The sequence below is a fragment of the Schistocerca cancellata genome, chromosome 1 (assembly GCF_023864275.1).
Source record: "Schistocerca cancellata isolate TAMUIC-IGC-003103 chromosome 1, iqSchCanc2.1, whole genome shotgun sequence".
NCBI lineage: Eukaryota > Metazoa > Arthropoda > Insecta > Orthoptera > Acrididae > Schistocerca > Schistocerca cancellata.
The window spans coordinates 26,879,560-27,167,917 of NC_064626.1; the positions used below are offsets into that span (position 1 = coordinate 26,879,560).

General features: G+C 43.4%; 1 protein-coding gene across 1 annotated transcript; it reads left to right on the top strand.

The window, feature by feature from the left end:
* The first annotated feature begins 185,992 nt into the window (after positions 1–185,992).
* Positions 185,993–186,736, top strand: LOC126189700 (uncharacterized). The gene has a single exon (XM_049930963.1). It carries the CDS (start codon positions 185,993–185,995, stop codon positions 186,734–186,736), a length of 744 nt encoding a protein of 247 aa, XP_049786920.1.
* The last annotated feature ends 101,622 nt before the right edge of the window (positions 186,737–288,358 follow it).

Here is a 288,358-nt window from a genome sequence, read left to right on the forward strand (position 1 = left end):
TCGTTGTTGCTGTTGTTTCGAGTTTTGCTGTTGTTTTGAGAGAAGTTTTGTTGTCACTGTTGTTTTTTGAGTGGAGAAAGAGAGAGAGGGAGGAGATTTTTGAGTGGAGAGGGAGGAGATTTTTGAGTGGAGAGGGAGGAGACTTTTGAGTGGAGAGGGAGGAGACTTTTGAGTGGAGAGGGAGGAGACTTTTGAGTGGAGAGGGAGGAGACTTTTGAGTGGAGAGGGAGGAGGCTTTTGAGTGGAGAGAGAGTGTGTTTTTTGGAGTGGAGAGAGAGTGTGTTTTTTGGAGTGGAGAGAGAGTGTGTTTTTTGGAGTGGAGAGAGAGTGTGTTTTTTGGAGTGGAGAGAGAGTGTGTTTTTTGGAGTGGAGAGAGAGTGTGTGTTTTTTGGAGTGGAGAGAGAGTGTGTGTTTTTTGGAGTGGAGAGAGAGTGTGTGTTTTTTGGAGTGGAGAGAGAGTGTGTGTTTTTTGGAGTGGAGAGAGAGTGTGTGTTTTTTGGAGTGGAGAGAGTGTGTGTGTTTTTTGGAGTGGAGAGAGTGTGTGTGTTTTTTGGAGTGGAGAGAGTGTGTGTGTTTTTTGGAGTGGAGAGAGTGTGTGTGTTTTTTGGAGTGGAGAGAGTGTGTGTGTTTTTTGGAGTGGAGAGAGTGTGTGTGTTTTTTGGAGTGGAGAGAGTGTGTGTGTTTTTTGGAGTGGAGAGAGTGTGTGTGTTTTTTGGAGTGGAGAGAGTGTGTGTGTTTTTTGGAGTGGAGAGAGTGTGTGTGTTTTTTGGAGTGGAGAGAGTGTGTGTGTTTTTTGGAGTGGAGAGAGTGTGTGTGTTTTTTGGAGTGGAGAGAGTGTGTGTGTTTTTTGGAGTGGAGAGAGAGTGTGTGTTTTTTGGAGTGGAGAGAGAGTGTGTGTTTTTTGGAGTGGAGAGAGAGTGTGTGTTTTTTGGAGTGGAGAGAGAGTGTGTGTTTTTTGGAGTGGAGAGAGAGTGTGTGTTTTTTGGAGTGGAGAGAGAGTGTGTGTTTTTTGGAGTGGAGAGAGAGTGTGTGTTTTTTGGAGTGGAGAGAGAGTGTGTGTTTTTTGGAGTGGAGAGAGAGTGTGTGTTTTTTGGAGTGGAGAGAGAGTGTGTGTTTTTTGGAGTGGAGAGAGAGTGTGTGTTTTTTGGAGTGGAGAGAGAGTGTGTGTTTTTTGGAGTGGAGAGAGAGTGTGTGTTTTTTGGAGTGGAGAGAGAGTGTGTGTTTTTTGGAGTGGAGAGAGAGTGTGTGTTTTTTGGAGTGGAGAGAGAGTGTGTGTTTTTTGGAGTGGAGAGAGAGTGTGTGTTTTTTGGAGTGGAGAGAGAGTGTGTGTTTTTTGGAGTGGAGAGAGAGTGTGTGTTTTTTGGAGTGGAGAGAGAGTGTGTGTTTTTTGGAGTGGAGAGAGAGTGTGTGTGTTTTGGAGTGGAGAGAGAGTGTGTGTGTTTTGGAGTGGAGAGAGAGTGTGTGTGTTTTGGAGTGGAGAGAGAGTGTGTGTGTTTTGGAGTGGAGAGAGAGTGTGTGTGTTTTGGAGTGGAGAGAGAGTGTGTGTGTTTTGGAGTGGAGAGAGAGTGTGTGTGTTTTGGAGTGGAGAGAGAGTGTGTGTGTTTTGGAGTGGAGAGAGAGTGTGTGTGTTTTTTGGAGTGGAGAGAGAGTGTGTTTTTTGGAGTGGAGAGCGAGGTTTTCGAGTGGCGAGAGGAGTATTTCATCAAGTTAACAGCCATGGTAAGTGAACTCTGATATTTCTCTTAAATTGTATTTTGTAGGGATGTTAAGTTTTAAGAAAATGAGTGTGTTCCTGTTTTGGTTGATGTTCTTGTAAACATTTTATGCATGTAAAATTAAAATGGCCGATGTTCAGATATCTTCCACTCAATAAAACTTCCCTCTGATACAACTTTTATAATAGCTTGCTCATTACGAATATTTTTTTACAGTAAACATCCGACATTTCACATTATTGTTTTGCCTGTTTAGACTCGATAGATGGTTGATTTTTTTTTCTTTTCAGCAGTGGCTGCGCTGTTAATTTTTGCATTAGAGGTTTTCCTTCCGTCATCTGACTTTAGATTTCGTATCCATCCATCTCGAAAAGCTCTGGGTGGAGGGTGTGAGAATAAAAGTTTGGAATCCCACCAAACCTCGCATAATACGTTTCAGATTTTTCAGGAAGATGACAGGGAATGCAAATAAAATTCGTTGTCTGTGTTAAGGAAATGTACGAGCAGGTCATTGCTTCCTGCAGTGGGAGAAGTTGTCTGTGATAATTTTCCAGCAACTATTTCGACCAATAACGGACGATTCTTTCCATTAATTTAGGGTGTTTTCTTGTTAGTATTTGGCGGATGTTAGGTAGTGGTTGGTAGGTGTCGTCGACATCGGTTTACCATTGTTGGTCATTTTTTTGTACTATGTCTGGAGAGTTTTCGTTTTACTGTGACCTTCTTGTTAGATATGGTAAGTGAAGGTTTACGCGACGGGTTTTTACGATTTCAGTATGTTTGTTTTTGTCACTGTTGGCTTTTTTTCTGTCATAATTGCCAAGTGAAATATGCGGTATCGGTTTACGGAGAAGTGTGTGGGTATCTGGTATCGAGGGTTTCGTTCAATCAATACAGGTCAAGTGAAGTTACAATGCCACTGATTTTGGTTTTGCGTATTTGGATTGTGCTTACTGTGCAGAATTTCGTGTGCTAGATTTTTGGGTTAATAAATATTGGTCTGGAAAGGTGTTATTCTTACAGTCTTTTGTTCCCACCGAGAATTTCTACTTCTCGTGGTTGGCCCGTTAATTTGAGCTTTTAGTAGTCGTTATTGCGCATGTTACTTCAGTTTGTTCGCGGATGCAATGAGTGGCACTATGAGGGACATATTCTTTATGCTTGAAATCCAGATTGCCGGTATTTTCATATCATGAGTCAAAGCAGACAGGTGGGATCGCAACCTTTCGGTAATCCCGTAAACAGTGCTATGCATTTTGTCACCTACTGAACTCACTCTGTGTTGTAACTCAATGAATTGCATCTATTCGGAATCCGTTATAATGAACAGTAAAACTATACTGGTACATGACAGAACATGTTTACATCTTGTTACTTTAAGTAAAAGGTTTGCAATTGTAGTTTAGGGATTATACGCTCTCGTGTTTTATAACTTGCAAGTAATAGGTAGGAGTGAATGTAACGGTTGCTGCTCTACTAGACGAAAGATATGTTCTGGACGTTCAAGAAAACGGAGGAGGGATTGAAGCGGCTGTCGATTTACTTCGATACACAGCTCTCAAGGGACTTGTTCAAAGAGTTCATAATGAGTAGAAAGATAGTGCAAATCAGAAATTTTTTCCTTTCATTGGAACTTTGAAGGAAGGATCTGTCTCGGGAAAAACGTGAACCTAAAAGGGAAAAATTAACACCTCACGGCACACCAAATAAAATTCTTAGAACCTTAGCAATGTGCTAGAATGCCTCACATGAAGTGAAAGAAACCCAGTATATTGTTCTAATGTATAGTGTCAAAAGGCTTTTCGAAAACTGAGAAAATAGTCATTCGGTGCTATTTAGGTGTTAACGTATACGAAACGTTCCTAGTCTTCGAACCTGCAAAAACTTGGTCGCTTATTCTTCGTCGGCCTACATTAAGAAAAAACTACCAACCGTAATTTAAATTTCTGTTGCACAATCACATGACGCAGCTGCGCCTACGAGTGATTTTTATGCACGTATTCAAGCTATTTCAAGCAAAGAAATCTCACAAGCCACCTACACGCACTATCATCATCCTTTGAAGGATGAGGCTGTTGCCTGTTACGACCTCTCGAACAAAATCATACCCACCATTTTCCAGGCCTTCAAATATCTCCTATTCTGCTTGTAGTTCACGATCGTCTGAGGAACTGTGACCTGAATATCTCATGAGGCGTTTGCTTCCAATCTACACGTAATTTTTTTTAACTTTTTCATTCATGCTGAAAATATTTCTCTTCTAATTCTTCGTATCTTCTTGTGCAGCCCTTTGTCTTCCTTAGGAACCCCATCTCTATTGTTTGGTTACTACAAAAAATAAATAAAAATAAAACTCAAACTTCCGATTGTGTACGATAACACCGGAACCGCCGTTACTTTAGAGAATGTCATGGTGGTTTCTTTTTGTGCTTTATAGCCCAGTATTATGCTAGTGGTGCCACAGAGAGCTTGAAATTTCTGTATTTTATTTTCAATATCAGGGTCCGAATCAAAACTTACAACACAGCCTAAATAAGAATTGAGACACTTGTTCTAAAACTGAATTGTCCAAAACCATTTTTGACTTGACTTGAGATTTTCCTCTGAATGCCACAATTTTTGTTTTGATACTAGAAATTCTAAAGATGTACTTCCGTTCAGCTGGTATATTGATCTTTGTTAGCTGGTACACTGATCTTCGGAGATCAGTCTGAAGTACATTCAGATATTCCTCATTCGATATGTTAATTCCTTTGCTTACTTTGGACATTTGCATTTGCGATAATCTAATTGTAGTATTAAAAAGGGTAGGTGATAGTCCACATTCTTATCTAACGCTTTGGTTAATAATTATTTCTTCTAACAGATTCCTACCTGGGTTTATTGCAATGCAGGTGCTATTATAAAGACTTCCCACTACCTTTGTTAGGTGGTACGTGTATCAATGTTCCGATATAATCTTCCGTAGGCTATCACGGCTCACACGTTCAAAGGGTTTCTGGAGATCGACAAGGCCATATGGGTTGCTACATTAAATTCTGTGTTTTTCCTGTGATGTCTTCAATTACAACCACAATGACTGTGCACAAACGACCTAAAACCATTATGTTCTTCAGAAGTAATAGTTTCTGTAATATTCTGCATCCGTTATTGATCTATCTGTATAGTTTGTAGCCAGTGTTTGGAAGACTTACGCCGCGATAGCTTCTACAATCATTGTGTTTCCCTTTCCTGGAAATTGAGCACTTCGGCTATATACCAATGGTCTGGTGAACTTATTCGATCAACATTTATTTATTAATTGTAAAGTCTTATTTAGTGGTAACCTATGTTTAATTAGCTCTGCATGTATTCCATCTATTCTGTTCCTATATTTCATGCCTTTCAAAGCGTCTTATAATTCGTCCGTAGTAATTGCATCTACTGATTGATTGTACATACTTTCTCGAGTGTCATTTTCGGCCTTCAGTGTACACCACAGATCTGTATAATTTATCCATTGCTTATAATGTTTAGTGAGGCAGCGTCTTTTTCTCCCTTGTTGAGGGCTTTCATGATCTCGTACGCACATTGCTGTCTGCCTTGTACATCGTGTTCTAAGACGCTTATGAATGGATCCCATGACTGTTGGTGTGCTTTGCACAGTAATTGTTTGGCAGCATTCTGCTTTATTTTGTACGTCTGAAAACTTTCTGACGTTTTCATCTGTAGAAACTTCTGACAATCTGTGTTGTTGTTTAATCGCTTCTTTAATTTCTGTGTTCCACATTGAGTAGTTCTCCCCATCTGTTTTCTTCCTTCTACCAAGTGCTTCTAGGGCTTCTTCAATGATGCCGGTTTTGATATTCCATTCTATATCGATGTGTTTACTGACTGGTAATAAAGCAAGCTTTCTTTGGAGTCAGTACTGATGAACTTTCCTAATACTGTATTCCGACAGAAGATGTATTTTGAACAACTCTTGGTTTGGTTTCTTTACGAGTTTGTCTCCTTCCATTTTGGCGGTAGCCTCATCTTACTACGTAGAAGGAAGTGGTCACTACCTATGTCTCGTCCTCTATAAACATGTATACGATTCCTGAATGAGATTTTCACTCTGCAGCGGAGTGTGCGCTGATATGAAACTTCCTGGCAGATTAAAACTGTGTGCCCGACCGAGACTCGAACTCGGGACCTTTGCCTTTCGCGGGCAAGTGCTCTACCAACTGAGCTACCGAAGCACGACTCACGCCCGGTACTCACAGCTTTACTTCTGCCAGTACCTCATCTCCTACCTTCCAAACTTAACAGAAGCTCTTCTGCGAACCTTGCAGAACTAGCACTCCTCAAAGAAAGGATATTGCGGAGATATGGCTTAGCCACAGCCTGGGGGATGTTTCCAGAATGAGATTTTCACTCTGCAGCGGAGTGTGCGCTGATATGAAATCTCATTCTGGAAACATCCCCCAGGCTGTGGCTAAGCCATATCTCCGCAATATCCTTTCTTTCAGGAGTGCTAGTTCTGCAAGGTTCGCAGAAGAGCTTCTGTTAAGTTTGGAAGGTAGGAGACGAGGTACTGGCAGAAGTAAAGCTGTGAGTACCGGGCGTGAGTCGTGCTTCGGTAGCTCAGTTGGTAGAGCACTTGCCCGCGAAAGGCAAAGGTCCCGAGTTCGAGTCTCGGTCGGGCACACAGTTTTAATCTGCCAGGAAGTTTCATATATAAGATTCTTCATTTTATAATTAATGAGTGTGTAGTCAATCACAGACATTAATCTTCGTGCACTCCATGTAAACTTGTTACTATCTTTGTGAAATGTGGTAGTAATTTTAAAATTGTTGGAGACAACTGTGCGTAGTTCATTTCCATTATTGTCAAGGGTCTTTCCTCCAAATAAGCCTGGTATTACTGGTATAGGTAGATTTCCAACTCTTGCATTAAAATAACCAGTGATGAAAACCTGGTCCGTCTTGTTGATTTTTATTCACTTTCTGAGGATCATCCTTTCCTTCTCTGGGCTGTAGACAGCTTTTACTGTTAGACGATCTCTTGGAATTTGAAATCTGTCATTATTCTTTATTTATGAGGTTGAATTCACGAATCTGCCCTCCCCATTTATCATTGACTGAAATTGCCGCTCCAGCACTGGCTCGTTTCCTTTGTGGGACGCCACTGTAAGCTGTCGTGTAGTCCGTCAGATCTTTTGTTTCTCTTAGTTTTTTCATAGTTTTGTTGTTGCAGTGTATACTTCCCTCTCCTTGCGTACTTGGTCTAACTCGCTTTCTGTGTTGGTTAGTCGTCTAACATTCCACACTGCCAAAGACACACAATCTGCGCACGTTAAGTCACGTGATGGGCCTGCCACCTCTTGCTTCATTTTCTGTCGGGGTTGTCTCGCTTGGGAAGCTGGGTGCACAGCGCCTCTAGACCCCTCCCTGCCCTATGTATGAACCATAATTTAGTCTCGGTATGGTGACATGAAGACGGATCAAGTCGGCCATAGATATTTTCGTCACTGCAGTACTGTTTTTGTGAGTGATTCGGCAGCACATTTAATTTTGGATCCACAAATTAGAATGAAGATTTCTGAAAGAGAATTTAATGGTTCAAATGGCTCTGAGCACTATGGGACTTAACATCTGTCATCAGTCCCCTAGAACTTAGAACTACTCAAACCGAACTAACCTAAGGACATCACATACATCCATGCCCGAGGCAGGATTCGAACCTGCGACCGTAACGGTCACGCGGTTCCAGACTGAAGCGCTTAGAACCGCACGGCCACATCGGCCGGCTAAATAGAATTTAAAAAGTGACACTAAATAGATCTGTCAGTATGGTTCACGAATGGCTTTGAAGTTGGCAGTTGAACTCCGCTGAACATTCAGGCAGAAAATTCGGAACGAGCTGCAGAAGCATCAACATTTAGTGCACAATTTTTCATTTGTCTGTTCACAAGTTTTCTAGAAAAGAGTGAGTTACAATTAGATTCCCTTCAGGGGCTCGACGTTTACAGTGTTGCTATAATCTTATTAGTGGGAGTAAATGAGATTATTTTTAACCAAATGTGTGGATCCGACTCAGGTTTCACTTATGAATGGAAAGGAAATGGTGGGTAGATGTGGCAACAAAATAGGTGCTGATATTCCCACACTTGGTGTTTTTTTGAAGGGTTCGGAAGTTGGCAAAACGTCTTGGAGAATATGTAGGTGAAATGGCGAAGAAAAATCACATTTCAAGATTTCTCTGTCAGTAGGGTGTGTGCATGGATACCACAATGCACGGCAGGAATCACGAGGTGTGTTCACAGTAGCGAGCAGCACCGCCGGCGTCCAAGTGGACCCTACCAGCCCTCAGCAGCCCGGGACTGCCATCATGGTCTGTGTTGTAATTGCGTTTTCGAACGAAAACAAGGTTGCTTCGTCAATGTGAATTTTTATTAGTGACTGGTGATTGAATACAGAGCTACGGCGTAATTATCGGCGTGTTGAGGAATTTTTAGAGTAAGTTCTTAAGTGAAAAATAATGGTTTGCTACGCGCACTACCCCCCTACGGGTTCGGGGCTTAGAATAGGCCCGCGGTATTCCTGCCTGTCGTAAGAGGCGACTAAGAGGAATCTCAAACGTTTCTGCCTATATGTGATGGTCCCCTCTCGGGTTTGACCTCCATATTTTCAAATTCTTCTGAAGAGCGAGACAATTGGGGGAGGGCGCCTTACATGGTGCATTGCCTGGATGCGATTTCCACCATGCACTGTGCAGTGTTGCTTTTTGCGGAGACGGCGACCGTGGACTTCCTTGCACCTAATATCCAGCACGGTAGCCAGTCCGTTGTGGTCGGGCCGCCGTGTACCCTGTTGGTTGTAGCCCCTGACAACACAGGGATCGCTCTGCTGATGCCTGCGCCAACTCCCCACGTATGCCAAGGAGTAGATGCCCGTCTCCCTGGGGCTCCGGGACTGCCAGCAATGGCCATCCTGCCAGGTGGCCCGTGCTGAGGCTGCGTGGCGCTCGTGGGGAGGGCCCTTGGTCGGAGTGGGTGGCACCAGGGCAGATGACCCCCAGTGAAGCGTGGTACGTCATCTCTCGCTGGTGGCCAGCCGCCAGCAGTCTCTAAGCATTCTCCGACTCAATTCAACGCTCAGAAATACGATCGTAAATCGTTCCCCTCCCTGGCCACACCGTGCGAGGAGCGTAAGGCTGAGTATAGCAGTAACACTTATTCGCCCCGGTTCCTAGTTTGTACGAGAGCTGATGGGGAGTCATTCATGTCGACAAAGCCTCAATTCTTCGTAGAGCATTTAGAGGACAAGTTTGGGGAAAACACAAGAAGGGATTCAGTCACACAGGGAGCAGGCTGAACACAGGAAGAATGTAGATAAAGGAACCATTGATGTAACAGTTGTAAATTGTCGTAGCTGTGTTGGGAAAGTACCAGAGCTCCAAGCGCTAGTAGAAACCACTGATGAAATCGTTATAGGCACTGAAAGCTGGCTAAAGCCGGACGTAAGCTCAGCCGAAATTTTTGCGAAGAACCTAACGGTGTTCCGAAAGGATAGGCTAAACATGGTTGGCGATGGCGTGTTTGTTGCTGTCAGAAGTAGTTTAACTTGTCGCGAAATTGAGGTAGATGCTTCCTGTGAGTTAGTATGAGCAGAGGTCATTGTTGGCAACCGGAACAAAATAATAATTGGATCCTTTTACCGACCTCCCAATTCAGATGACACAGTTGCTGAAAGGTTCAAAGAAAACTTGAGTTTGATTTCGAACACGTACCCAAATCATACGATAATAGTTGGTGGTGATTTTAATTCACCCACGGTATGTTGGCGGAAATAAATGTTTAATTCCGGAGGTACGCATAAAATATGATCCGAAATTGTGCTAAACGCATTCTCTGAAAATTATTTCGAGCAGTTAGTTCATGAGCCCTCGCGAATAGTTAATGGTGTTGTGAAAACAAACTTGACGTCTTAGCAACAAATAATCCTAAGTTAATAACAAGCATCAAAACAGATTCAGGGATTAGTGAACACAGGGTTGTCGTAGCGAGATTGGATATCGTAATATCCAAATCCCCGAAAAAAAGCGAAAAATATACCTATTCAAAAAAGCAGATAAAAATTTACTTGACGCCTTCCCGAGGGACAATCTCCACTCACTCCACATTAATATTAAGTGTACACCAGATGTGGCTGAAATTCAAAGAAATAGTATCGGCAGCAATTGAGAGATTTATACCAAATAAATTAACGACGGAGCTGATCCTCCTTGGTACACAAAACGGGTTTAGAACACTATTGCAGAAACAACGAAACAAATATGCCATATTTAAACAGACGCAAAATCCCAAAGAATGGCCATCTTTTACAAAAGCTTGAAATTTAGCGCGGACTTCAATGCGAGATGCCTAAAACAGTTTCTACAACGAAACGTTCTCACGAAACCTGGCAGAAAATCCAGAGATTTTGGTCGTATGTGAAGTATGTTAGCGCCAAGAAACAATCAATGCCTTCTCTGCGCTATAGCAATGGAGATATTATCGAAGACAGTGCTGCAAAAGCAGAGTTACTAAACACTGCCTTCCGTAATGCCTTCACAAAAGACGACGAAGTAAATATTCCAGAATTCGAATCAAGAACAGCTCCCAACATGAGTAACGTAGAAGTAAATATCCTCGGAGTAGTGAAGCAACTCAAATCACTTAATAAAGGCAAGTCTTCTGGTCCAGACTGTATAATAATTAGATTCCTTTCGGAGTAAGTATATTAGCTCCAAACTTAACAACCATATACAACGGATCGCTCGACGAAAGATCCGTACCCGAAGACTGGAAAGTTGCACAGGTCACACCAATATTCAAGAAAGGTAGTATGAGTAAGCCACTAAATTACAGGCCCATATCGTTATGTGTAACAGCATTTTAGAACATATATTGTTCGAACATTATGAATTACCTCGAAGAAAACTGTCTATTGACACACAGTCAACATGGATTTAAAAAACATCGCTCCTGTGAAATACAACTAGCTCTTCATTCACATGAAGTATTGAGTGCTATTGACAACGGGTTTCAGACCAATTCCGTATTTCTGGATTTCCGGAAGGCTTTTGGCACTGTACCACACAAGCTGCTTGTAGTGAAATTGCTTGCTTATGGAATATCGTCTCAGTTATGTGATTGGATTTGTGATTTCCTGTCAGAGGTCACAGTTCGTAGTAACTGATGGAAAGTCATAGAGTAAAACAGAAATGATTGCTGGCGTTCCCCCAAGCAGTGTTACAGGCCCTTTGCTGTTCCTAATCTATATAAACGATTTGGGAGACAATCTGAGCAGCCGTCTTCGGTTGTTTGCAGATGACTCTGTAGTTTATCGACTAATGAAGTCATCAGAAGATCAAAACTGCAAAACGATATAGGAAAAAGTATCTGAATGGTCCGAAAAGTGGCAGTTGACCCTGAATAACGAAAAGTGTGAGGTCATCCACATGAGTGCTAAAAGGAACTCGCTAAACTTCGGTTACTCGATAAATCAGTCTAATGTAACAGTCGTAAATTCAACTAAACAACTAGGTATTACTATTACGAACAACTTAAATTGGAAGGAACACACAGAAAATGATGTGGGGAAGGCTAACCAAAGACTGCGTTTTATTGACAGGACACTTATAAAATGTAACAGACCTACTAAGGAGACTGCCTACACTACGCTTGTCCGTCCTCTTTTAGAATACTGCTGCGCGGTATGGGCTCCTGACCAGATAGGACTGACGGAGTAAATCTAAAAAATTCAAAGAAAGGCAGCACGTTTTGTATTATCGCGAAATATGGGGGAAGAGTGTCACAGAAATGATAAAGGATTAGGGCTGTAAATTGTTAAAAGAAGGGCGTTTTTCGTTGCGACTGAATCTTCTCACGAAATTCCAATCACCAGCTTTCTCCACAGAATGCGAAAATATTTTGTTGACACCGACCCACATAGGGAGCAACGATCACCACGATAAAATAAGGGAAATCAGAACTCGTTCGGAAAGCTATAGCTGTTCATTCTGTCAGCGCGCTATATGAGATTGGAATAGTTGAGAATTGTGAAGGTGGTTCGATGAACCCTCTGCCAGGCACTTGAATATGATTTGCAGAATATCCATGTAGATGGAGATGTAGATGGGGAGGTGGAGGGCTTGTCCAAAATGGTCTCTGTGTCAGTATTGATAAAAACGGCATCCTCTGCCCAGTCACGAAGGTTACTTGTTCGTGATTAGTTGGGGGATGTTTCAGTTACCGTCACACCCCATAAGAGTTTAAATATGGTCCAGGGTATTATTTTCCATAGGAACCTTCGTATGCAGTCTGATGACGCGCTGTGCCAATTTAGAGCGTCGAGGTGTTCATTTCTTCAGACGCGTTCATCGGAGTGATAATCAGATTGCTACTGGTGCCTTCATCTTGGTCTTAGAGGGTGATACATTACCGGAGAAGGTCAAAGTGATGGTCTACCGTTGTGACGTCAAGCCCTATATCCCATCCCCCGATGCGGTGCTTTAAGTGTGGGAAGTTCGGCCATATGACTTCCCGCTGTACTTCCAGCCTCACATGTCGATATTGCAGACGCCCATCGCATCGCAATACACCATGTGACCCGCCTCCCATCTGTGTCAACTGCAGAGAGCATCATTCACCTTGCTCGCCAGACTACTGGATCTTACAGAAAGAGCGGAAAATCGTGGAATCTAAGACACTGGACCGACTGACCTATACTGAGGCTAAGAGGAAATATTAACGACTCCATCCTGTGCGAATGACTTCGTCATATGTTGCCGCTACGACAACCGTGAGAGCCCTATCAGTTCAGCGATTTCCAGTCGGCTCACTGAGCCGTAAAACTCCACATGACCCCTTGCCCATGGGGGGCACTACCCACCCCATTGCTCTTGCACCACCTATCTCGGGAGCAACACCCCCCACCACCCCCCAACCCCACCCATTGGGAACGTCCGTCCCCGCTTATAGGCCTGAGAAGCGTCTAACTTCAAGAGCTCTTCTCGTTCGCAAGGGGTCCCTTGCATCCCTCCCATCCCAGCTTTCCACAAGTGGGAAGGACGACGCCTGGCAGTGGCATTAAGTGTCGTCAAGCAACTGGTCATAGGGCTTCACGATCCTCCTCCGTCTCGGAGCAGCAAGAAAAGTCCGAGAAGAAGACTTGAAGGAACTTGCGGTGCCACTCACCCCACCGCAACCTACAAGCTCTGCATCTGAGGGCGAGATAGAGATTCTAGCGTCCACTGAGGACCTAGATCTCAGATACAATGGATGTCACTCACACAGGTACTCAATTGGTGGCAGCAAGTGACCCAGTGGCGTAATCTGCCTCCTCAGTCCCTTCACGCCGTTATCGGCCATGTACAATGTCATCCTCCAGTGGAACTGCAGCGGTTTCTTCCAACATCTTGCTGAGCTGTGACAACTTCTCAGGCTTCACCCTCTCTTCTGCATTGCTCTTCAGGAAACTTGGTTTCCGGCGATGCGAACCCCCACCCTTTGTGGCTATCGGAGTTATTATAGGAACTGGGCAGCTTATGAGAGGGTATCTGGTGGCCTCTGCATCTACGTCTTTCACTCCCTTTACAGCGAGTTTGTCCCTCTACAAATGCCTTTAGAGGCTGTTGCTTTTCGGGCGTGGAGGACGCCTCAGGCTGTTACTGCCTGCTGTCTCTATCTTCCACCGGCTGGTGATGGCCCACAGCATGTCCTGGCTGCACTGATAGCCCAGTTGCCGCCACCTTTTCTGTTACTGGGCGACTGAAACGCCCATAACCCTCTGCGGGGTGGATCGGTGGCAACAGGCCGAGGCAGCATCGTTGAGCAAGTATTGGCACAGCCTGACCTTTATCTTTTAAATAATGGTGCCTTCACACATTTCAGTTTGGCACGTGGCACGTACTCAAACATCGACCTTTCGATCTACAGTCCTAGCCTCTTACGTACTGTCCAATGGAGTGTGCATGACGACTTGTGCGGTAGTGACCACTTTCCGATCTTTCTGACACTGCCACAGCATCACTCTTCTGGGCGTCCCTGCAGATGTGCAGTGAATAAGGCTGCCTCTCACTTGTTCACCTCCATTACCACTATTGAGCCTCTTTCCAATGACACTATTGATGTGATGGTTCACTTGGTCACCACCAGGATCGTTACTGCCGCAGAATCTGACATTCCCTGTTCTTTTGGGTACCCTCGGCGGAGGACTGTGCCTTGATGGTTGCCCGAGATCCCGGAGGCGATTAAGGATCGCAGGTGGACACTCCAGAATCACAAACGGCATCCCTCATTGGAACACCTCATCGCATTTAAATGGCTCCGAGCGCGAGCCCGCCCCCTCATTCGCCAATGCAAGCAGGAGTGCTGGGAAAGGTATGTCTCCACCATTGGCCTCTGTACCTCTCTATCGCAGGATTGGACCAAGATTAGGCGACTCTATGGCTATCAGACCCCCGTCAGCGTACCTGCGCTTTCGCTGAATGGACTGACTCAGACACAATTGCAAACCGCTTATCGGACCATTTTTCTCAGAGTTCCGCTTCTACAAATTACCCACTGGCCTTCCACTCCCTGAAAAAGCGGTTGGAACATCGAAACCTTAAATTTCACACGCGCCATCCTGAATCGTACAATGCTCCATTCAGTGAGTGGGAATTCCAAAGTACCCTAACCGCGTACCCTGATACGGCTCCTGGGCCAGATCGCATCCGCTGTCAAATGCTCAAACACCTCTCGGTGGACTGCCAGCGATGCCTCAGAGACCTTATCAACTGCATCTGGGTTGAGAGTGAGCTCCCGTCGCAATGGCGGGAAGGTGTAATAATCCTCGTTTTGAAACCAAGCAAAAACCCACTGGAGGTGGATAGATTCCGCCCCATTAGCCTCACGACCGTTCTCTGCAAGTTACTCGAATGCATGGTGAGCCGGAGGTTGAGTTTGCTACTTTGACTCTCAGGACCTTCTGGCTCCGTCTCAGGGTGGGTTCCATCAGGGCCGCTCTGCCGCCGATAATCTGGTGTGCCTGGACTCTGTCTTCCGTACGGCCTTTACCTGCCGTCAGCATCTGGTCGCCGTCTTTTTTGACATGCGGAAGGCATACGATACGACATGGCGACATCACATCCTCTCTACGCTTCATGGTTGGGGTCTTTGGGTTCCGCTCCCGATTTTCATACAAAATTTTGTGAAATACAAATAGTTGAAATTAATTGTTTAGATTAAAATGGTTCAAATGGCTCTGAGCACTATGGGACTTAACATGTATGGTCATCAGTCCCCTAGAACTTAGAACTACTTAAACCTAACTAACCTAAGGACACCACACAACACCCAGTCATTTAAAGGTGACCCCCCCTCACAGAAAAGCAGAAGCGTCGGTTTGTCGATAGGCACACACGAAAGGGGGAAAACTTGCTAGCTTCAGGATTTTATCCTTTGACAAGCTAGAGCAATAGAAGTAAAACAGAGTAAATAAAATCCGAAAGTTAGCAACTTTTCCGCCTTTTGTGTGTGCCTAGCAACAAGTAAACACTTTCGCTCTTCAGGGAGTGGTTTCCTTTCATCTTAAAGTATTTGCAATCTTAACTTTCAAGTACGCAAACTCCAACATGCAACTGGAAGACAATTACTCCAACTTGAAATAAGGTGACAGTCGCTAAACACACTCCTCGGAAGGCGAGTGACGTCAGCGGCGAGCTGCGGTTGGCCGCTGCCACAAGCTGTTTCTGCATGTATTCGCTGGAAGGTGAAGCGACAGGCGAAAGTATGGAATGGAGTGGAGTGAACTCTAAACTCCATATCCACATTGGGCGACGCTTACCACTTTTTTCTACCGGCGATGGGAGCGGAATCTGGATTTTATTGTTTCCATTTCTAAACCATTTGCATGTTTCGACACTTCCTACTTTTTTAAACAGGTGGGGACCCAGTGGGTAGGAGGCCTGGCCACAGTGTCCCCTTTGCCTGACAAAATAAGGGAGAGGGAGCAGGAAGGAAACTTCTAGCTTTATTAAATTTCTTACTTTAATTATATCCCAGCAAAGAGGTCAGATACGAAAAATAAAAAGGAATGTAGGGCCGAAGTGACGTCCTTGTCACTCCACTGGGAGTATCTCACCGCATGGTCGGTCGTGCAACATGGTGCCTAGGAAGTACGCGAAGAACATCTTGCAGGAAGAGTGGTGTCGGGCGGTGTCGGTAGACACGGCCTGGAACTACTGCCCAATGTCGCGGTAATAGAAAGATCGTGCAGAAGCCGAGATTTCGCGAACTGCGTTTGTCACTTATTTATCCTCTGTGCCCCTTGTACTTACTCGGAACTCTCAAGGCCTGCAGAAGACCTTACCCGTGATTCTACATGTTTTCACGTGAGTGATGAACGCACAGTGTCGTTAAAACAGTTTCAGGCGTTTGTTCAAGTTGCACCTCACAAACGGTCGTATCCTGTGCTTGCACCGGGCACGTGCTATCTCGTGTACTGGAAATACTAGCTCGAAGCTTTGTTTCACGCTTGTGCAGCCAGTTGAGATATTTGCAGGTTCGGAAATAATACATCAAAAGCTAAATAACCCTTGGAACCGGTTGTACTTCTGATTTCCAGATTTTCTCTTACCAGTATTCAACAACCGATTTAAGCAAATGCAGAGATGAAAACCACTCCTAGATACGTCACGTAATAAAGGAACGATGTGAAGCAGCAAAATCCGTTGCAGACTGTTACGTGAAACAAGACACATTTCACTAAGTAGGAGAAAGTAAATTTTACTCTAAAAATCCCAGACACTTTCAACCGTTAGAAACCATGTATTTCGCTGTGATAAACTGTAGTTACGATTTTCGCTTTATTTCCACTGATAAGGGCGAAGGAGGGCCATGGTTCATTTCTCTTGCTGTGCCATTCGGAATCTTATTTTCTCTTAAACCGGTTCACGTTGACTTCTTTCACTACAACGGGTTCAGCAACGGTACCCAAGCAAACCGGGAGACTTCAAGCGTCCCTAGCGCGCTGAACATGTTTCTTTCACTCGTTCACTGTGTGTCTAGCTGAAGTGTGCCACACAGCTGTAATAGTTGTATTGTAAAGGAGGAAGGAAAAAAAGGTTTAAAGTCCCGTCGGCATAGAGATCATCAGAGACCGGAGCACAGGCTCGGATTGTGTCAAGGATGGGGAACGACATTGGCTGTGCCCTTTCAAAAGAACCGTCCCGATCTAGGAAAATCATGGGAAACCTGAAACTGGATGGCCGGACGCGGCTTTGAACCGTTGTTCTCCTGAATGGGAGTCCAGTGCGCTAACCACTGCGCCACCTCGCTCGTTGTAGTACTTTCGTAAACTCTGATTACGTAACGTAACTTGTTTGGACAACTGTGTGAACTTTGTTTGCATAACGCGACTTGTCTGGACATGGAAGTATCGAGGGGAGCCGTAATATTATGCTGCTGTTGATCATCGCCCTCTTAACCCGAATTATGCAGTGATAGCAAAACGTCACAATCTTGAGTAGATACTGTTTGCCCGTAGTTGAATCTGGGACGCAGACTTTTTATTGAGCACAGAATTCAGCTCAGAATTATGTTGCCCATGAATGCAGTCTGATATTAGTTAGTAATTCCCATCCCCTACACCACAAACACCATCAGCAACATTAGCGCCTTGCTAAACGAATTTTCTTTGAATAATTTTATGTTTAAAATCACGTAAGCTAAATTCTATTGTATTTCATTTTTGTGAATGTTTTATTAAACTAATAACTACCAGCATCATGTCACTTGCTAGTATTTGGAAAATTAAATGTTGGAACTACTCAGTATTAGAATCTTGCTGTATTTATGATGATGATGATGATGATGATGATGATGATGATGATGATGATGATGATGATAGTAATAGTAGTAATAATAATAGTAATAGTAGTAATAATAGTAATAATAATAATAATAGTAATAGTAGTAATAATAGTAATAATAATAATAATAGTAGTAGTAGTAGTAATAATAATAATAATAATAATAATAATAATAATAATAATAATAATAATAATAGTAGTAGTAGTAGTAGTAGTAGTAGTAGTAGTAGTAGTAGTAGTAGTAATCACTTCTACAACCCTTTAGCTCACATATCAACAGATACGAAGAAAGTAAATTGGAAAAAGAAAACACTACATGGCAGGCACCCGTATCATCTAACACAGCCACACATCAATCAAGACGCATCCAACACATGGCTAAGAAAAGGCAATATATATAGTGAGACGGAAGGATTCATGATTGCAATACAGGATCAAACAATAAACACCAGATATTACAGCAAGCATATTATTAAAGATCCCAATACCACAACAGATAAATGCAGACTTTGCAAACAACAAATAGAAACAGTAGATCACATCACAAGCGGATGTACAGTACTAGCAAATACAGAATACCCCAGAAGACATGACAGTGTAGCAAAAATAATGGATCAACAGCTTGCCTTATAACATAAACTAATAAAACATGTTCCCGCATACAAGTGTGCACCACAAAATGTACTGGACAATGATGAATACAAATTATACTGGAACAGAACCATTATAACAGATAAAACCGCACCACATAACAAACCTGACATCATACTCACCAATAAAAAGAAGAAATTAACACAACTAATCCAAATATCCATACCCAATACAACAAATATACAAAAGAAAACAGGAGAAAAAATTGAAAAATACAACCAACTGGCTGAGGAAGTCAAGGACATGTGGCATCAGGATAAAGTTCACATTATACCAATTGTACTATCAACTACAGGAGTCATACCACACAACATCCACCAGTACATCAATGCAATACAGCTACATCCAAACTTATATATACAACAACAGAAATCCATGATTATTGATACATGTTCAATTACCCGAAAGTTCCTAAATGCAGTATAACATATACCGTACAGTTAAAAGGAAGTCACGCTTGATCAAGGTCCACGTCACTTCCCATTTTTGACCAGACATAACGTCTGAGAAAAGAAAGAAATAATGATAATGATGATGATAATAATAGTAATAATAGTAATAATAGTAATAATAGTAATAATAGTAATAATAGTAATAATAGTAATAATAGTAATAATAGTAATAATAATTTAGAAATATTTCGTGACTTAGATTCCTTAGAAACTTTTTGTTCTCTACTGGTCAAATAATTTAAACTTACGCCTGAGAGGGTAATTACAATTATATTTGGAACGTCTTTACTACAACCTAGTTTTAGCATTGTCGTCCGTGATGGGAAATCTTATGGCTTCAACAGTGACTAAATAATTCGGATTTATTTAAGCCTCTCAAACACAAACAGTGAATCAGTGCTAAACATCAGTGAGAATTCTGTAATGCCTCTCCCGTGACCGTTACTCCCGCTTGAGGACGCGTATCATATTGCGGGGTACGCAGGATGTAAACAGTAGCTGTTCACAACGTACCAGAGTGGTGGAGGGCAAGTCGAGACGAACAATTCCATAGAAGACTTCTGGTGCACCGAGCACGTAAATTGCCCCCATTACCGGTAAACGTTACATATTTCCACCTGTTACATTTGTCAGTATGGCGCGGATAAAAAACATGAGACTTCGCTACTGGTGAATTTGTTACCAAAACCTGTATTTGCCATTCACATTCGGTGACTTCGACAACTCTCAACCAAATTGTGACTTTCGAATCTAACATTGAGCTCGGGTTGTGCAACGGATCAATCTATTACCACACATAAAAAGGGGCGGAGAGAGAGAGAGAGAGAGAGAGAGAGAGAGAGAGAGAGAGAGAGAGAGAGGGGGGGGAGGGGGGGATGTGGAGGCAATACCACGCTTTAACCTCAGTCAGTTTGACCTACACGAAACTCCAAAGCTACAGGGCGTGCGCGTCTTGCGAGATTTTAAATATTCTCGAGCTCTCTTCGCACCAACTAAAACTAAATGAGTTCTTATGTCTTCCTAAATTTCTGTGACGCATTTAATGTTGCTCTTACTATTCCACAACTTTTCTATTACTTTTGTAATAATTCTTTTCTCTGGTGTTCTCATGAGATGTCTAAAGAACGATACGCGATTCTTCCTGACGGTGTTCGTTATTAGGTGTGTTTTCTTGTGTATTGTTTACTTTGGAGTTATTATCGAATGATTTTATCTATGTCTATGTATATTATCCGATGCCCATTTACTGAGATATTGTTGGTCTCCTAATTCTTCTTTGTCTTTGGTCCATTTCTGCTGTAGTAGTTTTGAAGATTTTTGAGCTGCATATGTTACTTCTGGTCGTGTAACTGTTTCATAGTTTTTTAATTTAGCATCTATAGACACGCGTTTTTGGTTCCTTAATAATGTATTCTTCTTTCTTCAATTGTTGTATTTTGCCATTTTCGGTTTTCATTTAGATTGTTTGTTGCGATTTCACCTAAATATTCATATTTATTAACAGTTTTGTGTAAAAGTTGCGTATTGGACAGCCCCCCCCCCCCAACCGTTTTTCAATATAGCGCAGATGTAGATACTAGTCTTCGTTACTAGTTAGTTTGCTACCTCGACCATATTTTCTACTGTCACGTTAGTTGGCTTCGCCACCTAGTAACATAACCTAGACAAAGGGCTGTCCTACGGATCTTTGACGCCACGGCCAGGGGGGGAGGGGGGAGGTGTCTAATACGTAACTGTTTCGATTCCTTGTTATTTTGTAATTTAATTTGTACGTCAGATAAGACAACGTAATCTAGTTTTCCAACTGATATTTTAAGTCCAATTTCCTGTGCTGTTTCTTGCAGCGATTTAACCTGTATTATGTCTAGAGTATTGTTGGTTAGGTGAGCAAGAGCATCAGCAAATCCCAAGAAGTTGAAAATTCATTTCTTGCACACCCAATTCTTATTTTCTTTTCATTACCTTCTTACCATTCGCTCATTACATATTCCAGTGCACAGTTGAAGAGCAGTACTGATAAGCTGTCACTTTGTCTGAAGCCAGTTTTTATATGGAGTGCTTCAGAAGTCACCCCTGTGAACTACTTTCGATGTGGTGTTGGGTAGAGTAAGTTCTGTTACCGTCATTAAGCTGGTCACTTTTCATGCATTAATTGAGTAATCAGTTAATATAAATAATACATACAGTAGTGATGGATAATACTTTCATCTTTGTATATTACATATTGCAATAGAGGGCCTTCGGCTTGCAATTCATTTAGTAAAACACGTATTTACTAGGAAAGCTAACCCCCTGTTTCACAAATTTTTAAAGTATGTGCAGCTTGTTGAACCATATGTTCTCTGGTGTTGTTGTAGTCTTCAGTCCTGAGACTGGTTTGATGCAGCTCAGTCCTGAGACTGGTTTGATGCAGCTCTCCATGTTACTATATCCTGTGCAAGCTTCTTCATCTCCCAGTACTTACAGCAACCTACGTCCTTCTGAATCTGCTTAGTGTATTCATCTCTTGGTCTCCCTCTATGATTTTTACCCTCCCCACTGCCCTCCAACGCTAAATTTATGATCCCTTGATGCCACAGAACATGTCCTACCAACCAGTCCCTTCTTCTTGTCAAGTTGTGCCAAAAACTCCTCTTCTCCCCAATGCTATTCAATACCTCCACATTAGTTATGTGATATACCCATCTAATCTTCAGCATTCTTCTGTAGCACCACATTTCGAAAGCTTCTATTCTCTTCTTGTCCTAACTATTAATCGTCCGTGTTTCACTTCCATACATGGCTACACTCCATACAAATGCTTTCAGGAACGACTCCCTGACACTTAAATCTATACTCGATGTTAACAAATTTCTCTTCTTCAGAAACGCTTTCCTTGCCATTGCCAGTCTACATCCTCTCTACTTCGACCATCAATAGCAAAACTCCTTTACTACTTTAAGTGTCTCATTTCCTAATGTAATACCCTAAGCACCACCCGACTTGATTCGACTACATTCCATTATCCTCGTTTTGCTTTTGTTGATGTTCATCTTGTATCCTCCTTTCGAGACACTGACCATTCCGTTCAACTGCTCTTCCAAGTCCTTTGCTGTCTCTGACAGAATTACAATTTCATCGGCGAACCTCAATGTTTTTATTTCTTCTCCATGGATTTTAATACCTACTCGGAATTTTTCTTTTGTTTCCTTCGCTGCTTGCTCAATATACAGATTGAATAACATCGGGGAGAGGCTACAACCCTGTCTCACTCCCTTCCCAACCGCTGCTTCCCTTTCATGCCCCTCGACTCTTATAACTGCCATCTGGTTTTTGTACAAATTGTAAATACCCTTTCGCTCCCTGTATTTTACCCCTGCCACCTTTAGAATTTGAAAGAGAGTATTCCAGTCAACATTGTCAAAAGCTTTCTGTAAGTCAAGAATGCTAGAAACGTAGGTTTGCCTTTCCTTACTCTTTCTTCCAAGATAAGTCGTAGTGTCAGTATTGCCTCACGTGTTCCAGTATTTCTACGGAATCCAAACTGATCTTCCCCAAGGTTGGCTTCTCCTAGTTCTTCCTTTCGTCTGTAAAGAATTCGCGCTAGTACGAGGGCAATTCAATAAGTTTTCTCGGCCAATTTTGGTTGAAAAAACCGGAAATTTCTTGTGGAATATTTTAAAACATTCCCGCTTCGTCTCGTATAGTTTCATTGACTTCCGACAGGTGGCAGCGCTGTACGGAGCTGTTAAAATGGCGTCTGTAACGGATGTGCGTTGCAAACAACGGGCAGTGATCGAGTTTCTTTTGGCGGAAAACCAGGGCATCTCAGATATTCATAGGCGCTTGCAGAATGTCTACGGTGATCTGGCAGTGGACAAAAGCACGGTGAGTCGTTGGGCAAAGCGTGTGTCATCATCGCCGCAAGGTCAAGCAAGACTGTCTGGTCTCACGCGTGCGGGCCGGCCGTGCACAGCTGTGACTCCTGCAATGGCGGAGCGTGCGAACACACTCGTTCGAGATGATCGACGGATCACCATCAAACAACTCAGTGCTCAACTTGACATCTCTGTTGGTAGTGCTGTCACAATTGTTCACCAGTTGGGATATTCAAAGGTTTGTTCCCGCTGGGTCCCTCGTTGTATAACCGAACACCATAAAGAGCAAAGGAGAACCATCTGTGTGGAATTGCTTGCTCGTCATGTGGCTGAGGGTGACAATTTCTTGTCAAAGATTGTTACAGGTGATGAAACATGGGTTCATCACTTCGTACCTGAAACAAAACGGCAATCAATGGAGAGGCGCCACACCCACTCCCCTACCAAGAAAATGTTTAAAGCCATACCATCAGCCGGTAAAGTCATGGTTACAGTCTTCGGGGACGCTGAAGGGGTTATTCTGTTCGATGTCCTTCCCCATGGTCAAACGATCAACTCTCAAGTGTATTGTGCTACTCTTCAGAAATTCAAGAAACGACTTCAGCGTGTTCGTAGGCACAAAAATCTGAACGAACTTCTCCTTCTTCATGACAACGCAAGACCTCACACAAGTCTTCGCACCCGAGAGGAGCTCACAAAACTTAAGTCCACTGTTCTTCCTCATGCACCCTACAGCCCCGATCTCACACAGTCGGATTTCCATATGTTTGGCCCAATGAAGGACGAAATCCGTGGGAGGCACTACGCGGATGATGAAGTTATTGATGCAGTACGACGTTGGCTCCGACATCGACCAGTGGAATGGTACCGTGCAGGCATACAGGCCCTCATTTCAAGGTGGCGTAAGGCCGTAGCGTTGAATGGAGATTACGTTGAAAAATAGTGTTGTGTAGCTAAAAGATTGTTGAATAACCTGGTGTATTTCAATGCTGAATAAAACAACCCCTGTTTCAGAAAAATAATGTGTTGCATTACTTATTGAACTGCCCTCGTATTTTGCAGCTGTGGCTTATTAAACTGATTGTCCGGTAATTTTCACATCTGTCAACACCTTCTTTCTTTGGGATTGGAATTATTATATCCTTCTTGAAGTCTGAGGGTATTTTGCCTGTCTCATACATCTTGCTCACCAGAAGGTAGAGTTTTGTCAGGACTGGCTCTCCCAAGGCCGTCAGTAGTTCTGATGGAATGTTGTCGACTCCTGGGGCCTTGTTTCGACTCAGGTCTTTCAATGCTCTGTCAAACTCTTCACGCAATATTTTATCTCCCATTTCGTCTTCATCTACGTCCTCTTCCATTTCCAGAGTATTGTCCTCAAGTATGTCGCCCTTGTATAGACCCTCTATTTACTCCTTCCACCTTTCTGCTTTCCCTTCTTTGCTTAGAACTGGATTTCCATCGGAGCTCCTGATATTCATACAAGTGGTTCTGTTTTCTCCAAAGGTCTCTTTAATTTTCCTGTAGCCAGTATCTATCTTACCCCTAGTGAGATAAGTCTCTAGATCCTTACATTTGCCCTCTAGCCATCCCTGCTTAGCCATTTTGCACTTTCTGTCGATCTCATTTTTGAGACGTTTGTATTCCTTTTTGCCTGCCTAATTTACTGCATTTTTATATTTCCTCCTTTCATCAATTAAATTCAATATTTCTTCAGTTACCTAATGATTTCTACTAGCCCTCGTCTGTTAACCTACTTGGTCCTCTACTGCCTTCACTACATCATCCCTCAGAGCTACTCATTCTTCTTCTACTGTATTTCTTTCCCCCATTTGTGACAATTGTTCCCTTATGCTCTCCCTGAAACTCTGTACAACCTCTGGTTTAATCCGTTTGTCCAGATCCCATCTCCTTAAATTCCCACCTTTTGCAGTTTATTCAGTTTTAATCTACAGCTCATAACCAATAGATTGTGGTCAGAGTCCACATCTGCCCCTGGAAATGTCTTACAATTTAAAACCTGGTTCCTAAATCTGTCTTACCATTATATAATCTATCTGATAATGTCTAGTATTTCCAGGATTCTTCCATGTGTACAACCTTCTTTTATGATTATTGAACCAAGTGTTCGCTATGATTAAGTTACGCTCTGTGCAAAAATCTACCAGACGGTTTCCTCTTTCATTTCTTTCGCCCAATCCATATTCACCTACTATGTTTCCTTCTCTTCCTTTTCCTGCTCTCGAATTCCAGTCACCCATGACTAATAAATTTCCGTCTTCCTTCACTACCTAAATTATTTCTTTTATCTCATCATACATTTCATCAATTTCTTCATCTGCGGAGCTAGTTGGCATAAAAACTTGTACTGTTGTAGTAGGTGTGGGCCTCGTGTCTATCTTGGCCACAATAATGCGTTCGCTATGCTGTTTGTAGTAGCTTACCCGCACTCCTATTTTTTTATTCCTTATTAAACCTACTCCTGCATTACCCCTATTTGATTTTGTATTTATAACCCTGTATTTGCCTGACGAAAAGTCTTGTTCCTCCTGCCACCGAACTTCACTAATTCCCACTATATCTAACTTTAACCTATCCATTTCCCTGTTTAAATTTTCTAACCTACCTGCCCGATTAAGGGATCTGACATTCCACGCTCCGATCCGTAGAACGCCAGTTTTCTTTCTCCTGATAAAGACGTCCTCTCGAGTAGTCCCCGCCCGGAGATCCGAATGGGGGACTATTTTACTTTCGGAATATTTTACCCAAGAGGACACCATCATCATTAACCATACAGTAAAGCTGCATGCCCTCGGGAAAAATTACGGCTGTAGTTTCCCCTTGCTTTCAACCGTTCGCAGTACCAGCACAGCAAGGCGTTTTGGTCAGTGTTAAAAGGCCAGTTCAGTCAATCATCCAGACTGTTGCCCCTGCAAGTACTGAAAAGGCTGCTGCTCATATATGCCTATTAAAATATGGACTATTCTTATATTTAATTTTGTCCTCTGCATGATGTTGTTTCCCACTTCTAGTGTCATAATTGTGTGTATCACACTTGCTTGCTTTGTTTTTACTGTTCACAAAAAACTATAGTAAGGTAATACAAATATAAGGAATATATTGTTAAATATGTCAGACGAGGACTCTCCGGACCTTAGCCTGTGCATTAACCTCATTGCCCTTGTCTACAATACCAACAGTGTATTGAGGTGTAGGCCTGCCACGCGGCCGCACACTTCGGTATCGTGATTAACGAATTATCCCACGTTTGAGGATTGAGCTGGAACTGTTTTTGCCACTTCAGTTATCAGGTGGAACCTACTACTTACTTTCTCGCACACAGAATATACGTGACGAAAATTTTTGTCCAGAAGAACTCAATGAAATTTTTCACCTATTTCTTCCTTTGTAATATCACATATTTTATCTTCACGAGAGCAAGTTGTTTTAATGTTAGTAATACATTTACTGACTTCAGGATTTAGGCCTCAATGTAGGAAAACACGTGGTTACTTCTGTCACTCCTTCAGTTTCAAATTACTCCAATTCCTCAGCTTTGCTGGTAAAATAAACGGGTGGTGTCTTCAGCATAGCTTACCAGATGAAAGTGGAAGAACTGTCACGTAGTAGTAGTAGTAGTAGTACGGTGCACTGCTTGCTATTTAATTATGCTAACAGTGACTGCATAGACAAGTCTTTGATGTTCGATGCCTTAAATTTCATTAGCTATCAACGGCTTACTATATCAGAGGCTTTGGAAAGATGTAATACTGTGCCTGTTGTTCTCATTCCTTCATTCAGGAGGGAGTACAGTCTTTCCTAAAGCCATACTTCATTTATTTATTTAGTCAAATGAGCGGAAAGCCTATAAAGAATAACCATTTCCAAAACCATACTAAAGCTAGGGAACAATGATACTGAGCTGTAGTTTGAAGCCTCTATTGTAGGTTACTTCGCTTCTTAACACTGGTTTAACAGTGTTTATTTTTAGACTACTAAGATGTTTTCCTTAGTACTACAGATTGAGGCAAGTTGTGGTTCCTTCTATGCACTTTCTTCAGAGCTCGACGTAACAGCTGAGTATTTGTTCCTTAATGTTAGGATTACCTTGCTTGTTTCGTTTCCCTTAACCTTTTCAGGTTGATACTTCACAGTTGTGAGTGGTATGATATGGTGTCACATGGTAGATGCCCATAACAAGTATTGTATTTTCTGCTGGTTATACGAAATTCTTATCAAAAAGAATACGTACTGCTCTTGATATTTTTACTATATTACCGTACTGTACTATGCATAATGGCTTGCTGACTCTAGATGCCTCAATCTGTTTTCAGAAGGATTTGCTTACGTTAAGAGATTGCAATATTTCGGTACTGCTGATGTTGTTTTTCCAAGGTTAGGAAGTTCTTCTTTAAGCGTTTTGTACTGTTACACTTTTATTAGAAAATACGCATTTTTGTTTTGTACAAGACACCTAGGTCGCGAAAGAGATACCGTAGGCTGCCGCACGAAACACATGAAAAATGCTAATTGTTATTGGAACGCAGTACATTTAAATGGATGGTTTCTGTGAAATAAAATTATTTTAAGGTAAGGTTGTCCCAGCTCTTGCACTGAAGCGGAAGGCAACAATCACTGTGGTGCAATCTTACTGCTCGTCTCACTTTTGTCCCGTTACAAACGGAGTCTACAACAAACCGCACCTCTCCGCTCGTCAATCGGAAAAATGTCCCGGCTTCGTGCTCATCCTCAGTCCGTAATTCCCGAACTAACGTATGGGCTGCGCCCTGTCCTCTTCATCCAGTTTCACTCACAATCTTTCACGTGTGCCGTGATGAGAAATATGAATCGTCTATGTACACGTTAGTATCATTTCTAACTCTGACTAAAAAATATACGTATACGTATTCAGTAAATTAACACGTCACAAAACCTTTTGCATCACCCCGGTTCCCAGAACTCCTGAAGACAGACGTTGAATGTGGATATTGTATCACAGACACAGTCCTTTGACTATTCAGCGATGTCACTAAACCCACCCAGAGATGTAAACAACCATTCATGAGCAGCGCCTATTAAACGAGGGGGTCCGACAGTCGATCAGTTCCAGTCATTCCACCAGGAAGCAGGTACAGGGCTTGTGTTTTATGTAGTTGAACCACGCCTACACGGTCAATACTGGGGTGCCATCGCGTCAGCATTGTTACTTTATGCCAGGAAGGGCTCTCAACAAGGAAGTGTCCAGAGAGACAGGAACTGCCGATGGCACGCACCGCCCAGCCCCCCCCCCCACCCCCACCCCCAAGGGTTAGTACTGCAGTGGATGACGGCTACCTACGGATTGTGGCTCGGAGGAACCCTGACAGCAACGCCACCATGTTGAATAATGCTTTTGTGCAGCCACAGGACGTCGTGTTACGACTCAAACTGTGCCCAATAGGCTGCATAATGCGCAACTTCACTCCCGACGTCCATGGCGAGGTCCATCTTTCCAACCACGTCACCATGCAGCGTGGTACAAATGGGTCCAACAACATGCCGAATGTACCGCTCAGGATTGGCATCACGTTCTCTTCACCGATGGGTGTCGCATATACCTTAGAGACATTCGTTGGAGACACACTGTCCAGGGAGTGCAGCAAGGTAGAGGTCCCCAGCTGTTTTGGGGTGGCATTATGTGGGGCCGACGTACACCGCTGGTGGTGATGGAAGGCGCCATAACGGCTGTACGATACGTGAATGCCATCCACCGACCGATAGTGCAACCATATCGGCAGCGTATTGGCAAAGCATTTGTCTTCATGGAAGACGATTCGCGCCCCAATCGAGCACATCTAGTGAATGGCTTCCTTCGGGATAACGTCACTGGACTAATGGCCAGCTCCTCGAGAGAAGAACCCTATCGAACATGCCAGGGATAGTTTGAAAAGGGTTGTTTATGGACGACACCCACCAACTACTTTGAGGGATCTGCGCCGAATCGCCTTTGAGGAGTGGAACAATCTGGACCAATAGTGAATTGCTGAACTTGTGGATAGTACGCCACGAGGAATACAGCCATGCATCGATGCATGAGGACTGCTACTGGGTTTTAGAGGTACCAGCAATCTGGATGACCACCAGTGAAGATCTCGCTGTATGGTGGTACAACATGAAATGTGTGGTTTTCATGAGCAATATAAAGGGCGGAAAAGATGTTTAGGTTGACCTCTGTTCCAATTTTCTGTACAGGTTGCGGTGATGCAAAACTTTCTTTGGTGTGTGTATTTCTCTTGTGCGCATATGACAATTGTTGTTTATTTTATACTTCCCGTTTAATCCCAGTTACATCCAGTTTCTTGTAACATTTGCCGATTTCTGTAGTGCGAATGAGCACGACGTTGCAGACGTGTGATTGTCGTGATACGTTGTATCAGGATAATCCCTGGGCAGCGTTTGGTATTCAAAGGACGTTTACATGGCCTATATATCACGACAGTGTGTGTCCGAAGTCTTGTTCCCTTTAAGAGTGCAGCAGTGTGGATGCAACACGTGGCACTTTTGCGGTATGGCTCCGCAACATTTCTGTGTGAAGGCGATGATACAGGCAGTTTCGAAGGTGTTACCGCTATCACCCAACAACGGTGGAGAATACCTGTTGTGGCCGGGCACACGGAGACAGCGCTGCAATGCCAGGCCACGCAATCTGAGAGCTGGCACAGGTGTTATTTCGTGTCAGGTAGAAAACAATGGGCCGTGTTGTAGACACACTCGATTTGTTTACGTACAGGTACGTAGAAGAGGGCATACGAGAGAGATCCACGAATTTCATAAATGTGGTAGGTACATTTGCGTCCAGACACAGAAAGTATTACACCTAAAGACTTCAGTCTGAGAAACGACAGTCCCGCTGCTACAACTGCTACTTATCTGCAGCAGTGAGCCGTAAATGTATTTTGCATAGGTTCTTTAGATTTCTGAACTTTCCTGAAGTTTCCTCAGATGTTTCCTTCTTCATATACACCAGCTTGCCAATTGTTCCTTTATTCCGGGCTTTTTATAAATTACTTTCCACGTCCTACAAATCTTGTAGACGAATTGCATTTATGAAGTTATAATTCGCTCACTCTGCTTGTGAACCGCAGTAAAGTATCTACATAAAGATTTAATTGGTATTTAAAATTAAAGAATTGCACGAGCACTTGCACAATTGTTGCAGGAGTTACGCACCTAGAGGTATAATTTATCGTTGACCAGAGGTGTGTCAAACTTCTGTATGAATCTTGTGTAGCCAAGCCCCGATGGATGATCAGTAACCCAGTTGTGAACTGGTACAGTCATGTCTTAGTACTGGTATCGCCAGTCCTCGTACCAGCTGCTTTGACGATTAATTTTAAACTGCTTTTCTATTCCCTTAACTACAATATTCGTGTTCCACAGTCTTTAATGTAAAAGGTGTCCTCAGTGAGTGTTTCCTGAAAAATATGATCTTCATTTAAAGGAATGTTTATCAGCCGTTAGTGGGTGCGTTGGACATAACTGGATAGAGATTGATAGGTGGGACTCAGGTGGTCGCTCTTGGGTTTCCAGACACTCTGTGGTCAGGCTGCTCTCGCATTGTGTGCCACCCTTATACCTGCATTACACCATCAATTTGCCCAAGATCTTTTGTAAAGGTCATGTTGTACGAAGCTGACTGAAATGACACCCTTAAAAGTCCAATAAAATTCCTAAACGTTGGATTTGGCGGGTGCTATCCTTCGTTCAGGAATGACCAGCAGAGCAGTGGAAGTGTTAGGCCTGTGGAAGTGCATTGCCGAATGATAGCACATTACCTTCCCTGCAGCAAGTGTATGAATATAACAGAAAGTATAATTATTTTTTGTAATTTCTTGGCTTTCGGAACGTGCACATACAGCCAACCAAACACAGGAAATATTACAATTGGTTTCGATAGTTCATGCAAGACATTTTTTGAATTAGTGTGCTGGTATAATGTAAATGTAACATAGGATTAAGAAAGGTCGGATCCGACATAAAACAAGATTTACAGTCAGAGTACACGAAAACGAGTGAATAGGACGAAAATGGAACCCAAGATACACAGTGCTAGTATACTATAAAAATTCTACTGGTAACACAACAAGAAATAACTCGCCGTTGGTACACATTTGGGATATTCCCAGGTCAGTCCCCGTTAATGACTATATATATCTAAATTAACAATAAAATGTTCTTTGTATGTTCTCTGAGAATTGTTTCAAAAGCTCGTACAGGTCTAAAAGTTCCATCTACACAGAACAGCAGAACAGTTAACAAGACCTAAAGTCGTGCATTACAGCTACACGCATAGATACACCAGTACACAGGCAAGTACACAGCACATAAATTTAGAAGCTGAGCGCTCCACATCCGGCAAAGTAGCAGATACAGTCAATTGAGCTTTGGTCTTCCTCTGGCATTCTAAGTACATTAAGCAGTAATTAGCAACTTGGAGCTATGTCCTGATGTTGGCACGGTCGTCCAATTCGTACGGTGGCTTATATGTTGCTACAGCGTTCGGTGTCAACAAGCGTCGGAGGCTGCTTGGGAACGCACGACAAAGAGCCCGAAGATTACTGGTAAGGACGTTGATGTGATATGTGCCCCGAGGACATAGTAGAAATATGTGGTTGGATGGCGCTTATGTCGAGTCGATAAAAGTGTTTGCTGAACTTCCGATGGTTAAATTTCAGCCATACTGTAATCGTCGTGAAGCTCATTGATGTTTGTTTCGTATGATACCGTGGAATTCTCGGATGAAATAACGTGTAGTGATCGCCTTCGATTTTAGATGTCTGCGACAATTCCTCTTACCAGTCCAAAGACAACTGCTTCGTGAGCATGGGTATCATATCTTTGACAGGGAGCTTATCATATATATATATATATATATATATATATATATATATATATATATATATATATATATATATATATATATATATATACTAGCTCCATTAGCTGCATGTAGAGATATTTGCTTTACACGGCCGTCTACTTGTTCAATTCCAGGTACCCAAGAGTGACCTTTCATTGATACGATCACGATGTTGTGACAGCTCCTCTGCACCCGAAACACAACGTCTGCAACTGCTGTAACTATAATGATCGTCTCAAATCAGCGATACAGACTATGTTTGCTGTCTACGTCTGTGTGAATAGTAGGGCTTCCAATACGGCATTCAGCTCCGCTGCCATAATCGTGTAGTGTGGATTCAGCTTGTGTAGGCTGTGTTGTTTGCTTAGGGGTACCAAATAAGCACTAGCAGCGCCTTCATTAGACTTGGACCGCCGGCCGGTGTGACGGAGCAGTTCTAGGCGCTTCAGTCTGGAACCGCGCGACCGCTACGGTCGCAGGTTCGGATCCTGCCTCGGGCATTGGTGTGTGTGATGTCCTTAGGTTAGTTACGTTTAAGTAGTTCTAAGTTCTAGGGGACTGATGAGCTTAGCTTTTAAGTCCCATAGTGTTCAAAGCCATATGAACCATTTTTAGACGTGGTCCCATTCTGCATAAAGCACGCGCGCGCCGTGGTAATGAGACAGGAATTCCATTGACGTTGCATTGGGTGGGTTCTGGTTTTGACACGTTAAGCTGGCCCTGACGTCAATCTGCAGAGTCGACGTTCCGTATGGCCTGTTGTGCTGTAGAAGACAACTTTCCCACGCCTGGTACCTTAATCTGCGTAAATTCAGCCGCGACCGTTGGAGGCTGCGATTTATCCAACACCACACACACACACACACACACAGACAGACAGACAGACAGACAGACACAGAGAGAGAGAGAGAGAGAGAGAGAGAGAGAGAGAGAGAGAGAGAGATGCTCATTCGTGGCATCAAATCAAACTGTGTCCTTAGTAGGGACCGGTATAGATACAGGGTGTTTCAAAAATGACCGGTATATTTGAAACGGCAATAAAAACTAAACGAGCAGCGATAGAAATACACCGTTTGTTGCAATATGCTTGGGACAACAGTACATTTTCAGGCAGACAAACTTTCGAAATTACAGTAGTTACAATTTTCAACAACAGATGGCGCTGCGGTCTGGGAAACTCTATAGTACGATATTTTTCACATATCCACCATGCGTAGCAATAATATGGCGTAGTCTCTGAATGAAATTACCCGAAACCTTTGACAACGTGTCTGGCGGAATGGCTTCACATGCAGATGAGATGTACTGCTTCAGTTGTTCAATTGTTTCTGGATTCTGGCGGTACACCTGGTCTTTCAAGTGTCCCCACAGAAAGAAGTCACAGGGGTTCATGTCTGGCGAATAGGGAGGCCAATCCACGCCGCCTCCTGTATGTTTCGGATAGCCCAAAGCAATCACACGATCATCGAAATATTCATTCATGAAATTAAAGACGTCGGCCGTGCGATGTGGCCGGGCACCATCTTGCATAAACCACGAGGTGTTCGCAGTGTCGTCTAAGGCAGTTTGTACCGCCACAAATTCACGAAGAATGTCCAGATAGCATGATGCAGTAATCGTTTCGGATCTGAAAAATGGGCCAATGATTCCTTTGGAAGAAATGGCGGCCCAGACCAGTACTTTTTGAGGATGCAGGGACGATGGGACTGCAACATGGGGCTTTTCGGTTCCCCATATGCGCTAGTTCTGTTTATTGACGAAGCCATCCAGGTAAAAATAAGCTTCGTCAGTAAACCAAATGCTGCCCACATGCATATCGCCATCATCAATCCTGTGCACTATATCGTTAGCGAATGTCTCTCGTGCAGCAATGGTAGCGGCGCTGAGGGGTTGCCGTGTTTGGATTTTGTATGGATAGAGGTGTAAACTCTGGCGCATGAGACGATACGTGGACGTTGGCGTCATTTGGACCACCTGCGGCACTAGCTGCGCGTTGCCCCTCTGTGGTTGCCGTACGCGGTCGCCCTACCTTTCCAGCACGTTCATCCGTCACGTTCCCAGTCCGTTGAAATTTTTCAAACAGATCCTTTATTGAATCGCTTTTCGGTCCTTTGGTTACATTAAACCTCCGTTGAAAACTTCGTCTTGTTGCAACAACACTGTTCTAGGCGGTGGAATTCCAACACCAGAAAAATCCTCTGTTCTAAGGAATAAACCATGTTGTCTACAGCACACTTGCACGTTGTGAACAGCACACGCTTACAGCAGAAAGACGACGTACAGAATGGCGCACCCACGGACTGCGTTGTCGTCTATATCTTTCACATCACTTGCAGCGCCATCTGTTGAAAATTGTAACTACTGTAATTTCGAAAGTTTGTCCGCCTGAAAATGTACTGCTGTCCCAAGCATATTGCAACAAACGGTGTATTTCTACCGCTGCTCGTTTAGTTTTTATTGCCGTTTCAAATATACCGGTCATTTTTGAAACACCCTGTACGTTCCTCTCCACCGATCACAGCCCCACCATACCCCAGTTGTAGGCGTCTTCACATGTGGTAATTTCATGTCAGACACGAAGAGGCCATATAAGCTTATCAACAAAAATCATCCCAAGTTGTTTTCGTTGCTGGAAAAGTGTTTCGTCGCTGTTGCATCGTTAGGGAAAGTGGAATCCTATGTCGAGTAAAAATCGAAAGAGACGACTATCGAAAGAGAGGACTTGCTATCAGATTCCGAAGCCACTTCCTACACTTCACTCATGCAGACGTACTACCACGGCGTGCATTTTCAGATGTGAGGAATGAAGTAGAGTAATGGCTTCAAAATATATGCATACGTCATCTGCGTACTGTAATATTGTACGTCACTGGCAAAGAGGTCATGAAGGTCTGCAGTATAGAGACAGAATAAAAAGATGAGCCAAGACTCATCCTTGTGGGGAGTCCTCTGCTAGGTTTTTGGATCCCAGAGTAATTCCGTGTTGCAGAATAATTGCCTTCCTATTGCTCAGGAAGCATACAACGTTACGCACAAGTGGTTTTGAAATCTGGAGTTTCTTCTGTTTTTTCGCAAAGATTGACTAGAACACGTTGTATGTTCTAATGAAATCTATGAATGCAACTATCATATAATTCGACAGACAGAAATTTAGCTGTATGCCAATAACCAACAGTGAAAGGGTGTCAGTTGTCTCTTTTGCTTTTCAAAATCAAAGTAGTTTTTCCGGTAATAGCTTGTTTTTACACCGCCATTCTAAGCGCCGTATTAATCCTTTCCATCACCTTCGCCGAACACAGTAGTGTGCTGAAAAGTCGATATCACTCACGTTTATCAGACCTTTTTCCCGACTTGTGGATGGCGACGGCACGACGTGTTTTCAGCGAGTCGATTTTGATGTTTTGTGTCCATAAACAATTGCAAAATTTGAGTAACAGCAGTTTCCCCTTTTGTTGGATGTGACGTAGCCTGAGTAGTCAGTATAATCCGTATCAGGAGCAGTACCCTTCCCTTGGGAGAGCGCAGTCTGGAATTCCTCCAGCGAAAATGGTTGTGTAATGCCACTTCTCCTCTCTTCTTTCCGCCTCGCCCCCTATCTGTTACGCCAGGCGGAGCTATCATACACAAGACCGATTCTAAAAGTCTGATGTCTCTGATCGGTTTTAATGTTGTGTATTAAATTCCAGATCCAGGTTAATCCAGTTTCTTCGCGGAATGGAGTGCAGAAATTGTCAAGATTTTTCGTTTTTTGTGCGTGAATATTTTCTTGGCTGCAGCTTGTGCTTTCTCAATGGCAAGAAAGCTTGTCATTAGAGATACTTCTGTATTTTCTTAATGTCTCCTTGCGTTCCTAGAGGACTGCGTCACATTCTGAACCCCACAATCAGGGTGACTAGCGAGTAGTTTTCCGCATATGTCGCTTTTCAGGTGTTGAGACTGCCGCTGCTTCATCGATAAGCGACACAAAGACGTCATAGTCTCTTTCATGATTCTCAGTATAGGCTATAAATTACAGTTTTTCTTCCAGTAGTATTTCGAATAGGTTCCAGTTCGCTTTGTTTGTATTAAATTTCCGTCTGATTGCGCGGTTGACAGTCTCCTAAAATGTGCGTTTTTCATCATTTGGCAATGGATCCGCACCGAAAGTATCCGCTATTACTTTCCATGTTCTGGTACAGAGTGCAGTTGATGCTATGCTAAAATCCACTGCCGTCATACCTTCTTTTGGTCGGTCTGGATGCGCCGTCATTTAGTACTGTAAGGTTTTCCCAATCTAGTACATCCACTAGCATTTTTCCCCCATTGTGTTGGCATTTCTGCAGCCCCACAGTGCGTGGTGGTCGTTAGTCTCCTAGGAGCAGAAGGCGTTTTTCGAGAGAGGCAGTGATTGTTGTTAACTGCTTTCTGGAAAGGCTTTCATTAGGTGCTTTGTGTACTGAGGCCAAATTCAGAGGGAGGTCGTTGATCCGCAGACGGATATCCATCGTTTGCAGTGGGTCATGTTGAGTGCCCATACTGACAGCGGAAAAGTGGCTGCCTTGTTTTACCAACAACGCTGCATCGTCCCTATCCTCTCTAATGGCAGAGTAGCTCTGGCGTGCGAACGATTCGTTCTGTTTTAACCGTGTTTCGGTGATGGCTCAAATGTCTACTAGAGTGTCGTACAGAAAATGTCGAAGGCTATGTTTGTTTTCCTTGAGCGATCTTGCGAGACGAAATTTACATCAACGTCTCTTGTACATTTTGAAGTACACAACTAAGCCAGTGCAGAACAACCATACTGTCAATGAAGATAAAAAACATCGAAATTGGAAATTATTCGTGTAGCTGCAAATCTTTGTCCAGTGGTAGCACTTTGTGAAAGATTACACACGCCAACGAAAATTTTTTTTAAAAAGGTTTCTTACTTTGATAGCTGATCGTTATACGAGATTTTTATGAGCTGAATTCAAATCTAGCCTTAGTTTTTTGTGTCGGCCATAGTTTTCGAGCAGTATACTTTTTACTATGTAGTATAAAAATCGTATGCTATAGGGTAAACGGGGAAATTAATGAAACGCTTTGCTAGAACATAAGCATGGTTATATTTACAGTAAGCTACTTAAAACAATGATACGTGTTAATAGAGGTTTCACTCGTCAGCTGGAATTGGTTTGTATTTTCTTTCTCTTTTTTCGTTGAAGCTTCTTGTGTAGCTTTTTCTACGATGAGTCGCTTGCTGAACTTCTCGGTGAAGTGACACAGTAGTCCCTCATAATGTTGGTGTTTCAGCAGCCTTGGTAGCGATTTCCCATCACTTTAATGTCCTGGTGAAAACGCTATCGTTGCTCCTCACTAACATCTCCAATATTGTCAGAGAAGTATTAAAGGTGACTATTCAAAAAGTGAACTTTCAGGCTCATTAAACATCCTAAAGTTTTAAACTTCTTTAACATTGTAGCTATAATAGAAACATTCTGGATCTCTTTCGTGCCCTAAGAACTTTGTAACGACTTGTTTGAATGATACCTATGCTTCTTTCTCATTTAAGGTCATTGTGAATTCGAAGTTAACATCAGACATCAATTTTCCAATGTCAGGTCCGACAAAGACTTCTTCTTTTAGTTTAGCTTCTGAAAGGTTTGGAAACTTTTGGCAGAGATACTTGAAGCATGGTCCATCTTCAGGCAAAGCCTTTACAAACTTTATGTGTAAAGGTGGTAGGAGTACGTTCGAGCTATAAGGTTTTCGCGTAGAATGTCCTTCTCACCAGGTTTTAAAGACTCCCTCACAGGCCAGTTCTTTCTGCACCAGTTTTGATCCCTAACCCTACTGTCTCATTCACACAAGAAACATGTAAATTTGGTAAAGCCACGTTGCTGACTAAGGAGCATGCATGTTACGTTTAGATCGCCACATATCATCCAACCATGAGCAGAATAGCATATTTTATTTAGCACTATTTCTAGGTTTTCGTAGCTTTCTTTCATATGCACAGAATGTCCAACAGGTATACATGTTACCATTGTGTAATAAAACAGCCTTCAGTCTTCCTTTTTGTATTCAGTCCCAAACTCATTCATCACACTGGGAATGTCTGAGCAGTACACTAAATTACCTTCTTGTTGAAAAAAACCTTGGAAAATTGCTGCTCTTTCTATAAATGTTTATGCTGGTTCCATCTGCCAATAAGTTATTTTCTTTTAATTTAGAGCGAAACAATTCAGCTGTTTCTTTCGTTAAGACCAGATCCCTAATCAAATTGTTAAGCTCGGTCTGACTAAACAATTCGGGCTCTACACTTTCTGTATTACAATGGAATTAATCAGCATCTTAGTTGTAGAATTTTGGAATACGTATTATGTTAGAGTATAATGACTTTCCTGGAGACTAGAAATCTACTCTGTAAGAATCAGCATGGGTTTCGAAAAAGACGGTCGTGTGAAACCCAGCTCGCGCTATTCGTCCACGAGACTCAGAGGGCCATAGACACGGGTTCCCAGGTAGATGCCGTGTTTCTTGACTTCCGCAAGGCGTTCGATACAGTTCCCCACAGTCGTTTAATGAACAAAGTAAGAGCATATGGACTATCAGACCAATTGTGTGATTGGATTGAGGAGTTCCTAGATAACAGAACGCAGCATGTCATTCTCAATGGGGAGAAGTCTTCCGAAGTAAGAGTGATTTCAGGTGTGCCACAGGTGAGTGTCATAGGACCGTTGCTGTTCACAATATACATAAATGACCTGGTGGATGACATTGGAAGTTCACTGAGGCTTTTTGCAGATGATGCTGTGGTGTATCGAGAGGTTGTAACAATGGAAAATTGTACTGAAATGCAGGAGGATCTGCAGCGAATTGACACATGGTGCAGGGAATGGCAACTGAATCTCAGTGTAGACAAGTGTAATGTGCTGCGAATACATAGATAGATAGATCCCTTATCATTTAGCTACAAAATCGGTCAGCAACTGGAATCAGTTAATTCCATAAATTATCTGGGAGTGCGCATTAGGAGTGATTTAAAATGAAATGATCACATAAAGTTGATCGTCGGTAAAGCAGATGCCAGACTGAGATTCTTTGGAAGAATCCGAAGGAAATGCAATCCGAAAACAAAGGAAGTAGGTTACAGTACACTCGTTCGCCCACTGCTTGAATACTGCTCAGCGGTGTGGGATCCATACCTGATAGGGTTGATAGAAGAGTTAGAGAAGATCCAACGGAGAGCAGCGCGCTTCGTTACAGGATCATTTAGTAATCGCGAAAGCGTTACGGAGATGATAAACTCCAGTGGAAGACTGCAGGGGAGACGCTCAGTAGCTCGGTACAGGCTTTTGTTAAAGTTTCGAGAACATACCTTCACCGAAGAGTCCAGCAGTATATTGCTCCCTCCTACGTATATCTCGCGAAGAGACCATGAGGAGAAAAAAATCACAGAGCCCACACAGAAGCATACAGACAATCCTTCTTTCCACGAACAATACGAGACTGGAATAGAAGGGAGAACCGATAGAGGTACTCAAGGTACCCTGTGCCACACACCGTCAGGTGGCTTGCGGAGTATGGATGTAGATGTAGACCTGGTTCATGTAAATCAGATTGTACAACGGAAAATACTTCTGTTGGAATAGAATTTAAATCATCTGGTGGTCCAAGAACCGGCAAATGGACCCCATGCCCTACTGGTCGGATGGCGGACGGAAGGCTAGGGTAGCTAATAACCTTGTTTTTCGAATTATGACCAGTAATATGAACACTGCAAAAGTAGCAATCATCGGAATGATTTCTTGGCTCCCTCCAAATAATAGAAACAACAAATCTAAAGGCTTTTGTCTCCTTTTTAGACCATTTTCTCAGATCCACACACACACACACACACACACACACACACACACACACACACACACACACACACACCAAGATTTACCTTGAACACCAAGTTTAGATCCAAAGTACGATAGATAAACATTTTCACAAAGTCTGTAATGTGCCTTTGGTGTTTTCAAATCACAAATTCGCCACGAATATAATAAACTGTCGACAGAGTTTTTACAAGCACGATTAGACATTTACTGAGCACATGTGCAGGAAACGGGAAAGTAATGTTAGGTTGACAGTTAGCAAAACATCATCTGTTAACACACAACCGGAATCAACCCTTTTTTGTTAGCAAATGTTTTTCATCAGTGCTACCAACGTCATATACGACGTTTATTATGTTATTATAATATTATATTTATTATACCTCCTTTTAAAATTATTTTAACTATATAATAGCTGTTAAATTCTTTAAAAATAGCTTAAAATAATAAATTTGACAGAAAAATGTGATTATTCCTTGGGATTCACGAGAAACAGTGGCCAGACATGCACTCGCTCAGTTCAGACGTCTACAGTCTCAGCAATCTAAGGAATTTTAATTCGACTGTCTTGCATTAACGTATCGCGGATTTGTCAGCGGTTTACTCCGTGGTGACCTCAGTTTGCTGATTGAGTGCACTTCGTCTTCGGTACTTGTACGACCGCGTTTAAATTAATTAATCCAAAATAAATCGTTTTAAATGATAGTGGATGCATTCTTGAAATTCTTTGTACGGTTCTTGGAATAATAAAGCGTACCGACGGGGAAGGCGTAACAAAAATTTTCGCTTTATACTGTTTGCTAAATCTCAATTTTTGTTATTTTCTCGAAGGATTTATATTTTTTTCAGATGACGCAATCCGACGGTAATAAAATCTTATCAGGGGACCGCCCCCTACAGATTCCGTCCAAATTTATGGTATATACAGTGCTTAACAATGAAAGAAGGGAAGAGGAGCTCCCTATGGGCAAGCGTTTAGAAAAAGATTTGCAGTTATAGCGCAGGTCGGCTGATGCATGGGCCGTCTGTTAGCGTAGGTTGCATGCAACGATTGGTCAGAGGATCGCAGGGTCGAGTCTCTATGTGAAAACTATGTCTTCCTTTTCAGTGTTTGTTTACGTAACTAGCACTGCAAAGCAACCGGAATAATGCGCAATGTAGAACGTTTATTAATATTCTCATGGAAGGCATGAAAAGGAAAGTCAAAGGAAAATTTGATACTGCAAATAAATTTCCAAGAAAGGACTGTAATTGAAATGTACAGGACTTGGTATTCCATTATTTTCATTTTGGCATTTAACAGCGTTCAGCAGCTAAACGCAAACAATATGGTCCCAGTGAACTAAAATTGGCCAATCCAGAGTGAAAATGGAAATCATAGACCGAGAAGACATCATCAAAGTACATTTTCTTCAACAACACCGGCGCATATGACCTCAGTTGCTTCTGCGAGCTCTAACAAATCCAAAAACAAAATTCCATATCACCAACTATCCTCTTCAAAATTGGGCGAAATAATGGGTAGCACTTTGTTTGGAAACTGTGCGATGAATGTAAACAAAATTCGTTTCTCTATACAAAATTCAAGGCAACCATGTCGCACAAGTTGAAAAAATGTGGCGTGTACGATGCGTGCAAGGTCCCGAGACAATTACTGCATCCCTCTTTTCACTATGAATATTACCACAACACGTGTAAATAAACTATAAAATAATAAATGTATCCAATTGCATATTCCTTCCTGGAAATTTATTTCCTATTCCTAATTTTCCTTTACCCTTCCCTTTCATATCGTTATCAAAATATTAATACTCGCAAATATGACGTATTGAGCATTATTTCGGCCTATCTGCAAAATAAAAAAAAATAATGCTGCGAAGGGATTAGAGACAACCTTCGAACCACCGCTCTGTACTGCCTCGTAACTGAGCTAACATAAATGGTTAATGACTCTCCTGTCTCTTTTTTTTTTTTTTTTTTTTTTTTTTTTTTTTTTTTTTTTTTGTCATCAGTCTGACTGGTTCGATGCGGCCCGCCACGAATTCCTTTCCTGTGCTAACCTCATCTCAGAGTAACACTTGCAACCTACGTCCTCAATAATTTGCTTGGCGTATTCCAATCTCTGTCTTCCTCTACAGTATTTGCCCTCTACAGCTCCCTCTAGTACCATGGAAGTCATTCCCTCATGTCTTAGCAGATGCCCTATCATCCTGTCCCTTCTCCTTATCAGTGTTTTCCACATATTCCTTTCCTCTCTGATTCTGCATAGAACCTCCTCATTCCTTACCTTATCAGTCCACCTAATTTTCAACATTTGTCTATAGCACCACATCTCAAATACTTCGATTTTCTTCTGTTCCGGTTTTCCCACAGTCCATGTTTCACTACCATACAATGCTGTACTCCAGACGTATATCCTCAGAAATTTCTTCCTCAAATTAAGGTCGGTATTTGATATTAGTAGACTTCTCTTGGCCAGAAATGCCTTTTTTGCCATAGCGAGTCTGCTTTTGATGTGCTCCTTGCTCCGTCCGTCATTGGTTATTTTACTGCCTAGGTAGCAGAATTCCTTAACTTCATTGACTTCGTGACCATCAATCCTGATGTTAAGTTTCTCGCTGTTCTCATTTCTACTACTTCTCATTACCTTCGTCTTTCTCCGATTTAATCTCAAACCATACTGTGTACTCATTAGACTGTTCATTCCGTTCAGCAGATCATTTAATTCTTCTTCACTTTCACTCAGGATAGCGATGTCATCAGAGAATCGTATCATTGATATCCTTTCACCTTGTATTTTAATTCCACTCCTGAACCTTTCTTTTATTTTCATCATTGCTTCCTCGATGTACAGATTGAAGAGTAGGGGCGAAAGGCTACAGCCTTGTCTTACACTCTTCTTAATACGAGCACTTCGTTCTTGATCGTCTACTCTTATTATTCCCCCCCCCCCCCAGGGGGTCCACAACTCTTTTGTGGATACGTGCGTAGCGAGCACGGGACCCCGAGCTAATGTGGCTTTCCTTCCTTTCCGGGCTGCATACCTTCCCTTTCCGCATCCTTCCCCATCCCTATCTTCGACCCTCCTCCCCTCACCTCTGGCTCTTTCCTTCCCTTTCTCCCCATCTGGGAGTATGGTTTGTGCCTACGTCCGGAGACGGACGCTCGTAAATGTACTGCATTCTTCGCCTTCCTTGCTTTTATGTCTTCTTCCTTCCTTTGTCCTTCTCTTTTCCTTACCTCTTCTCTTTCCCTTTTCTCCGCTGCGGCGTTTGAGACCCCTCTTTTTTCCTTTCGCTTTCTCTTTCTTCCTCCCTGTGCGTGTCTGAAGGCTGACCCATGCCCTTCGTGCGTAGCCGGTGACGGGGTAACGCGTAATTCCCTGCCCCGGGTAGACAGGTAGGACACGTACGTACCCCCTGGTAACGGCCAGGCCCAGGGAGGGGTGATTACCCGAGCTGATACCTTCCGAAAATGCCGATTGGTCCCTCCGTCCGTTTGTCGGGAGGTGTGACCTGAGGTGTGAACAATCACCTAAGGCGGGAGTGCCCTCAGAGAGGGCCCCCACAAGGGAGGAGCGCGCCATCGGAGACGCCGGTAATCATGGGGGATTCTTCCGCAATGGTTTCCTTACCTTCCACTATGTCTAGTCACAAACGTAAGTATACTGAGTCTCAGCCACAGACGATTCTTCCATCGTTGCCACAGTTCCTTGTTGTTTCTCGGACTGATGAAGGTCACGACTTCTCCACGGTCAACCCTTTCATTATTCAGAAAGGTGTCGACGCAATTGCAGGTCCTGTAAAGTCTTGTTCCAGATTACGAAATGGCACCCTGTTGTTAGAAACACACAGTGCCCTCCAGGCACAAAAATTGCTGCGTACTTCTCTGCTCCACACCTTCCCTGTCCGGGTGGAACCGCACCGTACCTTAAATTCCTCGCGTGGAGTCTTTTATACACGCTCCCTCGATGGATTGTCTGACGAAGAAATTCAGCACTATCTGTCTGACCAGGGCGTAACGGCAGTTCATAGAGTAATGAAACGGGTTGACACGAACATCATTCCAACCCGCACTGTCTTCTTGACATTTGACAAAGTCCAACTCCCATCGAAAATCAAAGCGGGCTATGAGATAATTTCCGTTCGCCCTTACATCCCAAACCCTACGCGTTGCTATCGATGTCAGCGGTTCAATCACACCAGCCAGTCCTGTTCCAATCCGGCCAAATGTGTTACGTGTGGCAAGGATGCCCATGAGGGTGCTTGTCCACCCCCATCCCCTCGTTGCATCAACTGTATGGGTGACCACGCTGCTTCCTCTCGAGATTGCCCTGTTTTTAAGGACGAAAAAGTCATCCAGGAAATAAGAGTGAAGGAAAAGGTGTCGACCTTTGCTGCTCGAAAATTATTCGCCAGTCGCAACACCCAGTGTCTCAGACAGGAAAATACAGCACTGTCCTTGCTTCTCCTCGGCCAACGAAGGAGGTGTCCACGCAGACTTGCGACCTCACCTTTAGTGCCACGGTCGTCAGATCGGCCAGCGCAAAGATCGCTCGTTCAACCTCACCCCTTTCGCCTGGCCACTCTATGGCTCACCCTTCGTCGGGTTCTGCTAAATCTCGAGCCCAAAAGTCGGACGCCAAGTCTTCGAAAAAAGAGCATACTCGTGAAGAGTTTTTACGTACCGCAACTTCACAACCATCGGTTCCTCCTTCATCTAAACATCATTCTTCCAAGAAGGCTACAAAGAAACCCAGTTCCTCTCCTTCTCCGCCAAGGCGTGTCCCATCTACAGCACCACCTGGCGGAAATCGCCCTCGGCCGTCTTCTGTGTCGCCGAGGCGCACTGCTGGTGGCCGGTCAACCGGCCGATCGCTGGTGGCAGGGGCTGCTCCTGACCAACCAATGGATCAGTATCTTCTGCCTTCGGCTGAATGCCATTCCATGCTCTCGGTTGCTAGCTCCGAGCAGTCTTTGAGTTGACAGCAACTTTGGTCACATTCCTCCATTTTCTGTTCACCCCATGTCCATTATCCACTGGAATATCCGCGGCATTCGAGCCAATCGGGATGAATTGTCGGTCCTCTTACGATCCTACTCGCCGGTCATCTTCTGTCTTCAGGAAACAAAGCTGCTTCCCCATGACCGCTTTGTTCTCCCTCACTTTCAGTCAGTCCGCTACGACCTCCCCTCTGTTGAAGGCACTCCAGCCCATGGAGGACTCATGATTCTTCTGCATGATAGTCTCCATTATCACCCAATCCCCTTAAACACTTCCTTCCAAGCTGTCGCGGTCCGTCTTTCCCTTTCTGGATACATGTTCTCTCTTTGTACTGTATACATTCCATCATCCACACCAATGGCACGAGCTGATCTCCTTCATCTTCTTGGTCAGCTTCCACCCCCCTATTTGCTGGTTGGGGACTTCAATGCCCACCACCCGCTTTGGGGATCTCCACATCCTTGTCCACGTGGCTCTCTATTGCTAGACGTCTTCCACCAAGCGGATCTAGTTTGCCTCAACACTGGGGTACCCACATTTTTGTCTGCCTCCACGACAAATTTATCTCATTTGGACCTTGCGGTCGGTACCGTTCCGCTAGCTCGGCGCTTCGAATGGTTCGCCCTTGATGATACACACTCGAGTGACCACTTTCCATGTGTCCTTAGACTGCAGCCTCCACTGCCATATATGCGCTCGCGACGCTGGAAATTTGCCCAAGCCGATTGGACACTTTTTTCGTCTCTAGCGACATTTGATGACCGTCGCTTTCCCAGCGTCGACGATGAGGTCACACATTTTACCGACGTTATTCTTACAGCTGCGGAACGTTCAATACCACGCACCTCCGAATTGCCCCGGCGCCCCCCAGTTCCTTGGTGGAACGAGGCATGCCGTGACGCACTACGTGAGCGGCGACGTGCTCTTCGCATTTTCCGTCACCATCCTATTTGGCCAACTGTATCCGCTTTAAGCAGCTCCGTGCGCGATGCCGTCGCGTCATCCGCGATAGCAAGAAGGCAAGCTGGAAATTCTTTATTAGCTCATTTAACACCTTCACTCCCTCCTCGGAAGTTTGGAGTCGGCTTCGACGGTTCTCAGGCGCGCCTAGTTTCTCCCCGGTCTCTGGGCTCACTGTCGCGCATGATACCTTAGTGGACCCCGTCGCAATTTCTAACTCGTTGGGTCAGCACTTTGCCGAGATTTCGAGCTCTTCAAATTACCCGCCAGCGTTTCTCCCCAAGAAACGTGCAGCAGAAGTGCGACATCTTGCTTTCTCCTCTCAAAATCACGAAAGCTACAATACTGTTTTCTCCATGCGGGAACTCCAACATGCCCTCTCTTCTTCTCGCTCCTCCGCCCCAGGACCGGATGGTATCCATGTCCAAATGTTGCTGCATTTATCAACCCATAGTCTGCGTTACCTCCTTCGCCTTTATAATCGAATTTGGACCGACAGTACCTTTCCCAGACGGTGGCGGGAAGCTATTGTCGTTCCCGTTCCGAAACCTGGAAAGGACAAACATCTCCCCTCTAGCTATCGCCCCATTTCTCTCACGAGTAGTGTCTGTAAGGTTTTGGAGCGTATGGTGAATTACCGTTTAGCTTGGTGGCTGGAATCCCGCAGTCTTTTAACACCAGCCCAATGCGGATTTCGGAAGCATCGTTCTGCAGTTGACCATCTTGTCGCTCTCTCCACTTATATCATGAACAATTTTCTCCGGAAACGCCAAACGGTAGCAATATTTTTTGATCTGGAGAGAGCATACGATACCTGTTGGACGACAGGCATCCTCCGCACACTGTTCTCTTGGGGCTTTCGAGGCCGGCTGCCCCTTTTTCTTCGCGAATTTATGGCAGAGCGCACTTTTAGGGTGCGGGTGAACACTACTCTCTCCCGTACTTTCTCCCAAGAAAACGGGGTACCCCAGGGATCCGTGCTGAGTGTTGTACTGTTTGCCATCGCCATAAATCCAATTATGGATTGTCTCCCTCCTGATGTCTCGGGCTCCCTCTTTGTGGACGATTTTGCGATCTACTACAGCTCTCAACGGACCAGCCTTCTTGAACGACGTCTTCAAGGATGTCTCGATCGCCTCCACTCGTGGAGCATCGAAACTGGCTTCCGTTTCTCACCCAGTAAGACCGTTTGTGTCAATTTTTGGCGACGTAAGGAGTTTCTTCCGCCCTCCTTACATCTAGGTCCTGTCAACCTTCCGTTTTCAGATGTCGCTAAATTCTTGGGTCTTATGTTTGACAGAAAACTATGCTGGTCCTCCCACGTTTCCTATCTTTCGGCTCGCTGTCTGCGATCGCTTAACACCCTCCGTGTCCTGAATGGTACCTCCTGGGGAGCGGACCGAGTGGTCCTTCTCCGCCTCTATCGCGCCTTAGTGCGCTCGAAATTGGATTATGGAAGCATAGTCTACTCCTCTGCTCGGCCGTCTATTCTTCGGCGTCTCGACTCTATCCACCACCGTGGATTACGTTTAGTGTCTGGAGCTTTTTACACTAGCCCTGTGGAAAGCCTTTATGCTGAGACTGCTGAACCTCCGCTGTCCAATCGGCGAGCAGTCCTCCTGAGTCGTTATGCTAGCCATCTGTCTTCCATGCCTACCAGTCCAGCCCATGACCTTTTTTTTCGACGCCTCCTTTGATGTAGGGTATGCAGGCCGCTCCTCCTCCCTACTACCCCCGGGAGTCCGCTTCCGTCAACTGCTCCATTCTCTTTCCTTCCGCTTTCCTAAAACCTTCTGGACAACCTGGGGTACAGCACCGCCTTGGCTCCGTCCCCGGATCTGCCTGCTCCGTGACCTTTGTCAATTTCCCAAGGATGGTACCCCTTCACTTGTTTATCGTCGGGCATTTGCTGTTCTATGTGCAGAAATGACGGACGCCACATTTATTTACACCGACGGCTCGAAAACATCGTTAGGTGTAGGGAGTGCCTATATTGTTGGCGACACCCCAAATCGCTTTCGGCTTCCCGACCAGTGTTCGATTTATACTGCGGAGCTTGACGCTGTTCTCCAGGCTGTCCACTACATCCGCCGCCATCAGCGGATACAGTATGTTATCTGCTCAGATTCTCTCAGCTCTCTCCTCAGTCTCCAAGCTCTTTACCCTGTGCACCCTCTGGTCCACCGGATTCAGGACTGTCTGCGCTTGCTCCACCTGAGGGGCGTCTCGGTGGCGTTCCTCTGGCTCCCGGGACACGCTGGTATCTGTGGGAATGAGGCGGCCGATATAGCGGCCAAGGCCGCAGTCTCTCTTCCTCGGCCAGCTATTCAGTCGCTTCCCTTTACCGATCTACGGAGCGGTTTATGTCGCCAAGTTGCTCATTTATGGCATGCGCATTGGTCGGCACTTCCCTGTCATAAATTGCGGGAAGTGAAAGCCCTTCCTTGCGCTTGGACCTCTTCCTCCCGAACGCGTCGTCGGGAGGAGGTAATTTTAGCTAGATTCCGGATAGGGCACTGTCGTTTTAGCCATCGACATCTTTTAAGCGGCGATCCTCCCCCACTCTGTCCCCACTGCTCTCAGCTGTGGACGGTAAGACACCTTTTAATTGAATGCCCCTATTTTAATCCGTTACGCTCCCGTCTACAGCTATCGCCTGATCTATCGTCGATTTTAGCAGATGACACGCGCTCCGCCGACCGCGTTCTACAGTTTATTAGTGACAGTGAAATGACGTCAGTCATTTAAAGCTTTTTTTTTTGGGGACAACCACCCCCTTTCTGTAGTGGATTTTTAAGCATTCCTTTTATTTTTAGTTTCTCCAATTTTATGACTCCGTTCCCATTGCTGCTGGTTTTCAATTTCGGTTTTTTAGTGTCTTAAGTCACGGGCTGGGCGCTAATGACCATAGCAGTTTTGCGCCCTAAAACCACAAAAAAAGATCTTATTATTCCCTCTTGGTTGTTGTACATATTGTATATGACCCGTCTCTCCCTGTAGCTTACCCCTACTTATTTCCGAATCTCGAACAGCTTGCACCATTTTATATTGTCGAACGCTTTTTCCAGGTCGACAAATCCATGAAAGTGTCTTGATTTTTCTTTAGCCTTGCTTCCATTATTAGCTGTAACGTCAGAATTGCCTCTCTCGTCCCTTTACTTTTCCTAAAGCCAAACTGATCGTCACCTAGCGCATTCTCAATTTTCTTTTCCATTCTTCTGTATATTATTCTTGTAAGCAGCTTCGATGCATGAGCTGTTAAGCTGATTGTACGATAATTCTCGCACTTGTCAGCTCTTGCCGTCTTCGGAATTGTGTGGATGGTGCTTTTACGAAAGTCAGATGGTATGTCGCCAGACTCATATATTCTACACACCAACGTGACTAGTCGTTTTGTTGCCACTTCCCCAAATGATTTTAGAAATTCTGATGGAATGTTATCTCTCCCTTCTGCCTTATTTGACCGTAAGTCCTTCAAAGCTCTTTTAAATTCCGATTCTAATACTGGATCCCCTATCTCTTCTAAATCGACTCCTGTTTCTTCTTGTATCACATCAGACAAACCTTCACCCTCATAGAGGCTTTCAATGTATTCTTTCCACATATCTGCTCTCTCCTCTGCATGTAACAGTGGAATTCCCGTTGCACTCTTAATGTTACCACCGTTGCTTTTAATGTCACCAAAGGTTGTTTTGACTTTCCTGTATGCTGAGTCTGTCCTTCCGACAATCATATCTTTTTCGATGACTTCACATTTTTCCTGCAGCCATTTCGTCTTAGCTTCCCTGCACTTCCTATTTATTTCATTCCTCAGCGACTTGTATTTCTGTATTCCTGATTCTCCCGGAAGATGTTTGTACTTCCTGTCATCAATCAACTGAAGTATTTCTTCCGTTACCCATGGTTTCTTCGCAGCTACCTTCTTTGTACCTATGTTTTCCTTACCAACTTCTGTGATGGCCCTTTTTAGAGATGTCCATTCCTCTTCAACTGTACTGCCTACTGCGCTATTCCGTATTGCTGTATCTATAGCGTTAGAGAACTTCAAACGCATCTCGTCATTTCTTAGTACTTCCGTATCCCACTTCTTTGCGTGTTGATTCTTCCTGACTAATGTCTTGAACTTCAGCCTACTCTTCATCACTACTATATTGTGATCTGTGTCTATATCTGCTCCTGGGTACGCCTTCGTCCCCCATTACATACTGCATTACCCTTTCAATATCCTCATACACTTTCTCTATCTGTTCGTCTTCAGCTTGCGACGTCGGCATGTATACCTGAACTATCGTTGTCGGCGTTGGTCTGCTGTCGATTGTGATTAGAACAACCCGGTCACTGAACTGTTCACAGTAACACGCCCTCTGCCCTACCTTCCTATTCATAACGAATCCTACACCTGTTATACCATTTTCTGCTGCTGTTGATATTACCCGATACTCATCTGACCAGAAATCCTTGTTTTCCTTCCACTTCACTTCACTGACCCCTACTGTATCTAGATTGATCCTTTGCATTTCCCTTTTCAGATTTTCTAGTTTCCCTACCACGTTCAAGCTTCTGACATTCCACGCCCCGACTCGTAGAACGTTATCCTTTGGTTGATTATTCAATCTTTTTCTCATGGCAACCTCCCCCTTGGCAGTCCCCTGCCGGAGATCCGAATGGGGGACTATTCCGGAATCTTTTGCCAATGGAGAGATCATCATGACACTTCAATTACAGGCCACATGTCCTGTGGATACACGTTACGTGTCTTTAATGCAGTGGTTTCCATTGCCTTCTGCATCCTCATGTCGTTGATCATTGCTGATTCTTCCGCCCTTAGGGGCAATTTCCCACCCCTAGGACAAGAGAGTGCCCTGAACCTCTATCCGCTCCTCCGCCCTCTTTGACAAGGCCGTTGGCAGAATGAGGCTGACTTCTTATGCCGGAAGTCTTCGGCCGCCAATGCTGATTATTCATCAAAATTTAGGCAGTGGCGGGGATCGAACCCGGGACCGAAGACGTTTTGATTATGAATCAAAGACGCTACCCCTAGACCAGCGCCAAAATACTTTTTTTTCTAAGAGCATGGAAAACATTTATTCTTAAGCACTTAATGTTTAGAGAGTTGTGATAATGTATCTTCTACCTTCGAAGAACTAGACCCCTATATGAGGTTTGATAAGATAACGAACTTTGTAATTTCGCCGGCTTTATGCATTCGGTTTTCAAACTCTTTAATGTTGTTGTTACACATGCTCTTGATTTATGTCCGTATTTTCAGTTGTTTTGAATGTTTTGTTTGATGGCGATGAAAAAGGTTAAATATTGTAGAGTGCTGGGGAATTTTTACTTTTCAAGATGATGTATCAAAGAATTTGAATTAAATTTTGCTTGAAAAGAGGAATAACGTGCAGCACCGCATTTGAAATGTTGACTGCGGATCTTCTAGAAGTAAGACGAGTGTTTACGGGTGGTATAAGCATTTCAAAGGGCTTGGAGAAGACATTGAAAACGAATACAGCCCTGGACTACCTAGCACATAAATTAGACATGTGGAAGAAGCAAAGAAAACGGTTCTGGAAAACCGCCGAATTACCATCAGAGAGGTTTCTGACGACGACGGCATATCGTTCGGCTCACGCCAAGCATTATTGTTTCCGGATATTTTGGTCATGAAATGTCTAGCAGCAAAGATTTGTCCAATATTGTTGAACTTGCGCCGAAAGTAAGGTCGCTTAGACGTCGCTCAGGAATTGGTGAATGAAGTCAGCTATATAGAACTTCTAAAGATGGTTTAACAGGTGACAAAAGACGGGTATAGGAGCCAAACCGTCATGTTTTTTTTGCCAAAAACATCACGTATCCCTTACTGACCGTACGACTCACGATGCACTGCCCCACTGGAATCGAAGAAATCAGTGGAAACTGCCTGACGAGCACACACCGAAAAAATTAGACAATCGCGATCAGATGTGAGGGTTTTTCTCACTGATTTCTTCGATTACAGCGAGATAGGGCATCTTGAGTCATTCGGTCAGTAAGGAATACGTGATTTTTTTTGGCAAAAAAAGAGAACTTTTATGTGGCCCTAGCCAACGTTTTCGCCGATGCCCCCCCCCCCCCCGCCCCTCTGCCCGAGACTTCTATTCCGGAGGCCGGAGAGAAGCTTAAAACGACGTTTTGCCACCACTGATGAGATAAAATCAAGATCGATGAAGAAGTTGAACGGTATATCGAAAAGCGGGTTGCAGAAGTGCTTCCAAGATCGGTGAAAGGGCTGGCGCATGTGTATTCTGAAGGGGTGTACTCTGAAGGGCACAGGGTTGTGTTAACAGTTTTTTCAAGCGAACCAAAAATTACCGTTACTTTTTGACCACACGTCGTACAAGCGAATGGTACGATGTTCCGCAACTGCGAGATGCTAAGTCCTGGTTAGGTCGATCTTCCCGTGTTCACGATTCGTAGGAAATTCAGTAAATTATAGAAGAGACCTACAATCATTCACTTTTGAATTATAACGTAAAATGAGTTTATTATCGCCTCGGTAGTTTTTTAAGAGAATCTTGCCCGTGCGAGACTTTTTTACTGCAGATAGATCGAGGGAATTACGGAAAAATTTCGAAATTATCACTGGTTCAACATTATGGTAACCAAACATTCGGTCACTAAAATAACGAGAAATTCTGTGCCGAACCTGCGGGCTGCTTCAGCGATGTGCGCCCTGCCGGTAGTCGACTGACCTCCTTGACCTCAGCAGCCGTGACTGCCCGATTAGTGAGCAGCAGCGGGCGCCCACACAGCCCTCGCTCCTGTCTTCTGCGGCAGATCAGTGCGTCCAGCATTCTGAGACACTGCGGCGGCGGGAGGCAGTCTGCTTCCCTGTCACAACGTGGTAGGCTGCGAGCGCAGTCAAGATTCACCGTGCGCAGGTCAGCATCGCCACTCAGTAGGTCTTGGCCAGCCTTCGTGATCGCACGTGCTGTGAATGTTCTCCGTGTAAATTTGACGAGATTCAATATCAACGAGTGTTTGCGCCGGATAATTATGCCTCCCCTTCGTAAATTGACCGGTTGACTGCTTGTAATGCCATTTGGTTGAGACAACATAGCTATGTTTGTTGTGTGCATCTAGATGGTGAGAGACTGGTGGAAGACACATGTGCTGGTTCTCTAGTCACAAGTGTTAAAACCTTAGTTGACTTCGTAAACTGCAAAGATGATCTGGAATCTGTTAAATCATGGACATAGGTATTCGTTGAAAAATAAGACTAGAACTACCAGTTTACTCTAGTTTAGAGTTTACATGTAAAGATACTCGCAGATGAGGTAAGTTTATAGTTACTCAGTGGTTTGCAGCGCGTCCCACATAACGACCTTTGTTATGTTACGGTTTCTACAAATATAATTTCAACTCTCTATCTTAGATATTACACTGTGCAAGCGATCTGTAGCAAAGTGCTATGTGCTCGGTATCGAGAACACTCGCATAAATGGTATACTCTTGCAAACTTCGTGAAAATACATGACATTCCGGAAATTTATCGTATGCTTCTCCATGGTTTCAGCACAAAAGTGTCACAAGTACGTAGTTTTTTCTTTTTTGTGTAAAATCGTATGTTGTAGCTGATATCGGTTTCGAGATGGGTGAATTAATTCGGGATTGACGAAGCATTTCTCATCGACAGAAATTAAATGTTCTTGTGATCCGAGAGTTCAGAGATGATCGCACGCAACTCGTTCAGAAACCACAGCAGCAAGCCGGCCAGATCTGAAACAGTACCGTCAGCGGACGTCTTTGTGCCCGGGAAACCAGCCCTGCCTGTGTACCCCCCCTGCGGGTCCGGGGTAAGAATAGGCCCGAGGTATTCCTGCCTGTCGTACGAGGCGACTAAAAGGAGTTTCAACTGTTTCGGCCTTCCATGTGATGGTCCCCCTTGGGGTTTGACCTCCATTTTTCTAAATTTCTACAGAAGTACGAGCCTTTTGGGGAAGGACACCTTACGTGGTGTACCATTGGTCCTAAGTGCACTCAGACCTTGGCACTCAGCATTGCACCGGCGTTGTAACCATACCCACTATTACTCAAATTGGGCCTAAAGGCCTTTTGGGTTGTCCCAGTTACGCCCATAGTGCGTCTCCATCTGCACCAGCGATCATGATGGACTTTCCATGGCACCAGAAATCCAGCACGGTAGCCAGCCCGTTGTGGTGGGGTCGTCATGTACCCTCTAGGTTGTAGCCCCCTGACAACACAGGGATCGTACTGCCGATACCTGAGCTGCACCCTCCCCACGTCGGCCAAGGAGTAGATGCCCATCTCCTTGGGGCATCAGGACTCCCGGCAATGGTCATCCTGCCAGGTGGCCCTTGCTGCGGCTGGGTGGCGCCCGTGGGGAGAGCCCCTGGTCGGAGTGGGTGGTATCGGGGCGGACGTTTCGCAGATGAAACGTCACCACGTATCGGGTCGCTCTGCGGCCGAGTCTTTTAAAAGAAAAAGTACCGTTTCTGGTTCTGGTTCTCCTGCCCCTTCCCCCTTGGCCACTCCATGGGAGGAGGGACAGGCCCGCCGGCTTGGAGCAAAGTACTTCCCCCGCTATTTGGTCTGTTCTCGAACCGATGGGGGGACATTCGCCACCTCCAAGCCCATGTTCTTTGTTCAGCACATTGAGGACATCTTCGGGGAAATCGAGGCTCTCAGCAAGATGCGTTCAGGGTCCGTACTTATCAAGACCACGTCCGCCACACAGTCGGCGGCGCTCCAGGCGTGCGACCGCCTAGGGGACATCCCAGTCTCCATTGTCCCACATCTGGCACTCAATAGGACGCAGGGGGTTATTTTTCATCGTGACCTCCTGCTACAATCTGATGAGGAGCTCAGGGCCAACCTGGAGCGCCGAGGCGTGCATTTCGTCCGGCGAGTCCAGCGCGGCCCCAAAGACCGTCGCATCGACACTGGGGCCTTTATCCTCGCCTTCGAGGGGGACGTTCTCCCGGAGAAGGTAAAGGTAATGTGCTACCGGTGTGACGTGCGACCCTACGTTCCGCCTCCTATGCGCTGTTTTAGGTGTTTGCGCTTTGGGCACATGTCGTCACGGTGTGAGGCTGAGCCCCTCTGTGGCGATTGTGGCCGTCCTCTTCGTGAGGAACATACATGCACCCCACCACCTCGGTGCGTTAATTGTCCTGGCGTCCACTCGCCTAGATCCTCAGACTGCCCCGCATATCAGAAGGAGAAGAAGATACAAGAAATCAAAACTTTGGATCGGCTGTCTTATTCTGAGGCCAGGAAGAAGTACGACCGCCTCCATCCCGTGCCATTGACCACTTCATTTGCCTCAGTTGTGTCCACTCCTTCCGCGGTATCCTCACCCCTCTCCTGTCCCCATTCCGCCTCCTCCGCCCATCAGGGGGCTCTGCCTCCGCCTCCCAAATCCCTCCCTTCCAAATCCTCCTCCCCCGTGGCCCCACCCCCTCTGCCCCAGGGGCCATCCTTCCTCCTCATTCTCCCCACACGCCACCTGAGAAGCGATCCTCTTCTCAGGCGTCCATCGGGGACACGTTCCGGACCCCGGCTTCCGAGGTCCGGCGTTCTAAAACGGACCCCGCGCGTGAGGACCTTCTTCGGGTCCAGCCCACCATCCCTGTGCCTCCTCGGCCTTCCAAGAAGGCCTCCAAGAAGAAGTCTCTATCCCCCTCTCCACCCCGGCGCGTTTCGACTGACGCTCCATCCGTGAGTCGCCGCTCCCGGCCGTCCTCAGTTTCGCCGGGACGCTCTGCTGCCAGGCGCTCAGCTGGCCTTTCGTCGGCAACTGATGCTGCCCCTCCTACACAACCAGGGACAGCAGCCGCAGCTGGCGACCAGTCGATGGAACCGGATCCGCCTCCCGTCGGTTGTAGCGTTGTTCCCTCGCAATCTGGCCCTCCGCGGCCGTCGAGGTGACCAGCTCTTCCCCCGTCTCGTTCCCCCAACTTTTTGACTAGCGATGGCGTTGTTTCATTGGAACATAAGAGGTATTCGATCTCATCGGGAGGAATTACAACTGCTCCTCCGCCTGCACTGTCCGCTCGTCCTTGGACTCCAGGAAACCAAGTTGCGCCCGACTGACCGTATTGCCTTTACCCACTATACCTCAGAGCGGTATGACCTTACCCCTGTGGACGGTGTCCCAGCTCATGGTGGGGTCATGTTGCTCATTCGGGACGACGTCTATTACCATCCCCTCCCATTGACCACCCCACTCCAAGCAATAGCTGTCCGCATTACTCTTTCTGCTTTTACTTTTTCAGTTTGTACCATCTACACTCCACCGTCGTCTGCCGTTAGTCGGGCTGACATGATGCACCTGATCGTTCAGCTTCCCCCGCCGTTTTTATTGTTTGGCGACTTCAATGCCCATCATCCCCTTTGGGGCTCTCCCGCATCCTGTCCAAGAGGCTCACTCTTGGCAGATGTCTTCAACCATCTCAATCTTGTCTGCCTCAATACCGGCGCCCCGACTTTCCTCTCGGACTCCACTCATACCTACTCCCACTTGGACCTCTCGATATGTTCTATCACTCTTGCCCGTCGGTTCGAGTGGTATGTCCTTTCTGACACCTATTCGAGCGACCACTTCCCCTGTGTCGTTCGTCTCCTGCACCACACCCCATCCCCACGTCCTTCGAGCTGGAACATACTGAAAGCTGACTGGGGACTTTACTCATCCCTGGCGACCTTTCCGGACCATGATTTTCCCAGTTGTGACAGTCAGGTCGAATACCTCACGGCTGTTATCATCCATGCTGCCGAACGTTCCATTCCTCGTACTACTACTTCACGTCGCGTTTCCGTCCCCTGGTGGAACGAGGCTTGTAGGGACGCTATCCGTGCTCGACGACGTGCTTTACGCACCTTTCGCCGCCATCCTACGATGGCGAATTGTATTGAATACAAACGACTCCGAGCGCAATGCCGTAGAGTCATCAAAGACAGCAAAAAAGCTTGTTGGGCCTCTTTCACCGGCTCCTTTAACTGTTTTACTCCCTCTTCCGTCGTTTGGGGTAGCCTGCGCCGGCTGTCGGGCATTAAGGCCCACTCCTCGGTACCTGGCCTGACCTCAGGTAATGCGGTCCTTGTTGATCCGGTGGCTGTCTCCAACGCCTTTGGCCGCTTTTTCGAGGAGGTTTCAAGCTCCGCCCATTACCATCCTGCCTTCCTTCCCAGGAAAGAGGCAGAAGAGGCTCGGCGACCTTCCTTCCACTCGCTGAATCTGGAAACCTATAATGCCCCCTTTACTATGCGGGAACTCGAACGTGCGCTTGCACTGTCCCGGTCCTCTGCTCCGGGGCCGGATGCCATTCACGTTCAGATGCTGGCACACCTTTCTCCGGCGGGCAAAAGCTTCCTTCTCCGTACCTACAATCGCGTCTGGACCGAAGGTCAAGTCCCCATGCGTTGGCCTGACGCCGTTGTTGTTCCTATACCCAAACCTGGGAAGGATAGACACCTTCCTTCTAGTTACCGCCCCATTTCTCTTACAAGCTGTGTCTGTAAGGTGATGGAGCGCATGGTTAATGCTCGGTTAGTCTGGATTCTTGAATCTCGACGGCTACTTACTAATGTCCAATGCGGCTTTCGTCGCCGCCGCTCCTCTGTTGACCACCTCGTGACCTTGTCGACATTCATCATGAACAACTTTTTGCGAAGGCGCCAAACGGTAGCCGTGTTCTTCGACTTGGAGAAGGCTTATGACACCTGTTGGAGAGGAGGTATCCTCCGCACTATGCACAGGTGGGGCCTACGCGGTCGCCTGCCCCTTTTTATTGATTCCTTTTTAACGCATCGAAAGTTTAGGGTACGTGTGGGCTCCGTATTGTCCGACGTCTTCCTCCAGGAGAACGGAGTGCCTCAGGGCTCCGTCTTGAGCGTAGCCCTTTTTGCCATCGCGATCAATCCCATTATGGATTGCATTCCACCTAATGTCTCAGGCTCTCTCTTTGTCGATGACTTCGCGATCTACTGCAGTGCCCAGAGAACATGCCTCCTGGAGCGCTGCCTTCAGCGTTGTCTAGACAGCCTCTACTCATGGAGCGTGGCAAATGGCTTCCGGTTCTCTGAAGAAAAGACGGTTTGTATCAACTTTTGGCGATATAAGGCGTTCCTTCCGCCATCCTTACATCTCGGTCCCGTTGTTCTCCCATTCGTGGACACAACTAAGTTTCTAGGGCTCACGTTGGACAGGAAACTGTGTTGGTCTCCACACGTCTCTTATTTGGCGGCCCGTTGTACACGTTCCCTTAATGTCCTTAGAGTTCTTAGCGGTTCATCTTGGGGAGCGGATCGCACTGTCCTGCTTCGCTTGTATCGGTCCATAGTTCGATCGAAGCTGGATTATGGGAGCTTCGTCTACTCGTCCGCTCGGCCGTCCCTCTTACGCCGGCTCAACTCCATCCACCATCGGGGGTTACGTCTTGCGACCGGAGCCTTCTACACTAGTCCTGTCGAGAGTCTTTATGCTGAAGCTGCCGAGTTACCGTTGACCTACCGGCGCGACGTACTGCTGTGTCGGTATGCCTGCCGGCTGTCGTCTATGCCCGACCACCCCTCTTACAAGTCCTTCTTCGCCGATTCTCTCGACCGTCAGTACGGGTTGTATGTGTCTGCCCTGCTGCCCCCCGGAGTCCGCTTCCGTCGCCTGCTTCGACAATTGGATTTTGCCCTCCCTACCACCTTCAGAGAGGGTGAGAGCCCGACACCACCTTGGCTCCAGGCTCCGGTTCATATTTATCTCGACCTCAGCTCACTCCCGAAGGATGGTACTCCGGCTGCAATGTATTGCTCACGGTTTGCCGAACTTCGTGCTCGACTTACCGGTCACACCTTTATTTACACCGATGGCTCCAAAACTGACGATGGTGTCGGCTGTGCCTTTGTCGTCGGGGCCGCCACATTTAAATACAGGCTCCTCGACCAATGTTCCAGCTTTACGGCCGAGCTTTTTGCTCTCCATCAGGCCATTCAGTATGCCCGCCGCCACCACCATTCATCATATGTACTCTGCTCTGACTCACTCAGTGCTCTTCAGAGCCTTGGAGCTCCCTATCCGGTCCATCCCTTGATACAACGGATACAGCAGTCCCTCCATTCTTTGGCTGATACCGGTGGTTCTGTCAGCTTTCTGTGGGTTCCCGGACATGTGGGAGTGCCTGGGAATGAGGCTGCGGATGCTGCAGCCAAGGCTGCAGTCCTCCTGCCTCGGCCAGCCTCCCATTGTGTCCCGTCATCCGACGTTCGTGGGGATGTCTGTAAGAGGCTTGTGTCGTTGTGGTGGGATGCTTGGTCATCCCTCCAAGGAAACAAGCTCCGGGCAGTAAAACCGCTACCAACAGCTTGGACAACATCCTCCCGACCATCTCGGCGCGAGGAGGTCCTTCTGACCAGGTTGCGGATTGGGCATTGCCGGTTTAGCCACCGCTACCTGCTCTCCGGTGACCCAGCCCCGCAGTGCCCTTGTGGTCAGGCATTAACAGTGCGCCATGTTTTATTGTCGTGTCCCCGTTTTAGTCAATTTCGTGTTGTCCTGTCCCTGCCATCTACTTTACCGGATGTTTTAGCTGATGACGCTCGAGCAGCTGCTCGTATTCTGCGTTTTATAACTTTAACTGGCTTGTACAAGGACATTTAATCTTTTTACTTATTTTGTCTGCATCTTTGTCGGGTCCTTCTGGTGTCCCCTCCATCCCCTTGAGTTTTACCAGATTCCATGTGCTCAAACAACAGTGACTGGGCGCTAATGACCTCAGCAGTTGAGCGCCCTTAAACCCAAAAAAAAAAAAAAAAAAAAAAAAAAAAACTGCCTGTGTACACGATGTACACCTGTTCAGAGAGCGACCGCTGTCCGTGGAAGATGCTGGCATCAGGCCAGTGTGTGTGCGTGCGGCGGGGGGCTGGCGGTTGACTCGTGTTCATTGGCCGGCCGCTCCGCTGTGGACGACCGACCGACCTCGTGCTGAGACTACTAAATACGGTGCCTGTGGTTTTCTTCCGATCTGTCTTCGCGGTACGTGTGTGTCTGGTGGTAGATAGTTCTGTGCAGGACGCTCAAATGATGGTGTCTGGCGCAGGACACGATTTAATACAACGGTATGGTGTGGTGGTACAGTCGCTTGTGGTGATATAGCCTGGTTGCATCTACATCTACATCCATGCTCCGCAAGCCACCTGACAGCGTGTGGCGGTGGGTACCCTGAGTACCTCTATCGGTTGTCCCTTCTATTCCAGTCTCGTATTGTTCGTGGAAAGAAAGATTGTCGGTATGCCTCTGTGTGTGCTCTAATCTCTCTTATTTTATCCTCGTGGTCTCTTCGCGAGATATACGTAGGAGGGAGCAATATACTGCTTGACTCCTCGGTGAAGGTATGTTCTCGAAACTAAAACAAAACCCGTCTTCCACTGCAGTTTATCTATCATCTCTGTAACGCTTTCGCGATTACTAAATGATCCTGTAACGAAGCGCGTTGCTCTCCGTTCGATCTTCTCTCTTCTCTCTCTCTCTCTCTCTCTCTCTCTCTCTCTCTCTCTTCTGTCAACCCTGTCTTGAACGGAGCCCACACTGGTGAGCAATATTCGAGTAGTGGGCGAACAAGTGTACTGTAACCTACTTCCTTCGTTTACAGATTGCATTTCCTTAGGATTCTTCCAATGAACCTGTCTGGCATCTGCTTTGCCGACGATTAATTTCATATGGTCATTCCATTTTAAATCACTCCTAATGCCTACTCCCAGATGCGATTGGATGCAAACGACTCCAGTAATATACTATGCCACCCGATCAGAAAAAGTGCATTTGCGCTAGGTGTTGCAGGTGTTTCACATTTACAAGCAATTTTAGAAGTGATGTCATGATCGCATGGGTAGAATTGACATAAAATCGATAGAATTGCGAAAATGACGGAAAATACATATAAATTGAGGAAAAATACACTGAAATGTGGGGAAACTGACGAAGTACTTCCGTGTCTTTTGGCTGGTGCAGAACAATTCTTGTATGTAGGAACGAGTATGTGACAGCAAGAGGAATCGGAGATACGTTGACATGGAAGCACCAGGAACTAGGGAACAGTCACTTCTTTTTCTGTGGAGGCATCTTTCTAATGTATGTATACTGAAGTAACAGTGATACACCCGAGCTGACCGCTGTATTTGACGCTTTCCAAGAAAACACCATCTGCCTCTAAACTTACATGCATCTGCTTTAAGGGATAACAAAGTGGATGGGTGATTGAGATGGAGCTGTAACGAGGTATGATTTAACGGCTGACTGATGATGCATTCTAGAGGGGGGTGGGGGGGGGGGGGTAGAGATGCTGCTGCAGGTCAGTTGATCTTTTTTTTTCGTTGTTCTGTCAGGATGCATCAGTTGTGTGACGTAAGCACTGTCTACTTGCGATCGTTAACAGCAAACCTGTCTGTCACCAGAGGACTTCCATCTCAAGTATGATGAAACGTGACCACTCTGTTTCGACACTTCCCTATACACATACGAAGATTTACATGACACTCCATTCCCTTGTCGCATCTTGAGTGAAAAATCGAGACTTCAATTTCGTGACAAGAATGATTACAAGTTAGCAACAAGTGTTCGTAAGGCGCTGCAATCCTTTAACCATCTGCTTCACGAATGTCCTGTTTACAGAGTTAGTGGCGGCATGACGTGTAATTTCGTATGTCAGACACCGCTGCTATGCTTTTATCTGTTTCCTTGTAAGAGGTATTCTCCATTATTAATGATCATTCTACACAGGACTGATGCGAGCATAGTATAATATCGGAACCATGATCGGATGTGAACACAGGACGCTAAACGACTCTGGAAAGCTAGACTGTGCGTATATCACACAGAGCTGATGTTTTAAGGAAGTAGTGTTCCCATTTTACAGTTTACCATAGTTAATTGTAGAGAAACCTGCAGGTGTGCCATGTGCAGGAAATATATTTCTTACATTAGAATATTAACAGTGGTTCATTCCACCCAACTGATAGGTCGGAAACTCTAGCGATCTAACATTATAACCTACTTCAGGTGCAGAACCGTGTAGCCATAGGAGTGCATGTGTTCGTTCTCTCAAACGAATAACCTCCTGGTACTGACCACAGACACTAGGACAATACTTCAGAATTGATAGCACAGTTGATTTACGTAAAATGATTTACGTAAAATGCTTCAAACTCCATCTGTCTGGAGCTTGACCATGCATAATAACGGCCCGGTTCTTGTTCTTCTTAACCGTCTATTACATCACAACACTTTCAAATCTACTACTATATATCTATAAGGGGTGCTAACCACCTCGACATAGGGGGAATCTAGAGAAATCTTAGCACTTGGATGGGTGCGGACTTTGCAAACTCCATTGATCCACAAGATGCGGGATGTACTGTTCTACCCCTGGTCATTTGCAGGTTTAATCAGTAACGGTGCTGCAGGATGGGTTAGTCGAAGATAGTGCGAGGGATCTTTCAAACTTTATTCTAAGATTGCGAGAATGCCCTGTGACACCCATCCGCATAGACAGATCGTAAATTAGAAACTATGCTCAAAGTGCTAGAAATATGTAGATCGCTGTCTGGTATACATAGATGATGTATATGTTCGAGAATTAACAAAAGAATGAGGTACTGCAGTCATCTATCTACATTCGCAATGGTACCTGGAAAGTACAGAAGGGGCGGTTTAGCAGTGATACTGAAACTGCGAAGCATACTGTCCCAAAATTGGTAGGTGTCTAGATGACTGTAAAATTGTTCACACTATCTGTGATGCCTATTATTCCAGTGCATCGACGGTGTCTTTTCCATCCCACCCGTCCACCGGTAAACTGTTGATTGCCATATATTGATCGACTGATGTCCCTTGTTTGAGATGGAGCATGAGTCTTGGTGGAGGGGCGGCAGCTAGCACCGAAACAGTGATCACATACCTAACTGCAACATGAGGAATCAATCGAAACGGAACACAGTATCACCAGCTATCCCATCACTGTGACAGATGAGTTTAAATGTAGAGGTTGTCAGTCACCTTGGGACAGCGGTTTGGAAAGGCTCCACAACACTGTGAAACTCTACCAGTTTTCTTACTTTGTGACTGTCTTCTGTAGTAACAACATGACTTACACCAAGCGATGTCTAGTTTTCTGTGAGAGACAACGAATCAGAACATGTTAACGTCAGTTTAGAAACTGACACAGACCTCGAACTTGTGGCAGTAAAAACAGAATGTATGGCAGTGTACAAAGCCGGTTACAGTGGAAAAAGAACGTTTCAAACGACGACACAGGAAGCCTCTCTTGCGACTGACGGTATAGTCCGTGGGATATGGTTATCCTCCTGTAGTACGGGCGTTGACACTTCACACTGGTCTGTGGATCAATACCTGTGTTTTTTATAGGATCACCACGTGCACTCGATGGCATGACGCAGATGGTATTTGTTTCCGATATATGGGAAGAGAGATGTGGTAAAACTCTCATCGAGTTCTTAATCGGATGAAGTTAGCAGAGGTTTTACAGTTCCTAATTTTTCTCTGTTGGGTGGTACAGAACAACGATGATAAAATGCTGGGGTGATAGGCGTGAAAGGACCCTGAGGTACACGGATCTGCTTCAGAGCGCAGCACCTGTATGTAGTTTGGAGACGCACCACAATACAGTAGCAAAATCCTCGTCCTTCTCCCAGTTCCCATTCTATCTTTTATACAACATATTCCCGTCCCCATCAAAAGGTCAAAACACAATGCTGTTGCACTAACTCAGCTTAGCCTGTTTGTACATGGGCTGCAGAATGTTGTAGATATAGCTCTCTCCAACTTCTGCTAAGTTCTGACTTAAATTGGAACGATCACATGCACAAAGCTGCAGGGTGGCAGTGCAGAGTCTGATGGGGCAGTTGCAGGATGCATAGGGACAATCTAAAGTTTTACTGTAGCAGGTTCGAAAAGGTGACTCGTTTCGAGATATGAAAGTGCCAGAAATATGATTAAAAGACTCGTCCATAGGATGCAACGTAGGAATGTGATTGAATCGAATGACTTGACTCCAATTCATAGACAGCATTTCTACCGGAAAACGTAGCACTAGTGATCTGAAAAGCTAGTGTACATTTCTTACGACCTCAGTCAGCACACCATCTACTGTTTGTGATCCTTCGCAGTCAACCAACACTAGAACCCAGTGGATATATCGCAGAAACCCTGACGTGGCAATGAGACAGAATGCGTTACAAATACTGGCTGCATGGGCGATCAGCAAATATCGGGTTCATACGTCGTTCTTTAGCTGAATCGCTTTCAAAAATCGTCGTTTTTATTAAGAGCTTAAACCAATCGGCGACGTGTAACCACACTGTTGGTCTGGTAATATACACTCTGGCAATCACCGTCTATATTCAGTGTTGCGGTGTTTGTCTGGAAAAACCACATTATTCGGAGGTAATGCCATACCTCGATTTACACTCCTGGAAATGGAAAAAAGAACACATTGACACCGGTGTGTCAGACCCACCATACTTGCTCCGGACACTGCGAGAGGGCTGTACAAGCAATGATCACACGCACGGCACAGCGGACACACGATGAACCGCGGTGTTGGCCGTCGAATGGCGCTAGCTGCGCAGCATTTGTGCACCGCCGCCGTCAGTGTCAGCCAGTTTGCCGTGGCATACGGAGCTCCATCGCAGTCTTTCACACTGGTAGCATGCCGCAACAGCGTGGACGTGAACCGTATGTGCAGTTGACGGACTTTGAGCGAGGGCGTATAGTGGGCATGCGGGAGGCCGGGTGGACGTACCGCCGAATTGCTCAACACGTGGGGCGTGAGGTCTCCACAGTACATCGATGTTGTCGCCAGTGGTCGGCGGAAGGTGCACGTGCCCGTCGACCTGGGACCGGACCGCAGCGACGCACGGATGCACGCCAAGACCGTAGGATCCTACGCAGTGCCGTAGGGGACCGCACCGCCACTTCCCAGCAAATTAGGGACACTGTTGCTCCTGGGGTGTCGGCGAGGACCATTCGCAACCGTCTCCATGAAGCTGGGCTACGGTCCCGCACACCGTTAGGCCGTCTTCCGCTCACGCCCCAACATCGTGCAGCCCGCCTCCAGTGGTGTCGCGACAGGCGTGAATGGAGGGACGAATGGAGACGTGTCGTCTTCAGCGATGAGAGTCGCTTCTGCCTTGGTGCCAATGATGGTCGTATGCGTGTTTGGCGCCGTGCAGGTGAGCGCCACAATCAGGACTGCATACGACCGAGGCACACAGGGCCAACACCCGGCATCATGGTGTGGGGAGCGATCTCCTACACTGGCCGTACACCACTGGTGATCGTCGAGGGGACACTGAATAGTGCACGGTACATCCAAACCGTCATCGAACCCATCGTTCTACCATTCCTAGACCGGCAAGGGAACTTGCTGTTCCAACAGGACAATGCACGTCCGCATGTATCCCGTGCCACCCAACGTGCTCTAGAAGGTGTAAGTCAACTACCCTGGCCAGCAAGATCTCCGGATCTGTCCCCCATTGAGCATGTTTGGGACTGGATGAAGCGTCGTCTCACGCGGTATGCACGTCCAGCACGAACACTGGTCCAACTGAGGCGCCAGGTGGAAATGGCATGGCAAGCCGTTCCACAGGACTACATCCAGCATCTCTACGATTGTCTCCATGGGAGAATAGCAGCCTGCATTGCTGCGAAAGGTGGATATACACTGTACTAGTGCCGACATTGTGCATGCTCTGTTGCCTGTGTCTATGTGCCTGTGGTTCTGTCAGTGTGATCATGTGATGTATCTGACCCCAGGAATGTGTCTTTAAAGTTTCCCCTTCCTGGGACAATGAATCACGGTGTTCTTATTTCAATTTCCAGGAGTGTATAAGGCTTGTATAGTTTTTAACACAGATATCATTACCGATGCTTGTGCGCACCTGTAGAACCCCTTGTGACAGTAACATGGTCGTTGCGAAAGTGTTATTAACATCTGGCGGCTTGTAAGGCGATTACATCTCTCCTTTCAGTCCGGAACCGCGCGACTGCTACGGTCGCAGGTTCGAATCCTGCCTCGGGCATGGATGTGTGTGCTATCCTTAGGTTAGTTAGGTTTAAGTAGTTCTAAGTTCTAGGCGACTGATGACCACAGATGTTAAGTCCCCTAGTGCTTAGAGCCATTTGAACCATTTGAACATCTCTCCTTCTAAGACACAATGGTACCACTCACAAGAAAAACTTGTGATACATGTCCACTCATCGCTGACTTTCGGTCAGCATTATTTTGTGTCGGAAGCAATCAGTTAATTGACAGAGTATTGTACAGGGTATTTATCAATGAATATTGGGGTTTTAACGCTTTATAATATTTATTATATTAAACTTAGTTATAAATGATATGCCAAATGAAAGAGCAGCTCAGTTTCACCAAGAACTTGTCATGCAGCACACATCCAGCGCTCGTCTAGCGGATTGCAGCGGAAGCATTGCGCGCTGCGCATGCACACTGGTGCCAAACACAACTGTTTGAGTTGCTCTTTCATTTGACATGTCATTTATAACCGTAAGTTAAATATAGTAAATACTTTAAAGCGTTAAAACCCCAATATTTACTTATAAACGCCCTGTACGTAGTAGCAGGGAATGCATGATAGGTGAACTTTGAGCATCAGGCTTATAAAGAGAGGGCGCGCGTGCGCGCGCGCAAAGAAAATGAATATGACCTGTCGTAAGGGAAGGTATGGATTTGTAAGCCACAAAGGGAATGGAAGATTTTATTTTTTACTTGGAGAAGTACGTAAAGTCATCAGTGGTACAGGCATTTCTATTTCCATAGCCACAGCCGTCAGAAGGGGTATTTCTGATACTTCGCTCATTGTCGAATGTTGTCGTATTGAGACCATAATCGTAATATTTAATTCTAAATATAGTGATGAGATACGTACGAGTATGTGGTCGGTTTCCTGGGATGATTCTGTGCGGGGTGCGTGGCCTGTGGCGGGAATTACTCACATGTCCAGCAGACAGCAGGAGCCGTCCAAAGTGAGAGACCGGTTGGGGTACAGGAATGTAGTTGACCTGTCCGTATCGCCCTCTAGACGGCTAAATAGCGAACTAATACCATGTATATGTTGGGCAGCCTTCGTGATCACATGTTTCTTCGTGGAAATTAGATTATTTTATATGGACGTGTATTTGCGCCGGACCATTATTCACTCCCATGTAATTGTCCGGTAACTGCTTCTGCATATTTCCTATCTTTATTTTGTTGAGAAAACATCGATTGTGTTGTGTGCATCTAGCAGGTGAAAGACGGGTGGAAGACCCGTTTGCTGCTTCTTTAGATGTGAGGAACATCTTAGTTGACTTTGTAAATTATGAGGATGATTTGGAATCTGTTAGCTCAGCAACATTGGTATTCGGCAGTGGAAACATCAGTTTTCTCTCTCTCTTTTTTTTGTTTTTTTGTTTTTTTTTTAGTTCTCATGTAACGGTATTTGCAGATGGGATATGTTTAAAGTTACTCAGTTGCTTACAGTATGCTCCACCTTGCTAAAGTTTCAGGTTTCTAGAGAAACAATTTCCAGTCCATATCTTCGGAATTGTTGCGTGCAAGCGATCGGTAGAATACTGCTGTGCTTGATGTGGAGAATTATCGTGAAAATGGTATGATATTCTGGAAAACTATGGTCCTGTAATCCCAGAGTCTGGAGATGGGTATAGCAGGCAAGCAGGTAGGGGCCAGAAACAGTAACGCCTTTGTGCTGAGGGGAACCGACCCAGCCTTTGTACACCAGTTCAGAGTCCGAGAAAGCTTCCGGATTACGACGATTAGATTCAACATAACGAGCCATCCTATGCCACCTTCTTCGGTGACTCCTTTGATCGCCAGTAAGGGACACATCCCTCTTCTGTTGCCTCCTTGAGTCTGTTTTGGCTATTGCTCCGTCAACATAACTTCATGCCACTTGCTACTTTCCCAGTGGGTGTTAAGTATTCATCGCCTTGGCTTTGTGCAGTTGCCCGTGTTCAACTCGCAGTTCATTCTCTTCCAAAGGACACTACTCCAGACTCCCTGTACTCTCATAAGTAGGACACTACTCCAGACCCTCTATATTCTCAAAAGTTTCTCGTCACAGAACTTCGCCTTGGTACCTTTAAGTATACTGATGGTTCTCAGACTGACCCTTGTGTCGAGTGTGCCATCGTCACTGGCGCTGACGTTTTTCAGTATCGGCTTCTGGAACACTGCGCAGTATTTACAGTAGAGCTCTTCAGCCAGTATCAGTACATGCAGCGATGTAGGCTTTTGAATAACGTCATGTGCTCCTATCCTCCGTGGCCTACAGAGCCTCTATGTGCTGTACACCATCCATCCCTTAGTGCAATGAGTCCAGGAATGGTTTCACTTGATGGAGCCACTATGATGTTTATGTGGGTCCCTGGGTACATCGGTCTGATGGGAAACGAGGTGCTGACGCTGTTGTGCCACAGCTTCAGTCCTCATTCCTTGGCCTGCTAGTTCTTCCATTTCCTCATATGATCTTTTATCTATATCATACTCCACAAGCCATGTAATGGTGTGCGGTGGAGGGTACTTTCTGTACCACTATCTGATCCATACAGCCCTGTTCCACTCGCGAATAGTGTATGGTTCTAATTTCTCGAGTTTTCTCCTCATAATCCATACGAGACATGGATGTGGGGGCAGTGAAATGTTGTCTGACTTGTCCTGAAAAGTGCTGTCCCGAAATTTAAATAGTAACTCTATCCGTGATTCACAACGCCTCTCTTCTAACATCTGCCGGTGGAGTTTGTTTAGCATCTCCGCAATGCGCCCTCGCTATTTAAACGATCCGGTGACGAAACGTGCCGCTCTTCGTTGGATCTTCGCTATCTCCTCTATCATTCCTACCTGATAGGGATCCCAGATAGATGAACAATACTAAGGAATCGGGAGAAGAAGCGGCTTATAAGTCACTTCTTTCGGGGATCCGTTATATTTCATTAAGATTCTTCGGGTGAAACGGAGTCTGGTGTCTGATTTTTTTCCCCATGTCTTTTTTATGTGGTAATTCCACTTAACGTCCCTCTGGATAGTTACGACTAGTTATTTTACGGCAGATGCTGTCTCGTGCTGTTTGTCATCAGTAGTGTAGTTGTACAGCAGTGGATTCTTTTCCTATGTATGCGCAACATGTTACATTCATTTATGTTCAACTGTCAGAGCCTGCACCAATCATCAGTTCTCTGCAGGTCGTTGTGCAAATTCTTACCGTCCTCTGGCGTTGCTGTCTGTCTGCAGTTGGTGTCACTTTAGCATCTCCACTGGTCATGGGGAATTAAACATGCCCCAGCAGCTTGGACTTCCTCTCGGCTTTCTCGCCAGAAAGAGATCATCTTCCGTAAGTTGCGTATTGGGCACTACATTTTTAGCCATCGCAAATTAAGTGGGGATCCCACTACTGTGCTGATTGCCCTAAACCTTTGACGGTTCAACATTTCCTGATAGAATGCCTTTTTTTTAAAAAACTGCCAGCATTCTCATTTATATTTGCCGTCTGAGCTATCGGCCGTTTTAGCGAACGACTTATGGGTTGGCAACCGCGTTTTGTTTTTCTGTCGTAGATATATGGAGAAGAAAATTTAATCTTCAGTTCAGAAATTTAGTTCAGGACCTCCTTTGTCTCTAGGGCGTATTTTATGGACCTTTCTCGAAGTCCATGTTTATAGCTGTCTTTCCTTCCGTTGATTGGGATAACGTTTAGTCGTTTTTAACTCCTTTTTCGTCTTCGTGTTTTACAGTTCTGACACGGGCGCATATAATCCTAGGTGTTTTTCTTCCCTAAAACAAAACAAACGGAAACTGTGCCCACAAACACCACTACCGCCAGGTCCATCATCATCGTGGTACTAACTGGTGATACCAACTCGTTCGACAATGCAGCTGTACCCTGGACTGTCGCATTCCCTATCATTGACCTACACTGCATTGGACCTGGCTTCGACATTATTCTGTATGTAGCAACAGTTATACCCCTGCCCACCCTGTAACAGATTACCAAATACGCCCTGCAACTGCATTTAAATATTATGGTTGTTATCACTTCTGGGACAGAATTTCACAAAGGTTCATTGATAACTCGAATGTGGACTAATACCCTGCAACTTCCCACAATGCTTGTGAAGCCGTTGTGGAAAGGATGCTCTCTTAAATGGTAACTACATGTGCTATACTTCCATGAAGTGTAACACAGTTCTGAACTCTGCTCGAGCACCCTACAAAGGACAGTAGTGATGCTGAAGAGAAGACCATCAACCAAATTTGGGTGAGAAATGGCTGCCAAATAGCAGGCGGGTTTGGAAGTTTATCAAGAGTCATACTCAATCACTGTTTTCAGCGTTCAGGAAGGGGGGTTAGGTAATGCATTCAGCCATGTACACCTCGGTACATGCTTATATATCTCTGATCTACTTAATGGAGGTGAGGTCCAGTTTCATCCTCCTTCTGAAAGATATTGCCAGTAAAAGAAAAAGGACACATTAATGTCCAGACTCAAGATGAGAGGGATGAATATTACTTTCCAAGGTCACTTTTGGCTGGCAATAGAAATTACCCAACAAATGCAGTCCTTTGTAATAATTAAAATATGTCTAATGGCCATGGCCATTATAATTTCTAAGCCATTTCGTTCTTAATAAAACTCCAGGACATTTCAAATGCACACTGGACTCGCATTTACGACGACGATGCCGGGATGGGTCCTCTGAAAGGTCATGGCTGACTACCTTCCCTACTCCGATGAAACTGATGACCTCGCTGTCTAGTCTCCTCCCCCAAACAAACCAACCCCAATACTTCAAAATTCGTCAGGGAGTATACTTAACATTCGGTTTATACTTACAGACTTGGAGTTAATAGAAAGCCAGAAGATGACCATGAACACACATTGCAAAAATGTAGTAAAGCATAAAGTAGTTGGACCACTCTACTTTTCAATATTTGCTCCCTTGGCACCCCAAACATGTAGATTTCTTGCAACTATTAAATATTGGGAAGCAACACTGCTTGTGAATCAAAAGAATGTCGCTCCTGATTTATCAAAACATTTCGGTACAAGACATTTGTCACAGATGTGTCAAATCTTTCACAAAGAGATATTATCTAGAAGGACACCTCATAGTTTGCTCGAGCCAGGAACAGCCTTGTGTGGAATTGCCTGCTGTCCTTAAAGGTCAAGAACATCCACTACCAGATCCAATGTTCCTTCATTGCGTGTACAGACTAAGTTCCTCCTAGCTCCTGTGACACGGTTGTGATTATGACCCCACTGCCACCCATACAGTCGTCACAGAACATTTACCACCATACTCAGCAGAATATGAACTTGTATACTCGTATGACTCGTATCACCAGTTTGATTCACATGTCTGGAATAATCCTGTGAGACGGTGGTTGGCTTAGCTCGAGAACCTGGTATGGAAGTTGATGGGATTTATCGCAACAACATTTTCGTGACTGACTCGTAGAACAATGATGCCCTGTATGAGCAGGCAGCCGATCGTCGTGTTGGTGGGCTGCCATTGCATAGAGAAGACGAAAGTCCTTGTAGAGACCATAGTGATATATGGGGGATGTTCCACAGTGCATCTCACAACTAATGCAACTTAGAGCCAACTATCAAGCTCGTCTCCATCCTCTTTCACAATTTGAGTAGGCGTGATGCCCACTTACTCGTTCAACACTTGGTTGATTCTGGGTTGAAACGTGATAGGGTTACTCATTCCTGCTACCATTGGAAAGAATATTTCATCTTCCAAGAGAACCACATCAAATATATTGCTTTAATTCGTGGAACCGCTTTGCCTCGTGAACGTCTCTCTTCAGAGTCTTCGCCTCAGGAAGTCATGTATATCACCAGACTACATATTCCAATGATGCAAGGTTTCAGTTTGTCATAAAGAAGGGGGTCTGTCCACATGAAATCCTGGATTTGTTGGAGACACTCTATGAAACGGCATTGCCTGACATAACCACACTGTCCGGTATACTAATGGGCACTGCAATAATGGAAGTGGAGGATGAGCAAGATCGGAATCTTCGTGTGGAGTTTAGCGTCCATTGTTTAGGAGAATATGCTAGATTATAGACTAATAGCAATGTACGCTTCCTCACGTACATTTTAGAGTAGTTCTGCTTTCTATTTCTTCATGTCATGTCTTTCGTGGGATTCGGTACACGCAATATGTCAGCATTGAACGGAATATGTCAGCATTGAACAGTTGAATGGTGTTGACATCTTGCTCTTCTATGAACGCAGAATTCATGGAAAACTTTCCCAGTGACTGCACAGTACGCCAAGATGAGTAACTCATGGATGAGTGACGAGTAGTACAGGCGATATAATGATTTATCTAAAATCATTTACCTAGATGTAAACCACCTATGTGGGTTCGCCGCACAACAGAGCCAGCCATTTCCAGGGTCCCGATGAATGTGTGAAGGAGAAACTGCCAGACTAAAGGATAAGATCCGTGAACCAGGTGGGGATGCTGGTGAAAGAAAGATCTTGGCCTTAGAACTGGCCCATTTGCATGATGAAGTCAGGTGCCAATACATTAACTTTGGGATGGAGCCCTTTTGGGGAAGTGGGCTCTCTGGACACGGCCGGGGAACAAAGAGCGTTATACGAGGTGCATTCAAGTTCTAAGACCTCCGATTTTTTTTCCGATGAAACTGGCGTTACTTCTCGACGTAATCGCCCTGCAGACGTACACATTTTTCACAATGCTGACGCCATGATTCCATGGCATCGGCGAAGGCTTCTTTAGGAGTCTGTTTTGACCACTGGAAAATCGATGAGGCAATAGCAGCACGGCTGGTGAATGTGCGGCCATGGAGAGTGTCTTTCATTGTTGGAAAAAGCCAAAAGTCACTAGGAGCCAGGTCAGGTGAGTAGGGAGCATGAGGAATCACTTCAAAGTTATCACGAAGAAACTGTTGCGTAACGTTAGCTCGATGTGCGGGTGCGTTGTCTTGGTGAAACAGCACACGTGCAGCCCTTTCCGGACGTTTTTGTTGCAGTGCATGAAGGAATTTCTTCTTCAAAACATTTTCGTAGGATACACCTGTTACCGTAGTGCCCTTTGGAACGTAATGGGTAAGGATTACGCCCTCGCTGTCCCAGAACATGGACACCATCATTTTTTCAGCACTGGCGGTTACCCGAAATTTTTTTGGTGGCGGTGAATCTGTGTGCTTCCATTGAGCTGACTGGCGCTTTGTTTCTGGATTGAAAAATGGCATCCATGTCTCATCCATTGTCACAACCGACGAAAAGAAAGTCCCATTCATGCTGTCGTTGTGCGTCAACATTGCTTGGCAACATGCCACACGGGCAGCCATGTGGTCGTCCATCAGCATTCGTGGCACCCACCTGGATGACACTTTTCGCATTTTCAGGTCATCATGCAGGATTGTGTGCACAGAACCCACAGAAATGCCAACTCTGGAGGCGATCTGTTCAACAGTCACTCGGCGATCCCCCAAAACAATTCTCTCCACTTCTTGATCATGTCATCAGACCGGCTTGTGCGAGCCCAAGGTTGTTTTGGTTTGTTGTCACATGATGTTCTGCCTTCATTAAACTGTCGCACCCATGAACGCACTTTCGACACGTCCATAACTCCATCACCACATGGCTCCTTCAACTGTCGATGAATTTCAGTTGGTTTCATACCACCAAATTCTGAAAACGAATGATTGGACGCTGTTAAAGTAAGGAGAAGTCACCATTTTAAGTATTTAAAACAGTTCTCATTCTCGCCGCTGGCGATAAAATTCTATCTGCCGTACGGTGCTGCCATCTCTGGGAAGTATTGACAATGAACGCTGCCTCATTTTAAAACAATGCGCATGTTTCTATCTCTTTCCAGTCTGCAGAAAAAATCTTAGAACTTGAATGCACCTCGTATTCTGCCCTGTAGAAACATTAAGTAATGCCACAGATTTGGTATGGAATGTTAGAATCACGCGCAAAAACTACTCCGAGCAATGTTGTCATGGATTTCCATGTTAATGAAAGACTGTAGAGATGTCCTAGATTCCAATGCAGTCCATGAAGGCTGTCTAGATTGGAATGTGTGTTGTGGACCTCTCCAAACTCCACATGTACCGCTTTCAGTATGAGTTTGCGAAGCCAAACTTCGTCAATCCCAAGTTACATTGTATGGATGTAGTCAGTTTAATCTACTGGGTTAAAGGCAGGGATCCATGTGAAACAATTAGATACTCCTGAAGAACTGAAAACTTCCGGACACGCAGCTAATAATCCTTTTGAAATAATACCAGAAAACAAGTAGGTTGTTGGCGTAATCAATGATGAAGTGAATGGATCACAGAATGTGGAGTTTGTTGGCACTCATATCAAACATATGCGAGTACTGTGTAGATGCAGATGGCGCCCAGTGGCGGGCTAATGGTGTCCATAGTGTGGTCTCAAATGTTATCTCGATAGAGAATTAGTGTGCCTGCTTTATGGCATTGGTGCGGCTCCACAAACTGTCAGTATATAGAGATTTGATGAGGGCTGCTGCATCATAACATACGGTTCATCTGTGCAGATTAACAAATGACACTATGTGATCAAAAGTATCCAGACATCTGGCTGAAAGTCACGTGAAAGTTCTTGGCGCCCTCGATTGGCAATGCTGGAATTTAATATGGTGTTGGCCCACCCTTAGCCTTGATGAGAGCTTCTCCATTCAGGCGCTGGAAGGTTTCTTGGGAAATGGGAGCCCGTTATTCATGAAGTGCTGCACTGAGGAGAGGCATCGATGTCGATCGGTGAGGCCTGGCACGAGGTCGGCGATCCAAAATATCCCAAAGGTTTCTATAGGATTCAGGTCAGGACTCTGTGCAGAACAGTCCATTACAGGGACGTTGTTGTCGTGTAACCACTGTGCCACAGGCCGTGGCTTAGGAACAAGTGCTAGATCAAGTTGAAATACGCACTCACCATCCCCAAACTGCTCTTCAACAGTGGGAAGCAACAAGGTGCTTGAAACATCAATGTAGGCCTGTCCAGTGATAGTGGTACGCGAAACAAGGCGTGCACGCCCTCTCCATGAAATACACGACCACACCATAACAACACAGCCTCCGAATTTTACAGTTGGCATTAAACACGCTGGAAGATGACGTTCACTGGGCATTCGCCATACCCGCACCCTGCCATCGGATCGCCACATTGTGTACCGTGACTCATCACTCATCACATCGTTTTCCCACTGTTCAATCGTCCAATGTTTACTCTCTTTACACCAAGTGAGGTGTCGTTTGGCATTTACTGGCGTGATGTGTGGCTTATGAGCAGCTGCTCAACCATGAAATCCAAGTTTTCTCAACTCCTGTCTGTCATAGTACTTGCATTGGATCCTGATGCAGTTTGGAATTCTGGTGTGATGGTCTGGATAGATGTCTGCCTGTTACACATTACGACCCACTTCAATTGTTGGTGGTGTCTGTCAGTCAGGCGAGGTCGGCCTGTGCGCTTTTGTGCTGTACGTGTCCCTTCCCATTTCTACTTTACTGTTACATCGTAAACAGTGGACCTAGGGTTGTTTATGAGTCTGGAAATCTCGTGTACACACGTGGAACCTAATCGCCTGACCATGTTCGAAGTCCGTGAGTTCCGCGGAGCACCCCGTTCGAACCTAATCGCCTGACCATGTTCGAAGTCCGTGAGTTCCGCGGAGCGCCCCGTTCTGCTCTCTCACTATGTCTAATGGCTACTGAGATAGGTGATATGGCGTACCTGGCAGTAGGTTGCAGCACAACGCACCTAATATGAAAAAATAAGTTTCTGGGGTTGGCCGGATGCTTTTGATCACATAGTGTAGTAAAACGACGCATTGTGTGTACATCAAATATATACCATTGTAAATAAAAATGAAAAATATTAATAAGCAAAATACAGTAAAAATTTATTACAAAAACAAAATTGTTTATAATCTGTTGGTTAGTTTGTTGTAGGGACTATAATAGTTACATCCAAACCCTGCCGCTAGATAATTATTAGTTGCAGCAAACATGAGTTTCTTCCCAGTAATGCTCAGACTTCGAATGGAAAAGCCTACACAGTCGACTTAGTTATTAAGGGCTATAATGAGGGGGAGGGTGGGGGGGGGGGACGAAGGTGATCTCGGATCTTATTGGTCCACCTTGGTTTCCTACTATTTTATTGTGCTCCAATTGGCTGAGAGACGTGGAGTGGCTACATGCGAGTTTTAAGAATATATCAAATAACCTTCATCGAGTTACGTCATGATCTTGAATATAACTCGTAAAATTGCCTAAGGAGTGCGGTTAGTTCCCCTGGATGACCTTGATAAAATCCCAGTGGTTTCCTGTGAGAAGGGGAGTTATCTTGAATATAAACTGGCGAAGTGGGTAATCTGACGCTGGATGTTCAATAAGTGGTAAGATTATCTTCCCTGAAACATGCATTGCTATACTGTTGCCCTTTAAATCGCGTCCCCTTAGATCCTGTTCTCTGTAGATGCCTGTCCCTTTAAATCTGGAATATACGCTGCTATCCTGTCCCCAGACAAAGCTTATTTCACTCACATGTGACACTTTTTGGGGATAGAATTTTCAGTATCATTAGTGCATAAAATTTTTGTAATTAAATGATGACTCAAGGAACCAGATTCCTATGTATTGTAACATAATTTTTACATGTCAGTAAATAGTTCATTAATTGTAACAAAAGTTCCACCTCATTTTGCCACTGAAGTTATATTTTATGGTGGTTTTCGTTTTGAAATGAGTTTTCCTCCGGTATTAAGATGAGCAATAAAAGGAAATGCATATTAACATTTTGAGGACTGAGCAGCTAGGGTTTAGTTCAAACGACGGATCCTGTGATATTTCAGTTTCATGACTTTGTAAGAGGGCGCTTTGCCTGTGAAATCCTGCAAAGAAACAGACTTAGAATTAGAATTTGTTATATATGCCTTAATATGAAAAAATTTCAGACATTTTAGAAATGAAGTCCTGTTTTATTAGCACCAGGGATATTCTTAGTGTTGTGGTTAATTATGTTTGTGACATTACTAGTGAATTACATTATTACGTTGTACAATGTGTGCTCATTCATTTCTTACAGTCCCATACACACAAAAGGTCGAGAAGACAGACGATGTCGCCCTTGGAGTTAGCAGAGGAGGTAAGTGCTTTTGTAGATTATTCAGTCACTCTCGGGGGGGGGGGGGATATTTAACAACTAAAATATGCAGCATTGATATTGATCAATGAAACTAACTGAAAATGTAATTTTACATTGAAGATTGGTTACATTTACCTCATTGTGTAGAATTTCCAAAGGTTTTGGAAAATGAATCTGTATATCACAATCTTCAAAATGGTGCATGGCATCTTCTCTCGCATTTGTGGAACATGATTACTTTGTATTTAAGTTTTTAGTGAGTGTATTTCTTTTACATGCTTAATTTCTTGGAAAATGTACTTCTGTATTTTCTTCATAATTGCTAGGAAATCGTATCATATTGCTCAAAAGTGTAAGTTGTCTCACATGTTTTCACTTGACCTTCTTTGTCAATGAGTTACGTTGAAAAATGAAAAACATAGTGGTAGGGCACACAAATGTTAAAGGTATTTTCGGTGTCTTTTATGTATGGTCTGTTATCTACAATACTTATAAAAGCAAAAATACTTGACAGTATTTATAGGTTGCTAATATTTTATCTTATTGTCGATGTACAGACATAAAAAAGTTCTGCATCACCGCAGTTCCCAGAACTCCTGGAATTAGACGTTGACTGTGGATGTTGTATTACAGACAGTCTGACTGTTCAGGGATATCACTAAACCCACCCAAAGATGTAAAGAACCGTGCATGAGCAACACCTGTTACACAGAGGAGGCCTGACAACCTATCAATTCTAGTCATTCCACCAGGAAGGAGGTACATGTTGTGTGTAGGTCAACCATGTCCAGACAGTCAATACCGCGCTTTGGTCGCTTCCACATTGTTACTTTGTGCCAGGAAGGGCTCTCAACAAGCGAAGTGTCCAGGCGTCTCAGAATGAACCAAAACAATGTTGTTTGGGCATGGACGAGATGGAGAGAGAGAGAGAGAGAGAGAGAGAGAGAGAGAGAGAGAGAGAGAGAGAGAGAGACAAGAACTTTCGATGACATGCCTCGATCAGGCCGCCCAAGGGCAGAGGATGACCGCTACCTACGGATTATGGCTCGGAGGAACCCTGAGAGCAACGCCATGTTCAGTAATGCTTTTTGTGCAGCCACAGGACATCGTGTTAAGACTCAAACTGTGTCCAGTAGGTTGCATGATGCGCAACTTCACTCCCAAAGTCCATGGCTAGGTCCATCTATGCAACCACGACACCATGCAGTGCGGTACAGATGGGCCCACCAACATGCAGAATGGACTGCTCAGGATTGGCATCACGTTCTCTTCACTCATAAGTGTCCCATATGCCTTAGAGACAATCGTTGGAGACCTGTTTGTAGGCAACCCGGTCAGGCTGAACGCCTTAGACTCACTGCCAAGACAGTGCAGCAAGGTGGCGGCTCCCTGCTGTTTTGGGGTGGCGTTATGAGGGGCCAACGTACGCCGCTGGTGGTCATGGAAGGCACTGTAATGACTGTACAATACGTGAATGCCATCCTCCGACGGACAGTGCAACCATATCTGCAGCATACTGCCAAGGCGGTCGTCTTCATGGACGACAATGCGCGCCCCCATCGTGCACGTCTTGTGAATGACTTCCTCCAGGATAACGACATCGCTCGACTAGAGTGGCAGCATATTTTCCAGAAATGAACCCTATCTAACATGGCTGGGATAGATTCAAAAGGGCTGTTTATGGACGACGTGACCCACCAACCACTCTGAGGGATCTACGCCAAATCGCCATTGAGGAATGGGACAATCTGGACCAACAGTGCTGTGATGAAGTTGTGGATAGTATGACACGACGAATGCAGGCATGAATCAGTGCAAGAGGACGTGCTATTAGGTATTAGAGGTACCAGTGTGCACAGCAATCTGAACTACCACCTCTGAAGGTCTCGCTGTATGGTGGTACAACATGCTATGTGTAGTTTTCATGAGCAATAAAATGGGGGAATGATGTTTATGTTGATCTCTCTTCCAATTTTTTGTACATGTTCCGGAACTCTAGGAACCAAGGTGGTGCAAATCTATTTTGATGTGTGTACTTAGTTCTTGTTCATTAAACACGTTTTCCATATTTGGTCTCCCCCCCTCCCTGAGGCTTGGGGTTCTACCATAAGTTCATGCATGGCTTACACAGGACCCATAGTTATACCAGCCCTTTCTTCCTTACCGCTCTGCACTTATCCTCCTTTCCTCCCTGTCGTAACTCCTCCCTCTCTGGCCCCTCTGGCCCCCCCCCCTTAGTTTTCATACCTACAGTATGTTGACCATCTGGTTTTCTGTGTTCCTTCCAGTTTTGTTGCCATTGCTTTTTCTTTTTGATCCTTCCTTGTTTAGTGTTTCTGGTCCCTCTTTGGAGTTTGACCTCCACTTATAAATTTTCTCTCTGTAGCGTGAGATAAACCATTTGGGGAATAACTCCCTCCTAGTACCTATGGCGTCGATACCTCTCCCCCTTCCTTCCCTGGGGTAGCTCCACATGGCATTCTCTCGTTCAACTCTCCCATTGGGCGTCTTCCACCCTCTGCCATTTCGTATTGGCCATACTAGGTTGACCAGTAGTTTTTTACCCAGCAGTGAGCCTAACTCCCAATCCTCCTCACCTTGTAGTTGCGGGGCCCCCCACCACCGTGATCCATATTTTGCTGGATTGCCCCTGCGTTTCGGCCCTTCTTACTACATATCCCCTCCAACCTTCCTTGTCCTGCGTGTTAGCAGATGATCCTCATATGGTAACATCTTTCCTCGGTTTTCTTCGCGAAAATGGTCTCTTCCGGTGTTCAAATCATCGAATATTCGTCTGGAACTGGAGGCCATTAGTTAGCGTTCACATTGCTTATAGAGCCGTTGGCCTTGTCTCCACAGTGGCCGGGTTCTTCTCCCCTTTTGCCCCTGCATTTTGCCTGGTTTCTCTGCCATTTTGATTCCCCTTTTTTGATCTTCTCGTGGTGTTGCCCACATTGTCACGATCATGGTATTGCGCATGCTACGGTATTCTGTATGGTATGGTGTGGTGTATGATATGGTATGAATGGTGGAGCTGATGCCCCAAAGCACATTGCGTATGTGTGATGGTCCTGCTCTCTCTGTTTGCGCCCACCCCATCCTGATCTTTCCTCTCCCTGCTGCCCTTTCATACCTTTAACCTCTTTCTTTGCTCATTTCACCTTCCCCTTGACTGACTGACTGTCCTTTGTGTTGTCTCTCTCTGTTTCTGCCACCTTAGATCTCAGGACTGATGACGTTGCTTTTTGGTCCCCTCCTGCCACCCCAGCCCATCCCCAATCAACCAACGAAACAACCAACATTCTTGATCTGCCCTTTACACTCCTTGATGTCGCAGTTTCGCTGTTTTGGAACAAATATCTTCAGGTACTGTTTCCTTAAAATTGAGTAATTTACTGTTACTAACTTTATGGTTAAGGCTGTGAGATCTACGTTTTGTGAAAACTGCCTGCATGTTAATTCCACTACATAGGCTGACTAACAGCCACAGAATATGGAAGTGGAAAACTGATCTACTGTAGAAATACAGTAGATTCTGTACTACCGCATAGCAGTGTTACTTCCTATACCAGAAATGTGTCTGTATAAATGGCGCAAGTTGAATACTTATTTAGTTTTTCTTTCCTTTTCCATATTGATTTTATTACGTTTTTGTACTAGGAAAAAGCTTCAGCGTATCCCGTAAATACTTGTCTCTGAAGGTACAATAGCAAAAAATGTACGCTAGACTTTTATACTGTCAAACCCTATATTGGAACCTTTCTCCTAGATAAGTCAGTACTTATCATTAAGTTCCTTCTTTTCAAGAATTTACGTAACAACATTATAACAGAACTCGCTCTGTCCATTCTTCATTCAATTTTGATTCTGTTGCTTACTTTTCTAAAATCTTGTCTTGGCTGCAAACAAACACCTACACTAGTCACACACGTCAGTAAATATTGTATTTATATTACATGTGCCCAGTACTTTGCAACTTCCAAGGCGCTTGGAGTGGCTTGCAGGAAATCAATCTTCGTGCAGGATGTAGGGCACAAAAGGCACTGGAGCATGTGGCTTGTGGTTTGTTGTTGTCCACAATCACAGGACGTATCTTCTGTTATGAAGCCCCATCTCTTCAGGTTGTCTCTGGATCGTCTGACTCCTGACTGTAAACTTTTTAAAGATTTCCATACCAGCCAGCTCTTGTTGCGTCCAGATGGTAGTTCTTCAGCTTCTGGCGTCTGCAGGTGAGGCGTCGACTTCTTCCATAACTCCAGCTTTGCCTTCTCTGGTGAAATGGTGAGCTTCTCGGATATTCTCTGGAAGCTCTTTTCTCTGGAAGCTCTTTCTCGATCTCAGCCGCTGCTGTGGTGGATTATGTCCGTGCAGTGGATGGGCACTGTCCTCTTCCACTTTGTCTCTCCTTGTTAGCAACCACTGTTCTGTGTACCCATGGTGGCGCAATTCCAGCCAGGCAGTAGAGCATATCAGTTTAGGTAGGTCTTAAGCAACCTGTGATCAACCTGCAGGTTTCGTTGAGAGCAATGTCTACTTGTCTGGCATGAGATGACCTGTACCAGACTGGAGAAGCATATTCAGCAGTAGAACAGCACAGTGCCATTGCAGAACAGCGAATAGTTTGTGGATGTGATCCCCACTGTGTCCCCGCTAGTTTGCGAATTAGGTTGTTTCGAGCGGAGATTTTAATTTTAGTGTTCTTGCAGTGAGTTTTGAATGTCAGAGATCTATAGAGAGTGACTCCCAATTATTTAGGTAGATGATGATGATGATGATGATGATGATGATGATGTAGTTGGATGCCTGACCATGCAATATGTAGCTCACGATTAGCTTCCCTGTTCCTTAAATGAAAGGCACACACTTGTGTCTTCGAAGGGTTTGGTCTGAGTTGGTTCCGATTGTAATAGTTTCACAATGTTCTAAGTGCTGTTGTCAGGTTTCTTTCCACTCTTTCAAAGCATGAGCTCTGTGTAGCAAGGACTAGGTCATCTGCATATAAGAATCTCTTTGTGCCTGGGGTCAATGGCTGGTCGTCGGTATAAATGTTGAAGAGAAGTAGAGCCAAGACGCTTCCCTGAGGTAGACCATTTTTCTGCGCTCTCCAGCGACTGTGTTGTCCTTGAAATTCAACAAAAAAACCTACGGTTTTGGAGTAGGGTGCTGAGTAGTCTAACGAGGTGGGCGTTCTTGATCATATTGTATAATTTTGCATGGAGTAACCGATGATGGACAGTATCATACGCTGCTGTGAGATCCACGAAGACCACATCAGTTACTTGACGGGTCTCAAAGCCATTCCCTATAAACTGAGTGAGATTCAAAAGTTGCCCTGTGCAGCTTCTGTTTGGTCGAAATCCTCCTTGTTCAGGTATGAGAACAGGGTCTATTACTGGTAGGATTCTATTCAGAATCATACGTTCGAACAGTTTATAAGGGTGACACAAAAGGCTAACTGTTCTGAAATTCTTGGGATGATTTGCTTCCTTTCCACGTTTCAGAAAAGCTATCACCCTGCTCTTTCGCCAGATATTTGGTATATGGCACTGGTTCTTGCAGTTGTTGAAAAGCTGCAGGATTCACTTTCTTGTTTCTGGACCGAAAATCTTGAGCTGCTCCATACGGAAGTCATCTAGACAGGATGCTTTACCAGTTTTGCTCTCCTTAATAGCCTTGTTTAATTCAGAAATCTGGAATGGGAGAGTCAGATTCCTCGTTTGTTCTTGGGCCTCTTGCTGTACTTTTGGAACTTTGATTCTATGGCTTCCTTTCCCATTCATGAGCAGTTGGTTTGCTATCTGATCTGCAGTAATGCTGCAGTGTGATGTGGATCTGGTTGGGTCATTATTGAGGCGTCTCAATAATCTCCACGCTTTGACTGTTTCTGATGAGATCAAGTTCTTCCGTCGTTTTAACCCCAGAATTCCTTTTGGATTCTTTCAGAGATGCAATAAGTTTCTTCCCAGCCAGTAGCATTGTCTCGTCGAATGGATCTTCTTAGAATAGCACCTTATACTCTGTAAATTGGGCAGTGAGTTCTGAAGTTAGACCAGGAATGTATGATGTTCGACAACCCCGAGGAATTTCAATTCTGGAGCACCTCTTTACAGCCCTCACAAAAGTGTCATATGAGTCAGGTGAAGGTTCTGTATTGGGAATTGCAGCGTCCAGCGTTTCTGTAAACTTCGGCCAGTTGGCTTTCCTGAAGTACAACCTACTTCTGAACGGAACTGTCTGTGGTCTAACTGCTGCGTAGATTTCGCACATGATCGGTCTGTGCTGTGTATTTGGAATAGGATTGCAGACAGATTTTATGCACTGTTGTGAGATGTTCTCGCTGCAAAATATCAGATCAGGGTTGTATCTGCTTTTCCAACTGCCACTGATGAAAGATGCAGGTTGCTTAGGGTCATGTATAAGGCTCATATGGTTGCCTTCCGCCCATTATTGTAATACCATTCTCATCATCATGCTCATAGCCCCCACGTGGTGCTGTGACAGTTGAAGTCACCAGTCACTATTTGCGTGTGTTGACTAGAAAAGTTATCTGCTAGATTGATTTTGAGATCAACGTCCGGTGGTTTGTATACGGATGTGACTGTACAGCCTTTGATTTCCAAAGTTTCGACTACTTCTCATAGTGCCTGAAAATCTGAAATGTTTCCCACGTCTTCAACAGCAGCATTCCAATTCACACCCGACCTAAGCAGTATCGGCATCCTTCCCTATCTGAACACAACACCCTACTCCTTGCTACACATCACGTATCAGTAGAACATACATAGATGTGAGACCTGTCCCGTGTGTCCTACCACTGTCACCTATTTTTGTCTCATCGTGGGTATCTCCTACAGTGTCAGAGGCAGGGCCACCCGTGAACGTGGCCACACAGTCTACTGACTCGGCTCCAACCATTGTGCCGCACCCCCCAGTGGGGCTCGCCACTTTTTGGCGGGTTCGTGCTCGGCTACCGTGGGGCCCCAGCCTTTGCAGCATTTTCTCCCTTCTGTGCTGCATGTATGTCCTCTCGCTATTCTTTTTCCCCTCCCTTGCGGAACATGTCTGGGGTATTACTGGGAATGTTCCGCATTATCTGTTCTTTCCCTTTTCCTTTCTTTGTTTACCTTCTCCTCTCGTTCCTCCGCTTGGGTGTTCGAGGGTCCTCGTTTTCTTCTTCCTCACTGTGCACTCCCGAAGGCTGGCTCATGCGTCTGATATGTAACCGGTGAGTGGGTAACACGTAATTTTCAGCCCCGTGTCGGCAGGTAGAGTTGGCACGTACCCCATGGTACAGGCCAGGCCCAGAGAGGGATGATTGCCTGAGCTGCAACCTTCCCAAATTGCCGTATGATTCCTCCGTCAGGTGTTGGGGAGGTGCGAACAGTCACCTAGGGCAGGTGCCCCCATTTGTGAAGGAGCGTGCCACCGGAGATACTGGCAATCTTGGGGGATTTTCTCGCCGTGAACAAATCATCTTCACAGTCGACGTCTATGAAACGTAAACGGTATGAGGCTAACGATTCAAAATCCCTTCCAGCTGCACCACGGTTCCTCATGGTCTCTTATACTGAAGACTGTCAGTCCTTCGCCGTGGTAAATCCGTTTATTGTTCAGAAAGGTATTGATGCAATTTTGAGCCCTGCTGCTTCTGATTCTCAATCGCAACAACCGCTTACCACCTAACTTCTCCACAGAAACCCTGTTTGTGTCGAGGCCCTTGGACCTCTGAATTCTTCCTGTGGCTTTAATTAAACTAGGCTGCTTGACTGTTTAACTGAGGCTGAAATCCAATCTTATCTCTCTGATCAGTGTGTCATTTCCATCCATCGGGTTATAAAAATGGTAGACTCCTCTCTAATGCCCACCTGCACTATTTTTATCACTTTTGATATAGTGGTGCTTCTGTCCAAGATCAAAGCAGGCTATGAAATTATAACAGTTAGACAGTACACTTCGAACCTGATGTGCAGCTACCAGTGTCTTCGTTTTAACCACACTAGAACCTAATGTCGACACCCAGCCAAGTGTGTAATCTGTTGTAGGGATGTGTATGAGGGCAATCGTCTGCCTCCTTCTCTCCGCTGTATCAAGTGCAATGGCGGCCGTGCCGCCGCCTCTCTGTATTTTCCTGTGTTCCTTGATGCGTGGGCTGCCCAAGAGATCTGTGTAAGGGAAAAAGTACCTTACCCAGTCACTCGCAAGTTATTGATTAGTCGCAAATACTGTGTTCTCCCGTCTGGTACCTATAGTTCTGTTCTTAGTACGTCTAGATTCATGAAGGACATGCCCACACAGACATGCGACCTCAAATTCAGCTCTGAGGTTGTGAAATAGCCCAGCGTCACGGTAGCATCGCCATCCCCCCGTACAGATGTGCAACAAGACATCAAACTTCCAGCTCAAGGGGCGAAGCCACCAGTTGAACAACTGGTAGGCCAGAAAGGGCAGGAGTAGTACTCCCATGGAGACTTCCTACATCCCTCCAGCCAAACAACCCCCAACTGTCCCTTTGCTAACCAGAAAGGCTTGAAGCAGTCCACCAAAGGCAAACGATCTTCCACTCCGCCAACTCTGCGATCCTCTTCGACAGTATTGCTGTGTGACACCTTAGCCTGGCTGGCCTGAGTGTTGCCTGTGCGCACCACCAACCGTTTTTCTGCGTTGGACTCCATAGACCGACAGCACAAGCAATCCAATGCTTCTGTGCACCCCATGGAGCGGGATCCTCCTGCATTTGTGCCCTGAAGCAGTGACTCTTCGCAGGCTGACACTCGGCAGCAACCGAGATGAAACTCCGTCTCGTCCACATCGTGACTCTCCTCCACTCGAACGTTCGTGGCCTTCGGTCCCAAAAAGAGGATTTACGGCAGCTTTTAGCATCGCAGCATCCCCTTGTACGCTGCCTTCAGCAAACGAAATCGCAGTCTCGCGACCACTTGAAGCTTTGATATTCCTTCCTGAGTCGTTTTGACCTTCCCCCTGGGGTCGGCAATCCATCTCATTGGGCTGTCATGCTGCTCGTAGGGGATGACGTTCGTAGTCTACCCATCTTCAAGCTGTTGCAATTCCCCTTTATCTTCCTCACCTGACTTTTCCCCCCTGTAACGTTTACATCCCTTAGTCATTTGATGTCACCAGGGCAAACTTCCTTCAGCTTATTGGGCAACTACCTCCTACATTTCTGCCACTCGGCGACTTTAATGAACACCATCCCCTTTGTGGTTCTCCCAGAACCTGTCGGAGAGGTTCCCTCTTGACTGACCTTCTTAAGCAACTCTACCTCTTCTGCCTTAACAGTCGAGCACCCACATTCCTTTCTGACTCCTCCCACACATATTCTCTTATGGACCTATACTTCTGCACTTTCCAGCTCTCCCATCGTCTTGTGTGCTCCACTCTTTGTAACACCTACTTGAGCGTCCATTTCTCATGTGCTATCAGTCTGCTGACTCCTACCTGACCTGTGTGCACACCGAAATGGCATCTTACTAAGCCTGACTGGCGGCTTTACTCCTCCCTGGCGACCTCCAAAGAACAGTATTTCCCCAGCTGTGATGACCAGGTGGAATATCTCACAAATGTTATCCTTACTGCTGCAGAACATTCCATTCCTCGCAATTACTCTTCACCACGTCGTGTCCCAGTCCCTTAGTGGACTGAGGCATGCCGCGACGCAATTCGCGCACGGAGATGTTTTCTCCACGCTTTTACTGCCATCCTATGATGACAAACTGCATTCATTAAAATCAGATGCGTGCAAAGTGTCGTCGCGTTTCTCGGGGAAAGCAGAAAAGCTAGCTGGATTGCATTCATTAGTTCTTTTAACGGTTCCACCTCTTCTTCTGTCATGTGGGCCAACTTCAAACGACTGTCTGGGACCAAGATCCATTTGCCAATTTCTAGCTTGAAAGTAGCAGACGATATCATCGTGAACCCTATTGCTATCTCAAATACTTTGGGTCGCCATTTTGCCGACCTTTTGAGCTCTTACCACTATCACTTTGCCTTCCTCCACCAGAAATGAGCGAAGGAGGCTCTGGCGATACCTTTCCCTTCTCAGAATAGTGAGTGCTATAGTGCCGCCTTTACTATAAGGGAGCAAGATCGTGCTCTCAGCTCATCCCGATCCTCCGCCCCAGGGCCAGATGTTGTGCAAATTCAGATCTTGCAGCACCTCTCTCTTGTAGGCAGGCGTTTCCTACTTAACATGTACAACCGCATCTGGGCAGAGGGCACATTTCCTGGCCATTGCCATTAAGCCACTGTCACCCTCATACCTAAGACCAGTAAGGATAAAAAGCTTCCCTCTAGCTTACGCCCCATTTCTCCCACTGACAATATTTGCAAGGTGACGTATGAATCACGCCCGGCTCGAGTGTCATTATTTACTAACGACTGCTCAGTGTGGATTTAGAGTGTGGCGTTTTGCAGTTGACCATCTCGTTAGTTTGTCCATCCGTGTCATGAATGGTTTTCTGCGGAAATCCCAGACTTTGGTCGTGTTTTTCGATTTGGAGAAGGTCTACAACACCTGCTGGAGAACTCTTTACATGTGGGGCTTCCGTGGCTGCCTGCCCCGTTTCCTGCGGGAATTTTTAGAAGGCAGAGTTTTCAAGGTGCATGTGGGTTCTGCCTTGTAGGACACCTTTATCCAGGAAGACGGTGTGCCTCAGGGTTCTCTCCTGAGCATCATCCTATTAGCTATCGCCATTTACCCTATAATGGCCTGTCGCCCACCGGACATTTTCGGCTCCCTCTTTGCCTTCTATTCCAGTTCTCACGGACCTGTCACTGAGCGGCGTCATCGACGACGTCTCGATCGTCTGTACTCCTGGACCACTTACAATGGTTTTAGTTTTTCCACTGACAAACCCGTCGGTATGAATTTCTGGCGGCGCAAATGGTTTCTCCTACCATCTTTACATTTTGGGCATGTTGCCCTTCCGTTAGTTGAAACTACGAAATTCATGATGCTCATGCTTGCTAGGAAACTCTTGGTCCTCCCATGTGTCTTACTTGGCAGCCAGTCTTACGCGGTTCCTCAATGTCCTACGTGTCCTCAGTGGTACCTCCTGGCATGCTGATCGAACCTCCGGTTGTAGCGATCCATTTTCCATCCGAAACTCGACTGTGGGTGCTTTGTTTATGCATCTGCACGTCCAGCCTCTTACGCCATCTCAACACATCCGCCATCGTGTTATCCATTTGCCCACTGGCGCCTTTTACACTACCCCAAGTGAGAGCCTGTATGCTGAAGCTGCTGAACTACCACTGTCCTACCGTCATGACTTTCTCCTCAGGCATGCTGTTTGTCTGCCATGCGTGGCCACCCATGCTATGCCTCCTCGTTCGATGCTTACTTCGATCGCCAGTACGGGGCACATCCCTCTTCCCTGTTACCTCCTGGAGTCAGTTTCCGGCGCTTGCTTCGGCAGCTTAATTTCAAACTACCTGCAACTTCCCCAGTGGGTGTGAATGCTTCGCCAATTTCGCTTCGTGAAGTGGCCCTTGTTAACCTCGGCCTTCATTGACTTCGTAAGGACACTACTCCAGCCTTACTCTGTCGCCTTCAGTTTCGTTAGTTTCGCACAGAATTTCGCGGTAGTACATTTGTGTACACTGATGGCTCTGACTGACTGTAGGGTCAGATGTGCCTTCGTCATTGGCACTCACGTCTTTAATTGTCGGTTTCCGACACACTGCTCAGTATTTACAGCCGAGCTCTTCGCCTTGTATCAGGCCACAGAGCACATCTGGCGTCACAGACTATTAAATTGTCGTGCTCACACACACTAGGCGCCCTTCAAAGTCTCTGTGCGTTTTACACCGCCCATCCCTTAGTGCAACTTTATCACTCGTGTTGGAGCCACTGTGAATTTTGTGGATTCCTGGTCATGTCGGTCTGCCAGGAAACGACGCTGCTGCCAAGGCTGCAGTCCTCTTACCTCAGCCCACTAGTTTCTATATTCCCTCCAGTGATCACTGTGTTGCTGTCCATCAGGAGGTAGCGTCCCTTCGGCATCGCCATTGGTCCTTCCTTAAAGGAATAAGCTCAAGATTATTAAGCTTCTCCCAGTGGCATGGGCGACCTCCTCTCGGCTCTGCCGCCTGGAGGAAGTCATTTTAACTCGGTTGCGTATTGGGCACTGTCTTTTTAGCCATCGTCATTTTATAAGTGGCGCTCCCCCACTACTTGTTACACTGCGCCCAAATTTTAACTGTTCGCTTCCTCCCGGCTGAAAGTCCATTTCTTAACCTTTTATGTTCCCACTTGCCGTCTGATTTATCGACCGTTTTAGCAATTGACGCGTGGGCTGTGGACCGCGATTTAGTTTCTGTCCGTGAAAGCGATATGACGAAAGGCATTTAATTTTTAGTTTTGGACCTCCGTTTTGTATGGTGACTTTAGTAGCTCTTTCTCCACGTCCCTGTTTTTCACTGTCTTCTATTATGTCAATTGGGATTGACGTTTAGTCATTTTTAACACCTCTGTCTTCGTGTTCTATAGTTTTGACGTGTGCGCATATGACCCCGGTTGTTTTTGCGCCCAAAAACGAGACACTGTACCGCATTCTACGTGAGCATCTCCTCTGACGAGCAGTTTGTCACTGTGAATGGCCACTGCTAGACTGTGGCTGAGAGGCAGCTGGACCGCCCAGTTTCAGTTGGTTGCCTGACCTGATGTGCTAGACTTCGACTGCTTCGTGGTCTGCGCTGTAACTGTTCGGGCCTCATCTACACCTGCTTCTGTTCCAACGCCTGCTCCCATTCCAGCGCCCCCTGCGGGTTCGGGGGTTAGAATAGGCCCGCGGTATTCCTGCCTGTCGTAAGAGGCGACTAAAAGGAGTCTCACATGTTTCGGCCTTATGTGATGGTCCCCTCTCGGGTTTGACCTCCATCTTTCTAAATTATTCCGAAGAGCGAGCCAATTGGGGAAGGGCGCCTTACATGGTGCACTGTATCCGTCGTGCAATTAGACCTTTAGCCGTCTTTCTCGTCGTTGCAATGGTGTCCCGCTCGTTTTCGATCTCTTGGGCGATTACCACACTGCACTCTGCAGCGTTTCTTTTAACTGCGACGACGACCTTGGTCTTTTTTTGCACCTAAGATCCAGCACGGTAGCCAGTCCGTTGTGGTGGGGCCGCCATGTACCCTCTTGGTTGTAGCCCCCTGACAACACAGGGATCGCTCTACTGATGCCTGCGCCGTTAACTCCCCACGTATGCCAAGGAGTAGATGCCCATCGCCCCGGGGCATCGGGACTCCCGGCAATGGCCATCCTGCCAGGTGGCCTTTGCTGTGGCTGGGTGGCGCCCGTGGGGAGGGCCCTTGGTCGGAGTAGGTGGCATCAGGGCGGATGACCCGCAATGAAGCGTGGTACATCATCTCTCGCTGGTGGGCCACCACCAGCAGTCTCTAAGCGATCGAGGTCTAACCTCAACGGCAGGAAATACGATCCACGATCATTTCCCTCCCTGGCCACTCCATGGGAGGAACGTATGGCAAAAGAGGGTGGTGGAGACTATTCACCTCGGTTCCTTGTGTGTACGCGAGTTGATGGGGAATCGTTTATGTCAACCAAGCCCCAGTTTTTTGTGGAGCATTTAGAGGACAAGTTCGGGGAGGTGGAGGGCTTGTCCAAGATGCGCTCTGGTTCTGTGCTCATCAAAACGGCATCCTCTGCCCAGTCACGGAGGTTGCTCAATTGTGACAAGTTGGGGGATGTTTCAGTTAACATCACGCCGCATAAGAGTCTCAACATGGTCCAGGGTATAATATTCCACAGGGATCTTCTTCTGCAGTCCGACGATGAATTACGCGCCAACCTCGAACGACGAGGTGTTCACTTCGTCCGGCGCGTCCATCGGGGTCCGAGGGATAATCAGGTAGCCACCGGTGCCTTCATCTTGGCCTTTGAGGGTGATGTCTTACCCGAAAAGGTTAAGGTGATGGTTTACCGTTGTGATGTGAAGCCATATATCCCTCCTCCGATGCGGTGTTTTAAATGCTGGAAGTTCGGGCACATGTCATCTCGCTGTACTTCCAGCATCACGTGTCGGGATTGTGGACGTCCTTCGCATCCTGATACTCCATGTGCCCCGCCTCCTATCTGTGTTAACTGTGGAGAACACCATTCCCCCTGCTCGCCGGACTGTAGGATCTTCCAGAAAGAAAGGAAGATAATGGAATATAAGACCCTGGACCGCCTGTCCTACACCGAGGCAAGGCGGAAATTTGAGCGGCTACATCCTGTGCCAATGCCAACTAGTTATGCCGCTGCTGCAACACCAGTTCGATCTCAGCTCGGTCAGCATTCACCGGCCCCCTTGGTTGTGGGGGGCACTTCACTCCCTGTTGCTCCTGCTCCATCTACTTCAGGAGCAACACTACCCCAACCACCGGGGACATCTGTTCCCCCTTCACAGCCGGAGAAGCGTGAGCCTTCTTCGGCTCCTCTCGCTCGGAAGGGGTCCCTTGGGGCCCTCCCATCCCAGGCTTTGCCCAGTGCCAAAGTGGACACCCGCAAGGTTGTCAAACAACCACCGGTCGCTGGTCGTAGGGCGTCACGGTCGTCTTCAGTCCCAGAGACTGACCCAGTGAGGCCCTCCCAGCCAGAACCACCTAAGGCTCAGCGCGCAAAGCAGTCAAAGAAAAAGGCTCCCAAGCATCCTGAAATTGCGGTGGCACCTGTCCCACCGCAACCTTCTCCCTCTGCATCCGAGGATGAGGTGGAGATCCTGGCGTCCGCTGAGGACATGGATCTCGCCAGTCCCTCGGATGCAGTGGATAGCTGTTGTCCAGGTGGTGACTCAGTAGCAGCAGGGGCCCCGGAGGCGTAATCTGCCCCCCCAGTCCCTTCACGCCTTTCCCATCCATGGCTAATACCATCCTCCAGTGGAACTGCAGCGGTTTCTTCCACCATCTAGCTGAGCTCCGCCAACTTCTCAGCCGTCATCCTTTCCTTTGCATTGCTCTGCAGGAAACTTGGTTTCCAGCAATGCGAACCCCCGCCCTCCGTGGCTATCGGGGTTATTTTAAGAACCGAGCAGCTTATGAAAGGGTGTCTGGTGGCGTCTGCATCTATGTCCTTAACTCTCTTCACAGCGAGTTTGTACCTCTACAAACAGCTTTAGAGGCTGTCGCTGTTCGGGTGTGGACGCCACAGGCTATCACCGTCTGCAGTATTTACCTTCCACCTGATGGTGTTGTCGCACAGCATGTCCTGGCTGCTCTGATAGCCGAACTGCCGCCACCTTTTTTGCTGCTGGGTGATTTCAATGCCCACAACCCTCTATGGGGTGGGACTGTCTCCGATGTTCGCGGTCGGGCCGTGGAGCATGTGTTGGCTCAGCTCGACCTTAGCCTCTTGAACACCGGTGCTCCCACGCATTTCAGTGTGGCCCATGGCTCGTTCTCGGCCATCGATCTCTCTATTTGCAGCCCTGGCCTTGTCCCATCCCTCCACTGGAGAGTGCACCCTGACCTGTGTGGTAGTGACCATTTTCCCATCTATTTGTCACTGCCCCAGTGTCATTCTTCTGGGCGCTTGCCCCGCTGGGCTCTCCACAGGGCTGACTGGCCAGCTTTTACTTCCGCTGCAACCATTGAGTCTCCCCCACAGGGTGACATTGACGAGGTGGTTCGTGTTTTAACCACGTCCATCATTTCAGCGGCCGAGGCTTCCATCCCCCGTTCTTCTGGCCTCCCTCGGAGGAAGACTGTCCCCTGGTGGTCGCCGGAGATTGCTGAGGCTATTCGCGACCGTAGGCGGGCTCTCCAGCGTCATAGGCGGCACCCGTCTCTGGAGACCCTCATCGCCTTTAAGAGGCTCCGTGCCTTCGCCCGCCGTCTTATTGCACGGCGTAAGCAGGAGTGCTGGGAGAGGTACGTCTCCTCCCTGGGCTCCCGTGTCTCGTCCTCGCACGTGTGGTCCCGGATCCGGCGGATTTATGGCTCCCAGACCCCTATGGGTGTCCCTGGGCTCTCCTTGGACGGCGCTGTCTGCACGGACGCTGCCGCCATTGCTGAACGGCTAGCCGCGCACTTTGCTCAGAGCTCTGCGACTGCTTCCTATCCCCCCGCCTTTCGCTCTCTAAAGGAGCGAGCCGAGCGGACGCCGTTCTCATTCCACACGCGTCATTATGAAACATACAATGCTCCTTTCAGCGAGAGGGAATTCCTCGCTGCCCTCGCCGATTGCCCTGATACAGCACCAGGACCGGACTGCATCCACGCACAGATGCTGAAGCATCTCTCCAGGGACTGCCAGAGACACATTCTCGCGATATTTAATCGCATTTGGAGCGAAGGCGTGTTCCCGTCGCAATGGCGAGAGGGTGTTATTGTCCCCATCTTGAAGCCCGGTGCGGACCCACTGGCGGTGGACAGCTATCGTCCCATTACCCTCACCAACGTTTTGTGCAAATTGCTCGAACGTATGGTGGGGCGGCGTTTGTGTTGGGTCCTTGAGTCGCGCGATCTCCTCGCTCCATCCCAGGGTGGCTTCCGCCGGGGCCGGTCTGCAGTGGACAATTTGGTACGGCTGGAATCTGCTGTCCGTACGGCCTTTGCCCGACGTCAGCATCTCGTTGCCGTGTTTTTCGATCTGCGGAAGGCGTATGACACCACATGGAGGCATCACATCCTCGCCACATTGCATGAGTGGGGTCTTCGTGGTCGGCTCCCGGCTTTTCTTCAAAGCTTTTTATTGCACCGCTCTTTCCGGGTGCAAGTCGGTGCCACATCTAGTTCCTCTTACATACAGGAAAATGGGGTCCCGCAGGGCTCGGTGTTGAGCGTCTCCTTATTTTTAGTGGCCATTAATGGTCTGGCTGCAGCAGTGGGGTCGTCGGTGTCTCCTTCTTTGTATGCCGACGACTTCTGCATCTCATTTAGCTCCACGACTACGGGAGTCGCCGAACGCAGGCTGCAAGTCGCCGTTCGCAAGGCAGCATCATGGGCTCTGACTCACGGTTTTCAGTTCTCTGCACCCAAGACTCGAGTAATGCACTTCTGCAGGCGTCAGACGGTCCACCCTCATCCTGCACTTTACCTCGACGGCCACCTGCTTGAAGTGGTGGACACTTGCCGCTTCTTGGGACTCGTGTTTGATGCCCGGCTCACATGGGTTCCTCATGTTACTCAGCTGAAGCAAAAATGCTGGCGGCACCTCAACGCCCTCCGCTGCCTTAGCCACACGTCTTGGGGTGCAGATCGCTGCACGCTGCTGCGGTTGTACCGAGCCCTTGTGCAGTCCCGGCTTGATTATGGGAGCCTGACCTATGGGTCTGCGTCCCCCTCAGTGTTGAAGTTGTTAGACCCCATACACCACTGTGGGATTAGGCTTGCCACTGGCGCTTTTCGCACCAGCCCCGTGGATAGTCTACTGGTGGAGGCCGGGGTTCCCCCGCTGCGAATTCGCCGCCATCGTCTGCTCGTCGACTATGCTGTCCACGTTCATTGCTCGCCAGATCATCCCAATCGTCGCCTGCTTTTCCCTGCTATGGTCCTCCGTCTGCCCGAACGGCGACCTAGGTCTGGGCTTTCCGTCGCTGTCCGCGTTCAGTCCCTGCTGTCGGAATTGGGTTCATTCCCTCTTCCGCCTCCCTTCCGGGTCTGTGCACCTACGCCTCCCTGGTGTTTGTCCCGGCCATCCGTCCGTCTGGATTTGGCACAGGGACCTAAGGACTCGGTTCCGCCTATGGCCCTCCGTCGCCGTTTTCTTGCTCTCCTCGCCTCATTTTCGGACTGTGAGACTGTCTACACTGATGGTTCCCTGGTTGATGGTCGCACTGCCTACTCTTTTGCTCATGCTGCTCATGTTGAGCAGCGCTCCTTGCCGGCTGGCTGCAGTGTTTTTACTGCAGAGCTGGTGGCCATATTGCGCGCTCTTGAGCATATGCGTTTCTGCTCAGGTAGGTCCGTCGTCATCTGCAGTGACTCCCTGAGCAGCCTTCAGGCCATCGACCGCTGCTATCCCTCCTCTCCTCTGGTGTCCTCCATTCAGGAGACTGTTTCCGCCATTGCCCGTTCTGGTCGTTCGGTGGTCCTGGTTTGGACGCCCGGTCATGTTGGCATCCCAGGGAACGAACGTGTAGACAGGCTGGCCAAAGGGGCGATCGACGCCCCGGCTTTGGAGGTCGGCCTTACGGCTCGCGACCAGCAGATGGTGTTGCGCCGTAAGCTGATTGGGGTGTGGGCTGCTGAGTGGCGTGGCATGACAGCCCCGAATAAACTGCGGGCTGTCAAGGGGACGACCGATGTGTGGCGTTCCTCCCTGCGGGCTTCTCGCAGGGACTCGGTAGTCCTGTGTCGGCTGCGCATCGGCCATACATACCTGACGCACGGCCATCTGTTGCGTCAGGAGGATCCCCCCTTGTGTCGGTGTGGGTCCCGGCTGACGGTCGGCCACATTTTGCTGGAGTGTCCTCGACTGCGCACACTCCGGCAATCTTTTAATCTCCCGGGCACTTTGGCTTTGATTTTATCTGACGATGCCTCCATGGCTGATGCCGTTTTAAATTTTATCCGTGGTAGTCCGTTTTATGGTTCGATTTAGGGAGGTCCTGCACCTTTCCTTTTCTGTGTCTTTTGTCCTTGTGTCTGTTGCTGTTCTGGTGTGCCGTGAGATGGTTAACTCTTTCCCTTTTTTGTTCTCGTGGTCAGTCAACCAGTCTCCGGCCGTCTTCCTTTCTTCTGTTTCTTTCTGTCTGGTGTTCCTCTGTCCTGTTCTTGTCTGTAATGTTTGTTGCTCCATTTGTGTTCTTTTAGCGCCTGGGGGGACGTCTCCTCCCCCTTTGGTTTTTACCTGCTCCGTGGATTTTCCGCTCGCCTGATTTTGGAATGGGGGACTGATGACCTTCGCTGTTTAGTCCCCCTTAAACATCCCAACAACCACCACCACCCATTCCAGCTCTACACACGCCTACTGTCGCCCCCCCCCCCCAGTGCACCTGTACAGTTTTTTCACCTTTTATGCTACTCTCCCCAACCCTTCCCCCTTTCCCCATCCAACCGTCCTGTCACAACACTATATGTGCTTCCTCCCATAGGCAGCACTGCAGCATCCTACACCACCCTTTCCTCATACTGCCCTCCATCCCCATGACACATTTCGTGTGTACAGCCACATCAGCTGAGATAGCTGTTCTCCGCGTTTAGGCCTTACTACCCTCCCGTGTGTGTGCACGGTTTTTCTTTTTCATCATTTTATGGAGGATTAAGTTCTGTGTTCTTACAATGCGCTTGGTTGATGCTCAACATCTCTTCTATGTGGTGAGTTGTAATCTGTCCTATCTCATATTGTTGCCCCATCCGGGATTTTCTAAGGTGTAAATTACACATTTTCACATTCTCAGCATCCTTGCAGCAACACACCCTAACAGAATCTCAAAATATGTATCAAAGTAAATAATATTGTTTGATTGGAGAGTAATTCTGCTTCACCTACACTGTCCACATATTCTCGTAACTGTTGTTGCATGCACTATTTGACTAGTGCTGCTCGATTATTCTCACCTCACAGCACGATGGTGGAATGTGGTGTATCACAGGTAATGGGATCTTGGCTTGGCCACACACGTTGTGAGGATGGTGGAAACCTCTATAAATAGCGCCTCAGTCTTGTGGTGGGCTGTGTGCCAAAGAGATGGGCGGCTGTGGAGATGGAATAGTCGTTAGCGGGCAACCTCTGAGGGACCTGCTCTGTCTCAGTTGTATAAAGTCTACCTAGGCACACAGGGCTCTATCTAGAGACTTTTATTTAACTAGTTCTTCCTGGGACCGAGATGGAGCCTTCCAATTTTTCTCTTCCCCCTCCAGTGGCACGCGATGGGCCATTGGTAGGTACCAACACCCAGTCTAATAACAGGGTTCATCCAGCCAGTCCAACAGGCTCTGTTAACAGTAACAGAATGCATGCTGGTTGTCTGAATGTGTTTGCAATAGTTAAATGCAAAGAGTAGCTTTGATAAAGTTCCACTATTCTGCGTATAAAGATGTTTGGAGGGTTTTGCTGGAACTTAAAATCTGTCAAACGCTAACCAAATGGGACGCTGTTGGTAGAAACGTCTAGTTCCCAACAAGTGAACGACATCCAGCACAATGCCCTGTAGAGTATGCAATAGAAAATGAACTGCAGAGTGGGTGAGGCCAGGAAGGTATTGTTGGTGTGATAAACATAATTGAATGGGTGTGTGGTGATACAGTGCAATCACTCTTTTACACTTACTATCAACAGCACGAAACTTCCAGAGTATGTTAAGGCAGTATTCCTTAGTCTAGATGTGTGGATTTTTTTTCCCTTGAACACAATTCGCCGTTTTAAATACCAGTACTTGGGACTAACTACTGTTCCTGAAAGGGAGACGCCACTTGGGGCAAATGCTGTAAGACTGCCCTTAAATGAGTCTCTTGTTCATCTCTTCGGAAGTTTGTAAGTTTCTCTGGGGATCTCCCGGTCTGGAGTATGGATTGCAGTGTCTTCCTTGAAGAAAGGAAGATGCAGAAGATAAAAACATCCAAGTGCCTCCCATATGGTGGAGCCAAAAAGATCTATAAGGCTATGCAGCTGCCTCCTTTACTTCAGTTCTCAACATCCAAACCGGAAAACCGATGCTGCTACATGAATGAAGATCCCTATTGCTAATACTACTACTACCAGCTGTGTTTCTTAATGCACTTGGGTGCTGGAGTTACTTCGTAGCCCATACCTCCTCCCAGAACGCCAGACAAGGCAGCAGTTACCGATGTTGCAGAACTCCCTGAACCTCCAAAGGTTTGAACTGGCCCACCATCCAGCACTGCCTCTACCACCTTGGTGGTTGTGGCTCCGAAACCTACCCAATATAAACAAAAATAGACGTCAAAGAACTGGCCGCCAATGGAGACAGGAAGGAAATAGTCTGACTTTCATGTCGTCTAGACTAAGGAGGAGCAAGGAGAGGATGTTGTTTGGTGGCTGGTATACTCTTCCAATAACACAAACTGCACACACACACACACACACATTAAGTGGGTTTTTCATTCATAAGAATGGAAAGTTTACTTAACTCAATAGGTATTCGTTGTGGTACATGATCTTGAGTGTAGTCCTCAGCCTCACTGCTGCAGAAGTACAGTGTCTATGTTCACAATTAGGGTTGCTATGTGCTGCCTGGGTCTGTGATAGTGGCGGAGCTAACTGCTACTGTGCCTCCTGCAGGGCTGTGACATCATCTGGAGACATTTTTTCAGACAATGGCAGAGCAATTTGCGCTGACTAGTGCCACTGTCAGCCGGGATACAACATTCTGTCTTTACCGCTTCACCATGGTAAACGCTGAGTTGGACATAAGGTCTGATAATTATGTGGTCTAAAATTACCCACTCTGCGTGAGAGAGTTGGACTCTGCATTGTCAGCAGCTTGTGACACCGTGCCCAGTCACGACGAAACCCGTACAGCATGCTGCAAAACTTGCAACCAGCGTCAAAGAAAGTCCTCCGAAGTGGTCTAATTTGATAAGGCAGACAAGCAACTTTCCCAGCAAATGGAAGCAGGGAATTTTGGTGCCTCTTCTCAAACAGGGAAAGTACCAAACGTTTCCCAGTGGTTACTGGAGTGTCGCCTTAACGAGCTGTATAGGCAAGACCTTGGAGCGAATGGTTAACGGTAGTCTGGTCTGGGTGTTAGATACAAGGCAGCTCGTAAGTTGCTCTCAGTATCGATTCAGGAGATAGCTATCCATTGTCGGCAACGAGACCCTGCAAGAGACCGCTATACAGCAGGGTTTCCTGTGCAAATAGCCTCATTCTTTATCAGTAAAATATACGACACGTCTTGGAGACACCATATTGTAAGGCAGCCCCACCAATGGGGCTTCTGTGGTGATCTCCCTTCCTTTATGCGGTAGTTTTTATTGAAGCACTTTTTTTTCATTTCCAAGTCGTTGACATGTTGTCGAATAGTTTCGAGCAGGAGGATGTCGCTCAAGGCAGTGTTGTAATTGCTACCATCTTCGCCATATCCATAAACAGTATCATATGTATGGTAAGGAGTGCCATACAATGTTCGTTATTTGTGAATAATTTTGCAGTGTTCTGTTCCTCCTTCGGTATTGCAACAGCAAATCGTCAGTTGCAAGTGAAAGTAGAAAGGACTGATTGATTAGGAGCGGGCTGCAAACACCGCCTTTACATTTTCTGCAGAGAATAGTGTGTGTGTGTGTGTGTGTGTGTGTGTGTGTGTGTGTGTGTGTGTGTGTGTGTGTGTGTGTGTGTTCCATGTCGTATTTTTAATTTACTTGAACTGCATATGTGGAACACCATTCTCGCTTTTAAAGCCTGTACAGTTTCTATGGCTCATTTTTGACTCCACACTATTGTGGTTACCACACCTGAAGGCAAGTTCCCAGAAGACACTAAACATTTTAAAGTTTCTTTGCCACAGGTTTTGGGGAGCGTGTGAGATATGTCTGCTCCAGTTTTACAGGGTCTACATGCAGGCCTGACTGGACTTTCGGTGCCTAAACAGAGGGCCTCTTTTTGTTCCTCCGTTTTCCCACAGTTTGTCCTCTAAATTCGGTTGTCTCCAGAGTTCACTGTATTCGATGGCAAATTTCCATGATCCTTAGGGCATTGTGGGAAACGAAAGAGCGGCTGTAGCAGCCGAGGAGTCGTCGTGATGTAGTCCTTGGTTAGTTTCGTGTGTCATTCCCCTCGCATGCTATTGTCTCACTGCTGAGGTGAAGAGTCGTGCGTCGACGGAAAGAGAGGAGTGGTAGGAACTGACAGCTGACAAGCTGCTCATAGTGAAGACCACTATGTGCCCACAGTGTACCACCTTCCATCTACATAGGCGGGACGAGGTTCTCCTTACTTGCCTACACACAGGCCACACCTCTGTCGCATGAATTCTTGCTCAGGCGAGAGGACCCTCCGACATGAGCTGCTTGTGGCATACAGATCACCGTCCACCACATTTTATTAGACTGTGTTTTACTTTCGGAGGGGAGGGCAGCAGCGGATTTCTTGACAGACGTGCCCTCTATTTCAAGCAACATGCAAACGAATGTGGCAAGAGCTTTAAAGTTCAGAGATCTGTTCAACTTCTCTCCAAAAAATTTAGGGCGTTGTTCTTAACGTGTTACCTGGGCGATTGCCTCACCCACGATTTTTGTAACTGGTCAGCCAGACTCATTCCTCGTACCTTTCTTTCAGCTTCTGTGTGCTCCGCCAATCCGTTTTGTGTAAGATATTTTGACGACCGACCAGATCATTTTCATAGGGTTGTGTCGGGGTGGCGAGGACGTTACACGACTAAACTCGTGGCACTGGGAGGGGACGATCATGTCGGTCGTCGAAATATTGTGCACGAATTGGAAATGACTCATCTGAACACACGGAAGTGAACTGTCGATGGCTTGTGTGGAGGAAACCTGACAAATCGGGCAGTAGATTAATTCACATAAATGGATGGCACTGTGGAAGGCTCGAAACATGCTGTTTACATCTTTGTTTACTGCAAAGCGGTGATTTTGTGGGCTGGAGTAAGCAAGACTCGCTAGTGTGTAAGCAAGCTGCAAACGTCTGCGAAATCCAAAAATACATTTATGGTGTTTATTCGGAGACTTGACAAGAAAACAAGAGGATGAAAATTTAGGTGCTTGGTTACTTATAGTGAGGCAGTTCTGGTCGAGAACGCGAGTCATCCATAGTTCCCTTCAGTCATGTTCGCCATCTGTCTTAGATTTAGATGGGAACCTCCCCTTGTAAGCTTCTCGGCTCGTGTGTTGTGATATACACTCCTGGAAATGGAAAAAAGAACACATTGACACCGGTGTGTCAGACCCACCATACTTGCTCCGGACACTGCGAGAGGGCTGTACAAGCAATGATCACACGCACGGCACAGCGGACACACCAGGAACCGCGGTGTTGGCCGTCGAATGGCGCTAGCTCCGCAGCATTTGTGCACCGCCGCCGTCAGTGTCAGCCAGTTTGCCGTGGCATACGGAGCTCCATCGCAGTCTTTAACACTGGTAGCATGCCGCGACAGCGTGGACGTGAACCGTATGTGCAGTTGACGGACTTTGAGCGAGGGCGTATAATGGGCATGCGGGAGGCCGGGTGGACGTACCGCCGAATTGCTCAACACGTGGGGCGTGAGGTCTCCACAGTACATCGATGTTGTCGCCAGTGGTCGGCGGAAGGTGCACGTGCCCGTCGACCTGGGACCGGACCGCAGCGACGCACGGATGCACGCCAAGACCGTAGGATCTTACGCAGTGCCGTAGGGGACCGCACCGCCACTTCCCAGCAAATTAGGGACACTGTTGGTCCTGGGGTATCGGCGAGGACTATTCGCAACCGTCTCCATGAAGCTGGGCTACTGTCCCGCACACCGTTAGGCCGTCTTCCGCTCACGCCCCAACATCGTGCAGCCCGCCTCCAGTGGTGTCGCGACAGGCGTGAATGGAGGGACGAATGGAGACGTGTCCTCTTCAGCGATGAGAGTCGCTTCTGCCTTGGTGCCAATGATGGTCGTATGCGTGTTTGGCGCCGTGCAGGTGAGCGCCACAATCAGGACTGCATACGACCGAGGCACACAGGGCCAACACCCGGCATCATGGTGTGGGGAGCGATCTCCTACACTGGCCGTACACCACTGGTGATCGTCGAGGGGACACTGAATAGTGTGCGGTACATCCAAACCGTCATCGAACCCATCGTTCTACCATTCCTAGACCGGCAAGGGAACTTGCTGTTCCAACAGGACAATGCACGTCCGCATGTATCCCGTGCCACCCAACGTGATCTAGAAGGTGTAAGTCAACTACCCTGGCCAGCAAGATCTCCGGATCTGTCCCCCATTGAGCATGTTTGGGACTGGATGAAGCGTCGTCTCACGCGGTCTGCACGTCCAGCACGAACGCTGGTCCAACTGAAGCGCCAGGTGGAAATGGCATGGCAAGCCGTTCCACAGGACTACATCCAGCATCTCTACGATCGTCTCCATGGGAGAATAGCAGCCTGCATTGCTGCGAAAGGTGGATATACACTGTACTAGTGCCGACATTGTGCATGCTCTGTTGCCTGTGTCTATGTGCCTGTGGTTCTGTCAGTGTGATCATGTGATGTATCTGACCCCAGAAATGTGTCAATAAAGTTTCCCCCTTCCTGGGACAATGAATTCACGGTGTTCTTATTTCAATTTCCAGGAGTGTACATTTGTAAGATTTGCTAATTCATTCAGAGGAGGACTTTTCGTATGTCTGACGTCAATACAGGATTCTACAAACATTACTAATAGACTGTTAACGGTCAGAGCATGTGCAATAGGTTCCTAGGTATGCGAGTGGCACGAAGACTTTGTAAGTAAAAGAGCCCAGTACATTGTTCTCGACGGCGAGTGTTCATCAGAGACATGGTTAACGTCAGCAGTGCTCCAGGAAAGCAAAATAGGGCCGCTGTTGTTGTCTATACACAGAAATGATATGACGGACAGGGAGCAGCAATATACTGTTTGCTGCTGATGCTTTGGAGTATGGGAGGGTGTTGAGGATGACTGTATGATGATAGATGATGACTTGGCCAAAATTTCTAGTTGGTATGACGTAAGGCAGCTCGTTCTAAAGTAGGAAAGCCAGGGGATGCAAGTGTCTCGAGCTAGCCTGGTGGTGGTGGTGGTGGTGGTGGTGGTGGTGGTGGTGGTGGTGACTCGGCCCCTTAGGTGTTGGAATACGTGGTTGTCATTGTGTACCAAATCTGTTTCCAACTGCCACAACAGCTTCATGTGCAGGTAAATTTTCCTGTTAAGATGACTTCTTTCCGTTTGTAATCCAATCTTCTTCCCGCATGTTTGTCGCCACTGGGTTGGCAACCAAAACTTGCAGAGTATTTTTTCCCCATTGCAAGTTGAACTGTGAATAAAAATCATAATTTTTTTTCTTGCAGAGAAAAAAATCACAATGCTTTCGACGTAAAACTTTCAATCTCTTGTGCATGCCACCTGTGTACCAGTTACTATGATGCTACTGATTTCCTCGCACGAAACAATGTACCCTGTCATTGCAGCAAATTATCAAACAAAAACTCGGTTGAATTTTTTGATATGCTCCAAAATTTAGTGAACTACTTTTTGCACTTCATTTGAGTACTAAACGAACATGATGCACACCTTGAATAAGACTTACTCTTCATGACCAAAGTACGACGCCTCGTCATGATCAATGAACGTCTCTTGATAAAATTCCGGAACATTTTCCACAAAAGTTTCTGCGCTTACCTTTTACTAATTGTGCTTGGTCTCCTTCTAAATACTCTCTTGCACGATTGATACACCGCTCCAAATGCTGTTTCTACTTCCAGAAGCAGTCTTGGTATGCCTTTTGCTGGTTCGCGTGAAGTGTCGTCTTCGAATTTTCTTGCCTTGCCTATCATTGCAAATCTTCGTTGTTTTAACGTCTAATTATCATAAACGTAGATCCACGTCTCATCATCAGTTAAGATTATCTCAACGAACATCTGGTTCCCATTTGCGCCATACAAAAGCTCTTCACAGATTCAGAGGTGAAGGTCTTTCTGGTCTTGACTCCATAGCCGTGTGACCAACCTGGCGGCAACACGATGCAGTGTCGGGGTTTTGTGACATGATCCAACTGAAATATTACATTCTTCTGCAGTCTCTCGGACATTCTGTCTTAGATTGGCACGCACAGTTTCGTTGACGTTCCTGACATGAGCGTCATTGGTAGACGTCGAAGGGCGTCCTGAACGGGCGTCATCATAAACTTCCGTCTTCGCATATTTAAACCGCGTGATACACAGAATACGGCTTAGGCGCTCAACAACGTAGAATTTCTGCATCTTGTGCGTGTCTGTAAATGTTTTCTAGAGTTTCACACAAAATGTAACTCAACGTGTTGCTCCTCTAACTCTGCCATCTCGAAATTCACAAACTGTGCGACAAAACATTATACTCGGTGAAGCTCTGAGCAATAACTTACGGACCTACAGCAATGAAACTTTAGACAGTTACACATTAAATACAGGTGTGTACAAGGATGACACCACTTCGTTCCAACACACCACTAGCGCAATTACGAATGTTCACAAAATTTTGAAAAGACAATATTCTTTCTTATGATATTTCTATGGCATCTCCTATTTTCAACACCTTGAATTGTTAATTGTGTAGTAGATCACTCTGCACTTTGTCGATATGTTAATGAATGACTGCAACTTCGGAATCCCCTTCAATTGACCATTTCTCAACTGCTGTCAGTGTCGCAGTGGATATTTCGTAATCTTGCACCAGTTTCGGACGTATTTTCGTCAGTGTTAAACTGTTTTAAACTTTCTGGTGGTGTGATATTCAGAGTTATTGTTTGAGTGGAATGTATAGGACATGCCTGAGTAAAAAGAAGTGGTTAGATCTAATGTGTGGAACAATTGAAACCTATTTCACTGTGGAGCGTTACAACACTACCTCCATTCAGATCATTCATTGTCAGTTCTCTGCAAGGCCAGGAAATTTTCTTCCTGTAACCATAATGGGATCATTCCCCAGTCACAGTTTTTTATTTAGAGAGGACTATTCTTGGTTTTCATTCAGATGGCTTGCTGGTTCATTTAACGCAATGGGTAGCTAAATTGTTGTCTGATGACTTAGTTATGTAACAGTTTGTTCCACAAAAATCAGTTAAATACAGCAGCATACTCGGTTGGCAAGGCACTGTGAAGGACTGGTTATCTGACCCTCCAGGGGGTTCACAGAACTAGTGAATAATTGCACGGCTGTCATGGGTCCCCAGCCTTTGCAGCATTACTTCCTTTCCATGCTACAGGCTTGTACTTCCACTATTGCCCCTGTCTGCCTACCCATCAGATGGTTTTCTTGGTGCACACCTTGTTGGGATCTGTTTTATGGCAGGGAATCGAGTTTTCACTTCAGACATTTTCTGTAACTTCTCATTAAATAAAAACATAGACCCCATTCTTGGGTTTGACTAGCCACCTATTTCAAAAGTTCTCCGGAAGTGCATATCGTGCAGAGGTGGTCACCCAATGCAGTGGATGCTCCAAATTTTGTGCCTTTCCATCATTGCACCCTTCGCAATGCATTACTGGCCAGGTAGTTATTGGTGAGGCTTGGTGGCGTGTATGGGAAGAATTCCAATTCAGAGTGGTGTCACAACAACAGATGAGCTGCAAATGTAGTAGATGAAGTTATCTTCCACTGGCAGTCATACAGCCCAGCAGTCTCTATGGAAGGGAAGACCTCTCTTAATCCAGAGAGATACAACCTTAAAATGTTACTTCCTTGGCTATGCCATGGGAGAACCATAGGGTTAAGTGGCAAGCAGAGAAAGATGCTCTCCACAACATGGTTTGCATAAGGACTGATGGGGATTCCTTGTTGGCCGCAAAAAGAACTTACAAGACAAGTTTGTGGAAGTGGCAGTCATCTGTATAATGAAAAGTGGGTCAGTTTTGATCAAAACAGCATCCCCTGCCCAGTCACAGGTGCTGCTTGCTTACAACACGCTGGGTGACATACAGGTGACTGTCACTCCTCCATAACATTCTAAATATAATTCAGGGCATCATATGCCGCCAAGTTCTGCTCTTGCAATCTGATGAGCTGTGCACCAGTTTGGAGTGAGGGGTGTACACTGCATTCATCATGAACATGGGAGACCAACGGACAATGGGTTGCTATAGGTGCCTTCATCTTGGCCTGTGAGGGCAATTAATTGCCTGAAAAGGTCAAGGTGATTATATACCGATATGTGATGTGAAACTGTATGCCCCCCCTTCCACGATGCAGTGCTTAAAATGTCAACTGTGGAATGCACCATTCCCCCCTGCTCACCAGGATGCACCATTTTCCAGAGTGAAGATAAGAATATGAGACCCTGGATGATCTAACTTGTCAAGAGCCAAACAAGTATGAGTGGTTGCACCCAGCACATATAAATGTCATATGCTGCAGCTGTCATGACCTTGCCTGCTTTGGCAACAGTACTCTCACCAGCTACATCTCCAACAGTGGGGCTTCAGGGCTGCTTGACCAAGCCTCCCCCCCCCCCTCCCCATAGTTGGCAACTCTCCTCCTGCTACTTCCACCTCACCTACTTGAAAATCATGGACTTTCCACCCATCAGGGACATTGGTCCCCCACCTCGCAGCCAGACAAGTCATGTTCCTCTGGCTTGCCTAGCCAGAAAGAGGTCCCTTGGGACATGAGACACTTGCTTCCAGGGTTTCCACTTGTCTGCAAAGAAGAAGAAGAAGAAGAAGAAGAAGTAGTAGTAGTAGTAGTAGTAGTAGTAGTAGTAGTAGTAGTAGTAGTATCGAAAGTCCTCAAACAAGGAAATTCTGGTAGCCCCCACACCACCAAATCGCACCTGTTCCATTCCTGTGACCAAGGAAGAGATTCTGGTGTCCCATGAGGCCCAGTTGGTACCACGTAGTGGAACCCAGAACCTGTGTATATCGATGCTATGGCAGCACGTGACCCTAAGGCATAGCCACCTCCTTGGTCGCTTTACGGCCCCACAGTACTTCAACATTATTATTCTCCAGTGGACCTATAGCAGTTTTTTCCACCTCCAGGCTGAGCTATGACATCTTTCAAACACTTCCCCTGCCTTCCATATTGCCCTTCAGGAGGCTCGTTTTCCACCAATGCAGACCCTGGCCCTTCATTGATAGGGTGGGTATTATAAGACTTGTGCTACCTATGACATGGTGTCAGGCAGAGTTTGCACATATATTCAGGACACTCTTTGTAGTGAACTTGTGCCTCTTAATACACCTTAAGAGGTTGTGGCTGTTTGAGTAAGGGCATTTCAGAATATCACCTACTGCAGTGTTAACTTCCCACACCCCCAACGGTAAAGTGTGTCAGAATATACTGTAATCATTGGTTTCTCAGCTTCCCCCACCTTTTTGGGGATTTCAATGCCCATAACTTTTTTTGGGGTGGCACTACAATTATTGGCCATGGCAAAGACCATGAAAGTGTACAGCCACAACCTGACCCTTGCCTACTGATTTCTGGTAGCCCCACAAACTTCAGCTTGGTGCATGCAACTTTCTTGGTTATTGACCTTCGTATCTGCATTCCTTGTCTTCTCCCATCCATCCATCCATCCATCCATCCCCAAGAGAGTCCATGACACGTGGTTACCACTTCCTGATGTCTTCTCTGCCGAGATGGGCTCTCAGTGTTGACCAGGGTACTTTCACATCTCCTTTCACCCTTGGCTTCCTGCTGCATGGAGATATTGATAAGGCAGCTGAGAATATGAATGCACTCAATCTTTGGCAGCTGAATTGGAGATCCCCTGTCTGTGGACCTGCCCCAAAAGAAGACAGTACCTTGGTGGTCATAAAATGCTACAGAGGCCATTAGAGATTGTATGTTGGCTCTCCAATGCTTACTGAACGGGCGCTGAAGACCTTGCTGTCGTGCGCCCACAAAACCCTTCTACCTCTACCCCCTCTCCAATGCTCTAAGCAGCACTCACAAAGCACCTTATCACCTGTAAGCAGCTTCATGTTCGGGCCTGCCACCTAACAAAACAAAGGAAATAAGTTTGCTGGAAATGGAATCATTAAACCATAAGACTATGTACCTCTCCTGTCAGGTTTGGGCTAAGATCAGAGATCTCTATGGATACCAGACACCTACAGATGAGCCTCGTATTACCTTGAATGGCACTGTCTGCACCGACCCAGGTACCATTACTGAACATTCTGCTCTTCTTTATGCTCGGGCATCTGCATCTGAGCATTATCAACCTGCCATTTGTCTCCTGAAAGAGTGGATGGAAAAAAGCAATTATCTTTCACTACACACCACTGGAGCCATGTAATGCTCCATTGAGCAAGTGGGAATTTGTCGGTGTCTTAGTCCACTGCCCTGATACAGCCCTAACACGAGACCACATCCGCATCCAAGTGATTAAACATCTATCAGGGTACTGTTGGTGTCATAGCTTTACCATCTTTAACAGCATCAGGAGTGAGGGCAAGTTCATATCACAATGGCAAGAAAGTGTATTTGTACCAGTATTGAAACCGCGTAAGCACCTTCTAGAGATGGGCCATTATAGCCCAGTTAGTATCACCAATGCTCTCTGTAATTTTCATGAATGCAGGGTGAGCCAGCAGTTGTGTTGGCTCTTTGGGTCTCGGGATGTTCTTGCTTCGTTCCAGAGTGGAAGCAAATTTTGTGTAGAGGTTTATGAATTCTTATGCCAGATAGGTACCACTGAAGCAAAGTGAGGGAGATCTAGCAATGAAGTGGATCAAAAATCCAAGCAAAGAACAGTAGAGTACCAACAGCCCATGTGCCACCAAAGGATATAAGACTGGACCATGTCTGTCACTTGGAAGTAAGGCAGAGATGCAAATTTCCTGAATATAATGAATCTATGTGGGTTTATTGTGAAAAGTATGTAGTCCCATTGTGCAGTAACAAAAATGAAGTGCTTTAACACTAGAACTGCTGATACTTGGACGTACCTACAGTAGAACCACAGCTGGGTCACTAATGACCCGCGATCTTTTCCTTTATTTCCCCTATGTCAGTGGGTTATTGTTACTGCTAATCAATCTATTGTTAGAAGCACTATGATATTTAGAATGAAATTAACAAAAATAAACCATGTTTACACAAATTATAACTTAATATTTTAAAACTTACATGTATATGCTGAGTGTTTTTACTGGCTACCGTTACATAATGAACACAAATAATAGTCTTTTGATGTACATTTGTTGCACACAGTTTTCTTGCAGATGTGACACTTTACAAATGATTTGTTTCCTTCACAGTTAGACTTTACAAGGCAACGTTCACTTTTTTTGTCTGTCAGGAATATCTTCAGGTCTGACAGGGACGCTAGTTTTTCTAGTCGCTGCGTACTTCTCAGCAAGCTCCTCCACCAGCTGCAGGATGAAATCCCTGCATTTCAATTTTTTATCATTTAGAGAATTGAACAATGTCCACGCATTTATCCCAGCCAAATCCAGCAAGTTGTAAAATGTGTGAACAGGCCAATGTCTCGATGATGCTTTGACAGACTATTTGCGAGCCATTTGGTCAACCACGTCCACTCCATATTTAGAGCAGTTATAAAACGTAACAGTATCTGGCTTCTTTTTATACCATCCTCAATCGTCACATAAGGATGCATAGTGCTCAGAATCAGGACATTCTTGTTGCTCTTACAATGATAAACAGTCAAGTGTGGTATCATCTTTTTTTCAACAATACTGTGCTTTGTAACTGTTCTCTTGCCTTTTTGATATAGACTGGTATTTCCCTGCGAGATAGATTTATTGTTCCCACAAGACTCGTAGAATTAGCTTTCAGTGTGTCAGAGAGTGCTAAGGAGGTGAAAAAATTGTCACATGTGACATTTATTCCTTTTTTGAGGTAAGGTTGCATAATTTTTTTTTAGAACAAAGCCACCAAGACGCTCATCACTATGCGCTAATGACCATAGCAGTTTTGCGCCCTAAAACCACAACCAACGCTCATCACTCCGCCTAGTATCATCCTTTCCTATATAAGGGATAGCATTCACAATATATTTTAAGTCTTTATCTACCGCCATCCAATACTTTTGCCTGTATTTGTCCGGATTTGAGGCCATAAACTGCGTGAATCTGCAATGGCACTTTGAAGGAAAAAGCTGTTCATTGATTGTTATATATGGACCCGGTATGTAGCTAGACTGCGCATTCGCAATGAACTCTCTAGATTTCTGATAACAAAGCAAACTTGTCTTCTCTTAGTCGTTCTGATCATGTGGCTCTATTGTCAAATCTGAGATAATGCATTGTATCTCTCAATCTGTCACAAGCCGTTGTTGATTTCACAAAATTATTTCCCCACTTCACTGACCACTTGTGTCCAGTTCTAAGCTCTTAACTCCAATAGCACCATGGATGTACAATATAGCTATAAAAGCTTCCAGTTCTTTAATTTTTATAGTCCATTCATCTGAGCTCAGTACACGAGGTGCTTCAGTTTCTGTACATTTTAGAATATGTTTCAAAACTTTGTCCATTATCATTAGATGGTGTGCACTCTAACAGGTCTCACTCACATTTTGTTTTGCATGTGGAGATGGTCCTGTCCTATCTTTGAAAACATTCTGTTGTCAATATCTTCCAGATGAACAGTCCCCTAATACTCCAACTTTCCAGGTTGTTCCATCGGGTGCTACAATATCTCTACCTGAAGGAAACTGAAGTAGTCCAGAACCCTGGGCAGTTTGTTGTCCACACTGACCTTCAGGACATCCACTTCCTTGAGATGACTTAGTCTCTGTGGCAGCTGTTCCTGTAATAGTAGTTATACATATTAGAACGTCATTTAATATTGAATATATTGTGTAATATTAGAACAAAAAACACCTTCATAAATGTAACATATAACTTGAAAAATTTCAACAGGAAACAATGTATAAACATAAGTGTTGCAATTCAAATTACTGTATGCAACATATACATAAACAAAAATCATTATAAAACACACACATAAAAAAGCATACATTTCTCATCAGCATACAGTAGAACCTTCTCAGGAGCAAGATATGGAAATTCTTCCTCAGATAGAGACTCCAGTGGTTCACCCTCAGATTCATTATTTAAAATCTCATTTAGAGCATTTATAATGTCCGTTATGTGCATTGAAATATGGCCATAACATATTCGTAAGGTCAGACTTGTTTGAACCTGTCTTTCTCATCCCCTGCTGAAAACTGGAACATCAGCCAGAAGTGAAGTAAAAATGAGTTTCGCGATTATTGACCAAACACACTCTAACAACAGGCATGAAACTACATGAAAAATGAGATTGTTATAACGACTGCGCTGGGCGGGTCAGAACTGACCCATCCGCAGTTCTAGGTGAATCTTCAAATTTCTCTTTTATGTTATCACCATAAAATGTGAAATGAAGTATAATCACTAATTACATTATTTCATAAAAGTCACAGAAATGTAACACTCTAGGCAATAATACAAAAGAGTGACAAACAAAAAAATTATCAAGTGGGTCACTCGTGGTTCTAGTGTTACGGCATTTCATATGCAAGAGGACGAAATGGTTAGTACTGAAATAAGCTGAAAAATGTAGGATTAATTCTGTCTTGTATTTAAATAATTTTTCTTCATATAATCTCCTGAGACTTAAGTACTTTATTTTATTTTTCCTCTCTTCTAATATCAGTTAAGAAGTGTGTGTGTGTGTGCATAAATATTTGTGTTTACATAAATATTCCTCAAACTACTCTGAAGTGTATTTCAGAGGGTATTTTGGAAGGCACCATGTGTTAGGATTTCTCTTCATTGCAATTGCATATGGACTGAGTGAATAACGGATGATTAACTGCCTTTATGTATACAGAAAATAGCCTAATTTGGTCTTCAGAGTTTCTAAGAGAGCTAAATGCATGAGGCTGAAGAATATTTCTAGATTCTTCACTAATACTGGTTCTTGTATTCTCATAAGGTGACTTCTGTGGGATAATTTGTATCTGTTTTCTCAGGATTATTGTTCCCATCAGTCAAGCAAACCTGTAACCATCCGTGACATCCTCCTTTGTATACATTCAGTCAGTTGAACAAATGGTCTGATCCCTCACACTTTTAACAATTATCTAAATTTGGCCACACAGATGAATTGGAGTCATCCATCTGTTATGGACCTTGTAAAACTGTTCCATTTTGAATTCCTGAAAATTATTATTGTCTTAGTTTACTGTACAATTATTTTGAATCATTGATAATATAGTAAAAGTATGACATTTTTTTTTCATTTTGTGAAATCCAGAGTTTTACCTTTCTATGCATCAAATCAAGTTACCAATCTTTGCCCCACTTTGAATTTTTTTCATATATGATTCATTATTTCTGCAAATCTTTCCTGAAAATAATTCATTATTGGTAAGTATCATTTGTGAAAAGTCTGAGGTTGCTATTAGTACTGTTGGTCAGCTCATTAACATAAAATAAGAATGACTAGAATTCCAGCACTGTCCTCTGGTCCAAGTCAGAAGCTATTCTTACTTGGGTTGATGAGTCTCCATCCAAAATTTCATACTTCATTTATCTAGTGCGTCACTTTATCAAATGATTGAATGTTCATACAGTTTTTTCTTTTTTAAACTCATGGTCCTGAGTTCCACAGACATTATTGTGGAAGTGCCTCCCTTCCAACAGGCAGGTAATAAATTTCTTGGTTTCCCTTGTAGTGCTTGACCCAGGTTTGCTTGAACCAACAGTGCTGACCTATGGAATGTGGTGACACACACTTCCTATTTCCACATCTGTCAAAGGGTGTTAACCATCTCTCCCAACCAGTGTGAATGGTGTTGACAAAATGGAAATGGGGTGAGAGGATAGAGGCAAGTGAAAGAAGAGACTTTGTATACTGTCCAAACACTGTCTTTGGTTGCTCCACCACTAGTAAAGGATATAGTTTTTGCACATCTGCCTATTGTTTGACACTTTATCTCCATGGTAAAACTTCTTCTCCCATAATCCTACCAAATAGTATAGTGAGAGGAGCCCTCCTCTATTCTTATTACAGTGGTTTGCAGAGTATATATGTAGACATATTGCAGTCTTTGTAATAGTGATTTACACTCAAATTTTGTTGATTTACATTTATTTAAGTGCTGAACTTTATTTTCTTTCAGGAAAGAAAATCTGATGGTGATAGCGATTCACCAGTCTCTCCTAGAAAGCGAAGACGAAGTGATAATGCAGGTAAGCTGTTTACACGCTACTGCAATGTCTCTGTTATGAGAATTTTGTGAAATGTGATCTTCCATACTCAGCAAATGGGAAGTGATTCTCCATTACATAAGTGGCATTTGTCACCCACTTGATAATTCATATTCCTATCCCAGGAAAAAGCAAACAATGTTGTTCATGGTTCATTTTGGGAATTTCTCTTAGAGCTGTCTGCATTCCTGAAATCAGAGGTCATTAGAAGTGAAAATAAATTTCTGTATTTTCTAGAATGTAAAAATTCTCTTCCATGTTTGGCATTTATTCATTACTTCATTCACCTCAAGCCACCTGTGTTAGACTATATATTTGCTGGTGGTTACTTGACACCATGCTGTTTGTTGATCTGCCCATCTAATAACATTATCTACACTCTACGTCTACACTCTGCAAACAACTATACAGTTCATAACAGGGGGTACACCTCACTGCCCGTTATTAGGGTTTCTTCCCCTGTTCCATTCGTGTATGGGGTGAAAGAAGAATGATTGTTTTAATGGCTCCACGCAAGCTGTAATTAATCTAACCACCTCCTCAGAATTCCTGTGGAATTGGTATATACGAGGTTGTAATATGTTCTGAGTGGCATAATTTGAATCCAGTTCCTAATACTTAGTAAGCAGGCTTTCTTGGAATAATTCATGTCCATCTTAAAGAGTGTGCTAGCTCATTTTATTAGCAGTTCTGTGATACTCTCCCATGGATCAAACAAACCTGTGACGATTAGTGCCACCCTTCTCTGTATATGTTTAGTATCACCTGTTGGGTCCTATTTGATATGGGTCCCATACACTTCAGCAGTATTTTAGGATGGGTGATTTACAAGCAATCTCCTTTGTAGACTGACTGGATTTCCCTAGTATACTACCAATAAATTGAAGTCTGCTGCGAGCTTTACCCATGACAGAACTTCAACATATTTATATGATAATATTGTATTGCTAAGTTTTTCATTTTGTGAAGTGCACAGTTTTTAATTTCTCAACATTTAAAACAAGGTGCCATTCTTTGCTCCAGTTTTAAATCTCATCAGGCTGTAACTGAACATTGATGTCACTTGTCTCACACTGTACTTCTTTACTCTGAGGTGACGAAAGTTGTGGGGTAGCGATAAGCACACATAAAAATGGCATTAGTATTGCATATGCAAGGCATAAAAGGCCAGTACATTGGTGGAGCTGTCATTTGGACGAAGGTCATTCATGTTAAACAGTATCAAGCATGATTCTGGCAACATGATGGGAATTAAGACTTTGAACACGGGATGGTAGTTAGAATTAGATGTATGGAGCACCCATTTCTGAAATTGTTAAGGAATTAAATAGCCAGCAAACTCACACCAGGGAAGAACGGCATTCTTTTATTTGTTTTTTTGTGAAGATGTGAAACCTATTGAAATTCATCAATGAATGAAGGTCCAGTAAGGGGCTGCATGTTTGTCACAGCAGCAAGTCTTCGAATGTAGTAGGAAGTTCACAAATGGTGTGACTTCAGTGGAAGATGCTCCTCGTCTAGGTCAGGCAGGTACAATGATTTGTGACTCCGCCGAACATTGCAGCAGTTGAAGCCATAGTGAAGTGACACTAAATGACAATGCAGCATGTTTACAGATTAATGGGTCAGTACACCACATTATGCATGATGTTCTCCAGTTTCACAAAGTGTCTGCAAGATGGGTCCCATGGCAGCTGACTCCTGAAATGAGGGAATGACATGTTGATGCTTGTGAAGATCTTCTTGAGCCCTTTGAACGAGAAGGTGATGGCTTCCTTGCAAGAATCATTACTGGGGACAAAACCTGGGTTCACTTCCACCAATGGGAAACGAAGAAAGCCAGCAAGGAATGGTGCCATTCCTCATCACCAAGTGATTTCCATATGTTCGGACTACTCAAAGGCGCGATGGGAGGAAAGAAGTTCTGTTCTGATGAAGTGATGCACCATGCAGTGCATGAATGGGTTGCGTCGACTACCAAAGAATTTTTTTCTAAAGGAATTTATACACTTTGTAAGTGCTGGAGGACTTGCGTTGAGCGTGGGTGAGATTATATTGAAAAGTGATACAGCTTTGTACCATTTCTGCACAGTAAAAAAAAATAAAAAAAATATTTAAGGTTTTCATTTGACTCACCCTCAAACTTATTTTACTCATCTTTTCAGTGGTAAGCAGAGAGTGATTCTTTCCAGATGAAAGGCAAGGCCTTTCATAAAAATCAGTCATGTTGTATACCAGCTGTGCTGTAATTTCCATGTCACGTTTAACCTGAACGTGATCACCAAACAGCTGTTCAGAGACCATCTCAAATTGCCGCAAAGAGCAAAATTGACTACTCAGTTGCAGAATATGCTGCCAAGAAAGTGATACTCAGCTATTACCTCACTTCATAATCCATGGCATCAGAGTTCCCAAGCATTCTCGCCTCATCACTTCCCTCAGCTCCTATATCATATTCCCTGACATAAGTAGAGGGTTTTGCCTTGTCATTGCTTTCAGTCTCAGAATCCTCCATGTGTCAGTCTTCACTAGCTCCTGTCCCAGACACATGTCCACCTCTGCCCCTGTCCTGTGCCTTGTCTTTCTCTCTCTTCACTTTCAATTCCTCTCCAATGCAATACTTTTCTGTCCCGCACTTACTCCCATCACACTAAATTGCACACTACATGCAACTTCTTCTTCTCTGCCGATGGCTGGGCCATGTACAGGCTGTTACATTTGAATTTAGACTGCAGGAAGCATTGTTCTTTCTGTGGGAGTTCATTTTTATGTTGCCTAATGTGGACATGCATTAATATCTCCCACAAATGCACAACTGTGATAAGAAAGGACTTCCAGTCTCTTTAAGAGTCACAGTTGCTATAATTAAAAAACTGCCTGATTCTAAGACTTATCTTGGAATCCATTCAAAGTAAAATTCTCAAACACAGTTCAAAATGAAGGTAATGCCATATAGTTTTTTGTGGTAGTTTTGTGCCATTTTAAGGACTTACATATATCATAATTTTCATCATGATTAACATTTTTTCCAAAAACACAATTTTAAATGGAATAAAAAGTGTTTTATATAATTCAGCATTGATTTAAAAACAATGTTAGTAAACTTTCTATGGTACCTTCAATGAAGGGTTATAGACAAAATAAAAAGGAATCGAAATAGTGGCAAATGCTGCTGAGTGCACTATGGTGTATTACACAACCTCCATGAAGCATGATGACACCATCATTGACAGACTACTGTTCGTTTCACTGTGGGAGGATGCTGAGAAGTGGCACCTGAAGAAATGACCTTCTTTTTGTTCCCATGATCAATGACCAGATGGCATGAGAAGGAAAGAGGCTTTCCTTCTCATTCTGTCTGGTAAGCCTCCCATGATCTGGGGTTCAGGCTGACTTTTCTGAACTCTGCGTCTTTTCCTAAATCTCTCTCTAGTCCTTATCCTTCACAACACATCCTTCCCCTTGAACACTTCTGCCAGGAGGAGGAGCCACTGGCTCCAAAAACTAGCAAAAATAATACCTTTATTGAAACTTCCTGGCAGATTAAAACTGTGCGTTGGATCAAGACTCAAACTCGGGACCTTTGCCTTTCACTGAAAAGTGCTCTACCATCTGAGCTATGCAAGCATGACTGACACCCCGTTCTCACAGCTTTACTTCTGCCAGTATCTCGTCTCCAGTAAAGCTGTGAGGATGGGCTGGATCCCTGCCCTCCTCCCTCCCCTTTCCCCTACACGTTGTCTGGTTCTTTGTGCCATTTTGTTTCACCTTTCCACATGTCTTCTTCCACTGGTGTTGTCACAGTCATACTGTGGTGTGGGGACAGGGATGGGTTGGCAGCAGGGCTGGGGCATCATCATGTCTAGCACCTTAGAGATTCCACCTGCTGTCACCTTCTACAACATCCCTCATGTTCTTCAATTTCCCTATATTCTCATCATTTGTTTCATCTCTTTCTTTGCGTGTTTTCCTTTAGCATTTATTGCCCTGTGTCATTTGTGTTGTTTTTTGTAACCCAAACAGACCTTCCCTGAGGTTGGATTCAAACAGCTTTTCCATTCTTCTGCTAAGAATTAGTGTTAGTATTTTGCAGCCATGAAATACTCTCACTTGTCAGTACCTGCTTTCTTTGAAAATGGAATCATTACACTCTTCTTGTAGTCTCACGGTATTTCACCTGTCTCGTACACCTTGCTCATCAGATGGAATAGTTCTATTTTGTCAAGGCTGCTCTCCCAAGGCTATCAGTAATTCTGATTGGATGTTGTGTACTCCAGGGACCTTGGTTTGACCCGGGTCCTTCATTGCTCTGTCAAATTCCTCCTGCTGTATCATATCTCCCATACCATCTTCTGTCTACTGTTTCCATAAAGTTGCTTACAGCTTCACCTCCTATGTATAGACCCTCTATTATACTCCTTGCAGTAATACTTCTTTATTTAGTAGTTTCTGTCTATCTCAGTTCTTGATATTCATACAGCTGCTAATGTTACCTCCAAAGACCTCTTAAATTTTCCTGTTGGCAGTGCTTATCTCTCACCTTGTGATATATGCTTCTAAATCCTTAAATTTGAACTCTAGCCTTTCCTGCTTAGCAATTTTATACTGCCTGTCACTCCTTTGTAGATGTTTGTGTTCACTTTTATATGCTTCATTTGCTGCATTTTTATATTTCCTTTCTTTTATCAATTAAATTCTGTTCTCTTCTGTTGTCCAAAGATTTCTACTAAGCCTTGTCTTGTTACATAACTAATCTTCTGCTGCCTTCACAATTTCATATCCCATATTCATTTGGTCTGCTGCTGCAGGGATGGGCAATAACTTTGGTTTGGAGCCATTCTTATGTAGGCAGAGGTTAGCAGAAGGTCACACCTTTTAAAATGATGGCATGCAGTAGCCCACTTTGCAGTTCAGAAAAGTTACAAATTGTTGCAAAAAATTCTGCCTTGGGAGGCCAGACAAAAACCACTAGTGGGCCACTGTTTGTCCACACCTGTTCTGTGTTCCTTTCCCCTGTCCTATTGTGTTCCTTTCCTCTGTCCTAGTCAGTAATTGCCTAATGCTCCGTCCATAACTTACAATGACCTCTGGCTCTTTCAGCTTATTCACATACCATCTCCATAATTTCCTACCTTTTTGCCATTTCTTCAGTTACAATCCGCGGTATATAATCAGTATATTCTGGTCAATCTGCATGTGCACCTTGATATATCTTAAAATCTGGACCCATAATTCAGTCTCTCTCTCAAAATTATATAATCAATCTGAAACCTGCTGGTGTCTGCAACTCTTCAGTGTCTGTAACCTTCTTTCATGACTCTTAAACCAAGTTTTAGTGATGATTAAATTGTAGTCTGTGCAACAATCTACCAGGCAGCTTCCTCTTTCATTTCTTTCCCTAGTTCACATTTTCCTTCTATTTTTCCTACTGTTGTATTCCCATCCACCATCACAATTAAATTTCTGTATCAGTTAACTGTCCAAATAAGTTCGTTTGTTTCACCACACATTTCTTCAATTGCTCCATCTGCAGAGCTAGTGAGATTGTAAGCTTCGGATACAGCAATGGGTTTTGGCTTCATGTATCTTGTCTACAGTAATCTGTTAACAATGTTGTTCATAGTGGCTTGCTTGAATTGTTGTTTGTTGTTTTCTTATTCATTATTACATCTACTCCTACATTACTTTATTTGATTTATATTTCCAGCCCTGTATTCATCTGGCTAGAAGTCCTGTTCCTCTCGCCACTGAACTTCAATAATTCCCATTATATTCTAACTTTAAGCTATACATTTACTTCCTTAAATTTTCAGGCATCCCTCCCAGCTTAGGGACACAATTTAACATCCTCCAACATGTAGAATATCAGTTGTGTTTCTCCTGACAACATTCTCCAGAGCAGTCCCTACTTAGAAATCCACATGGGGGATCATTTACATGTGTGGGATGTTTTACTCAAGAAGATGCCATCGTTTAACTGTAGAGTAAAGTTGCATGGCCTAAGGACAAATTACGGCTGTAGTTTCCTCTTGCATGACGCTGTTCACTGTACCAGCACTGCAAGGCCATGTAAGTTGCACCCCTGCGGGTTCGGGGGTTAGAATAGGCCCGCGGTATTCCTGCCTGTTGTAAGAGGCGACTAAAAGGAGTCTCACATGTTTCGGCCTTATGTGATGGTCCCCTCTCGGGTTTGACCTCCATCTTTCTAAATTATTCCGAAGAGCGAGCCAATTGGGGAAGGGCGCCTTACGTGGTGCACTGTATCCGTCGTGCATTGAGACCTTTAGCCGGCTTTTTCGTCATTGCAATGGTGTCCCGCCCGTTTTCCATCTCTTGGGCGAGGATACGTCCCTGGGTGCGATTCCCCAGTTTTGCACCTAATATCCAGCACGGTAGCCAGTCCGTTGTGGTGGGGCCGCCATGTACCCTCTTGGTTGTAGCCCCCTGATAACACAGGGATCGCTCTACTGATGCCTGCACCGTTAACTCCCCACGTATGCCAAGGAGTAGATGCCCGTCTCCCTGGGGCATCAGGACTCCCGGCAATGGACATCCTGCCAGGTGGCTATTGCTGCGGCTGGGTGGCGCCCGTGGGGAGAGCCCTTGGTCGGAGTAGGTGGCATCAGGGCGGATGACCCGCAATGAAGCGTGGTACATCATCTCTCGCTGGCGGCCAGCCGCCAGCAGTCTCTAAGCGTTCTCGGGCTCAATTTAATGCTGAAAAGTACAATCCGAAAACGTTCCCCTCTCTGGCCACGCCGTGGGAGGAGCGTAAGTCTCAGGATGGAGGTAATAGTTATTCGCCCCGATTCTTAGTTTGTACGAGAGCTGATGGGGAGTCTTTTCTCTCCACAAAGCCTCAGTTCTTCGTCGAGCATTTAGAGGACAAGTTTGGGGAGGTGGAGGGCTTGTCAAAAATGCGCTCTGGATCGGTCCTGATCCAAACGGCATCCTCTGCCCAGTCACGACGGTTGCTTGCTTGTGACAAGTTGGGGGATGTTGCTGTTACGATCACGCCGCATAAGAGTTTAAATATGGTTCAGGGAGTTATTTACCATAAGGACCTTCTTTTGCAGTCTGATGACGAGCTGCGCACCAACTTAGAGCGCAGGGGTGTACATTTCGTCCGGCGCGTTCATCGGGGTCCGAAGGAAAATCAGATAGCTACCGGTGCCTTCATCTTGGCCTTCGAGGGTGATACGTTACCGGAAAAGGTCAAGGTGATGGTCTACCGATGTGACGTCAGGCCCTATATTCCTCCCCCGATGCGGTGCTTCAAGTGCTGGAAGTTCGGCCATATGTCTTCCCGCTGCACTTCCAGCCTCACATGTCGAGATTGCGGACGCCCGTCTCATCCCGATACTCCATGTGCCCCGCCTCCCATCTGTGTCAACTGCGGGGAGCACCATTCCCCTTGCTCGCCTGACTGCAAAGTCTTTCAGAAAGAGCGTAAAATTATGGAATATAAGACCCTGGACCGGCTGAGCTATACTGAGGCCAAAAGGAAATATGACAGACTCCATCCTGTGAGAATGACATCTTCTTATGCAGCTGCTACGACAACTGTGCTAGCCCCATCAGTTTCGAGACTTCCAGCCAGCTCGATAAGCAGTACGACTCCTCCTGCCCCCTTGCCTGTGGGGGGCTCTACCCAACCGGTTGCTCCTGCACCACCTACCTCAGGGGCAACCTCCTCCCACCCGTCGGGGACGTCCGTCCCCGCTTCTCAGCCGGAGAAGCGTCTAACTTCTTCGGCTACTCTCGCCCGTAAGAGTTCCCTTGGGACCCTCCCTTCCTAGGGTTCCACCAGCGGGAAGGATGACGGCCGCCAGTGGCATAAGTCCTCACCAGCGGCCGGGCGTAGGGCTTCTCGATCCTCCTCTGTCCCAGAGACTGAATCGGTGAAGCCTTCCCAGCCGGTGCAACCCAAGGTTCAGCGAGAGAAGTCCAAGAGAAAGACCTCTAAGGCCAAAGAACTTGCGGTGGCGCCAACCCCACCGCACCTTTCGCGCTCTGCGTCTGAGGATGCAGTCGAGATTCTAGCGTCCGCTGAGGACCTTGATCGCGCTGGTCCCTCAGACGCCATGGATGCCTCTCGTATGGGTACTGAATCAATGGCAGTGAGTGAACAAGCGGCGTAAATTGCCTTCCCAGTCCTTTCACGCCTTTCTCAGCCATGGACAATATCATCCTCCAGTGGAACTGCGGCGGTTTTTTCCACCATCTAGCTGAGCTCCAACAACTTATCAGCCGTCACCCTTTCTTCTGCATTGCTCTTCAGGAAACTTGGTTTCCAGCAATGCGAACCCCCGCCCTCCGTGGCTATCGGGGTTATTATAAGAACAGGGCAGCATATGAAAGGGTGTCGGGTGGCGTCTGCCTCTATGTCCTTCACACTCTGCACAGCGAGTCTGCCCCTCTCCACACACCTTTAGAGGCTGTCGCTGTTCGGGTGTGGACGCCACAGGCTGTTACTGTCTGCAGTCTTTACCTTCCACCGGATGGTGATGTCTCGCAGCATGTCCTGGCTGCGCTGATAGCACAATTGCCGCCACCTTTCTTGCTATTGGGCGACTTCAACGCCCATAACCCTCTGTGGGGTGGGTCAGTGGCAACAGGTCGAGGCGCCATCGTTGAGCATTTATTGTCGCAGTTCGATCTCTCGATTTTAAATGATGGTGCCTTCACACACTTCAGTGTGGCGCATGGCACATACTCCGCCATTGACCTTTCAATATGTAGCCCTAGCCTCTTACCGTCTCTCCAATGGAGTGTGCATGACGACCTGTGTGGTAGTGACCACTTTCCGATCTTTCTGTCACTACCACAGCGTCACTCTTCTGGGCGCCCTAGCAGATGGGCTATGAATAAGGCTGACTGGGACTTGTTCTCCTCCACTGCCGCTCTTGAGTCTCTCTCTAATGACGACATTGATGCGGTGGTTCAATCGGTCACCACCGGCATCGTTACTGCCGCTGAATCTGCCATTCCCCGTTCTTCTGGGTCCCCTCGGCGGAAGGCTGTGCCTTGGTGGTCGCCTGAGATCGCTGAAGCGATTAAAGATCGCCGGCGGGCGCTCCAGCGTCACAAGCGACATCCCTCCTTAGACCACCTTATCGCCTTCAAACGGCTGCGTGCGCGGGCCCGCCTCCTTATCCGCCAAGGCAAGGAGGAGTGCTGGGAGCGGTATGTGTCCACCATTGGCCTCCATGTCACTCCTTCGCAGGTCTGGGCCAAGATTCGACGAGTCTACGGCTATCGGACCCCTGCCAGCATCCCTGCGCTCTCACTGAATGGAGCAGTTTGTACTGACTCCGACGTCATTGCCAATCGCTTAGCAGAGCATTTTGCTATGAGTTCCGCTTCTGCAAATTACCCCCAGGCCTTCCGCTCCATTAAAGAGCGGATGGAACGTCGGAGCCTTTCGTTTCGCACCAACCACCCAGAATCTTACAATGCTCCATTCAGTGAGTGGGAATTTCGCAGTGCCCTAGCTGCTTGCCCTGATACCGCTCCTGGGCCAGATGGCATCCACTGTCAGATGCTGAAACACCTTTCAGTGGACTGCCAGCGGCGCCTTCTCGATCTTTACAACCGTCTTTGGGTCGAGGGGGTGTTTCCGCCGCAATGGCGGGAAGGCGTTGTCATCCCCGTTTTGAAACCTGGAAAGACCCCTCTGGAGGTGGACAGCTACCGCCCCATTAGCCTCACCAACGTTCTTTGTAAGCTTCTCGAACGGATGGTGAGCCGGCGCTTAAATTGGGTACTAGAGTCTCGGGGCCTTCTGGCTCCGTCTCAGGGTGGGTTCCGGAAAGGCCGCTCCGCCGCCGACAATCTGGTGAGCCTGGAGTCGGCCATCCGTACTGCCTTTGCCCGCCGTCAGCACCTGGTCGCTGTCTTTTTCGACATGCGGAAGGCGTACGATACGACATGGCGTCATCACATCCTTTCTACGCTTCATGGATGGGGTCTTCGGGGCCCTCCGCCGATCTTTATCCGCAATTTCCTGTCGTATCGTACCTTCCGCGTGCAATTCGCAGCCTCCTATAGTTCCACCCACGTCCAGGAGAACGGTGTGCCACAGGGTTCTGTTATAAGTGTCTGCCTGTTTTTAATAGCCATTAACGGGCTCGCTGCGGCCGTGGGAAATTCTGTCTCTGCTTCCCTGTATGCTGACGACTTCTGCCTTTATTACAGCTCTACTGGCATTGCAGCTGTTGAACGTCAGCTACAGGGCGCTATCCGTCAGGCGCAGTCTTGGGCTGTGGCGCATGGGTTTCAGTTTTCGGCAGCCAAGACCCGCGTTATACATTTCTGCCGGCGCCGAACAGTCCATCCTGAGCCGCGGCTTTATCTTGGCGACGAACTCCTTGCTGTGGTGGAAACCCACAGGTTTTTGGGGGTGGTTTTCGATGCCCGGTTGACTTGGCTGCCTCATATCCAGCAGCTTAAACAGACGTGTTGGCGGCATCTAAACGCTCTGAGATGCTTGAGCCACACCCGCTGGGGCGCCGACCGCTCTACCCTGTTGCGGCTCTACCAGGCGTTAATCCAGTCCCGTCTGGATTATGGGAGCCTGGCTTATGGCTCAGCATCCCCATCTGCGTTACGGGTGCTGGACCCAATTCTCCACAGTGGGATACGCCTTGCCACTGGTGCTTTGCGCACCAGCCCTGTGGACAGTGTACTAGTGGAGGCAGGTGTACCCCCACTGCGGTTCCGGCGCCAACGTTTGCTGGCCGCTTATGCTGCCCATGTTCTAAGCTTGCCCGGGCATCCAAATTATCGTGTCCTGTTCCCGCAGTCAGTCGTCCATCTGCCAGACCGTCGGCCCCGGTCGGGTTGTCCGATCGCCGTACGCGTCAAGGAGCTTCTCTGTGGGCTTGGGTTTTTCCCTGTTCCACCTCCTTTCCGGGCGCCTCTGAGTACACCCCCGTGGTGTGTTCCTCGCCCTTGCCTTCGGCTCGACTTGGCACAGGGCTCGAAGGACTCAGTCCCTCCAGAGGCCTTCCGCCGCCGCTTTTATTCCATCCTGGCCACGTATCAGGGCTCTGGAATTGTTTACACCGACGGTTCGATGGTTGCTGGTCGTGTCGGGTATGCGCTAACTCTAGGGGACCATTCTGAACAACGGTCCTTGGCGGCTGGCTGCAGCGTTTACACTGCTGAGCTAGTCGCCATCTTTCATGCCCTAGAGTATATCCGCTCCTGCTCAGGTGAGTCCTTCGTTATCTGTAGTGATTCCCTGAGCGGTTTACGAGCTCTCGACCAGTGTTTTCCTCGTTCTCGTCTGGTGATGGCTATCCATGAGTCCCTGCATACTCTTGCCCGTTGCGGCCGCTCTGTGGTCTTTGTGTGGACCCCCGGTCATGTCGGTATCCCAGGCAATGAACATGTCGACCGCCTGGCGAAAGAGGCCACGAGTAAACAGTCTCTGGACGTTGGCCTCCCAGAGACTGATTTGCGGGCAGTCCTCCGCCAAAAAGTTTTTGCGCTTTGGGACGCTGAATGGCGCAATCGGATCATGCCCAATAAACTATGTGCCATCAAGGAGACGACGACTGTGTGGCGGTCCTCCATGCGAGCCAACCGCAGGGACTCAGTCGTCCTTTGTCGGCTCCGCATTGGCCACTCCCAGCTAACACACAGTTATTTACTGCGCCGGGAGGACCCTCCTGTATGTCGCTGCGGGGCGGCTTTGACGGTGGCCCACATTATGTTGGCCTGCCCCCTTTTAGCTGTGGTCAGGCAGACATTTGCGCTGCCTGATACGCTCCCTGCCGTTTTATCCGATGACCCTGTTATGGCTGCCTTAGTTTTACGTTTTATTAGGGCAGGGAGTTTTTATTCTTTCATCTGAGTGTTTCTGTTTTATTTTATTTTTTGTTCTGATTCTGGCCTTTGGCCTATGATTTTAAACTGATCTTTTAATGTGTTTCTAAGTGGTTGGCTTTTCCTTTTTTATTTCTATGGTCGGCGAACCACTGTCACACTCTGTGTGGTTTTAGTTCGTTTTGTCTTGTCCTTGTCTCCGTTTCTCTTGTTCTGTATCGTCTGTGATCTATTCTGTTCCTCGTTTTTATTCTCAGTGGGTGTTCGTTGTCTTTGGAAAAAGGGACCGATGACCGTAGCAGTCTGGTCCCTTTCATCCCCCAACCCAACCAACCAACCATGTAAGTTGGTGTCACAAGGCCAGAACAGTCACTTGCCCAGACTGTTGCACCTTCAAATACCAAAAAGGGTGCTGCACACCCCTTCAGCAACCACACTTTTGTCTAATCTCTGAGCAAATACTCCTTCGTGGTTGCATCTATGGTACGGCTGTCTGATACCACTGAGGCATGCAAAATCCCAAAGAAAATGTACTTGGCGACTCTTAGAATGGATCATGTATGACACACACACACACACACACACACACACACACACACACACACACACACACACACACACACACTCTTATGTTCATTCAGGTGGACACAAGAAAGTCTTTTCATTGTGCCTGTCTGCAGCTCAACAAGTCATCTTTATGGTGGATAGCAATCCATCTTCTTCAGAATATTGTTAATATTCCAACTTGGGTTTTCTGCTGTTCAATTACTGCCATTTTATTCCATGATGAGACATACTTAGTTTGTCTTTTATTTGTCATATATTTGTGCCTAAATTTTGACAGTATCTCAAAATTGATCAGTTTTTTTCCCCGATGATCAGGAGCCCAACAACCAGCCAGAGAGGAGACTGGTGGTGAGAGAGGAGAGGAAGAAGAAAAAGAAGAATTAGGAGAAAAAGAAGCAGTAATGGTGAGTTTTGTCAGTAGCATATGGTTACCCCCACAATCATTCCTGTTTTCCTTTCAGGGCACTCAGTTTTCATGTGCATGGAGCTCCAAGCGATGACAATAGACCTTCCTTTTGTGTGCTGATATCCATTTCTCTAACTATTTTTTTCATCTGCGACTAAATGTCCTCCTGCAGAAGTGCATTATTTCTGGTAAGTCACAATTTATGTCATCAATTAATTTCCTTTCTACATACACCACCCACCTTCTGAACTAATAGTGGTGTTCAATATGTGTTTTTGTACACTGGTAACTACAAACTACAGTCCCTGCCAAATGTATGCAGCACATTTACTGTGGAGCCAACGGAACCAATGACAATTAGAAGTTCCTGTCTTGGTGCGGCTCATTGTGCTACCTCCAAGTTATTAGCCAGCACTACCCCATTGTGACATTTGCCTGCTTTATTTCTTCTTTGATAGTTCTTGGAGTCAAAGTATTGCGTTGTTATACTGGCTGAGAAATTGGGGATGGAAGTTCAACACTGAGTACTGTAAATGATGTAGCCTACAGTTGCACAGTTGCGTTTCACAGTGCACTGTTCACAACCCCCTAATATTACACAGTTCATATGTCCAGTCTGCTATTGGTTAACTTTTGATAAGCTTCATTAATAGTTTGCAGGCAGACATCAGCATACTGCTACAATAGTTCACCACTGAACATCTATGAGCAGTAAAAACCCAACCACACAGTTCATGCAGAATAATATGGTATGTGTGACACTATTGAACAGACACTGTCATTATTTTAACACATGCCTATTTGTGTTGCACTAATTTCATGGTTAAGATAATGCATTGTTGTTGATCTAACCAATATAAGTGTCTCGTTTAAAAATCGGCCATGGTCTGATTGTCTCGGGACTAAAGATCGGGTCTTTATATATCCTCACAATAATAGATACTATAAGTATACTTAGTTTGATGTTTGTTACAGAAATGACAATTAAAACCTAACTCATTCAATTAACTGAATCTATTCAAATATTCCACCTTTTTTAACAATTTCTTCTACCAGAAAGGTCAGGCCAAATTATTTTTTAAATAATGAAATTAACAGAAATAATTATAGAAACAATACTTTTGGCAAACCTGGTAATTGCTTGGGAAACAATTAAGGGCTGGCTTTGCTAATATGTTATCGAATGATGACTGAGACACATCAGTATACCAGGAATGAGTTCACTGACCAACTTACTGAGGAAATGGGTAAGAGTGAATTAATAGATGTCAGAATAGTTGGTACTGACTTAAGAAACAAGGAAGCTTGTAATTCTGAAGGCTTGGGATAGGGATTGCTAAACTTCTACTACCCCTAATAGTTTGAGAATGGATGCAAAAACCACTACCAACCTTTGTGGAAAATATGTTATCACTTTATGCAGATTGGAATGTCCACACTGGGTTTGCTCTTGATTTTATCTTACAGTGAGAGAACACTCCTCACTCTGGCTCATACATTGACAAGTTATTCTATTGTGTCTGACCCGAGGAGAGACACCACAATAGGGCCTTGTGGGTTCTCTGTCTGGAACTTCCCTACACAGCAGACACTCACAAACAGTATCCCAGTTTCATAAAAAATTAACTTTGGTTTAAGGAAAAATAAATCAAGAGAGCATGTTAAATATCAGGATATTTGTACCTACCTGATATTAGTCAATTAATGAATTACAGTAATTTTATTGTGCATGTTGTTACCTGAAGCAAATCTGAACAAGTCTCATGTAGGGATTATGTACTGTTTGATGTTCAGTGGTAGATTTGACCACTGTTTTCTTCCAAGATCTCAATTCTAGCTGTCCTCAGGCAGAGTGTCAGTCAACCTGTTGCCCACTCTCTATGGACCATGATTTCTCAGTCAGCATGTGAGCCCCATAGCCTTTGATTTGGGCACCACCTGAAACAGTATCCTCAACAACAGAGTTCTTCAAATAATCATTATTTCTTCTGTTGTAAGAAGAAAGTAACCCTGGCAAAGTTTTCCAGTTTTGTGGTAATTCTTCCTGTCTATTCTTCATTAATATAGAATGCCAAAGGAAAATGTTGAACCTCAGAAGAATGTTGTTATTACCAAGTTACTACTGTTTGTAATATTCCACAGATGCTGCAAATGCTCAGTTGTTTTAAATTGCATTTTCACTGTATTTACTTTTACTTCCATCAATGAAATCTGTGTATACACACTCAGCAATACTTCCATGAATGGCACTATCTACTAAAAGAAGTCCTTTGGTCAATATTTATCACATTAGAAACTTTTATCTCACATGGACATTATCTTTTACACTTGAAAATACTGGAAAATTACTTTTTAACAAATTAACCATGTACTGGTAACTAAGTTTTCACTCAACTGCAGTTATCATTGTCCAGTCCCCAAAACTGTTTCAGCTTAACTTCAGTTATTCTTTCATATTAAATGCTTTTTGAACACCAAAATTCTGATACTAATACTGCTGATTTTGAGGTGACAGGGAAATGTACAGTAAGAGAGAAAAAATGCAACAGCAATGGCAGGTTGCCCAGTTATGTTCAGAGATTTCTTTTAAATCACTGATTTTGTTTGTTGTGACCCATGAAGCAGTGTGTAAAAGTCAAGAAAACCAGTGGAGAAATGGCAGGTAAGCAGCTGTTAGTATATAACTTGACAATGAATTGACATTGCTTATTTCCCTTATGACGGTTGTAGAGGTATTACAGGCAAAGTTTAAACAGATTGCTAGTTGTGCTCTGGAGAAATGGGTGCCTATTAAGTGAATTAAGGTTGGGAAAGACCTACTGGGCTTTAATAACGAAATCAGGAAAATACTGAAGCAAAGATTAGTCGAAAGATTCATGTGTCTATGAAAAGATGTGTGTGTGAAGTGTGCAACTACTACCACAGTCACAATGTAGCAAAAAAGATGTCAGGGGATCTAAGAAAGTTCTGGTTCTATGTAAAATCAGTGTCTGGGGTTAAAGCTTCTTTGCAGTCATTCATTGACCAGTTTGGTGTGGCAGTGTAAGATAGCAAAATAAAAGCTGAAATTTTGAATTTTGTGTTGAAGAAAGCATTCATGCAGGAGAATTGTACAAACACACCATTGCTTGATCATGACACAATGTCCCATATGGATAACATAGTAGTAAGCATCCCAAGTGTAGAGAAACAACTGAAAGGGTTGAAAACAAAGAAGTCATCAGGTCGAGGTTGAATCCCAATTTGGTTTTACAAAGAGTATATTATGGAATTGGCACTTTGCTTAGCTTAGCTTTGATTTGTCATGAATTTTTCGCTTAGTTCAAAGTCCCAAGTGACTGGCAAACAGCACAGGTGACTCTTTTATATATACAGGGTGAAAGAATGGATCCACGAAATTACAGACTAATATCCTTATCAGTTTGATGCAGAATTCATGAACACATTCTCAATTCAAATATCATGAACTTTCTTGAGACTGAGAAGCTTATGTCCACAAATCAGCATGATATTTAGAAAGCATTGCTCATTTTAAATGTCACAGTATATTGTGTGAGAAAAGGGAACATGAACTATGGATGATGAAGGCCAGCAAACAGTTGACAAATTAATATTGTTCTTCTTAAAAATTTATGCTTTTAATTTCAACTCTCATTATTTACAGATGTAGCTCATGGAAGATACTTAATATAACAATGAACACAATTCATTTGTAAAGTTTGACACAAAAATGCTTTGTATGTTAACAGTGGAAACATTTTGACTCTGTAATTCAGTGTTGTAACATTATGACTGATCTTGATATCCACTCAAAATTCACATTGTGGCACTGCACTACTGACAATGCCAGTGTCATCAAACTTTTTATCTTCAATGAATTAATATCGTCTTCAATGATACTAAGCTCAAGTACCACTGATCCAGTCATAAGTGTTTCCTCCCTCACTGCACAAATTTATCTCTGATGATGCTAGAAAGTCAAAATGTGTAACATCACAACTGTTGGACGATGTGGTTGTTTGTTGTTGTGGTCTTCAGTCATGAGACTGGTTTGATGCAGCTCTCCATGCTACTCTGTCCTGTGCAAGCTGCTTCATCTCCCAGTACGTACTCCAGCAGCTTACATCCTTCTGAATCTGCTTAGTGTATTCATCTCTTGGTCTCCCTCTATGATTTTTACCCTCCATGCTGCCCTCCAATACTAAATTTGTGACGCCTTGATGCCTCAGAACATGTCCTACCTACTGATCCCTTCTTCTAGTAAAGTTGTGCCACAAGCTCCTCTTCTCCCCAATTCTATTCAATACCTCCTCATTAGTTATCTGATCTACCCATCTAATCTTCAGCATTCTTCTGTAGCACCACATTTCGAAAGCTTCTATTCTCTTCTTGTCCAAACTATTTACTGTCCATGTTTCACTTCCATACATGGCTACACTCCACATAAATACTTTCACAAATGACTTCCTGACACTTAAATCTATACTCGATGTTAACAAATTTCTCTTTTCAGAAACACTTTCCTTGCCATTGCCAGTCTACATTTTGTATCCTCTCTACTTTGACCATCATCAGTTATTTTGCTCCCCAAATAGCAAAACTCCTTTACTACTTTAAGTGTCTCATTTCCTAATCTAATTCCTTCAGCATCACCCGATTTCATTCGACTACATTCCATTATCCTCGATTTGCTTTTGTTGATGTTCATCTTATACCCTCCTTTCAGGACACTGTCCATTCCGTTCAACTGCTCTTCCATGTCCTTTGCTGTCTCTGACAGAATTACAATGTCATCAACGAACCTCATAGTTTTTATTTCTTCTCCACAGATTTTAATACCTACTCTTTTTTTAGTTTTCTTTAGTTTCCTTTACTGCTTGATCAATATATATAGATTTAATAACATTGGGGAGAGGCTACAACCCTGTCTCACTCCCTTCCCAACCACTGCTTCCCTTACGTGCCTCTCAACTCTCATAACTGCCACGTGGTTTCTGTACAAATTGTAAATAGCATTTTGCTCCCTGTACTTTACCCCTGCCACCTTTAGAATCTAATAACAGATATTTAATAACAATATTGTCACCAATAGAGAGGGGCTAAGTAATATTTTTAATGACTACTCATACACATTGCAGAATCTGACTTCTGTACTACAGATAAAGTAAATGGAAATCACACCGAGGCGAGGCCCACGAGAAAGAGGCCATGGCACTTACATCCCGAAGGTAGGCCAAGCTTGCTCAACTTGGCACACAAACTGCATTTATATACCTATTAACTAGTAACTAGACGTGTATGTATAAACAAGAATTGCATCTTCTACTGGAAGTAACTACTATGAAGTCTTACTGTTACTAGTCCTATAATGATAGTAAGTCCACAAGGTTACTGATAATGTGATATAATAAAATTAAAATCATGCCTAAATTATTATCTGTTGCATAAGGCTCTACATCTTGTATGAAATGAGGACTGTTAATCAGATGAGACTAAATGCTATGAACAAACCGTTTTGCTGTTTGTGATGAGAATTGATCTTCAATTTCACTGTATGACGAGTAATAAGTGAGACCTCATAATAGCAGATTCCAGTAGAAGATGCAATTCTCGTTAGTACACATACACCCAGTTGAGAGCTAACAGGTCTAAAAATACAGTTTGTCTGCTGAGTTGAGTGAGTGAGGGCACTCAGGCCTACATTAGTGATTTCTGTGCCGCGGCCTGTCTTTCTCATGGGCCTCGACTGAGGTCAACTCAGTTAGTTCTCTTTGCTGATGATACAAGTATAGTAATCACACTTGACAAACAAGAATTAACTGATGAAATTGTCAATAATGTCTTTCAGAAAATTACTAAGTGTTTCCTTGTAAACGGACTCTCACTGAATTTTGATAAGACACAGTACATACAGTTCCGTACAGTAAATGGTATGATGCCATTAATAAATATAGACCTTAATCAGAAGCATATAGCTAAGGTGGACTATTCAAAACTTTTAGGTGTGTCCATTGATGAGAGATTAAATTGGAAGAAACACATTGATGATCTGCTGAAACGTTTGAGTTCAGCTACTTGTGCAATAAGGGTCATTTCAAATTTTGGTGATAAACATCTTAGTAAATTAGCTTACTACACCTATTTTCACTTATTGCTTGAATATGGCATCATATTTTGGGGTAATTCATCACTGAGGAATAAAGTACTTATTGCACCAAAGCTTGTAATCAGAATAATAGCTGGAGTCCACCCAAGATCATCCTGCAGACATTTATTTAAGGATCTAGGGATATTCACAGTAGCTTCTCAGTATATTTACTCGTATGAAATTTGTTATTAACAACCAAACACAATTCAAAAGTAATAGCAGTGTGCATAACTACAATACTAGGAGAAAGGATTATCTTCACTATTCAAGATTAAATCAAACTTCGGCACAGAAAGGGGTGAATTATACTGCCACTAAAGTCTGTGGTCACTTACCAAATAGTATCAAAAGTCTGACAGATAACCAACAAGTATTTAAGAAGAAATTAAAAGAATTTCTGAATAACAACTCTTTCTACTTCATAGAGGAATTTTTAGATATAAATTAAGAAAAAAGAAAAAAAAAATTATAAAAAAATAAAAAAAATAATTAAGTTGTTATATTAACTTAATTATTTCATGTGTTGGAAAATCATTACAAAATATTGTATTCATGATTCATGGAACTAGTATTAATCTAATCTAATCTAAACCTGATCAACTCCCTGAACTTTAATTCGAGCACACTTTGTAGCTCATCAGAGAATGTAAAAACATAAAATCTGCTGGCTGGGATGAAATTTCTACATTTTTACTTACACAGTGCCAATATAATCTAGCATATCATTTGATGGCTCTAGTAAATAGCATCTTAAAAGGAGGCGTGGTCTGTGATAGACTAAAATCACCCATCATTAAACCTCCCTACAGAAAAGGTGATAAACAGTTAGTAGAAAATTAGACCACTCACTTCAACTTCTGTTTTTAGTAAGTCAATCAACAAAATCATTCTGAAATGTGTTAGAGTAGTATAATATGCACAAACTCCTGAGAGATTTTCAGCAGGACTTTGCAAGTGGTCGCAGGACCATGACGGCAGCACTATAATTTATGCTGAAATTTCTTGAGAAAATCAATGAAGGCATGCAAGGAGCTTGGGTTTTCTTAGATCTATCACAGACTTTTGATAGGGTTGATAAAGAGGTACTCTGGTCAAAACTGGCCAGAGATGGCATCAGTGGAAAACTTTTGCACCTTAATACGTCATATTAGAAAACAGAAGACAGTGTACCAAAATCCCACACAATAATGGAGAAACATTAAAAAGCTACACATCAAGGGCCAGGAATATTAAATTCTGTGATCATGAGGGATTGATAATTGATGCCCTCCTTTGTGTAAGATATGCCAGTGAGTTCCCAAATAAATTCAAAACTGGTATCTTCATTACAATGTATGCAGATGACAGTTCAGAATTTATTGGGGAAATTGTGTGTTTAATCTAGTCATGAAGGTAAAAAATTTTATAGATATGGCAAAGTCAGAGTTAGGAAATAAAATTATAGGTCAATTTACAAAAAAGAAGTATAATTTCCATCAATGTTGGGTACTTGCAAAATTGTACCAATTGTCAAGATATAATGTGTTAGGGAAAATCTGCAGTGAGTGTAAGTTTGTAGGTATATGTGTAGACAGAAAACGGTTATGGACACAAGAAGTTGGCAATGTGTGTTTGTTAGACTAATATCCAGCTTACATGTTTCAAGAAGAAGAACTCCATATGTCAACACCCAACAATGAGGGTAGGCCTAATGCATTTCAGTTTAATGCAGTGCTTTCTTCCAAATGCTTCAGTATTATTGGTTGGGGCTTCAATACCTCATTTGGGCAGAGTTTTTAAGCTGCACAAATGAGCTTTGAGAATATTAGGTAAGAAAGATGAAAGAACATCTTTCAGGGAATTAATAGATTTTAAAATGATGACTGTCTGTTCTATGTATGTATTGGAAGCAATAGTACTGGCTGTAGAAGACAAGAAATATACATGTCATAAAACAGAAATTCATGAACAAAACTCTGTACGAGTAGAATATTACCATGTGGCAGACAAAGACTGAAAAAGAATTGCAAATGGTACATACACTAAAGGAGCAAAATATTTCAATGCCCAGCTGTTAACTACTCAAAAATTCTAAATGCATTGAAAATCATAGCTCACTGAGCAATGCTACTAGAGCCTACCATAGACACTAAAATTTAATATATTATTATGTAAAATAATTTAGTGTATACTTCAGTACCTTTTATAACATAGATTGTATACTGCTGTGTTTGTTGTACTACCAAATGCAATGCATGTGATCAGATGTTTCACACAAATAAATTACAAATTTTCCAGCAATGGAACATCAGCTGTATTAAAATGTACTACATTTTTTCCCAGGCATATCAGTTTTATCTTCAACATCCACTGGTGCATCATCAAAGTTTTCAAAACCGCATCTCTTATCTTGCTACTGTGTCATCACTGAAATTATTTTCTACTGACATGATGATGAACTGATATATCTCATCTTACTTCATTTGAGAAAGTCAGAAGGATATTCGATGTCCCTTGCCCAACACTAACTCTGCCATCCATAAATGATACTTTTATCTTTAGTTTCACTTACTGTGATACACAGCAGTTCCCACATTATATACATTATGAATCACTTTGTCCCAAGAGGATTTAAACTTCTCCAAAGTTACAGTTTTCAATGTTTTGACATTGTCTGTGGTATGTAATTCTTCACTGTGTCCACATAATATTTGACTTTGTATGAAGATTGAACTTCAGATGTTTCAGTATGGTGAATGATTTTGTGTTTTAGTAATTTCTCCAAATTGCACGCAGAAACTCAATACCCTCAGATTTTTTAGCAGCACTACCTGGAGCCCCAACTGCACAGCTCTCCTACAATTTTGCAGAGCTTTGGTCTTATCCCACCTGATATATGAATGTTGCTTGTGAGTCACTACCACATGAATACTGAGTTTGTTAGACCCTATCCACTTCAATGGTGTGCAGTTGGCAGCTGGTGCTTTCCGTGAAGAGTCCAACACGCAAAATACTGCTGGAAGTTGGTATCCCACAATTGAGGGTCAAGTGCCAGCAACTCTTGGTGAAGAATTCAATCTAAATTTGCCACATGCCTAAACATCTATGTTAGTCAACTCTGTTTCACAACTACCTGTTCATACTCATTCTGAATCCTCCAAAAATGGTTAGGCTAGTTTAGATACGATTGAAAACAGTATGCGCGGACCGGGCCCCACTTGTCTGTGTATGTAATTCCTTCTCAGCATCTCCTGCAATATGCCTCCAGCCTTATGATTCAAGTGGATCTCTTTTGTGGCCATAAGAAAAATGCAGATCCACCACCCTCAGGTAACTGGTGTTCAGTTCCTCACAACTATCCTAATTCGACGAGCATGTACATGGACAGACTGAAAGTTAATGGCAGGTTTGGTTGTGCTTTTTCATATGCAAAATGTATTTTCTGCCTCACACGTACAGTGCACACACTGGAGAGTTGGTCATGGCCAGGCTCTGCAGTTTATTGAAAAAATCACCACAAAGGACAACTGGTTTTGTAGGGACTACGTGAACTGCTTACAAAGGACATATCACCCTGTGTACATTTCAGAAGTGAACATCCAAGGCTTAGTAGATGACCTACACAGCTACAGAGTACTAACATTCATCTGGACACAGGGCAATGTGGGTTTTCTGTGAAATGAACTGACAAATCGGCTAAAGAGGCAACCGCAAAAGGCAAGCTTGAATATGTGTACTGGAGAGAGAGAGAGAGACCTAAGATCTCAGCTGCAACATAACATTTTGAAAGCCTAGGATATGAATGGCAGGCCACAACAACCCTCAGCAAGCTGAGAATAACTGAAGGGACCGCTAATGTAGGGGATATGTCACTCCTGGCCACTCAGAAAGGTGCAATTTTACTGTTGACTGCATAGTGATCTCTACACAGTTTCCCACAGGTTCCTTATTAATAGAGGACACCCCTTGATGCAGCTGTGCTGATAATCTTATGCCAACTCATATTTCTGTAGAATCTGCCCTGCTAGTTGATGTGAGATGAGCCATCAACTTGTCTACCACACTACCCAAAATATGTGGGATGATGAGATAGTAGCTAAGCCAGCCATACATTTCCTGAAAGAAGGTGGATTTTACAGTACACACTTTACATATGATGTATATTGTAGACGCATTTCAAATTTTCATTATTTAATTATTTCCTTGTTGTGGGTGCCAGTGTACCCCCTAGTTCTCTGGTTGCCTCAGTCCAGTCATGCCCTGCTTACCATAGTGATTTGCCTGGACAAAATGTGAAGAAGCCTTAAAATTGTACAGAGAAACTGCTCTAGCAGCTTCCGTATTACATGCTTGAATGTGCCAACAATAGAGAATTCATCCATTGATGGTAGCTCTGTTGAGCTTCACTCTTACACATTAACTTTGAGCCCTCAGTTTTGATGTCATGTTTCCCTTTCTATATTCTGCAAACCACTATGAGGTGCACGGCAGAGGGTACACCCCATTTTACCCATTATTAAGGTATCTTCCTGTTCCATCCATGTATGGAATGTGAGAAGAAAGATTGTGTGAATGCCTCTGAGCATGTGATAATTGTCATCTTATCCGCACAATCCCTGTTTGAACAGAACATAGATGTTAGTAGTATATTCCTAGAGTAACCATTTAAAGCTGGTAATTGCAACTTCATTAATAGTCTATCTCAGGGTAGTTTGCTGTCTTCAAAAGTTTGCCATTTCGGTTCCTTCAGTATCTCTGACACTCCCTCATGAATTAAACAAACCTGTGACCATTTGTGCTGCTGTTCTCTGTATACTTTCAATATTCCCTGTTAGTCCCATCTGGTATAAGTCACACACACTTGAACAGTATTCTTGAATTGATTGCACGAGTGATTTGTAAGCAGTATGTTTTGTAGAGTGATTGCACGTCTCCAGTATTCTACCAATAAACTGAAGTCTACCACCTACTTCACCCTCTGATCATTCCATTTCATACCCCCAACAAAGTGTTACATGCAGGTATTTGTGTAAGTTGGCTGATTCTAGTTGTGACTCATTGATATTGTCATCCAAGAATACCATGTTTTCTCGTTTTGTAAAGTGCAAAATTGTACATTTGTGAACATTTAGAGCAAGTTGTCAATCTCTGCACCATGTTGAAAACTTGTCAGGATCTGACTGAATATTTCTGCAGCTTCTCTCAGATAGTGCTTCATTATAGATAACTGCATCTTATGTAAAAAGCCGGGTTTTACTATTAATGTTGCCTGTGAGGTCATTAATATACAGCAAGAACAGCCAGGGTCCCAACACACTACCCTGGGGCACACCCCAAGTTACTTCTACATCTGATGATGAGTCTCCACCCAAGGTAACATGCTGTGCCATTCCTACCAAAAAGTCCTCAATACAGTCACAAATTTCACTTTGTACCCCATATGATCATACTTTCGACAATAAGCATAGGTGAATCAAATGCTTCTTGAAAATCAAGAAACATGGCATCTAAATGATTGACTTGATCCAAAGCTTTCAGTACGGCACGTGGGCAAAGTGTGAGTTGGTTTACACATGGTCAGTGTTTCCGAAAACCGAGCTGGTTGGCATCGAGGAGGTCTTTCTGTTCAAGGTACATTATCATGTTTGAGGTCAGAGTATGTTCTAAGAGTCTACTTCAAATTAACATCAAGGATGTTGGATGGTAGTTCTGTGGGTCACGTCTACTACCCTTCTCATAGACAGGTGTGACCTGTGCCATTCTCCAATTAGTGGGCATGGTTTTTTGCTCGGGGCAGATATGGTAGTGTAGTGAGAATAGGGGCTAACTCAGCTGCAAATTCAGTATAGAATATGATGGGGATTCTGTGGTGTCACCACCAGACACCACACTTGCTAGGTGGTAGCCTTTAAATCGGCCGCGGTCCGTTTGTATAAGTCGGACCCGTGTGTCGCCACTGTCAGTGATTGCAGACCAAGCGCCGCCACACGGCAGGTCTAGAGACTTCTGAGCACTCGACACAGTTGTAAAGATGACTTTGATAGCGATGCTATACTGACAGACTATGCTCCCATTTGCCGAGATGATAGTTAGCATAGCCTTCAGCTACGTCATTTGCTACGACCTAGCAAGGCGCCTTTACCAGTTTATATTGAGATTGTAATTAATGTATCAACAAGAGCGATGTTATCCAATTATGGATTGAAGTTAAGTATTCCCGCAACTACATTCTTTTCTTACTAGACTCGACTACTTTACCTTGTTCCAGACCTCACGCCAGTCTGCGTGAGCTTAAACGCGTGCGTTTCGGCCTCCTCTAGCAACACGGTGTTGGCTCTTCTGCCAACACGTCAGATTCCTTCTGGCTTGAAGTACTGTTCATTTAATTCATCTTTTCAATGGTACAAGGACTAATTTGGGGCAATTCTCCTGGGTTTTGAAAATGGAGTTAAGCATTTCAGCTTTTGCTTTGCTACCATGAGTTTCAGATCCCGTCTCATTCTCTAGGGAATGGACCTGAACTTAAGTGCCACTTTCAGCCTTTACATATGAGCAGAATTACTTTGGATTTTTTAAATGTCATTTGACAATATGATGCTATGGTGGTCGTTGAAGGTAATATGCATTGCTCTCTTGACAGCCAAATATGTTCATTCAGCATATCTCTGTCTATACTCCAGCAACTTGAAAGGAGGCAAAAAATCAAAACGAGAATTGGTACCTGGAATGTCAGAACTCTGCTACAAGCAGGAAAACTAGAAAACCTTAAAAGAGAGATGGAAAAGAATCATATGGACCTCGTAGGAGTTGCTGAGGTAAGATGGAATGGACATGGAGAGTTGCAGTCAGATGAATATGTATTCTACTACTCAGGAGGAGAAGTAAAAGGAATTAATGGAGTAGGAATGATTATGACAAAGGAATTGGCTAAATGTGTGGAATATGTAGACTATGCAAATGACCAGGTTATTGGTGTAAGGCTGAAAGGAGCACAAAGAGATTTACTTGTTGTCCAGGTGAATATGTCAACTTCAGAACATGATGACCAAATTGTAGAGGAAACGTACAATGTAATGGAGAGAATAATGGACGAAAATAGAAAATGCTGCAAAATAGTATTGGGAGAATGGAACGCCATTGTGGGAGAAGGGAAAGAGGGAAACATAGTAGGCAGTCATGGTCTTGGAAAGAGAAGTGACAGAGGTGAATGGTTAATTGACTTCCGCAGGGAAAGGCAGCTGATAGCGACAAACACATGGTTCAAGAACCATAAGAGGAGGCTCTACGCTTGGAAATCACCAGGGGTAAATATAGAAACCAAATCGATTTTATACTGGTAGATGAAAGATACAGGAATGGAATCAACGAGGTGCACACATTACCAGGTGCAGGTATTAATAGTGACCACAACTTACTTATGGCAGAAATAGAAATAAGAATGAAAAAACTGAAAAAGGTGACAATGGTGAAGAAGTGAGATTTAGAGAAGATAAGGTCCAACAAAGAACAAATTACAGAAATGCTGTCTCGGGACTTTCTAAACACATTACGAGACAAAGAAGCACCTGATAATGCCAACGAGTACTGGAATATGCTGAAAGAAGGAATCATTAAAGCAGGGCAGCAAAATATAGGATATGTAAAAGGGAAAAGGTAAAAAAAACCATTGGTCACTCAAGAAATGATTTCCAAGATGGAGGAGAGAAGAAAATTGAAAAACAAGAACACTGAAGATGCAAGAAAGATATACCGAAGGTTAAATAACGAACTGCGAAGAGAAACAGAGCAGGCTAGGAAAAAATGGCTAAAAGAGGAATGTGATGAAATTGAAGAACTGGACAGGAAGGGAAGATATGACTTACTATACAACAGAGTAAAGACTATGACATGGGAACCAAACAGAGCAGGAAGTGCTACTATGGAAATTTTGAGTAAAGATGAAGAGGTAGTGTACAAAGATCATGACGATGTCCTCCAGAGATGGGAAGAATACATAAAAGAGCTATATGACACAAATAGCAAACCAGAAACTCTGGAACTTGAATCACACGACAGTGTAAGTGATGAAGAGAAAGGACCGACCATCATAATGGAAGAAGTAAAGTCTGCCATTGCTGCAATGAAAAATGGCAAAGCAGTAGGTACAGATACAATACCAGGAGAAATACTAAAATGTTTGAACCACAATGGAATAAGAGAAATATTGAGGTTATGTAATAAAATATGACAGTGGTGAATGGCCTGAGGACTTTTTGACAACAGTAATGATTCCATTACTGAAAAAACAAGGAACCAAGAAATGCAGTGAGCACAGAACAATCAGCCTCATTTCACATGCAGTCAAAGTGATGTTAAGAATAATTAATAAAAGACTTGAAAAAGCAATAGAGGAGAATCTTGGCAAGGAGCAGTTTGGCTTTAGATGGAATACAGGCACCAGAGATGCAATAGGGCTCCTACGAAATTTGGGAGAAAGGTTTATTGAAAAAGGAAGAGACCTATATATATGCTTCATCGATTTACAAAAGGCATTTGACAATGTGGTTTGGGACAAGCTGGCGACTATTATGAGGGAAAAGAGAGTGGACTGGAAAACCAGAAGACTTATAAACTCATTGTACCTTAATCAAAAAGTTTCAGTTAAAGTGAGAGGATAAAGTACAAACTGGATCAGACTAGAGAAAGGAGTAAGTCAAGGATGCTGTTTATCACCTACTCTTTTCAACCTGTACTTGGAAAATATGATTGACCAATGCTCATTAGATGGCAAAGGAGTAGAAATTGGAGGAAGAAGAGTAGGGTGCTTGAGATTTGCTGATGACATGGTCCTTCTAGACACAGGGGAAAAAGAATTACAGTATTTGGTGGACACCATTGCAACTAACGGAAAAAAATATGGAATGAAAATTAACACAAATAAAACAAAAGTATTGGCAATAGGAGGAAATAAGGAAATAAAAATTGTGCTGAATGGAGAAACACTAGAACAGGTGCAAAATTTTAAGTATCTTGGAAGCAGGATAGACACCGACTGGAAGTGCACCACAGAAATTAAAACAAGGATAGCAATGGCAAAACAGGTGTTTTATAAGAAAAGGAGAATCTTCTGCAGCGGTCTGGACAGAGAACTCAGAAAGAGACTCATAAAATGTCTCATGTGGAGTGTTCTTCTGTATGGCACTGAAACATGGACTATGAGGAAAAATAGACAGAGAAAGGCTGGAGGCTTTTGAGACCTGGACATGGCAGAAGATGGAAAGAATAAGTTGGATGGACAGAGTAAAAAATAAAGAGGTACTGAGAAGAGTGGGAGAGAAAAGACAGTTACTAGATGTAATAAAGAGAAGAAAAAGAAATTGGATTGGGCATATATTAAGAAAGAATGATGGACTGATAAAAACAGCTTTAGAAGGTTATGTAGAAGGGAAACGGAAGCAAGGAAGGAAGAGATTCCAGATACCGGATGACATGATGGACGGTACAACATACAGCAGCCTTAAGAAGGAAGCATTGGATCGCAGAAAATGGAGAGGCAAAGGACCTGCTAATATAGCAGATAACTGATGATGATGATGATGATGATGATGATCACTTTCATTGTAATCAGGAGAACAGGAGGAACCTTTGAGAAGGCCTTCCCTTTCTATATTCTCAAGGCATGGAAAGGTATTGCTTGGTCCCAAAAAAAGTCAAATAACTATGTAATGGAACACTTCTAGTTGAAACTGCTAATTCAACCCAGGTATCTAAGCTTCTGGGATCTAAGGCCTTAGATGAATACCCACTAGAGGCCTTAAATTTAGTGAGGGTGTTGTTACTAGCTCCAATATGCTATATCTGTCTCGAGGTTTGTCCATTTGTTCCCAACCCAGTGCGATGGTAAAAATTGGAAGAATTTGGCTGTACCTCTATGGGATGTAATGGGAGTGCTACATGTGGCCATTGCTGAGGCTCAGCTCACAAAACAGGAAATTATTGTATACTTCTTGCAAAATATGTGAACTGCTTCTAGGATCACCCAGTGTGGAGCAAGAAGTGCGAGGTTTTACAACAAGGAATGGAAAATTCAGGAGTTGAAAGTCAAGGTATGGTGAAGCTATAAAAGCTTTCGAAGCTACGCAATCTCATGCTCTTGCTACTTTCTTCACATGAGCCCTTAAGACACCAATTGCCGAGCGTGATGCCTCTGCACAATCTCAGACCACAGATTAAAGTATGAGATCATGCACTCGTTGGAGAACCTGTGGGGGAAATGCTCCAGTTGAAACTGAAGTCTTCGAAAGCCATCAGCAGTGGGTGTCACCACATACGGCACATACCACTACCCACCATCAGAAACAAACTAAGCCATACCTCTAACCCATCTGTAAAGAAAAACGTCATTCAAAAAGTAATTCAAAGTCCAAGAAAGTGGTAGCTTAACCTTCAGATTGGTGAGCTTTCTCCCTCTCTGGTGGGAACTAAGCTTCGGAAGATACGGCCTTCCAGTCACAGGATCTGGAGAGCTAAGAACTGGCTAATATTCCCCCTGATCTCACCAGCAAATCACTTCTGAAGGAGAACGAGAAGACCAACCATCACTAAACAATGGTTTCCACATGAACTTCTGCATTGCAGTTGTATTTAAATTGATACCGCTCACATTTGGAAGAATGACAGCTCCTGGTCCAGGAGAAACACTTCTGCATCTGCAGACAAGATATTCATTTTAAAGTCAGACACATCAGCATTATGAGGTTACCACCCCTACAGGAAAGATGATGACACTGGAGGTAGGGCTAAAGGTGGAGTGACTGTTTTCATTGATGACAGTTACCCCTCCTCACCTATCCCTCTTACCATGACCATGGCAGTAATTGCTGAGAAAGTTCTCACACCCTTTAATATCACAGCATGTTCTTTGTGCCTTCCACCTAATGATGATTTGGTTGTAAACATACTGACAGAACTCTTCAGGCACTCCCACACCCATTCCTCATGGGGGACTTAAGTGCACACATTGTGTTGTAGGGCTCACCTACCACTTGCTGCAGGGGTCAAATGCTCTAGCGATTCATCCGTTCTGAGAATATCTGCTTTCTGAACTTGGGCCAGATGACGCACTTTTCCACAGCTCCAATGTCTTTTTTCAGCCACTGACCTTTGTTATTGTTCCCCAGCTGTTGCAGACTGAGTTCAGTGGGAAGTGGCTACAGATTCACATTCCAGTGACCTCTTCCCAGTGTGGATCATTCTGCCGACAGGGGCTGACAGGAGGCCATGCAGATGGATGATAGAAAGGGCAAATGGGTTGCAGTATAGTTGATAGGCTATTTTTAAACAAAAGGATTGTGCACAGGATACAGAGGCCCATATCAGTTGAGAGATCCATTCAGCTGCTGCAGAGTCCATCCCCCAGTCTAGTAGCCACCTCAGATGATGGCCTGAGCCTTGGTGGAATTAAGACTAGATTGGCAATCAGGGCCAAATGAACAGTTCTGCAGAACTTCAAACACCATCCAAGTACAGGAAACCTTCATACCTACAGATCTGTGAGAGCACATGCGAGGTGAGTGATAAAAGAACAGGTCTTCCTGGAAGGAATTCTCGACGTATATTAATTGGTCCACTTCTGCTGCGCAAGTTTGGGACGCAGTAAAGTGGATTTCAGGCAAGCGCAGTACACTTCCTCTTACAGGCTTGTCAAGGAATTTGGTGTTGATAGACATGACACGCCATGGCTCAGGTTTTAGCTGAAAACATTTTTACTGTCACCAAGTCATCCAGACAAGCTCCTGCTTTACAGGTGTTCCATAGGATTGCAGAGATGAGGAAATTCAATTTCTTGTCACGTAATGAGGAAGTCCACAACCTTCTGTTCTCCATTTGGCAACTGGAATTAGCTTTGTCTGTAGCCAGAGACACAGCTCCAGGACGTGATAAGATCCACTATGTCAGGCTTTGTCATCTGTGCTCTGAACTGAAAGGATGGCTCCTTTGTTGTTTTAGTTAGATCTGGTTTCATGGACACTACCCCATGAATTTGAAGGAGGCAATATTAATTCCATTCTGTAAACCAGGCAAAGACCTTAGTGTCCCTAACAGTTACTGGGGTGTAGCCCTTACAAGTGGTATGGATAAGACTCGTCAACGCATGGTCAACTGCCACCTCCTCTGGTTGCTTGTGTCGTGAGGTCACGTGATCCCCTAGCGGTGTGATTTCAGCCCCTACACTACAATTGGACTCTGGACAATCAAAATTTTTCTGGAGACAGCGATACAGGAATCCTTCTTATGCTGAAACCATTTGGTTTGGGACTTTTTAGACATCCAGAAAGTATGAAACATTTTGCAGGTACAACATGCTTTGCCAACTTCATGAATGGGGACTACATAGACATCTGCCACTTTTTATTCAGTTCTTTCTTGTGGACCGGCATTTTCGATACACATGGGAAATGCCTTGGGTGACTGATATGTTAAAGAGAATTGTCATGCTAGGCAGTGTACTCAGTGAAATTTCCTGGCAGATTAAAACTGTGTGCCGGACCGAGACTTGAACTCGAGACCTTCGCCTTTCGCATGCAAGTGCTCTACCATCTGAGGTACCCAAGCATGACTTAAGCACACTCTGCTGCAGAGTGAAAATATCATTCAGTATACTCAGTGTCACACTGTTCGCCATCACTGTCAGTGGCATTTCCTCCACAGTCAGGAGAACTGTCAAATACTCTTTGTTTGTGGATGACTTTGCAATCTTCTACTCTTCCTCTGATCTTACAACAGTGACAATGTAGCTGAAAACCTGGACCAGGACTACTGCTTTTTGGTAATCACCAGAGATTATTATACATGCCAATTTTAACTGTCCTTGTCAAAGTTTTAACCAACCAGTATTCACAATGAGGGACAATATTTTATGTTTTCGAGAAACTGAGCACTTTTTGGGTTTATTATTTGACTCAAAATTAACTTGAAAGACATATGAACAAAGGGCTTTCAGTCATTGAATACTTTTAACTGCCTTAGTGTACAAATAAGGGACACTTGACAGGTCCTCCCTCTTGCAGTTTTATACGGCATTTGTTCAATCACTTTTAGTTTACGGCAGTGTGGTCTATAGATCAGTCCTTATTTCCTATCTCAAGGTGTTAGGTGCTGTCCACCATGAGGACATTCTGATATTCACTGGAGCCTTTTGGACCAGTCCATTTCAGTCTGTCTCTGGATTTGGCTGGACAAGTGATGAAAATCTCTGTGTCCCAACTTTGGTTTCGTCCATTTTAAGCACGTACCACAGTTTTATTGTTGTTTATACAGATGGATCACAGGAAAAGAATGTCTTCAGTTTTGCTGTTTTCCCTCAATGGGTTTTCAAAGTGTGTCTTCCAGAAAAATTCACAATTTATGATGCAGAGTTAAATGACATTCTAATGGCACTGAAGGGGATACAGACATCACCGTACAAGGTTTCTTGTCTGTTTAGACTTGCTTAGTTTACTACAAGAACTTCACCAATTGTATCTGGAAATCTGGAAGACCAGTTGATTCAACACATCAATGACTCACTATAGTGATGCAAACACTGTGGCAAGGAAGTGATAATTTGCTGGGTACCTGGCCACGTCATGATACAAGGAAACTATATGGCCAACAAAGCCACTGAGGATTCATGTTAGAATGGTGCTGTTCATCAGTGTCCCATTTTGTTGCATGCCATCATCTCATTTTCTGACAAATGCATCATGCCAGTAGGAGACTAAATGGTTGCATGTGACACAAAACGAACTTTATTTTTGTTGTCATCTGTCTTCCGACTGGTTTTATGTGGCCCATCGGAAATTACTCCTTGGTGCCTACCCCTTCATCTCAAAGTAGCACTTGCAAGCCATGTCCTCAATTATTTGTTGGATGTATTCCACTCTCTGTCTTCCTCTTCAGGTTAGCCCTCTACAGCTTCCTCCAGTACCATGGAAGTCATTCCCTGATGTCTTAAAATCTTATTATCCTGTCCCTTCTCCTTTTAGTGTTTCCCATGTATTCCTTTCCTCTCCGATTCTGCGTAGAACCTCCTCATTCCTTACCTTATCACTCCACATAATTTTCAACATTTGCCTGCAGCACCATATCTCAAAAGCTTTGATTCCCTTCTGTTCTGGTTTTCCCACAGTCCGTGTTAGACTGACATACTACACTGCTCCAGACGTACATTCTGAAAAATTTCCTCCTCATATTAAGGCTTGTGTGTGACACTAGTAGACTTCTGTTGGCCAGAAATGCCCTTTCTAACAGGGCTAGTCTGCTTTTGATTTCCTCCTTGCTCCACTGGTCATTGGTTATTTTGCTGTCTAGGTAGCAGAATTCCTTAACTTCATCTACTTCATTCCCATCAGTCTTGGTGTTAAGTTTCTCACTCTTCTCATTTCTGCTACTTTTCATTACTTTCGTCTTTCTTTGATTTACACTCAGTCCATATTATGCACTCATTACATTGTTCATTCCATTCAGCTTATCATGTAATTTATCTTCATTTTCACTCAGGATAGCAATGGCAACAGTGAATCGTATCATTAATATCCCTTCGCCTTTTATTTTAATTCCAGTCATGAAGCATTCTTATATTTCTATCATTGCTTCTTTGATGCACAGATTGAACAGTAGGGAGGAAAGACTACATCCTGTGTTTCACACTTTTTAATCTGAGAACTTCATTTTTGATCGTCCTCTCTTATTATTCCTTCTTGGCTCTTGTATATATTGTATATTAGTGTCTGTCCCTATAGCTTAGCCCTATATTTCTCAGAATTTTGAACATCTTGACCATTTTACATTGGCGAATGCTTTTTCCAGGTCAACAAATCCTATGAATGTCTTGATTTTTCTTTGGTGTTCCTTCCATTATCAACTGCAATGTCAAGATTACCTCTCTGCTCCTTTTGTAAAGCCAAACTGATCGTCATCTAGCACATCCCCAATTTTCTTTTCCACTCTTCTGTGTATAATTATTGTCAGAAACTTGGGTGCCTGAGCTGCTAAGCTGACTGTGTGATAATTCTTGCACTTGTCAACTCTTGCAGTCTTCGGAATTGAGTGGATGATATTTTCCTGAAAGTCAGATGATACGTCCCCAGACTCATACATTCTAGACACCAATGTGAACAGTCAATTTGTTGCCACTTCTCCCAATGATTTTAGAAATTCTGATGGAATGTTATCTGTCCCTTATGCCTTACTTAATTTTAAGTCTTCCGAAGCCATCTCAAATTGATACTATTAATGGATCCCCTATCTCTTCTAAATTGACTTGTGGTTCACCTATCACATATGAAAAATCTTTCCCCTCATAGAGGCCTTCAATGTACCCTTTAAACCTATCTGCTCTCACCTCTGCATTTAACAGTGGAATTCCCATTGCATTCTTCATATTACTACCCTTGTTTTTTGTGTCACCAAAGGTTGTTTTGACTTTCCTGTATGCTGAACTTCTTTGATTTATTCAGAATTTCCATGCAGCCTTTTTGTCTTAGCTCCCTGTGGTTCCTATTTATTTCCTTCCTCAATGACTTGTATCTCTATGTTCCTGAGTTTCCCTGAACTTTTTGTACTTCTTTCATTCATTGATCAAGTAAAGTATTTCTTCCGTACTCATGGTTTCTTCGCAGTTACCTTCTTTGTACCTCTGTTCTTCTTTCCAACTTCTGTGATTGCCCTTTTAAGAGATGTCCATTCCTCTTCAGCTGTATTGCCTACTGAGCTATTCCTCACTGTGCTGTCTATAGCCTTATAGAACTTAAAAGTGCATCTCATCATCCCTTAGTATATCTGTATCCCACTTTTTTGAGTATTGATTCTTCCTGACTATTCTCTTGAACTTCAGACTAATCTTCATCACTATTTCAATAGAGTCTGTACCTGCTCCTGGGTATGCCTTACAGTCCAGTATCTGCTTTCCGAATCTCTGTATTGCCATGATGTAATCTACCTGAGATCTTTCCTTATCTGCATGCCTTTTCCAAGTATACCACCACCTCTTGTGATTCTTGAACAGAGTATTTGCTATTACTAGCTGATATTTATTACAGAACTCAATTAGTCTCTCTCTTCTAACTCTCCATGTCACAGGCCCATATTCTCCTGTATCCTTTTCTTTTACTCCATCCCCTAAAACTTCATTCCAGTCCCCCATGACTATTTTATTTTCATCTGCCTTAATGTACTGTATTGCCCTTTCAACATCCTCACGTACTTTCTCTGTATTTTCGTCTTCAGCTTGTGGCATCAGCACGTACGAGGTGTGGCTAGAAAAAAATCAGACTGGTACTGGTGAAACAATAAAACAAATGCAATAAGTCTGAAAGACACGTGGCCTGTCACGTGACTCTCGCTCCACCTACTGCTAGAGTTTCATCTGCCTCCTGCACTCAGTCTCCCCGTGGCGTTTGTTTTAAGTAGTTGACGTTTTGTCTGTGCATCGGAAAATGTTGAGTGTACAGAAAGAACAGCATGTTAACATCAAATTTTGTTTCAAACTAGGAAAATCTGAAAGTGAAACGTTTGTAATGTTACAACAAGTGTACGGCAATGATTGTTTATTGCGAACACAAGTGTTTGAGTGGTTTAAATGATATAAAGATGGCCGCGAAGACACCAGTGATGATACTCGCACTGGCAGACCATTGTCAGCAAAAACTGATGCAAACATTGAAAAAATCGGTAAACTTGCTCGACAAGATCGCCGTTTAGCAATCAGAGCAGTGTCTGAGTTAACAGGAGTTGACAAGGAAAGTGTTAGGCAGATTCTTCATGAAAGTTTCAACATGAACAAAGTGTATTCAAAAATGGTTCCAAAGTGTCTCACAATTGAACAGAAGGAACGCCGAAGAATGATTTGTTCTGACATCCTGGAAAACATTGAAAGTGATCCCACCTTCTTACAAAATGTTATTACTTGTGATGAATCGTGGTTCTTTACTTAAGATCCCAAAACTAAATGCCAATCGATGCATTGGAAAACTCCTGGTTCTCCACGACAAAAAAAAGCACGAATGTCAAAATCGAAATTCAAGGCAATGATTGTTTTTTTTTGACATCAAAGGGATTGTGCACATTGATTTGGTACCAGAGGGACAAACAGTGAATCAGCATTACTACATTAGCGTCCTGGCTACCCTACGTGAGCGAGTACGGAGAAAACGGAATGATTTGTGGAGAAAAAAGTCATGGATCCTTCACCAAGACAATGCCCCAGCTCACAGTGTGTTGTCAGTGAAGACGTTTTTGGCAAAACACAACATTCCCATCTTAGATAATCCACCCTACTCACCTTATTTGGCCCCCTGTGACTTTTTTCTTTTCCCTAAAGTCAAGTCAGCTTTGAAAGGAACTAGATTTGAGACTGTTGAAGCAGCAAAAGAAAAAGCGACGGAAGTAATGTATGGACTTACCGAAAATGATCTGCAGCATTGCTATGAACAGTGGAAAATTCGTATGGAGCGGTGTAGAGACCGAGGAGGAGAGTACATTGAAGGAGATAACATGAAATTGTAAATAATTGTAAATAAATGTTTTTTCCAGCATCAGTACGGTTTTTTTCTAGCCGCACCTCGTATACCAGAACTATTGTTGCTGGTGTCAATTTGCTGTTGATTCTGACAAGAACAAACCTATCACTGAACTGTTCACTATTCCACACTCTCTGCCATACCGTCCTATTCATAATGAACCCTACACCTATTATACGATTTTCTGCCACTGTTTATAGTACCTTATACTCATCTGACCAGAAATCCTTGTCTTTCCATTTAACTTCGCTGACCACTAATATATCTAGATTGAGCCTTTGCATTTCCCTTTTCAGATTTTCTAGCTTCCCTACCACATTCAAGCTTCTTACATTCCATGCCGTTGGATGCAGGATGTTATCCTTTAATTGATCATTCAATCTTTTTCTCATGGTCACCTCCCCCTTGACAGTCCCATCCTGGAGATCCGAATGGAGGACTAATCCACAATATTTTGGCATTGGAGAGATCATGACACTATCTCAGTTACAGGCCACATGTTCTGTGAATTCACACTACATGTATTTAATACAGAGGTTTCCATTGTCTTCTCCATCCTCATGACATTGATCATTGCTGATTCTTTCGCCTTTAGGAGCAGCTTCGTACTCAAGGACAAGAGAGTGCTCTGAAAATCTGTCGACTCCTCTGCCCACTTCGACAAGGCTGAGACAGCATCTATGACGACAGGTTGTATAAGGAATGTCAAGAAAGATAGGAAGATATATTTCCTCAGCAAGGCAGACAGGATACAAATTTCAAGATACTCAGCAGTGTGCAACAAATATTCAGTGATGAGGATGAGGAGCTGGAGAACAAATGGAAAAAAATTCAAAGGCATCATTCAATATGCCCTAGACAAGTATGTTCTGAGTAAGGTTTTAAGGGATCGGAAAGATCCACCATTGTTTAATAGCCATATTAGAAAAGTGCTATGTAAACAAACAGCACTTCATCTCAGATTCAAGAGAAGTTAAAACCTAGCTGACAAACAAAAGCTGAATGAAGCAAATATGAGCATAAGGAGAGCAATGAGAGAAGTGTTCAATGATTTCAAAAGTAAGATGTTGTCAACCAACCCGATTAAAAACCATGAGAGATTTTGATCGTATGTAAAACGAGTAAGTGGGTCAAAATCATCTACTATTCTCTCAGTGACCACACTGGCACCAAAACGCAAGATAACAAAGAGAAGGCCAAAATACTGAATTCAGTCTTCCAAAGTTGTTTCACCATGGAAGATCATAACACTGTCCCTCCTTTCAATCATTGTGCGAACGTTGAAATGAAATGGGAGATATTGAGATAATTGATAGCGGTATTGAAAAGCGGCTACAGTTGCTTAGTAGTGGAAAGGATGCAGGACCAGATGAGATACCTGTGAGATTCTGTAAAGATTATGCAAAAGCACTTACTCCCTTCCTAGCAGTAATTCATCATAGATTGAACAATGAATGGTACCTAGCAACTGGAAAAAAGTGCAGCTCATTCCCGTTTAATAAGAAAGGCTGTAAGACAGATCCACATAATTATAGACCTATATCATTGATGTCAATCTCTTGTAGAATTATGGAACATGTTTTACGCTAAAAAATTGACTTCTTCGAAGAAAATCAACATGGATTCCACACAATCATGCAAAACTCTGCTGGCTCTGTGTCTCCACGAGATCACAGCGCAGTGGACAATGGCGCTCATGCTGATGTTATGTTCCTTGACTTCAGTAAGGCATTTCATAGCTTTCCGCATTGCCGTTTAATGAAAAGGGGGGGGGGGGATATTCGGGCTTACGGAGTATCAGAACAGACCAGCCCCTCTGTGGGTCTGGGGGCTAGAATAGGCCCGAGATATTCCTGCCTGTCATATGAGGTGACTAAAAGGAGTTTCACACATTTCAGCCTCTATGTGATGGTCCCCTGTAGGGTTTATTTATTTATTTATTGTTCCATGGGACCACATTTAGGAGAAGTCTCCATGGTCATGGAACGAGTCAATACATGAAATTATAACACAATTGTAGAAACAGATAAAATGAAATATAAGAAACATATTCAGGTGACAAGTCATTAGTTTAAATAAAGAAAATGAGGAATGTAACACTGGAATTTACTTAAATCTTTAGCTCTTCCAGGAGCTCCTCGACAGAATAGGAGGATTGAGCCATGAGGAAACTCTTCAGTTTAGACTTAAAAGCGTTTGGGCTACTGCTAAGATTTTTGAGTTCTTGTGGTAGCTTATTGAAAATGGATGCAGCAGAATACTGCACTCCTTTCTGCACAAGAGTCAAGGAAGTGCATTCCACATGCAGATTTGATTTCTGCCTAGTATTAACTGAGTGAAAGCTGCTAACTCTTGGGAATAAGCTAATATTGCTAACAACAAACGACATTGAGGAAAATACATACTGTGAGGGCAGTGTCAAAATTCCCAGATTATTGAATAGGGGTCAACAAGAGGTTTTCGAACTTACACCATACATAGCTCAAACAGCCCGTTTTTGAACCAAAAATACCCTTTTTGAATCAGAGGAATTACCCCAAAAAATACCATATGACATAATCGTATGAAAATATGCAAAGTATACTACTTTTCGTGTTGAAATGTCACTTATTTCAGATACTGTTCTAATGGTAAATAAAGCAGCATTTAGTTTCTGAACAAGATCTTGAACATGGGCTTTCCACAACCGCTTACTATCTATCCGTATGCCTAGGAACTTGAACTGTTCCGTCTCGCTTATAACATGCCCATTCTGTCTAACTAAAATGTCAGTTCTTGTTGAATTGTGAGTTAGAAACTGTAAAAACTGAGTCTTACTGTGATTTAGCATCAAATTATTTTCCACAAGCCACGAACTTATATCATGAACTACATTATTTGATAATGTTTCAATATTACACACAAGATCCTTCACTACCAAGGTGGTGTCATCAGCAAACAGAAATATTTTTGAATCACCTGTAATTCTAGAAGGCATATCATTTATATAAATAAGAAACAGCAGTGGCCCCAGCACCGACCCTTGGGGAACACCCCATTTAACAGTGCCCCATTGGGACTGAACATCATTACCACTCTCAATATTGCGGAGGATTACCTTCTGCTTTCTGTTCTTAAAGTAGGAGGCGAACCAATTGTAAGCTACTCCCCTTACTCCATAATGTTCCAACTTCTGCAGTAATATTTTGTGGTCAACACAGTCAAAAGCCTTCGTTAAATTAAAGAAAACACCTAACGTTTGCAACCTTTTATTTAATCCATCCAAAGCCTCACAGAGAAAAGAGACTATAGCATTTTCAGTTGTTAAGCCATTTCTAAAACCAAACTGTACATTCGACAGCAAATTATGTAAATTTAAATGATGCAGTAACCTTGTATATACAACCCTCTCGATAACTTTAGCAAACACCGATGGCATAGAAATAGGTCTATAATTGTCAACATTATCCCTGTCTCCCTTTTTATAAAGTGGCTTCACTACTGAGTACTTTAATCGGTCAGGAAACCGACCACTCCTAAAGGAAAAGTTACAGATATGGCTAAGTACTGAGCTAACATACGTGGAACAATACTTCAGTATTCTGCTAGATACCCCATCATATCCATGAGAGTTCTTGCTCTTTAGTGATTTAATTATTAACTCAATCTCCCTCTTGTCAGTATCATGGAGGAGCATTTCAGGTAACAGTCTCGGAACACTTTTTTCTAAGAGCGCTATATGATTCCCTGTTGGGACTAGGTTTCTATTTAGTTCACCTGCTATATTCAGAAAGTGATTTTTAAGTACTGTACATATATGCAAATTATCAGTAACACGGACATCCCCACTACGCACTGATTCTATATTCTCGACCTGTCTCTGCAGACCAGCCACTTCCTTTACGACTGACCATGTGGTTTTAATTTTATCCTGAGACTTAGCTATTCTGTCTGCATACCACATACTTTTTGATTTCCTAATTATTTTTTTAAGCACCTTACAAATACTGTTTGTAATGGGCTGCTGCATTTAGATTTTGACTGTTTCTAACGTTTTGATATAATTGCCACTTTGTTCTACAAGATATTCTTATCCCATTAGTCAGCCACCAAGGCTGCCTGTTTGTGCTAGTACCCTGTTTTGAACATTCTAACGGAAAGCAACTTTCAAAGAGCACGAGAAAAGTCTTGAGGAAAGCATTATATTTATCGTCTACTGTATCAGCACTATAAACATCTTGCCACTCTTGTTCCTTGATAAGGTTTACAAAAGTCTGTACAGCAATTGGATCAGCTTTCCTAAAAAGTTGGTAACTATATTTAACATGCGTTGCAGCACAGAGATCTTTTAGACTTAAAATTTGTGCATCATGATCTGAAAGGCCATTCTCCTTTTTGCTAACACAATGCCCTTCTAGTAATGACGAATGAACAAAAATTTTGTCTATGGTTGTTCTACTGTTCTCCTGCACTCTCGTTGGAAAGAATACGGTTTGCATAAGATTATATGAATTAAGGAGGTCTACCAGCATCCTTTTCCTTGCACCATCACTTATACAATTAATATTGAAGTCACCACATATAACTAACTTCTTGTATTTCCTATAAAGTGAACCAAGAACCTCCTCTAGCTGTAGCAAAAATGTTGTGAAATCGGAGTCTGGGGATCAATAAATAACAGTAGTAAGAAGTTTAGCTCCACTAAATTTAACCACACCTGCACAACATTCAAACACCTTTTCAGTGCAGTACTTTGAAACATCAATTGACTCAAATGAGATACCGTTTTTTACATACATGGCTACTCCCCCACACCGCAAAGAGCTCCTAGAAAAGCTGCCAGCCAACCTGTATCCTTGTAAAGGAAGCCTCTGAATTATCTCCTTATTTAAGAAGTGTTCAGATGTACCAATAATTTCAGAGTCAACATCTATAAGCAGTTCACTAACTTTATCTCTAATACCTTGTATATTTTGATGAAATATACTAATTCCCTCATTAATCGGATACCCAAGCTTTGTAGAAAGTGGTTTCTTTGTTAGAGACACTTCCCTTAAGCAGGAATACCTATCAGCTGACTTCAATCCAAACAAGGTTTGACCTCCATTCTACAAAATTTTTTCAAAGAGCGAACCAATTGGGGAAGGGCACCTTACAAGGTGTATCGTGTCCATCATGCATTGACATCTTTAGCACACTTTCTCGTCGTCGCATTGCAGTCCTGCCCATTCTCCATCTTGTGGGAGAGGACACCTTCCTGCGTGCGTTTTCCACAATACACTATGCAGCATCGATTTCTGCATCGACGATGAACATGGACTTCTTTGCACCTGATAGCCAGCATGGTAGCCAGTCCGTAGTGGTGGGGCCACCATGTACCCTGTTGGTTGTAGTCCCCTGACCACACAGGGATTGCTCTGCTGATGATGCCTGCGCCGTTAACTCCCCATGTATGCCAAGGGGTAGACGCCCAGCCCCCTGGGGCACCAGGACTCCCGATAATGGCCATCCTGACAGGTGGCCTTTGCTGCAGCTAGGCGGTGCCCATGGGGAGGGCCCCTGGTTGGAGTGGGTGGCATCAGGGCAGATCACACGTGATGAAGTGTAGTCCATCATCTCTTGCTGATGGTGAAACACCAGCAGTCTCTAAGCGATGACAAACTCGATTAAATGCACAGAAGTATGACCCCAAATCATTCCCCTCCCTGGCCACACCATGGGAGGAACATCAGGCTGAGGATGGCAGCGGATCTTATTCGCCCCGGTACCTTGTATGTTCGAGAGCTGATGAGGAAACTTTCGTGACGATGAAGCCTCAGTTTTTTGTTGAGCATTTAGAGGACAAGTTCATGGAGGTGGAGGGCTTAAATGAGATCTGTGTCAGTCTTGATCAAAACAGAGTCCTCTACCATGTCACGGGAGTTAGTCACTTCTGACGTGGAGGGGAATGTTTCTGTAGCCATCGCGCCCCATAAGAGCTTAAATATGGTCCAGGGTATCACAGATACCTTCTTTTGCAGTCCAACGATGAGCTGCACGCCAATTTAGAGCAGCAAGGTGTATATTTCATCCAGTGTGTCCACTGGAGTTGGAAGGATAATCAGGTTGCCACCAGTTCCTTCAACTTGGCCTTTGAGGCTGATATGTTGCCCGAGAAGGTCAAGGTGATGGTGTACCGGTGTGATGTAAAGCCCTATATCCCTCACCCAATGCGGTGCTTTAAGTGCTGTAAGTTTGGTCATGTGTCTTCCTGCTGTACTTCCAGCATAACATGCCAAGATTGTGGACGCCCATCACATCCCAATATTCCATGTGCCCCACCTCCCATCTGTGTCAGCTGTGGAGAGCACCATTTGCCTTGCTCCCCTGACTGCAGGATTCTCCAGAAAGAAAGGAAAGTCATGGAGTACAAGACCCTGGACCAACTGACCTACACTGAGGCTAAGAGAAAATTTGAACATCTGCTGCCTGTGCGTATGACATCGTCTTACGCTGCCGCTACAACAGTTTTGGCACCATCAGCTCCGCCAACCCAGGTCACCTCTCGGAGCCAGAAGAGTACACCTGCCCCCTTGACAGTGGGGGGCATTTCTGTCCCTGTTGCTCCTGCACCACCTACTTCAGGAGCAACACCCCCTCAACCATCAGGGACATCCGTCCCCATTTCTAAGCTGGAGGAGCGTAAGTCGTCTTTGGGTTCTCTCACTAGGAAGGGTCCCTTGGGACACTCCATTCCCAGGTTTCTTCTAGTGGGAAAGATGACACCCGCCAGTGTCTGAAGAGCCCAAAAGCAGCTGGCTGTAGGGCTTCATGCTCATACCCAGTCCCGGAGACTGAGCCAGTGAAGTCCTCCCAGCCAGGGAAACCCAAGGAGCAGCGAGGGAAATCCAAAATGAAAACTCCCAAGACCAAGGAAACTGGTGGCACCCAAACCACTGCTACCTACAAGCTCAGTGGCTGAGGATGGGGTGGAGGTTTTGGTGTCTGCTGAGGACCTAGATCTCGCCAGAACCTCAGACACAATGGATATAGACTGCTCAGGCAATAAATCAGAGGCAGCGCATGACTCTGAGGCGTAAACTGCCTCATTGAATGTTCCATGCCTTCCCAGTCTCATGATGTCATCCTCCAGTGGTGGCAGAGCTACGGCAACTGTTGCACTTTACACCTGCTACCTGCATTGCTCTCCAGGAAACATGGTTCCCAGAAATGCGGATTCCTGCCTTCCACAGCTATAAGGGATATTACATGAACCATAGCGACTACAATAGAGTGTCAGGTGGAATTGGCATTTATGTCCTAAACTTGGTCTGTAGCTGAAGCTCTGGCTGTCAGAATGACGATGTGGGAAATAGCTGTCTGCAATGTATACCTTCCTCCAGATGGTGCAGTACCCCTGAATGTATTAGTTGCACTGATTGATCAACTCTCTAAACTTCTCCTACTTCTGGGAGATTTTAATGCCCATAACCCCTTGTGGGTTGGTACTACGCTCACTGGCAGAGTCAGAGATGTCAAAACTTTACTGTTGCAATTCGACCTCCTCCTCTTACATACTGGGGCCACCACACATTTCATTGTGGCTCATGGTAGTTACTCGGCCATTGATTTATCAATTTGCAGCCCAGGACTTCTCCCAGCTATCCACTGGAGAGCACATGATGACCTGTGTGGTAGTAGTTGTTAGTTGGTCTATGGAGGAACGTGTCAGTGGAGTGGTGATAAGAAAAAATTGTTCCTAGCAATTAATTTCAGTTTGAAAAAGGTTTTTTTGTCCCTATCAGGGGACTTTTTATGTGCAATTTTAAACCCTGGACATTAGTTTTATTTGTAAATTTATTTCCTACAGAGATTGTATAATTTTACAGGATGTAACACTCAGTACTCTAACAGTCTGTTTATGTGTACTATTTAAATGAACCACACAAAATTATATGCTTTTGTGTGATGAATAGTCAAATGCTGCAGGCTTTGTTTAGTGCAGTAAAATAAACTAGAAGCATTTAGACAACACTTATTTAATTTTAAAAATAAATGTTATGTAGCATAAATTAAAAATTTCAAATCATTTTTGCCTTGATCCCAGTTTAAACATCGGGCTCCCAGGGACCCCTCCTTGTGGTATGAAATGGAAAAAAATTCCCATGCTTCATGACAGAGCATATGGGAACAATGCAGGAGACCTGCACCGCCATACTAGGCAGGGTCCTAATGGAGGTGGTTTGCCATTGCCTTCCTCCAACTGTAATGGGGAGATGATGATGATGATGATGATGATGATGATGATGATGATGGGGACACAACAACACCCAAACATCTCGGGGCAGGTGAAAAATCCCTGACCCCGCCAGGAATCAAACCTGGGACCCAATGCTCGGGAAGCGAGAATGCTACAGCGAGACCATGAGCTGTGGAGCTCATGGCATACGTTACAGAAAAGTCTCCTCTTGAGTTATGGGTTAAATGACTTCCATCTGTTGATACACTACCAAATACAGCAGGAAGCGATAATGCTACAGTGAGACCGTGAGCTGTGGAGCTCGTGGCATACGTTACAGAAAAGTCACCTCTTGAGTTACGGTTTAAATGACTTCCATCTGTTGATACACTACCAAATACAGCAGCGGCCTCGTTTGTACTGTGCGTACAGTTACAATGCAGTGAGGCCAGTACACTGATGCTAGCAGTCAAATATGTGTTGTTATGGGTGAATACTATCGATGGCCACTTGGAGGGGTATGTCACCATGTTTTAAGTATGTTTGTAGTTGGCTGTAGGTGTATGAACTTGCAATAGTTCCCATGTCAGTAGTGAGAGGTTGGCTGTCATCAGTATGCTCTGATGACTGTTTGTGCCCTCTGGGAAGCTCTTCATAACTGTATTACACTGTAAAAAATCATTTACACATATCTTTGTCAAATTACTTTGAAAAAATTACTTCACTACAGTCTTGACACTATCGTATAACATTTCATTGTAGTTTCTTTGGAAAGGATGTTGAATAGTTAACTGTCTACTCAGCAGAATTTAATGTAATGCTGGTGGTGAGCATTGCTTGAAAACTGAGAAACCGAAATGAAGGAGAGTTAAGGCCTAGATAGCAACAAGTTCAGTGTGCTGACCAGAATATGTTTAGTGAGCTACAGTGCGAGAACAGAAAGATTAGGGAATGGTTCAAGAATGGACAAACCAACATGTCAATTTGTCTTTGTGACAGTAATCTCACATTTTTGCTGGTAAGTAGTGTGGGATAGGGTAAGGATGACCTGCTAACATGGAAAACACCAAGGAACGCACAGCCACATAGTTTGTCGATTGCAAACATAACTTGATATCTAGTGGGGTTATACAACGTGATGTCCAGTCAGAGCTGGGTGCCTGGTGTGGCGGCTAGAGTCTTGCAATCTACTAACCACTGCACAATGTGAATTTCCAACACACCATCCTACAGTCGACCATCTCATAACCTTGTCAACCCGTGTCATTTCTGCGGAAATAACACTGTACGTGCATTTTTTGACCCGGAGAAACTGTAAAATACATGCTTGATGACTGGTATACTCCGTACTATTTACACATGGGGCTTCTGCCTGCACCACTCCCTTCAGGAATTTTTAAAAGACAACTTTCAAGGTACATAAGGGTTTTCCTTGTCAAACCCATTTATCCAGGAAAATGCTGTGCCTCAGGGATCCGTCCTGAGTGTTGTCCTCCTTGCTGTCACCTTTGATACTGTTATGGCCTGTTACTCGCAGGGCATATCCGGCTCCCTTTTCATTGACGATTTTTCGATCTATTGCACTCTCCCACAGACTGGTCTCATTGAGCAGCGTCTTCAGTGATTGTCTTTACTCACGGAGCATTGACAAAGGCTTTTGCTTTTCCACTGACAAAACGGTTTGTAGGAATTTCAGGCAGTGCAATGGGTTTCTTCCACTGTCTTTACATCTTGAGCCTGTTGCTCTTCTGTCTGCTGAAACTGTGAAATTCCTGGGGCTCATGCTTGATAGGAAATTTTCTTAGTCCTCCCACATCTTACTTGGCTGCCTGCTATACCCTGTCCCTCAATGTCCCATCAACAGCACTTCCTGGGGAGTGGATTGGACCTTCCTCCTCCAGTCCAACAGATCCCTTGTCCATTCAAAACTAGGCTATCGGTGTTCTTTTTATGCATCCATCTTGCACCATCAGGGCATCTGTTTGGCTATTGAAGCATTTTACGCTAGCCCAATTGAGAGTGTGAATGCAGAAGCTGCTGAATTACCACAGTCATATTGGTGTGATGTTCTCCTCAACAGGTGCACATGGTGTTTGTCTGCCATGCCTGGCTACCCATCCTCTGCCCTCTTTTTTGATGATTCTTTTCACCACCAGTGTTAGGTGCATCCTTCTTCTGTTACTTCCCTTTTGGCTGCTGCTCCAGCTGCTTAAATACATGCTACGTGACACTTTACCAACCTCGGCTTCTTGCGGCAGCCTGTCTTCACTCCAGACTTCATAAGAACACTAATCCAGATTTGATCTATTGCATAAGTTTCTCAACCTTCGCACAGAATGTAGCAATAGTACATTTGCGTACACTGATGGCAGTAAGACTGATTGTGGTATCACGTGTGCCTTTGTCATTTGCATTGACAAATTTCGGTACCAGCTTCCAGAACACAGCTAAGTATTTACAGCAGAGCTCTTTGTTCTGTATCAAGCCACACATTACATTTGGCAACACAGGCTTTTCAATTGTTATCTGCTCCAGTTCTCCCATATCCCTTCAGATCCCCTGTGCTGCACAAGGTCCATCCCTTAGTGCAACTGGTTCAAGAAAGCTTCCACTTGCTCACACTTTATGGAGCTACTGTGATGTTTATGTGGGTACCTGGTCATGTCGGTCTGATCAGAAACGCAGCTTCTCTTGTTGCTGCCAAGGCAACAGACTACCTCAGCCTGTTAGTTCTTCCATACCGTCTGATGATCTCTGTGTTGCCATCAGTCCGCAGGTGGTACCCTTGGGCATCACCACTGTTCCCCCCTTCATGGGAACAAGCTCCAGCAAAGTCCATCTGCTTGTCATCAGCCTTTGACAGTTTGGCATTTCCTGACAGAATTCCCTTTTTTCAACCACTTATCTTCTCATTTATGTTTGCTGCCTGAGTTATTACCCATTTTAGCGGAAGCTCCACAGGCGGTTGACCCTGTCTTACCTTTAATCTATCGTAGCAATACAGCAAATGACATTTAATATTTAGTTCAGGACCTCTGTTGTCTCTATGGAAAATTTTATGCAACTTTCTCCACAAGGAATTTTTCAGTTTTAACTGTCTCTCTTCTGTAGATTCGACTTAACGTGCACTTACTTTTAACTTCTTTTTTGTCTTAGTTTTCAGATGCTCTGACATGGGTACATATGACCTTAGTTGTTCTTATGCCCTAGAATAAAACAAATAAAACAATCAAAGTGTTAAGAACATACTTGATGGGGTTTCTAAAAACAAATTCAAATTGAATTTAATGAAGATTTCAGATGTGGAACCCTTTTGCAGCTTTGACTGGGCTCCCTTTATGAGTGCTGACAGGAAATGCACAATTGGGTTCTTTAGAAGTGAAGCAGTGTTTCTTCATGTATAAGGAACTATTGAACTCAGTGTCCATGACTTGGTGTGAAAACTGAAGTGATTTGTGTAATCTGATATAACAGAACCCTGGACATGGGACAAAAATAGTTAATGTAGCTGATGTAAATCAAATAAAGTAATTCCATTGGCACCTTTTGATCTGTATTTTCAGAACCTTCTTGCCCCTTTGTGGCCATAACTTATGGCTTAAAATCCTTTTACTATAACCATTTTTTAGGGGAAGAGTAAAGGAATAATATGTGAATGATGTACTTGGCTAAATGACATACATAGATAATTTAAAAATAAAATAGTTCATAAACTGCAATAAGATATTTGTTCTATTACATTGTAGTGGTAAAATTGAGCAAATTGGAATATATTTTGCAATAAATATTTTATTATCAGTCCTTTGCCTTTTAACGACGACAGTATTGCTGAACAGCCTTGAATTCTCTGCATAACAGTTACTCTTGACACATGCACTGCCGACTAAGTTTATTATAAATCAGCATTGTACTGTAAGTGACAGTTGCATGGCATTAGATTGTTAGCCATCTGCCTCTGGGCCACCCCTCTTACAGACTTTCAGGAAAACCAAGCAGATCTATGCTGATCCATCTTACTTCTTCATCACAATTGGACTTATAGCAATATAACTGAATTTAATTCTGAATATTGTCTTTTTAATGAATAATATAAGATGATTTGAATTACTAGCACATTAGTAAATCCACAAAACATTAATTCTTACTGCAAAAATGTGTTTAGTTCGTATAAGTTGTTAAGCTTGGATATATTCATTCAATGGTGTCATGTTTCTCTAACTAAGACTCAAGAAATTGAAATTCCTTTTCAAACTTAGTGAAGAGGCAGGACATTGAAAGACAGTAAGTACCATCATATAAAATCAGTGTCATTGACAGGATTTAGATCTTGTTTTCCTGTCAGGTCTCTCACACTACCAGTTTGTTGTTTTACTCCTCCATTTGGCCTCCTGTCTCTCTTCTGCATTCTGATTCTCATCTGAGATCATGAAAACTTTGTACTGCCTGTCCCAATTTGTCATTGGCATTGACTGAATTTTTAAAGATGATTTCAATATTTCATTTATATTTACTGATTTAGCCTATATGACGACTGCAGGGTTGTCTTACTGACCTCCAAAGTGGGAGACAGTGCCACTTTCTTCCAAGGTTGTCTTCAGTGTGGCTATTGTGTGAGGATGAACACTGTGAGCAGCAACATACCTTCCAGCAGCAGGTCAAACATGTTCTTTTATGCAGTTCATATTGATGCTCAAGCTAACTATGTGCTAGATTGCCATGTGAAATGTATATTTAAGTGATGAGCCTCATATGGTTGAATTTTGTTGCAAGAAGAATGAAATAGTCACCTACTGCTCCAGTGTAAACTTAGAGGTGGACTGTGGTGTGTCTTCCAAAATGTGGAGTTTCAATGGAGTAGTTAAAACACTGTAGGATAGAAGAGCTCACGTCAAAGAATTGGATAAGTAGTTCACTGTGACTTTTCATATTAGAGCACAGCATTACACATACACCAAAAATTAAGTAACTTTTCCCCAAGTTGCCCTGGAAAAGAAAGTTGCTACTCACAATTAAACAGAGATGCTGAGTTGGAGATAGGCACAACAAAAAGACTGTGACAAATATAACTGGTTATAGTAGTTACAGGTACTCCTTTTAGGGTATGCAGTACTGTAGTCCAATGTAACACAAATGAATATTGACAAATACTTAACACAGGTTTGTGTTTGCTTTTACTTCCAGTTCCAAGAACATCTACCAGCCAGAGCAAGCAGCTGCTTTTTATGCCGTGAAGTGGTGGGAATTACAGGGACTCCCATGACTGCCCTCACCAACACCAGTAGAATTAGCCTCAGCCAGAGGCTGGCTGAAATTATACATATGAGGAACGTAGAAATTGACAGAAAAGGAATGCTCTGTGAAGCATGCTGTTCTGAAATTAATGAGGTAGATGAGAAGGAAATGAGAGTAAAGCAGCTTAAGAAATCAATTATACTTCGTGTGCTCGCCAGGGACCCTGATTATGGTAAGCACTGCAGATGTTCCACAAATGAGTCACATTCTGATTTTTTGTGTTTATGATAATTTTGTCTTGAAACAAATTGTGATTTCAGCACATGGGAAAGGGTGGGGAGGGGAATGGTGTGATCATTCTAGTTGAGAGTGGTTTATGGCGGTTATGGAACACTGAGAACCCTGCTACTTTGGTGGAACACCTTGCTTATTTTGAAGGTTAATAAATGTAAAAGACTGAGAATCCTGTTTTATTCAGTGATCACTTCAATTTTCAATTATAACAAACAACATAGAGATCAGAACAAAACAAAAAATCCTTTTGCAGTTTTCCAAAAAGTTATGTTGTTCTGGTATCCTGGTTGGAGACAGTAAGAAAATTATGAAACATGTCCAGTGAAATGTTCTAAACAGCATTACTCCCCTTTAATTTTCATAGCATTTACTCGTGTGCTCCTAAATCCAGAAATTTAGGTGTAAAGAAAACAAAGTTCACAAGAGATGACATGCAGTATGGCATCTGAACTACAGAATTCTATATACTGTGCACCTAAATGTGTTAATCATTGGCCTAGTTCTTTGCAACCTTCATCAGAAACAGCTTTGAGGACTCATGTCTTTGGCACACATTGCAACACACTTCTGTGCTATACTATTGTTTATTACTTCCACTATCTCTGAAGGAACTGTGTCAGTGTGGGTTTTATCACAAATGTGTTGCTTTAAATGAGTGGTTCCTGACTGGAAACAAAATAATGCAAAGTTGTATATGTGGAATACGTACCTACTAGACATGATGTTTCCATCACTAACCAATCAAATTGTACTCTATACTTCACTGATTAGATCCCCCCTATTTACTTCCTCAATGTGTATGCATTGATTCCAGTCTTACTGCTCACTGCATTGGCTGTCTCATGTTGCAGGATTATTTACACATACATGAGAAGACATTACTGGATGTAGCCAAGCATTATAGACATATTGAATGTCTTCGGAGTGAAACATTATCAAGGCCTGATGAAAGAAATTTGACTTCTACTGCAATAGCACACTGAAACAACTGAATAGTGACAGATGAAAATTTCTTTTGCACTCTGGGTATCAGTCTGTTTCCTTCCTAACCCAAATCTCCACAGTAGTGTACCCTGTATATTAGCCTTCTTTGCTTGCGGGTCTACTATATTTCTGTGGGATATCTGACATTGCACTGCATTTGGACTGAAAGGCCAATATTACATCAGGCATGAATATTTATAAAAGTGTGGTGTCTGTTCCTTTGGATGTCTATTAATTAATTAATTAATTATTTTTTTATTTATTTATTTAGCATCCAATAGATCACACACATGATACAGGATTTGTCATTTGATTTCACGTAACTCATAACAACACATACACAAAATAAATGGACGAACATATACAAACAGCCAAACAAATTACATACACATAGTACGTAAGTAGTGTACAAGAACTTATTACACAAAAACAAAAGTACGTGCTCATGATAAACAATTACAGACCATGAATTACGCCTTGTACACAAAACGTATTACAGATACTTAACAGATTTTTCATAAGTACCATAATTATGAAGTTGAAAACACAATTAAATTAGTTTAAATTTTTTAAAAAGTAAGTACAAGTTTCAATCCACAGTCTGAGACAGGTCTTTGCTTACTCTAGTAGCATTTTTCCATCAAGCATTTTTTTTACTTAATGCTTGAAATTATTTTTACCTTCCAATTCTTTAATTGCCTAACATGTTTCTGACTTCTAGTTTTTGCTACATAGGGAATGTGGAAGTCTTTACAACGCCTTGTATTGTGATTATGGTAGCTTGAGGTGATTTGGAGATCGCAGTTATTTTTACTGACCATTTCCAGGCATTTAAAGATATATATCAATGGTATTGTCAGTATCTTCAGTTGTCTGAATAAGGGTCTACAGTGAGTTTGTGGTGGGCTGTGTGTCATGATACGAATAGCTCTTTTTCGCATAATAAAAATGTCATTTAGTCTTGACCTGGTTTTCTCCCCAAAAGCTTGTGCCACAGCTAGCAACTGATCGGAAATAACTAAAGTACACCGCTCTAATATATTCCTTGCTACATACCTTGGATATTATTCTTAAGGCAAAACATGCTGAGCTAAGTTCCTGAGTAATATAAAAACTGTATTCATTCCAGTTAAAATCTTGGTCAATTCGCATTCCCAGAAACTTCGTGGTGCACATTTTTTCTATTTCTTTGCTATCCAGCATAAGGCACATATTTTCCCCTTGTCACTTTCTCCCTTACTGTATAAAGTTCGTTTTCTTTCTATTTAATGTCAGCTTATTTTAATACAACCATGACTGTATGTATGAGCCTTTTTTCTGCTGTAGTACACAGTGATTCTTTTTTATCACTAATTATGATACTCGTGTCATCTGCAAATAGTAGAAGTTCGGCTGAACTGTCTGGAGCCTGCATATCATTGATATAAACTAGAAATAACAATGGGCCCAGAATGCTGCCCTGAGAAACAACTATTTAAATTTGTTTTGGTTCAGATATGGGTTTAAAATTGTGAAGATTCTTGGATGACCTCAGCTCAACAACTTGTGACCTGTTTTGCAGATAGGATTCAAACCAATTTTTAACGGTACCCTGATGCATATTGCTTCAAGTTTCCCTAGTAATATTACATTGTTCACAGTATTGAAGGCTTTGGCTAAATCTAGATTAATTCCAACAACCCGTTTATTTGACTCAAAATTTCTTACTATTTCTGGGCAATATGGCTGTTTCTGTACTGTGCCATGTTGACTGTTATTTATTAGTTTATGTTTTTCTAGATATTTTGTAACCCTGATTTTCATAAATTCCTCAAGTATTTTGGAGAAGTATGGGAGGAGAGATATAGGTTGGTAATTTTCTATTTTATGTCTGTCACCATTTTTGTATAGAGGTATCACTTTAGAGATTTTTAGTTTATCCGGAAATATCTCTTCACTAAGGGACAAGTTTGCTATGTGCACTATAGGTTTGACAACACATGGAGCAATTTTCTTAATTATTGATACAGGTACATCATCCAAACCAGAGGACAATTTGGATTTCAAGCATTTAATGACTTTTAGAACTTAATGCTCGTCTGATGGGATTGCCATCATGTTGGTATTTACCATTGGAGACATCACTGTTAATTTTTGCTTAAAGTAAGGGGAATATTAACAAAATAATTGTTTACATTATTTGCCATGGCATTTTTCTATGGGGATATTTTCATTATTTTTAAGATGGATTTCCTGTTCTTTAGTTTGACCCAATTTTTTTTTTCTTTTTTTTCTTTTTTACCACATCATTCTGGACTTGTTACTAGCCTGCCTTATTAATCTATCATTACTTATTAATTTTGCTTTTGATATTACTTTGCAGTAAGTCTGTATGTTCTCACATACTCAACAAACTGCTGATCATGACAAATTTTTAACTTTAAACTTAGTAATTTCATGGTTTCACTTGACGTTTTAATTCCGGGTGTACTTCAGGTCCCTTTGGATCCAGATGATCTGTAACTCAAAAGCTTTTTTGGGAAGCACATTTCAAAGTATGCCATAAAAGTGGAAGCAAATGTATTGTAACCATCATTTGTGTTTGTTTATGCCAAGACCTCTGGCCAAACTGCATCTTTAACATTATTTTTGAACTGAATACAATTTTCAGTAGAGAAAAATCGTTTGTACTCCTTTTTATTTTCCCCTCCTTGGGAGTTGCAGTGAGATTAAAGGTTAGTGCATTATGATCTGATAATCCTATATTCACATTTGTAACTGCAACTTCATGTGTGACCACATTTGAGAAGATGTTATTTATTAGGCTTTCACTGGAATCTGTTGTTCTAGTGGGAGCTGATACGTGGGGAAACAAGTTGAAGCTTTTAGTATGTCTAAAAACTTGTATTTTACTGAACTCTGGACCAATAGATTAATATTAAAGTCACCACAAAGAATTATGGCAGAGTTCTCATTTGAGAAAAATGTCGAGCATTTCTTCCAAATTCTTAAGAGAGACTTCAGTATCTCCAGATGGTGATCTGCAAATTGCTGCAACAATTACTTTCTTTTCTATGATTAATGATTTAGCCTCATATCTTAACTTAAATTTAAGCTTGGGATTTAGATAAATGCATACACAACGACCTTTGACATTTTGCCTATAGTACTGACTGGCAAGTTTATAATATGTGTGACCAAAAGGACTTAAACTATATCTGTACATTGTATAAGGCTCAGTCACAACTTCAGTGCATGGCTATGACAGGTGGGGTGGGCAGCCTATCAAGTTAGGCTGTGGTCTCCTGATCTCACATTTTGTGCTCGCTTACTCAGTTGTGCAGGACTCTGACACTTGTCTCACTCCTCTGTCAACACAGCTTCCCTTTCATGTTGTTTGTCCCCTAACACTGCAGTCAGGTGTCATGTGGTGTAACTATTTAATACAATGATGTATTATATTCTGTACCTTATCTTCTATACTTCTTCTCAAACTCTGTTATAATTACTTTAAAATTCAAAATTGATGCCTTTGACGCATCACATTCATATAAATAACTTACTATGTCACTTTTGACTTAACAAATTATTTATCCCCTTCATCATCACACTCGTGAACTACACTAAAAGATCACCTTCATTCAGTATAAAAGAGACACTCACAATAATTTTGAAGGTTCCTCTTCTGTGTCTCACAACATACATCAGTTGTTGAAATAACTCCTTTGGCAGCCTATTGCTTTATAGGACAGTGTGGTGACCCCACAGAATACTTATTTTAACACATGTAGTTTGGCACCCAAAGCTGCTGCGATAGCTGTACAGTGCTGAAGGTGCACATTGTCCCCTGACGTAAGTCACCACACACAAAATAGAAATAACATTAATGAACAATATCTGTACATTTATGTTTGACATGTTGTTTTCTATTGCTCTTTTCATAATGTGTACTCAAAACTTCTTTCAAAATGGCATTCATTGATAAGAAGTCATTGATATGTGCATCTCTCCTCTGGAGTGGTACGTACAAGCACAGTCTGTGAACATGGTGCTCAGTGAACACAGTCCAAAGTTTTTAAAATTTTTTTCCTATATGCTATGAATGCGGATTTCTTTTCATAACTATGGCTTCTGAGATTGGTTATAGCCTCAGTACATCATTGTCCATGATAACATACGCAAATTTACCCTCAATTGCAGCCATAATTTAAGAGCATGTCACTAAAGTGAACATAAAGTAATTGAAAGATGTTTTCCTCTCTGTGTGTACAATAGTATCCAGTGCAGAACAACAGCGGCTACGGTCACCAGAGGCTGGGCCCAGTACTGCAGGTGCAGCGAAGTCACCTGGTGAGTAAGAGTAAGAGCCTATTGTGGCAGGCTTACATTCCTGCTCTGTACACTAGAGAATCAAATGTATCAGCACACCTATTAGTGGACATTAAGATTTTGTGTTCTCCTTTGAGGACTTGAACTCTTCTGGGGACACTTTGACATTTCGAAATCTCTGTGGGTGGATGCCAGCCCATTCTTCCTTGATAGCTGATACCAGACAAGGTAGAAATATTGGACACAGGGTATGGAGTGAAAATGCCATTTATAACTAATCCCTAAGACGATCCATTGCTTTCAGGTTGGAACATCGGCAGGCAAGCCTTCTTCAGGAATACCACTGCTTATAAGCCTTTGCCTAACAATGCTGATCCATGAGAGGTACAAGTGTTGAGCTGATCAAATTGGTCGTTGTCTGTGAACTGTTCCTCTGCTGTGTATAGTACACAATACTTTCAAATATGTACTTACCCTTCTGCATTTATCATATCCTGAAGTACAATAAGGGGAGAACAAGTTAAAGAGGAGAAATTGCATATTGTTACACTGCCTGCTCTGCACTGCATTGTTGGCAGTAGAGGTAATGGCAGATAATGTTCACTTAGTAGTCACCACATCCAAATTCTTCCGTCAGATACCCACAGAGAATAGCACTGTTTGTCACTCCAAATCTCGTTTCCACTCATCCACTCACCAGCAGTCATAGGTTTTTATGCTACAGTCAGTGTGACTTTATGTTGAACAGAAATATGTTGTTTCCAGAAGCGGCTCAGCCATTGTAACCAGTTTTTCTAACTCCTTGTACACAGCCATTTCCTTAGCGGGCTCCTAGCTGCACTTCAAAACTGAAGAGTGACTGCAGCAGCTAACTGCAAGCTGGTTTTTACTATTTCCTACCACAATGATAGAAGCGCTTGTCCATCAGCATACTGTGTGTGCCTGGACTTCATGTAGCATTGGTTGTTCCTTCACATTTTCACTTAACTGTCACATCACTGACAGCTGACTTGGGCAAGTTTGGAAGGGCTGAAATGCATACCTGTGTTAATTATTCAGGTGTAATGCAAAGAAAAGTCCATGTTCAGTGTACTCAGATCCCTGACTGATGAATTCTGCTTACAAAACAGTATTACCTGCCACTTCATATAATATACATGACGGCAGTATCTGTTCCTGAAAGAACAATTACCCTGGATGACCATGCAGCTTTGCTAGAAATGAAATGATAATTAAATGGATGGAGCGTCTGCCATGTAAGCAGAAGATCCCGGGTTCGAGTCCCGGTCGGGGCACACATTTTCAACATTCCCCAATGAAGTACATCACCACCTGTTTGCAGCTAGGGTGTCCATTTAATTATCATTTCACTTCCTATAATAGTAGCTCCACCTCTCATTGAATTAAAATGCTCAGTTGCCCGTTACATAAGGGTGCCCAGGTATTTTGATTGGATAGTTGGTTTATAGGTCTTATCCATGTGATTTCTGCGACCCCTTAGTCAGTCCACCATACACAATTGAATTAGAATCCAGAAATCACAATATATTTTATTATATTTATGTTTTTGAATATTGAGGACTTTGATTTGGGGCGAGTATTTACTGACTTACAGAAATACAAAGTTTGCCTATATAGCTGTGGAAATACGTGTGCCGAGAATTACAGGGAGGGAAAAGGAAACAGAAAAATGGTCAGGGAACAGGCAGGAGTAGGAGACGTAGTGGGGAGGTAGTGGAGATGAGTGATACATGTAGTGATGGAGTGAGTGACAGATAGGATAAGACAATTACATGCTCCTATCCTAGAGAGGTGAGTGGGGGGAACATTGAGGTGACAGTCTGGTGAGAGGCATTGAGTGGATATCAGGCTAAATGGACTACAAGCTGCAATGCCTGTAGCTTGAGACCAGAATATTAGGAGAAGCCAGGGAAGAGGCTTAATCAAACAGTTGGACTCGAATGAATGAATGAATGAATGATGTGAGTAGAAGAAACTGAGGATGATTTGTATTTCAAAACTGAACATTTTTGTACAACCTATTAGGATAGTAACTTAAATGGAAATATTGGGGTGTGAATCTAGTTTATAAATGGTCATAGCTGATGCATTCAGCACTACCATAAGTTATTTGATACTAACATTTTCAGGGACTCCCTCAAGCTTTCTGTGATCAATCAGACATAAAGGTCCTGCCAAAATGTTTGTTTCAGAATCTGCACAACCATAGGAATGTCCCATTTCATTGTGTACTGTAATCTGTTGTTCAGTTTATGTACAATTAGAACCCAGAAGCTGACAGGTGATGCTAGAATGTGTTTTTTTCTTTGTTGGTACAGAAGTGAGTACAGTATGTTTTGCAGAAGGAGCTTCCTATCTTTGGCTTAATTGTGGATGGCAAAGACAGTGTAGATATTATTTATCTTTGTTACATTATTTGCTAGGTATATACTATTTAACATATATGTTCACTGATAACTCATTCTTGAAGAAAACTGATGTCTGTGCCTTGTAACTAAAATTAATGCATGTCTTTATTAATGAAAATCATATCAAAATCGTAACTGTAGTTGGAAATCTACCACCACAAATGTACAGATACTGTTCTTTTGATGTACTGTTTTTCTTCTTTCTCATGAGATAGTGTACTGGAGACATTTGTTTTCTTTTCCTTATTTTGTCTTGAATGTCTCAGTAGTTTCTTGGAATTAATTGTTTACAATTATTTATGGAGCTGTCTTTTGAAATACGGGGAGGGTGGTTATGAAGAATACAGTCAGCAGAAATAAGGTTTCTATGATCTACTTTATAACATATGAAAGCTGATCACCTCTGAAATGAAGGTGCTGGGAGTGTATAGTAGAGTGAAAACAACTGAAGCATGTGGGATGAATGTGTTAATGCTTTTGGATAGAATGGCTGATAATACAGTATCACTTCCTGTTCACTAGATTTCTCTGGTGCCAGTACCTTTGTTCATAAAATATTTCCCATCAAGACTTTCACTACAGTTTGATCCCAGACCAATCTGTTCATCTTTCTGCCTCACCTCTCTACAGGGAGTCTAGCAGGGAGCTGCCTTGTCCCATCTGCCACCCACACTCGTGGTCATATGTCCCACCTAATGTGGATGATCCATGCACAAGGAGAGAGATGTGCTCAGGTAGCCATGAACATCAGAAAATCATTGCAACACAGAAGGCACATGATAATGTTGGGCAAGTGAAACAGCTTCCTAGTGCAAGCAACATAAAAATACTCCTGATATGCTGTAAGGTTGTCACTCATATGAGCTAAGCTGAGCACTGCAAGCTGCACTGATGATGTCCTAGATGCCAATGTTGCTGTGCTCAGAGGAAAAGTTTTGACTGTAACAGCAGCCAAAAGTATGAACTGTCATCCCCATGGAGGAGATGGCAGTGTCATCCATGAGGCACACACCTGGAAGAAAAATACAGAAATTGGGCCAAGACATCAGTGAGGAGGGATGATGATGTGGAATGGTGCAGGCAGAAAGATACCAGGATGAAAGAAAGAAGTGGCACAAGGCATTTGAACACGGAGCAAAACCATTCAAACACTATGCAGAAGCACTTGAACACAGAGATGAAGGCTACCTAATGGATCACAAGACACTGGTAAAAAGCTTCCAGGGACAAAAAAGGAATTATAAAAGCACTAGAAGAGATGTTCCTGAGTGGACAAGAGGAAGTGTGTTTCATTGCGGCACAGATGGTACATGCCAACATGAAGCAAATGAAACAACTTTCTGATGAAGGCAAGAAAGAGAATGCCCTGATGCATGAAAAGATTGCCACTAATATGAAAACTATTCTTGAAGCTTCCAGTTGAGCACTCTGTCTGTAACAACTGACAAACACGGCTGTAGGTTGCACTGGCAATGCCAATATTGTGGGCTGCATTCTTATTAATATAGTCATGCATTCCAAAGTAGATAGTTGATGTCGAGTCTGGAACTTGGGTTGGCTGGTGAGCCACAGTACATTCCCCTACAAAGGCTATGTAGTGGAGAAATACTGTTAAGTTGTCCAGTGTCGCATGGCTCCAGGGTGGAAACCGTGCAGTGGCTGTCATTGGCAAGATCCGCTGCACGGAGGGTGAGTTTCAGTTTCAAGCCTGTTAAGATGCCAGCAACTGACATAACTCTGTTGTGTGGCATAAGGCAGGATTGTAAAGCACCAGCTAGATGCTACACCACCCACTTCCACCTCATTCCAATTATGTCTCCTAATCCATCCTGTTCCCATACGCATCAGATATTCTTTCTGTCTCACCTCTACAAAAAATCCACCTGAGAAATAATCTGCCTCACCTGCCACTCATTCTCCTCACTACTTGTAACCATCTGTAAGTAAAGAAAGGAGTGTTACATTGAATGTGTTTTATGTGGCATTATTACTGCACAAACAGCAAAAATGTGGTAAGTGATAAACATTTTTGCTATTACTATCTGTGGGGTATCTGTGAGAAATTCATGATAATTAAAAATTATTGGTGAAGTTTTCTGCAAAACACTAAGTGCTCTCATTGCCAAATACTGGATGAATATAATGTCGGTACATGAATGCAATTAGTGAAGGTGCATAAACAAGCTTACACACAGTTCCTAAATGTAAAACGTGACACAGTGTGTTAAATGTGTAACATAAGATTGTATGTTTTATTAAGCAGATAAGTACAGGATTATAAATTTTAAAATTTGATCAATAATTATGTGAAATGATGACAATAAACATGTATTTGTCCCTGCCAGTCTTCAGATAGCAAGCGTGCAACTGGAATAAAGTTCTGGCTTTCTGGAACTCGGTAATATTGATGGTTGTTTATAACTGAGTAGATTAGATGCTCAATTACTCACTGATCCGTAGGTTTTTTAAAAGATAGAAACAATTGATTCTGTTCTTGATCAGGTCATGTTGAAACACACTAAGTTTATCACTAGTTTGTTTTACTTGTGCAGATAAAGTATTTTTTATATTAACACGAAAATTCCTTTTTTGTCAATCAGGCCCTGCTGAGGAGGAAGGCACGCGTCCCATCGCTCAGGTGAGTGAAAGTAGTGGATGCACGTATGAGACTGGCAGAGCAAGTGTGATTTTCACCAGTAGCATATAAAGTTTGGTTCTGCGGCATGTAATGAACCCCACACTGCTTCCTGTCCTCCTCCCAGGGTGAGGACATAGTTCATCAGCTCAGGGCTTTGAACCGTTAAAATACTTCCTCCTATTCTGAGCTACTCTGCACACTACCCTCATGCTTAATCAAATAAATTCCTTTATTAATATCCTATTCATCTCCATTTCAGTTCATTGCATCTCCCATGGCAGTCTGTTTCCTGACATCACAAACTTTGCAACTTCTTTAGCACTGTTAACTGAAATGCTATCTCAAGTCTAAATTACCTGCTAAATGCCCCAAAAAATATCTCAAAGACCACTCATATACTTGCTCTTAATTTAAGACAAGTAACTCTCTTTTATTATTAATGTCAAGTCATGTGTCATTGGTTAGTGTACAGAATCTTACTGACAGCTCAACTTCATCTTCGTTCTCCTGATGTAATGGCAGTTGTCATGATGCTGACAGTTCTAGGGGGAAGGCACATTGCTGAACAAGAATGAGACAGCAAGGAATAAACCCATGGACTGGTTGTTTGTGTTGCCATCATCATTTGTGAAAGTGGCATGGCTGGACCATGTAAAATTTGGGGATTCGTGTGGATGCTGATAACCATGCCATTGAGTGCCCCCTAACCAGGTATCATCATCATCATAGAATAAAACACTGAAATCATCATGAACTGTGAAGAACGATAAACTAATTATCGTTATCCCACCCTGCAGATATGCTGCATCAATCTCCACTAGATTTTGTGTGTTGTGGTTGACAGGTGTTACTAGAGGAGGCAAAAATGCATGCGTTTTAACTCATGCAGGCTGGCGTGAGGTCTGGAACAGGACAAGGAAATTAGAATTTAGAAAAACGGACATAGCTGGTGGAATACTTAACTTTAATCCATTAATGATGAATGTCTGTCTTGATGGTACATGATTCACAATATCAATAGTAACTGATATGGGCCCCTTGCTAGGTCGTAGCAAATGAGGTAGCTGAAGGCTATGCTAAACTATCAACTCGGCAAATGAGAGCGTATTTTGTCAGTGAACCATCACTACAAAGATGGTTGTACAGCTGGGGCGAGTGCTAGGAAGTCTCTCTAGACCTGCCGTGTGGTGGCGCTCGGTCTGCAATCACTGATAGTGGCGACACGCGGGTCCGACGTATACTACCGGACCGCGGACGATTTAAAGGCTACCACCTAGCAAGTGTGGTGTCTGGCGGTGACACCACATTATGCACAACAGAGAAGGGTATAACAGTTTAAAGCCATCATTTGAATTAATAAAAAAATAATCACTTTGTGGTGGTGACCATTGTTCATCGGTACTATAGACATTGTGAGATGTACACCTTTACCAAAGCGATGTGTTACACCATAGTTGATACTCATTAAACATGACAATAAATATTCCTTAAAATCGACACTTACCACTTACTGTTGTCTAAAATGCTTACTGACTGCAGTTGGGAACTGAGATTTCCCTGTTTTTGAGCAAATATCACAAACACAAATGACAGGTACTCGCAATCGCAAACACATTTCAAAGTACCTTTCTAGAATGATATCAGACTCATTCTCCTTCATACATTCATGGCCTGTCAAACTTCCTAAACTCTTCTGAAAATATTTTCCTGCTTGTGAAATAACTACCAAGTAAACTACTTCGAGAGGTATACTTGTCATAGTGTTTGTTATGTTTGACACGTGTTGATTAGTAATTCAATAAAACTACCTTAGTGTACTTGTGCACGTGCATCACAAATTGTACAGTGTGATTTCAAAGTAACTGTTTAGTTACTTTTGTTGTTAGGGATTTGCTTTCAGTAACATTAATATAGGTCTCTGGTACATTAAACAGAATTGAATGATCATTCTTGTGATCTTTCAGATCTTGCATTGACTTACTTCCAGCTCCCATGACCATGGCAAACAGTTCTTTATCCAGTGAGTGGTTTCTTTTTCATACATCTTGTTGTTTAGGACCAATATGTGGCACAAATCTTAAAGGTCAGGAATGTGTCAGATAAAATAAAATGTTTAAGAAACCAAAAAAGAGGAGCCATAAGTGTAAATGCAATCAAGAATGTAACACAGGAATGGCTGCTGAGGTGCCAACTCTCCATTTCTTCCCTCCTCCTCTTTCCTAATCATGACATTATTCCAATGGAATATTGGTGGCCTTTAATCCAAAAAGATGACTTGCGGCTGCTCTTGGAATCGCAGCCTCTGCTAGTTCTGTGCTTGCAGGAAACAAAATTGCATCCTCAAGACTAATTTGAGCTTTTGTATTTCTTCCCAGTCTGCTTTGACTCCGTCTCTCCAAAGATGGCATTCCATATCGTAGGAGGAGAGGGCAGTCGTGCTGCTCATATGGAAGGACGTTCAAAGTCAACCTTTCTCCCTGACTACCCAGCTTGAAGCTATTCCTGTCCGCGTTTTACTTCCTCTCCTGAACTTTTCCATATGTACTGTTTACATCCCTCAGTCATTTGGTGTCATGGACACTCTTCATCCAGCTTACTGGCCAACTCCCTCACCCCTTTCTGCTGCTCGTTGACTGTAATGCACACCATTCGCTTTGGAAATCTCCCAGAACCTGACAGAGAGGTGCCCTCTAGGCTGAACTTCTCAGTCACCTTAACCTCATTTGCGTTATCGTGGGAGTACCCATCTTCCTTTTATACTACATGCACTCCTACCCATATCTGGAAATCTCCTGCACTGCCCAATTTGCCCATCATCTCATCACTGTCTCTAGTGCGTACTCGAGCAACCATTTACCATTTGCTATCCATTTTCTGACTCCTACCCCACATATATGCACACCCAAATGGCAACTTTCTAGGGATGACTGGAGGTTTACTGTTCCCTGGCACCCTTTGAGTAACATAATTTCTCAAGTTGTGATGGCCAGGTAGAATATCTTACAAATGCCATCATTACCACCACACAATATTCCATTCTCGCACTTCATCTTTACTGTGCGATGTCCCAGTGCCTTTATTGACTGAGCTGTGTTGTGACTCAACTCACATGCAGAGATGTGTTCTCCATGTTTTTAACCATCATTCTATGATGGCAAACTGCATTCATTATGAACAATTGCATGCACAGTGTCGTTGCACCCTTCAGGATAGCAAAAATCTAGCTAGATTTCCTTAACTAGTTCTTCTAACAGTTCCACTACCTCATCTGTTGTATGGGCCCTGCAGGACCAAGATCCATTGGGCTGCTATTCTGCGGAGATTTCAAGCTCCACCCACTATCATTTTGCTTTCCTCCACCAGAAACAAGTGGAGCAGGCTTGGGTAGTACCCTTATTTTGGCAGATTAGCGAGTGCTACAAGCTGCCTTTAGTATGAGGGGGCGAGAACTTGCTCTCACTTCATATCGATCCTCCGACACAGTGCTGGACGATGTTTGCATTCAGATGTTGCTAAACCTTTCTTTTGTGGGCAAGCACTTGCTCTTTCTTATGTGCAACTGCATCTGGGCAGAGGGTGCCGTTTGCCAGATGCCAGCGTAAAGACACTGTCATTCCCATACCCATACCCAAGCCCAGTAAGGAAAAATACCTTCCTTCTAGTTACTGCCCCATTTCTCCCACAAGCTGTGTTTGCAAACTGATGAAACATTTAATTCATGCCTGGCTGGTATAGTGACTAGAGTGTGGCAATTCACTGACCACTGTACTGTGAGGATTTTGAGCAGGCCGTCCTGCAGCTGACCATCTCATCACTTTGTCAACGTGTGTCGCGAATGGTTTTCTGTGGATATATCAGACACTGGCAGTGTTTCTAAATTTGCAGAAAGCCTAAAACACCTTCTGAAAGATGGGTATTCTTGATCTCTCTACATGTGGCACTTCTGAGGCCACATGCCCCATGTCCTTCAGGTATTTTTAAAGTATTGATTTTTCAAGGAATGTTGGTACTGCCTTGTCAGACACCTTTACCAGGAAGTTGGTGTGCCTCAGGGTATTGTTTTGAGTGTGACCCTCTTTGCTATTGCCTTTAACCTTATTATGTCCTGTCTCCTGCAGGTCATCTCCAGCAGTCTACTATTGCCCACCCCTACCCTGTTACCCTCCCACACCCTGTCCCAGCCTCCTCCTTACCCCCACATGATTGCCTGTCTCATCATGTGCAACTGCTCGCAGCCTGGCTTCAGCTGCCAGAGAGTGTGATCACGTGTGTGAGAGTTGCATTTGCATGAGTATGTGAGTGTATGTTATCTATATATAACAGAGGCCTTGTTCACTAAGAGCTCACTTTCTTACAGTTTTTTTAATTAATTTATTTATTTATTTATTTATTTATTTTTTTTTTTTTTTGTCGTGCCTGTGTGCCTTTCATGGTACTGTTAAATTCATTTCTGAAGAATTGTGATGGCTCGAGGCATTGAGGTGCTGAGGTAGGGGTCAGTGTACACTCATCAGCAAACAAACAATTGTGCCTTATTAGACAAAAGCCAGGAAAGATCAGACCATTTGGCAATAGTGCCGTAAAAACCAGACCAGGGATTGATCTCGGGGAGATAAGTGTCATTGAAGTGGTAAATGTGAGGTGTCTGATACTAACTCAGTATTCATGCTAGTGATAGCTTACTTAACTGCATAGGTTATGGACCTGACTCTCGGAAGGTTCAAATCACTGACATAAGCACACTCTTAGCCTTAGTATATTTATTGGCATTCAGATTCTAAGTGCTCACTGTCTACCATTCAAGCAACTAAGAATGGAAGACCAGTTTTACCAACAAGTTTTTTGTATTCCACTGCCACTCATATTCTTCATTTTGCAGCTTGAAAATATCTCTGCATGTTTTAGAATGAAGGTTAAGGCCTCAAAATTACCTGCTCTTCCCAAATCCATTCTCCATGGTGAAATGAGAGAAGCATTGCATGGTAACCTGAAGGTGCAGTGTTCAAAGCTACACATTTCCATTTTTTAATTGTTTTTGCAAATTCACTAGAAAGAGAGAGATTTTTTGACATTTATGCAAATAATGGAATTGTGTGTCTGAGTAATGAAATAGCTGCTCTTGTTGTGTATGGGCTTCACTCTGTTTCAGATACATTTATTAAACTACCTGTAGCTAAAGTCATGAAAGTTATAATGTTTTATGATAGAGAAAATAACCAACAACAAAAGCAACATTTGAAGAGCTCTTCTTAAAAGACAGAATGAAACATGATACCTTGAACAGTTCATGATAAGAAATATTACACACTACTACAACCACACTTAATACTTACCATCCTTAAATGTTTAAAGCAGTGGTTAAAATTTCCCAGAGTACTTTGACAAAGTGTGAACAAATAATGATGTATCTTTGCACCTACATACAGCCATTAAAGCTCTAATGAATGGGCAGGCAGCATTATCAAATTAGTTATCAACATTACTGGGTCAGCTACTAGTCAGAGAATATTAACTATAATCTATTATGAACTACCAGAAAGAAGAATGCCAACAATTACAAGCTTCCAGATGCATTTGAGCTTGGATGCTGGCATCTTAAGTACTCACTTATGTGCCTTTACTGATGTAGATGTAGAATGGGTGCCAAGTTTGATATAGCTATTTGAACACAAACCAGACCTCATGGCAAAGAACAGAAACAGTAAAACTAATGATTCACAGTATCATCCAGTTGCAGGCCTAGGTAAGCCAAGTGTTGCAACAAAACATTTGATCATATTCCATCAGATCTCATCTGTCACATGTGCCAAACTATAACTTCACTTTCCATTACAGTGCTTGTGTATAGTCCAGCACAATATCAACATTGTGAAGTGCGCTTCCACAAACATTTCTACAGCAAAAAGAGATCACATTTCTTCACGGGGTTTACAATACTATTCAGGTTTTCATCACACAATGTTTGTCTTGTATGGGAGTCCTAGTGTACTGCATATCGTGCTTGAAAAAGGGAACAGGGAGAAGGGGAAGATAAGGAAGATGATGGTGAGGTGAGTTGCAGTCTTTTGTTAGACCATCATAGCAACAATAGTTGCGGGCACAGATCAGCGCAATTTCCCTAAATCGCTCCAGGCAAATGACGAGATGGTTCCTATGAAAGTGCACGGCTGACTTCCTTCCCCATCCTTCCCTAAACTGATGAGACCGATGACCTCGCAGTTTTGTCTCTTCCCTCAAAACAGCCCAGCCAGCACAGATCAGTGGAAGATGTCATGGAAGGTCTTAGAACATCACTGAGACCCTAATTACAAGTAACAGACATAAGAAATAAATGAATACACCTTTGGTTGTTGTTACCCATGCCCTGGCTCCAACTCAAACCATTAATGTTTGCTTGACTGTGATATTCTTGTGGTGCTGCTTGTGAGTGGATGACTGTAACTGAGGTATTGTCAGAGGTGTTAGTCATCAGAAATGGCATATTAGTCCAATGCTGATTTCTCTCTTGTCATGCTGATAAATGGCAAAAATGTTTAAGGAAATTTTGTTCAAATATGTGGCCTGTTCTCGATGTAAGCTGTGCAGGGTTCAGCAAACGTCTGCAGTATGCAGATGATATGGCTTTCCATCCATGTTTGTCACATATCTGGCAGAGTTGTGAATTTCTATGTATCCTGTGTTGACATGACAAATATTAAGGGGTAGTAACGTGCATTTTTAAAGCTATACAAATTCACCCCAAGGGTGACTATGGGAATGGAAGTTGCCTGAGTATTGGGAACTTTGGATAAAATATCAACCTGTGTGATTGATGAATCTTTGGAATGTCAGAAGTCTACCCCTACTGTAAACAGAATTTTAAAGAATTTTGTTGAAGGAGGCACTATCAGCAGAATGCCTGGCTCAAGATACTGAGCACACAGCAGGATAACACATAGCTTGCCTGTAAGAGCCAACTAATCCCTCCCCTAGATACAGAGCAGTTGTAGTGAGTGACCAACTTCCCACTTCCAATGATGCAGTTCACTGAGGGCCAAGGAAAGCTGTACTGCACGCACAATGATCCACTATAAAACAGGAACTCAGTGAGGAAATGTCTTTCACTGGCTGGCAGCCACAGAGCTCCATCTGAATGCAATGTGGAAAAATGTACTTTTCACAGATAAGTTGTCTTACCAAGACCAAACAGTACTTTAGCAGCCGCGAGGGTCCAGACATAATGGGGATTAAGTGGTGACAACAGGTAGTACTAGCCGATTGTCAGTTTCCTGGGGGCGTTGGTTTCCCCCTAAGGGGGCGTTGGTTTCCCCCCTAAGGGGGCGTTGGTTTCCCCCCTAAGGGGGCGTTGGTTTCCCCCCTAAGGGGGCGTTGGTTTCCCCCCTAAGGGGGCGTTGGTTTCCCCCCTAAGGGGGCGTTGGTTTCCCCCCTAAGGGGGCGTTGGTTTCCCCCCTAAGGGGGCGTTGGTTTCCCCCCTAAGGGGGCGTTGGTTTCCCCCCTAAGGGGGCGTTGGTTTCCCCCCTAAGGGGGCGTTGGTTTCCCCCCTAAGGGGGCGTTGGTTTCCCCCCTAAGGGGGCGTTGGTTTCCCCCCTAAGGGGGCGTTGGTTTCCCCCCTAAGGGGGCGTTGGTTTCCCCCCTAAGGGGGCGTTGGTTTCCCCCCTAAGGGGGCGTTGGTTTCCCCCCTAAGGGGGCGTTGGTTTCCCCCCTAAGGGGGGCGTTGGTTTCCCCCCTAAGGGGGCGTTGGTTTCCCCCCTAAGGGGGCGTTGGTTTCCCCCCTAAGGGGGCGTTGGTTTCCCCCCTAAGGGGGCGTTGGTTTCCCCCCTAAGGGGGCGTTGGTTTCCCCCCTAAGGGGGCGTTGGTTTCCCCCCTAAGGGGGCGTTGGTTTCCCCCCTAAGGGGGCGTTGGTTTCCCCCCTAAGGGGGCGTTGGTTTCCCCCCTAAGGGGGCGTTGGTTTCCCCCCTAAGGGGGCGTTGGTTTCCCCCCTAAGGGGGCGTTGGTTTCCCCCCTAAGGGGGCGTTGGTTTCCCCCCTAAGGGGGCGTTGGTTTCCCCCCTAAGGGGGCGTTGGTTTCCCCCCTAAGGGGGCGTTGGTTTCCCCCCTAAGGGGGCGTTGGTTTCCCCCCTAAGGGGGCGTTGGTTTCCCCCCTAAGGGGGCGTTGGTTTCCCCCCTAAGGGGGCGTTGGTTTCCCCCCTAAGGGGGCGTTGGTTTCCCCCCTAAGGGGGCGTTGGTTTCCCCCCTAAGGGGGCGTTGGTTTCCTGTGAGAGGAGCATGAATGCTTCCTCAGTAGCAGGCCGTATGCCCACATTTTGAAGAAAGTGGTGCTGCATTTAGTGTGAATGCTATATTGTGGAGGGGATCTCATGCTACAGGAAGAATATTCACTTGTGTATAGGTCTGCTCATTCAACTGCAGCTGTCCAACATAGACATTAATGTAATGGACTTGCTGTGAGAGACTGCTCACATGAACACAATGGAAATTATGTGTGTGTAAGTAGCAGGAACACACAGAGAACTGGCTGTGAAACACACCATTTGTGGCTGATGCTCTTTTGGACTGCTTTTTTTGAAGCCTCGGTGAGGTTGTTTCTACTGACAAATGGGTCCAATGCCTCACAGATTCAGTGCCAGGGTGCATGACTGAAGTCAGAAATAATGGGGCATTCTGGATAAAATGTTATGGACTGAGAACATTTTACTTTCTTTCCTTGTTCTGCTGTGCAGTGTTCTGTCAGTGAGAGCCAGCACAAAATCTCTTGGTGACGGAAAAATATCAAAGATGAGAGAAGGAAATTTGAGCTAGTTCTAGTTGGCATCATCCTTGTACCTGAAATAAATTTATTTTAATTTAATATTTTGAGTATTACATTCTCTTTACTTGCTCTCTGCCTACATACACGAAATGAATAAATCAAGGGTGCCCCTTTTTAGGGCTATTTTTTGTTATGTCAAATTCATCTCTCTCCCACTCTATTGCCACCCATCAGACTCGGCCAAAAATGTGCAAAATACATCTTCTCTCTCTCTCTCTCTCTCTCTCTCTCTCTCACGCACACGCACACACGCATAGGCAAATTACAAATTGGAAAGTCTCTCATGACCAAATAAGAAAACAGGGCAGTAGGATAATTTGTAGTTTCTAAATGGTGTTTATATATAGAAACTGGTCTGTATGCTGCATTTATTTGATGGAGTACATGTGTTTCCTCATGCTGTATGTAGAATAAGAAACAATATGACATTTAATTTCTGTTGGATAAAACGTGTTTATTTCTTGTCTGAATCCTGGGCTACAGCAATGAACTTTGTCCACAGATTGTTCTTCCTTCATGTAATGGAGGAAAAATGCAACTGTGGACACTGCATCATGTAATTTCCCCATGCATCCTCCACAGCCTGACTAAACACAGCTTTGTTAGAGGCCATCTGATCTCGACTGTCGGTCATTTGTCCCAATCAGTGCAACCTAACAATAGCAAGACCGTGCACTCAATTTGCTTACTAAATCACAATCTGTCTTACATCACTGCACCCTTCAGTAAGAGTGATAGATTTGGTGAGGGGGAAGTAACTATACTGCCACTCATCTCAGACATTTCATACTTGCAGAACTGCAGTGCGAAAGGAGGGAGGTAGGGTGGGTGGGAGGGAGGTAGGAGGGAAGTCAGTATGTAACTGATGTAGCAGAAAATCAGTTTGTAAAGTAAGCACCACTTGGTGTTAGGCTCATACTCACCCAGTTTATGGACCGCAGTTGTTGTTGTTATTGTCAGTCCGAATGGGGTTTGATGCAGTTCTCCACTCTGGTCTACCTTGTGCAAGCATCCTTGGCTCTCGGTAACCATTATTAAATTCATTATCATGTGTTTAAATCTGGTAGGAGGCATACAGTAATGATTGTAACACAGTACCACATGGAATGACTTCAGTGCAGTCACCACCAGCAACTTCTGTGCAAATGACTGGTCAGAGAATTCTGTACTGCCTTCACAGAGTGAATAAAAGTACTTGTTTCTCATGAGGTACTGCAGTGCTGGAAGTTAAGCCGCATCCTGTTAGCAACTGACACAAGCTGAGTGGACCAAAATCCATTTAGTTCACTTTCAGAGGACTAATTCCAGACCACTGCTGTAGCCCCTCAATGAGCTATGGACATTTGTGGACGTGTTTAGTCAGATGTTTTTACCTATTTTTCCACTTTTTGTTTCCATTTTAATTTCTTGTATTTCCTTTGTTTTGACTGCCATTGGGACCCTAGTTGTTGGGCTGCCCCAGTCCAATTATGCTCTTGCTCAAGTCACTACTCGACAAAAAATTCTTATTTGCAGTTTCCTCTTTATTGGATGTTTTCACATTAGTCACATTGTGTTGCTGCTGTCATAATATCAGCTTCCATCCCCGTTAGCCACGACCACAGAGATATGCATGGCCAAAATACAAAGTTGCTTCAAAATTGTCCACAGCAACTGCTCTAACAGCTTCCCAATTAAATGCTCGAATATACCAGAGTGGGATAATGATGCATTGCCTGTAGTTCAGTCAAACTGTGCTCTTACAGATTACTTTAAAGACTTCAGTTTTGAAATTTCCATTCCCCTCCAAGTGATGTAGGACTTGCCTTATGCATGTCAAGGAATCCAAATTTACACTGCAGTTGGATTTTGTGTAAATGTTACATTAGTTTCTTGTAAAAGTTGTAACAGCAGTCCCTGACAGGAATGCCTGATGTTAAGTCATCAGTACTGAGTACCACACTTGTTGATGATAGTTTTGTTGGTTAAGCTGTGTATCCAAATTGGCATATAGTTCCTTTAGTTGCTGGATATAAAATTTTCCAATTGTTTAAACTCCCACACCTTTACGCTGGTTCTTCATGCTGTCATCGTTGCTCTGTGCAGTGTTACTATGAACATGTGCTAGGCTGTTACAGTATTTGTGATTTATGATGCCATATATCATTGCTACCAATGTCACATGGTACACTTCAAGACACCTACACTATCTTCTTTGTCAATTAGATATACTTTTCTGCATATCACCTTAACACTGTCCACAGTATGAAGTGGCTTCCACCTAGTCATTCACTATGAAACACACAAGTCTCACTTGTTCTGTGTGTACAGGTACAAATCAGTGAGGCTGATACACTGATGCCAGTTGCCACTGATGCATTTTTACAGGAGAATGCCATCAATAGCGATTTGGATGCCTACAGTGCTATATTTAAATCACATTGCAGTCTGCTGTAGCAGTGTGAACAACAAGAGTTATTCAGTGTGGTTTGGGGGCTAACTGAGCATGTGCTAATCAACACAAAATACATAATTCACATAGAAAATAACTATCCAAACCCTAACCAACAATGTACCTTGAACAAACTGCTTGCATCTGTAAGAAGCTCACTAACAGGGTAGTGTGACCCAATTGAAATGAAAACTTACGTGCTGGCCACGCATGTTAAGTATCTGTGGGCATACCCTCGACACATTAAACCTCCTTACCTCTGGGGCAGCTATTAGCATGTTGGAATCCAAAATATGAACTTTGATGAAGAATTACTCTAACACAACAACACTCTGGAACAGGTTAGTACACCCCTAAATAGACAGAGCTCATAAAATCATAATGTATTGTTGAGGCCAGTGTCCTCCAGTTTTGTAGGTATGCAGTCATTACAGTACTTGCAGATAGTTTAAAGTGTTTCGATCATGATTCTCGGTATTCATGTGGCCTTTATAGCTTCCTATCAACATCACACTACTAATACAAAAGAAAATGAGTCACATAGTTGTAAGCTGCAACAACTCTGCTACACTACATGGCATGTCATTTGCGATGTGTGCTACGTGAACTGCTGTGGCTCAACACTTTGGGATCTGCTGGTTCTCAGTAACTTGAAATCCAATGGAGAGACTATCTGAATTGTACGTGACATAATTTCTCTATCTCCTAACTGTGACAGTCTGTAATTTTATAATGGTCTGTTATTCCTTTCCCCTTTCATGAGGGGTGTTCATTCCTGCAAACTAAGCTGTACCATTATTTCGGTCACTGGCAGTGTCCTTACACCAGCCTCCAAACACCAATGTTGCCTTGCTTTTTGTGGGCACCTTTGCCCTTCTCTGTGACAGTGGCTGTATATGGCAGCTGTAATGAATTCAGACAATTAAAATTAAAATATTTTGTGGTTCTTCACTTGGATCATTATGCAGTTTTCATCAATCTCACTTTTACAAAATTTCACATGTATGTACTTGCCACAGCACCTGATTCCTAATCTCCATCACTATTTTAATTTAGCAACTTCTTGACATTAAAATGAGCATGTGCAGTGAGAAGACAACCACTGCCACATATCAAGATGTTTGATTTACACTCAAATTCTGTTGATGTAAAGTTATTCAGCTTCTTAATATTTTTGCAGATGCCGCAGAAGTTGAGGATGGAGGAGCTGTTGGCAGGTGAGATATTTGCTTTCTTCAGTAACTTAATTAAACATTAAAGTTAAGACTTTAATATTTTATTATGTGGTACTTTATTTTTCATCTTTTTCTTTGACATTAATATTCCATTGGTGGTGTGCTAAATAATTTTTGTGAAACAGTTTTTAAAAACTCTATAATATAACTTAACACTGGATGTTAATTATGTCGTACATAATTCATACTGAAAATTGGCAGTGTTATTGTAACTACGAAAGATTGGTTACAAATGTGCAGTTGCATTGAAAATGTGTAGTGTGGTAGATTGTGAGGGAAATGTGGTCAAAGAGAAAAAAGACAAATTTTTAAGTATTAAATTGACATTTAGAAACTTGTCATTGTAATGTTAAGCAAACATAACAAATAGGCACACTACGATAAGTAGTAATGAATTTTGCCACCTGACTGATGTGTGAAATAGCCTGACCCATCTGGGTGCCACAGTTACTCTCAATCCCCCGCCTGCCAAGAGTGTTATTGACTACCCGGTGACAACATGCTACTGAGTACAAGGTGGCTGACTTGTTGGTGGCTTCACAACTTGTGTACTGCATTCTCGAGACCCATCTCGTACTCCTCTCAACCCCTCTACTCCCATACCAACTTCCCTAATTTGAAAATTTTGGAGTTCCCCTTAACTTAAGTTTCACAATCCTTCCCTCAATACTAGCCACCCCTACACTGCCCTTTCCCATGCCTAGCTCTGTACCTGTACACCTGTGTACCTGTACACCTGTGTACCTGTACACCTGTGTACCTGTACACCTGTGTACCTGTACACCTGTGTACCTGTACACCTGTGTACCTGTACACCTGTGTACCTGTACACCTGTGTACCTGTACACCTGTGTACCTGTACACCTGTGTACCTGTACACCTGTGTACCTGTACACCTGTGTACCTGTACACCTGTGTACCTGTACACCTGTGTACCTGTACACCTGTGTACCTGTACACCTGTGTACCTGTACACCTGTGTACCTGTACACCTGTGTACCTGTACACCTGTGTACCTGTACACCTGTGTACCTGTACACCTGTGTACCTGTACACCTGTGTACCTGTACACCTGTGTACCTGTACACCTGTGTACCTGTACACCTGTGTACCTGTACACCTGTGTACCTGTACACCTGTGTACCTGTACACCTGTGTACCTGTACACCTGTGTACCTGTACACCTGTGTACCTGTACACCTGTGTACCTGTACACCTGTGTACCTGTACACCTGTGTACCTGTACACCTGTGTACCTGTACACCTGTGTACCTGTACACCTGTGTACCTGTACACCTGTGCACCTGTACACCTGTGTACCTGTACACCTGTGTACCTGTACCTCCTATGTTACACCCTCTGCCACCCCATCCCCTCTATGACATTTGCATTAAATCTGTCCACCACAACTCCTCACGCAGTTGGCCTGCAGGTTTATGACAATTTATCTGGTTGGCAGAGGGACAGAACGCAACAATGTTATTCCAGGCTTAGCCTTTTACTGCTTATTTCCAGATTAACCTTTTCGTGGCCAATCGAACATCTTAGGCTGATGCATAACACTGTAGTGTTTCCTACAAGTTAAAAAACTCAGACTATACATACTGGAGACTTAAATCATCATAAATAATATAATTTGTTTCGCTGTTCACTTCAGTCTGTTGGGATAACTTTCTGGATCCACAACTGTAGAAATCATGTGATTTTGTAGCAAAGAGCCATGTTCAAAGTGTATTTTCACCCCAAAGGAAGTATGTCAAGATCATTGAACAGAGAGCAGAGAAGATGAAATCTGAGGGTGCAAGATCAGATGAAAAGGGTGGGTGCAAAATGACTTCTCAACCCAGTTGTTCTATAGTGTTTGTTGCCAGTCTAGCAGAATGCTGGTGACTGTTACTGTGGAATAGCACCACTTCACACAGTCTTCCTGGATGTTTTCCTGGGACTATATCTGCAAGATGTCCGTTGTTGACAGTAAATACCAACAGGAAAGTTACACCCCATGCAAGCAACTCGTTGTACACCACATGGTCACCTACATCTACATCTACATGATTACTCTGCAATTCACATTTAAGTGCTTGGCAGAGGGTTCATCCAACCACAATCATACTATCTCTCTACCATTCCACTCCCGAACAGCGCATGGCAAAAATGAACACCTAAACCTTTCTGTTGGAGCTCTGATTTCTCTTATTTTATTTTGATGATCATTCCTACGTATGTAGATTGGTCTCAACAAAATATTTTCGCATTCAGAAGAGAAAGTTGGTGATTGAAATTTCGTAAATAGATCTCGCCGCAATGAAAAACGTCTTTGTTTTAATGACTTCCATCCCAACTCGCATATCATATCTGCTACGCTCTCTCCCCTATTACGTGATAATACAAAACGAGCTGCCCCTTTTTGCACCCTTTCGATGTCCTCCGTCAATCCCACCTGGTAAGGCTCCCACACCCCGCAGCAATATTCTAACACCGGACCTCTGCACAATATCCATAACATTATCTTGTGTGGATGCTCAAATGTCTATGTGGCACTGCTGCTTTGTTTGGACTAAAGCATTCCTTTCCGTTCTTTCTCTTACATTAGCATAAAAACAAAATTTCTAGTCATCAGTAACAATACAGGTTAGAAATGGTCAGTGGTATTCACCCACTAATCAAGAACAAGCAAGAGGGTAATGTACATATGGCCAACCACTGATTTATATGGTTTGGCATGTGGTACCCGTATGCTTTATTGTTGAACCTTCTCCTTTGTATTCAAATGCTGCACAGTGACGGAATGGTCATACTTCATCACATTTTCTGGTTCTTGAGTGCAATTATGTGCATCATCGTGGATTAATGCATCCAGATGATCTTCATCAAATGCTGAAGGTCTTTCTGAAAATGGAGGGTCAATAATGTCAAAACAATCATCCTTTAAATTAGAAAATCTTTCCTTGCCATGCTCTGTCCCATGGCATTATCCCCATACACGGTGAAAACGTTACCATTGAAACCACATATTCATAAACACCACTGTTCTCATTTTGCCCACTTAGCCATTTTAAATTAAAATGTAGCAGTGCTTTGTGTCAACATAATATTCATAGAATGACAATTTACCTAAAAGAATGTGTCCACATTAAGTGAGAACAAGGTAATGTACTTCGTAAAAATGGTGGAAAAGACAACTGTATCCTTTGATCCCTAGGCATATGAACTTGTCTTAGATCACATGTAATGCCCCCAACAACACACAACACAATGATGGGAAAGGCTGACTTAAAGCATACATTGTGTGCTCACTCTTACATTATTGGTATCGGCTGCATAAGTAACAATAACACAGTGCACAGTGTTCACTTAAGACGTCTGTCTGCTTTTGCTCCCAACATTTAATGCTCTAATGATGTACCAACATCATAATGCATTGATGGTGGGTGGTTTAAATAAAAAATATGTACAAATGAAATGAGCTTCGTGACGAGGCTGAAGATATATCGGTACATAGGACACTGCATAGAACTGTATGGAACATTGTAGATGTAACTGTAGATGTGCTCCAAGGAAGTGTGTGGGGCCCTTGATATTGATGTTTTATATTAATGACATCACAGACATTCTTCTTCTTTTTGTTTTTCTGTTTGGGGTATCTAATGACCACATACTAATTTCAATGCTTCCTCCTTTGTTCTTCTTCCAGGTTTCCTTCGACTTCACTATCTATCCTTTTTTTCTTCCTCAGACCATTCTGACCCTGTCTTCCTCTTCTTCTTCCTGCCTTGGAATGCTTCCGTTTGCAACACTTTCTTCTTGAAATCCTATCATTCTGCTGGGTCTTTTTCTTGTATTTCTTTCCAAATCTTTCCTAACTACTTGAATCTGTCCTGTTGTTGACATCTTGTCCCAAAGATGCTTAACAATCTGTTTGGTTAACCTGTTGCTGTTCACTCTGTATAAATGTCCAAAAAATAATAGTCAGCTCTTCTGCAGCATTTCAATTGTTTTTCCTATGCTGCAATATACTTCATTACTTCTTAATATTCATACTCATGGATTTCCTAGCAGCCTGAGTATTTTTCAAATGATTCTTAATTCTAGGACTTGAAGATTGTATAATTCATAATTCAACATTAAACATTCACTTGCATAGAAACATTCTGGTTTTACTACTGTGCTGTAGTGCTGTATTTTCAAGTTTTGACACATACATCTTGTTGTAATTGTTCATGTTTATATCATATGCTTTCTCCATTTTACATACTATTTTGACTACAGCAAATATATTTGAAGCCATTGCCTTGAATCTTTCTACCCAAATATTTAAATTTATAAACCCTCTTTATCTGTTCATTATCAGTTACTAGGATTTCTGGGTCATTATTTTAAGTTTGTCCTAAAAAAAATTTTTCTACAGAAACTTTTAAAGCTGCTTTGTTAGGTATTCCTTCTAAGAGGTTGATTTGTATTTCTGATTTTGTTATATTTTTATAAAGAATGGCATAATCATTTGCAAATACTAGACACTGAATTTCAGTATCTCTTTTTCCTGAAGTCTCCAGTCTCATTGTGACAGCTTATGTTCTTTGCCTTTTGTTTCAATTTCCTCTAAGATGCAGTTGAGGTGGTGTGGAAACATGTTGTCACCCTGCATTTCACCTGTTATTTTGAGTGCCTTAGGTGTTTCACACCAAAACTTTACTTATGCTTCAGTGTGTGGGTGTTTCACGAATAAGGTTTGCTAGTTTAGTGTAATGCCAAGTTCTCGAGTCACTTTACCCACTGTTTACCTGTCAATCAAATGCTTTTCTAAAACCTATAAATGTTAAAACTATGTCTTAAAATTCGTATGGACTAAAAGTGAAATTCTGTTGTGAGCCAGATTTGATCTTTCTAAATCCACTCTGATATTCTCCCAAATGGCTGTCAAGTGTTACTTCTACCTTGTTTAGTAATATTGTTAAAAATATAATACAGCCCACTGGCAACAGATATATACCTGTGCAATTATTTAGATAATGCCTATGACTTTTTTGTGCACAGGATGGACTTTCCAGTCTTCTGGAATCTTTTCAGTTTCCCATATTTCTTCAGACATAATCTGAAGGTTAGTTGTCATTTCTGCTTGACACCAGTTATGGTTGAGATGATTTTATTTCTTCTCCACTGGCTTTGTTGTTTTACAGGGTTTTTATTTGTTTGTTTGTTTGTTTGCTGTAGGTGGTAGATCTGCTTCCATGTTTTCATCAAATATCTGGAAATTCTAGCTAACAATTCAGTTATCTACAGTTCAAGAATTGATCAAAGTACTTTCTTAGTAATTTACATGTGTGGTTATTGCTTAAACCTATTTTACCATTTTCGTCTCTGATGTAAATACATTGGAGCATGATAGCCCTTTTTGAATAAAACCATGACTGTATGTATGAGAGCATTTTTTCTGCTGTAGTACACAGTGATTCTTTTTTATCACTAATTATGATACTCGTGTCATCTGCAAATAGTAGAATTTTTGCTGAGCTGTCTGGAGCCTGTATGTCATTGATATAAACTAGAAATAACAATGGGCCCAGAATGCTGCCCTGAGAAACAACTATTTAAATTTGTTTTGGTTCAGATATGGGTTTAAAATTGTGAAGATTCTTGGATGACCTCAGTTCAACAACTTGTGACCTGTTTTGCAGATAGGATTCAAACCAATTTTTAACGGTACCCTGATGCATATTGCTTCAAGTTTCCCTAGTAATATTACATTGTTCACAGTATTGAAGGCTTTGGCTAAATCTAGATTAATTCCAACAACCCGTTTATTTGACTCAAAATTTCTTACTATTTCTGGGCAATATGGCTGTTTCTGTACTGTGCCATGTTGACTGTTATTTATTAGTTTATGTTTTTCTAGATATTTTGTAACCCTGATTTTCATAAATTCCTCAAGTATTTTGGAGAAGTATGGGAGGAGAGATATAGGTTGGTAATTTTCTATTTTATGTCTGTCACCATTTTTGTATAGAGGTATCACTTTAGAGATTTTTAGTTTATCCGGAAATATCTCTTCACTAAGGGACAAGTTTGCTATGTGCACTATAGGTTTGACAACACATGGAGCAATTTTCTTAATTATTGATACAGGTACATCATCCAAACCAGAGGACAATTTGGATTTCAAGCATTTAATGACTTTTAGAACTTAATGCTCGTCTGATGGGATTGCCATCATGTTGGTATTTACCATTGGAGACATCACTGTTAATTTTTGCTTAAAGTAAGGGGAATATTAACAAAATAATTGTTTACATTATTTGCCATGGCATTTTTCTATGGGGATATTTTCATTATTTTTAAGATGGATTTCCTGTTCTTTAGTTTGACCCAATTTTTTTTTCTTTTTTTCTTTTTTACCACATCATTCTGGACTTGTTACTAGCCTGCCTTATTAATCTATCATTACTTATTAATTTTGCTTTTGATATTACTTTGCAGTAAGTCTGTATGTTCTCACATACTCAACAGACTGCTGATCATGACAAATTTTTAACTTTAAACTTAGTAATTTCATGGTTTCACTTGACGTTTTAATTCCGGGTGTACTTCAGGTCCCTTTGGATCCAGATGATCTGTAACTCAAAAGCTTTTTTGGGAAGCACATTTCAAAGTATGCCATAAAAGTGGAAGCAAATGTATTGTAACCATCATTTGTGTTTGTTTATGCCAAGACCTCTGGCCAAACTGCATCTTTAACATTATTTTTGAACTGAATACAATTTTCAGTAGAGAAAAATCGTTTGTACTCCTTTTTATTTTCCCCTCCTTGGGAGTTGCAGTGAGATTAAAGGTTAGTGCATTATGATCTGATAATCCTATATTCACATTTGTAACTGCAACTTCATGTGTGACCACATTTGAGAAGATGTTATTTATTAGGCTTTCACTGGAATCTGTTGTTCTAGTGGGAGCTGATACGTGGGGAAACAAGTTGAAGCTTTTAGTATGTCTAAAAACTTGTATTTTACTGAACTCTGGACCAATAGATTAATATTAAAGTCACCACAAAGAATTATGGCAGAGTTCTCATTTGAGAAAAATGTCGAGCATTTCTTCCAAATTCTTAAGAGAGACTTCAGTATCTCCAGATGGTGATCTGCAAATTGCTGCAACAATTACTTTCTTTTCTATGATTAATGATTTAGCCTCATATCTTAACTTAAATTTAAGCTTGGGATTTAGATAAATGCATACACAACGACCTTTGACATTTTGCCTATAGTACTGACTGGCAAGTTTATAATATGTGTGACCAAAAGGACTTAAACTATATCTGTACATTGTATAAGGCTCAGTCACAACTTCAGTGCATGGCTATGACAGGTGGGGTGGGCAGCCTATCAAGTTAGGCTGTGGTCTCCTGATCTCACATTTTGTGCTCGCTTACTCAGTTGTGCAGGACTCTGACACTTGTCTCACTCCTCTGTCAACACAGCTTCCCTTTCATGTTGTTTGTCCCCTAACACTGCAGTCAGGTGTCATGTGGTGTAACTATTTAATACAATGATGTATTATATTCTGTACCTTATCTTCTATACTTCTTCTCAAACTCTGTTATAATTACTTTAAAATTCAAAATTGATGCCTTTGACGCATCACATTCATATAAATAACTTACTATGTCACTTTTGACTTAACAAATTATTTATCCCCTTCATCATCACACTCGTGAACTACACTAAAAGATCACCTTCATTCAGTATAAAAGAGACACTCACAATAATTTTGAAGGTTCCTCTTCTGTGTCTCACAACATACATCAGTTGTTGAAATAACTCCTTTGGCAGCCTATTGCTTTATAGGACAGTGTGGTGACCCCACAGAATACTTATTTTAACACATGTAGTTTGGCACCCAAAGCTGCTGCGATAGCTGTACAATGCTGAAGGTGCATATTGTCCCCTGATGTAAGTCACCACACACAAAATAGAAATAACACTAATGAACAATATCTGTACATTTATGTATGACATGTTGTTTTCTATTGCTCTTTTCATAATGTGTACACAAAACTTCTTTCAAAATGGCATTCATTGATAAGAAGTCATTGATATGTGCATCTCTCCTCTGAAGTGGTACGTACAAGCACAGTCTGTGAACATGGTGCCCAGTGAACACAGTCCAAAGTTTTTTTAAATTTTTTTTCCTATATGCCATGAATGTGGATTTCTTTTTGTAACTATGGCTTCAGAGATTGGTTATAGCCTCAGTACATCATTGTCCATGATAACATACGCAAATTTACCCTCAATTGCAGCCATAATTTAAGAGCATGTCACTAAAGTGAACATAAAGTAATTGAAAGATGTTTTCCTCTCTGTGTGTACAATAGTATCCAGTGCAGAACAACAGCGGCTACGGTCACCAGAGGCTGGGCCCAGTACTGCAGGTGCAGCGAAGTCACCTGGTGAGTAAGAGTAAGAGCCCACTGTGGCATTCTTACATTCCTGCTCTGTACACTAGAGAATCAAATGTATCTGGACACCTAATAGCGGACAATTAAGATTTGTGTTCTCCTTTGAGGACTTGAACTCTTCTAGGAACACTCTGACATTTCGAAATGTCTGTGGGTGGATGCCAGCCCATTCTTCCTTGATAGCTGATACCAGACGAGGTAGAAATATTGGATACAGGGTATGGAGTGAAAATGCCATGTATAACTAATCCCTAAGACGATCCATTGCTTTCAGGTTGGAACATCGGCAGGCAAGCCTTCTTCAGGAATGCCACTGCTTATAAGCCTTTGCCTAACAATGCTGATCCATGAGAGGTACAAGTGTTGAGCTGATCAAATCAGTCGTCTGTGAACTGTTCCTCTGCTGTGTATAGTACACAATACTGTCAAATATGTACTTACCCTTCTGCATTTATCATATCCTGAAGTACAATAAGGGGAAAACAAATTAAAGAGGAGAAATTGCATATTGTTACACTTCCTGCTCTGCACTGCATTGTTGGCAGTAGAGTTAATGGCGGATAATGTTCACCAAGAAGTCACTCTATCCAAATTCTTCCGTCAGATACCCATGGAGTATAGTACTGTTTGTCACTCCAAATCTCGTTTCCACTCAACAGCAGTCATGGGTTTTTATGCTACAGTCAGTGTGAATTTATGTTGAACAGAAATGTTGTTTCCAGAAGCTGCTCAGCCATTGTAACCAGTTTTTCTAACTCCCTGTACACAGCCATTTCCTTAGCGGGCTCCTAGCTGCACTTCAAAACTGAAGAGTGACTGCAGCAACTAACTGCAAGCTGGTTTTTACTATTTCCTACCACAATGATAGAAGCACTTATCCATCAGCATACTGTGTGTGCCTGGACTTCATGTAGCATTGGTTGTTCCTTCACATTTTCACTTCACTGTCACATCACTGACAGCTGACTTGGGCAAGTTTGGAAGGGCTGAAATGCATACCTGTGTTAATTACTCAGGTCTAATGCAAAGAAAAGTCCATGTTCAGTGTACTCAGATCCCTGACTGATGAATTCTGCTTACAAAACAGTATTACCTGCCACTTCCTATAATATATATGACGGCAGTATCTGTTGCCGAAAGAACAATTGCCATGGATAACCATGCAGCTTTGCTAGAAATGAAATGATAATTAAATGGATGGAGCATCTGCCATGTAAGCAGGAGATCATGGGTTCGAGTCCCGGTCGGGGCACACATTTTCAACATTTCCCCAATGAAGTACATCACTGCCTGTTTGCAGCTAGGGTGTCCATTTAATTATCATTTCACTTCCTATAATAGTAGCTCTACCTCTCATTGAATTAAAATGCTCAGTTGCCCATTACATAAGGGTGCCCAGGTATTTTGATTGGATAGTGGGTTTATAGTTCTTATCTATGTGATTTCTGCAACCCCTTAGTCAGTCCACCATACACAATTGAATTAGAATCCAGAAATCACAATATATTTTATTATATTTATGTTTTTGAATATTGAGGACTTTGATTTGGGGTGAGTATTTACTGACTTACAGAAATACAAAGTTTGCCTATATAGCTGTGGAAATACGTATGCTGAGAATTACAGGGAGGGAAAAGGAAACAGAAAAATGGACAGGGAACAGGCAGGAGTAGGAGACGTAGTGGGGAGGTAGTGGAGATGAGTGATACATGTAGTGATGGAGTGAATGACAGATAGGATATGACAATTACATGCTCCTATCCTAGAGAGGTGAGTGGGGGGAACATTGAGGTGACAGTCTGGTGAGAGGCATTGAGTGGATATCAGGCTACATGGACTACAAGCTGCAATGCCTGTAGCTTGAGACCAGAATACCAGGAGAAGCCAGGGAAGAGGCTTAATCAAACAGTTGGACTCCAATGAATGAATGAATGAATGATGTGAGTAGAAGAAACTGAGGATGATTTGTATTTCAAAACTGAACATTTTTGTACAACCTATTAGGATAGTAACTTAAATGGAAATATTGGGGTGTGAATCTAGTTTATAAATGGTCATAGCTGATGCGTTCAGCGCTACCATAAGTTATTTGATACTAACATTTTCAGGGGCTCCCTTAACCTTTCTGTGGTCAATCAAACATAAAGGTCCTGCCAAAATGTTTGTTTCAGAATCTGCACAACCATAGGAATGTCCCATTTCATTGTGTACTGTAATCTGTTGTTCAGTTTATGTACAATTAAAACCCATATGCTGACAGGTGATGCTAGAATGTGTTTTTTTCTTTGTTGGTGCAGATGTGAGTACAGTATGTTTTGTAGAAGGAGCTTCCTATCTTTGGCTTAATTGTGGATGGCAAAGACAGTGTAGATATTATTTATCTTTGTTACATTATTTGCTAGGTATATACTATTTGACATATATGTTCACTGATAACTCATTCTTGAAGAAAACTGATGTCTGTGCCTTGTAACTAAAATTAATGCATGTCTTTATTAATGAAAATCATATCAAAATCGTGACTGTAGTTGGAAATCTACCACCACAAATGTACAGATACTGTTCTTTTGATGTACTGTTTTTCTTCTTTCTCATGAGATAGTGTACTGGAGACATTTGTTTTCTTTTCCTTATTTTGTCTTGAATGTCTCAGTAGTTTCTTGGAATTAATTGTTTACAATTATTTATGGAGCTGTCTTTTGAAATACGGGGAGGGTGGTTATGAAGAATACAGTCAGCAGAAATAAGGTTTCTATGATCTACTTTATAACATATGAAAGCTGATCACCTCTGAAATGAAGGTGCTGGGAGTGTATAGTAGAGTGAAAACAACTGAAGCATGTGGGATGAATGTGTTAATGCTTTTGGATAGAATGGCTGATAATACAGTATCACTTCCTGTTCACTAGATTTGTCTCTGGTGCCAGTACCTTTGTTCATAAAATATTTCCCATCAAGACTTTCACTACAGTTTGATCCCAGACCAATCTGTTCATCTTTCTGCCTCACCTCTCTACAGGGAGTCTAGCAGGGAGCTGCCTTGTCCCATCTGCCACCCACACTCGTGGTCATATGTCCCACCTAATGTGGATGATCCATGCACAAGGAGAGAGATGTGCTCAGGTAGCCATGAACATCAGAAAATCATTGCAACACAGAAGGCACATGATAATGTTGGGCAAGTGAAACAGCTTCCTAGTGCAAGCAACATAAAAATACTCCTGATATGCTGTAAGGTTGTCACTCATATGAGCTAAGCTGAGCACTGCAAGCTGCACTGATGATGTCCTAGATTCCAATGTTGCTGTGCTCAGAGGAAAAGTTTTGACTGTAACAGCAGCCAAAAGTATGAACTGTCATCCCCATGGAGGAGATGGCAGTGTCATCCATGAGGCACACACCTGGAAGAAAAATACAGAAATTGGGCCAAGACATCAGTGAGGAGGGATGATGATGTGGAATGGTGCAGGCAGAAAGATACCAGGATGAAAGAAAGAAGTGGCACAAGGCATTTGAACACGGAGCAAAACCATTCAAACACTATGCAGAAGCACTTGAACACAGAGATGAAGGCTACCTAATGGATCACAAGACACTGGTAAAAAGCTTCCAGGGACAAAAAAGGAATTATAAAAGCACTAGAAGAGATGTTCCTGAGTGGACAAGAGGAAGTGTGTTTCATTGCGGCACAGATGGTACATGCCAACATGAAGCAAATGAAACAACTTTCTGATGAAGGCAAGAAAGAGAATGCCCTGATGCATGAAAAGATTGCCACTAATATGAAAACTATTCTTGAAGCTTCCAGTTGAGCACTCTGTCTGTAACAACTGACAAACACGGCTGTAGGTTGCACTGGCAATGCCAATATTGTGGGCTGCATTCTTATTAATATAGTCATGCATTCCAAAGTAGATAGTTGATGTCGAGTCTGGAACTTGGGTTGGCTGGTGAGCCACAGTACATTCCCCTACAAAGGCTATGTAGTGGAGAAATACTGTTAAGTTGTCCAGTGTCGCATGGCTCCAGGGTGGAAACCGTGCAGTGGCTGTCATTGGCAAGATCCGCTGCACTGAGGGTGAGTTTCAGTTTCAAGCCTGTTAAGATGCCAGCAACTGACATAACTCTGTTGTGTGGCATAAGGCAGGATTGTAAAGCACCAGCTAGATGCTACACCACCCACTTCCACCTCATTCCAATTATGTCTCCTAATCCATCCTGTTCCCATACGCACCAGATATTCTTTCTGTCTCACCTCTACAAAAAATCCACCTGAGAAATAATCTGCCTCACCTGCCACTCATTCTCCTCACTACTTGTAACCATCTGTAAGTAAAGAAAGGAGTGTTACATTGAATGTGTTTTATGTGGCATTATTACTGCACAAACAGCAAAAATGTGGTAAGTGATAAACATTTTTGCTATTACTATCTGTGGGGTATCTGTGAGAAATTCATGATAATTAAAAATTATTGGTGAAGTTTTCTGCAAAACACTAAGTGCTCTCATTGCCAAATACTGGATGAATATAATGTCGGTACATGAATGCAATTAGTGAAGGTGCATAAACAAGCTTACACACAGTTCCTAAATGTAAAACGTGACACAGTGTGTTAAATGTGTAACATAAGATTGTATGTTTTATTAAGCAGATAAGTACAGGATTATAAATTTTAAAATTTGATCAATAATTATGTGAAATGATGACAATAAACATGTATTTGTCGCTGCCAGTCTTCAGATAGCAAGCGTGCAACTGGAATAAAGTTCTGGCTTTCTGGAACTCGGTAATATTGATGGTTGTTTATAACTGAGTAGATTAGATGCTCAATTACTCACTGATCCGTAGGTTTTTTAAAAGATAGAAACAATTGATTCTGTTCTTGATCAGGTCATGTTGAAACACACTAAGTTTATCACTAGTTTGTTTTACTTGTGCAGATAAAGTATTTTTTATATTAACGCGAAAATTCCTTTTTTGTCAATCAGGCCCTGCTGAGGAGGAAGGCACGCGTCCCATCCCTCAGGTGAGTGAAAGTAGTGGATGCACGTATGAGGCTGGTAGAGCAAGTGTGATTTTCACCAGTAGCATATAAAGTTTGGTTCTGCGGCATGTAATGAACCCCACACTGCTTCCTGTCCTCCTCCCAGTGTGAGGACATAGTTCATCAGCTCAGGGCTTTGAACTGTTAAAATACTTCCTCCTATTCTGAGCTACTCTGCACACTACCCTCATGCTTAATCAAATAAATTCCTTTATTAATATCCTATTCATCTCCATTTCAGTTCATTGCATCTCCCATGGCAGTCTGTTTCCTGACATCACAAACTTTGCAACTTCTTTAGCACTGTTAACTGAAATGCTATCTCAAGTCTAAATTACCTGATAAATGACCCAAAAAAGCATCTCAAAGACCGCTCATATACTGGCTCTTAATTTAAAACAAGTAACTCTCTTTAATTATTAATGTCAAGTAATGTGTCATTGGTTAGTGTACAGAATCTTACTGACAGCTCAACTTCATCTTCGTTCTCCTGATGTAATGGCAGTTGTCATGATGCTGACAGTTCTAGGGGGAAGGCACATTGCTGAACAAGAATGAGACAGCAAGGAATAAACCCATGGACTGGTTGTTTGTGTTGCCATCATCATTTGTGAAAGTGGCATGGCTGGACCATGTAAAATTTGGGGATTCGTGTGGATGCTGATAACCATGCCATTGAGTGCCCCCTAACCAGGTATCATCATCATCATAGAATAAAACACTGAAATCATCATGAACTGTGAAGAACGATAAACTAATTATCATTATCCCACCCTGCAGATATGCTGCATCAATCTCCACTAGATTTTGTGTGTTGTGGTTGGCAGGTGTTACTAGAGGAGGCCAAAATGCATGCGTTTTAACTCATGCAGGCTGGCGTGAGGTCTGGAACAGGACAAGGAAATTAGAATTGAGAAAAACAGGCCTAGCTGGTGGAATACTTAACTTTAATCCATTAATGATGAATGTCTGTCTTGATGGTACATGATTCACAATATCAATAGTAACTGATATGGGCCCCTTGCTAGGTCGTAGCAAATGAGGTAGCTGAAGGCTATGCTAAACTATCAACTCGGCAAATGAGAGCGTATTTTGTCAGTGAACCATCACTACAAAGACGGTTGTACAGCTGGGGCGAGTGCTAGGAAGTCTCTCTAGACCTGCCGTGTGGTGGCGCTCGGCCTGCAATCACTGATGGTGGCGACACGCGGGTCCGACGTATACTACCGGACCGCGGACGATTTAAAGGCTACCACCTAGCAAGTGTGGTGTCTGGCAGTGACACCACATTATGCACAACAGAGAAGGGTATAAAAGTTTAAAGCCATCATTTGAATTAAAAAAAAATAATCACTTTGTGGTGGTGACCATTGTTCATCGGTACTATAGACATTAAGAGATGTACACCTTTATCAAAGCGATGTGTTACACCATAGTTGATACTCATTAAACATGACAATAAATATTCCTTAAAATCGACACTTACCAGTTACAGTTGTCTAAACTGCTTACTGACTGCAGTTGGGAACTGAGATTTCCCTGTTTTTGAGCAAATATCACAAACACAAATGACAGGTACTTGCAATTGCAAACACATTTCAAAGTACCTTTCTAGAATGATATCAGACTCATTCTCCTTCATACATTCATGGCCTGTCAAACTTCCTAAACTCTTCTGAAAATATTTTCCTGCTTGTGAAATAACTACCAAGTAAACTACTTTGAGAGGTATACTTGTCATAGTGTTTATGTTTGACACGTGTTGATTAGTAATTCAATAAAACTACCTTAGTGTACTTGAGCACGTGCATCACAAATTGTGCAGTGTGATTTCAAAGTAACTGTTTAGTTACTTTTGTTGTTAGGGATTTGCTTTCAGTAACATTAATATAGGTCTCTGGTACATTAAACAGAATTGAATGATCATTCTTGTGATCTTTCAGATCTTGCATTGACTTACTTCCAGCTCCCATGACCATGGCAAACAGTTCTTTATCCAGTGAGTGGTTTCTTTTTCATACATCTTGTTGTTTAGGACCAATATGTGGCACAAATCTTAAAGGTCAGGAATGTGTCAGATAAAATAAAATGTTTAAGAAACCAAAAAAGAGGAGCCATAAGTGTAAATGCAATCAAGAATGTAACACAGGAATGGCTGCTGAGGTGCCAACTCTCCATTTCTTCCCTCCTCCTCTTTCCTAATCATGACATTATTCCAATGGAATATTGGTGGCCTTTAATCCAAAAAGATGACTTGCGGCTGCTCTTGGAATCGCAGCCTCTGCTAGTTCTGTGCTTGCAGGAAACAAAATTGCATCCTCAAGACTAATTTGAGCTTTTGTATTTCTTCCCACCCCTTTCTGCTGCTCGTTGACTGTAATGCACACCATTCCCTTTGGAAATCTCCCAGAACCTGACAGAGAGGTGCCCTCTAGGCTGAACTTCTCAGTCACCTTAACCTCATTTGCGTTATCGTGGGAGTACCCATCTTCCTTTTATACTACATGCACTCCTACCCTTATTTGGAAATCTCCTGCACTGCCCAATTTGCCCATCATCTCATCACTGTCTCTAGTACGTACTCGAGCAACCATTTACCATTTGCTATCCATTTTCTGACTCCTACCCCACATATATGCACACCCAAATGGCAACTTTCTAGGGATGACTTGAGATTTACTGTTCCCTGGCACCCTTTGAGTAACATAATTTCTCCAGTTGTGATGGCCAGGTAGAATATCCTACAAATGCCATCATTACCACCACACTATATTCCATTCTCACCCTTCATCTTTACTGTGCCATGTCCCAGTGCCTTTATTGACTGAGCTGTGTTGTGACTCAACTCACATGCAGAGATGTGTTCTCCATGTTTTTAACCATCATTCTATGATGGCAAACTGCATTCATTATGAACAATTGCATGCACAGTGTCGTTGCACCCTTCAGGATAACAAAAATCTAGCTAGATTTCCTTAACTAGTTCTTCTAACAGTTCCACTACCTCATCTGTTGTATGGGCCCTGCAGGACCAAGATCCATTGGGCTGCTATTCTGCGGAGATTTCAAGCTCCACCCACTATCATTTTGCCTTCCTCCACCAGAAACAAGTGGAGCAGGCTTGGGTAGTACCCTTATTTTGGCAGATTAGCGAGTGCTACAAGCTGCCTTTAGTATGAGGGGGCGAGAACTTGCTCTCACTTCATATCGATCCTCCAACACAGTGCTGGACGATGTTTGCATTCAGATGTTGCTAAACCTTTCTTTTGTGGGCAAGCACTTGCTCTTTCTTATGTACAACTGCATCTGGGCAGAGGGCGCCGTTTGCCTGATGCCAGCATAAAGACACTGTCATTCCCATACCCATACCCAAGCCCAGTAAGGAAAAATACCTTCCTTCTAGTTACTGCCCCATTTCTCCCACAAGCTGTGTTTGCAAACTGATGAAACATTTAATTCATGCCTGGCTGGTATAGTGACTAGAGTGTGGCAATTCACTGACCACTGTACTGTGAGGATTTTGAGCAGGCCGTCCTGCAGCTGACCATCTCATCACTTTGTCAACGTGTGTCGCGAATGGTTTTTTGTGGATATATCAGACACTGGCAGTGTTTTTAAATTTGCAGAAAGCCTAAAACACCTTCTGAAGGATGGGTATTCTTGATCTCTCTACATGTGGCACTTCTGAGGCCACATGCCCCATGTCCTTCAGGTATTTTTAAAGTATTGATTTTTCAAGGAATGTTGGTACTGCCTTGTCAGACACCTTTACCAGGAAGTTGGTGTGCCTCAGGGTATTGTTTTGAGTGTGACCCTCTTTGCTATTGCCTTTAACCTTATTATGTCCTGTCTCCTGCAGGTCATCTCCAGCAGTCTACTATTGCCCACCCCTACCCTGTTACCCTCCCGCACCCTGTCCCAGCCTCCTCCTTACCCCCACATGATTGCCTGTCTCATCATGTGCAACTGCTCGCAGCCTGGCTTCAGCTGCCAGAGAGTGTGATCACGTGTGTGAGAGTTGCATTTGCATGAGTATGTGAGTGTATGTTATCTATATATAACAGAGGCCTTGTTCACTAAGAGCTCACTTTCTTACAGTTTTTTTAATTTATTTATTTATTTATTTATTTTTTTTTTTTTTTTTTTGTCGTGCCTGTGTGCCTTTCATGATACTGTTAAATTCATTTCTGAAGAATTGTGATGGCTCGAGGCATTGAGGTGCTGAGGTAGGGGTCAGTGTACACTCATCAGCAAACAAACAATTGTGCCTTATTAGACAAAAGCCAGGAAAGATCAGACCATTTGGCAATAGTGCCGTAAAAACCAGACCAGGGATTGATCTCGGGGAGATAAGTGTCATTGAAGTGGTAAATGTGAGGTGTCTGATACTAACTCAGTATTCATGCTAGTGATAGCTTACTTAACTGCATAGGTTATGGACCTGACTCTCGGAAGGTTCAAATCACTGACATAAGCACACTCTTAGCCTTAGTATATTTATTGGCATTCAGATTCTAAGTGCTCACTGTCTACCATTCAAGCAACTAAGAATGGAAGACCAGTTTTACCAACAAGTTTTTTGTATTCCACTGCCACTCATATTCTTCATTTTGCAGCTTGAAAATATCTCTGCATGTTTTAGAATGAAGGTTAAGGCCTCAAAATTACCTGCTCTTCCCAAATCCATTCTCCATGGTGAAATGAGAGAAGCATTGCATGGTAACCTGAAGGTGCAGTGTTCAAAGCTACACATTTCCATTTTTTAATTGTTTTTGCAAATTCACTAGAAAGAGAGAGATTTTTTGACATTTATGCAAATAATGGAATTGTGTGTCTGAGTAATGAAATAGCTGCTCTTGTTGTGTATGGGCTTCACTCTGTTTCAGATACATTTATTAAACTACCTGTAGCTAAAGTCATGAAAGTTATAATGTTTTATGATAGAGAAAATAACCAACAACAAAAGCAACATTTGAAGAGCTCTTCTTAAAAGACAGAATGAAACATGATACCTTGAACAGTTCATGATAAGAAATATTACACACTACTACAACCACACTTAATACTTACCATCCTTAAATGTTTAAAGCAGTGGTTAAAATTTCCCAGAGTACTTTGACAAAGTGTGAACAAATAATGATGTATCTTTGCACCTACATACAGCCATTAAAGCTCTAATGAATGGGCAGGCAGCATTATCAAATTAGTTATCAACATTACTGGGTCAGCTACTAGTCAGAGAATATTAACTATAATCTATTATGAACTACCAGAAAGAAGAATGCCAACAATTACAAGCTTCCAGATGCATTTGAGCTTGGATGCTGGCATCTTAAGTACTCTCTTATGTGCCTTTACTGATGTAGATGTAGAATGGGTGCCAAGTTTGATATAGCTATTTGAACACAAACCAGACCTCATGGCAAAGAACAGAAACAGTAAAACTAATGATTCACAGTATCATCCAGTTGCAGGCCTAGGTAAGCCAAGTGTTGCAACAAAACATTTGATCATATTCCATCAGATCTCATCTGTCACATGTGCCAAACTATAACTTCACTTTCCATTACAGTGCTTGTGTATAGTCCAGCACAATATCAACATTGTGAAGTGCGCTTCCACAAACATTTCTACAGCAAAAAGAGATCACATTTCTTCACGGGGTTTACAATACTATTCAGGTTTTCATCACACAATGTTTGTCTTGTATGGGAGTCCTAGTGTACTGCATATCGTGCTTGAAAAAGGGAACAGGGAGAAGGGGAAGATAAGGAAGATGATGGTGAGGTGAGTTGCAGTCTTTTGTTAGACCATCATAGCAACAATAGTTGCGGGCACAGATCAGCGCAATTTCCCTAAATCGCTCCAGGCAAATGACGAGATGGTTCCTATGAAAGTGCACGGCTGACTTCCTTCCCCATCCTTCCCTAAACTGATGAGACCGATGACCTCGCAGTTTTGTCTCTTCCCTCAAAACAGCCCAGCCAGCACAGATCAGTGGAAGATGTCATGGAAGGTCTTAGAACATCACTGAGACCCTAATTACAAGTAACAGACATAAGAAATAAATGAATACACCTTTGGTTGTTGTTACCCATGCCCTGGCTCCAACTCAAACCATTAATGTTTGCTTGACTGTGATATTTTTGTGGTGCTGCTTGTGAGTGGATGACTGTAACTGAGGTATTGTCAGAGGTGTTAGTCATCAGAAATGGCATATTAGTCCAATGCTGATTTCTCTCTTGTCATGCTGATAAATGGCAAAAATGTTTAAGGAAATTTTGTTCAAATATGTGGCCTGTTCTCGATGTAAGCTGTGCAGGGTTCAGCAAACGTCTGCAGTATGCAGATAATATGGCTTTCCATCCATGTTTGTCACATATCTGGCAGAGTTGTGAATTTCTATGTATCCTGTGTTGACATGACAAATATTAAGGGGTAGTAACGTGCATTTTTAAAGCTATACAAATTCACCCCAAGGGTGACTATGGGAATGGAAGTTGCCTGAGTATTGGGAACTTTGGATAAAATATCAACCTGTGTGATTGATGAATCTTTGGAATGTCAGAAGTCTACCCCTACTGTAAACAGAATTTTAAAGAATTTTGTTGAAGGAGGCACTATCAGCAGAATGCCTGGCTCAAGATACTGAGCACACAGCAGGATAACACATAGCTTGCCTGTAAGAGCCAACTAATCCCTCCCCTAGGTACGAAGCAGTTGTAGTGAGTGACCAACTTCCCACTTCCAATGATGCAGTTCACTGAGGGCCAAGGAAAGCTGTACTGCACGCACAATGATCCACTATAAAACAGGAATTCAGTGAGGAAATGTCTTACACTGGCTGGCAGCCACAGAGCTCCATCTGAATGCAATGTGGAAAAATGTACTTTTCACAGATAAGTTGTCTTACCAAGACCAAACAGTACTTTAGCAGCCGCGAGGGTCCAGACATAATGGGGATTAAGTGGTGACAACAGGTAGTACTAGCCGATTCAGTTTCCTGGGGGCGTTGGTTTCCCCCGTAGGGGGCGTTGGTTTCCCCCGTAGGGGGCGTTGGTTTCCCCCGTAGGGGGCGTTGGTTTCCCCCGTAGGGGGCGTTGGTTTCCCCCGTAGGGGGCGTTGGTTTCCCCCGTAGGGGGCGTTGGTTTCCCCCGTAGGGGGCGTTGGTTTCCCCCGTAGGGGGCGTTGGTTTCCCCCGTAGGGGGCGTTGGTTTCCCCCGTAGGGGGCGTTGGTTTCCCCCGTAGGGGGCGTTGGTTTCCCCCGTAGGGGGCGTTGGTTTCCCCCGAGAGGAGCATGAATGCTTCCTCAGTAGCAGGCCGTATGCCCACATTTTGAAGAAAGTGGTGCTGCATTTAGTGTGAATGCTATATTGTGGAGGGGATCTCATGCTACAGGAAGAATATTCACTTGTGTATAGGTCTACTCATTCAACTGCAGCTGTCCAACATAGACATTAATGTAATGGACTTGCTGTGAGAGACTGCTCACATGAACACAATGGAAATTGTGTGTGTAAGTAGCAGGAACACACAGAGAACTGGCTGTGAAACACACCATTTATGGCTGATGCTCTTTTGGACTGCTTTTTTTGAAGCCTCGGTGGGGTTGTTTCTACTGACAAATGGGTCCAATGCCTAACAGATTCAGTGCCAGGGTGCATGACTGAAGTCAGAAATAATGGGGCATTCTGGATAAAATGTTATGGACTGAGAACATTTTACTTTCTTTCCTTGTTCTGCTGTGCAGTGTTCTGTCAGTGAGAGCCAGCACAAAATCTCTTGGTGACGGAAAAATATCAAAGATGAGAGAAGGAAATTTGAGCTAGTTCTAGTTGGCATCATCCTTGTACCTGAAATAAATTTATTTTAATTTAATATTTTGAGTATTACATTCTCTTTACTTGCTCTCTGCCTACATACACGAAATGAATAAATCAAGGGTGCCCCTTTTTAGGGCTATTTTTTGTTATGTCAAATTCATCTCTCTCCCACTCTATTGCCACCCATCAGACTCGGCCAAAAATGTGCAAAATACATATTCTCTCTCTCTCTCTCTCTCTCTCTCATGCACACGCACACACGCATAGGCAAATTACAAATTGGAAAGTCTCTCATGACCAAATAAGAAAACAGGGCAGTAGGATAATTTGTGGTTTCTAAATGGTGTTTATATATAGAAATTGGTCTGTATGCTGCATTTATTTGATGGAGTACATGTGTTTCCTCATGCTGTATGTAGAATAAGAAACAATATGACATTTAATTTCTGTTGGATAAAACGTGTTTATTTCTTGTCTGAATCCTGGGCTACAGCAATGAACTTTGTCCACAGATTTTTCTTCCTTCATGTAATGGAGGAAAAATGCAACTGTGCACACTGCATCATGTAATTTCCCCATGCATCCTCCACAGCCTGACTAAACACAGCTTTGTTAGAGGCCATCTGATCTCGACTGTCGGTCATTTGTCCCAATCAGTGCTACCTAACAATAGCAAGACCGTGCACTCAATTTGCTTACTAAATCACAATCTGTCTTACATCACTGCACCCTTCAGTAAGAGTGATAGATTTGGTGAGTGGGAAGTAACTATACTGCCACTCATCTCAGACATTTCATACTTGCAGAACTGCAGTGCGAAAGGAGGGTGGTAGGGTGGGTGGGAGGGAGGTAGGAGGGAAGTCAGTATGGAACGGATGTAGCAGAAAATCAGTTTGTAAAGTAAGCACCACTTGGTGTTAGGCTCATACTCGCCCAGTTTATGGACTGCAGTTGTTCTTGTTGTTGTTGTTGTTGTTGTTGTTGTTGTCAGTCCGAATGGGGTTTGATGCAGTTCTCCACTCTGGTCTACCTTGTGCAAGCATCCTTGGCTCTCGGTAACCATTATTAAATTCATTGTCATGTGTTTAAATCTGGTAGGAGGCGTACAGTAATGATTGTAACACAGTACCACATGGAATGACTTCAGTGCAGTCACCACCAGCAACTTCTGTGCAAATGACTGGTCAGAGAATTCTGTACTGCCTTCACAGAGTGAATAAAAGTACTTGTTTCTCATGAGGTACTGCAGTGCTGGAAGTTAAGCCGCATCCTGTTAGCAACTGACACAAGCTGAGTGGACCAAAATCCATTTAGTTCACTTTCAGAGGACTAATTCCAGACCACTGCTGTAGCCCCTCAATGAGCTATGGACATTTGTGGACGTGTTTAGTCAGATGTTTTTACCTATTTTTCCACTTTTTGTTTCCATTTTAATTTCTTGTATTTCCTTTGTTTTGACTGCCATTGGGACCCTAGTTGTTTGGCTGCCCCAGTCCAATTATGCTCTTGCTCAAGTCACTACTCGACAAAAAATTCTTATTTGCAGTTTCCTCTTTATTGGATGTGTTCACATTAGTCACATTGTGTTGCTGCTGTCATAATATCAGCTTCCATCCCTGTTAGCCATGGCCACAGAGATATGCATGGCCAAAATACAAAGTTGCTTCAAAATTGTCCACAGCAACTGCTCTAACAGCTTCCCAATTAAATGCTCGAATATACCAGAGTGGGATAATGATGCATTGCCTGTAGTTCAGTCAAACTGTGCTCTTACAGATTACTTTAAAGACTTCAGTTTTGAAATTTCCATTCCCCTCCAAGTGATGTAGGACTTGCCTTATGCATGTCAAGGAATCCAAATTTACACTGCAGTTGGATTTTGTGTAAATGTTACATTAGTTTCTTGTGAAAGTTGTAACAGCAGTCCCTGACAGGAATGCCTGATGTTAAGTCATCAGTACTGAGTACCACACTTGTTGATGATAGTTTTGTTGGTTAAGCTGTGTATCCAAATTGGCATATACCGTATTTACTCGAATCTAAGCCGCACTCGAATCTAAGCCGCACCTGAAAAATGAGACTCGAAATAAAGGAAAAAAAAATTTCCCGAATCTAAGCCGCACCTGAAATTTGAGACTCGAAATTCAAGGGGAGAGAAAAGTTTTAGGCCGCACCTCCAAATCGAAACAAAGTTTGTCCATTGTAATATGAGACACAATTTAGGTCGAATGAATGACGATACAGCTACAGTAGTTTGGTTCGAGTCTAAGCTTAGCAGTTAAGCTTTACCACGTAGCCATTGATATGCGTCAGGCGCTCCGTCCGTATTTATACGGGTGCCCTTCCTTTTTCACGTGCTTCGCCTGGTTTGAATCGATTGCTTATTTTGCTTTGATCTGATAATTGCCGTTTTCTTTGTTATAGGTGTTTGCGTCACTCTTAAGCTGAAAATGCATTACTGCACTGTGTCATGCATTGTTTGTCGCATTCTGATAGTGCGTGTTTACGGCCTGTCACGGCTCGCGGCACGGCTTGCTTGCTTTTGTGCGCGCTACCGCCGCGTACAACTAAAAAAAAAAATAAAATAAAAGAGGAATCGTCATTAGCGAAACAATGGCAAGAGGCCGCAATTTGTTGTTACTTACACTGGTGCTTTCTTTGATAATGATCAACAAGAATCAAATAATAGACTGCGTATGATGAAAAATGTTCTGAACGAAAGTTAGGCGAAAATTTTTCTCCGTTTGAAAATCTTTGCGGTCGCTTCTTTATTACATCAAATTCTGAACAGAAATTAGTCATTTTAGATTTAAAAATCTAGTCAGTTGCCGTGCTTCATTTCTGACTGTATCACTATTCGGCATAAGAATAATACGAATATAAACATGACACGATACGTATATTGTTCCACGTTTGCTGTTGTCTCACTCTAGTTTCGTAGTTTATTAGGCAGACAGGATTTAAATGAGATAGCAGCAAACACGAAAGAATACATGGCAAAATGCTTATATTTGTATAATTCTTATGGTGAAGAGAATATTGTATATGATTCAAATTTCATCAGGTTCCTATTAGCAACCATCTCTTCTCACAGATAGGAAAAAATTCAGAACGTAGAGTTGGCCATATTGACAAACATCCCAAACAGTCTTGCCAGTCAGATTTTCGTAATACACTGAAATTGTGCTACATTCGAAGATGAACAATACGGAACTTGTATTTACTTCATTGGATAATGTATGAAAATGCAGTGGTCGAAACTCGCGGCGGAGGAAAAAAAGCTCGTCTTCCACTTTTTTTTAAATTTATTTACTGACGCTGAGATTTTGGCGCCAGTATTTATCCTTGTGCATGCCTGCGTAGCGCTACATATATTCGGCAGCAGAAGTTAGTTGTGGCGGCATGTACCGACATTTTTCATAACTTCTGCTTGCTTTGCACTCGATTCTAAGCCACAGGCGGTTTTTTGGATTACGAAAACCGGAAAAAAAGTGCGGCTTAGATTCGAGTAAATACGGTAGTTCCTTTAGTTGCTGGATATAAAATTTTCCAATTGTTTAAACTCCCACACCTTTATGCTGGTTCTGCATGCTGTCATTGTTGCTCTGTGCAGTGTTACTATGAACATGTGCTAGGCTGTTACAGTATTTGTGATTTATGATGCCATATATCATTGCTACCAATGTCACATAGTACACTTCAAGACACCTACACTATCTTCTTTGTCAATTAGATATACTTTTCTGCATATCACCTTAACACTGTCCACAGTATGAAGTGGCTTCCACCTAGTCATTCACTATGAAACACACAAGTCTCACTTGTTCTGTGTGTACAGGTACAAATCAGTGAGGCTGATACACTGATGCCAGTTGCCACTGATGCATTTTTACAGGAGAATGCCATCAATAGCGATTTGGATGCCTACAGTGCTATATTTAAATCACATTGCAGTCTGCTGTAGCAGTGTGAACAACAAGAGTTATTCAGTGTAGTTTGGGGGCTAACTGAGCATGTGCTAATCAACACAAAATACATAATTCACATAGAAAATAACTATCCAAACCCTAACCAACAATGTACCTTGAACAAACTGCTTGCATCTGTAAGAAGCTCACTAACAGGGTAGTGTGACCCAATTGAAATGAAAACTTACGTGCTGGCCACGCATGTTAAGTATCTGTGGGCATACCCTCGACACATTAAACCTCCTTACCTCTGGGGCAGCTATTAGCATGTTGGAATCCAAAATATGAACTTTGATGAAGAATTACTCTAACACAACAACACTCTGGAACAGGTTAGTACACCCCTAAATAGACAAAGCTCATAAAATCATAATGTATTGTTGAGGCCAGTGTCCTCCAGTTTTGTAGGTATGCAGTCATTACAGTACTTGCAGATAGTTTAAAGTGTTTCGATCATGATTCTCGGTATTCATGTGGCCTTTATAGCTTCCTACCAACATCACACTACTAATACAAAAGAAAATGAGTCACATAGTTGTAAGCTGCAACAACTCTGCTACACTACATGGCATGTCATTTGCGATGTGTGCTACGTGAACTGCTGTGGCTCAACACTTTGGGATCTGCTGGTTCTCAGTAACTTGAAATCCAATGGAGAGACTATCTGAATTGTACGTGACATAATTTCTCTATCTCCTAACTGTGACAGTCTGTAATTTTATAATGGTCTGTTATTCCTTTCCCCTTTCATGAGGGGTGTTCATTCCTGCAAACTAAGCTGTACCATTATTTCGGTCACTGGCAGTGTCCTTACACCAGCCTCCAAACACCAATGTTGCCTTGCTTTTTGTGGGCACCTTTGCCCTTCTCTGTGACAGTGGCTGTATATGGCAGCTGTAATGAATTCAGACAATTAAAATTAAAATATTTTGTGGTTCTTCACTTGGATCATTATGCAGTTTTCATCAATCTCACTTTTATAAAATTTCACATGTATGTACTTGCCACAGCACCTGATTCCTAATCTCCATCACTATTTTAATTTAGCAACTTCTTGACATTAAAATGAGCATGTGCAGTGAGAAGACAACCACTGCCACATATCAAGATGTTTGATTTACACTCAAATTCTGTTGATGTAAAGTTATTCAGCTTCTTAATATTTTTGCAGATGCCGCAGAAGTTGAGGATGGAGGAGCTGTTGGCAGGTGAGATATTTGCTTTCTTCAGTAGCTTAATTACACATTAAAGTTAAGACTTTAATATTTTATTATGTGGTACTTTATTTCCATCTTTTTCTTTGACATTAATATTCCATTGGTGGTGTGCTAAATAATTTTTGTGAAACAGTTTTTAAAAACTCTATACTATAACTTAACACTGGATGTTAATTATGTCGTACATAATTCATACTGAAAATTGGCAGTGTTATTGTAACTACGAAAGATTGGTTACAAATGTGCAGTTGCATTGAAAATGTGTAGTGTGGTAGATTGTGAGGGAAATGTGGTCAAAGAGAAAAAAGACAAATTTTTAAGTACCAAATTGACATTTAGAAATTTGTCATTGTAATGTTAAGCAAACATAACAAATAGGCACACTACGATAAGTAGTAATGAATTTTGCCACCTGACTGATGTGTGAAATAGCCTGACCCATCTGGGTGCCACAGTTACTCTCAATCCCCCGCCTGCCAAGAGTGTTATTGACTACCCGGTGACAACATGCTACTGAGTACAAGGTGGCTGACTTGTTGGTGGCTTCACAACTTGTGTACTGCATTCTCGAGACCCATCTCGTACTCCTCTCAACCCCTCTACTCCCATACCAACTTCCCTAATTTGAAAATTTTGGAGTTCCCCTTAACTTAAGTTTCACAATCCTTCCCTCAATACTAGCCACCCCTACACTGCCCTTTCCCATGCCTAGCTCTGTACCTGTACACCTGTGTACCTGTACACCTGTGTACCTGTACACCTGTGTACCTGTACACCTGTGTACCTGTACACCTGTGTACCTGTACACCTGTGTACCTGTACACCTGTGTACCTGTACACCTGTGTACCTGTACACCTGTGTACCTGTACACCTGTGTACCTGTACACCTGTGTACCTGTACACCTGTGTACCTGTACACCTGTGTACCTGTACACCTGTGTACCTGTACACCTGTGTACCTGTACACCTGTGTACCTGTACACCTGTGTACCTGTACACCTGTGTACCTGTACACCTGTGTACCTGTACACCTGTGTACCTGTACACCTGTGTACCTGTACACCTGTGTACCTGTGTACCTGTGTACCTGTGTACCTGTGTACCTGTGTACCTGTACACCTGTGTACCTGTGTACCTGTGTACCTGTACACCTGTGTACCTGTACCTCCTATGTTACACCCTCTGCCACCCCATCCCCTCTATGACATTTGCATTAAATCTGTCCACCACAACTCCTCACGCAGTTGGCCTGCAGGTTTATGACAATTTATCTGGTTGGCAGAGGGACAGAACGCAACAATGTTATTCCAGGCTTAGCCTTTTACTGCTTATTTCCAGATTAACCCTTTCATGGCCAAGCAAACGTCTTAGGCTGATGCATAACACTGTAGTGTTTCCTACAAGTTAAAAAACTCAGACTATATCTGCCAGATGTCTGTTGTTGACAATAAATACCAACAGGAAATTTACACCTCATGCAAGCAACTCGTAGTACACCACATGGTCACCTACATCTACATGATTACCCTGCAATTCACATTTAAGTGCTTGGCAGAGGGTTCATCCGACCACAATCATACTATCTATCTACCATTCCACTCCCGAACAGCGCATGGCAAAAATGAACACCTAAACCTTTCTGTTGGAGCTCTGATTTCTCTTATTTTATTTTGATGATCATTCCTACGTATGTAGATTGGTCTCAACAAAATATTTTCGCATTCAGAAGAGAAAGTTGGTGATTGAAATTTCGTAAATAGATCTCGCCGCAATGAAAAACGTCTTTGTTTTAATGACTTCCATCCCAACTCGCATATCATATCTGCTACGCTCTCTCCCGTATTACGTGATAATACAAAACGAGCTGCCCTTTTTTGCACCCTTTCGATGTCCTCCATCAATCCCACCTGGTAAGGCTCCCACACCCCGCAGCAATATTCTAACACCGGACCTCTGCACAATATCCATAACATTATCTTGTGTGGATGCTCAAATGTCTATGTGGCACTGCTGCTCTGTTTGGACTAAAGCATTCCTTTCCGTTCTTTCTCTTACATTAGCATAAAAACAAAATTTCTAGTCATCAGTAACAATGCAGGTTAGAAATGGTCAGTGGTATTCACCCACTAATCAAGAACAAGCAAGAGGGTAATGTACATATGGCCAACCACTGATTTATATGGTTTGGCATGTGGTACCCGTATGCTTTATTGTTGAACCTTCTCCTTTGTATTCAAATGCTGCACAGTGACGGAATGGTCATACTTCATCACATTTTCTGGTTCTTGAGTGCAATTATGTGCATCATCGTGGATTAATGCATCCAGATGATCTTCATCAAATGCTGAAGGTCTTTCTGAAAATGGAGGGTCAATAATGTCAAAACAATCATCCTTTAAATTAGAAAATCTTTCCTTGCCATGCTCTGTCCCATGGCATTATCCCCATACACGGTGAAAACGTTACCATTGAAACCACATATTCATAAACACCACTGTTCTCATTTTGCCCACTTAGCCATTTTAAATTAAAATGTAGCAGTGCTTTGTGTCAACATAATATTCATAGAATGACAATTTACCTAAAAGAATGTGTCCACATTAAGTGAGAACAAGGTAATGTACTTCGTAAAAATGGTGGAAAAGACAACTGTATCCTTTGATCCCTAGGCATATGAACTTGTCTTAGATCACATGTAATGCCCCCAACAACACACAACACAATGATGGGAAAGGCTGACTTAAAGCATACATTGTGTGCTCACTCTTACATTATTGGTATCGGCTGCATAAGTAACAATAACACAGTGCACAGTGTTCACTTAAGACGTCTGTCTGCTTTTGCTCCCAACATTTAATGCTCTAATGATGTACCAACATCATAATGCATTGATGGTGGGTGGTTTAAATAAAAAATATGTACAAATGAAATGAGCTTCGTGACGAGGCTGAAGATATATCGGTACATAGGACACTGCATAGAACTGTATGGAACATTGTAGATGTAACTGTAGATGTGCTCCAAGGAAGTGTGTGGGGCCCTTGATATTGATGTTTTATATTAATGACATCACAGACATTCTTCTTCTTTTTGTTTTTCTGTTTGGGGTATCTAATGACCACATACTAATTTCAATGCTTCCTCCTTTGTTCTTCTTCCAGGTTTCCTTCGACTTCACTATCTATCCTTTTTTTCTTCCTCAGACCATTCTGACCCTGTCTTCCTCTTCTTCTTCCTGCCTTGGAATGCTTCCGTTTGCAACACTTTCTTCTTGAAATCCTATCATTCTGCTGGGTCTTTTTCTTGTATTTCTTTCCAAATCTTTCCTAACTACTTGAATCTGTCCTGTTGTTGACATCTTGTCCCAAAGATGCTTAACAATCTGTTTGGTTAACCTGTTGCTGTTCACTCTGTATAAATGTCCAAAAAATAATAGTCAGCTCTTCTGCAGCATTTCAATTGTTTTTCCTATGCTGCAATATACTTCATTACTTCTTAATATTCATACTCATGGATTTCCTAGCAGCCTGAGTATTTTTCAAATGATTCTTAATTCTAGGACTTGAAGATTGTATAATTCATAATTCAACATTAAACATTCACTTGCATAGAAACATTCTGGTTTTACTACTGTGCTGTAGTGCTGTATTTTCAAGTTTTGACACATACATCTTGTTGTAATTGTTCATGTTTATATCATATGCTTTCTCCATTTTACATACTATTTTGACTACAGCAAATATTTTTGAAGCCATTGCCTTGAATCTTTCTACCCAAATATTTAAATTTATAAATACTCTTTATCTGTTCATTATCTGTTACTAGGATTTCTGGGTCATTTTTTTATGTTTGTCCTAAAAAAAATTTTTCTACAGAAACTTTTAAAGCTGCTTTGTTAGGTATTCCTTCTAAGAGGTTGATTTGTATTTCTGATTTTGTTATATTTTTATAAAGAATGGCATAATCATTTGCAAATACTAGACACTGAATTTCAGTATCTCTTTTTCCTGAAGTCTCCAGTCTCATTGTGACAGCTTATGTTCTTTGCCTTTTGTTTCAATTTCCTCTAAGATGCAGTTGAGGTGGTGTGGAAACATGTTGTCACCCTGCATTTCACCTGTTATTTTGAGTGCCTTAGGTGTTTCACACCAAAACTTTACTTATGCTTCAGTGTGTGGGTGTTTCACGAATAAGGTTTGCTAGTTTAGTGTAATGCCAAGTTCTCGAGTCACTTTACCCACTGTTTACCTGTCAATCAAATGCTTTTCTAAAACCTATAAATGTTAAAACTATGTCTTAAAATTCGTATGGACTAAAAGTTGAAATTCTGTTGTGAGCCAGATTTGATCTTTCTAAATCCACTCTGATATTCTCCCAAATGGCTGTCAAGTGTTACTTCTACCTTGTTTAGTAATATTGTTAAAAATATAATACAGCCCACTGGCAACAGATATATACCTGTGCAATTATTTAGATAATGCCTATGACTTTTTTGTGCACAGGATGGATAGGAGCCACTTTCCAGTCTTCTGGAATCTTTTCAGTTTCCCATATTTCTTCAGACATAATCTGATGGTTAGTTGTCATTTCTGCTTGACACCAGTTATGGTTGAGATGATTTTATTTCTTCTCCACTGGCTTTGTTGTTTTTCAGGGTTTTTGTTTTGTTTGTTTTGTTTGTTTGTTTGTTTGTTTGTTTGTTTGTTTGTTTGTTTGTTTGTTTGTTTGTTTGTTTGTTTGTTTGTTTGTTTGTTTGTTTGTTTGTTTGTTTGTTGTAGGTGGTAGATCTGCTTCCATGTTTTCATCAGATATCGGGAAATTCTAGCTAACAATTCAGTTATCTACAGTTCAAGAGTTGATCAAAGTACTTTCTTAGTAATTTACATGTATGGTTATTGCTTAGGCCTATTTTACCATTTTCGTCTCTGATACATTGGAGCATGGTAGCCCTTTTTTCAATAAAACCATGACTGTATGTATGAGAACATTTTTTTTGCTCTAGTACACAGTGATTCTTTTTTATCTCTAATTATGATACTCGTGTCATCTGCAAATAGTAGAATTTTTGCTGAGCTGTCTGGAGCCTGTATATCATTGTTATAAATTAGAAACAACAACGGGCCCAGAATGCTGCCCTGAGGAACACCTCTTTAAATTTGTTTTGGTTCAGATATGGGTTTAAAATTGTGAAGATTGTTGGATGACCTCAGCTCAACAATTCTTCTTGCGATATTTCAGAGAAATGGCTATTCGCAACAGCAGATTAAGAAAGCCCTGCAAATAAAAACTGCAGAAAAATCACAGGAAAAGGATGTGGAAGTGGAAAGTAAAGTGAAATCTACAGCCTTTCTCCCATACATGGGTGATATTTCTTCTAAAATTGCTGGAATCTTGAAGAAACATAAAGTGGATGTGATATTCCGCCCACCCGCTAAGACTGCAGCCTTGTTGGGATCTGTTATGGATGATCTGCTCTTGCAAAGGGCGGGAGTTTATGAAATCCCTTGTGAGTGTGGAAAATGTTACATAGGGCTACCACGTGCACTGTACAGGAACGATGTGTTGAACACTAGCGGTACACACGTCTTCTTCAGTCCAACAAATCAGCAGTTGCTGAACATTGCATTTCTACTGGCCATGCCATGGATTATATAGATGTTAAGATTTTAACTACTGCTTCATCTTTCTGGGACTCAGTTGTTAAGGAAGCTGTAGGAAATACAACTAGCCGACAACCTGCTAAACCGTGATGAAGGATTTCATCTTGACAATGCTTGGAAACCACTTATTTCACACCTTCGTTCAGAAAGAATTTCTGCATCTTCACTTCTGACAGATGTTACCTCTTTTAAAAATTAATTATTTATTTACAAGCACGGTGGATTTGCAGCAGCACTATTTTGTTAGCACTCTGTGCTTATATGTTTATCTTTGCTATATAAATCTTAACTATGACTAGTGCAGTAGTGGCGACTTTGATATTTTTGACGCATGTGCTTTTAATCCTCAGCAGCTTTGTATCACATGACTCTCCATATAAATAGGCATGCGCAAATGCTATGAACTCAGTCTCCGACTCGCCTTGAAGACTGCTGGGAGGTTTCTAGCTGAAATATTACAAGAAGAATTGTCGCTGTCCCAAGTGCACGCCCGAAAGATGATGGAACAATTTAGTTGTTTACAGTTCAAGAGTTGATAAAAGTACTTTATTAGTAATTTACAGGTGTGGTTATTGCTTGGACTTATTTTACCATTTTCATCTGTGATGTAAATACATTGGAGCATGGCAGCCCTTTATATGATTTTTAAATGTCTGACACAGAGTAGATTCTCCAACTCATCCTTCCTGCAGACATTATTGGTATTGTAGTAGTAGTAGTAGTAGTTGTTGTTGTTGGTGGTGGTGGTGGTGGTGGTGGTGGTGGTGGTGTTTTTTAACAGTCATAGGAAACACACATACACACACCCTAAAAGACCACTTTCATTCATTCAGTATAAAAGAGAGAATTGTTATAATTCCAACATTCCTCTTCTGTGTCTCACTGCATGTATAATTTATTGAAATAACTGCCCTTTGGAAGCCTATGCATCAGCAGGACAGTGTGGTGACCCACGGAGTACCTATTTCCACAGCCAAGCACATAGTTTCTCACTGAAAGCTGCTGTTAAAACTCTCCAGTGCTGAAGGTGCATATTGTTCCATGTCAAAAATTCACCATATAAAAAATGAAAATAAATCTAATGAACAATATGACAGGTTGTTTAATGTTATTATTTTCATACTGTATTAATGACATTTTTTAAAATGTCATTCATTAAGAAGGCATCACTCCTTTGAAGTGGTATGTACAAGCATATTCCATGAAAGTTGTATGCTAATTGACACTGTCTAAAAGTTTCCTTTTTACACAGACCATGAATGTGGCTTTCTGTTTCTTTGTAATGTCTTCTGAGATTGATTAGAGGCTCAGTATGGCAACAGTGTGTGTTAGAATTAACATATGTTCGTCATTGCAGCCATAATGTGGGAATAGTAGAAGGAGCACATCACTAAAGCAGTAAATAAAGTTATTAAGAGATGCTTTCCTCTCTGTGTGTACAGTTGCAGCTGCTGGAAGACGGCGGCAACTCGAGGAAGATGCCGTACCCAGTACAGAAGCGAGAGCTGGAGGTGCCAGGCACTCAGTGGGTGAGTAGTAGTGAGAGCCCACAGTGGAAGGCTTGTGAATCAAATGTATCAGGACAACTATTAGTGGACATTAAGATGGAGTGTGTCCACCCTTCTCCTTTATGGTGGCTTGAACTCTTCTGTTTGTACTTTCATTGAGACGTCTGAACCTCTGTGAAGGAATGGCAGCCCATTCTTCCTCGAGAGCTAAACCCAAAGAAGGTAGAGATGTTGGACATCAGGTTTGGAATGATGTCACCATTATGACTTGTCCCGAAGATGATCCATTGCTTTCAGGTTGGAACATTGGCACGCAAGTTCACTTCAGGAATGTCATTGTCCATAAACCTTCGCCTCACAATGCTGCTCAGTGACAGGCGGCATTGTTGAGCTGCTTGTCAGTCTTCGTGTCTGAACACTTCCTCTGCTGTAGACAGTACACTACCATCAAATACATAATTGTCCTTCTGAATTTAGCATTTTCTAAAGTGCAATAAGAGGACAACAAGTTAAAGATGAGGAATTGCATACTGTAACACTGCCTCCTCTTCACATGATTGTTGGTACTAAAGATGATGGCAGGTAAAGTTCAGCCAGCATTCAGCTAACCCAAATCCTTCAGTCACATTGCCATGGAATATAGAATGATTTGTCACTTCACTCCTAGTCCCCTGCTTCCAGTTGTCCACTGTCCAGTGGACATTGCTCATTACGTGACCTTCAGTATTGTTTAGTGTTGACAACAGGAGTGTGCGGTTTTGAGAAACTGCTCAGCCATTGCAACCAGGACTGCGGAGAGTGAGGGGTGGCCATGGGGCAAGACACATGAGCCCCACCTAAAAACATAGCAAACCAATTTTATTAGCAATGTAATGTAAGTGGAGTGGCTCCAAATGTTTGTATAAGTTAAACGTGTGTGTGTGTGTGTGTGTGTGTGTGTGTGTGTGTGTGTGTGTGTGTGTGTGTGTGTGTGTGTGTCTGTTTTTCTCATGCCACCACTTGGTAGCTTGGTAACACTGCCCCCCCCCACCCCTCCGGGGGCACGCCATTCCTTGGTGGGTTCATTCTTGGCTACCATGGGCCCCAGGCTTTGCAGAACCTTTTCCCTTTTGTGTTGTATGTCAATCATCTTGCTGTTCTTTTTCCCCTTGGGGAACATGTCTGGGGTATTCTTGGGAATGTCCAGCATTCTGTCACTGATGTACAAACAATCTCACCTTTGTCTTCCGCTCCATTTTCCTTTCTCTGTTCTCCTTCTCTTGTTCCTCCGCTTCTGCATTCAAGGGTCCTCTTTTTCTCTTCTTGCTCCCTGTGTGCTCCTAAAGGCTGGCCCATGCATCTGTGCATAACAGGTAACTGGGTGACTCATAATTCCCAGCCCCGTGTTGACAGGTCGGATTCTCTCGTTCCTCCTGCTGTAGGCCAGTCTCAGGGTGGTGTGTGTGCTTGAGCAGTAAACTTTCCAAATTGCCATACATTCCAAACCCAATGTGCTGCTACCAATGTCTTCATTTTAACCACTCTATAACTTCTTGTCGAGACCCAGCCACATGTCACCTGTGGTAGGGATGCGCACGAGTGCGATCGTCCACCTCTATCTCCCTGCTGTATCAACTGCAAATGCGGCCATACAAATTCATCTTAGGAGTGACCAGTGTATCTTGGTGTGCACGTTGTTCAAGAGATCCAGTTGAAGGAAAAGGTGCCTTATCCAGTTACTGGGTAGTCACAAACCCTGTGTTCTCCTGTCTGGCATCTATTTCTGTTTTTGTTACCCCTTACTCCATGAAAGACGTGGCCAGGCAGACATACAACCTCCAATTCAACTCTGAGGACATGAAATTGCCCAGTGTCAAGGTAGCATCGCCATCCCTCCGTCCTGCTTTGCAAGAAACCGTCGAACTCTTGCCTCAAGGGTCCAAGCAACCAGCTACACAACCTGTAAGCCGGAAAGGCCAGAAGGAGTACTCCCATGAAGACTTACTCTGTCCCTCCATCCAAACAACACTTGAGTCATCAACTGGGAGGGCTCGAAGAAGTCCTCCAAAGGCAAACAGTCCTCCTTTTGCCACCCTGAAGATCCTCTTTGATGGTGTCGGCACGTAATACCTTAGCCCGGCCAGCCTCCATGATGCCGATGTTAACTAAAAACTGTTTTTCGGCACTGGACTCCACAGACAGCCCGCACAAGCGATCTGATGTTTCTGTCTGACTCCATGGAGCAGGATCCTCCTGTGTCTGCTCTGTGTAATAGCACCTCTTCCTAGGCTGTCACTCAGCATCTGCCGAGGTGACACCCCCAACGTCTGTTCATCATGACTGTTCTCCAATGAAACATTCACCACCTTCAGTCCCACAATGAGGATTTGCGACTGCTTTTAGTGTTGAAGCACCCCCTTGTACTCTGCTTTCAGAAAACGAAATTGTGTCCTCATGACCGCTTTGAGCTTTCAAATTTCTTACTGATTTGCTTTGATCTTCCCTGTTGTAACCATGACCGGAATGGCTACAGGTATGCTGTCAATGAAAGTGCAGTGGTACCGAATGGGAGCAGTCCGCGAACAAACAAGACAGATGAACAGGAAAGGAAAAACAGGTGCAACGACAGATGACTGAGCAAGATACTGAGACACAAAGACCAACAACAAGCAATAAGCAACGGGGTCACAAGTGAAAACCTCATAAATCGACAAAGGCCACTCGTACATGGAAAGGACAACTGAGGTGTTCATGATGGCCAACCCAGAGGCCATGGCAGCTGAGGGAGCTGCCGATCCATCTGGGGGTGGGGAGGGCTGGTGCCAGGCTGGCAGGGAGGCAACAATTGGGGCAGTGGTGGTGACTCAAGGACCACATGTGTACCTGAAGGAGGTAGTGGTTGAGGAGTTGGTGCGGGAGTCCCGCAGGGGAACGTGGGTGGAGCTGGTTATGATGGCGGCACTCCAACCCTTTCAGCGTGTGCACTGATGTCACATGCCACCCATGGGTTGCGATGACTGGCAGGTGTCCAACACGCCTTGCTCCTGTAAACGTCGGCCCACACTACTGTGCTGGGGCCGTAATGCTGAGAGGGCCAAGAGCGGGGGCAGGAAGAGGATGGCATCAGCAAATGCAGCAGGGTCTGTGGCTGTCACCCATGGAGGATTTCCTCTGAACTACGTCCGTCAATTGGCGTGGTGTGATAGGTGCTCAAGAACAGGGTGAGGGCCGATGTGGTTGGAGATGTTCAGACTGCCTTTGTCGGCTGTATAAACGTGTGGCCAAGCCTCTCTGCTGCGCCATTGGAGGATGTGTTTGATACCATTGGCCAGACAGAAGTCATGGAAGGGGGACACCATGAATTGGTGGGCCATTATGGTAGACCAATGTGTGAGGCAGGCCCTCAGTGGTGAGAACTTGGGCCAGGGCCACGAGTGTGGCCTCCTTGGCGGTGGCCGCCACACGGTCAACATATGGGTATTTGGAGTAGGTGTCAATGATAAGTAACCACAGACCCCAAAAACGGGCTCTCAGAATCAAGATGGGTGCGATGCCATGGCTGGTGATGTACAAGCCAGGGTGCAAATGACTGAGGAGGGGCTTGCCTGGTGACGCGCACACAAAGTGCACCCACGGATGAGCCGGTCAACATTATCATTGATGTCTGGCCAATGCATGTGCGAGCGAGCCAAAAATTTCATGTGGGACATACCCCAATGCCCACAGTGTAACAAACTGAGCACTTGATGCCACAAATCTGGAGGGATGTCCACCTGATGGGATCAGACTCCATGGCTAACAGAAGGACATCATCGACCATGGAGAGACTGTGGTACAGTGGGTGCCAGGGGCTGAAGTTGGTCCACATCCAATGAGTAATATAGATGGGCCACCAGTGGACCACATAGCGGAGGACCTGCCACAAGACAGGGTCTCGGCATGTAGCTGTGGCAATGTGAGCAGCCATAAGAAGCAGAGCATTCAGCATGTCCTGGTGGGTGGAATCAATGTGGAAACAGAGGACCATCTGTTGCTCAAACACAATTTCATGACCTGCTGGGAGATGTGACAAAGCGTCTGCATTAGCATCATAGGCGGTTGGCTTATACTGGATGGTGTAAGTGTAATTCCATAAAAATAATGCCCAGTGCTGGATACGATGAGCCGTCCACTCTGGAATGTGGGAGTGGAGCCCAAAAAGCATAACTAAGGGTTTATGGTCTGTTAGGAAAGTTAACTTTGCTCCAAAGAGATAGCTGTGAAACTTTTGGACGCCGAACACTATTGCCAGGGCCTCCTTCCAATCTGGGAGTAGTTCTGTTGTGCTGGGGTAAACATCTTAGAATCATAAGTGATGGGCTGTTCAGAGCCGTTGACATTCTGATGCATGAGGGGGGGCCCCAATGCCGTATGCTGATGTATCAGCTGCCACAACCAAGGGGTGGTCCGTAAAGAAGGAAGTAAGGCAAGGGGCAGAGTTAAGCATCACCTTTAAACAGAGAAAAGCCTGGTCACAATCAAAATGTACCCCTTGGTGACACAAGTGAATTAGGGGTTGAGCTACAGAGGCAGTCTGGGGTAAGAGCTTCAAGTGACAAGTAACCTTGCCCTAAAACACCTGGAGTTCAGATAAGTCCTTGGGATGAGGGGGGCCTTCAATGGCCACAACATTATGACCTGAAGGGCAAATGCCATCTTTGCTAAGCCAGTGGCCTAAGTATTCCACTTCTGGTTGAAAGAAAACCATCACATGTCTAGCTGACAGCGTAAACCTGCAGACTGCTGAGTGTGAAGTAAGGCACTGAGGTTTTGCAAGTGTTCCTGGCGGGAATGACCTGTACCCAAGACGTCATTCAGACAATTCCTGCAGGGCTGCCTAAGCTGCTCCAGGAACTGCTGGAAAATGGCTGGCACCAAATAGTCAATAAATGGTAGGTGCTTGTACTTGTACAATCAGAAAGGCATGTTGATAATCATGATGTTCCAGGAATTGGCATCTGAGGGTAACTGGTGGTATATCTCAGCCAGGTCGATCTTTGAAAAGTTCTCTCCCTCGGCAAACTTGGTGAGAAGGTCTTCCTGTCAGGGAATGGGGTAAGTGTCTATGAGGGACTGAGCATTGACAGTAGCGCAATGTCCCCACTCAGCTGAAGGGACCCATTGGGTTTCTGTATGACCATCAAAGGTTTCGCCCAGGCACTACAAGTCACAGGCTCCAGAATGCCAGTAACCTGGAGCCGATACAGTTCCTACTTGACCGGAAGGGGTGGGGCCCAGAAAAAGTGAGGCAGCACTTCCAGCCAAAGTGTGATGTGTGCCTGAAAATCTGAATCACATCCGAGATCTGTGATAAACAATGGCACAGAAGCTGAGCACAGATTGCCCAGGTCCTGAAAAAGAACAGCTGTGGAAACGACCTCAACTTCATCAGAAATTGAGAAGTTAAACAGTTGAAATGCATCCAGGTCAACAATATTCGAAGCCAATGGATAGTAGATGACAAATAGGGTAAGGAGCTGGGGAATGTGTTTGTAAATTGCCTGGACAATGAACTGCCCATGAAGGGGAATTGAACCATCTCTGGAGGTGACCAACTGCCGAGAGGTAGGTGACAACTCAAGAGAACCCAGTCGCATGTATGTTGTCACATTAATCATGGAGACAGTAGCCCCAGTGTTGACCTAAAAACTGTCATCCTCCGTGAAAAGGCTGAATGTGAGGAAAAGCTAAAAGCTACCGCACCGATGGGTCATCCACTGGGACAATCGATTGCAGAGCATGTATGGTATCTTGAAGCCCAGGAGGGGCAGGACTGAAGCGAGTCGAGCAACTGCGACAAGCCGATTGGATGTGGCCCTCGTTGTCACACAGCATCCACGTTTTTGAGTGGTGGGAACATTCAGCTCGAGAATGTGTGGTAAAGGACTGTGGGCAAGATGGAAGTGGACCACCCGACCGGCGACTGGAGACACAGATGCCATAGACACATCAGGCAAAGAGGAGTCCCAACATAACTGGCCTCTGTTGGCTGGGTCACCACAACTCACGAGGGTGGTTGTGGCATTGGCTGTGAAGGAAAGTGCGGTGGAACTGAAAGGGAGCAGCCCGTGAACAAACAAAATGGAGGAATGGGACAGGAAGGACAAGCATGACGACAGATGACAGAGAAAGACACCAAGAACAACAAGCAATAAGCAACGGGTTCACAAGTGAAAACCTCACAAAATCAACAATGTTCACTGGTACATGGAAGTAAGCCAAGTAAACGTGATGTCTGTAAGCCAGATATCGAGAGACTTAGGCAAATATCGGACTGCTTCATTGAGTGAGAGGCAGGCACTTAAATACATGATAGGGTATGTCACTACTGGCCGCTACCTTCCCCATTTTTGCTGCTTGGTGACTTTAATGCAAATCATCCCTTTGGGGTTCCCCAGGACCTGTCAGAGAGGTGCCATCTTGGCTGACCTGCTTAACGAACTTAACCTCTCCTGTGCCTTAATACTGGAGCACCCACTTCCCTGTCCAACTCCTCACACACCTATTCCCATTTGGACCTATCCTTCTACACTGCCCAGCTTGCCCATCACAGCTTTCTAGGGCTAACTGCCAGCTTTACTCCTCCCTTCCTCCCTGGCGACCTTCAATGAATGAGATTTCCCAGTTGTGATGACTAGGTCGAATATCCCACATTTGTGGGATATGTTATCCTTATTGGGATATGTTATCTTTACTGCTGAAGAATGTTCCATCCCTCACACTTCCTCTCTACCATGTCGTGTCCCAGTCCCTTAATGGACTGAGGCATGCTGCGATGCAATTTGCACATGTAGATGTGCTCTCCACATTTTTAACCCCCACCCTAGTCTGGAAAACTTCATTCATTATAAACACATGCGTGCAAAGAGTCATCTTGTTCTTCAGGATAGCAAAAGAACTAGCTGGATTTCATTCACTAGTTCTTTTATCAGTACCACACATTGATGTGTCATGTGGGCCAGCATCAGACGGCTCTCTGGAACAAAGATCCATTCCCAGTTTTCTGGTTTGACAGTAGCTGATGATCTCATTGTGGACGCTATTGCTATCTTCAACACCTTGGGATGCCATTTTGCAGAAGTTTCCAGCTCTTCCTACCACCACCCTACCTTCCTCCAACAGAAACAATTGGAGGGGGCTTGGGTGAGACCCTTCCCTTCTCTGAATCATGAGTGCTACAAACCTGTCTTCACTATGACAGAGCTAGATCATACTCTCAGCTCATCCTGATCCCCCACCTCAGGGCCAGACACCATCCACATTCAGATGTTGCAGCACCTTTCTCTTGTGGGCAAGTGCTTTCCACTAAAAACCTCCCTTCTGGCTACCCCCCCCCCCACCACATCTCCATATATCTTACCAGATGCATTTTCAAGGTGATGGAATTTGTATGATTCATGAATGGCTGGTGTGGTGGCTTGAATCTCACAATTTACTGATGGATGCTCAGTGTGGATTTAAAGTGTGGCGTTCTGCAGTTGACCATCTCATTACATTGTCCACCCATTTTATGAATGGTTTTTTTGTGAAAATCCTAGACTGGGCTGTGTTTTTTGATTTGGAGAAGGCCTAAAACACCTGCTAAAGTTCTGGTATCCTCTGTACTCATCAAATGTTGGGCTTCCGTAGGCACCAACCCTGATTTCTTCAGGTATTTTTACAAGACTGTTTTTTCAAGTTGCATGTGGGTTCTGCCTTGTTGGACATCTTTATCCAGGATAATGGTGTGCCTCAGGATTCCACCCTGAGTGTCATCCTCTTTCTTATCACCATTAACCCTGCAATGGCCCGTATCCCGCCAGGCATCTCCGGTTCTCTTTTTGTAGATGACTTTGCCATCTATTGCAGTTCTCCATAGACCTGTCTCACTGAGCAGTGTCTTCAGCACTGTCTTGATAGTCTTTACTACTGGAGCATTAACAATGGCTTACGCTTTTCCCCTGATAAAACCATCTGTATGAATTTCTGGCAGCAAAAATGATTTCTCCCACCATCTCTACACCTTCGTCCTGTTGCTCTTCCAGTCATTGAAACTACAAAATTTTTGGGGCTCATGATCAATAGGAAACTCTATTGATCCTCCCATGTGTCTTACCTGGCAGCCCGCAGCTGTACGAGGTTCCCCAGTCTCCTACATGTCCTCATTGATACTTCGTGGGGTGCCGATCAAACCACTCTCCTCAGTTTGTTGCGGACCCTTGTCCATTCGAAACGCGACTATGGGTGCTTTGTTTAGGAGTTTGCACACCCATCCCTCTTATGCTGTCTCAACACTATCCACCATCACGGCGTCTGTTTGGCCAAGGACACCTTTTACACCAGCCCAGTTTATGGTCTGTATGCTGACACTGTTGAACTACAACTGTCCTACTGTCATTACTTTCTCCTCAGCAATTATGCATGCCATTTGTCTGCCAAGCATGGCCACTCTGCCTATGCATCCTTCTTCAATGATACCTTTGATCATCAGTACGGGACTAGTCCCTCTTCTGTTACCTCCTGGAGTCCACTTTCGCCACATGCTATGGCGATTTAACTTCACACTACCGGCAACTTTCCTAGTGGGTATGAACTGTTCATCACCTTTCCTTTGCAAAGTGGCCCATGTTAATCTTGGCCTTCCTTCATTTCCAAAGAACACTACTCCAGCCTTGATCTGTTGCCTTCAGTTTCATGACCTTTGAATGGAATGTCGCTATAGTACTTTTGTATACACTGATGGGTCTCAGACTAATCATGGGGTCAGGTATGCCTTCGTCATTGGCACCCGTGTCTTTTGATATCGGCTGCTGGCACACTCCTCAGTATTTACAGCCAAACTTTTCGCCTTGTATCAGGCCACGGATTACATAGGGAACACAGCCTTCACAATTGTGTCCTTCACTCAGACTCACTCACTGCCTTCCAAAGTCTATGTGCACTGTACACTGCTCATCTCTTTGTGCAGCAGTTCCAGGTAAACTGTCACTTGCTCACTATTGGTGGAACCAGTGTCATGTTCCTGTGGGTCCCTGGTCATGTCAGTCTGCCAGGAAACAAGGCTGCTGATGCTGCTGCCAAGGTTGCAGTCCTTGTACCTCAGCCTGCAATTACCTATATTCTTTCCAATGATCTCTGTATTGCCACCTGTCAGGAGGTGCTGTCCCTTTGGCATCGTCAGTGTTCATCCCTTCACAAGAATAAGCTTTGGCTTGTTAAGCCTCTGCCAGTGCCTTGAATGACTGCCGTGGAGATTATTTTAATTGGGCTGCATATTGGGCACAGCCATTTTAGCCATTGTCATTTGCTAAGTGGAGCTACCCCAGCACTTTGTACTCATCACCCCCAAATTTTAACTGTCCACCACTTCCTGCTGGAATGCCCTTTTTAACAATTTACATTCCAGCCTGGGTTTGCCATCTGATTTATCAGCCATTTTAGATAATGATGCGAGAGCTGTCAACTGCGTTTTACTTTTCATCCGCCGAAGCACTATTACGAAGGCCAATTAATTTTTAGTTTCGGACCTCCATTTCTGTATGTTTTTTTTTTTTTTTTTTTTTTTTTTTTTTGCCTTGTTTCCATGTGCCTGGTTTTAGCTGTCTCCTATTCTGTCAATTGGGACAGATGTGAAGTTGTTTAACTCCTCTCTGTGTTCGTGGTCTATAGTCTTGACTTGGGTGCGTATGACCCCAGTTGTTTTTTGTGTCCTAAAGCCAAATGAAACAAACAAAACAAAACTGCTTGGTGAGTAGATTTTTTCCTATCCAATTACATTATGTTGTAAAAATGGATTATTTTTTGTTGTTATACTAATTCAATTTAATTTTTATCTTACAGAAAGTTTGACATGAAACATAGCATAGTCAGGAATTATTGGTGATACAGAAAAAATACTCATTGAGATAGAATGTAGAGTAAATGTAATTTCTTACTAAACACTAAACTTATCTTAACATCTTGTTCTCTTGATTTATCTCTGGTGCCAGTGCCCTGCTCATAAAATATTTCCCATCAGGACTTTCACTACAGTCTGTTCCCAGACCAATCTGTTTGTGTTCCTGCCTCACCTCTTTACAGGGAGTCCAGCAGGGAACTCCCTTGTCCCATCTACCACCCACGCTCGTGGTCATACATTTCACCTATTGTGGATGATCTATGCACAAGGAGAGAAATGTGCTGAGTTTGTCACAAACATAAGAACCTCATTGCTACAAAGAAGACGCATGATGATGTTGGGCAAGTGCAACAGATTTCCAGTGAAAGCAACCTAAAAACAGTGCTGATACACTTTCAGGTTCTCACTAATATGAGACCCACTCTGTAAGGTGTAAGTTGAGCACTGCAAGCTACGCTGGTGATGTCCTAGATTCCAATGATGTTGCACTCAGAGGAAAAATTGATACTGTAACAACAGCAAAAATATGACAACTCTCATCCCCATGGAGGAGATAACAATGCCATCCAGGAGGCACACCTGGAAGAAAAATACAGGAAATGGCTAGGACATCATTAGGGAGAAACGGTGTGGTGGAACGGTGCAGGCAGAAAAACATGAGAATGAAGGAATGAAGTGACACAAGACAGAGACAAGTTAGAACAAGTAATTATAAGGCAAATAATCACAGAACATGGGAGAACAATTGTGCAGAGTCATCTGCAACCCAAAGGAAATGTGAAGAATGTTTTTTGAACATAGAGCAAAACCATTCAACCACTGTCAAGAAGCACTTGAACACAGAGATGAACTCTACCTAATGAAACACAAGACACTGGTAAGACAAAAAAGTAATAAAAAAGCAAAAAGAGAGATGTTCCTGAATAGCCAAAATGAATAGTCTTTCATTGTGACACAGATTGCACATGCCAACATGCAGCAAATGAAACAGCTCTCTGGTGAAGGCAAGGTAGAGAATGCCCTGATCCACTAAAAGATGTCGCTAATATGAAAACTATTCTTTAAGCTTTCACTTGAGCCCTCTGTCTGTAATAAGTCACAAACACTCCTGTAGGCACCTACAGTGTAGGTTGGACTGGCAATGCCAATATTGTGGGCTGCATTCTTGTTAATATAGTCATGGCACTCAGAAGCAGATAGTTGATATCGAGTCTGGAACTTTGAATGGCAAGTGAGCCACTGTGAATTGACCTACAAAGTCTGTGCAATGGAGTAATGCTGTAAAGCCCAGTGTCACATGGCTCAAATGTGGAAACTATGCAGTGGCTGTCATGGGAAAGATGAGCTGCACTGTGTGTGAGTTTGTTTCAGCCCTGTTAACATGCCAGCAACTGAAAGCCATCCATTGTGGGGCATAAGGTGGGATTGTGAAGCACCAGCCAGATGCTACACCACACATTTCAACCTCATTCCTGTTATGTCTCCCTCTCCATTCTGTTGCCATACTCATCATCTTTCCTTTCTGGCACACCTCTACAAAGAATCCTCCTGAGAAGTACCCCACCTCATCTGCCACTCATTCTCCTGGCTACTTGTACCCATCTGTAAGTAAAGAAAGGCATGTTACATTGTATGCATTTGATGTGGCAATTTTAAAGTAGAACAATGAAAATATAGTAATTGGTAAGCATTTTTGCTATTGCTTTCTGTGGGCTCTCTCTGAGAAAAATTCATGATAATTTGAAATTATGGGTGAAGTTTTTTGGAAGTCACTAAGTGCTCTCATTGTCAAATACCAGATGAATATAATGTTGGTATATGCCTGCAATGAGTGAAGCTGCATACACAGGCATAGACACAGTTCCTAACTGTTAAACTTGCCACAGTGTGTTAACCATGTAACATAAGATTATATGTTTTAAGTAACAGATTACTACAGCATTTTAAATTTTGATCAACAATTATGTGAAGTGTTGACAATGAAAGTTTATTTTCCCCTGATTGTCTTCAGATAGCAGCCTGCAACTTCACTAACTGAGTTCCAGAAAGACAGGGTTTTATTAATGTTCACTGTTGTACATAATTGAGTAGATTAGATGCTCAGTTATTCACTGATTAGTAGGCACTCTACAAGACTGAAATAATTGATTCTGTTCTTTATCATTCCATGTTGAAACACTATTAGTTAATCAATTATTTGTTTTACTTTTGCAGATATATTAACTCAAAATGTTTTCTGTCAATCAGGTACAATTCAAAGCGTGCTATCTCCTATTGCTGAGGAGAGTGAAAGTGGAAAGAGCAGCGGTCCAACTGATGGAGCCATGGTATGTTTCACCAGTAGCAGAAAGTTCGATTTTGTGGCCTGTAATTAACACCACACTACTTCCTGGCCTCCTTTCAGGTGCTCACAAAGTTCATTACATTTGGCCTTTTAGCCATTACAATACTTCATCCTCTTCTGTACTGCCATGCACTCTACACACTTACTTAAATAAAAAAACTACTTCCTTCATATCCTATTCATTTCCATTTCATTCTCATTACATCTCCCATGCCAGTTTGTTTCCTGACACCACAAACATCACAACTTCTTTTCCAATGGAAACTGAAATGCTATCTCAAGTCTAAATTATCTGCTGAATGATCCAAAACATTTCTCAAAGACCAATCATATCTTAATTTAAAACAAGTAACTCTCTTTAATAATTAATGTCAAGTCGTGTGTCATTGGTTAGTATGCAGAATCTTAATGACAGCTCAACTTCATCTCTGTTCTCCTGTGTAATGGTAGTTGTCACAGTGCTCACAGATTTAGGGGGAATCCACAATGCTGAACCAGAATGAAACAGCAAGGAATTAACCCAAGGAGAGATATCGTCAGTAGGGAGTAAACCACTCAAATCATCATGTACTGTGAAGAACGACAAAGCAACTATTGTCATCTCACCCTGCAGAAATCCATCAATCTGCACCAGTTCTCATGTGTAGCACAGAAAGCTCCTAAAGTGTATAAAAGTTTAAAGCCACCATTTGAACTAAAAAAGACTTTATGGTGGTGACCACTATTCATCAGTAGTATAGACATGGTGAGGTAAACAATGTACCAAATCAATAGGTAATATCATAGTTGTTACTCATTAAATATGACAATATTCTTTCAGAATGACAACTACCACTTACTGTTGTCTAAAATACTTACTTATTGCTGTTTGGAAGTGAGTTTTCCTCATTTTTGAGCAAATATCATAAACACAAATGATAAGTGACTCATTCTCCTCCATATAATCATGGCATGACAAACTTCCTGAAGTCTTCTGAAAATACTTTCCTGGTTGCTAAATAAGTACCAAGAGACTACTTCGAGAGATCTACTTCTCTTAGTGGTTGTTGTGTTTGACACGTGTTGGTTAGTAATTCAATGGAACTACCTTAATGTACTTAAACACATGTCACAAATTCTGCAGTGTGATGTAAAAGTAACTGTTTAGCTACTTTTGTCCTTTGGGATTTGCTGTCAGTGATATTAAGATAGGTCTTGGTACCTGAAACAAAATCAAATGATAACTCTTGTGATGGTGTTTCAGATCTTGCATTGACCATGGCAAACAGTCTTTCATCCAGTAAGTGCTTTAATTTTCATACACCTTGTTTTCTAGGACCAATATTTGGTACAAATCTTAAAGGTCATGGAATATGCCAGATAAAATAAAATGTTTAAGAAACCAAAAAAGAGGAGCTATAAGTTTATGCAAATGCAATCAAGAATGTAACACAGGAATCAGCTTAATTTTTCAAGGAAATCCTCAACATGATAGGAAACTCTTCAATTTTGATTTGAAACTACATGGATTACTGCTAAGAGGTTTGAATTCCTGTGGTAACTTACTGCAAATGGATGCCGCAGTGTACTGCACGCCTTTCTGCTCAAGAGTCAAGAAAGTGTGCCCCATAGGCAGAATGGATTTCTTCCTAGTGTTAACTGAGTGAAAGCTGCTAATTCTTGGGAGTAAGCTGACACTGTTAACAAGAAATGACAGCAAAGAATGTGTGTTTATTGAGAGGCCTATGTCAGATTACCCAGACTAATTAACATGGGTCAGCAGGATTTACACGAGCTTATACAACTTAATGCCTGAACCACCCATTTCTGAGCCGAAACATCCTTTGGGAAATGGAAGAATTACCCCAAAATATACCACCATACCTCATAAGCGAATGATAATAAACAAAGTATACTAATTTTTGTGTCACACTGTCATTTACTTCATATACCATTCAAATAGTAAAAATGCCAGCATTAAGTCTTTGAACAAGATCCTGAACACGAGTTTTCCACAACAGTTCACTATCCATCTGAACATATAGAAATCTGAACTGTTACGTTTCACTAATTGTACGGCCATTCTGTGAAATTAAAATGGCTGGTTTTGTTGAATTTTTTGTTAGAAATTGTAAAAACTTATTCTTGCTGTGATTTAGCATTAGTTTATTTTCTACAAGCCATGAACCTCTGTCTCAAACTGCACTACTTGAAGCAATACCAACATTCCACAAAACATTCTTTACTACCAAGCTAGTGTCATCAGCAAACAGAGGGCATACCATTTATATAAATTAGGAACAATAGATATATATTACAGAAAACGCACACCACTCTTACGAGGTATGTTGGCCTCAATGAATGTGTTTTGTGACAGCTGAATTCGCTCCCAAAGATAACATGTAAATATATAAACACGGAGCCATAAACTTTGTTCATTAAACATTATACTAGTACAGACGACAGTTTTGCATTGGTGATTGAACAGCAGGAGGATGATCCGTGAAAATTCGAGAAGCGCTTTGAGTCTCGTGTTGTTACATATTCCCTCCAGTGAGTGGATGCCCAATGGTGCACTAAATTTTCTCACAATATATTGAGAACATCCGAAATATCCCAGAAATTACAGTAAAATATGCATTTTTAAAGTTTTTAATGATGTATGTTGAGAAGATGTTCTCTCCCAGGTGTTGAATAAGATTAGGCTTGAAACCTATTCAGTACCCTCATCCTCAGGACATTGGAATGTGCTAACTATTCAAAGGAAAAGGGAGGGTGAACTGATACTTCTTAAATTCTATGGATATTTATACCAGTATCAGTGTGACTTTAGGCTGTACATGGATGCAGACAAAGCAAGCTCCTGGGAACTATTGAAATCCCTCAAGGTTGGCAGCAGAAAAAGCATCATTACTCATTTAAGAGACAGTTTTTCCAAATTCCTATTTTTATTGCAGGTGAAAGTTAGGTAAATTCTAAGAACCTTGAAAAAGTATCTTCCCTTTGTTCCACTAGATGATGATAGAGAGAGCTGTGTAGGTCAAACAGAGGTAAGGCCAAAAATGTCTTAAATTCTGTAGTCATTGTGATGTGTTAAATAACTTCATCAAATCATCTACATCTACATCTACATTTATACTCCGCAAGCCACCCAACGGTGTGTGGCGGAGGGCACTTTACGTGCCACTGTCATTATCTCCCTTTCCTGTTCCAGTCGCGTATGGTTCGCGGGAAGAACGACTGTCTGAAAGCCTCTGTGCGTGCTCTAATCTCTCTAATTTTACATTCGTGATCTCCTCGGGAGGTATAAGTAGGGGGAAGCAATATATTCGATACCTCATCCAGAAACGCACCCTCTCGAAACCTGGCGAGCAAGCTACACCGCGATGCAGAGCGCCTCTCTTGCAGAGTCTGCCACTTGAGTTTGTTAAACATCTCCGTAACGCTATCACGGTTACCAAATAACCCTGTGACGAAACGCGCCGCTCTTCTTTGGATCTTCTCTATCTCCTCCGTCAACCCGATCTGGTACGGATCCCACACTGATGAGCAATACTCAAGTATAGGTCGAACGAGTGTTTTGTAAGCCACCTCCTTTGTTGATGGACTACATTTTCTAAGGACTCTCCCAATGAATCTCAACCTGGTACCCGCCTTACCAACAATTAATTTTATATGATCATTCCACTTCAAATCGTTCCGCACGCATACTCCCAGATATTTTACAGAAGTAACTGCTACCAGTGTTTGTTCCGCTATCATATAATCATACAATAAAGGATCCTTCTTTCTATGTATTCGCAATACATTACATTTGTCTATGTTAAGGGTCAGTTGCCACTCCCTGCACCAAGTGCCTATCCGCTGCAGATCTTCCTGCATTTCGCTACAATTTTCTAATGCTGCAACTTCTCTGTATACTACAGCATCATCCGCGAAAAGCCGCATGGAACTTCCGACACTATCTACTAGGTCATTTATATATATTGTGAAAAGCAATGGTCCCATAACACTCCCCTGTGGCACGCCAGAGGTTACTTTAACGTCTGTAGATGTCTCTCCATTGAGAACAACATGCTGTGTTCTGTTTGCTAAAAACTCTTCAATCCAGCCACACAGCTGGTCTGATATTCCGTAGGCTCTTACTTTGTTTATCAGACGACAGTGCGGAACTGTATCGAACGCCTTCCGGAAGTCAAGGAAAATGGCATCTACCTGGGAGCCTGTATCTAATATTTTCTGGGTCTCATGAACAAATAAAGCGAGTTGGGTTTCACACGATCGCTGTTTCCGGAATCCATGTTGATTCCTACATAGTAGATTCTGAGTTTCCAAAAACGACATGATACTCAAGGAAAAGACATGTTCTAAAATTCTACAACAGATCGACGTCAGAGAGATAGGTCTATAGTTTTGCGCATCTGCTCGACGACCCTTCTTGAAGACTGGGACTACCTGTGCTCTTTTCCAATCATTTGGAACCTTCTGTTCCTCTAGAGACTTGCGGTACACGGCTGTTAGAAGGGGGGCAAGTTCTTTCGCGTACTCTGTGTAGAATCGAATTGGTATCCCGTCAGGTCCAGTGGACTTTCCTCTGTTGAGTGATTCCAGTTGCTTTTCTATTCCTTGGACACTTATTTCAATGTCAGCCATTTTTTCGTTGGTGCGAGGATTTAGAGAAGGAACTGCAGTGCGGTCTTCCTCTGTGAAACAGCTTTGGAAAAAGGTGTTTAGTATTTCAGCTTTACGCTTGTCATCCTTTGTTTCAATGCCATCATCATCCCAGAGTGTCTGGACATGATGTTTCGAGCCACTTACTGATTTAACGTAAGACCAGAACTTCCTAGGATTTTCTGTCAAGTCGGTACCTAGTATTTTACTTTCGAATTCACTGAACGCTTCACGCATAGCCCTCCTTACGCTAACTTTGACATCGTTTAGCTTCTGTTTGTCTGAGAGGTTTTGGCTGCGTTTAAACTTGGAGTGAAGCTCTCTTTGCTTTCGCAGTAGTTTCCTAACTTTGTTGTTGTACCACGGTGGGTTTTTCCCGTCCCTCACAGTTTTGCTCGGCACGTACCTGTCTAAAACGCATTTAACGGTTGCCTTGAACTTTTTCCATAAACACTCAACATTGTCAGTGTCGGAACAGAAATTTTCGTTTTGATCTGTTAGGTAGTCTGAAATCTGCCTTCTATTACTCTTGCTAAACAGATAAACCTTCCTCCCTTTTTTTATATTCCTATTAACTTCCATATTCAGGGATGCTGCAACGACCTTATGATCACTGATTCCCTGTTCTGCACTTACAGAGTCGAAAAGTTCGGGTCTGTTTGTTATCAGTGGGTCCAAGATGTTATCTCCACGAGTCGGTTCTCTGTTTAATTGCTCGAGGTAATTTTCGGATAGTGCACTCAGTATAATGTCACTCGATGCTCTGTCCCTACCACCCGTCCTAAACATCTGAGTGTCCCAGTCTATATCTGGTAAATTGAAATCTCCACCTAAGACCATAACATGCTGAGAAAATTTATGTGAAATGTATTCCAAATTTTCTCTCAGTTGTTCTGCCACTAATGCTGCTGAGTCGGGGGGTCGGTAAAAGGAGCCAATTATTAACCTTGCTCGGTTGTTGAGTGTAACCTCCACCCATAATAATTCACAGGAACTATCCACTTCTACTTCACTACAGGATAAACTACTACTAACAGCGACGAACACTCCGCCACCGGTTGCATGCAATCTATCCTTTCTAAACACCGTCTGTGCCTTTGTAAAAATTTCGGCAGAATTTATCTCTGGCTTCAGCCAGCTTTCTGTACCTATAACGATTTCAGCTTCGGTGCTTTCTATCAGCGCTTGAAGTTCCGGTACTTTACCAACGCAGCTTCGACAGTTTACAATTACAATACCGATTGCTGCTTGGTCCCCGCATGTCCTGACTTTGCCCCGCACCCGTTGAGGCTGTTGCCCTTTCTGCACTTGCCCGAGGCCATCTAACCTAAAAAACCGCCCAGCCCACGCCACACAACCCCTGCTACCCGTGTAGCCGCTTGTTGCGTGTAGTGGACTCCTGACCTATCCAGCGGAACCCGAAACCCCACCACCCTATGGCGCAAGTCGAGGAATCTGCAGCCCACATGGTCGCAGAACCGTCTCAACCTCTGATTCAGACCCTCCACTCGGCTCTGTACCAAAGGTCCGCAGTCAGTCCTGTCGACGATGCTGCAGATGGTGAGCTCTGCTTTCATCCCGCTAGCGAGACTGGCAGTCTTCACCAAATCAGATAGCCGCCGGAAGCCAGAGAGGATTTCCTCCGATCCATAGCGACACACATCATTGGTGCCGACATGAGCGACCACCTGCAGATGGGTGCACCCTGTACCCTTCATGGCATCCGGAAGGACCCTTTCCACATCTGGAATGACTCCCCCCGGTATGCACACGGAGTGCACTTTGGTTTTCTTCCCCTCCCTTGCTGCCATATCCCTAAGGGGCCCCATTACGCGCCTGACGTTGGAGCTCCCAACTACCAGTAAGCCCACCCTCTGCGACTGCCTGGATCTTGCAGACTGAGGGGCAACCTCTGGAACAGGACAAGCAGCCATGTCAGGCTGAAGATCAGTATCAGCCTGAGACAGAGCCTGAAACCGGTTCGTCAGACAAACTGGAGAGGCCTTCCGTTCAGCCCTCCGGAATGTCTTTCGCCCCCTGCCACACCTTGAGACGACCTCCCACTCTACCACAGGTGAGGGATCAGCCTCAATGCGGGCAGTATCCCGGGCAACCACAGTCGTAGTCCGATCGGGGGATGCGTGGGACGAGCTGGCCGTCCCCGACAAACCCCCATCCGGACCCCCACAGTGATGCCCATTGGCAACAGCCTCAAGCTGTGTGACCGAAGCCAACACTGCCTGAAGCTGGGAGTGAAGGGATGCCAACTCAGCCTGCATCCGAACACAGCAGTTGCAGTCCCTATCCATGCTAAAAACTGTGCAAAGAACGTCTGAACTAATCTACAGAGAGCGCAAACAAAACGACACAAAATTGAAGCGGTTATTAAAATACAAGATTGCCTAGTAAATGCAGTAATGCTGCCACTTGTGCACTGCTGACACGCTGCTCGGCGGCGGAAGGAGACTACGCGATTTAACACTATTCGAGTACTAAAACGTGATGCTACAACTCTCAAATACTATAATACGCCCGAAATTTATGAATTAAACAATGCAAGTACCAAAAACACGCAAAGAAATTAAGAATTAAACTATGTAACAAATGAGTGAGCTAGGAGTATACGACTTGCTGCTGCAGCTGCTTATCCAACGGCGGCAGGGAGCACACTGCAGTTTCCCTGGACTTTTTATCTGATGAGCCTAAATATAAAGTCCCTCCAGCACATAGACATAAACTTCACAGAGCCCTATTAAGTATGGTGTAGCCATTTGTTCCCTTCTTGTGCTAAGTTCATCCTTGCTACTTTTCACATATGCTGCAGATGCTCTCCTATTACGGTGCCCAGAATGATACTTCTGCTTAATTCCAAAATTGCACCTCCCCTGGCTTAAAGAATGTTTCTTCCTACTTGGTGTGCAGATTTTGACTGAATATGCATGCTGTTTCATTCCAGTATGGCACAGAACTTTTCTTGAACAAATTTGGCACAGTGCAAATTTCTTATCACCTATAATCTTCTTACTTTTATAACTTTTTGGCTTTCTGGAATACACACAGGACATCTTGTGACTGAAATATGTTATTTGAAATGAAAAGAAAACAGTGACTGACAAACATAAAATGCCTGTTTGTATAAAGTTCATGGATAAACTTTTTATTTATTTATTTTTTCTCCTGTGAATAGTTCATCTGAGGAACACATTCCAATTTTAGATCCTCATGGTTTGTTGTTTCCTTTTCTTCCATTATGATTTCATTTGTTCACTATATTCTGTCTCTTTGCAGACCATTTTGAACCAGTCTTTTTAGCTACCCTGCCTCAGAATAATTTGATTTTCAATACTTCTTCCTGAAAGATTTCTCTGTTAGCATCTTCTGTCCTTATATAGTTTTTTTCTAATTTTTTTTTTTTACTTCACTGACCCAGCTATTTCTGTACTTCTTATCCCACAGCTATTTAAAAATCTTATTTGTAAATCTACTGTCTTGTGTTTGTGATGAAACAAGCTGGGATAGTTTTACTCCCATTCTTGTTTTGCCATCTGCCTCCTTAAAATTCATTTTCTCACTTTTGAATTAAGTACTATTAACATATGTCAATATAATCTGCATTTTCATAAGAGAAACATTGGCCCTCAGTTTTAAAGAACTTAACATCAGATCAAATTTTGTGCTTAATTTTATTTATGTAATTGAATTCCCAGTTTATTTTGACTATTCCTTGTCGGTATCTTCCATTATTAGGTGAAATCAGTAATTGTTTCATAACTTAAATTCTATTGTTGATGTATAAACAAATCTAAATTCTGTACTAATTATAAACATTTGGGAGACAAAATACTAGTAATCTTAAAGTATCTATTTGGCTCTATTCAGAAACATGTTAGCAAAATTATCTGTTATTTAATCCCAAAGTAATTAATAGCTTTGTCCAAAGTATTGTTTGCATACATTAATTTGTCAATTTGATTATTTAAACAAATAATTCTGTCTAACTCTTGTAGTAGAAGAAACTGTTAAAAAGACGGAATTTTTCGATGTAATCAGTCAATTTAACAAGTTAAGATTTAATTGTAATCTCTGTAAATTAAACTTCAAACAATGTGTAGTTTCAGTACCTATCATTGTGATAATGTATAAGTGCCTGATTTCTGGTCCTGAGACAGTCAGTCCAGGGCCAAGTTTGAGACGTGGAACCTGTGTTGGTTAGAGCGACAATAATGTATCAACTTAACAGTGAACCTATCTATTTGGACCACATCAGTTTTAAAGGATTTTCTAGCATTCTTAACATCCCCCCCTTCTCCCCCCTCGTGCTGTAGAAACCCTTAAGCCACTTCTACTGGCTATTTCCTCAAGGAAATTCATTTGTGTTACAGCAGATGCCACATTTTCGGCAGGTATAACAAAATCACCTCCAAATTGATTTCGACCTTTTTTCTTCCTCCTCCTAATCTTATTGGAAAAATGCTGAGTTCAATACATTCTTTGTAAGAAATTCTTACAATTTTCCCTAATACAGTATTAAAAAAGATGGGTACAGGCCATCACCTTGTGGTACATGTGTTTTTATTTTGAAGGCTGTGAAATTTCTTCCATAAGATTTACTTTACAGAGTGGTATCTGTAAGTGTTTCATGGATTAGGTTTGTCAGTTTAGACCATGTACCAAATCCTCAAATTATTTTATCTGTAGTTTTTCTGTCAACATAATCAAAAACCTTCTTGTTATCCACAAACATAATACAATATCCTTTGAATTTAGTAATTGGTGATGAATTAGTGACTTGAGATTAAATATTTGATCTGATCATGACCTTCCCTTCATCTAAAGCAAGCTTGATATTCACATTAATGGCTGTCTAGTGTTGTTTTTTATTCTGCTTGATAAAATTTTGGAAAATACTGAGCTGCTACTGACAGTAGAGAGGTTACTATGTAGTTGTTTCCATCCTGTTTATTATCTTTCTTATGCAGTGGATGTATCAAGGTAACTTTCCACTCCTCTGGGATATTTTTTTTTTCTGTTTTTCAGATTTCATCAAAGAGTAAATTTAGCTAATTTGCCTTATTTGGCAAGGACCACATCAAAAGTTCAGCTAAAATACAATCTTCTCCACAATCTTTCTTATTTCTGAGGGTGTTAATTCCTTCTTCAGTTTTTTGTATAGCTTGTGGTAAATCTTCTTCACAATTTTCATTACTAACTGAGATTTGAAATTCATGAAAAATCTTGAAAGCATTATTTAACCCAATTTGGCCGTTTTTATTTTAGAAACATATTTGCGGTTTGAAACCTCTTCAATTTGTTCTTCACAGTTTGATATAAAAAACAGGGGATTTATTTTTGTCTATTTGCAAAAGTTTCTCTTTCTCAAAGCTTTATTTGGTATATCTGATTAATCTGGTAGTTTTCTTTCTTTGTTGTTTAGATTGATCATGATCTAGAATTTTCTTTCAGCATTTTTGCCTTATTCATCTTCTATCCATCTCTGGTATGGTTTCTTTGCATATTTCATTCCACCACATTTTACCTTTATTTTTTATTATTGAATTATTTTTGGTGCTGTGAATATCTTTTTGCAACCTGCCATGCTTAGTCACTTTAATTTCATGTTGATAGCCTTTAACTGATTCCTTAGTTAGTGAGTCTATCTGCATTATGTTTTACTAACCTTTGTGAGTTTCTTTGTTCTTTGTTAGACAGAAGTTTTACTTCAAACTCACCTTTCCTTGCCCGCATCTCGTGGTCATGCGGTAGCGTTCTCGCTTCCCACGCCCGGGTTCCCGGGTTCGATTCCCGGCGGGGTCAGGGATTTTCTCTGCCTCGTGATGGCTGGGTGTAGTGTGCTGTCCTTAGGTTAGTTAGGTTTAAGTAGTTCTAAGTTCTAGGGGGCTGATGACCTCAGATGTTAAGTCCCATAGTGCTCAGAGCCATTTGAACCATCACCTTTCCTTACTACTTTCAAATTCATAACTTCCATTGTACTTCTTTGTGAAATAGGTACATGACCTAACTGATTTTTTTCTGACATTTTGTTGCGAGATATCCATGTTTTAGCTTCCCTTGGCAGCTTCCTAAGGTGGGTTGACATCAATTTCAAGAGAGAGCTTTGACACAAAATGATTGACCTCAAATGTGTTGGTTCTTCTGTGAGGTGGGTGATATCCTACTTGATTTATGAATTTCTTTACTTTCTGTTCATTTCATTGCTATCATGATTTTGGCTTCAAGCCCTTAATGAGCACAGAAAAATATGTGGCAGACAGGTGAAAAACATATTCTTTGAGCCACAGAATTGACAAAACATTCATTACATGTGCTGTTTCTCTGAATATGTTAAGAAATCACTGGGCAGTTTGAGGCCAGTTTGGTTTCAACATTGTAGTAGTTACAATAAAAATATCTCCCTCCATCATTTGGAAAATTCTCGTTTGTCTGAGGAGGTCCAATAGCAGTTCGTCTCCTTCTTAAATTACTTTCAGTTACATTTGTGGAAATTGTAAAAGGTCTTGAATTTTTGTGGTGGTTCTTCATTTACAGACCTGCATATCAATGTAGTCTGGCAGCCTTGGCAGAATTGCCAAAGCCTGACCCCCCCCCCCCCCCTCTTGTCCAGGCCAAGTAGGAGTGTCGTAAATATTGCAAGAAAATTTTGATATTTAGATAAACATCTCTTAGCCCGTACTTCAAAATGTCTAATGGAGAAGCCTTGTCAGTGTTTAGTTCTGTGCTTCCAGGAGTCCTGCTGAGTTTTCAACATTTTATGCACAATATTTCGATGACATATTGTGCAGGCTCTTTCAGGTACTGCAAGTCTGGAGTTATACGAAATTGGTGCTAGGTATTCAATCTCTCAAGGAACCATTTATTGTATGTCATGCACCAGTGTATATAACAGAGTTTGATTGCTGGTACCCACTGTGCAATTTCATGCTTTTTGTTGGTTGGGGCCCTCACTGATATTCTGTAACACGCAAATACTGTGTGTTTTTCAGCAGCTCCTATCTCATACCCTTCTAATAGATCTAGATGCAGACACATCCCACACATCCTCCCTCCACCAACTCCACCTACTGAAGTCCAGCTAGAAACATTACCTATCCCTTCAGTGGTGGGCAACCTGTGAAACACGTCATGTGATCTAAATGCTAGGCCGCAGCCAACCACTGTACTGCATTCTAGGAGGGCAAGACAAACAAGCAGTTACAGTCTGCATAAATGGCACACCATCAAACCCAATGCACTGCTACCAGTGTCATCATTATGACCACAGTCAAATGTCATGGCGACGCCCAGCCAACTGTGTAACCTGGCTACCTTGCCCTCTCTGCTGCACAAGTTGCAATGGTGATCATGCCACCTCCTTCAGAGATTGTCTCGTGTATGTCAATGACTGGGTGTCCAGGAGATCTGGGTCAAGGAAAAAGATGCCTTACCAGATCACTCGCAAATTGTTGGCTAGTCAGTGACCCTGTGTTCTACCATCAGGCAGTTACAGTACCATTGCTGTTACATCTCACTCCATGAAGGATGTGGACATCCAGATGTGTGATGCGAAATACAGCACTGTGGTTGTTGAATCACCCAGTGTCATAGCAGCTGTGTCGTTGTCGTCGTCGTCGTCCTACTCCTACTCCTACTCCTACTCCTACTCCTACTCCTACTCCTACTCCTACTCCTACTCCTACTCCTACTCCTACTCCTACTCCTCCTCACCAGCTGTGCAAGAAGCCTCAAACTTTTGTCTCATGGGACAGTCACCTGCTACACAACTGAAAGCCCAGGAGGGATGGAATGAATACTCCCACAAAGACTTTCTACGTCCCTTCAGCCAACTAACATTTCAGTCTTCCTATGCCAACCAGAAAGGATCCAAGAAATCAAACAAAGGCAAACAATGTGCTTCTGTATTGGCTCACAGTTCCTCCTCGATGGTGTGGCCAAATGATACCCTTTGCTGACTGACCACCTTGTAGCTGGTATGCATCTCCAGGCGTCTTTCTGCTCTGGACCTCAAGGACAGACAGAATGAGAATGCCAACACCTCTGTAGATCTTACAGAGGCTGATTCTCCAGCCCTTCTGCCCTGTAGCAGTGAGCCTTCAAAAACTGCCACTCAATAGTCATTGAGGTGACACTGTAGGGAAGCAGCCTACTCACGCTGTAGTAAATTCACATCATTTTCCATTGTGTGCCAGCCAGTCTGCTGTAACTAGCTCTGACGTCATAAATGTTGCACAATACCTTAAAAATCAAGCAAGTGAGCTAAAACTTTTCCAGCATGTAAGGAATAATACTACATTAATGTGTATTAAATATCAGTTTGATAACTTCAGCCATTTTTGTAATTTGGACGTTTTTCTGAAAAAATCATTGGCGCAACAGAAAAGAGCTAGAGACTTCAAAATTTATATTTAGATTCATCTTTCATAATGATTTAATAAAAACAGTACTTTGGATTTCACAGATTAACACTTTAGTAGAAATTTATGATTTTCTGGTTTTCATCTCAAAACTGAAGGAAGCAAGATAGATTAAGTAGGCTAATGAATAAGGCTAGGATGTTTAGATTTAAATAGGTTGGAGGTCCGCTATGACTATGAAGATGTGAAAAGTTTCATTTGAATACCTATAAAATTATAGCGATAGCGGATCTCAAAAGGGCCAGTTCAGAGCTCATCTGCTGCGTGCAGCGTAACTTAATTATTTCTCTCGCCCAAGATATTTAACTTAGCCACGTCAAAATTTTATTATCAATACTTACCTGCGTGCTGAATGCACGATTAAATTAACAGCTTCATAAGCTGTCAGCAAAAGAAGCTATAAATTATTATGTAACTTGAAGTGGTGCTTTACTAGCCCAGCGGCCAGTCGTGAGAGCCGAGTTAGAGCAGGCGTTCTCTTAGCCGTCCGCACCGAGGATATATATATAAGAGCGCTGCGCGAGTAAGCAAGGCCCCAGTTCTCTCCAGATGCTGAATAGCACGTCAGCTGTGTCGGGAGTCGCTTCGCTACGGTAGCACTGCTACAATCAGCCTCGGGTGCCGTATTGAGTTACTATATATGCGAGGAACCGTGAAAGCATTTCAAGTGAAGGATTAATGCGGGGATGACTTTCATTATCTAGCTTCAGTTTGCGTATTGTCGTATTTTCACGTGCCGTCACGGGACAAGCATTCTACCAATTTATTTAGCGTGGCGTAGATGAGATTTTCTCATCAAATTTTGGCGAGAATTCTTTTGACTTTAATTCGGACATTTATACACTCCTGGAAATTGAAATAAGAACACCGTGAATTCATTGTCCCAGGAAGGGGAAACTTTATTGACACATTCCTGGGGTCAGATACATCACATGATCACACTGACAGAACCACAGGCACATAGACACAGGCAACAGAGCATGCACAATGTCGGCACTAGTACAGTGTATATCCACCTTCCGCAGCAATGCAGGCTGCTATTCTCCCATGGAGACGATCGTAGAGATGCTGAATGTAGTCCTGTGGAACGGCTTGCCATGCCATTTCCACCTGGCGCCTCAGTTGGACCAGCGTTCGTGCTGGACGTGCAGACCGCGTGAGACGACACTTCATCCAGTCCCAAACATGCTCAATGGGGGACAGATCCGGAGATCTTGCTGGCCAGGGTAGTTGACTTACACCTTCTAGAGCACGTTGGGTGGCACGGGATACATGCGGACGTGCATTGTCCTGTTGGAACAGCAAGTTCCGTTGCCGGTCTAGGAATGGTAGAACGATGGGTTCGATGACGGTTTGGATGTACCGTGCACTATTCAGTGTCCCCTCGACGATCACCAGTGGTGTACGGCCAGTGTAGGAGATCGCTCCCCACACCATGATGCCGGGTGTTGGCCCTGTGTGCCTCGGTCGTATGCAGTCCTGATTGTGGCGCTCACCTGCACGGCGCCAAACACGCATACGACCATCATTGGCACCAAGGCAGAAGCGACTCTCATCGCTGAAGACGACACGTCTCCATTCGTCCCTCCATTCACGCCTGTCGCGACACCACTGGAGGCGGGCTGCACGATGTTGGGGCATGAGCGGAAGACGGCCTAACGGTGTGCGGGACCGTAGCCCAGCTTCATGGAGACGGTTGCGAATGGTCCTCGCCGATACCCCAGGAGCAACAGTGTCCCTAATTTGCTGGGAAGTGGCGGTGCGATCCCCTACGGCACTGCGTAGGATCCTACGGTCTTGGCGTGCATCCGTGCGTCGCTGCGGTCCGGTCCCAGGTCGACGGGCACGTGCACCCTCCGCCGACCACTGGTGACAACATCGATGTACTGTGGAGACCTCACGCCCCACGTGTTGAGCAATTCGGCGGTACGTCCACCCGGCCTCCCGCATGCCCACTATACGCCCTCGCTCAAAGTCCGTCAACTGCACATACGGTTCACGTCCACGCTGTCGCGGCATGCTACCAGTGTTAAAGACTGCGATGGAGCTCCGTATGCCACGGCAAAGTGGCTGACACTGACGGCGGCGGTGCACAAATGCTGCGCAGCTAGCGCCATTCGACGGCCAACACCGCGGTTCCTGGTGTGTCCGCTGTGCCGTGCGTGTGATCATTGCTTGTACAGCCCTCTCGCAGTGTCCGGAGCAAGTATGGTGGATCTGACACACCGGTGTCAATGTGTTCTTTTTTCCATTTCCAGGAGTGTAGTTGCATCAGTGCATTAGACTCTGAACTGCTCTGTTTGTTAGGTCATTGGGATAATTGTGTGGTTATCAGTGAATTTCAGAATATACTCAACTATTTTGGAAAATCGTTTTTGATTAGAAATCCCGAACAATCTCCTACTTCCTCAGAGCTATAAGCTGCAACTATAATCATATTCTCAGATAAAGTGGGCACTAGGAACTCTCATTTCAGGCTCCACGTTTCGTTAAATCACTTTCTGGGTGCTAAAAAGTAAAGAGAGAGCCAGTGTTGAGAACGGCGAAAGACAGCATTATACAACATTCCAAAAGCCGGGAAATGCAGTTGTTTTCCAACAATATAAATAACAATTATAATATTCCGCCGCCCCACATATGGTGCATCGGCCGGGAAATCAACTAAGTGAAAGTGATTTTTAACTATTCGGTTTCGCGAGTGAAATGCGACACGCAACTGAGTATAGAACAGTGAATGTGTTACGTGGGCATGTGGACAACGCAGTTGGGTTAACAGCGCATCTGGATTGACGGAGCTGGCACTGAGTCTAGCGGTGCTGCCGGCATCGCGAGAAGCCAGTTTCGCCGTACCGCAGTCGTCCGCCGCAGCAGCCGTAGCCGAGCCTGCAGTTACGGGCCACGCAAACACACCACAGCCGTCGGAGTGCCGTCTGCAGTTCAACGTGCCACGTCGCATCAGGGATCCTGGTATGCCGCGCCGGCAACGACAACGTGTTGCAGAAGGAACTAAGTTAAGTGAAAAACTGTTTAAAATTTTACTAACCTGCACTAAAAGACTGTCGGCGATGGAACCACCAAAAGAAACTAAGGTTAAACTTATATCAGAACCTATGTCTGAGGAGGGAACTGTAAATCCAGACAACGGTTCAAGTGTAAATATGCATGAAAGTGGTAATGTTAAAGTAAAATATGAAGTATTATCTCCTGACAGTAGTGTGCGAAGGGGCAATGATTCAATAATAGAGACCCCTGTAGTAAAGCAGAAAGTAGAAATTGTAAATTTATTGGATGATAGTTTCTCTGATGAATTAAAAATGAAACAGTCATCAGAGATTGTAAAGTTTAAACAGGAGAAGTTAGATATGACTAATCAATCAGAAGTTTCATGTAGTTTTGATGATTCTGGTGTTGGAGCTAGTTTTTCGTCACCAGAGTGTGATAAGAAGCCAGCTAGTGAGCAACCCAAAGATGCTGGGGCTATTGATTTAAATGTTATATTACAAGCAATAGCTGCCAGTAATGCACAAATGACCGCTGAATTAAAGTCTGAAATGGTGGCCAGTCAAACAAATTTTAATAAACGGTTTGAGGCAATGGACAATAAATTAGAATCCAATAATGCTGAGTTAAAGTCTGAAATAACTGAGGTCAAAAACAGTAATGCTGAATTAAAGTATGAGATTATGGCCAGTCAAACAAATTTTAATAAAAGATTGGAGGTAATGGACGATACCTTCAAGGCTGGTTGCAATAAGTTGAAAGAGGATCTAGACAGTTTGAATTGTAAAATTGATTGCAATCATGAGGATATTAAGAAAAAGGTTGCTCAACAATTTTCTGAAATGTATAAAACAGTTAAATCCGAAGTTGCTGAGGTTCGCAAAGACTTCCAAATGGAAGATGCGAAGCTGGAGCACAAGTTAACAGAAAAGATCGAGGTGGAATCTGAACTTTGCTCAGACAGATTTAAAGATGTTAACTTAAAAGTAAACATATGTCAAGCAGACGTAGATGCAATCAAAAGTGATACTACTCATATTGTTCAAAGAGTAGATAATGTTGAATTGAGAGTAGAAAATATCAGTACTAACATTGCTAACATAGAGAGTAAAGTAGCTTCAGTAACTTCTGGTAATGGTAGTATACAACAAGTTGTAGCTGCAAACGCTGCTTTTATCGGGTGTCGGCAGTTCTTGCGGTTCGATCCAGATAAAAATATCCACCCGTTAGATTTCTGGAACGATTTTGAAGATGTGATTCCACCAACTTGGTCTGAACGAGAGAAAATTTCATTTATTAGAAGTCATTTAGCAGGTGACGCCATGCGTTGGTCAGCTGATGTTATGTTAAAGTGTAAAACATTAGCGGAGTTTAAAACAGCTTTCATTAATGAATATTGGTCTAGCAATAAGCAAAATGAAGTGTTGAGAGAATTTTGGAGTGGAAAACGCTTCAATGCAGGTAAGGAATCAATTAAAGAATTTGCTAGGTCATGGATTTCCCGTTTGTCACATTTGGCAGAAAAACTAAAACCAGAAATGATTATACTAGGTCTTGAAGCCAAATTGCCATGGTATTGGCAAACTAGGATTATATCTGCCCCTAGAGACAATCTTGATCGTTTCATTGAATATTTGGAACATGTAGAACGTGTTGCTGCTAATGAGGAGCAGGCACGTAATAATAGAAATGCCAATAATAATAATAGTAATTTTAGGAACGAGCAAAATGGCAATGTAAATATCAGAACAGTGGGTGTTCGCCATCCCAAGAGCGGTAGGAATTGGGGAAATAATTATCAGAACCAACAATGTCGTCCAAGGGATAATGATTTTGCTCCAAACAGAAATATGCACATAAACAACAGTACGGAAAGTAATGCTGTGCCAGTTAACTATAATGAAACTAAAGAAAACAGCAGTAGGCCGAGGCAGGAAAACTAGTTCCCGTCTATGAGGACACTGGCGCTCACCAGGCGGTTACTTTTCCTAAGCCAGTAGTTAAGGGAATTGGTAAGACAGATCAGAATACTCAAACTGAACATGGGGATGAAGAGTCGGTAGCATCTAAGGATACAACAGAAATAATAGATCACTCACAGTATTTGATAGATACCGTGTTAGAAACGCTTTCTAAGTGGGAAGAGAAAGAGAAGGCGCAGCAGTGTAACAATAGGGAGAAGCTACAAAATGCTGAATTGATAGGTGAAGAAGCAGAAGAAATTCATGCTTATATTTACGATGAGGATGATGTGCTCTTATCTAAAGTGCCTGTGCAGGGTGTTGATAATGTACTAGTAGATTTAGGACAGGAGATAAGTGAGAATGTAGAGGGTAGGCTGTTGAGGGTCGATGAACCCAATAGCTGTGACCAGTTGTCGCTTGAGAAGGAAACTGACGATAATGGTGAAAGTGGTTTAGCTGTAACTAGTGTTATGCCCGGTCTGGAGACGCAGAATCGCTCAGACTACAGTAATTTGGGTTATGTTCAGCAAACTAAATGTAATGAAGTCATGCGGTGTTTCCATTTGAAATTAATAGACCGACTGGAAAAGGCAGCTGAAAATGTAATTCAGGAAACCCCTACACACTGTGACCTAAATGTAATGAAGACAGATGTCAATCACTTTAGTTGGAGATAAATCCAAAAGGAACTACTAAATGAATTTGAGGAACCACCTGTACAACATAGAATAAGCCACCCTATAATAATAGTAAATATGTTAGGTATCAATGTACGTTGTCTCTTAGACAGTGGAAGTGAGGTGAGTGCAATATCTCAGTCCTTCTTTGATGCTTTACCTGGTAAAGACAAGCTTACCATAATGAGGGTATCAGGACTAAGAATAATTGGTGCTACTGGCAAGGTTTCAAAAACGGTAAAGCAAGAAGCTTTACTACCCTTTAACATTAATGGTAATTTAATTGATCATCCATGTTTAATTCTAAACAATCTCAGCATTGAGGTTTTAATTGGCATAGATTTCTTGTCAAAATATCAGAGTGTTGTGGACTTTGAAAGCAGCCAGTTAAAAATGGTCTTACCAATAACCGGAGTAGTTAGAGTCCCTTTTAGTGATAAACATGTAGTAACTGATAATGAAACTTGGGAGCTGCCTATACGAGTTCTGAAAAATAGGAGGTATTGGGACGAAGGTGTTAATCCTAGTACAAGTAAGCTAAACACAGAAGAAGAAGAAGAAGAAGAAGAAGAAGAAGAAGAAGAAGAAGAAGAAGAAGAAGAAGAAGAAGAAGCAATTATTTTGGACAAAATAGAAGCTAAATTGCAGGAAATAGATAAGATTTCAGACAATCAGAAGGAAGAACTGAGACAGGTTCTAAAGAGGCATCATAAGGTATTTTCAGATCGACGTGGCAGATTCATAGGCAGCCACTCAGGGCTGTAGGGAGGAGGTTGTTCTGTAACCTCTACACAGTGTGGCAGCTGTGCAGTCCCAGCTGTGTGAGATCTTCTTTCCCTTTCAGATCTCACTTATTCTTCATCTTTCCTGTCCACAAAAATTTCGACTTCTTCTTTCATATATAAAATTGTCCGGTATGATTATCAATAGAGCATTCAACTAATGAAGGCTGTAGGGAGGAGGTTGTTCTGTAACCTCTACACAGTGTGGCAGCTGTGCAGTCCCAGCTGTGTGAGATCTTCTTTCCCTTTCAGGTCTCACTCATTCTTCCTCTTTCCTGTCCTCAAAAGTTTCGACTCCTTCTTTCCAAATACAAAATTTTCCGTCATGACTATCAAGTCAGCATTCAGCAATGAAGGCTGTAGGGAGGAGGTTGTTCTGTAACCTCTACACAGTGTGGCAGCTGTGCAGTCCCAGCTGTGTGAGATCTTCTTTCCCTTTCAGGTCTCACTCATTCTTCATCTTTCCTATCCACCAAAAATCTAGACCTCTCCTTACCATTCTATCTACTGATTAGTGAATAAAGATACCTAATGTGACAAACCTAATAGTGACAAACAATAGAGAAGTATGAAGTAATTAAGATACAAGGTATTTGAGTAACAATTATGTATAAAACCCTGGTAATATAGTAAGTACAAAGTGTTGTTGTATTGGAAATGGTCCACCAACAGTAATTTCAAAAGATATATGAATCTGTGTTCAAACAAGATTTGAAGTGGTAGTGAAACCTAGTGTATGCATTAGAGCTAACTAAGAAGTAAGAAAGAGATTGCTAAGTGTTATGAAAAATATGCAGATAAGTTGTAAGTTTAAACTCACCTGATGTAGCAAGGAAAGGCAGTGTAATAGAAAGGAGCAGTGTTTGTGGTTGAGACGTGAAGGACACGTCCCTGAAGTATTTATAAGGTTGGAGCTGGCCATTATTTTAGTGTAGTGTGTGACAGAATACACCTACACGTATTGAGGTTATGAGTTGGAGGCGTGAATGCGAATATAGGTACCTTTATGTTAGATGAGACAGAGCAGCTCATGGTGTCCTATAGGTTTAAGGAATTTAGCATTATGCTCGTCCATAATTATTTGATACACTTTAGTGGTAGGTCTGAGAGAGACTACCTGAGGTTTCAGCGTCCGATCGAGTGGAAATGTATTGCCACGTGAGCAAACTAATCAACTACAATAAACGATGAATATGAAATAAAGGTGCTATCCTATGCTTTAAATATTAATAGAGTGAGTGTTAAATAAGTACATACACTAGCAACATAAATAAATAACATACTGACAGACGTGGAACATTATTTTAGCTCGGCATAAATACACTTCAAAGTAAGTAATTACCTAATTGCAGATGTGGAACTGACAACAGCAGAGGACCAATAAGTGGATTTTGTAGTCAACCAAACATAGTGTGTTTTGAACACTCAGAACGGTACTATTACCAAAAGTTACTCACATGTACAAAGAAGCTGAGAAAACAACCACTAATCATACTCATACTATCTCTAAGAATAAGGTAATCAAAGATGAATCAGTTAAGTGTTTAATGTACCGAGCATTGGTTCAGTGTTCCGGCCAGAAATAATAAATTGACGTTAAATAGGATTCATGAATGTATGCCATGAGCATAGATTTCTCTCGTACGTGACTAACGACGTTTTGAGCCATTTATTTACCGATTTTATGACATTTAAGTAACCGCGAGAATAATGTTGAAAAAGTTCTGTTAACTTGTTCCAGCAAAATATTGAAGGATAAAATGTATATATACCCATTTCATTGTGACCCACCCTTAGATGTTAAGTGAACAGAGTCTGAGGCACTGTTTTGTTTGTTCTACAGGACAAACCAGATAACGGCAGCCTTGTAGCTGCGTGAAAGCGTGGAGTGACTTGGACACAACTCACAGTGACCCCTCCCCTTTCCCCCATGTAAGTTAGAGAGAACGTGAAGGACGCATACCATAGCAACTTCCCCTTCTCTACCCTTGTGAATGGAAGTGTAGGACGCCAGCCAAAGCGGCTACAACCACGTGTGTAAAAATTGTTTGTGAACTTTTCTTTCAGGTTAGAAGAGACTGCTAAGAGATAATCATCTGTTTATGTATCATGTTATTTTCTTTGAATTTGTGTATGTAAAAATGTATTTAATGTATTTAATGGATCTAAGATTTTCATAATTTTTCAATTCATATGTGTGTTTGTCTAAGGCAATATGTATGCCGAAATATTTCAGTGACTTTGCTTAAAATTTTGAGTACTGACATTGTTCAAGAGGCAGTGAACATGCCCACAATTTAAATAATTAATGTAGGTAATCAGTTTTCTTTAATGTGTCTACAGGTTTATATTTCAATTTTGATTTTTATAGGGAGTTAAACTGTACTCTTGCTTCCCTTTTTTGTAATTAATTTTTTTTTCATTCATTAACATTCATAAACAAAAAATTTAAGTAGAGGGTGATGTAGGGAAGCAGCCTACTCACACTGTAGTAAATTCACATCAGTTTCCATTGTGTGCCAGCCAGTCTGCCGTAACTAGCTCTGACGTCATAAATGTTGCACAATACCTTAAAAATCAAGCAAGTGAGCTAAAACTTTTCCAGCATGTAAGCAATAATACTACATTAATGTGTATTAAATATCAGTTTGATAACTTCAGCCATTTTTGTAATTTGGACGTTTTTCTGAAAAAATCATTGGCGCAACAGAAAAGAGCTAGAGACTTCAAAATTTATATTTAGATTCATCTTTCATAATGATTTAATAAAAACAGTACTTTGGATTTCACAGATTAACACTTTAGTAGAAATTTATGATTTTCTGGTTTTCATCTCAAAACTGAAGGAAGCAAGATAGATTAAGTAGGCTAATGAATAAGGCTAGGATGTTTAGATTTAAATAGGTTGGAGGTCCGCTATGACTATGAAGATGTGAAAAGTTTCATTTGAATACCTATAAAATTATAGCGATAGCGGATCTCAAAAGGGCCAGTTCAGAGCTCATCTGCTGTGTGCAGCGTAACTTAATTATTTCTCTCGCCCAAGATATTTAACTTAGCCACGTCAAAATTTTATTATCAATACTTACCTGCGTGCTGAATGCACGATTAAATTAACAGCTTCATAAGCCGTCAGCAAAAGAAGCTATAAATTATTATGTAACTTGAAGTGGTGCTTTACTAGCCCAGCGGCCAGTCGTGAGAGCCGAGTTAGAGCAGGCGTTCTCTTAGCCGTCTGCACCGAGGATATATATATGAGTGCTGCACGAGTAAGCAAGGCCCCAGTTCTCTCCAGACGCTGAATAGCACGTCAGCTGTGTCGGGAGTCGCTTCGCTACGGTAGCACTGCTACAATCAGCCTCGGGTGCCGTATTGAGTTACTATATATGCGCGGAACCGTGAAAGCATTTCAAGTGAAGGATTAATGCGGGGATGACTTTCATTATCTAGCTTCAGTTTGCGTATTGTCGTATTTTCACGTGCCGTCGCGGGACAAGCATTCTACCAATTTATTTAGCGTGGCGTTTGATGAGATTTTCTCATCAAATTTTGGCGAGCATTCTTTTGACTTTTAATTCGGACATTTATAGTTGCATCAGCGCATTAGACTCTGAACTGCTCTGTTTGTTAGGTCATTGGGATAATTGTGTGGTTATCAGTGAATTTCAGAATATACTCAACTATTTTGGAAAATCGTTTTTGATTAGAAATCCCGAACAATCTCCTACTTCCTCAGAGCTATAAGCTGCAACTATAATCGTATTCTCAGATAAAGTGGGCACTAGGAACTCTCATTTCAGGCTCCACGTTTCGTTAAATCACTTTCTGGGTGCTAAAAAGTAAAGAGAGAGCCAGTGTTGAGAACGGCGAAAGACAGCATTATACAACATTCCAAAAGCCGGGAAATGCAGTTGTTTTCCAACAATATAAATAACAATTATAATATTCCGCCGCCCCACAACACCCCTGCATTTTTCCCTTCTCCCCTCTCCTAATCATGACAATCCACCAATGGAATGTTTGCTGCCTCTGATCCAACAAAGAGGATTTATGGCTGCTCTTGTAATCACAGCCTCTGCTTGTTCTCTGCCTCCAGGAAACAAAATTGAATCCTCATGACCTGCTTTGAGCTCTCGCATGTATTTCCAGTCTACTGTGACATCCCCCCAACCTCACAGCATCATCCAAGGACCGATTCAATGTAATTGGGTGGAGTGAATCTGCTCATCAAGGATGATGTACATAGTCTTCTTGGAAACCCAGCTTCAAGCTATTCCAGTCTGCATTTTACTTCCTATCCTAAACTTTTCCATATGTACTGTTTGCATACCTCACTCAGTCCGTGCCACTGGACAGTCTTCATGCTTACTGGCCAACTCCCTCACCCCTTTTGGCCGCTCGTTGACTGTAATGCACACCATTCCGTTTGGGACTCTCCCAGAACCTGTTGGAGAGGTGCCTCTTGGCTGACCTTCTCAGTCACCATAACCTCATTTGCTTTATTGTTGGAGTATCCACCTGCCTTTCACACTCCATGCACTCCTACCCCCATCTGGACCTCTTGTGCACTGCCCAATTTACCCATCATCTCATCATTGTCTTTGTTATGCACTCAAGCGACCATTTCCCATTAGCTATCCATTTTCTGACTCCTACCCCACCTACGTGCCCACCCAAATGGCAGCTTTCTAAGGATTTCTAGAGATTTGCTGTTCCCTGGCACCCTTCAGGAAATATTGTTTCCCCAGTTGTGATGCCCAAGTAGAAAATCTTAAAAATTCTATCATTACCACCACACAATGTTCCATTCTCACACTTCATCTTTACTGTGCTGTGTCCCAGACCCTTGTTTGACTGAGCCATGTTGTGACTCAACTCATATGCAGAGATGTGCTCTACATGTTTTTAACATTCTATGAAAGCAAACTGCAGACATTGCAAACTGTTGCTTGAACAGTGTCGTCACACCCTTCAGGATAGCAAGAAATTGGCTGGATTAAATTAACTAGTTCTTTTAACTGTTCCACTCCCTCTTCTGTTGTGTCGGCCAACCTCAGGTGGCTCTCTGGGACCAAGAATCATTTTCAAATTTCTGCCCTGGTAGCAGCAGATAGTCATAATGGACCCTATAACTATCTCTATAATCTGTAATTTTATAATGGTCGGTTATTCATTTCCCCTTCCATGATGGGATGGTTCCTCTCAAAGGGCATGGCCGACTTACTTCCCCATCCTTCCCTAATCCAACGAGACTGATGACCTTGCTGTCTGGTCTCCTTCCCCAAACAACCCAACCCTTCCATGCTGCTTTAGACTACTCCACCAGGTCATAGTTGAGGGGTATTCATTCCAGCAAACCATGCTGTACTTCTATTTCAATCACTGGCATTATCCTTACACCAGCCTTCATGAATCTAGCAACTGTAGTCTACATTCCCAACATGTTGACTTGTGTTTTGTGGGCACCTTTGTCCTACACTGTGACAGTTGCTGTATGTGGCAGCTGGCAGCTCTAGTGAATTCAGACAGTTACGCTCAATTGAAATAGAAATATTTTGTGATTCTTCATTTGTATTATTATGCAGTTTTCGTCAATTGCACTTTAATAAAATTTCACATGTATCTACTTGTCACTGCACCTGATTCGTAATCTGTCATTATATAATTTACCAACTTACTAACACTGAGATGAGCATGTGCAGTGAGATAACATACCACTGACACATTTGAAGGTGTTTGATTTATGCTTAAATTCAGTTCATGTAAAGTTATTCAGCTTTTTAATTTTTTTTACAGGAGCAGGAAGAGGTACACCCAGAGGAGGTACTGGCAGGTGAGATTTTTGCTTTATTCAGTAGCTTAAGTACATGTTAAAGTTATCACTTTAATAGTTTCTTATGTGGTATTTTTTTCCATATTTTTGTTGCTAAAGTACACTCCTGGAAATTGAAATAACACCGTGAATTCATTGTCCCAGGAAGGTGAAACTTTATTGACACATTCCTGGGGTCAGATACATCACATGATCACACTGACAGAATCACAGGCACATAGACACAGGCAACAGAGCATGCACAATATCGGCACTAGTACAGTGTATATCCACTTTTCGCAGCAATGCAGGCTGCTATTCTCCCATGGAGACGATCGTAGAGACGCTGGATGTAGTCCTGTGGAACGGCTTGCCATGCCATTTCCACCTGGCGCCTCAGTTGGACCAGCGTTCGTGCTGGACGTGCAGACCGCGTGAGACGACACTTCATCCAGTCCCAAACATGCTCAATGGGGGACAGATCCGGAGATCTTGCTGGCCAGGGTAGTTGACTTACACCTTCTAGAGCACGTTGGGTGGCACGGGATACATGCGGACGTGCATTGTCCTGTTGGAACAGCAAGTTCCCTTGCCGGTCTAGGAATGGTAGAACGATGGATTCAATGACGGTTTGGATGTACCGTGCACTATTCAGTGTCCCCTCGACGATCACCAGTGGTGTACGGCCAGTGTAGGAGATCGCTCCCCACACCATGATGCCGGGTGTTGGCCCTGTGTGCCTCGGTCGTATGCAGTCCTGATTGTGGCGCTCACCTGCACGGCGCCAAACACGCATACGACCATCATTGGCACCAAGGCAGAAGCGACTCTCATCGCTGAAGACGACACGTCTCCATTCGTCCCTCCATTCACGCCTGTCACGACACCACTGGAGGTGGGCTGCACGATGTTGGGGCGTGAGCGGAAGACGGCCTAACGGAGTGCGGGACCGTAGCCCAGCTTCATGGAGACGGTTGCGAATGGTCCTCGCCGATACCCCAGGAGCAACAGTGTCCCTAATTTGCTGGGAAGTGGCGGTGCGGTCCCCTACGGCACTGCGTAGGATCCTACGGTCTTGGCGTGCATCCGTGCGTCGCTGCGGTCCGGTCTCAGGTCGACGGGCACGTGCACCTTCCGCCGACCACTGGCGACAACATCGATGTACTGTGGAGACCTCACGCCCCACGTGTTGAGCAATTCGGCGGTACGTCCACCCGGCCTCCCGCATGCCCACTATACGCCCTCGCTCAAAGTCCGTCAACTGCACATACGGTTCACGTCCACGCTGTCGCGGCATGCTACCAGTGTTAAAGACGCGATGGAGCTCCGTATGCCACGGCAAACTGGCTGACACTGACGGCGGCGGTGCACAAATGCTGCGCAGCTAGCGCCATTCGACGGCCAACACCGCGGTTCCTGGTGTGTCCGCTGTGCCGTGCGTGTGATCATTGCTTGTACTGCCCTCTTGCAGTGTCCGGAGCAAGTATGGTGGGTCTGACACACCGGTGTCAATGTGTTCTTTTTTCCATTTCCAGGAGTGTATTTCAGTGAAACAGTTGTTCAAAATTTTATACTTGAATTTGACACTGGATGTTAATTACATGGTACATAATTCATACTGAAAATTGGCAGTGCCTTTGTAACTACAAAAGATTGGTCACAAATGTGCAGTTGTGTTTAAAATGTATGCGGTGGTAGATTGTGAGGGAAATGTGATGAAAGAGAAAGAAGACAAATTTCTAAGTACCAAATTGACATTTTAAAATAAGTCATTGTAAAGGTGAGCTAACATTACAAATTGGCACACTACAATAAGTAGTAATGTTAAGATCACAGTCCCCTTATTCCGTAGTCGTGGCTCATATTAAAATAATCACCTTGAGATAAATATATTTATGTATAAAACAATCACTCAGCATATTTGAGCTTCTTAAAGAGAAAAATTGCCAATATTATTGGGGACTGGATGAAGTTAACCACATTCATGTCCAGTGATTTGAAACCTCATCATCATGTCTCGAAATGAAGAATATTGTCCCTGTAATCCTTCTTCTCTCCTGAATCAGTATTTTGCAACCTCACTGACGTGACGTGTGAAATAGCCTGGGTGCCCCAGTTATCACTCACCTGCCAAGAGGGTTATTGACTACGCATTGACAATATGCTACTGAGTACAAAATGCCTGACTTGGTTGTAGCTTCACAACCAGTGTACTGCATACTCGATACCCATCTCCAATTCTGTCACCCCGTCCACTCCCATATCAACTTCCCTAATTTAAACATATGGGAGTTCCCCTTAACTCATCCTTAAGTTCCACAATCCTCCCTCCCTCATTACTCATTACCCTTTGTGCTGCCTTCCTCAAGCATAGCTCCATCCATATCCCCGTATCTGTCCCTGTGCCTCCTATATTACATCCTGTGCCACCCCATCCCCTCACTGAAATTCTCACTCAATCTGTCCACCACAACTCCGCACAGAGTTGTCCTGCAGGTTTAAGAAAATCTATCTGATTGAGAAAGGGACAGAGTGTGGCAAATGTTATTCAAGGCTTAGCCTTTCACTGCTTATTTCCATAGTAACTCTTTCATGACAAACAGAACGTCTTAGGCTGGTGCATAAGACTGTAATGTTTTCTGTAAGTTCAAAAAACACACACTATACATAATGGAGACTTAAGTTATCATAAATAATATAATCTGCTCCACTAATCACTGCAGTCTGCCGATGTTGGGGTAACTTTCTGAATCCACAACAGTAGAAATCACGTGGTTTTGTAGCATTGCTGCCTTGTTTAGACAAAAGCATTCCATTCTATTCCTTCCCTTAAATTAGCACAAAGACACATTTTCTAGTCATCAGTAATGGTGTAGGATAGGAATGATCAGTGGTGTTCACACACTAATCGATGACAAGCAAGTGGATGATGCACATAAGGCCAACCAGTAATTTTTCTGATTTGGCTTGTGGTTATATTCTTCATTGTTGAACCTTCTCCATTGCATTCAAATGCTCCACAATGAGGGAATGAGCATGAGGGACACAATTGTGGGGGTGGGGGATGTTTTAAAACCAATTTCCATCAATTGACTTCAGAGTGTGCTTTTATTTTGCACAATAATGCCATTGGCTTCATAGCCATTCTTGAATGCCTGTTGAAATGTTAATATGATTGTCATGCTGTGTTGTTCTGTTATTGAAAAAAAAAACATGTTTCTAACTTTATAGACCCATTTATAGTTTTCAACTGTGCACAATATCAGCCACATCACATATCTTTCACACATACTCATATCCTGCAATAGAACACACCTTACAAGACCAAAAGTATATTTTTTCAGTAACTCACAGACTGGTCAAACAATCTTAATTTTTCAACATGATCTTCAGAATGGGTATAAAGTTGAAATCATGACTGTGTAAACAAATGAACAAGTAATATTCAAATCATGGAAATTTCTTTAAAAAGAAAGGTAAATGAGATACTGGTAGTCAGTGAGACAGTGTTAGTAAAAGAGGAGGAGAGATTTGTGAAGATAGAATCAGTGGGAGGAAAAGAGATAGGAGCCTGTGTAGACAAAAAGGAAGACTTAGGGACACCATAAATCAGCTTCTTGGTATACATGAACACATAAGTGTGGGAGAGAGAAAATTTTGGTCTGAGGTCTTACACTCTAGTGTATAAGGAAAAACAACTAACTTGGATACCCCAGAATTATTTTTGAGCTGTTAAGGAGTTGTGTAGTCAGTGAGCTTATCAAAGAAAGACAAAAACAGACAGTGTAATTGAGAGAGGTGACATTGTCAGTGGGATACACTGTAAATCAGTGGGAGAAAAATGAGACAGTAGGGGAGAGCTATATACATAGACAGTGGCAGTGACAGTGAGGGGGAGGTGCTGAGTATGAAGGCTTCACTAGAGGGAGAGACCAGATGAATGAATTTAGGTAATTGCGTGTTAAAACAGTGGGAATATGTTCACATTGCAAAAACGTTTGGTGAGGAAGGCAAAATGTAGACTGGGGCAGCTGGTTCCTCACTCTACTGTCAGTATTTTAAAGAGGAAAATATTCATCTTTCATGTGCTCCAATAGGGGAATTTTACCAGTTGTTTGCCCTATGGTACTATGTGTTGCATGAAATACTTCTGGTGGAACTAGAGTTTGTTTTTTTGTTGTTGGTGGTGTAGTAGGTTGAATCAGAGAATGTGGTAGTTTAAAAAAGCGTATTGTCGAGACACTATTGAGTGCACTACCTTCGGTTGCATGTTGCATGGAAAGTTAACCTGTATTGTGGAACATGTGGACACTGAAGTGCATAATCTTCTCATTGAGTAGAGGACAGGGATGTAATAAACATTACTTATCAATAATACAGTGTCTGCTAATGCTTCATTTTCTGTACAAAAGGTAATGTTCATCACTCTGATTTTAGATGCTTTTGCTTCATCTGTATTTCTTCCCACAGGAACAAAGCATCAGGTAAATTGGTATCTTGTGTAAAATTTTCTTATTTCATTTCAGGCATAAAAATACATACGTGTTTTTCTATGAGAGTGTGGAAAGAGAAAAATTCAGGATGGAATGTAACAGTATTATGGGAAGGGAGGTTGCTACTCACCATATAGCAGAGATGCTGAGATGCTGAGTTGCAGATAGGCACAACAAAAAGACTGCCATTAAGACCTTCATCAACAATAGTCTCTCTGTTGCATCTATCTGCAACTCAGCATCTCCGCTACATGGTGAGTAGCAACATTCCTTTTCATAGTATGGAAAGACAGGCTTCCTAATTACAGAACTGACACTGAAAACTAAATTTGCTACCTCCAATAGGTATTTTTTTCTTTTTTTCAAAGCACATTTTCTGAATCCATGCTACTGGTACCAACACACATTTTCAGTCAGAATTAGATTTTGCTATTATCTACAGATTTGAATAACATTTAAAAATGTATTTGCAATTTTCACTGTAATTAATTATGATAATTTAACAGAAAGAAAACAGTAGCATGCCCATGTGATGAGCCCTTGCTAAGTTCACACTATTGTCAAACAGTGTAAGTTAATTGGATAGATAAAAACATCTAATCATCACCCATCACATTCTTTCGTGTGTGTGTGTGTGTGTGTGTGTGTGTGTGTGTGTGTGTGTGTGTGTGTGTTTTTCTGCTGCTGCTTGGCAAGTAGATTTTTTAATCTATCAAATAATTAAATTGTAAAGAAGAAATAGCTCATTTAAAATTAAACACGAAATAGAATTAGACGCAACTGAGGTGAATGACTCATAAAACTGAAGAAGTGAATTGAAACAAAGAATATTATGAAACAGAGTCACTACTCACTATATAGTAGAGTTGAAATGAAGGATGTCAAGTTGGGCAGCATGTTTAGCAGCAGGGTATCAACTTGTTTCTTGCCACAGTTTTTATGTGGCCATTTATGCGGACAGACAGTTTGTTTGTTGTCAGGCCCACATATAATGCAGCACAATGGCTGCATCTTAGCTTATATAGCACATGACTGGTTTCACAGGTAGCGCTGCCTTCAATGGGGTAAGTGATCTTTATGACCAGGCTGGCGTTGGCGTTGGCGTTGGTGGTGGTGGTGGTGGTGGTGGTGGTGGTGGTAGGATGTACGGGACAGGTCTTGCATCTAGGTCTATTACAGAGATATGAGTGATTAAGTATGGGTTAAAAGTTCTTCCTAAACACCCAGAATCCTAAAACCCCTCCCCTCATTCAGATTCATTGAAGACATCTTTGTGATCTGAATCGAGAGTGAGGACATCCTATATGCATTCCTCCAGAACCTCAACAGCTTCTCCTCCTTTGCTTCACCAGGACCTTCTCAAGCCAACAAGCCACCTTCGTAGGTGTTGATGTACACTTCAAAGACGGCTACATCACTGTTTGTGCCTATATCAAACTAACTAACTACAAGTAATACCTCCATTTTGACAACTACCACCCAGTCCATACCAAGAAGTCCCTCCCATACAGCCTATCCACCCATGGTTGCCACATCTGCAGTGATGAGGGGCCCCCCTCAAAATATACCGGGTGACTCAATGAAGTGTTCAGACAATAATTATCCTCCAAACCTTGTACAAAAACAAATCTTCTGTGTCTTACCTTTGCAGTTTCCCATGACCCCCAAAGTCACACAATCTGGCCACAGAAGATTATTCCCCTCGTAACTCAGTACCACCCAGGACTGGAACAACTGAATTACATCCTCTGCCAGGGTTCTTACAAACTGTCATTGTGCCCTGAAATCAGAAATGTCCTGCCTACTATCCTTCACACCCGTCCCACAGTGGTATTCCTTTGTCCACCAAACCTACACAATATACTCGTCCATCCCAGCACAATCCCTGCTCACAAACCCTTACTTCACGGCTCATATCACTGTAATAGAAGTAAATGCAAGACCTGTCCCATACATCTTTCCACCACCATCCACTCCAGTCTGGTCACAAACATCTTATATTCCACCAAAGGCAGGGATATGTGGGAAACCAGTCATGTGATATACAAGCTGAGCTGCAACCAATTTGCTGATCTCAGCACGGGAATGACAAGAAACAAGCTGTTTTTCTGCAAGAATGACCAGTGATAAACTGTGGCCAGGAACTCTCCCTGCAGTACATCCAACGTTCCTGTAACCCTCCTTGCTTTAACCTTGATTAGTCAAATTTCTCACCCATTCAGACCCTTCCTTGTCTACATTCCAGTGCTACATAGCCCTCATATCACCAACACAAGAAGTCTTCTGAACTCCTTTTGTAGAAATAACTTCCAGGATTTTGCTTTTTTGTGGGTGGCAAAGTCAGTGAAGATATTACTTATCTTTATGACATTATTTGCTAGGTATATACTATTAGACATATATTTTCACTGATAACTTATTCTTGAAGAGAAGTGATGTCTGTGTCTTGAACTAGTGTGTTCACAAAAATTTGTGTTTTGATCACTCCTTTTATATTCAAAGCTACGTTATTACATTTATAATAGCTACCACAGCTAAGGCTAAGTATCTATGGCTGGATGACATGACTGGCATTGCAGTAATGGAGCTTACAAAACAACTTTGCTAATTAATGCAAGTATCTATTAAACCTGACTCTGTCAAAATCCTGACTGTAGTTGCAGATTAGCCATCACAAATGTACAGATACCGTTTTTTGATGTACTATTTTTCTTACTCCTCATGAGATAGTGTACTGGAGACAATTGCATTGTTTTCCTTATTTTGTCTTGGCTGTCTTAGTAGTTTTTTGGCATAATTTAAGTGTTAACAATTATTTATGGAGCTGTGTTTTGAATATTGGGAGAGAGGGGGATTTATGAAGAATAGTCAGCAAGAATATGGTTTCTATGCTTTACTTTATGACACATGAGAGCTGATTACCTCTGAATTAAGAGGCTAGGAGAAAATAGTGTAGTAGAAACAACTGAAACACACAGGAGAAATGTGCACACACATTTGGAGAGAATTTCTAATAAGTATCCGAAGATAATGTACATACAGTATCACTGTCCCTTTGCTCTTAATATATTCCCCATTAAGACTTTCACTACAGTCTGTTCCCAGACCAATGTGTTTGTCTTCCTGCCTCACCTCTCTACAGGGAGTCCAGTAGGGAACTGCATTGCCCCATCTGCCACCCACTCTCATGGTCATTTATCCCACCTATTGTGGATGATCCATGCACAAGGTGAGAAATGTGTTCAGGTTGTCATGAACATCAGAACTTCATTGCAACACAGAAGGCACATTATAATGTTGGGCATGTTAAATGGCTTCCTAGTACAAAAAAACATAACAATAGTCCTGTTATGCTGTAAGGTTGTCACTAATATGAGATAAGCTGAGCACTGGATGCTGCACTGGTGATTTCCTAGATTCCAATGTTGTTGTGCTCAGAGGAATAGTTGTGAATGTTAAAGCAAGGCAAGGTAAAGAATTCCCTGATCCAATGAAAGATGTTTGATAATATGAGAACTTTTCTTGAAACTCCAGTTCAGCACTCTGTTTGTAAAAACTGAGAGGCACTGCTGTAGGTATCTAAAGAGTAGGTTGCACTAGTGATGTCAATATTGTGGGCTACATTCTTATTAATATAGTCATGGCACTCAGAAGTAGATAGTGGATGTCAAGTCTGGGACTTGGGTTGGCTGGTGAGCCATTGTGCAGTGGTCTATGAAGGCTTTGAAGAGCACAGGAATACTGGAAAATTGTCCAGTGTCATGTGGTCCCTATACAGAAACTATGCAATGGCTGTAATGTTATGTTGGGCATGTTAAATGGCTTCCTAGTACAAAAAAACATAACAATAGTCCTGTTATGCTGTAAGGTTGTCACTAATATGAGATAAGCTGAGCACTGGATGCTGCACTGGTGATTTCCTAGATTCCAATGTTGTTGTGCTCAGAGGAATAGTTGTGAATGTTAAAGCAAGGCAAGGTAAAGAATTCCCTGATCCAATGAAAGATGTTTGATAATATGAGAACTTTTCTTGAAACTCCAGTTCAGCACTCTGTTTGTAAAAACTGAGAGGCACTGCTGTAGGTATCTAAAGAGTAGGTTGCACTAGTGATGTCAATATTGTGGGCTACATTCTTATTAATATAGTCATGGCACTCAGAAGTAGATAGTGGATGTCAAGTCTGGGACTTGGGTTGGCTGGTGAGCCATTGTGCAGTGGTCTATGAAGGCTTTGAAGAGCACAGGAATACTGGAAAATTGTCCAGTGTCATGTGGTCCCTATACAGAAACTATGCAATGGCTGTCACGGGCAAGATGATCTGCTCTGAGTTTGTTTCGGGTTTATTAACATGCCAGCAACAGGCAGCGCTCTGTTGAATGTCTCAAGACAGCATTGTGAGGTACCAGTCAAATGGTACACTTCCACCTCATTCCTATGATGTCTTCTACTTCATCCTGTTCCCATACCCAACAAATTTCTTCCTGCCTCACCTTTACGAAGAATGAACCTGAGAAACAACCCACATCATCTGCTACACAGTCTCCTGGCTATGTGTATCCATCTGTAAGTAAAGAAAGGATGATTACATTGTATGTGTTTGATGTGCAATTTTACTGCATGAACAGCAAAAATGTGGTAAGTGATAACATTTTTGCTATTACCTTATGTGGGGTATCCCTGAGAAAAGTTAATGATAATTTGAAATTCTTGATGAAGTATTCTGCAAGTCACCAAGTGCTCTCATAGTCAAATACTGGATGAATAGAATGTCAGCATATGCTTGCAGTGAGTGAGGCTGCATATACAGTCATACACACAGTTCCTAACAGTTAAACTTGCCACAGTGAGTTAACCCTGTAACATAAAATTGTATGTTTTGATAAGCAGATTACTACAGGATTTCAAAGTATAAAATTTGGTTAGTAATTATTTGAAATGTTGACAATAAAAGTTTATTTGCCCCTGGCAGTATTCAGATAGCCAGCTTGCAGCTGGAATAAAGTTCTGGCTTTGTGGAACTCTGTTAGTAATGTTCACTGTTGTACATAATTGACTAGATTAGATGCTCATTTATTCACTGATCACTAGGCACTCTAAAAGATAGAAATAATTGATTCTGTTCTTTATAATGTCATGTTGAAACAGTCTTCATTTATTAACTGTTTGTTTGACTTTTGCAGATTAAGTATTTTTTGTATTAACACACAATTTCCTTTTTTGTCAATCAGGCCCTGTTGCCGACGAAGCCCCACATCCTATAGCTCAGGTGAGTGAAAGTAGAGGAAGCACACCTGAGACTGTCAGAGAGAGTGAGAGTTTCACCCGCAGCAAAGAAGTTTGGCTTTTTGGCATGTAATGAACACCCCCCCCCACCCCCCCTGCCCACCTTCTGTTTCCTGGCCTCATTCCAGGGTGCTCACTGTTTTCATTAGCACATGGGTTTAGCCCTTCTGTGGGCAGCCCTGCACACCCCATTTTAATTAATCAACTCCTTTCTACATATCCTACATATCTTCACTTCATACTTATTATTTTTTTCACTCCAATCTTTCCTGACACCACAACCTTCGCAACTCTATTTGCACTGGTAACTCAGGTCTATTATTACAATGTAATTACCTACTGAACAGTCACAAAAATTTTTCAAAGAATACTCGCATACTGGCTAATGACAGTAATGGGTGCAACAGATCTAGGGCACGGCACTTTACTGAGCAAGAATGAGATAGCATGGAATGAAATACTCAAATCAATAGGTACATTGAAGCCTGATGAAGGAACTATCATTGTCACACTCTGCAGAAACTGTTCATGTATTTGCAGCAGATTTCATGCAAGAGAAAAAGTTCTGAAAGTGAATAAAAGTTTAAACCCACTATTTGACCTGGAATATGACTTTCTGGCAGTAACCATCATTCATTGGTACTATCAACATTGAGAAATATGTAACATTAACCAAGAGATAGGTTACACCACAGTTGATATTCAGTAAACATGATAATTACCACCTACAGTTGTCTAAAATATTTAGTTATTGCAGTTACATGCCAATTACCTTTTTAAACTGATAATGGAGTCACTCTTCTTGCTATTATCATAGCCAGATGAACTTGAAAGAAATCTTATTAGAATACTATCTGAACCATTAAATAGATTTTTCGTGCACTTCATAGAGAGGTCTTCTTGTCTTTGGGTATCATATGTTTAACTTGTGTCGCTTAGTAATTCAATAAACCTAACGTCATATTTGATAGCTCATATATCACAGGTTGTGCAGGGAGAAGTAAGACATTTAATAAACATACATTTGTCAAAAATTCAGAGCAGGCTGAGAGCTAGAGCAGAGAGCTATCACAGTCAACTAGGAATGAGCAGCCAAATTCCCCAAGTGGAGTTAGCTAATGACTATGCACCAAGGTAAATGTCTACAGTTTACGCTGGTAACTAACAGGTTTTAAACTTAATGTATTTAGAATTGGTAATAAGGATGCAACATTTAAGCGAGTAGTTAGTTATAATGAGCAGGAACCTCAGACTCGATAAATGTACCTTATCCTCCTGAGCTCAATAAATTCACCGAATAGAACAGACTACTGGTTCCTGCCCAAATTGTGGCACTCTGACATCGAGCATGTCAGATGAGCAATTTCGCTTCACTCGAGCGACTGGTAGGGGCAGCAGACTGCCAGTCAACTCAGACGCCGTGCGACAACAGAGATGCCACCATGGCAAAAGGCAAACATGCCTCTGCTCTGGACACAGGGAACAAGAACACATCATTTCCTGCCAAAGCTACCCTGCCAACACACACCAATGGGAACAGAATTCTGCACAAATAAAGCTTCACACAAGAAGGGGCAGGAAGTAGAAAATGTGAACAAAACGCACAAGTGACTAGCAATGTAATTGACATTGTTTAAAATTTCTGTTATTCAGAATTGAAAATATCAGCACCTGCTGATAAGATAACTCAAGTGTACACATGTACCAAGATCACTTTGCCTCTGACATAGATCACGTTACAATTGATTCCCTTCATGAGACTTACAACAGGGAATACTCTTACACTTGCATGACATATTACCTGGAACACAAATTGTAATTAATAACACTGACTGATGATCATGCACTCAGTCACTCATAGGTGCATTAATGTAACAGATGCAATTTTAGATAACACAAATATAAAAGAACAACACTTTACTCCACTCAGTTGTGAAGGAGCCATACATTGCAGGATTCCAGCCAGGGTATTATTGCATCCTACACACTCAGGTGATCATTGAGGAGCCATAAAATTTAAGCTTGTAGAGTAAGCCAGTTACTTGCCAATCAGGTTGCTTGCAATGTCCATATGTCTTCATGTAGCTCACCGCTATCTGGCCTTATGAGAGCCAGCCCAGCTTGACGTGACTGATTCAACCTTCAGCAGCATCTCGGGACCTGCACCAGACAGTGGGAGTCTGCCAAAAGCAACAACTTGCCAGCCACATGCCCACACGCCAATCGTTCTTCAGGACCCACCAAACCAACACACATGTGCAAGTGTTGCTATGACTCAGACATGATTTAATCCTTCTGTCTTCCACAGTTTGTTCAAGAAAGTCAGTGTCAGTTTTCACAAAGCGTAATATGAATGGCCACCTTGAAAACATTTTGTGCTCTACCATTTGATACTCCTTCACATACATAATCCAACACAGTTCTGTCTCTTAAAGCACTGGATGATCAGTTTTTATGGAGATAGTCCTTGCCTTCTGAATGTACAGAGAAACTTTTGCTCCCAGCAACTTGTCGATCTTGCCAGGTGACCAAAATTCTAGATCGATAAGTTTTATATGTGTCAAATCCATCACACTGTTTAATTTTGCTGAAGGTAACTGACATCTTGTCTTGATCCCAGACAGAAGGTGAAATGAAGAGGTTTATACAGAAGTAAACTTAAACAGAGACATGCTGCTTTGTTTCTGATATGATTCCACCTGTTCCTTGAATGTATACTCTACTGTGCCATCCGTGAAGTCAGAGGCACTACTATCTATCAACCATCTTGTCACTGTTGTAAGCAGCACTTGTTTGTCTCGGATGATTATAAGTGAGCAGTAATGCAATGTACTTGATGGATGTATGCCATTTTTTGTGTTTCATGTCACTAGGACAATCCTTCCTTGTTCCATCTTGTGTGTTTTATTTCTGTGTGTAGCAATGTGTGGTGTCCTTTTTGACAAGCATGACGGCATACATAAGTGCAACTAGAAGCCCTTCTATCACCCTTTGAACAATTGTTGAACAATTTGTTTGGCATCACTATAGGTTTGTGTTCACTACATGTGGCTTGCCTGAATTTGCTGCACTTCTGCAAAGCTTGAGTCAAGTGATGCATGACATACGCAACACTAGCAGTGACTAGATTCATCTCAAACACCCTAAGTGCTTGACATTGCAGGTGGTCTGCTGTTTGTTCCCATATGTGCTGTGTCATGGTAGTACTGTAGCCTTGATAATTTCAGATTTGCATTTATTTTTGAGAAAAGCACATCTCCATTCTAATGTCAGAAAGCTATTGAAACTCAGGCAGGTTTTAAATTTTGTTGTTACAGACTGGTCAACTTTTTTCTATAAAGAGCAGTGATGTAATTACATCTTGAAAGGATACATTTAGTTGTAATGCCATCAGCACATGAATATTGCTTGAAGTAGTGCATTAAGTTCACTTGCACCTTCCCCAGTTGCTGACAGAAACGTTAACAGCTTCTTCAGATGTGCTGATGCAATCAGTCTAGGGTTATTGTATGTGTTGCAAACTGTATCAAATGGTTATTTAGCAGTGTCCTGTAATTCATAATTATTTACCACAAGACTCAAAAATGTCACTAAAATGCCTGCACTACTTCACATTCTGATTCCCTCTAGGCAGACAATAGCCACCCCCCTACCCCCTTCCCAAGGGGGTTACGGTTCCTTCATGTTAGTTCATGTGTGGTGCACATGTGGCTCTGAGCTAATGCAGCCAATTCTTCCTTACTGTCTGCATTTGTCACCCTGCCCTCCCTCCCTATCCTTGCTCACTCCCAGTTACCCTCTCCTACCCCTTTCTTGGTGCTCTGATTCATCTTGACATGGCTATCCACCTGGTTTCCTTTATTGTTTACAATTTGCTTTCCTCTGCCTGTTCATTCATGTTTTTTGGTTTTTATGTCCCCAATTGAGTTTTACCTCCACTTCAAAATTTCCTGTTTTTGTTTAATGTGTGCCGTTTGGGGAACAACTCGCTCCCTGGCATCTGCGGTGTGGATTTCTCTTGCCTTCCCCCTGTTGCCCCCTTCAACCCAGCTAGGTCACCAGCACACATAGCCAGTCTGTGTGATGGGTCTGTTATGTACCCATCTGGCTGAGATCCCTGACAACACAGGAATCACTCTCCTGATTCCTGAATTGTTCACTCCCCATGTATGTCAAGGAGTGGTTGCTTGTCTTCTTGGAGCATCAGAACTCCCACCTATAGCCACCGTGCTAGATGGCCCTTGGTTTGGGTGGGTGGCACCCTTCGGGAGAGCCCATGGTCACAATGGCTGGTATTTGGGGGATGCTTGATGCATGAAGCGTATGGAGTTGCAAAGATCTGGCCGATCTCAAACAGCTGCTTCTTTGAATGGTGAACAATCATTGAATGGTGCATCATGTTACCCAGCAACCTCTGCTTCCCTGGCTACACCATGGGAGGATGGCCAGGCTAGCCATCTTTGTGTGATACACTTCCCCCATTACCTCATCTGTACGAGGACAGACGGGGACACATTCATTGCCACAATGCCATTGTTTTTGTGGAAAATATTGAGGAAAACTTTCTTGATCAGAGCATCTTCTGCCACCCAATCGGCAGCTCTTTGCACCTGTGATCATATTGGCAATGTCCCAGTTTCTTTTATCCCTCAAGAATCTCTGAATATGGTGTAGAGAGTGATTTTTCATTGGGATCTCACCCTGCAAAATGATTAGGAACTCTGGGCTAATCTGGAGAGGTGTGCATTAATTTGGTTTGGCATGTGGAGAAGGGCCACAAAGACAACCGCATCCATACTGGTGCCTTCATTCTAGCTTTTTAGGGGGATACCCTCCCAGAGAAAGTCAAGGTTATGTGCCGAAGTTGTGATGTGAAGCCATACACCCCACCACCTATGCGGTGCTTCTGGTGGCTGCAATTTGGGCATATGTTTTCCTGGTGTATGGTAGACCCTCTGTACACTCACTGTGGACAACCATTCCATGAGGGAAGCCCCTGTGTTCTGACACCTGTGTGTGACAAATGTACTGAAAGCCACTCGCCAAATTTGCCTGGCGTAAAAGAGAGGAAGGAGATCCAAGAATACAAGTCATTGAATCGCCTGTCTCATACTGAGGGTTACCAAAAGTACGAGATACTCCATCCAGTGTCACTATCTTCAACTTATCTCTCTTTTACTTCATCTCCTCCTCCTACCTCTCCCTTGCCCAGCCCCATCCACCTATCCCCTCTCCCTCCCCCTACCCATGCAGTTGCCACAACCTCCTGTCTGGGTCTGCTCCCTCTCTCCAGCCGAAGAAGTGCGCCCCTTCTTTGGCACCTGCCAGTGATTGGGCTCCCTTACAAGGCCCCTTTGCCCAGCTCAGTTCAGGCTGGAAGACTCCTACCATCACTCACAGTGCGTTTGTTCATCCAAAGGTCACCCGCTCTCTTTCAGTCACCTGTACTCCCTCTGTGCTCTACCCTCCTCCAGCTCTGAAATAGGAATAGGAGGAGGAGAAAACGGACAGGAAGAAACATAAATCCTAAGACAAGGTGCCCCCCCACCCCCAACCGCTGTCCCCAGTAATGCCACCTCCTGCCTTGCAACCTGTGCCTGAGATCTTATCTTATTTACGGATGTCACCTCACCCTTGTAGGTGAAGGCCACTGACCAAGTGACATGGTATCCTCATTTTTTTGTGTAAACTGGATTCTGGCCACACAGTCATCCACTGAAATTGCCAAAGTTACTATCTTCACCTACCAGAAATGCTACCTTCTGTCGGAACTGTACTGGCCCCAGGGAAGCATCTGGTGGGATCTGCACTTTGGTTCACTCCAATGTCGTAGTCACAGTGTCCCACTAAGTACCTACCTGGAAGCTATAGTGTTTAGAGTGCAAATGTCTCTGGCAATCACCATTTGCAGTGTCGACCTCCCTCCAGCTACAATAATTCCTTACTTTGCACTGTCTACCTTAATCCAGCAATTCACACCCCGTTTCTCATCCTTGGGACTTCAATAGCCACCACCCAGTGTGGGAGAGTGACACTTCAATGGGTAGGGGTCTCCTAATTGACCAGCTTATTACGGACCTGAATTTGTGTCTCCTCAATGAGGGATCCCCTACACAATTCAATGCTCTTAATGGCACCTTTACCACTATCAATCTCACGATCACCTCTCCTGCTCTCATTGCTTCCCTACATTTGTCAGCCCATGATGATGTTTGTGACAGTGACCACTTTCCAGTGGTTCTATTGTTCCCCTGCCGCCGCCAGGCAGACAGGCCCCCAAGTTACGAATTCCGCAGGGCCAATTGCCCTTTGTATACATCTGCTGTGCACCTCTACACCTCCCTGTCGAATTGCATTGATGCGGTCTGCAAGGCATCTCTGCCACTGTTCTTCACACTGCTGCCGCCCCCCCCCCCCCCCATCTACATGTCCCCTCATCGTTGATGGGTACTTTGGTGGGCCAAGGATGTCACAGTCACTGTCTATAACTGCTGACATGCACTGCAGCATTTTAAGCAACACATTTCAAAGACGAACCTCTTCGCTTTTAAGTGTGTTCATGCGAAGGCTCATTACCTTGTTAAGTAGTGTAAAAAGGAATGCTGGGAGAAATATGTGCCCCTCCGGGGACATACGTCTCTTCATTGCTTGCAGGTTCAGTCCAAGCTCCGTACTGTTCTTGGCTGCCAGCGACAGTCAGTATTCCATTGCCTTAACCTTAACGGTGATTTGTGCACTGATCCATCGGTCCTCGCAGAACATCTTGCTACACAACACTTTGGGACGGTATTGGCATCATCTTCCTGTCCTCCTACATTTCTCCAGCAGAAATGCAGTGTTCACTATGCCCCCCCTCCACCCCCCCCCCCCCCGCCAAACCAATCTGTTCATCACACATAACACTGAGTGAGTGCTATAGTCAAGCAGGCTCTTACCTCTTCATGGGACATGGCAGCTGGTCCATATTCTGTCCGCTACCAGATGATCTATTATCTTCAACTGCATTAGGTTCACAGCTGCTTTTCTGTCACAATGATGAAACAGTATAGTTCTCCCTGTCCTTAAGGCCAGAAAGAACCCAATGGCCTCGGCAGCTACCACCCAATTAACCAGACAAATGTACTACGTAAACTTCTCGAGAGGATAGTTAGCTACACATTATGTTGGGTACTAGAATCTCCTGGCCTTTTGTCCCTGTATCTCTGTGGCTTCCAAGTGAAATGATCTCCAACTGATCATTTACTTGGGTTGGAAAAAGTTACGCAACAGGCTTTTACTCACCACCAGTGCCTAGTTGTGGTCTTCTTTTTACCTACATGTGGTACACAACATGGCTTGGTGCCATCACATTTTAGTTACCAACCATGACTGAGGCTTCCAAGTGCCCCTTCAGATTTTTATCCATGAGTTTTCCTCTGAGCGGCTCTTCCGGTTCCAAGTTGGAACTTCCCTCCGCACCCCTGGAGTTCTGCAGAATGGTATCCCACATGGTTCTGTGGTAAGTGTCACACTCTTCCTCCTTGCAGTCCACGGGCTTGTGACCCCTATTGGGCCTCTGGTTACTCTAGCATTGTATGTCGATGATTTTTGCATATGATGCAGCTCCCACTAAGTAGCATCTGGTGAGTGTCTGCTCTAAGATGCCATCCCATGGGCCTCTGCATGGGCCACCTCCTATTGCTTCCAGGATTCTCCCAAAAAAATGTGGGTAATGCACTTTTATCGCTGATTCACAGTACACCACAACTCAGAATTTTATTTAGGTGAACAGCTTCTCGATGTTGTAGCACAGTCCTGTTTCTTGGGCCTTACTTTTGATAACCAGCTGACATGGCTGCCCTTCATTTGCCACCTAAATACTGTATGTATATGGAAGCTTAATGCTCTCCACCTCCTGGCCCTTGCATCTTGGGGTGCAGACTGTGTCACTTTTCTCCATCTTTACTGTGGCCTGGTCTTCTCCAGACTGTTGTGGTGGTCAGGTTTATGGCTCAGCAGCTCCTTCCACTTTGAAACTGCTTGACCCTCTTCACCATTGTGGGGTTCATCTAGCTATTGCTGGCTTTCTCAGTAGTCCCATTGATAGTCTCCTCACAGAAGTGGGGATTCCCCCTCTACACACATGACTGAGCAAACTACTACTTTCTTAATCAGTCATCATTCGCCAATTCCCTGACCGTCCGATGTATCCTGCACTCTTCGCCATTGAGGACTGTCTCCCTCCTGACACCCGTTCTTGTGTGGGATTGCCGGTCGGCATGCGTATCACTTCCTTATGACGGGATCCCCATCTCCACTCGCTGTAATGTACTTCACATCTTTCCTCCCATACCCCTCCCACCCATGGATGGTAACTAGACCATGAATTATGACTGATCTATTCCAGGGTCCTAAGATTCGTGTCAACTCTTTAATTCTCCACCGTCTTGTATGTGCCATCCTTGGAGTGTTCTAGGGTGCCACAATTTTTCACACTGATAGTTCTAAGGCAGTAGATAAGGTGGGATACACTTTCATGTCTCCTACTGCCTTAGAACACCATTTTTTGTCAGGATCAATTAGTGTGTTCACAGCAGAGTTTCTGGAAATTCACAGAGCCCTCCTTTTTTATCTCAGGCCTCCCTCCACAGTGTTCTAATCTGTTCAGATCCAACGAGCAGCCTGCTGGCCATCGACCTCGTCCTTCGGTCTCTGCTATATGTGCCCTTCTCTTGGCCCACGAGTGTGCCACCTGTTCGGATGTCTTTCTCTGGGTTCCAAGTCATTTGAGCAACCCAGGGAATGGACTGGCTGACCGTTTGGCTAGAGAAGCAGATACTTACTGCCATTTCCTTCCATTATTCCAACTGTGGATGTGCGGATCTATGCAAAATCTCTCTTTACCCAAAATCTGAATGACATCTGGTGTGCTACTGCACATAGTAATAACTCCCCACAATCAAGTAGTCTTCCCCCTGTGGGTGTGGGGTAAGAAGAGGCCCGAGGTATTCCTGCCTGTCGTAAGAGGCGACTAAAAGGAGTTTCAACCGTTTCGGCCTTCCATGTGATGGTCCCCCTTGGGGTTTGACCTCCATTTTCCAAATTCTACAGAAGTAAGAGCCTTTTGGGGAAGGACACCTTACGTGGTGTATCACTGGTCCTCAGTGCACTAAGACCTTGGCACTCAGCATTGTAACTGCATTGTAACCACACCCACTATTCCTCAAATTTGGCCTGAACACCTGATGGGTTGCACAAGTTATGCCCATAGTGCATCCCCATTTGCACCTACGATCATGATGGACTTTCCATGGCACCCGAAATCCAGCACGGTAGCCAGCCCATTGTGGTGGGGTCGTCATGTACCCTCTAGGTTGTAGCCCCCTGACAACACAGGGATCGTACTGCCGATACCTGAACTGCACCCTCCCCACGTCGGCCAAGGAGTAGATGCCCGTCTCCTTGGGGCATCAGGACTCCCGGCAATGGTCATCCTGCCAGGCGGCCCTAGTTGAGGCTGGGTGGCGCCCGTGGGGAGACCCCCTGGTTGGAGTGGGTGGTATTGGGGCGGATGTTTTGCAGATGAAATGTCAAAATGTATCAGGTCGATCTGCGGCCGAGTCTTTTGGAAAGAAAGGTACTGTCTCTGGTTCTGGTACTCCTGCCCTTTCCCCCTTAGCCACTCCCTGGGAGGAAGGACAGGCCCGCCGGCTTGAGGCGATATACTTCCCCCGCTATTTAGTCTGTTCTCGGACTGATGGGGGGGACGTTCGTCACCTCCAAGCCCATATTCTTTGTCCAGCACATCTAGGACATCTTTGGGGAAATTGAGGCTCTCAGTAAAATGCGTTCAGGGTCCGTTCACATAAAGACCAACTCCGCCACACAGTCGGTGGCACTCCAGCATGTGACTGACTAGGGGACATTCCAGCATCCATTGTCCCGCATCTGGCACTGAATAGGATGCAGGTGGTTATTTTTCATGAGGACCTCCTGCTGCAATCTGATGAGGAGCTCAGGGCCAACCTGGAGTGCTGAGGCGTGCATTTTGTTTGGCGAGTCCAGCGCGGCCCCAAAGACTGTTGCATCGACACCGGGGCCTTTATCCTCGCATTCGAGGGGGACATTCTCCCGGAGAAGGTAAAGGTGATGTGCTACCGGTGCGACGTGCCACCTTACGTCCCACCTCCTATGCGCTGCTTTCGGTGTTTGCGCTTTGGGCACATGTCGTCACGGTGTGAGGCTGAGCCCCTTTGTGGCGATTGTGGACGTCCTCTTCGTGAGGAACATACATGCACTCCACCACCTCGGTGCATCAATTGTCCTGGCATCCACTCACCTAGATCTTTAGACTGCCCCACGTATCAGATGGAGAAGAAGATTCAAGAATTAAAAACTTTGGATCATCTCTCTTTTTCTGAGGCCAGGAAGAAGTATGACCACCTCCATCCCGTGACGTTGGCAATATTGTTGGCCTCAGTCGTGTTGCCTCCTTGCACAGTATCCTCACCCCTATCCTGTCCCCCCTCCACCTCCTCACCCCATCTGGGGTTTATGCCTCCGCTTCCCAAATCCCTCCCTTCCAAATCCTCCTCCCTCGCGGCCCCTGCCCCCTCTGCCCCAGGTGCCACCCTTCCTCCTCCTCCTCCTCCTCCTCCTCCCCCTCCTCCTCCTCCTCCTCCCCCTCCACCACCTGAGAAGCGATCCTCTTCTCAGGCGTCCATCGGGCAAACGTTCCAGACCCCGGCTTCCAAGGTCCGGCATTCCAAAATGGAGCCCGTGCGTGAGGACCTTCTTTGGGTCCAGCACACCATCCCCGTGCCTCATCAGACTTCCAAGGCGGCCTCCAAGAAGAAGTCTTTATCCCCCTCTCCACCCCGGCGCGTTTAGTCTGATGCTCCATCCATGAGTCGCTGCTCCCGGCCGTCCTCAGTTTCGCCGGGACGCTCTGCTGCCAGGTGCTCAGCTGGCCTCCCGTCGGCGAATGATACTGCCCCTCCTACGCAACCCAGGACAGCGGCCGCAGCTGGCGACGACTTGATGAAACAGGATCCGCCTCCCGCCGGTTGTAGCGTTGTTCCCTCATAACCTGGCCCTCTGCGGCCGTCGAGGTGACCAGCTCTTCCTCTGTTTCATTCCCCCTTTTTTCTGACTAGCGATGGCTTTGTTACATTGGAACATAAGAGGTATTCGATCTAATCGGGAGGAATTACAACTGCTCCTCTGCCTGCACTGTCCGCTCGTCTTTGGTCTCCAGGAAACCAAGTTGCGCCCAACTGACCGTATTGCTTTTACCCACTATACCTCGGAGTGGTATGGCCTCACCCCTGTGGACGGTATTCCAGCTCATGGTGGGGTCATGTTGCTCGTTCGGGACGATGTCTATTACCATCCCATCCCATTGACCACCCCACTCCAAGCAATAGCTGTCCGTATTACTCTTTCTGCCTTTACTTTTTCTGTTTGTACCGTCTACACTCAATCGTCATCCGCAGTTAGTCGGGCTGACATGATGCACCTGATTGTTCAGCTTCCTCCGCCATTTTTATTGTTTGGCGACTTCAATGCCCATCGTCCCCTTTGGGGCTCTCCTGCATCCTGTCAGAGAAGCTCCCTCTTGGCGGATGTCTTCAACCATCTCAATCTTGTCTGCCTCAATACTGGTGCCCCGACTTTCCTCTCGGACTCTACTCATACCTACTCCCACTTGGACCTCTCGATCTGTTCTACCACTCTTGCCCGTCGATTCGAGTGGTATGTCCTTTCTGACACCTATTTGAGCGACCACTTCCCCTGTGTCGTTCGTCTCCTGCACCACACCCCATCCCCACGTCCTTCGAGCAGGAACATACCGAAAGCTGACTGGGGACTTTACTCCTCCCTGGCGACCTTTCCGGACCACGATTTTCTCAGTTGTGACAGTCAGGTTGAATACTTCACAGCTGTTATCATCAATGCTGCCGAACGTTCCAATCCTCGTACTACCTCTTCTTCACGTCACGTGCTGGACAACGTGCTTCACGCACCTTTCGCCGCCATCCTACGTTGGCGAATTGTATTGGATACTAACGACTCTGAGCGCAATGCCGTAGAGTCATCAAAGACAGCAAAAAAGCTTGTTGGGCCTCTTTCATCAGCTCCTTTAACAGTTTTACTCCCTCTTCTATCGTCTGGGGTGGCCTGCGCCGGCTGTCGGGCATTAAGGCCCACTCCTCGGTACCTGGCCTGACCTCAGGTAATGAGGTCCTTGTTGATCCTGTGGCTGTCTCCAACGCCTTCGGCCGCTTTTTCGTGGAGGTTTCAAGCTCCGCCCATTACCACCCTGCCTTCCTTCCCAGGAAAGAGGCAGAAGAGGCTTGGCGACCTTCCTTTCACTCGCTGAATCTGGAAACTTATAGTGCCCCCTTTACTATGCGGGAACTCGAACGTGCACTTGCACTGTCCCGTTGCTCAGCTCCGGGGCCAGATGCCATTCACGTTCAGATGCTGGCACACCTTTCTCCGGCAGGCAAAAGCTTCCTTCTTCGTACCTACAATCGCGTCTGGACCGAAGGTCAAGTCCCCATGCATTGGCGTGACACCATCATTGTTCCTATACCCAAACCCGGGAAGGATAGACACCTTCCTTCTAGTTACCGCCCCATTTCTCTTACAAGCTGTGTCTGTAACGTGATGGAGCGCATGGTTAACGCTCGGTTAGTTTGGATTCTTGAATCTCGACGGCTACTTACCAATGTTCAATGCGGCTTTCGTCACCGCCGCTCCGCTGTTGACCTTGTCGACATTCACCATGAACAACTTTTTGCGAAAGTGCCAAACGGTAGCCGTGTTCTTCGACTTGGAGAAGGCTTATGATACCTGTTGGAGAGGAGGTATCCTCTGCACTATGCACAGGTGGGGTCTACGCGGTCGCCTGCCCCTTTTTATTGATTCCTTTTTAACAGATCGAAAGTTAAGGGTACGTGTGGGTTCCGTATTGTCCGACGTCTTCCTCCAGGAGAACGGAGTGCCTCAGGGCTCCATCTTGAGTGTAGCCCTTTTTGCCATCGCGATCAATCCAATTATGGATTACATTCCACCTAATGTCTCAGGCTCTCTCTTTGTCGATGACTTCGCGATCTACTGCAGTGCCCAGAGAACATGCCTCCTGGAGCGCTGCCTTCAGCGTTGTCTAGACAGCCTATACTCATGGAGTGTGGCAAATGGCTTCCGTTTCTCTGAAGAGAAGACGGTTTGTATCAACTTTTGGCGATATAAAGCGTTCCTTCTGCCATCCTTACATCTCGGTCCCGTTGTTCTCCCTTTCGTGGAAACAACTAAGTTTCTAGGGCTCACATTGAACAGGAAACTTCGTTGGTCTCCACACGTCTCTTATTTGGCTGCCCATTGTACACGTTCCTTAATGTCCTCAGAGTGCTTAGTGATTCGTCTTGGGGAGCGGATCGCACTGTCCTGCTTCACTTGTATTGGCCCATAGTCCGATCAAAGCTGGATTATGGGAGCCTCATCTACTCGTCTGCTCGGCCATCCCTCTTACACTGTCTCAACTCCATCCACCATCGGGGGTTACGTCTTGCGACCGGAGCCTTCTACACTAGTCCCGTCGAGAGTCTTTATGCTGAAGCTGCCGAATTACCATTGACCTACCGGCACGACATACTGCTTTGTCGGTATCCCTGCCGGCTGTTGTCAATGCCCGACCAGCCCTCTTATCAGTCCTCTTTCGCCGATTCTCTCGACCGTCAGTATGGGTTGTATCTGTCTGTCCTGCTGCCCCCTGGAGTCCGCTTCCGTCGCCTGCTTCGACAATTGGGTTTTGCCCTCCCTACCACCTTCAGAGAGGGTGAGAGCCCGACACCACCTTGGCTCCAGGCTCTGGTTCATATTTATCTCGACCTCAGCTCAGTCCTGAAGGAGGGTACTCCGGCTGATGTGTATTGCTCACGGTTTGTCGAACTTCGTGCACGACTTGCTGGTAACACCTTTATTTACACCGATGGCTCCAAAACTGACGATGGTGTCGGCTGTGCCTTTGTCGTTGGGGCCGCCACCTTTAAATACCGGCTCCTCGACCAATGTTCCAGCTTTACGGCCAAGCTTTTTGCTCTCCATCAGGCCGTTCAGTATGCCCGCCGCCACCACCATTCATCGTATACACTCTGCTCTGATTTCCTCAGTGCTCTTAAGAGCCTTGGAGCTCCCTATCCGGTCCATCCTTTGGTGCAACGGATCCAGCAGTCCCTCCATTCTTTCGCTGATGAGGGTCTCCTGTCAGTTTTCTGTGGGTTCCCGGACATGTAGGAGTGCCTGGGAATGAGGCTGCAGATGCTGCAGCCAAGGCTGCAGTCCTCCTGCCTCGGCCAGCCTCCCATTGCGTCCCGTTATCTGACTTTCGTGGGGTTGTTTGTAAGAGGCTTGTGTCGTTGTGGTGGGATGCTTGGTCATTCCTCCAAGGAAACAAGCTCCGGGCAGTAAAACCGCTCCCAACTGCTTGGACATCCTCCTCCCGACCATCTCGGCGAGAAGAGGTCCTTCTGACCAGGTTGTGGATTGGGCATTGCCGGCTTAGCCACCACTACCTGATCTCCAGTGACCCAGCCCCGCAGTGCCCTTGTGGTCAAGCACTAACAGTGCGCCATGTTTTATTGTCGTGTCCCTGATTTTGTCAATCTTGTATTGTCCTGTCCCTGCCATCTACTTTACCGGATATTTTAGCTGATGACGCTTGAGCAGCTGCTCGTGTTCTGCTTTTTATAACTTTGACTGGCTTGTCCAAAGACATCTAATTTTTATACGTCTTTTATCTTCATCTTTGTCAGGACTTTCGGGTGTCCCCCCCCCCCCCCCCTTGAGTTTTACTAGATTCCATGTGCTCTAACAACTGTGACTGGGCGCTAATGACCTAAGTAGTTGAGCGCCCTTAAACCCACAAAAAAAAAAAAAAAAAAAAAAAAAAAAAAAAAAAAAAAAAAAAACGTGGATTACGTTTAGTATCTACAGATTTTTACACCAGCCCTGTGGAAAGCCTTTATGCTGAGACTGCTGAACCTCCGCTGTCCAATTGGCGAGTAGTCCTTCTGAGTCTTTATGCTAGCCATTTGTCTTCCATGCCTGCTAATCCAGTCCATGACATTTTCTTAGACGCCTCCTTTGATGTAGGGTATGCAGGCCACCCTTCCTCCATACTACCACCGGGAGTCCGATTCCGTCAACTGCTCCATTCTCTTTCCTTCCGCTTTCCTAAAACTTTGTTGAGAACTGGGGGTACAGCACCACCTTGGCTCAATCCCCAGACCTGCTTGCACCGTGATCTTTGTCTGTTTCTGAAGGATGGTACCCCTTCACTTGCTTATTGTCGGGCATTTTCTGCTCAATGTGCACAAATGAAGGATGCCACATTTATTTACACTGATGGATCAAATACATCATTTTGTGTAGAGAGTGTCTATATTGTTGGCGACACTCCAAATCGATTTCGGCTTCCCGATCAGTGTTCCGTTTATACTGCGGAGATTTACACTGTACACCAGGATGTCCAATAAATCCGTCACCATCAGCGGATACAGTATGTTATGTGTACAGATTCTCTCAGCTCTCTCCTCAGTCTCCAAGCTCTCTACCCTGTCCACCCACTGGTCCACCGGATTCAGGACTGCCTCCACTTGCTCCCTTTGGGAGCGTCTCGGTGTTCCTCTGGATCCCAGGACACGTTGGTATCTGTGGAAATGAGGCGGCCGATATAGCAGCCAAGGCTGCAGTCTCTCTTCTTCGGCCAGCTATTCACACGATTCCCTTCACCGATCTATGGAGTGTTTTATGTCATCGTGTTGTTCTTTTATGGCATGCACATTGGTCAACACTTCCCCATAATAAATTGCGGGACATGAAAGCTCTTCCCTGTGCTTAAACGTCTTCCTCCTGAGTGCGTCGTCGGGAGGAGGTAATATTAACTAGACTCCGGATAGGGCACTGTCTCTTTAGCCCCCACTCTGTCCCCACTGCTCTCAGCTGTGGACAGTAAGACACCTTTTACTCAAGTGCCCCTATTTTACTCTGTTACGTGCCCGTCTACAGCTGTCGCCTGAAATATCGTCAATTTTAGCAGATAACGCGCTCAGCTGATCACGTTCTTGAGTTTATTAGTGCCAGTGAGATGACGTCAGTCATTTGAAGCCCTTTTTGGGGACAACCAAACCCTTTCTCTAGTGGTTTTTCATGCTGTACTCCTACTTTTAGTTTCTCCAATTTTTTGAGTTTCGCTCCCTTAGCTGCTGGTTCCATTTTCGTATTTTACTTTTACCTAAATCACAGATTGGGCGCTAATGACCATAGCAGTTTTGCGCCCTAAAACAAAACAAAAAAAACGCAAAACCAACTGAGGAAAATACAGGCGGCGGAAATGAGATCTTAAAGGAGTATTAAAGATGGTGTGAGGGTGGATACAATCCGAAATGAAGATATTAGGAAAGACTAAATATAGGATCAATATGTAATAAAACATTTAAAAAGATACAAAACCAGAGTTTACACAGGTAATGTAGGAGTACACGCTGAGCGGCAGAAGAGATGGAGGACAGCCCAGGAGATTGTGGAGACAACTGTAAAACCAGAGCGGCAAGAATCCCTGACTCATAAAATGAAGAAGAAGGAGGAGGAGGAGGAGGAGGAGGAGGAGGAGGAGGAAGAGGAAGAGGAAGAGGAAGAGGAGGAGGAAGAGGAGGAGGAAGAAAGGAAGAAACTGCAGCAAACTACCCCTTAGAGAATAATGAGCAAAAAGGATCAGACAGACTCGAGGCCGGAAATCCTGTACAGTACATTACAGCACTCAACATGCTGAGACAACACAACCGTTAGAGAACCTGTCCAAAGTGGCTCCCACAGGCCTCTAAGCAAGTGTGGACATGATTCAGCTGCATCTGACACCAATTTTCAAATGTCCATTTACTAGTTCTCTTAACTGTTCCACACCCTCTTCTGTTGTGAGGGCCAACCTCAGATGGCTCTCTGAGACCAAGAATGAATTTCAAATTTCTGTCCTGGTAGCAGCAGATATAGGCATAATAAACCCTATCACTATCTCTATGATCTGTAATTTTATAATGGTCTGTTATTCACTTCCCCTTCCATGATCCTTCAGACTACTCCACCAGGTTATATTTGAGGGGTGTTCTTTCCAGCAAACTATTCTGTACTTCTATTTCAGTCACTGGCATTATCCTTGCACCAGCCTTCATGGATCTAGCAGCTGTAGTCTACATTCCCACCATGTTGACTTGTGTTTTGTGGGCTCCTTTGTCATGCACTGTGGCAGTGGCTGTAAGTGGCAGCTGGCAGCTCTAGTGAATTCAGACAGTTACGCTCAATTGAAATAGAAATATTTTGCGATTCTTCATTTGTATTATTATGCAGTTTTCTTCGATTGCACTTTAATAAAATTTCACATGTATCTACTTGTCACTGCACCTGATTCGTAATCTGTCATTATATAATTTACCAACTTACTAACACTGAGATGAGCATGTGCAGTGAGATAACATACCACTGACACATTTGAAGGTGTTTGATTTATGCTTAAATTCAGTTCATGTAAAGTTATTCAGCTTTTTAATTTTTTTTTGCAGGAGCAGGAAGAGGTACACCCAGAGGAGGTACTGGCAGGTGAGATTTTTGCTTTCTTCAGTAGCTTAATTACATGCTAAAGTTATTGCTTTAATATTTTCTTATGTGGTATTTTTTCCATATTTTTCTTGCTAAACTATTTTAGTGAAACAGTTGTTCAAAAGTTTATACTTGAACTTGACACTGGATGTTAATTACATGGTACATAATTCATACTGAAAATTGGCAGTGCCTTTGTAACTACAAAAGATTGGTCACAAATATGCAGTTGTGTTTAAAATTATACAGTGGTAGATTGTGAGGGAAACGTGATGAAAGAGAAAGAAGCCAATTTTTAACTACCAAATTGACATTTAGAAATTAGTCATTGTAAAGGTGAGCTAACATTACAAATAGGCCCACTACGATAAGTAGTAATGGTTAGATCACAGTCCCCTTATTCTGTAGTCATGGCTCATATTAAAATCATCATCTTGAGATAAATATATTTATGTATACAACTATCACACAGCACAGTTGAGCTTCTTAAAGAGGAAAATTGCCAATGTTATTGGGGACTGGATGAAGTTAACCACATTCATGGCCAGTGATTTGAAACCTTATCATCATGTTTTGAAACGAAGAGTATTGTCCCTGTAATCCTGCTTCTCTCCCAAAGCTGTATTTTGCTACCTGACTGATGTGTGAAATAGCCTGGGTGCCACCCAGGGTGCAATTTGTGCTTTTGCCAGTGGGGGGGATGTCTTAGGGGGTTAGTAGAATTATATATGTTACTAGTTTGGACCATGGCGTTACGCATGGTTAAACAGCTATTTATGAATAGATGTTAATGCCAAAACTCACTATTGACGCGTATGCACTATCAGAAAAGCCATCTCTTGTTATATCTTTAAAATTACATTATAGGTAAAGCTTATTTACAAAATCATCTACGTACGGGTACAGATATACAAGGGGAATTCGAAAAGTAGAGGCACATTAGTGAAAAGTTGTACTTACTCTAATGATAGAAAACTGTAACATATTAATAGTAAGACTTATTAATAACATTCAGTATTTGGCTGCACAAATTTATATGTAAAGTTTTACTCCAGTGCATGGGAAATAAACATCCCAGGTTGGGATGAAAAACTAAAACCAGAGGAGGGGATGGTCTGATGCGGAGGGGTGGGGGTGTGGGGGGGTGGGGGTGGGGGGGGGGGGGCACACTGGTGCCACCGTTATCCCTCGCCTGCCAAGAGGGTAATTGACTATGCAATGACAACATGCTATTGACAAGGGAACCTCCCCATCGCACCCCCCTCACATTTAGTTATAAGTTGGCACAGTGGATAGGCCTTGAAAAACTGAACACAGATCAATTGAGAAAACAGGAAGAAGTTGTGTGGAACTGTGAAAAAAATAAGCAAAATATACAAACTGAGTTGTTCATGGGAAGATAGGCAACATTAAGGATGATGGGAATGCAGGAGCGCCGTGGTCTCGTGGTAATGTGAGCAGCTGCGGAATGAAAGGTCCTTGGTTGAAATCTTCCATCGAGTGAAAAGTTTAATTTTTTATTTTCAGTATATGTGACAAACTCAGGTTTTCATCACGTTTTTGGGAGTGATTATCACATCCACAAGAAAACCTAAATCGGGCAAGGTAGAAGAATCTTTTTACCCATTCGCCAAGTGTACAAGTTAGGTGGGTCGACAACATATTCCTGTCATGTGACGCACATGCCGTCACCAGTGTCATATAGAATATATCAGATGTGTTTTCCTGTGGAGGAATTGGTTGACCTATGACCTTGCGATCAAATGTTTTCTGATCCCATTGGTGAGGCGCGTCCTTTCGTCTACTAATCGCACGGTTTTGCGGTGCGGTCGCAAAACAGACACTCAACTTACTACAGTGAACAGAGACATCAATGAACGAATGGACAGATAATAACTATGCAAAAATAAAGAAAGTAAAATTTTCATTGGAGGGAAGACTTGAACCAAGGACCTCCCGTTCAGGAGCTGCTCACGCTACCACGGGACCATGGCGCTCCTAAGCTTATGTAGGCCATTATGTTGCTTATGTGGCTCATGGACTATTCAGTTCGTATATTTCGCTTATTTTTTCACAGTTCCACACAACTTCTTCCTGTTTTCTCAATTGATCTGTGTTCAGTTTATCAAGGCCTATCCACTGTGCCAACTTATAACTAAATCTGAGGGGGGTGCGATGGGGAGGTTCCCTTGTGAGTACAAGATGCCTGACTTGGTCGTAGCTTCACAACCTGTGTACTACATTCTCGAGACCCATCTCCAATTCTGTCACCCCTTCCACTCCCATATCAGCTTCCCTGATTTAAACATATAGGAGTTCCCCTTAGCTCATCCTTAAGTTCCACAATCCTCCTTCCCTCGGTACCTGTATGTGTCCCTGTGCCTCTTATATTACACCCTGTTCCAACTCATCCCCTCACTGACATTCTCAATCAATCAGTCCACCACAACTCCTCATGCAGTTGGCCTGCAGGTTTAAGAAAATTTATCTGACTGACAGAGGGACAGACTATGACAAATGTTATTCCAGACTTAGCCTTTGATTGTTTATTTCTACATTAACAGTTTCATAACCAACAAAACATCTTAGGCTGGTGCATAAGACTCAAATATTTTCTATAAGTTCCAAAAACACACACTATGCGTAATGGAGACTTAAATCATTGAAAATAATATAATCTGCTTCACTGATCACTGAAGTCTGCCAATGTTGGGGTAACTTTCTGAATCCATAACTGTAAAAATCATGTGGTTTTGTAGCAAAGAACTTGTAGAGCCATGTTCAAAGTGTATTTTCACCCCAAAAGGAAGTTTGTGAAGATCATTGAACAGAGAGCAGAAAAGGTGAAATCTGTGGGTGCAATGTCAGGTGAAAAGGTGGTTGCAGATTGACTTCCCAACCCAGTTGTTGTATAGTGTTACTGGCCAGTGTCGCAGGATTCCAGTTGCTGTTATTGTGGAATAGCATCACTTCACACAGTCTTCCTAGTTGTTGTTCTGGGATTTTGTCTGGAAGATGTCTGTTGATGACAATAAATGCCAACAGGAGAGTTACCTCATGCAAGCAACTCTTTGTACACCACATGGCCACTGTTCCACCAGATGCATAACACTATCTTATATGGATGCATGCAAGTCTTTTATGTGGCATTACTGCTTTGTTTGGACTAAACCATTTCTTTCTTTTCTTTCCCTTGCATTAGCACAAAGACAAATTTTCTAGTCATCAGTAATGGTGCAGGATAGGAATGATAGGTGGTGTTCACCTATGACAAGCAAGTGGATAATGCACATATGGCCAACCAGTAATTTTTCTCATTTGGCTTGTGTATCTCATATGCTTCATTGTTGAACCTTCTCCATTGCATTCAAATGTTGCACAATGATGGAATGAGCATGAGGGACTCAATAGAGGGGAAATTTTAGAAAATGATTTCACTGAAGAAAATGTTAGTGTTCCTTTATTTGACCCTATAATATTCTTTCCCCTATTGTAACCAAGTCTGTTGCATTCACTAAGAGAAGCAGAATGTTTCACAAGTGTTGATCACATTGAGTGTGGGATAGCATTTCACATTTCCTGATTACAATCTCTGAATTCCAAAGACAAGTCATGTTTCAGATTTATCAGTCCCCTTGTCGTAGTAAATACAATGCAGGGTGAATGTTGTTTGTTTGGTATGATTTGAACTGGGAGTTGCAGCAACAGTAAATGAATAATGCTTCTGATTTTATCTCTGTTGCAATATGTCACCACTGACTTGAGAACTAGAAAAAGTTCATTCTGAGTGTCAGATGACAGATAGTGCATGTGCAAATGCTTTCCAGACTATTGTTGGTCTCTCACCTGGCCTATGTATTCAATTGTTATAAACAGAAGAGTTCGAATATTCACAGGAAATTTTCATTAGTTGAACCTGCAATTTTCTGAGCTGAACCTCTGAATGCCAAGCCTCTTTGACCAAGAAATAATATCACATTAAGTAACATGAGAGCTCAAATGCAAGTTGGCTATTACATGGATGAACAGAAAAGTTACCTCTTTTTTCTTCCAACCATCAGCATACTTCTTTCATGTCATTTTATTTCTTTGTTTTTATGATTCTCCTGTGAAATATTTTTACAAATGTAAATATTTCGTTTGTTGTCTGTCATTGGATGAAAAATATATTGTATATACTGGTTTTTAATGTAAATCACCTTAAGATGTAATCAGAAATGTGTTACTTCTGGATGTTGTTGGCAAGGCTACCAAATTGTAATGTTGTTTTAGATCTGCCAATGTGTACATTTGTTGGGGAAATGTGATAGAATTCACAAGAATATTTGAAGAAAGCATTTATTAACTCCATCACAATGTGGGTTTAGTGCACAATATCTAAAGAAGAAATAGAATAATATAACAGTTAATACAATCAACTT

What these genes read in the sequence shown, in the direction of transcription:
- LOC126189700 (XM_049930963.1), top strand. Translation starts at nt 185,993, where the DNA reads ATGCCTAGCTCTGTACCTGTACACCTGTGTACCTGTACACCTGTGTAC.